Source organism: Mustela nivalis (genome assembly GCF_964662115.1).
Source record: "Mustela nivalis genome assembly, chromosome: 4".
NCBI lineage: Eukaryota > Metazoa > Chordata > Mammalia > Carnivora > Mustelidae > Mustela > Mustela nivalis.
In genome coordinates this window covers 84,001,599-84,289,956 of record NC_139023.1, presented here as the reverse complement: position 1 = coordinate 84,289,956, position 288,358 = coordinate 84,001,599, and the positions used below count along the sequence as shown (strand labels likewise).

The 288,358-nt window shown below is 34.9% G+C and overlaps 1 protein-coding gene and 1 pseudogene across 2 annotated transcripts; both read left to right on the top strand.

Moving 5' to 3' along the window:
- Window positions 1-56,248: 56,248 nt before the first annotated feature.
- On the top strand, window positions 56,249-56,666 carry LOC309863082 (annotated as a pseudogene). Its single transcript has one exon. The product of its transcript is annotated as an uncharacterized misc_RNA (transcript).
- Window positions 56,667-56,785: 119 nt separating this feature from the next.
- Window positions 56,786-236,517, top strand: FAT4 (FAT atypical cadherin 4). The gene is made up of 18 exons (XM_082727577.1): window positions 56,786-56,867; window positions 57,059-62,242; window positions 136,213-136,344; window positions 150,648-150,909; window positions 152,439-152,789; window positions 158,628-159,550; window positions 160,169-160,343; window positions 180,797-180,977; window positions 191,103-191,353; window positions 193,632-197,981; window positions 208,657-208,761; window positions 213,535-213,842; window positions 219,716-219,801; window positions 220,771-220,950; window positions 223,864-223,988; window positions 225,962-226,179; window positions 230,820-231,081; window positions 233,474-236,517. The coding sequence occupies exons 2-18, from the start codon at window positions 57,071-57,073 to the stop codon at window positions 235,336-235,338; spliced, it is 14,946 nt and encodes a 4,981-aa protein (XP_082583703.1). The 5' UTR covers window positions 56,786-56,867; window positions 57,059-57,070; the 3' UTR covers window positions 235,339-236,517.
- The last annotated feature ends 51,841 nt before the right edge of the window (window positions 236,518-288,358 follow it).

The following is a 288,358-nucleotide window of genomic DNA, read 5'->3' as shown; positions in this document are numbered from 1 at the left end:
TAAATTGCCTTGTGACAGTTTAAAAAAGTATTTCCAAGTTTTCTAAGAATCATACCATAAGATAGCTGGAAGTTAGCATTCATTCCTTCAGCTGCAGTTTCTAAAGAAAAAAATAAATATAAAACTATAGAAGAAAATGAGTATTTTATTTTTATCTAGTCAACAACTTGACCAAAATAATAGTTAAATTAAATAATAAATCAGCATTATAAATTTAAAAAATTTTCCTATTATCTATTCCTAACTTTGATTTCCATTTTGTTGGTTAATTCTTCACTTTTTGACTTTGTGTATTTCTCTTTGTAGTTGTATCCAATATTATTGAAATTCTCATGTATAAATTGTTTCATGTTTTTAACTATTACTGACTTTTTTTGTCTTTAAACCTTTCTTCTATTTTCTTTCCTCTTCTTTACACTGGGTTAGTGGATCAAAGGTCCTATTTTTAGCTATCAGATGTGTGAATTCTGACTTTCAAACATTTAATCCAATTGTTTTGTGGACTTTATCAAAAAATTTGAAGCAAGACGGGAATCTCTTTAATCCTCAGAATTGAAAAAAAAATAAGTCTAATTTACTTTTCAGAAAGGGAAATTCTTATCTAAGAAAGAAACTGGACTTTTTACAACTTAAAGAAATAAAATTTCCAATGCGGCAATGAGAAGTTGAAACAATTTTCTATCAATGATGTGCAAATAGCCACCACAGTATGTTACCATAAAAATTAATAGGAATCACTAGACAAATCCATTTAGGCATAGGTGGTGACTTCTGAAGAGCATAAAATCTGAAAGCAATTTTAAAGAGCAGTTAGTTATCAGCATATAAGCAATTTCGCATCAGTTAACATATACACTAAGGCAGCAGGAACTTAACATTTGCTCTAAAGACCATTTGTAGGGAAAGTTAGTGAACAGGAACTCTACAAAATTCAAGGATAAAGTTGAAGGATACTGTAATTTTTGAATCATTTAAGAAATTTTTATGGATTAGAAGGGATTTGGAGCTCCTGAGTGGCTCAGTCAGTTGAGCACCTGCTCTCAGCTCAGGTCATGATCCCAGGTCCTGGAATACAACCCCAAGCCTGGCTCCCTCTGCTCAGTGGGGAGTCTGCTTCTCCATCCCCCACCTCTGCTATTCCCCGAGGTCATGCTTTCTCTCTCTGTCTCTCTCAAATAAATTAATACAATCTTTTAAAAAATGAAGAAAGGATTTCTAGAGACATTTTGAAAGTAATCATCATATAGCTTAAAAAAAAAAAAAAGCAATTTAAGCACAGTGATTAGTACTAGTTGGGAGATGGACTCTCAACCTAGACTCCCTAATTTCGAGGCATTGTTCTGCCCAGTGGTAATTTTGTTATTTTACTTCTATTGCTTCACATTTTTCATCTGTAAAACAAGGATAAAGATAATGGGGATTTAGTGGGGATTAAAAGAGTTCATAAAGAATCAGCCTATGTAAATATTTGCTATGATTATGAATAAGAAGATTATGAGAAAAAGATCAAAGGAACATATATCTACAATTTTTTAGGCAGATAATAATTAGACTAAATAATAAATTATCCTCATTAATAGTTTTCTTTTCCTTTTATCTATTACAAAATTTATTTTCCACTCACTGTTTTTTCAAAAACTAATTCTTCCATTTTGGGGTCATTCTTTATCTTTGAAAACAACAAAATGAAATTCATTTAATTTACTCGCTAGCTGTACATAAGAGGTTTAAATATACAGCCTGAATCTCATCTTGATAATCAATACAATAAATGTTCATTGGACACATTGTAGGGCTTTTTACTGTTTCAGGAGCTAAATATGTAAATAAGAGATAAAATGGAATAAGACTAGTGCAGTGGATTTCAATCAACTGGAATGGCAGAACACCAACCAGAACAGACTGCTGAGCACCAACTCCAGAATTTCTGATTCAAAAGATATGGGGACCCACGATCCCTTATGTATTACTAACAAGCTACCATGCAATGTTGAATTTGTTATTCCTAGGAAAATATTTTGAGAATAACTGATTAAGTGCATTAAGTGCGGTTTAGGAAGCATGCTATAAAATGGACCTGAATACCAAATCTTGAAGAATGGTAAATTAAGTCAGCTATGCTAAATCTGGTGCAGAAGCCCTGTTGTTAGCTAATCTTTAATAGCCTATTAATCCAGACCAAACCAAGTCTTTCACTGAGCTGGGAATTTCATTCACTTTAAAAGAATAGCATTTATGCTTTTTTGACAACAGTAGTTTTCAGTGAGGCAAAAAAATTCCCAAGAGACATAAACAAAAATCTGACCTCATAAACTTTTAACTAAGCTGGGGTAATTTTGTTCTCAAATAAAATTTAATATGTAACTTTTTCTGAGAACTATAGCCCCAAAGGTTTAAAAGAAAGAGCTAAACAAGACACTTACATAGAAATTTGACCTTAAAAATGGATGCTTTTTTCTTTTAGCAATAATTTATTCTTTTTCCTTAAACAAAAACAATGATCAACATAGTATTATTAAATCAACCCTTTTTCCATGTTTCAGTAACACAATTTGTAGAACATGTACAAGTCACTAAAGCAAAATAGGTAGGAGTTAATATAAAAACAAATTAAAAAATATGTAAGAACCAGGAATAAAAGAAAAAAAGAATCAAGATGGACATGGACGGAATTATTTAGTAAATTTCTTAAAAATCTGTTCCTGAAACAGTGCTCCTAGAACACTTAATTTCCCTTGCTGAGAACAGAAAATTATCTTGTTATGTTAATGAAGAGACTTTGGGTTGCACTTAAGGACAAGACTCTGATTTCCTAGAGAACCAGACTATGATTAGAGTGTTAAAACTTTTAGTCTCATCTACTGACTTCTGCAGAGCTGAAGGTTAAATCCATGGCCAAAGGCCAATGATCTAATCAATCATATCTTTGTAATAAAACATCCATCCAAACCCAGAAGAATGAGGCTGGAAGAGCTTCTGGGTTGATGAACATCTGGAAATTTGGTGGAAATAATGAGCTTCTAGAGGACATAGAAACCTTTCCCCATACCTTGTCTTATGCATCTCTTCCATCTGGATGTTTCTTAGATACATCCTTTTATAATAAACCAGTGATCTAGTAAGTAAAATACTTCTCTGAGTTGTGTGAGCCACTCTAGCGAATTCATTAAACCCAAGGAGGGGTTTGTGGGAATCTCTGATTTATAGCTAGTTGGTCAGAAGTACACATTACACACTAGACTTGCCATTGGTATCTGAAGTATGTGTATGGCAGCAGGGACGGGTGTGGGGGAGCAGTCTTACTTGACTGAGCCCTTCACCTGTGGGATCTGAAGTCATCTCCAGATGACTTCTGGAGATGGTATCTCCATCTCCAGAATTGAGCAAAACTGTTACCCAGCTGATGGCTGGAAGATTGCTTGGTGGTAGGGAACCCCTTTCCCCACACATCAGAATTGGGCGTAGAATCCTTACTTGTCTTTCTTATTTACTTATACTATCTAATTCTGAGTTTCAGAACTACAACTTCCCAAAGACATAGAAGGCCAGGCACTGAGTTTTTTTGTTTGTTTGTTTGTTTTGGCCAGGCACTGAGTTTTGTTTTGTTTTGTTTTTTAAAGATTTTATTTATTTATTTGACAGACAGAGATCACAAGTAGGCAGGGAAGCAGGCTCCCCGCTGAGCAGAGAGCCCGATGCAGGGCTCAATCCCAGGACCCTGGGATCATGACCCGAGCCGAAGGCAGAGGCTTTAACCCACTGAGCCACCCAGGCACCCCAAGGCACTGAGATTTAACAACAGTCCAGAGGATCCCTATTTGATCCCTTGCATTTACTCTTTAAGTTTTTATTCAACACAGAGTTTCTGATTCTATCAATAACAACTTTCCTAATTTCTATGATCATACATTTTTATTCTTAAATTACTCATAACACTTCCCATGTATTCTGTTGATATAACCCTTCTCTTTATTAATATAAGAGTATAATTATACGGAGGATATTAAAAGGAAGATATCCTCAGCATCTCAAACTGATTTCTTAGGTAAAACTAAAGTTTCTCAATTATTGGAATGGTAGTAGACAAACTGCAAACCAAAGATAAACAAAAATGAAATATTTCGGCATGGCCTGAATTTTTTTTTCAGATTTGTTTATTTATTTTAGAGAGAGAGAGAGAACACAAGCTGGAGGGGCAGAGGGAAAAGGAGAGGAAATCTGAAGAAGACTCTATGCTGAGCTTTAAGTTTGACACAGAGCTTGATGTCACAACCCTGAGATCATGACCTGAGCTGAAACCAAGAGTTAGATGCTTAAGTGACTGAGCCACCCAGATGCCCCTGGGCACAAATTGTTTCTAAACCCAAACAAATGAGTGGTTGAATAGGGTAGCATGTTATATAAATACCCATGATTAACATCTATTAATTAATATAAAATAATCCTTACTTTATTTGGTATTTTGAGATGCTTGATCTGTTGCATTTTGTAATCTTTATATAATAATTAGTCTAAAAAATAATTGGTCTAGAAATATCCACTTGCTCATTTGAGGTACATCTGGAATAAAAAAGTTATGAAAAGAATATTCTCAAAAAAGGTAAAGTCTATATATTCCTTTTTTTTTACTGAGCAAGTCTAGTGTGATAGGAAAGTATCCCTCTTCCTAAAAGATTCTCTTGAGTATACTACTATTACTACTTTACAACTTTATCATGTATTAACCTTTCTAAAATACCTAAATAATTAATCTAATGGAATTGAGAGTAGGCAAAAATATGCACATGCATACACACATACCTAAGACCAAAACATGGCCTGATTTGACTCATTGTTTTAAGACATGCGTTGTCTAGAAACTTGAGCAAGTGTTTAGTCTTCATCCATAAACTCTTGTCTCAAAAATTGTTATAACCTTCTGTTCTAATCTCCATGAAGCACATTTCTCTTAATACTTAGGTGAAATAACTAACACTGATTTTTAAAAATCATATCTGCATGTAAATTCTTATCCATTAAAAATTAATAATATGTTATTTTACACATCATTTTTATGAGCAAAGGAAATACTTTATATTTTGAGTTACTTCAGGTCTTCGATTTAGACATGATATGCAAATATACAAGTTGCAATTAGTTTCTTTACAGAATAAAGGAAATCAACATGTACACAGTTTGGTCTAAAGAAAAATAAAGTTTTACTAAGGAAAATTTATATGGTTATTAATATTATACTTTTTTAAGCCTCTAGAGAAATATAACACACAGTAACATTTGTATATTTCAGAGAAAAATCAAATTTGTAAAGTTGTAGTGATAGTTATTTACTTAGTATCTGTTTGTGGTTCTCTCTTTTTTGTAACAATTTATTCCTTGTTTGCTGCATGCCAGCTTGATTTCTGAGCAGGTCTTCTTATTTCCCAGTATTTAAGAGAAATAAAAACTGTTTTGGATTCTTCAAAGTACATGCATTCCATTATTTATCTGTACAGTTACTGAAAGCCTCTCTTGTGTAAAACACTTGGTAGAAGGGTAATGGAAGTTTGAAGATATAAATTCTGTCCCTAAGGAATTTGTTCATCTAAAAGGAAAGGTAAGCTACATAAGTAATTTATACTGAAAAAGGCAGAAACTAATAAATGCCAAAATAAAAGTATTGATAAAACTCTGGAGGAATTTAGAGGAGGAACAGCTAATGTTCAGAGGAAGTATCAAGGACAAGTTCATGAAGGCCATGATATTTCAGTGAGTCTGAAAACAGTAGTATTTACATACAACCATGTAGTTGGAACAAAGAAAACTCCAGGTAAAATAACAATGTAACAAATACCAAGGATGAAACTGTTAAACAATGAAAAGAGAGGAGAACCACATCCCCTGAGTACAGCACGGCAAAAGTTTTAAGTTCAGCATTAGCTTGTAATAATACAGTTTCAGTGCTAATGGTGACAGCTCTATAAAAAGGATTTAAGTGATTGTCAAGAACACTACATATTCCTGCAGAGAAAAATTTTCCCTTTGCCTACCCCCATTGCTGCTACAATTACAGCTACAACTTTCTGCTTTGGGACAATCTGCCTTGAGACCAATGTCTTTTCTTTTCTCCAGTTGTTGTTACAGATATCCTTATAATTTGCAAGTCTGATGAGTAGGATGATCATTTAACAGAATTTTTCTGGGACAATGCCAGTGTATACCTTTTTTATCTTGGTTTAATTATTATTGGGGCCTTTTTTTACGTATTGATAATAATAAATTATATGGTCTTAAAAGTCTCTATATATCACATTTATGGCTTTATTTCCTATATGCCCCCAAATTCCCAACCCTCCCTTGATACCTTCTGGATTAACCAATGTCGGTTACCTGAAAAATCTCCTCAAAACTTTCTCTGAAAATTCCATTCCTTTTCTTGATCTATTGCAACCAGGCTCTCCCTGAGTATATATTTCCATTAAAGTTCTTGCAGGTTAGGGTTATTTTAAATCCCACCCATACTTCTCTACTCAAATGGCATCCTTCTTGGTTCTCACTGATGTTTCCAGAGCCTTCTCCTTTATTCTTCCTTGAGAACAAACCTCTGAGAATTGTATCATATGGGATTAATACAGCAAAACTATCCCTTCTCTTTGCAGTTATCTACCAGCTCCTAGTCCATTCTCCCTCTTTTCTTAAAAATTTGTTTCCTTCTGCATTCCAGAGTCATAATTCAGGTGGATAATCCTCCAATGCTAGATCTCTGATTTGCTGTCCTTTGTCCACTGAGGATCTTGTTCCCCAACCTTAGTCACATAATCTCTTAGTTATGACCAATGCCTTGTCATTTTTAGTAGCCCCAAATTCTCCATAACCACAATTTCAAATATCCTAAAATTCCTCCCAAACTTCAGTTCATTTTCCACACTACCCTGACTCCAATAATTCATTAGCCCCCTGGGGCTTTGACATGACTGTCTTTCCCTGTTTCTGATCCTTTCATTTTTTTTATATACCTCTTTTCCCAATTTAAGTCTCATGATCAAGTATTACAATAACTATCTTCCATATACCCAAATTCATACTCAGCTTACTCTATGCCTGTTCCTACACCTATGTTGTATGGGATAAAGGAAACACACCTGCATACACAAACATGCTGACCTTTCCCATTTCAAATTTATTCATTTATTTTAAAGATTGTGTTTATTTATTTGAGACAGAATGAAAGCAAGAGAGATCATAGGGGGAGAGGGAGAACCAGACTCACTTCAGAGCAAAAAGCCTGATGCAGGGCTTGATCCCAGGACCCTCGGATCTTGACCTGATTCGGAGATGGACTCTTGACCAACTGAGCCACCCAAGTGTCCCCTCACTTCAAATTTACAATCACTAACTCAGATTTGTCCCCTAATAATATAGTAATCAAATTAAATTTTCCTTTCAGTTTTGGTGAAACTATGTGAAACCTCAGAAGAGAATTATCATTAATTCTCTCCACCTACCTACATTCAGCCACATATACTTGCCATTTCTCTTGTTGCTATATATGAACGACTGATATTCCAGTTATAGCAAAACCTCCTTAGGTAAACTCTTTTCCATTAACCCTCACCATTCAAGGACATTTCTTTTGAAAATCACACTTTCTCCTTCCATCATGAGGTTTCCCTTCTCTTGAATCTCTATAGTATGCCATAATTCCTGATACCTTTGAAAGAAGAAAATTAAACAAGCTAAAATCGAATCCTCTCAACTTTATTTCTGTTTTCAAAGACCATTTCAGGTCTCTCATTCCTTTTAATAAAATTCTTCGAAACCAATGTTTATGTTCATTGTTTCAATTCCTTTCCTCCCCTTCTTGAAACACTTGAGTCAGGCTTTCACCATTACCTCTCCTATATAGCTGCCCTTCTCAAAGCCTGGAGTGACCCTCCACACTGTCAATCCACCTGTCCCTTCTCCTCTGCATTTCTTCATCTGTCAGCAGTATTTGGCCACTACCTTCTCTGAAACACTTTCTTCTCTGGGTTTCTAGGACACAACCTCCTCATGAATTCGTGAAATTCATCTCTGGCTGTGTTTATTCCCTTCCACCATAAATAACCTATCTCCTTCACCTGACAGTGTTGAAATGGTCCATGCCTTAGTCTTAGACCTCTTCTCTTCCATTTACACTCAACCTCTTGGCAATCTCATCCTATCTCTGTATGTAGTGACTCTGTATGCAATATCTTTTAAGTGAAACTTCGCGCTGACCTGCAGGCTCATGTATCTAACCACTTCGTCAGTATCTGCCTTTGGACAGGCATCTCAAATGTAACATGTCAAAAAGTGAGCTGCCAGTTGCTCTCACCTTAAAGATCTACTCCTTTTAATCCATCTCATTTCATTTAAAGTCAACCTACTCCTTCATTACGCTCAGTCAAAATGGTAAAGTCATCTTTGACTCCTCTGCATTTTTTTCATGTAGCAAATGTGTATTGTGCACATTCTAAGTACTATGTATTCTATGTGCTGGAACTACAATAGTGAACAAATCAGACCAAAAATCTTGGTCTTGTAGGGCTTATATACTAGCTGAGAAAGTCAGACAATAAACAAAATAAAATTATAAACTATATACTATTTTATAATGTTATTAGTAGTATGATGAAAAATTATCAGGGATGGGAGATGAAGAGTGTTATGGGTGTAATCTGAAATTTTAAGTCAGGTACTATGGAAGTCTTTACCAAGAAGGTAACGACTTAGTAAAGACTTGAAATATGTGAAAGATTGGAACATGTGGATTTTTAGGAGAAGAACATTCCATTTGGAAGAAATACTGAGCGTAAACATTCTGAGTCAAGAGTGGGCCTTATGTATTCTTTGAAACAGTAAGCAGGCCAGTATGGTTAGAGCAGCGGGAGCATGAGGAAATGATGGGAGTGAATTAGGCGAGGTCCAGGTCATGTAGGGACTTACAGATCACTGAGAATTCTTTCATTTTACAGAGTGAGATAGGAAACCACTGGAGGGTTTGAGCAGAAGAAAACCATCATTTGCAGAATTACTCGGTATCATCTTTGAGAAGAATTTATATTAGGGCAATGGTATAATCAGAAAGATGAGTTTGAAAACACTACAATGATCTAAACTTTATATAATTAATTTTACTCTAATAACAACTTCTTGGAAGGGATATTATTTTTCAAGACCCGTTGGTGAAGGAATACTCATATTTAAAGATGAGTATGCCCCAGGCACTTGCTAACTTTAAGTCACCAGTCTTGGGGCTCCTGGGTGGCTCAGTGGTTTAAAGCCTCTGCCTTCGGCTCCAGTCATGATCCCGGTGTCCTGGGATCGAGCCCTGCATCGGGTTCTCTGTTCAGCAGGGAGCCTGCTTCCTCCTCTCCCTGCCTGCCTCTCTGCCTACTTGTGATCTCTGTCTGTCAAATAAATAAATAAAATCTTAAAAAAAAAGAAAAAAAGAGTCACCAGTCTTAATTACCTAATAGAGCCCTACCCATGGAAATGAAGTAGCACCAGCCCTGTTCGGCTGAGTAGGGATAGGCACAACGTATAAACTCCTCAGTGAAAGAGATTGCAGCTCCGATTCTGTAACACTTACTAAAGTGTTTTTCTTGTAAGGCCTTATAATATACATAATCAATTTCAGCCCACTACATAAAATTGAACTTCAGAAACAATTTTATAATCTCTATAAACTCTAGAAGTTTTATAATCTCTAGAAGCTGATAAATGCTAAAAAACTAAATTCATAACACAGAAACAAAGCATTTAGCAAAATTACTAATTTTTAAAATTTATTAGTCACTTAATAAAGTTGGGATCCTATACTAAATAATGACATAATATTTATCTTAATTTATTCTACTCTATGCTATTATATATTATATATATTATTAAATGTTTGATAATTTTAATATATCATGATTTAATGATTTTAGAGAAGGAAGATAAATTCTTTTTAGGTTACAATTTCCTTGACCTAACTATCATTTCCCTATTTAGTGAAAAGAACTGGTCTTATCAGGAAAAATAGATGCATATTTCTTATACATTTTAATAGTTCTCTGCATTGTTAATTGAGTTAATATATTTTTGTATCTAAATGTTAATCAGACATTGGTGATTTGCTTGCCTCACTAGACAATTTAAAGCAACACTATGCATACTTTTGCATGAAAACTATAAATAGCCAAATTTTCCAAACAAAGAATGAGTTCATTTTCTGATACACTCAGTAAGTCCTGCTTTGTTTTGTAACTTTTCTAGTATACTATTGTGTTTAAAGATGATATAGAATCGCCATTTACTGTGAAAATATATTTCAGTACTTTTCCCCATGCTTATTACAAAATACAAGTAAAAACACAGATGTGATAGTGATTTTTTTCTTTTTTCTTTCTTTTTTTAAATTTAATTAATTAATTAATTTATTTATTTTTACAGAAATGGGAATATCTATCCACACTAATCTGGAAAACTGTTTTCCCTTTTCCTAATTTATCACAGTCGTTTTTCCAGGTCAACACTTACAAAGCTAATTTAATATTTTAAGTAGAAGCATAACATTTTCTATTATTCTTTTTTTAAAAAATAATTTCATTGGGGCGCCTGGGTGGCTCAGTGGGTTAAAGCCTCTGCCTTCGACTCAGGTCATGATCCCAGGGCCGTAGGATCGAGCCCCGCATAGGGCTCTCTGCTCAGCAGGGAGCCTGCTTCCCTTCCTCTCTCTCTCTGCCTGCCTCTCTGCCTACTTGTGATCTCTGTCAAATAAATAAAATCTTTAAAAAAAATAATTTCATTATAAATCTACAATATCTTATTTGCAATTCTAAAATTAATTTTTTCTCACTCAAATGGGAAATCTAACCTGAAGCATTATGAGATTATTTTTTTTAAAGATTTTATTTATTTATTTGACAGGTAGAGATCACAAGTAGGCAAAGAGGTAGGCAGAGAGGGGAAGCAGGCTCCCGGCCAAGCAGATAGCCTGATATAGGGCTCAATCCCAGGACCCCAGGATCATGACCTGAGCCAAAGGAGAGGCTTTAACCCACTGAGCCACCCAGGTGCCCCAGTATGAGATTATTTATAATCTTTCTTTAAACTACTTAATTTGAATATTCATACATTTTGCTGCAGAAACAGGAATGTGCTTGAGGAGCTGCTCCTGGCCCCCTAGTGGTATTAAAAACATAAGAGATACACTTCATATTGTTTTAAGAACACCAATCCATCAGAATTTTTAAACATCTCTGCCCCAGGGGTTTTGGTTAATGGTTTGTAGATCTGTATAAAGAATGCTGCAGTAAATATCTTTTTACCCATCAATCAGAGACTGGGACTTTAGTTTTTATAAACTAGATTTCTAGAAGTGAAATTACTGGGTCAGAGACTATTCACATCTTCAATTCTGTAATGCCTTAAATTGCTTACAGGAATATTATAATTCATGTTTTAACAAATGTGTGTTTATATCTATCTTTCTATTTCTCATGGTTTCATCAACAAAATATTTGGACAAACTTTTAATATAATAACTACATCGACTATCTTAATTTTTATACTGATACTTCTCATAGTGAATCTGCCTTACTAGGATTACGATTCACAAAATTTTATAAATAATCCTGATACCCAGCAGACGATGTCAAAGAGCGGCTCAGGATGGTAAAGCATAAAAGGTCCCTTGTAGGAATTTTATTACAGAGTACTTTCTTCCAATCATTTCCAACATCTACTCGTTACCTCATTTCATTTACCTTTATTTCCTGGATTGCCATCATTTTGATGCTGTTGTCTGTTAACTGTACTATTAACAATAACTCATGTTAGTCTGTTGATATCTTTCCCTCATACTTCTCTCCTTTCAATTTCATTGGGGATTATTCTTTTTCTAGGTGCACTTTAACTTTTGATAGTCCCTTTTGGCTTCTTTATTGTTTTACCTCTGTGAGCATTTTCACCTACTATGGTATTGCGCTAATATTCCCACATGTATTTCTCCACACTAAAATAGTGCCCTGGTTTCACACACATATTACTACAGACTGTGAAGTACAATATGTGTGCTATATACTTTTTTTTTTTAAAGATTTTATTTATTTATTTGACAGAGAGAAATCACAAGTAGATGGAGAGGCAGGCAGAGAGAGAGGGAAGCAGGCTCCCTGCTGAGCAGAGAGCCCGATGTGGGACTCGATCCCAGGACCCTGAGATCATGACCTGAGCCGAAGGCAGCAGCTTAACCCACTGAGCCACCCAGGCGCCCCAATATGTGTGCTATATACTTTATTGGAATGTCCTATATGCATTTCATACCCCCCTTTCCCTCAGCATCTGTTTTCTCAAAATGCTTTTATAAAAATTTAATTTAAATTTTTACATCTTATATACTCTAGGAGCTAGCACCTGGCATTTAACAGACTCAAGAAATATTTGATAAATACACAAATATAAAACAATATCCATAAAATTATTTTCACAGTCATTATCCAACATACACAATATCCAACACTCACAAAAATTCTTTGATAAGAGCAGGATAATTTCAAAGAAGTTAAGCAGCTTTATAAATGGCATAAGGCAGAATCAGGAATTAAATCAAGTTTTCTGATTTTATTTATTTATTTATTTGAAAAATAAATGACATGCATGCCTGTGGAGCATGCATGTCAGGATTTGATCAAGAAGATTTTTTTTATTTGACAGAGAGAGATCACAAGTAGGCACAGAGAGAGAGAGATAGTAGAGAGAGAGAGAGAGAGAGAAGAGGAAGCAGGCTCCCTGCTGAGCAAAGAGCCAGATGCGGGACTTCATCCCAGGACCCTGAGATCATGACCTGAGCCGAAGGCAGAGGCTTAATCCACTGAGCCACCCAGGTGCCAAATCAAGTTTTCTGATTTTAAACCAATATCTCTATTTCACCATGGAGATTTTAACTGATAACCCCTCATTTTATTCACTTTTATAAAGTACATATTAATTTTTTGTACTGTAGCTTAAACATATTGTAAAATATATAAAATCATGCTGAACACTAAATAGAGAATAGAGGGTGGACAATGAATGTGAAACACCTAAAATTTTACATTGTAAGTATATAGAGATAAATGTATGGGTGTGAGCATGCTTTCTAAATTACTTTTTTTTTTTAATTTTTTTTTACTTACAAGCATTTTCTTTAGAAATCAAAGGCAATGGCAGAGCCCTCCGAGCCAGAACATGATGCCTTTAGTATTGGTCTGTCCATGTAGTAGCCAGTGATAATGTGGACAGAAGTAGATGGATTTGATTTTTCCAAAAGAATATATTTTACTGTATACAGCATGAAATTACAAGGAAAAATTGCCTGATTTCATGACTAGCACACATGAATCATAATCACTTCTTTGAATTCTTTCAAGGAGATCAAAATCAATCTAAGAATACAACCTTTTCCTATATTGTAACATTCCTGGAAGTGTGTGAGCAACAGATATGACTGTGCCTCCTTCTACATGTGGGAACATTGTGGCATAACCATTACCTAGTCTTTCCTTCTGCTTCTTCCCCATGTTGGCAGAATAGCATTTTCCCATACTGGTTTTCTTCAGATGACTCAGTAAATCTTTCAGCTCCCGAGTAAAGCTCTCTGCACACCACCCCCTTCTCAGAGTGTACAGAATGCATGCCTGTGGAGCGTGCATGTCAGGATTTGATCAAGAAGTTGAATATGGCTCAGTGCCTGGTTTGTATTTCATGGCCACAAAAGTCACAGGGCGAAACCGTCATTCTGCAGATTTTTTACCTGCCCAGAGCATCATGCCACTTCTGAGAACACCAGGGTTCCAGAACTCTCTGGCTTTTTGAACTGGCTTCCTCTGTGCTTTGTCCAGACCATCATTTCTCAGTGCATTCTTTTTTAAAAGTTATATTGCTTATTGACAACCTTTTAAAAAGGCAGGGAATTATAAAGACCCATAATCTCTTCTGTAAGAGATTATGAACTTGCAAATCTAATGTGAACTTTTTGGAGGTAAACCCTAACCTGATTAGACATGAGGTTTTCCCTCATCTTTATTTATCTTATTTAGTATGACTATGCATACAGGTCCCTGCAGAAATATTAATTTGTTTGATTATTGGGTGCCACTCAAGACATAATTCATTGGAAATGCTATAATAGTATACAACGTGTGTACCATATTACATCTCCAAAATTAAAAAAAAAGAAACTGAATTTCAAATCACATCTGGTTCCAAGGGTTTGAAGTAAGAGAGTGCGGTAGTATAAATATATCCTAAATTACATTTATGCACTAGCCTGGGAAGATTACTGTGATAGATTAGGTCTTAAAGAAAAATTTAAAGCATGGCATAATTCAATTAAAAACAAATGCATATATATTTGTGTGCATAGGATGTATGTTTACATAGAAGTATAAATACAGAAATGACTAAAAGTTTATGCTATTCTAGTATATATTCTATTTTATACAAGTCAGTGTCTCCTATGCAAGTACATGAATTTCCTTGAACAGTTGGATCAGGTGGGGGCAGAGTGCATGAGGCAGGAGGCAGTTGCATCATATTGTTTTACTCAAAATATAATTATTTCTCATTCTGCTATGATTAGCAAAAACATATGTTAAGTGCTTACTATATGGCAGATATTTAAATAAGCATTCATATTTTTTACTATTTAATCAAATTCTTTGAGGTAATAATATTTTTGAAGGTATTGAATAATATTTGAAGGTAATAATATTTAAATGTTACATTTATCACATTTATTTAATTTAATACACTTTGGGGTAGGGGGACAGAAGGAAAGGTAAGCCTGATATACCGTATTTGTCTATTTACATAGTATTAATACTCCGATCATTGTCGATTTCAAGCTATCCCAACATGACACCACTGAACATGGGGTTGCAATGAGGTATATGTAATTGCTCTTGGGATTCAGTGTAGGGATTCTAGTGACCCTTGGAAGGATAACTCAATAACCCCAGAGATAATGAAATTAATTTTAGAACAGAAATATAAATGTCTATGCTAAAATGTTTTAGATGTGCTTAGGACACCTGGGTGGATCAGTCAGTTAAGTCTCTGCCTTTGGCTCAGGTCATGATCCCAGGGTCCTGGGATCAAGTCCCACGTCGGCCTCTCAGCTCAGCAGGGGGCCTGCTTCGTCTTCTCTCTCTGCCTGCTGCTCTGCCTACTTGTGATCTCTGTCTGTCAAATAAATAAATAAAATCTTAAAAAAATTAAAAAAAATACATGTTTTAGATGTGCTCATTAAAGAGGAAAGAAAAATAAAAGCAAAACAAAATAAAGCAAACAGATACAAGCAAGATTATTTTAATTATGTCCATTACATTTTTAATATACAAATATGATTTTTAATCCAGAGTTTTTTTAAAGATAAATAAATAGCTATAATTACTGAATATAATTGTGTCTATCTGAAAGGTCAACATAATTAACTACGCTGAGTAGTTTTAAGAAGCAGGGTTATTTTGCTTTGTTTTGTTTTGTTTTGAGGTAACACAATACACTTCAAGTCACAATATTCAAGGAGTAAGCACATGGAGACTGCATTATTTAAACAGTGTGTTTCAAACCTCTGATTTCTTAAGCTATTGCTTAGAAAGCTCTAATGAATGTCACCTACTTTCTCCCTAATGAATATTTAAAGTCTCTTTTAGTAGAGTGAATGAGAAGATTAGGAAAGAAAAGAAATTCTGTCATGTGGACTATTTGAAGTAAAGGTAGAATTACTGGATCTTTAATGCAGCATAGGTAGAGTCATGACTTTCAGAATCCAGGTAAATTTTTCAATATAATTGTCACATAATTGTTAATAATATGCATGGAAAGTAGAATGCTTTTATCCAGAAGTTACTTGTGAGGTGGCAAAACTAGTACATGCCCATTTTTTCTAAATAATAATTTAGATATAGAAATATAGATGAATAAACTGTGATACATTCAGGCAATGGACTATCATTCAGCATTATAAAATAATCAGCTATCAAGCCATGAGAGACATGAAGAATCTTAAAAACATATTACTAAGTGAAAAAAGCTAATCCAGAAAAAAAAAAGCCAATCTACATATTCCAAGTACAGGACATTCTGGAAAAGACAAAACTATGGAGACTGTAAAAAGATCTATGGTTACCAGAGGCTGGTTATGAGGGAATACGAAATGAATAAGCAGAGTGCAGATGACCAAACTATTGTGTAGGATACTACAGGGATGGATGGATGCCATTGTACATTTGCCCAAACCCATAGAATATACATCAATAGTGAACCTTAATATGAACTATAGACTTGGAATGATTATGATTTATCAATACAGGTTCATCTATTGTAACAAATGTACTACTGCGGTGTGTAATGTTGATACTGAGGGAGGTTGTGCTTGTATGTGGGTGGAGAGTATCTGCCCTTCTCTCAATTTTGCTTCAGCCTAAAACTGCTCTACAGAATAAAGTCTATTCACTAAAAAGGAGAGAGAGAGAAGACAGAGAGACTCTATTGAAGCCATCTACAGAGTATCATGATTTTAGTTTCAAATGGTGACTCTGCTTAAAAACTGTTCTCTCTTTGTTCTTTTATTCTCGTTTCCTTATTTTCCATTCCAAGTGATCAGAATTGTTTGCAAGTCTCTGATATAGCCTTTTAGAATATTGATAAGAATCTTATATGTACAACCAATCAATTCCCTTCCCTATTTTTTTTTCACAAATTCATCTGTTGTATATAGCCTAGTAATTTAAACACAGTCAATATTTATTAAAATATTGATTGATTTTATAAGAGACTGATATACTTGATGTGTTCACTAATTCTATTGCTCAATACTAAATTATAAGTTAATACCTACATGAATTCTATACTGTGATGGTCTTATCTCACAAAGTACATTTTAAAATATTAGATTTAAAAATAAATCTTCATCAGTAAAATACATTTATCCAAAGATCTTCTTATTTCTTTAAAACAATCTCAAAGAAGGTCTTTGTTTAAATTTTCTAGGTCTCATTTCTAGAATTTTGCATCACCAACTCCAAGATTGCATTATGTGCTTTTTAAAGATAACACTAGTTCCATAACGATGTGCTATTATGTTATAGAACAGTTCAGGATCATTTTATTTGTTTGTTTGTTTGTTTATTTATTTATTTATTTTAACAAGTTTTATTTATTTGTTTATTTGTGACAGAAAGAGCGGGGTTGGGGGGCAGTAGAAGGAGAGAGAGAATCTGAAGCAAGCTCCATGCTGTGCACAGAGCTCAACGTGGGGCTTCATCCTTGCCCTGGGAGATCACGACCTGAGCTGAAACCAAAAGTCCAACCCTTAACCGACTGAGTCACCCAGATTCATTTTATTTTTAGTTAAACAACTGAGTAATAATGATTTACTTCACAGGGCACCATACCAAGCTTCGGGATGCATGAATTCAAAACCGGTTCTTCAGCTTACTAGCTCTGTTGGCTTAGGTGAATCATTTTACTTACTTCAGTCTGACGTCCCTCATGTGTTGGATTGGAATAGGTTATTTCCAAAGTTCCTCCCAATGTTAATGCTGAACTATTCCAGTTTAAGAGAACTGACATTTCTCGAGACTAATCTTCAAACTATATCAGAATGCCTTCAACCCAACATAATAATGTGTATTTGCTAGGTTTAAACATTCCAGAGTTTTTACAAAAGTCATTTTTTTCTCTTCTGTAGCATTCCAGAATTAACAAATTTGGCCTGCAGCAATGTAAAAAATAATACCAGAGAAACTTTAAAAGTGTGTTTTAATTTTCTTCCTTGGCTTGTCTGTCTTTTTTTGTCTTATGAAGAGCCTCACTTTTCTATCTTATTATAGACAAATCCTCTGTCCTCTGTTCCTCATTTAATATCATTACCTGCTAAATGTTGCTTTTTAAAATGTTTGCTTGTTCATTTTGGGGCCCTAAGTTAAGTAAGAATTGGAGAACTACAAAGTGTGTTTAAATAAAGATGACTTGCTTTTGTACAAAATATTTTAACCTGAAACATCTGTAAATATTGTGGGTTTATAAACAAATAGAAATAAATCCTTTTCAACACAGTTAACTTTTTTACAAAAAATTTTATTTCTAATAGAAAACACTGGTTAACTAGTATAACTGAATGGTTATAAACGGCATCCACTACTAATATATTTCTTATTAAAAATATATAGTGAGTTACTTTTTGGGGCATAATGTTAGTTGACAATGTGCTAAAGAAAAATAAAAAGATATAAACCCTTCCCATAAATAAGATATAACCTGCTTGATTGATGACAACAGTGAAAAATAACAATACATATGAAATGACAGAAAATGATAGAAAAAATAACAATACATACGAATGAATATTGTAGATATATAATTTTAGGCATTGGGAAAGGAACTTTTCACAATTGCCTTGGCCTAGGTCCTTTAGAAAGCAGACCCTGAGTTTTAGATTAAGTAGTGACCCTTTATTTGGGAGATACAAACTAGACTAGGATGATGAAAAAGAATAGAAAAGAAAAGAAAACAAGACTCAGAAAGATGAAATGCTATGTGTGTGATAAGAGGCATGACTCTTATCTGACTGACTCTTTCTTCAAGACAATCTCTGAGATACAGTAGGTCACTGGGAGCCAAGTTTACCCAGCACAGGAGACATTAGTAATTTGACAGTGAGTACTCTAGGAGGGATCCATGGGAGAGAGAAAGGGGAAGGAATTTATCTCCTATTTTCAATCAATCAAGCTTCACCCCAGGGGGAGGGAGCCACCACTCCACATTTCTGGCTTCCATAATGGTGCCCCTGAAAGCCAGCTCAGTTCCCAGTATCCCAAGCTCCTACGGGTCACCCATGTCTGCAAGAAAAAGCAACTTAGCTTGGATGGTGTGCCAACTAAGAGAAAGAATAAGGCAATTTAGGAAGTAAGTCCGAGAATATAACAGGTTTGAAAGGTCATTTTGGGACAGGTAAAATTTGGACAGAATTTTTTTTAAAAAAAGAGAATGTTCTGACAGGGAAAACACTGTAGGTAAGGTAGTAAAGAGAAGAATGCACATCGAACATTATAAACAGACTGAGTAGCTAGAGAGAAAGCTTTGGATAGAGAAGTGGCTCAACAGAGAGTTTGGTGAAGAGTTTGGATAGGATTGATTGTTAGGCCAAAACATTTACATTTGACTTCCTCCAAGGAAGCTCTGCTAATCTGTAAATTAACGAGACACGTGATTGGTGTGGGATATTTAGAGCATCAATCTGATAGTAGGGTAGAGGGCCAATTTGAGGAGTGAGAGTGGAGATGTCTTAAAACCTACCATTTATTAAATTAGCTTAATAGGATAGAAACTATGTTAAGCATTTCTATGTGTTATCTCATTTAATTCTATACCATAACAACTGTTTTTATTCCCTCTTAAAGATGATGGAAAGAAGGCCCTGAAGTTAAGTAACTTCTCACAGCTAATAATAATCCCATCCGGCACTCAGATACAGACCAGCTGTGAAGTTTACATTTTAACTACTAAACAACTGTCTAAAATTTTTATTGCACACTGTTTTCAGTTTAATAAAAATCCAAATAGGTATAGCATAAGATTTAAATGTGACATTCCCATTGTATTAAAGACTTACAAAAATCCCAGATGCTGAGGTCAATGTACGAAACCCTCAAAACCTTCATATTCTAACCCACTGAGCCACCCAGGCGCCCAAAACCTTCATATTCTAAAGTGAGGTAATGGGCCACCTATTCAGTGCACTGTGATTTTATTTCTGTTAGCATCAGTGCATCACTCATACCCAAGTTACAGAAGAGAAGACCAGGAGCAGATTTGGAGTTGAATTTTGAAAAGCTCATTTGTCATGCCTTTCCCAGTACCCAACCTCCTCCACAGGGATGAGTAGGGCTGTATGCCATTTCACCTTAGGTGAAGTCAGAGGGAGAGTTTGATGTGTGTGCTCCAGAATAAATAAGAAAGAGACAGATCTAGAAAGTCTGAAATTAAAGGGTTATTTATAGTGAGCATTTCAGGAGAAGTCCCTCTGGGATTGATCTATACATTCCCTGACAGAGAACCAGAGGTGTGATGGTCATGTGTCATTTGTGGATATCTGGATGAAAGCAAGTATGCTCGAATAGGATGCATTCAAAAAGTTTTCCTGAGAAGAGGAAGATGACTTCAGCAGAGAGGGTATGGACATTACGTGTGATAATGGAATGGGGGGTTGTAAGCCAGCAGCTGGTAAAGGCAGCACCCACAGAGAACTTCAGCTGGAGGACCACAGCACAGAGTCTCTAAGGAAACCTGAGAGGGAGCTATGGACTTCTGTCCCCTCTAATTGCAATTCTGCCACTTAAGAAGACATAAGAAAGAAAGAAAGAAAGAAAGAAAGAAAGAAAGAAAGAAAGAAAGAAAGAAAGAAAGAAAGAAAATAGATAGAGAGAAAGAAAGAAAAGAAAAAAAAAGAAGACGACTTCTTTTTTAAAAAAAGATTTATTTATTTGAGAGAAAGAGATCATGTGTTGGGGAGGGGCAGAGTCAAGCAGGCTCCTGACTAAGCAGAGCTAGATGCGGGACTCTATCCCACAAGCCAGGAGATCATAACCTGAGCCGAAATCCCAAGTTGGACACTTAAGTGACTGAGCCACTCAGGCACCCTAAGAAGAAAAAGACTTCTGTCCTTCACTGCTACTCCTCCTCCCTATTCTCCAAACCTGGAGATAGAACAAATAGAGTAGCATGAAGAAAAGAGAAATTGTCAACCACTACCTTCTCATCACATGGCCAATGTACATATTTGAGGCAGACCCAAGGTAAGGCAGTAAGAAATGCTTTAAATTGGCAGATAGTCTGAAGATTTTATACTAAGTTGAACTGGTTTTGAAAATACCCGAAACACTGCAACTCTTCAAGATTTTATTCAAATGACTGTAGAGAAAGTAGACTGTAGATGGGGTCCAAGGAGGCAGTAGACATGGAAAAAAGTGAAGTTGTTTTCTGCTAGCTCTCCTCAGAGACCAGAACTTTCGGTGACAACTAATATCCTAATTTACTTTTCTTATAGCTGCTTTTCTAGTACTTTTAAAACCATACTAACATACAAAATGCAAATAATATATATCTTCAATAAGATTGTAGATACAATTAAAATTAATAGAAATCCTAACATTGTAATTTCACTTTGGAACTTAGTCTGCTGTATTAATTCCCATATAAGACAATGAGTATATATTGACATATATACTATACTGTAACAATTTCCGTGTAAGACAATGAGCATATTGTATATTTTGGTGGGGGCAGTGATGTGTAATAGGAGAGAGAGAGGGCTGTTTTATAGATATGACATGAAGGAAAAACGATTAGGAAAATTACTTGGAGTAATTTTCAAATTACTTTGAGTAAAAGGTAAAATCTAGACTAGTGGTGGACTATTATAATACATTGTGATACACAATCATATGTGAATTGAGCTTTTGAAGAAACATTTAATAAAAAGGAGACAATTTTTTTTCAAAAATAGAAAATAGTGAGTTTTTAGTAAAATGAGTTAAGGGAAAGAAAGTAAATGTTATATACGCTAGACAATTTTTTTCTAGTTTTTTGTGTTCATTCATCAAATGCCTGTACCATGGAGAAAGCGTTATGCTCCTTATAATTACAACTTAATTCATCCTGTGCCATGTAATTAGTTTATGAATTTTCGACTATAGATAATCCTTTTTATTATTTGATATAATTGTTTCAAATAATAGGGATTTCTCTTCCTTGTCATATTGTTTAGTAATTACCATATGCAATGTGTTCAATTAACTTTCACTCTATTTCAGTTTTCTGTTCTTCCAACTTTTCCAGTAGCTAAACCATCACATCCATGTTAGGATCCATCACTAAACCATCACATCGATGTTTGCTCAAACTGTACACACAGACATACACTCAGAGAAACCCCTGGCTTCTAAGTCACAACAGGGTCTCATGAATGATAGATAGATAAGTAATGAATAGATAAGTAAATGAATGAAAGAAGGAAGAAATGAACAATGTGTTTATATTTAACTCTATGATAATAAAAAGGCCATTCTAATTTAAATTCTTAGAGTCCATCTCAGGTGGGATAAGAAAAATGGAACAAATGTATAATTTCAACTGGCCATCTCTGTTCCTTAATGGCCATTCTTTTTGTGGCTTTTCTTCCCATAACTTCTGGGCCCCAACAACTATCTTCTTTTACCAATTATAGTGAATTCTGAAAAAGATAGAAAATTCTAAGTTCCACACTGATGTATTCCTTTCCATCTCTCCACACTGAGAACACTGAGTAGAAGTTGAAAAAAGAGAAGATTTGTTATAGTGGCATTTTTTTCAACCTTCTTTTATTTATAGCTTAGACACATGGTTCAGTATCCCTATTGACAACTGTCTTTGTTTTTCAGTTCTCACCATAGTATTCTTATTCTTTGATATTTCCAGATGCAATGCCCTATATTGTTTTGTTTTTTTTTTTTTCTTCAGCTGTTGTGTGCATACATGTGTGTCTGTGTGTCCATGAAGGGAGTCATGGCTAAGTGGGGTGGGTATGAATGAGGAACAAAAGAGCAGAATGCTAACTTGGGAAGGAAAAGGGAAAATGTGCTGGTGGGAGCTTTCCAGATACTGAGCTGTTCCAAAATTCTGCAAATCAACTGTTTTCTATGACATTTTCCTAATTTTCAGATATACGTGATAAGTCTAAGTAGCCCTTCATTCCTTCCCATCCTTTTGTTAATTATAACTAATATTAATGATAATAACAGCATGCATTGTGTTTGCTTTGTGAAAGTCTTTACGAAGTGCTCTGCGTGCATATTCAATTCCCACAACAAACCTTTGAGGCAATTGCCCTTGTTTTTGTTTTTATTTTTTTAACTTAACATGTAATGTATTATATGCCCCAGGGGTACAGGTCTGTGAATCATCAGGCTTACACACTTCACAGCACTCACCATAGCACATAACCTCCCCAATGTCCATAACCCAATCACCTTATCTCTACCCACCCACCCCCCTCAACCCTCAGTTTGTTTTGTGAGATTAAGAGTCTCTTATGGTTTTATTCTCATTTTACAAATAAGAAAACAGAGGCAAGAAACATTAACATAACCTTGCCTGAGGTCACTCAAGAATGTAAAGAGTAAAGCCAGAATAAGAACCTACTAATTTTTGTGATTTTGATTTTAATAATCTTGGTCTTAAACACTTATAATACAATTGATTTTTTTCTGTTAGGCAGAACCTGTCTCCACTTGGTGAAAAAACAAAACAAACAAACAAACAAACAAACCCAGAGGTTTGGAAGAGAAAAACTATCCAGTGAAAGGAAATGAGTATTTTCTACCCTCCAGAGCAACCTCTGGAACATGGGGAAGAGCCCTCTGCCACACCCAATCTGATACCAAAACAGAATTCTCCTTAATACTTGAAATTCTCTTTTGATATTTTTGAACTATATAGATGAGTAAAGATGTAGCGCCTGTTCTGGGTTTAATTTTACAAACTTTCGGCTTTTACAAATGATCTAAAGGAAAAGATGAATTTGCAAATGGCTTTTATAGAAATGTCTTCCCTTTTTGGTTGAAGTCTGCCACCATGTGGCTACTTTGAAAAACAACATTTTTAGACGTTCTTTTTTTTAAGCATTTAGATCTGTCTGGGAGGGAAGACTGCAGGGTGTTAATTTAATCAATGTAGAGAGCCTGTTTTGGGGAACATTATTACTGTGCAAAGCACTATTTATCCCTTGCTACCTTCCTTTGAGGTAGATACATATAACTTGCCTATGGCTTGCATGCACTGTTTCCTTCATCCGTCATTGAGTAACAACTGACACAAGCCCTGGGCAGGGATCTTTAGATTTCAGCTGGGTCTCTAATGTCAAAGGACTGTAGCATCTGTGATCTGTAGCATCACATGACCACTACATGTCAGAATTGGATTTTAACCCACTTCTGCCTCACACTGAAACTAGGTATAGAGGGGCCTAACCTTTTTTCCCCCAATGCCTTTAAGTTTCTAGGCATTTTTTAGTATATTAATTATATTTGTCAAATAACCAAAATATCTAAGATTCATTTTACTAGGTTGACATAAACTAATAGTAGTACTAGTTTTAGTATAGTATAGTATGAATAGTGGAAGGACAAATATTATCATTTTTTTTTTTAAAGATTTTATTTATTTATTTGACAGAGATCACAAGTAGGCTGAGAGGCAGGCAGTGAGAGAGAGAAGGAAGCAGGCTCCCCGCTGAGCAGACAGCCCGATGCGGGGCTTGATCCCAGGACCCTGGGATCATGACCGGAGCCGAAGGCAGAGGCTTTAACCCACTGAGCCACCCCGGCGCCCCCAAATATTATCATCTTATTAAGAGCTAGTATCTAAGGATTTCAAAGTTTTTTTTTTTTTTTTCACATTATGTCAAACCAAAACAAAACCAAAAGAAAATAACACACATTTACCATATGAACTTGGTATCAACAAATACATATATTGTGTTTGTGTCGTGAACTTCCTAAGAAATCATTTTCACTATGTAAAATAGTATCAATAATACAATGTAAGAGCAATCTACAGCAATCTACATTAATTAAGGATTGTTACTAATTGTTAAGATTTATGTTTTGGACCTGCAAAACAAATCTTGTAAGGTGTGGTTGCCCATTTCTTATCCTCAGAATTATCTATACCATGAACCACAATGGTTCCTCACATTTCATAGAATGACATCGTTGAAAGATTCTACTTCTATAAGATCTAATTATACATTTTACTTTTCACTGTAAACATTATTTTAATTGTTGAACAATTAAGGTAAAGGATCAGTCAAGGAAAAGATAATGTACTTTACCTAAAGCTTTTCCTTTTTCTCTTCTCTTTCTTTTCCAAGAAATTTGCATACTTTGTTTTTATAAGTCACACCAAAAAAAAATTACCAAATCTGAGACTTGCTGTTTTGATTTGATCTTCCACACTTTTAAGCCCATGCTTAAAAACTTAATGTATGATGCTCTTAGTATTTGCTATACTCAGGATTAAAGTTGATTTGATACCAGAGATATCAACTTCCCTCATTTTCTATAGTAAAAACAATCCATTTCTGTTACACCTTTCCTTGTATTCAATTTATACTACAATTTTCTAGAACTGTCTACAGCTATCATAGGAAAGTGATCTTGAAAGCTGCTTACATTGCAGGTAAAGAAGCTTCTCACAATTCAGGTGGGGAAGATAGAATTAGTAATGATATACTTTGTGCTTATTCACGTGACATACATTTGCTAAATATTTACTTTCCAATGGTATTGATTGTTCTAAGTACTAGGGAGAGAGCTTCATCATGTTACGGTTTTCATCCACCATGAAGCTGCTGTTCTAGTGGATCAAACAGATGGTCAACAGGTACACAAATAGAATAACTTCAGGTAGTGACAAGTGCATTAAAGAATATTAAGCAATCACTCTACTAGTGAATAACCTGTTGGAAGACAATGTTATTATATAAGGGATTTCTGACCTGCTGGAGGAGTAAATGGTAGGAAAGAGTGAGTTATAGGGCGCCTGGGTGGCTCAGTGGGTTAAGCTGCTGCCTTCGGCTCAGGTCATGATCTCAGGGTCCTGGGATCGAGGCCCGCATCGGGCTCTCTGCTCAGCAGGGAGCCTGCTTCTCTCTCTCTCTCTGCCTGCCTCTCTGCCTACTTGTGATCTCTGTCTGTCAAATAAATAAATAAAATCTTTAAAAAAAAAAAAAGAGTGAGTTATAGAAGCATCTGAGAGGAGGGCATTAAGCTAGAAAGAATTAGAAAGTTAAAAAGATCTAATTTGGTTTGGGGGGTAGGAAAAGAATAAATGAAACAAGATGGGATCAGGAGGGAGACTTTTAATCTCACAAAACAAACTGAGGGTTGCAGGGTGGAGGGGAGAGGGGGAGGGAGAGAGGGTGGTGGGGTTATGGACCTTGGGGAAGGTATGTGCTATGGTGAGTGCTGTGAAGTGTGTAAACCTGGCGATTTAAAGACCTGTACCTCTGGGCCTAATAATACATTATATGTTAATAAAAAAATGATTTAAAAAAAGGATCTAGTTTGGGTTGGTTGGGGTTGTGGGAAGACAAGGTAATTGTATCAAAGAAATGAATAGTGCATACATTGGCTTAACATGTGTTTTTTTTTGTTTGCTTTACTAGTCACTTTGTCAATTGTTTTAAGAAATTCAACACTAAAAGACTGGACTGTCATTAAGAATTATATAGACCAATATATTTCAAAGTACTTCTCAAAATTTTTCTCACAATTGAATGTACTTGGCACCATGTAAAAATGTAGTTTTGATTCAGTAAGTTCTGGTACTCAGGTAGTTGCTCCAAGATTGTTTTTTAATAAAACTCCTACTTGCCAATGCTACCACTCTGTGGATCCTTTTTGACTGTAGGCTCTGTGGTTCTCCATCTTTTATGTGCATTTCTTAAAGGTGAAGATTTGGGTTTCTATTTCTGAGTTCCTGTTTCCATCAGATACAGAAATATGTATTTTTTAAAAAATTTTATTTATTTATTTGACACACAGATTGAGAGAGAGAGAGAGATCACAAGTAGGCAGAGAGGCAGGCAGAGAGAGGGGGAAGCAGGCTCCCTGCTGAGCAGAGAGTCTGATGTTGGGCTCGATCCCAGGACTCTGGGATCATGATGTGAGCTGAAGGCAGAGGCTTAATCCACACCCAGGTGCACCCAGAAATATGTATTTTAACAAAGAATTCCAGGTAATTTTGACAAAGATGATCCATGTACAGTGTTGTGGAAAGCACAGAATTGAGCATCATAAACTCTAATATTCCTTTTTTTCTCTGATATTTATTTTCAGAAACATTTAGCAATATCATGAAGAATTACTATGTCTCGGCCTATACCAGTGAATATTCATCCAAATAATATTTATTGAATATTCACTCAATAAATATTGCTAGGTGGCTTTTGCCTTCAAGAACTACACAGTTGGAGACAAGTAGCTCCAAGAATACAGCAGAATTAATAAGAATATGGATTTTGGGGGTGCCTGGGTGGCTCAGTGGTTTGGGCTCTACCTTCAGCTCGGGTCATGATCTTGGGGTCCTGGGATCGAGCCCCGCATAGAACTCTGTGCTCAGCGGGGTGGCCTGCTTTCCCCTCCACCTCTGCCTGCCTCTCTGCCTACTTGTGATCTCTCTCTGTCAAATAAATAGACAAAATACTTAAAGAATATGGATTTTAGAAGCAGACACACCTATTAGCCACATGAGGTCTATGAAGGCTACTTAAACTCTCTGATTACTCTTTTGGTATTCTCATCTATAAAATGAGTATCAATATTCTATAATCTTATGTAAGGATTAAATGGCATGATCTAAGTGAAGTGATCAGTATACTGTGTAGCATAAAGTGAGTACAGAAATAGTATTGGGTCATTGGGTATTGGGAATCTGAAGATACTAAAGATTATTTTTAATTTTGTTGAATGTGGTAATGACAACCTGGATATGTAAAACTCAATAGCCTTTAAGAGTTACAAAAAAAAAAAAAAAAAAAAAAAAGAGTTACAGATTAGAGGGGTAAATGTGCTGAATCTTATGAATGAAATGATATAGTTGACATTTCTACTTGACAAAACTCGAAAGAATTGTTTTGAAGAGATAGACAAGATAGACAAGATTAGGAAAGTGCTGATGATTTTCTCAGCTGAGTGACAGGTAATATCTATATTTTTGTGTACCTTTTTAAAAATTTTCATTAAAAATTAAGAAAAGCATATTCAGCAAGCTAAAGTTGAATATAATAATTCTAGTACTTATTCACATCTGTGGAGAGTAACAGCAGAATTGAAAACTCTATAAGATCGAAGGTAGTGTCCAAAAATGAACTATTTAATATTAACTTAAATTTACTAAAAAATTTATTTAAAATTTGATGTTATATATATAGTTTCCTATTTTTGCTTACAAACAAAGTTCTATGGTTTTTTTAAAGATTTTATTTATTTATTTGACAGAGAGAGAGATCACAAGTAGGCAGAAAGGTAGGTGGGTGTGGGGGGGAGCAGACTCCCCACTGAGCAAAGAGCCCTTTGTGGGGTTCGATCCCAGTATTTGGAGATCATGGCCTGAGCCAAAGGCAGAGGCTTAACCCACTGAGCCACCCAGGTGCCCAAGTTCTATGTTTTTGAGGAAAATTTTAATTTATTTTATTTTTTAATATACAGACTCTAGGAGTACCTGAGTGGCTCAGTAGGTTAAGCAGCTGCATTCAGTTCAGAGTGGCTCTGGAGTTTTGGGATCAAGCCCCCATCAGTCTCCCTGCTCAGTAGAGAGCCTGCTTCTCCCTCTACCTGCTGTTCCCCTGCTTGTGCTCTCTCACTCTCGTTCTATCTCAAATAAATAATAAAATCTTTAAAAAATAATAAAACAAAATACAGATTCTGAACCTGTCCATGGAAAGAGCCTGGAGACAGTAACATCCAGAAGCAAAGAGCACATGTACACAGAAACCTTTATTTTTTTATTATTATTTTTTAAAGATTTTATTTATTTATTTGACAGAGAGAAATCACAAGTAGATGGAGAGGCAGGCAGAGAGAGAGAAGGAAGCAGGCTTCCTGCTGAGCAGAGAGCCCGATGCAGGACTCGATCCTAGGACTCTGAGATCATGACCTGAGCCGAAGGCAGCGGCTTAACCCACTGAGCCACCCAGGTGCCCCAGAAACCTTTATTTCTAAATACATTTCACATTAAAGGGAGCCAGAGTTCCATGGGGAAATGGCAGATTAGGGTATCAGGAGGGAAAGTGTAAAGTGAGACTTGACATCTCTAAGTACCAGAAACTAAGGAAGCAACAAAGGAAGAATGTCAAAAGGACAAAGAAACCAGTTTAATGGGCTCCTACTGCCCAAATTTGGGACATTTTAAGCAAAGAAATTAATAGTAAGTGTATTTGATTATAAAATATTCTACTAGTTAAATGCATATGTTCATAATGATACTTGTAGACAGAGGGAAATTGAAAGGGGTGAGGGAAAGGAGGGAAGGGAAGAGAAATCTATTTTTCCACCACCTAGAGGGACTATTATAATACCTTAATATAAAAATTCTTAATTAATTATTAAGTACTAGCACTTACTCTGCCTTTTGGAGAAAATGTAGTACATCTCAAGTTGGTGAAGGAAAGATTTTATTCTAGAAGTATTCTCAATAATAAATGTAAAAAGAGCAATAGATTTAGAAAAATCACTTTTAGTGACACCCAGTGAAATAGTCAATTCAGGCAAGGATCATCTATGGATGCTGAAGTAGTTCCAAAATATTACTTTAAAGATTGCATGCTAATTCAAAAGGATAATTAACATTTTTTTAATAACTAACTTTTATAATGGATGAATCTGGTAGTCACCACCTTAACTTATCAAATTTAGCATCACTAATACCAAGAAATATCTGATATTATGTGCTCCATATTGTGATGCATTGTGATGAAACAGTCTGGAAATAATGGAACCTTTCATCTCTTTTCCAGTAGAGGTAAAATAAAGGGATAGAGAGATAAATATCAACAACATGCCAACAAACAAATCAGAAAAATCCCAAAGAAAAATGGTTTTGTCTCTTTAAAGGTCAATGACTTGAGACTTCTGGTTTCTAGTCCAAGCATGTAAGGAGCTTGGAAGTTGCCACTTTGTCTTAACAAACAAAAAGCTGAACAAACTGAAAAATCAACAATTCCTCTTGGATCCACCAGAAGTGAGGTCACAGGGCAAATTGCTGCCCTCAAAAATGGAAAGACAGAAGGGCTTGCAGATAGAAAGAATCATAACTTACCTGAGCAGAAACTTACCTGGGAGCCAGTACCAGGATAAAAAAATCCTAAACTCTAATTGAGGAATTGTTGGAGGCTCAGTGTGGACAAGTCTGAGAGTTAAAAACTCCAGGGATTCCCAGTCATAGGCACGTCCCCACCCACTTACGAATTTTACCTTCAGGGTTTGACCTGGTTCTCACACAAATATTGGAGAAAAATCTCTTCACCTTTAGCCGGGGGCATGGAAAAGCAACCAGTTTTGAAATACACCAGAGCATTCTGTTCTTAACAAAGCTTGCCCTCAAGATAAACTATTTCACCAGATCCTAACCACAGCAATTTTTTCAGTGCCTAACTGGCCAGGAAAAAGGGATATAACTCAACTCTAGCCCTTTCTGACTATCTGTAATGGACTTAATAGGATACTCCTAAAATTCATATGTTGAAGCCCTAATCTTTAATGTGATTATATTTTTAAATATAGCTTTCAGAAGGTAATTAGGCTAAATGAGGTCATAAGGGTTAGGTCCTACTATAAACTGAATACTTATGTCCCCCCAAAATTCCCATCTTGAAACCTAATCCCCATTTGGAGAATTTGGAGGTGGGGCTTTTGGGAGATGATTAAGTCATGAAGATGGGGTCCTCATCAATAGGATTAATGCCCTTATAAAGGAGGCCCCACGAAGCTCTCTTTTTATTGCTGTCATGTGAGGACACAGCAAAAAGTGATTGTCTACAAACCATGACAAAGGCCCTCATCAGACATCAAATCTGTCAGCATTTTAATCTGGAACTTTCCAACCTCCAGATTGTGAGAAATGAATTTCTGCTTATGAGCCATCCAGTCTATGATATTTTTGTTATAGCAATCTTAAGAGACTGAGGTGGGTTCTAATTCCATAGGCTTTTTGGACTTGTAAGTAGAGGAAGAAAAAAAGATCTCTCTCCATGTGCATGCACTGAGGAATAGACAAATGTGAAGACGATTCTTGTTTTCAAAAGGCCAGATGGGGGCGCCTGGGTGGCTCAGTGGGTTAAACCCTCTGCCTTCGGCTCTGGTCCTGATCCCAGGATCCTGGGATTGAGCCCTGCAACCTGCAACGGGCTCTCTGCTCCGCAGGGAGCCTGCTTCCTCCTCTCTCTCTGTCTGCCTCTCTGCCTAGTTTCTCTCTGTCAAATAAATTAAAAAATAAATAAATAAATAAATAACAAAAGGCCAGATGGCCTTCACCTGAAACCTTGAGAACAGGACTACTTTGTGAGACTTGGATGGAGGTAGGACTACCTGGTAGAAACATGGGAATGGAACAAACTGGAGTCATGGGGAAGGGACCACCCAACAGCGCCTTGGGAGCAGGATGGCCTGTCATAGCTATAGGAACAGAACCCTCTCTCTCTTAGAGCCATGAGGTAATACGGCCATCCCAGCTGGCCTAGAGTGCAGAGCATCAAACCACAGAGTATTATTCTCAATTCTTAAGATCTAATGAAATTTGTCCAAAAAAAAAAAAAAAAAAAAAAAGAAAAGAAATTTGTCTTGCTAGGTTATAGAGTTGCTTGGTAACTCATATTTCTCTCTTTGGAATGAGAATGTCTGTCTTATGCCTATCCTATCATTGTATTTTGAAAACATGTAACTTGTTTACTTTCACAGGTTCACACTTGCAGAGGAATTTTGCCTCAGGATAAATTCTACCTCAAGACTCAGCCATGCCTGATTTAGATGATATTTAGACTAGATGATATGAGACTTTGGAGTTTAGGTTCTTTGTTGATGCGGGAATGAGCTAAGACTTTCAGGGCTGTTGAAATGGAATGAATGTAGTTTACATTTGATGAAGACTTGAATTCTAGAAGACCAGGGACTGAATGTCATGAACCGAATTTTGTCCCCTACCCCGCCGCCACCCCAATTCATATGTTGAAGCTGTAATCCCCAATGGGATTTTATTTGGAAACAAGGGTTTTAGAAGGTAATGAAGGTTAAATAAGGTTGGGATCTCATCCAACAGAATTGGTACCTTAAGAGTAAGAGCATTCTCTCTCACTCTCACACTCTGCGTGTGTATGTGTACATGCACCAAAAATAAGCCATGTATGGACATAGAAAGCAGCTATCATTAGGAACCAAGTAAGCCAGAATCTTTAACAGACTTCTAAGGCTCCAGAATATCCAGGAATCCAGGTTTAACCAGGTACCAGGAACCAGGTTCAACCAGGGAAGTTCACTTGATCCTTAATGTCCAAGGAATTTTGGGGGAAGTAAGTCAAGCAGGCATGAAACACCATGACCCTAGATACTTAGTCTCCAGGCCCCCAGATGTCAGTCTGATACAGCATGACCCATGGCTTCTGGCACACAAAAAACAGAACTCACCGTAAATCATATTGCTAGCATAAACTGATCAAACTTAAATAGTGTGGTCCTAGACTTTGAGCATACAAAATCACTATCATCAGATAGGATATTATAAGCTCCTGGAGGTTATCTCCCAGTGGTTGGGTAACAATCAGGCCCTTCTGAAGACAAACCTTTCTTTGGAATGTGCAGGGTTTGAGTGATCTTAGTCTGTTAACTCTTTACTGCATGGTTATTAAGGTAATGCTGTCCTCATTGAATGTGCTAGAATGTGTTCCATCTGCTTTTAGTTTTGGAAGATACTTTGTAGAATTAGTATCATCTCTTCCTTAAATGTTTGATAGAATTCACCAGTGAAAACATCTGGCTCTGGGGTTCTCTTTTGTGGAAAGTTATTCATTATTGATTCCTATTTCTTTTTTAACAGATATAGGCCAATTTATTTATTTCTTTGTATTAATTCTGATATTTGGTATCTTTCAATGAGTTGGTCCATTTTACCTAGTAAATAAATTCATGGGCAGAAAATTATTTGGCATTTTTTCGTTGTCTTTTTGGCACTCACAGAACCAGTAGTGATAACTCCTATTTCATTTCTAATATTGATAATTTATGTCCTCTTTTTTCTCTTTTAGACTGGTTGAACGTTTATCAATTTCATGAATTTTTTCAGAGAACCAGCTTTTGGTTATGCGGATATTCCCTATTTTGTCCCTTTTCAATTTCACTGATTTCTGTGTCCAATTGTATTATTTTCTTCTGCCAATTGTATTATTATCTTCTTCAGTCTTCAGTTGGTATTCTTTTCCTAGCTTCTTAGGGTGGAAATTTAGGTTACTGATCTTATATATTCTTTTCTAGTACATGAATTTAATGTTACATTATTTGTTACATAATGCTACATAAATTTTCTTCTAAGCACTGATTTTATTACATCCTACATATTTTGATATTATATTTTCATTTACATTTATGTCAAAATTGTTTAAATTTCCCTTGAGACACTTCTATGACCCATGTATTACTTCAAAGTACTTTGTTTAATTCCAAATATTTGATAATTTCCTAGCTATCTTTTTATTTTGATTTCTAGTTTAATTTCATAGTGACCCAAAAAAGATGTATGATTTCTATTCTTTTAAATTTGTTAAGATGTGTTTGATGATCAAGAATATGGTATATTTTTTACAAATGCCATGTGAGCTTGAGGAAAGTTTTTCAGCTATCATTAAATAGAGCATTCTGTAAAGTTTAATTTGATCATGTTTACTGTTAGTGTTTTTCAGGTAAACTATAACATCAGTGTTTTTCTGCTTCTGAGATTTATCAACCACTGGGAGGGGTGTGTTGAAGACCCCAACTATAGCACTTGTTTGTCTGTTATTCCTTTCAGTTATATCACTTTTGCTTCACATCTTTTGATGTTTTGTTGATAAGTACACACATATTTAAGACTGTGATATCTTCTTGAAGAATTAATTCCTTTATTAGTACACGGTGCCCCTCATCATCCTTGATAATTTTCCTTGTCCTAGGGTCTGCTCTTTCTGAAAATGATACATGTATTCCAGTTTTCTTTTAATTGTTGTTAACACTGTACATACTTTCCTCCATCCAGTAATTTTAACCTTGCTGAGTTTTTATATTTAGAATGGGTTTCCTGTAGACAACGTGTAGTTTCATTCACTCTGACAATCTATGTCTCTTAACTGGTGCATTAAGACCACCATCACTTACATTGATTATTGATTGAGTTAGAGTAATATCTACCCTGTATGTAATTTTCAATATTTCTTGCATTTGTTCTTTGTTTACTTTTCCCTATCTTTTTCTACTTTCTCAGCATTTCATTAAGCTTGTTATATAATTTGAGTTTTCCCTCCTTTCTTGACATATAAATTATGCTGTTTAAAAAATGTTTAATTTTCCTGAGAGTTTGAAATATATATTTAAATTATTCAAAGACACTTCCAAATAATACTATACCACATCATGTGTAAGATGTCTTATCCTATGATGAGTATTCACAATTCTTCCATCCTTCCCTTCCCTTCCCATTTCTGTCACTCATTTCACTTACCTATATGCTATAATCACCAAATACTTTGTTACTGCTGTTCTTATAACAGTTATATTTTAGATCTATTAAGTAAGAAAAATAGAATATTTTATTTTCATTCATTCATTCATCCCACAACCTTTTTCTTTATGTAGATCTGAGTTTCAGACTCACATTATTTTCCTCTCCTTAAAGAATTTCTTTTAAAATTTCCTTCAGGACAGGGGTTCTGAGCGTGAATTCCCTTAGTTGTGGTTGTAATACGTGTGGTGTGTATGTACATACACGAGACAAAGACACAGAAAATCTTTATGTTCTTTGGAAGGACATCCTTCTGAAGGGTAATCTCATTGGATATAGAATTCTAGACATTTTTTTCTTTCAATAATTTGAATATTTCATTTTCCTCTTCTTGTTTGTATGATTTCTGATGTGACGTTCATAGTGATTCTTTTTTGTTGTTGTTTTGTTTGTTTAGTAGGTAGAATATTTCCTTCCTTCTGTCTTCTTTAAAGATTTGCTTCTTTTTCTTTGGTTTTCTATAGTGTGAATACATGCCTGGGTATAGCTTTAATTTGTTTATTTGTTTGTTTTATATTTATCCTGTCTTCTTCTCTGAGATTCCTGGATCTGTAGTCTAGTGTCAGCTATTAATTTTAAAGCTGTTCTGTTTATTATTACTTCAAATATTTCTTAAGCTCCATAGTGTCTCTTTCTTCTTCTGGTATTCCTAATACATATATGTTAATTTTGGAAATGTCCCAAGTTCTTGGAGTTTCTCTTCTTTCTTTCTTTCTTTCTTTCTTTCTTTCTTTCTTTCTTTCTTTCTTTCTTTTTACTCTTTGCATTTCAGTTTGGGAAGTTCTATTTTCCTGTAGTGAAGCTCACTGAATCCTTCCTCAGTGTTTCCATACTGTTGAGAGCTTTAAAGAATGAAGAAGGTATTCTTCATTTGTGTTACAGTGTTTTTGATTTCTAGCATTTCCTTTTGAACTTTCATAGAGTTTCCACCTGTCTGCTCACATTAACCATCTCTTCTTGAATATGGGCTAGTGTTTTCAATTGGAGCACTTAACACGCAATTCATAGTTATCTTAAATTGTTTTTCTGATAATTCCAAAATTTGTGTCATATATGAGTCTGGTATTAGTGTTTGCTTGTCTCTTCAGATTTTTTTTTCTTGCTTTTTGGCATCTTTATAGTTTTTTGTTCAACATGAGTCTTGGTGTATTGGGGAATAGGAATTGAGGTAAATAGGTCTTGGGGTGAACATGTATGCCAATCTGGGTAGAAGTTGAGTAGCAATTAATGTTTGCAGTGGCTGTATGTGCCAGTGGCTTTAAATTATTTTGTATCATGTTATTATTTTTGTCTCCCTCCTTCACTTTGGTCTTCCCTAGGTACTCCCTCCTCAGAGTGTATGTCTGCAATTTACAGCGCTTTCTTTTTTTTTTTTTAAATTTTGTTTATTTATTTGACACAGACAGAGAGAGATCAAGTAGGTAGAGAGGCAGGCAGAGAGAGAGAGGGAAGCAGACTCCCTGCTTAGCGGAGAGCCTGACACAGGCCTCCATCCCAGGACCCTGAGATCAGGACCTGAGCCAAAGACAGAGGCTTAACCCACTGAGCCATCCCGGGGCCCCAGCTTGCAGCTCTTTCAACTATATTCTGCTGTCACTACACTGGAATCCAGTGTGGGGGGGGCTAGAATGTGGGACAAGAGAACCATCCTGTCACGATTAAATCTTGGTCTTTCAGTGAGCCTGTAAATCTGAGCCAAGGCCTTGATGGTGCTTCTGAAGTTAGCTTCTCCCCCACCACCTCAAGTTAAACTGGAAGGCAAGAGATAGCTGGAGTGGGAAAACTTCCCTTCCCTTATCCAGGATAAGGCTCTGGGTAGTCTTTTCCTCGTGAAAAGTAGCCATTTGTTATGAAGAATACTCTAGGCAGATTTCACCATGATTATTCTTCCCCTCTTTCAGCTAAAGTCACAAGGTCAGAGAGCTTTTATGTTCACTGTGAGAACCCAGTGAAGCTCCTGGAAATAAAACCTGTGAAAGTGTGGGAGTCATCCAAGACTGTAGCCTTGAGCTTCTTACTCTCACACTACCCTCCCTCAGCCTCCAGCAATTCTTCAAAATTACCATCAAAGTATCCCTCTCAGTTTACGGCTTCAGCAGTTTCGGCTCCCTGTGAGCAGATCTCAGGGGTGACTCTCCAGATTTGCCTGTCTCTCCAGTTTTCAGAGCAGCGAGTTTCCTGGTAATCTTGGTCTCTGATGTGTCCAAGAAAAGTCATGATTTTCAGTTTGTTCTCCCTTTTCTTGTAGTCATAGGACTGACAACTTCCAAGTTCTTTATACGTTGGAGTTTGGAGTGGAACTCTCACATCATCACATTTATTGTGGTGTTCATCAGGCTTCTTCTTTTTTTTTTTTTTTTTAAGATTTTGTTTATTTATTTGACAGACAGAGATCGCAAGTAGGCAGAGAGGCAGGCAGAAAGAGAGAGAGAGAGAAGCAGGCTCCCTGCCGAGCAGAGACCCCGATGCGGGGCTCGATCCCAGGACCCTGAGATCACGACCTGATCCGAAGGCAGAGGCTTAACCCCCTGAGCCACCCAGGCGCCCCCATCAGGCTTCTTTTTATGAGACAGAGCATCTCTGTGAGTTCATCACATATAGAAGATTTCCATGGAGAAAAGCTAATTGCCTAGGGTCTTCTAATTTAGGTTTATCAAACAAATAAACAGTATACATAGAAGTGTTGTCAAACATTTTACATTCAGAAAGCTGAATATCTCTTCATCTAGTACTACAGCCTCTGGGTTTAGGAACTGTGCTGTTTCAATTCTCCATGGATTAATAAATACTTAACAACTACATTTATGGTTCCACTTGCGTTTTGCAAATGTTCTCTGCATATCTAGTTCACCCAAGTTAGGATCAACCAGCTGTCAAAGAAAGAAATATCAAACCCCTTCATGAACGGTCACAGTCTGGGTAGTTATCACATAAACAGTGTAAACTGGAATATACCATCTTGGCAAAACCCATATGAATGTTACTCCAAACTTCACTAATGAAGGACTATAGAATGGCTACACATAGATAACCAGGTAACTTCTCTGCAAGAAAAGAGTATTTCAGATCCAAGTGTCTGTAGAAGTGTGTGCGACATTTGTTTACTGATGGAGCGGAAGATACAGTTTTAGTTGGGAGGCAAGCAGTTTTTAGAATAGAAGGCAGCTATATTTTTGGAGCTGTGTGTGAAGTTCTTGTTTCCATGTCCTGTTGTAGTATTTTGTGGACTGCCAGATCATTTGCACACAGAACTGTAGACAAGCTCCCGAAAATGGTTCAAAACATGCTTCAAACAAAGAAAGTAAATGATTTGTGTCACCAATTTCATTCAACCTCATCAACCATTTTTCTAGTTGACCTATGCTGCACCTCATCTTGATGCCTTCAATACAGTGCTCTTGGCACTTGATGGTCCTTCCTTATAGCTTATCTGGTCATAGAGCAAACCTGGTTTCCACCCACTCTTTTACCACCATTCCATTTTATACGAATTACTTTTTTTTTTTTTTTTAAGATTTTATTTATTTATTTGACAGAGAGAGATCACAAGTAGGCAGAGAGGCAGGCAGAGAGAGAGAGAGAGAGGAGGAAGCAGGCTCCCTGCTGAGCAGAGAGCCTGATGCGGGACTCGATCCCAGGACCCTGAGATCATGACCTGAGCCGAAGGCAGCGGCTTAACCCACTGAGCCATCTAGGCGCCCTATACGAATTACTTTTAATTAACAAAAGTATTTAGAAGATTGGCCAAAGCTGGGGCGGGGACATACTGAATATATCAATTAAACAGCAAATACTGTAATTAAGTCTTTCCTTGGAACTTAAATCTGTTATAATATTGAAATTGATATTACTTCTACCCTCCACTTTCTAGTCTGAAATAATAATATTCATAAATATTAATTTATTGTGAACTCTAAAGTTCCATGCAAACAAGATATTAACTCTTTCCAATGCTTTAGTACTGAAAAAATTTTTATAATAGAGCTTTTATCCCCTCAAATGTTTTAATTAGAAAGAATTATTTCTCATTATGAAAGGGTAACAAGAAAGATATTAGTGAATTTAAACAATGAAATAAAGCTACTCTTTTGTGATTTTTGTTCTTATGGAATGTTGTAGGTAGACTCTAGGGTGGCCCTCATTATCCATGCCCCCTGATGTTCTTGTTTTGTCTAGAACTTTTCTTTCTAGTGTGGGTGGGACTTTTGAATTGTTTCTAATTAATAAAATATGACAAAAGTGACACGATGTGCTTACTAGATTATGTGTATATATTATAAAATACTGTAACTCATTTTCCTAGAAGATTCTCTTGCTGGATTTGAAGCAAGCTGTCATATTGTGAGCTACCACATAAAGGAGATGTGGCAAGAAGCTAAGGATGACCTCTGGCCCACACTCTGGCAAACTACAAGGAACTGAATTCTACCAACAAGACTGTAAGTTAGAAAGTCGGGCCTCTCGCAGTCAAGTCTCAAATGAGATCACCACTTGGCTGACACCTTGATCGCAGCTTTGTCACACCCTAAGCTAAGCTGTGCCCAGAATCCTGACCCAGAGAAACTGTGAGACAATAAATGTGTGTTGCGGGAAGCCACTAAGTTTGAGTACTATCATTAAACAGCAGCAGATAAATAATACACTGAGTTTCACAATGTTCTTTTTTAATGACTGAATATAACTTCTGTGGATGATTTTATTCCTTTGCTCTAAATGAACACTCTTGTCAAATTTTGTCAAATGAATGGGAATAACAACTAACATTTATTGCACTCTTCCTAGGTACCAGCATGCACTATCCACGTATGGGTATTCTGTCCTGTTCTGTTTTCCAGCATGGAAGATCTATCTCTCCATCATCATCTATTAAATCAACCAATCAATCTGAAAATCACAGTGTACCTCCAATACAGATAGAAAAGAAAACACTTAATTCTAAGAAATATCTGGTGGACTGTAAGGATTAGAATTCACTGAACACAAAACTAATAATACAGAATTATTGAAAACAAACAAAAGTATCCATAAACTCTGGCAAAATTATAAAAGACATAAACAAATTGAATCAGCATGACACTTAGATCTTCTCATTAATCCTTCTTAATAACATCAGTTTAACATCTTGAGTTATGAAATTATATGATAAGAATAATCATCATAAAGGGATAAAAAACAAAGAGACAGATTTACCATTTGCAAACTTTAGTCTCCAAGAAGGCAATAATCCAACCACCAAGAGGAAAAGATGAACTACAAGTTATCAAAGCAAAGATATTTATTTCAAAATGTAGTGTTCTTTTAAGAAAATGCTTTAAAAAAGAAACAAATAACATGTCACAGACCTACTGGGGATCAGAAAGAGTTTGGACCATACGCTTAACATGCTTGATACAAACTTATTACTACCAATCTCCTGACTAAAAAGCAACAAAACAGTTTCATAAAATATTGATCAAATTTAATATATAGATTATAAAAAGAACCTGGTGATATAATCATAGAGTAGTAGTATTTTGGTTATATTCCGTGACATATTTGCTTTTACCGAAAGTATTAGCATATTACTAAGCAATTTTACTTACCTATAAATATTTCAATATATTATTTTATTTTTCTCATTTTGCTCCAAGTTTATGGAAATTTACTATAAATTTAAAAAATCTATGTATGTACGTATGTTACTGTTTTTAAATTAATAGAACTGTTTCCTTTCCATAAAAATTAGAATTATATTTTCAACTTTTCCCTAATATAGGTAAGATTAATCACCTAGAACTTTTTCTAATTAAACTGAGGTATATCTCACGCTCTGGCAGATGGTAACTTATAGTAACCACATGAGCTGATTTCTCTCATTTTACAAATGAAGAAGTCAGCTGTGGAATATTCAAACAACTTACCCTTGACCCAGTAGAGAGTAGGAAGCAGAGTCAGGATTAGATCCAATGATTGTGAGATTCTTAAAATTCAACTTTATTTAAGTGCAAAAGTTAAGAGTCTTGACTACAATAGTATCTCATTTGTGTTTGTCTATATTATTTTGGCTTAACATTATTTTATAAATATTAAACTGTCACTTTTTATTTGTTTGTTTCTCCAGAAATATTTCTTTAGTATAACCACATGTAAATATTACAACTGAGAAGTAATTTATTTCCAAGGCCTTGTTTGTTTACTTTGTGCTTACAGTTTTCTTGCCTCTTGTTATGAGTTCATGGGCAGAGTGGAAAGGAAGGGGTTAATATGTTCTACCACTCCAAAATTACTATCCACAACCAAAATCATAGCTTAGTTTCTTCTCAAAACACATGTTTGCCATTTTTAATCACAGACTCAGTGATTAAGAATGGAATGAAAAAGAGACATGACTAAGGAGCAATTCAAATAAACAAAGAATTAAGATGTTGTGATACGTTTATAAAGACCAGAGACATCTGGAATATTCCAACTAAATAGTACAGATAATGCACTCTTTCTTTTAATAAGGGCTTTGAGTCCTATAAAATATCAAATTGCTTAAGTATTCTTGAATTATTTTTCCTTTGTCTTCTAGTGTATTCCAAGTTCCAAGTTTTTTCTTTCTTCCAATGAGTATTGTGTTCACTACTTCTGATTCATGAGACTTGAACCTTCTTTATTAAAGAGAGTCTATATTGTGTTCAAACAATATCATATAAATCAAGTCTTGAATTAGATATGCTTGTTCTGTAGAACGATTCACTTAGACCACTCTATTCAAAAGGAAGATATGAGATGTAAAATAGGGTAGACATTCCAATACCCTAGAATTTCTCTTTCACTTGAAAGAGAAATGAAAGTGGAATAGTTTTTATCACCTGTGATGGACTCAGTCAAGATCCAAGTACAGGAACTCTGAGGCAGTTTAGCTGTTTCAGTAAAGATATTTAGGGAATGAGTGACTTCCGAATTATTGTGATGGTGATAGAAACAGAAATGTCCCACTGTGGGCACTGTGACTTCTGCCACACCAATCAAAAGGTAGAAAAACAGGGGGCCACGTGGAATAATTAACTCCAACAAAACACCAAAGTAAATGTGATCCAGAGGTTTGGAATTAGCTGCAGCTACAAATGATATAATTGTTGCTTCTCAATACACACAAATTAGACCCTGGCACACCAGTGTGGACATGCTTCCATGGTTGTGTTGGCTAACAGATTCCATGTGCATGCATTTAAATAGAGGAGCACTGTGTGAAGAACCATGGATGAGAGAGGGTCTGAAAAAGGGCCACTAGAAATGCATACTAAAGGTAGGCTGGAAGGTTTGAATGGAAAATGAATGTCAAGCTATAATACCCATGCTAGCGTTTTGGTATTTTTGTACAGTTTAATATCATCTTCTGAGCACCTTAGATTTATCTGTGAGGACCAACATTTACCACATTTTAGAAAACAATGTTTTAGACTGTAGCATTAAAACAATTTATTGTTGCTTTTTAAAAATTTTATTTTAAATTTTAGGCATCCTTTGTGGGCTGAAATGTTATAGGCGTTTGTTGGAAACTACCTGAATTCCAGGCATCATCCTAGAGAAAACAAAATTATTTATTTTCCCTGCCCTGCCACTCGATACAACATAATAAAGACAAAAAAGTAAAAGGAAGAACAGAAAGAGGAAACTAGAATTAAAGATTTTTAAGCATTTATTTAGTCTCTGCATAAGGGAAAGAATTATAAATTTTAAAAAGGTAAATGTTTATAAAGGAAAACAAACAGATTTAACAACAATAGCAGCAACAACAACAACAAAAAATCTGAGACTCCCACTGATTAGGGCAACAACATGAATGATTTCATTAAAAAGGGAAAATAAATAGCTAATATATAAAAATAGAATAGAAATACATGTTGAAGGAAACCACACCTTTTTACCTCTTAAATGGATCAGGATTTAAGAAGTTATATTCAAATAAACTTGTTATTTGCTTTTGCTGGGAGAATTCTGATATACTGTGGTTTTGATTATAAATTGGCATATAATTTTTGGAAAGTAACTTGGAAATAAGTATTAGGGGTCATTAAAAGTTCAGATTCTTGGGACGCCTGGGTGGTTTGTTAGTTAAGCATTGTATTCTTGGTTTCAGCTCAGGTTGTGATCTCAGGGTCTTGAGATCCAGCCCAGGACTGGGCTCTGTCCTCAGGGAGGAATTTCCTTAGGATTCTCTCTCTCCCTCTCCCTCTGCCCCTCCTCCCTATGTGCATGCGTGTGTGCTGTTTCTCTCTAAAATAAGTAAATCTTTTTTTAAAAAGTTCAGATTCCTTTTTTTTATAATTTGACTCATCGTGATAGAAATTGTATATCTGTTTTCTCATTTTTGTATCTTGTCTAGCTTTTAAAGTACCTGACATACAGTTATTTCTCAATACATTTTGTTGGATGAATGAATGATGATTTATCAAAGCATAAATTTCAATAACAATATAACCTAAAAATTTCTGATTGTCAACATTAAAGGAAAAGATTAATATTTGGCCTATTCATATGGCAAAATATTATCCAGCCAATAAAATAATATGCATATAAAATTATTATAATGCCAAGGGAATTCTCATTAAACAATAATACAAAATAAAGTAGTCTTACAGTAATCTATATTTCATTATCTCAAATAAATTTAAAATAGAAAATATGATAACATTTTAGCTGTAGGCCAAGGTTACTTGTGTTCTTAGAATCAGCTCTTCTGGAGGGAATCTCCTAATTCTCCACCTCCCTGCTGATGATGGAAATTACAGTTCAAATTGCTTAGTATTTTCAAAATTTTTCATTCACTAAAAGTCTAGTAAACCTAGATTGATTATCATATTATTCTGCTCAACATTTCTTTGACAAGACAAATATATATAAATTACCTACAAATAAAAGATATCCATTGTTTTTATTCTATTGTTCATTGTTTTTATTCTATCATGAAATTCAATGTCAGATTCATTTTAATATTAAGGCAGTTTTTTACTATTTCCCATATTAATATATTTTTATTTTGAGATAAATTGGTAGTTTAACCTGTAAAGACAAAATATGACCAACACTTGACATATTATGTATTTCAACAAAAGAGTAGATTGTCACAAGCAGTTGTTGGACTGAACAGTTTCTCCAAATTATGGTATGTAATTACTAGTTTGTGGCAAATGCCACAATATTGAGAAACCTAGTCTCACATTTAGTATAAGCAATTTCCATTCCAGCGGGTTTGCTCACATACTCACATGTACTATATTATGAAGGATTTTAAAGCTAACCCTTCATTTTGCTTCTCCCATAAGTGTGATGTTAAAAAATATGATTTTAGTTTCCATCATGTAGTTTCAGATTTATTTACATACACTGGTGGTTCCACATAATCTTTGGAAATTGAACACTGGCCAGAATTTTAAAAAATGAGCAAACATACATATTATATAATTGTGTGTGTGTGTGTGTGTGTGTGTGTGTATGCGTGTGTGTGTAAAACACAGAGATATAGATAATGGAAAAAGAAAGCTAAGTACCAAATAATATAGGCCAAAAAATTTTATGAAAGACTAGACAGGATAAGTATTTAGAAAAAAATAATTTTTGTCTCTACACTATGTTGACTTGAGGCATTTACTGCCTGCTTCTTACAGAAATTGGCAGCAACAGCCTAGACATCCATGTCCTCATGAAATAAGTACAGACTGACTAGTTGCCTTTAGGCACTGAATATCCCACTCTATTATCTAAAAATCCCTAGTGCTGTGGGCTACAATTTAGGGAGATTGTTACTTCCCAATCATACTACACCTCACAGTTTAAAATTCAAGACTACAGAGGGTCAGAAGGTAAAAAGAAAAAAAGTGCAATTGATGTAAAACAGATATCAAAATTTTGAATCATATTCAAAATATTGACTTTATACATGTACACACATATATATGTTAAACAAAAGATTACAGTTGGGAACAATTAGTAACAGTCATCTGGTGGAGTTTTCAGTACAAATCTTTTCTCTCATGCTCTAAAACAGTGGCCAGCAAATGTCAGCCTGCAGGCCAAATTGGGCCTACACCTTGTTTTTGTAAATAAAGTTTTATTGGAACATAGCCATACCCAATAATTTCTATATTATCTATAGCTGCTCTCATATTACAAAGGCAAGGTTAATAAGTAGTATGACAGAAATTGTCTGGCTCTCAAAACCTAAAATATTTACTATCTTGCCTTTTATAGAAAACTTTTGCTAATCCCTAAACTCACAGACTGAAGCCTGGCTTTTGATTTTTTCTCAGCAAACATTACATGTTACACACACAGCCAACACCTACCAGAGCAAGAGCTCACAAACCAAAATAACTAAACACATGAGAAAAAGCAGTATCTCAGAGAAAGTCAGACTGGACAAGACAGACCATAAGAAGGAGAATTTTGATAGAATAAGAATAAAGTTAGTACATTAAAAATAAAAAGATAATTGATGGATATTGTCAATGCCAAACAAGAATTAGAATTATTTTAAAATGAAATAGACAAGGGGCCCTGGGTGGCTCAGTTGGTTAAGTGACCAACTTCTGATCTCAGCTCAGGTCTTGATCTCAGGGTTGTGAGTTCAAGACCTCTGTTGGACTCCAGACTGCGCATGGAACCTACTTAATAAAAAATAAATAAAAATAAGTAAATAAGTAAGTAAGTAAATAAATAAATAAAATGAAGTAGATGATATTAGTTATAAAAATAGAGTTGATATAAAGAGAACTGAAAGTTAAATAGTGGTAGATTATATGGCAATATTTGAGTAGTGAAATAGTGAGTTGGAACATCAGATTGAGGAATTTTCCCAGAAGGCAGCAAGAAAAGTTAAAACTGGCTTATGGATAAGCACCAAGAAATAAGATTTTTCCAAAGGAGGAAAAAACGGAAAATGAAAAACATTCCAAGAGATAAAGGGGTTTGAGGGCATCTGGACAGCTCAGTCAACTAAACATCTCACTCTTAAGTTCAGCTCAGGTCTTGATCTCAGGGTCTTCAGTTTAAGCCCTACATTGGGCTCCATGCTGGGTGTGGAGCCTACTAAAAGCAAACAAACCAACAAACAAAAAACAAGGAAAAAAAGGTTTTTTGTTTTTATTCTATAATATGCCAGGTTATTATTTACTACTAAAATTATTTTTAAAATTATTAAAATAATAATATAAATTAATGACAATATTGAAATTAATTAATAATTATTGAAATAATAAATTATTAAAATAAATAATATTTATTTATTATATAATAGGTATCTAGATAACTAAGATACCTATACCTAGTCACCCCACCTTCTCCAAAACACTGAAAATAAAGATACCTTGGAACTGACTGGAACAGACAATGGAGAAAGAAACAGCCATAAGAGTTGAAGTGACAGGCAGCTCTTAAAATCACATGGTAGCTTAGGGAAAAAACAAAACAAGCAAGCAAACAAACAAAAAAGAACAACAAAATTCAAGTTATGAAGTAACTGTATGTATTTGTTCCAAGATTCACTTTTTACTGTTAGTGGAGGGCAATCCCATTTTAACATTTAGCAGTTAGGATGTATATTATATTTGCTAAAGGCCCAGAATCACTTGTGACTTAATTATCATCAACTGTATAAGAACATCAAATGTGCAGTGTCAGCATGTTAGGGAAAAAAAAAATCAAAGACAAAATAATGGAGCATTTTTTCAATAACTACTCACTTTGAGCTGATTTTCAATGTGCAAAAAATCTTAAGTATATTTTGCCTAGTTTATCTTGTTTATAACTTCCTTTTGATACATATAAAAGATTGACATAACAACAATCTAAATTAGTTTAAAAGATGTCTTTAAATAAAAACCCAGTTATGGGAAAGCATTTTTTGACAGCATTACTTAGTAATTTATAAAATACTACTGCTTTTTATTGCTTTTCTTGTTTTATTTTTATTTTTTTTAACTTTAGCTTCAAGGAAAACAGTAGTGGTTGAAGACTAATAGTAACCCACATGTAACAAACAGAAGTATAATCAGATCTTTGTTATATAAGCACATCTATCTTAAGCCTCAAGAACATCACAGATAATTTGTCAATCATAATGAACAGTTAAGACCCAAACTTAACTAGTTAAATAAAGAAACAATTTACTATGAGCAAAAACTAGCAATAACAATGGAAAGCAGAAATATATGATCACATATATCTGATATTGAAATTGACACATATTTAAAACAGTATCAAAACTATGTTTAATATATTCAAATAAATAGAAAACAAGCTTGCAAATATCTGTGGGATATATTGAACTACAAAACAAAACAGGATTTTAAGGTGTAAGAATTCAGTAATTAAACTGAAAAACAAATGGATGAGTTTGGAAGTAGGTTAGACACAGGTGAGAAGAGAACTGGCAAATTGGAATACAAGTCAAAAAAAATCACTCAGAATTAAGCATAGAGAAAATGAAAAAGAAAAACATTAACCTGATATAAGACATAAAAGATATCATGAGAATTACTAATATATGTCTAAGTAGAGTTACAGAAGGAAGAACAAGGAGAAATAAACCCAGAGTAATATCTGAAAATATAATGGCTGAACATTTTCCAGAAATAATGAAAGATCGGTATCATGTAGACTTCAATTTCCAAGCAGCATTACAAACCACTTTATATCTATATATACCAAAATAAAAGTGCAAAATACCAAAAATAAGGAGGCATTTTAACAGTTGTAAGTAAAAAATATCTCTTGAACAAGAGATAAAAAGAAATCGAAACAAATTGACAGCAAAATAAAAGTCAAACTTCTGTATAAATGAACTGTGTTTATAAATATGAATAATGATAATTTTGAGAAAAGAAGATTCCTGTGAATTGAGTTTACCAATATATGGTCTTAGAAATACTCTTAATTTCTTTTCTTTCCTTTTCTTTACCTTTTTTTTTTTTTTTTTGTATTTTCACTAGAATGGCATATGACAAAAAAAAAACTTTGTCTAAATGACTTTAAAATAATTTTGAATTTTGAATTTTATTCTTAAAGAAAAAAGTCTTCCAAGAACAGGGGCACTATAAAGTATTGTACCAGCAGCTTCTATTTTAAAGGAAATTCAAAAAGATATATTTAAAACAGAATGCAAATGGCCCAGGATAGAATGCTTGTGTTAGAAGACAGATTGAAAAGAAAGAAATGCATAAGATACATTATGGTCTTTTTAAAAACAAAAATCCTGTGAAAGGTTAAAATAAAATGAAGAATTGAAAAGCAGTATCAAATTAAGATGTAAATTGGAAAGTAAATGAATGTGTATAAAATATATTGTTCAAGAAGAAGCCTCTTTTTTCCTTAAGGTATTGAATTATTATAAAATTTGAGAAAATTTATTTTATAATTTCTATAGGTAAAACAAAAATAGACAAAATAGAACATATATCAACCATTGTAGTAGAGGAAAGTGAAAGAAATGTCTAATTAATAAAAAGCAGGTAAGAAACAAGAAATAAGCAAAAACATAAAATGAGAGAAAAAATAACAAAATTAGATAAGAGATAGAAATATAAGAGTAATTATATTAAATGTAAATAGATAAAATGCTCCAGTAAAAGACAATAATAATTATAATGTTGATTAAAAAATGAAAATAATTTCAAAAATAATGTTGTACCAAAAGACTTGTTTAAAACATTAGGGTATAAAAAAAAATAAAAAATTAAAAAAAAAAAAAACATTAGGGTACAAACAATAGTTGGTGAAAGGATAGAAAAAAATTTTCCATGATGATACTAAACAATACCAGTTACCTGTTCATATATTAGACAAAAGTAGACTTTTAAGAAAGTACATTATTTGGAATAAAGTATCACATTTAAATTGGAAAACGTTTAAGTCACGAAAAATACATAAAGATTTTATACATAATATACATATATAATGTCTTAAAATGCAGAACAAGAATAGCTGTATAGCCATAAGGAGATTAAATTTTTGATCAAAAAATACAGATTTAACATTCCTCTTTTAGTAACAACAGATCAGTAATGATATACAAGCTTTGAATAGCATAACTAATAAACAACTTAATGGTTGTGGATGGAACATTGCACCTAAAAACTGCGGAACACACGTTCTTTTTGAGTGTTACCAGTTTATTTGAAGTCTTGAGACAGGATGAGATCATCAAGGCACTGAGAGCTTAGAAAAGAGAAGGGAACAACTTGTCTGTTCACCTCTGGGGTGCTAATACTAAAACATCTGAGACTGAGAACTAGTGGTCCATCAAGCAGGATGGTGTCCTGAAAGGCAAATGAGTAAAGTTAATCACGGAGGAATAAGTGTTCATCAACTGCCCCCCTGGTAGGAAAAAATTCAGTAGGGAGCCTGGGTGGCTCAGTCAGTTAAGTGTCTGTCTTTGGCTCAGGTCATGAGCCCAGGACCTGGGATCAAACCCCTCCTTGGACTCCCTGCTCAGGGGGACCCTGCTCCTCCCTCTACCTCTGATCCTCCCCCTCCCACTTGTGTTCTCTCTCTCTCTCTCAAATAAATGAATAAAATCTTTAAAAAATAATATAAAAAGATAATCTTAAAGACATCAGGAGAAAAACAAATAGTCATATACAAGAGAAACTCTATGACTGTCAGGTGATTCTTTACCAGAAACATTACAGGCAAGAAGAAAGTGGCAGGGAATGCCTGAGTGGGTCAGTTGGTTAAGTGTCTGACTGTCTCAGCTCAGGGCTTGATCCCAGGGTTCTGTGATCTCAGGGTTGGGTGTTCAAGCCCCATGTTGGGTGTGGATCTTACTTAAACAAAACAAAAAAAGCAGGGAGTGGCAGGATATATTCAAAGTGCTGAAAAAGAAAAAAAATTACAACCAAGAATAATTTACTTGGCAAGATTATCATTCAAAAGTGAAGGAGAGATAAAGAGTTTCCTAGAAAACCAAACCTAAGGGAGTTTAACAGAACTAAACCAGCCTTATAAGAAATGTTAAAGGATCTTTTTTAAGCAGAAAAAAAAGGGGGGTCCATAACTAAACATAGGAAAATAATATGAAAGAAAAAAATCTCACTAGTTAAGCAAGTCTATAGTAAAGGCAAAGAATCAGCTGCTAAAAAAGAAAGAAAGAAAGAAAGAAAGAAAGAAAGAAAGAAAGAAAGAAAGAAAGAAGAGAAAAAAGTAAAAAAAAATTTCAATAGATTGCTTTAAGTAGGTTAAGAAAATATGAAAGGATGAAAATATGAGGATGAAAATTCAAGATTTCTTTTTATTACAGAGTATTGATTTTGAATATAACACATTGAACAAATGATACAAAGAGATATAGATTCTATGTACCAAGTAAGGTGGTGAAAAGTAGCAGTGCTTGCTGAAGGAGAGAGCTCTTAATTAGTTCTCACATATCTGGAAACATAAGTATATATTAATATATAATCTTGTCCTACAGAGGAAACTATAAAATAAATTACCAAATATTTAAAGGTGAATTATAATGAAATCACTACACATAATATTTTATAATTAAACTTTGTGTGTCTGTGTGTGTGTGGAGTAAGACTAATTTAGTGCTTTGAGGGAACTTTATAGCTTTAAATATATTTATCAGGAATTTAAAAATCTAACATACTGAATTAAACATTTAGTGCAAAAAATTGGAAAGCAACATAACCAAATAAAGAAATAAAAATGAGAGATAATACAGGTAGGGACAAAAATCTTGTCTACTTGTGTCAATGTTATCAAGAATTGGTTTATAAGTACCAGTATTAAGACCATCCCAAACCATTGCTAAATTCACAGTTGTAACCGTACATCTGAAATTCAGCCTATTTGTGAAAACTATGGTCTAGTAACTTCAACTCCACAGCTAAAAGTTAACCAGTCTCAAACTTCTCCTGTTTCTCAAAGTTTGTCATTTCTGATGGCCATGCTTTTCCAAACCTCAGATCAGTTCTCTTCTTTGTTCAGAAATACTGTGTCCTACAAATGCAGCTCTCTCTTGTTCAGCAAGTAACCAGCTATATATTTTGGATATGGAGTAGAAGCTTCTTCTTTGACATTATGTATCCCAAAGATATTTATTTCCATATGGGGGCAATTACAAGGGTATTCATTGCAGACTAATTTGTGATGTCAAGGAGTTGGAAGCAAACTGGATGTCTACAATTGTGTAAGTAGATACAGGTTAAGGTAATGGATGCATTCCTAATAGTAAAAGGCGAAAGTCAGAAACAACAGTTTAAATGTACATGTACAATAACAACACATAGAAATCTTTAGAACACAGTGTTTGGCAAAAAGGATAAGAAATAGGATAAGACACATACAAAATATAATGCAAGTCACATACAAAATACAGGACAATTATATAATACATATTTTTTGTAAATATGGAAACAAAAAGAAATACTTTCCCCTCATTACATTATTTGCTTCTGGGAGTCCTGTTATGAGAGTGAGAGTAAGGTAGAATAGAGTAAAATAAAGTAAGCCACGTCGAGTGAAAAGTAAAGGGAGAAAAACAAGAGGAAGATGAAGGGAGAGGAGAGGAGAGGAGAAAAGAAAGCCTACGGGAGAAAAAGGAAGGGAGGGGAGGAATGAGAAGGGAAGAGAAAAGAGTGGAAGGGAGAGGAGCAGAAGCAAGAGAGGGAAAGAAAAGGGAAGAGAACAACAGGGAGAGAAGGACCAGGAAGAGAGGGGAGAGGGGAAGGAAAAGGAATAGAAGAGAAGGGGAAAGAGAGAAGAAAGGGAAGAAGTAGGAAGGAGAATACTTTTCCGGACAGTGTTGCTATTGTGTTATAATTTTAAATTTTTTAATTTATTGAAAGAGAGAGAGATCACAAGTAGGCAGAGAGGCAGGCAGAGGGAGAAAGGGAAGCAGGCTCCCTGCTGAGCAGAGAGCCTGATGTGGGGCTTGATTCCAGGACCCTGGGTTCATGACCTGAGCCGAAGGCAGAGGCTTAATTCACTGAGCCACCTAGGCTCCCCAATTGTAATAATATGACTAACCTAAGCTTTTTTACTTGGAGTCCAAAACGTGAAAGAAAATGTGTGCAGATCAGAGTAACAAATTACTATAAAACTATTAGTTTTAATATATGTTCTAAGACTCAAATAAGCTGCATTCTTTAGCTTCTTTCATGCCTGGACAAAATATATAATTCCCCATAGAGTCTATTAAAATTGATCAATATTTTCTCTCTTAAAAGCATCTATTTTTAGCTACCCTATGACCCAGTGATTCCGCTACTGGGTGTATACCCTAAAGATACATATGTGGTGCTCTGAGGGGCACATGCACCCAAATGTTTATAGCAGCAATGTTCACAAGAGCCAAACTCTGGAAAGAACCTAGATGTCCATCAACAGATGAATGGATAAAGAAGATGTGGTATATATATTCAATGGAATACTATGCAGCCATCAAAAGAAATGAAATCTTGCCATTTGCGACGAGGTGGATGGAACTAGAGGGTATTATGCTTAGCAAAATAAGTCAGTCAGAGAAAGACAACTATCATATGATCTCCCTGATATGAGGAAGTGGTGATGCAATGTGGGGGGTTGAGGGGTAGGAAAAGAAAAAATGAAAGAAGATGGGATAGGGAGGGAGACAAACCATCAAAGACTCAATCTCACAAAACAGGCTGAGGGTTGCTGGGGGGAGAGGGGTTGAGAGAGGGTGGTGGAGTTGGGGACATTGGGGAGGGTATGTGCTGTGGTGAGTGCTGTGAAATGTGTAAACCTGGTGATTAATAGATCTGTACCTCTGGGGATAAAAATATATTATATGTTTATAAAAATTAAAAAAATTAATGAAAAAACATCTATTTTCATGTTTCTTGAAAGCTTTCACTAAGTAATTCTTTTCTTAAAATAAATGAACTTTTGGTGGAAAAGCCAAGATAAACTAAAATTTATTTTTTCATACATACAGTCTCTATGTGTCTTTCTTTTCTTTTATTTAACTTTTTTTGCGGGACATCTTTACCTTTCATCATGCACTATATTGTAATTTTTGAAACCCAAGAGAATAAAATAAAATAAAGCTTTTATCCCTTGTCTTTCAGTATAACCTTTTTTCTATATTGTATTTTAAGTTATATACTTATGTAAACATAGACTGTAATTTTATGGATAGGTGTTATCTGTAAATGAATGTGTTACTTTAAAGTAATTATCATGGAAAACTTCCAATTATTCAAATCACAATACCATAGTCTGAATTATTTTTGATAATTCTCTTTCAGAATTGTTCAAAAAGTTATTTTTAATACTGAATATATATACATTTACAGAAATATTACTTAATTGTGCCATATCTCATTTTTTAAAATTAAAAACAATATATAATCCACAAAATGAACACCCCCCCATTCCACAAAATGACAGATTTTAACCTGTTCTCCCAAATTAAATCCACTTATAAATGACTAAATTTAAAACTATGGAGACTAGGGACGCCTGGGTGGCTCAGTTGGTTAAGCAGCTGCCTTCGGCTCAGGTCATGATCCCGGCGTCCTGGGATCGAGTCCCACATCGGGCTCCTTGCTCCGCGGGGAGCCTCCTTCTCCCTCTGACTCTGCCTGCCACTCTGTCTGCCTGTGCTCACTCTCGCTCTCTCTCTCTGACTAAATAAATAAAATCTTTAAAAAAAAAAAAAATTAAAAAAAAAAAAAAAACTATGGAGACTAAATATGAAGATTACTCCACAGGTTCTACAAACAAACAAACAAACAAAACAAAACAAAACAAAAGTACCTGTTCCGGTAAATGTTTTCTTCTTTCCTATCTGAGTGATTGAATTGTGGTGCATAAGCAACAAAAATAAACACACAAAAAAATCCAAATATTCTTTTAAAATCATGTATCATAGCCATGGCTTGATCCCACAAAGAAAAAAGAAGCAAACAATAAAATAGACTCTTAAATGTAGAGAACAAACTGATGGTTACTAGAGGGTCGCTTGGTGGGGGTAGGGGGTGAGTGAAAAAGTTTTAGGGACTAAGAGTAAACTTACCATAATGAGCACAGAGTAATGTACAGACTTGTTGAATCATTATATAATACACCTGAAATTGATATAATACTGTATGTCAATTATACTTGAATTTTTAAATTCAAGGGAAGAAAAAACTTTTAGTTCTGCTTCAATTAATCTACAAATCTTTGTTGGCTTAATTACTCCAGAAAAGTAGTATTTAGATTGTAATATGTTGGCAAAGATATGGGTTTGAGAAAAGACTTAAAAATGTCTCTCTTTTAAAAGAAAAGCTTCCAATATTTTAAAAAAGGTTTTAAGTCCTAAAAATACAAAAATGTTGAAATTTATCTTTCTTGTCAGAAATGTTGTAATTTAACTTTCTTGTCTGTTTCCAATTCACTCATTATACATGCTACATATGTCATTATATATGGTAGTGGAATATGCAAAAGTGAATTTTTTTTTTTTTTTTTTTAGTGCTCTACCCTAAACAAAGGAATTGGTGAAGACATTTATAGTCTTCAGATTTCCATATATCAATCTCCAATTACAGGCTGTCTACATCAGAGGACTTGAATTTGCTGTCTGCTTTATTGCTCTTAAACTTTTTTTTTTTTACCTTTATAAGGAAAGGCACTAGGAGATTCCTAAAGATCCTTTTTTCTTTGCCACTATCCCTAGGCAAGAAGGAGGAATTAGCCTTGTAACCAGATCTTTTTAGTCTCTGTATTTAATTTTAAGCAAGAAACCAGACGCCTAAAGGTGTAAGGCTGACAGAGAACAGCAGAGGGCAGTATTTACTCATAGCTGAATCATGTCAGGTCTCAAAAAGTTTTAAATTTGGTAGGGTCACTGTGGCAGAAATGTATGACATATGCCCTATATTTGCATATGTCATATGCAAATGACTTGGCTTAAATTTGTATTTTCTGAATGGTTTCCTTTAAAGGGGAAATAATACTCACCTGATACCCAGTAACTTTTTTTTTCTTTAGTGAAGCAATGTATGCCACCACAAAAATTAGGTACAGTAAATAACAGAATTAACGCGAGTGCAGTACGTGGCATGTGGACATTTAAAAAATTTTAATTTCGTTTTATTTATTTCTATTTTTCTCATATCTATCCTTTCCCCAGAGCAAAGAGAGAGAGAGAGAGAGAGAGAGAGAGAGAATGGAAGAAAAAAAAAAAAAGAAAGAAAAAGAAAAAGAAAGAAAGAGGAAAAAAAAACACAACTTCATCAGGATTCCTTTGGCTGCAATATGTCAAGGGGGAAGTACTCCAACAGAGATCAAAATTCCAAACTTTGCGACAGGAAAAGTTCTCCATCTTTCCAAAATCCTATCATTGTTATTGTTGAAACTGTAAGGTTAGCTACTGGCACCTGGGATCCATTTGGGAAGGGTAACAAAACAAACACCGAGTTCCTTTGGCTTTTCCTATAGGAAGTCCAAAGCGGGATTGGTACCGAGGCCTTGGTGCCCCTAGTCACCTGGAAGGGCGGGGCAGAGACAAATGGGTGCAAGTTCAGAGTCTGGCTCGCTCTGGGCTTCAAGGAACTCCTTCTGTAGACAGAGGAGGAACGAGGGCGATTTCGTTTGGATTCTGTCGGGTCGCACTGTACCGCAGCTCTCTCCCTCTCCTCCCATCGAAAGGGAGAGGCAGGAAATGGTTAAAGCAAATCTGCACTGTGCATTCCCAGACAGGCTTTGCTTAATCCTTCCTCCCCGCTCTAACAGACCCGCACCCCCCGCCTTTCTTTTATTTCTCTCGACCCCCTTACCCCTGCGTTATTACTAGCATAACAACCTAACGGTCTTCCTTCAGACCCTGCCACTAAAGTTATTTATCTGCAAACCTGACCCCACCCCCATCTATCCTGTGGCAGCTTTTTTTGCTGTTATTGCTCTGACGCCGGCCAAGCTTTGACCAAAAAGAAAAAAAAAAAAAAAAAAAAAAAAAAAAAAAAGAAGAAGAAGAAGAAAGAAAGGAAAAAAAAAAAAAATCATCCCCCTTCCCAGCGCCTCCGACTCGCGGGGCTCCCACACCCGACCGCCTCCAGTCCTCCGGGAGGCTGGAGTGATTAGCATCCCGAGAAGCCAGTCGGAGGCCCAAAGCGCCGGAGAGCGCTCGCGGTAGGAGCGCCGGGCGGGCCTGCCTCAGCTCCGGCCCAATGGGGCTGGGGAGAGGGAGGGGCAGTAGGTGACAGGACCGGGAGCTAGGGGGAGTCGGGGCGAACTAAAGTGCGGGGATCAATGAGCGGCGAGCAAAGTTTCTGAGTCCTGCTCCCGCTCGCGGTCTTCCCTCCCCCTCTGTTTGTGTTTCAGCGACGGCCGCTGTGTGTGCGTGCGTGCGTGTGTGTGTGTGTGTGTGTGTGCGCGCAGCGGGGAAGGGGCGGGGAGTGTGAGGGACCCGCCGGAGGCTGAGAGCGGCTCGCGGAGCTCCGGCTCCACAGCGGTCCAACCTTCATCCCGGGCAGGCGAGAAGGAGAGCGCTGACAGGCGCCGTCCGGAGCTGCCGCGGGCGCCGCCACAGCCCCGCGCCGACTTCCCCCGCCTCCACCGCCAACGGTGAAGGAGAAAGGGGGGGAGCAACCGCCCCCCGCCCCAAACCAAAAGGCTTGTGGATTACAAAGTGAAACTGACACGGGACAATAAAGGCAAAGATAACGGGGGCAGGGGCGAGGCGCGCTGGAGTGGGCTTCTGCCGGGGGCCGCCGGAGAACGATCCCCCTGGCATGGTGAGGGGAGGGGACTCGGGCACCGCGCGCCGTTCCTGCGCGACCCCTGCGAGGCCGAGAAGAAAGGGGGCCGGACCTGCACTCGATTTGGATGTACAAATAATGAGACTGCAGGCACCTCGGCAGAGGTAAAACACCAAAACCAAAACAAAAATGCTGAAGAGCCCTGGATGGTGCCTGCGCGCGACCACCAGCTCGAAGCCGCAGCAGGGGCGGCGGCGGCGGCGGTTGGAGGAGAAGGGACGAAGCTGAGCGCTCCTGGGTACCGGAGCCCTAGCTCCAACGCGAGCGCCTGGAACGCAATCGCTAGCGGCCAGCGCGCAGACGCCGGCGGCCGGGCCTCAGCGGCCACTTCTGCAGCCCTGTCGAAGGGGCCTCGCAGCCTTGTTAGTGAGGAGTGAGGACTCGAGGAGAACCCTGGTCTCCAGCTTTTGGGAAAGGAATTCTATAATCTCCCGGGTCCCCACCGCCCCCTCCCCCGTGCGCAATTGTTCTTGCCACACATCTCTGCCGAGGTTCGTTCTTCCCTCTTCTGTTCCTTCGCGGTGGGTAAGTTCTAAAGTTTCCGGAGGCAATTGTTTGCAATGATTCCTCATATACCTTAAATACAGGCAACCGCTCCCAATCCACACCCACCCAGGCGAAAACGCTCAGACTCTGGATTCAAAAAAATCAAAGTGAAGGGGGAAAATGTAGGAGGTTGGAGAAACTTTTCTGGGAATTCATCAGCGCACAGGAGTGTCCCGCGGAATTCCTTGCGGCTTTTCGCCCGGGCATCTCTCTCGTACTGTAAGTCCAAATGGCTATCTGGAGCCTTTCTCTGACGCGATTTGCTTCTGCTGGGCTGGAGGTTCTTTGAAATAGCAGAGCTCTGAGAGCCGTCGGCTGCATTTTTTTTTTCTTTTTTTTTCTGGGGCTACTTAATCCCGGCTGTTACTCTTTTTGCTTCACTCTTCCTTCTTTTTATCACACCGTTCCAGGGAGCCAGGACCATGGACTTAGCAGACAGGGCGCCTGGACGCCCATGGCTCCAGTTGCCCCCTCTATCAGTATTTCAGCTCCTCCGAGTCTTTTGGCTGCTATCACAGCTCCCCGGGCAGGCCCAGGTCAGCGGGGCCGAGCAGCGCCAGGTGTTCCAAGTGCTGGAGGAGCAACCTCCCGGCACGCTGGTGGGCACCATCCAGACGCGCCCCGGCTTCACCTACCGGCTCAGCGAAAGCCACGCCCTGTTTGCCATAAACAGCAGCACCGGGGCCCTCTACACCACCGCCACCATCGACCGCGAGAGCTTGCCCAGCGATGTGATCAACCTGGTGGTCCTTTCCAGCTCTCCCACCTACCCCACCGAAGTGCGAGTGCTTGTGCGGGACCTCAATGACAACGCCCCCGTCTTCCCCGATCCCTCCATCGTGGTCACTTTCAAGGAGGACAGTAGCAGCGGGCGCCAAGTCATCTTGGATACGGCCACCGACTCGGACATCGGCTCCAATGGTGTGGACCATCGCTCTTACCGCATCATCCAGGGTAACGAGGCGGGTCGCTTCCGCCTGGATATCACCCTAAACCCGAGCGGCGAGGGTGCGTTTCTGCATCTGGTGTCCAAGGGCGGGCTGGACCGCGAGGTCACACCGCAGTACCAACTATTGGTGGAAGTGGAGGACAAGGGTGAGCCGAAGCGGCGGGGCTACCTGCAGGTAAACGTGACTGTGCAAGACATAAATGACAACCCCCCAGTTTTTGGCAGTTCCCACTACCAGGCGGGGGTGCCTGAGGACGCAGCGGTGGGCTCCAGCGTCCTCCAGGTGGCGGCGGCGGACGCGGACGAGGGCACCAATGCGGACATCCGCTATAGACTGCAGGACGAGGGGACCCCCTTCCAAATGGACCCAGAAACGGGGCTTATCACCGTGCGGGAGCCCCTGGACTTCGAGGCTAGGCGTCAGTACTCGCTTACCGTGCAGGCTATGGACCGAGGCGTGCCTTCTCTCACTGGGCGTGCCGAGGCGCTCATTCAGCTTCTAGATGTCAACGACAATGACCCCGTGGTGAAATTCCGCTACTTCCCGGCCACCTCGCGCTATGCCTCTGTAGATGAGAACGCTCAAGTGGGCACTGTGGTGGCTCTGCTCACTGTGACGGACGCAGACTCACCCGCGGCCAACGGGAATATTTCTGTGCAGATTCTAGGGGGCAATGAGCAGCGCCACTTTGAGGTGCAGAGCAGCAAAGTACCGAACCTGAGCCTCATCAAAGTGGCCAGCGCCCTAGACCGGGAGCGCATCCCTTCTTACAACCTCACAGTTTCGGTCTCTGATAACTACGGGGCGCCCCCTGGCGCAGCGGTCCAGGCGCGTTCTTCTGTGGCAAGCCTGGTGATTTTCGTAAATGACATCAATGACCACCCTCCTGTCTTTGCACAGCAAGTGTACAGAGTGAACCTGAGCGAGGAGGCACCCCCGGGAAGCTATGTGAGTGGAGTGTCTGCCACTGATGGCGACTCTGGTCTCAATGCTAATCTGCGTTACAGCATCGTCTCTGGCAATGGACTAGGTTGGTTCCACATCAGTGAACATAGCGGCCTGGTGACCACTGGAGTTGCCGGGGGCTTGGACCGTGAACTGGCTTCTCAGATAGTTTTGAACATCAGTGCTCGGGACCAGGGGGTACACCCCAAGTTTTCCTATGCCCAGCTTGTAGTAACTCTCCTGGATGTGAATGATGAAAAGCCAGTATTTAGCCAGCCAGAAGGGTATGATGTGTCTGTGGTTGAGAATGCCCCAACAGGGACAGAACTACTGGTGCTTAGGGCAACTGATAGAGACCTGGGTGACAATGGGACAGTGCGCTTCTCCCTGCAAGAGGCCGAGACTGACCAGAGATCCTTCCGGCTGGATCCTGTGTCTGGAAGGTTGAGTACTATTGCCTCCTTGGACAGAGAGGAGCAAGCTTTCCATTCCCTGTTGGTTCTGGCCACAGATCTGGGCTCCCCTCCCCAGTCATCAATGGTTCGCATAAATGTGAGTCTCCTGGATGTGAATGACAACAGTCCTGTGTTTTACCCAATCCAATATTTTGCTCATATTCAGGAGAATGAGCCTGGAGGAAGTTACATCACGACAGTATCTGCCACTGACCCAGACTTGGGTCTCAATGGAACTATCAAATATAGTATATCTGCTGGGGACAGGTCTCGGTTTCAAGTCAATGCTCAAAGTGGGGTTATTTCTACCAGAATGGCCCTAGACAGAGAAGAAAAAACAGCCTACCAGTTGCAAATAGTGGCTACTGATGGTGGCAATTTACAGTCTCCCAACCAGGCAATAGTAACCATCACTGTACTGGACACTCAAGACAACCCACCTGTATTCAGCCAGGCTGCCTACAGCTTCGTGGTCTTTGAGAATGTGGCTCTGGGATATCATGTGGGTAGTGTGTCTGCATCCACCATGGATCTCAATTCCAACATCAGTTATCTCATTACTACTGGGGACCAGAAAGGTATGTTTGCTATCAACCAGGTCACTGGGCATCTTACCACAGCGAGTGTGATTGACAGAGAAGAGCAATCCTTTTATCAGCTGAAAGTAGTGGCCAGTGGGGGCACAGTGACTGGAGACACTATGGTTAACATAACTGTTAAGGATTTGAATGACAACTCTCCCCATTTCCTTCAGGCTGTAGAGAGCGTAAACGTGGTGGAGAATTGGCAGGCTGGTCACAGCATTTTCCAAGCCAAAGCTGTGGACCCTGATGAAGGTGTCAATGGCATGGTACTCTATAGCCTGAAGCAAAACCCCAAGAACCTGTTTATTATCGATGAAAAGAATGGTAATATTAGTTTGCTAGGACCCCTGGATGTTCATGCTGGTTCCTACCAAATAGAGATCTTGGCATCTGATATGGGTGTCCCACAGCTCTCCTCTAGTTTCATCTTAACAGTTTATGTCCATGATGTAAATGACAACCCACCAGTGTTTGATCAACTTTCTTATGAGGTCACCCTTTCCGAGTCAGAACCCGTGAATTCTCGATTCTTTAAAGTGCAAGCTTTTGATAAGGATTCAGGAGCAAATGGTGAAATTGCATACAGCATTGCTGAAGGAAATACAGGGGATGCTTTTGGCATATTCCCAGATGGTCAATTGTATATAAAAAGTGAACTGGACCGTGAACTTCAAGACAGATATGTTTTACTGGTTGTTGCTTCTGACAGAGCAGTGGAACCCCTTAGTGCTACTGTGAATGTTACTGTAATTTTAGAAGATGTAAATGATAACAGGCCTCTTTTTAACAGTACCAATTACACGTTTTATTTTGAAGAAGAGCAGAAAGCTGGGTCATTGGTGGGCAAAGTAAATGCTATAGATAAAGACTTTGGGCCAAATGGAGAAGTAAGGTATTCCTTTGAAATGGTGCAGCCAGATTTTGAGTTGCATGCTGTTAGTGGGGAAATTACAAATACTCGTCAGTTTGACAGGGAGTCTCTTATGAGACAGAGAGGGACTGCAGTGTTTAGCTTTACAGTCATTGCAACAGATCAGGGGCTTCCTCAGCCTCTCAAGGATCAGGCCACAGTGCATGTTTACATGAAGGACATAAATGATAATGCTCCCAAATTTTTAAAAGACTTTTACCAAGCCACCATATCAGAGTCAGCAGCCAACCTGACACAAGTTTTAAGAGTATCTGCCTCAGATGTCGATGAAGGTAATAATGGACTTATTCATTATTCTGTAATGAAAGGAAATGAAGAAAGACAGTTTGCTATAGACAGTACCTCTGGTCAGGTGACTCTAGTGGGAAAATTAGACTATGAAGCAACACCTGCCTATTCCCTTGTAATTCAAGCAGTGGATTCAGGTGCAGTCTCCCTCAACTCCACCTGTACCTTAAATATTGATATTTTAGATGAAAATGACAATACCCCTTCTTTCCCTAAATCAACACTGTTTGTTGATGTTTTGGAAAACATGAGAATTGGTGAACTCGTGTCCTCTGTTACTGCAACCGATTCAGATTCAGGTGACAATGCTGATTTACATTATAGTATCACTGGAACTAATAACCATGGAACTTTTAGCATCAGCCCAAACACTGGGAGTATTTTCCTTGCCAAAAAGTTGGACTTTGAGACACAGTCTTTGTACAAATTAAATATAACAGCAAAAGACCAAGGAAGGCCTCCTCGTTCATCTACAATGTCAGTGGTTATACATGTGAGGGACTTTAATGACAATCCTCCTAGCTTTCCTCCTGGGGATATTTTCAAGTCCATTGTCGAGAACATTCCCATTGGAACGTCTGTCATTTCTGTGACTGCACATGACCCTGATGCAGACATTAATGGGCAACTCTCCTATACAATCATTCAACAGATGCCCAGGGGCAACCACTTTGGCATAGATGAAGTCAAAGGCACTATATATACTAATGCTGAAATAGATCGGGAATTTGCCAATCTCTTTGAGTTAACCGTAAAAGCCAATGATCAAGCTGTGCCTATAGAAACGAGACGCTATGCTTTGAAAAATGTGACCATCTTGGTCACAGACCTCAATGACAACGTTCCAATGTTTATATCACAAAATGCCCTTGCTGCAGACCCTTCAGCTGTGATTGGTTCTGTTCTGACAACGATAATGGCTGCAGACCCAGACGAAGGGGCAAACGGAGAAGTGGAGTATGAGATCATCAATGGGGACACAGACACCTTCATTGTGGATCGTTATAGTGGAGACCTGAGAGTGGCTTCAGCACTGGTGCCTTCTCAGCTGATCTATAATCTCATAGTTTCAGCAACAGACCTTGGCCCTGAAAGGAGGAAATCAACCACTGAATTGACCATCATTCTTCAGGGCCTTGATGGACCTGTTTTTACTCAACCCAAATATATAACTATTTTGAAGGAAGGTGAACCCATTGGTACCAACGTAATATCCATAGAAGCAGCTAGCCCTAGAGGATCAGAAGCCCCAGTGGAGTATTATATTGTTTCAGTTCGTTGTGAAGAAAAAACAGTTGGACGCCTCTTTACTATTGGACGACAGACTGGCATAATTCAGACTGCAGCCATTCTGGACCGGGAGCAAGGAGCATGTCTTTACCTCGTGGATGTTTATGCCATAGAAAAATCAACCGCTTTTCCCAGAACCCAGAGAGCAGAGGTAATGATTTTGTAGTCATTTATGAATTATTTGTTGATGTGCCTTTTAGAAAGATTGTTCTTTCATATTTACTTTCTATAATGATTTACCTTCATTGTTTCTATTACTGACAGGGCCATATAAAATGTTCTGTCACAAAGAGAACAGGAATCACATAAAACTGAGCTTTCATCCTGGTCGAAACCAAACAACAAACAGCTTATATGCTTTACCTCCTAGTAATCATATGTATAAGGCCAGGGAGAAATGTAGCCATTTCAGAAGTGGAAAAAAACAAACAAACAAACAAAAAGAACGCTGAATCAGTGCACTAACTAGACACCTCTCAGTAAGGAACTCTGCTAGAGAATGGGCAATATCAGACTAAATTTCTGTTCCCAAACCAAAAACTCTGGTAGAAATCAGCATTAGAGCAAAGCTTTCTGGGAGGAGTGGCAAGACAGTACCGACTGGCAGTTTACATCAGGATAGTATTAACTTTCACATCCTCAGCAGTCTTGGCAGTTTCTTTATAGACAGTGACTAATTTTAATGTGCTGAGCCAAGTTTGGGGAGATTCCTGATTTCATCTGCTTTCACATTTGAGGCACCATCTTCTGACTTAGGGTAATCCTTTCTCTTCCCTCTTGAAGGAAAGCATGTAATGTGCTATGAATTATCAGAGATTAGAGGGTGCTTCTTGATACAAATCTGTGTTCAGTGCTATGGTACAGGCACATGTTGCTCTGTCTGCTGATGGGTTAGAGATTAGGGTTTCTAGCATATGCCTAAAACATTCCAAGCCTGGCCTTCCCTGGGCTGTACTTTAGGCTACTACCTCTGTGTTGCATTTTCATTGAACTGCTTCCAGTGTTGTTTTGATAATCAACTAGAAATCACACAGCTAGACTCTGGAAAGCTCTTGTTCTCTGTTTTCTGAGTTCCTTTCTCCCGCCTCCTCCCCTCAAAGACATTCTAGTGTCACTCAGCCAAAAACACAAAATATCAAATGTCATTTGGGATACTTGGCAGTAACCCAGACACAATATACTAGTGAGATTGAGGCTTACGTATTTGTTTTCTTGCTTTCTTTATTTTTGGGGGGGGGGGCGGTGGAGGGTGAGCAGTTTTCTTCATTTAAAATATTCACTTATTATTATTATTACCCTTTTGAATCCTTGTGATTTTTTTTCATAATAGCTAGCTGTATCTATTCTTCAGATAGAGCAGCATATTCATGGCCTAGAGGATATTAGAGATATAATTAGAGATATAATTCTTAATAGAGATATAATTCTTAGCAATATAATGCTAACTGGAATTCAGTTTTATCTTATATACATAGCCTTGAAGGGACTTGTAACCCAAATGTCCTCTTTTCCTAATTAGAATTTTAAAGATCTTAACATGGGTCTTACATGTAGAGCTATTTGGTTTAACTTGGGCCATGATTTACATACATTTTTATATTGATATCTGGTTGTCCCTTATGTTAACTGACCCCCTATTTCTACCTTCCTTCTCTGGGAATATTTATTAGATAAAGAGATTTAATTAGTTAGAAAACTGAAATATTTATTAAAGTTAGGCAACTAAGTCTTTCTAGACTTTAGATGAATTTGCTAAACAGTGAAACAAATTATGTTATTGGTTGTTGCTTGGTTCAGTGCATTATATTTTATTAGCAACATGGAGAATGAGAATAAATGCCCATTGGTATCATTAAATTTCTTTTGCCTTGCTATTTAATCATTAAATATGCAAAGATTAGTTTGGCTTAAATTTATTAAATAGTGCTGGCTCTGCAATAAGCATGAGGATCAAAAAGTAATAATTGTAAGTCATTTTGCTGGTCATAGGGGATAGTATTCCTGTTACCTTTTAAATATCAAATAACATCAATATAAAAAATTGTTCATATTTACTACACCCTATTTATCTAAAAATCTGGGGATAATTCATTATGGTGATTTTTTTGTTAAGAAAAAAAAAAAAAACTGCCAGGGTATTTTCTGTGAACTAAAGTGCTGAAATTGTAAACCAAGTTTGAGTTTCCAAGCTCCAACCACTCCTATAATTAAAAGCAAATGTGTTTCTCCAAAGAATATTGAAAGCAGTGGTTGGGAGCTAGAATTTCATATTATTATTGGTTGTATCTTTCAAGTATATACAATAAAGTTCTTTTTTTCTTTCTGCTCAAACAATTAATATACTGTGATTGTGCAAAAATAAGTTATATTACCTCTGGTTGTCAGAGGTGATTTTTCAGTTGTTTGTTTTCAAGTGCAAACTTTGTTCCAATACTTTTTTTTTTTTTTTCTTTTTCTTGTTATTCATGTGCACTGATAGGGCTCTGGGTTGCTTACCCAGGTTTCTGGCTAGAGTCATAGCTGATCATTCCATGGGCAAGCAGAGGGTCAGTGGGTAAAAGAGAAATGATTTAATCTGCATTCTTTTTCAAGCTCTGACGCGTATGGAGAGAGCAGAGGTCCGTGGCTCTGATCTTGCTCATTCCAGAGATCTTTCCAATTGTATACCTTCACTCACTCTCCTTATCATAGCTAAACCTTTGACATAAATAGGAATTCTTCAAGGATGGCTTCTGAGTTGCTTCTGAGTTGCAAACACAAGGTTTATTATAGTTTTGTGTCTTTGTATGCTTGGATGAATCTTGATTATGTTAGAACAGCTAGAGACTGTGGACTCTGAGAAAGAAACTGAGGATTTTGGAGGGGAGGGAGTAGTGGGGCATTGGCTGAGGCTGGTGGTGGGTATTAAGGAAGGCACGTATTATATGGGGCACTGGATGTGGTGCATAAACAATGAATCTTGGAACACTAATAAAATAAAATAAAATAACAAAAATAAAATGGATAAAAAAAGAACAGCTCATATAAAGTTTGTACCATTTTTCTAGGTTCAAGAAAAAATAGGGATGCAGTCCTTCAAAAGACATTTCTTTTTTAATATGTGTTGTATAGAAACATGCAACTTAGGGACCTGGTTGTACCTCAACAAAGAGGGAGGTTTTGTTTCATTGATCTTTGTTATCTCAGAGTCTAGTATATACCTGTGGTATAGCAGGTGCTCAGTACATGTTTGTTAAATGAGATGGTAGAAGAGTTAAGACCAGAATGTGTTTTCTTTTGTCTCAGGAATAACTCAACAGAGAGAAGCTGAGGGAACAGAGGAAATTAGTAAACTTGATTTTGATCATGAATTGAAGTAAGGACATAAAGACATGCCAATCATCTCTTGTTGTACAAGTGAATTGAGAACTGTTAGAAAACTCAGAGAGGAAGGAGAAACTTAGGTGGGTGGTCTTAGGGTTTAAATGGAAGGACATACTGTATATGTTTCCAGCTCACAGTTCTCAAATTTGTCAGTCTTAGTACCCCTGTATGCTCATAGAAATTGTTAAGGACTTCAAAGAGCTTTTGTTTAGGTGTGTCTTCTCTATCAAAATTTGTCATTTTGATCATAAAACTGAGAAAAAAATTAAATATTTATTAATTTGTTTAAAAATCATATTAAACACATATTTTTACTCTATTAGAAGACTTTATTTTCCCAAATTTAAAAGGTAATGAAAAGAGACATTATTTTATATTTTCATAAACACCTTTAATAGATGGCTTAAGATAACACAGCTGGATTCTCAAATCTTCTCATTCATTCCATTGCAATAAATTATTTCAGTTAAAGTAGATGAAAAGAATCTATCCTCACTCATATCTATGGAATTGGGTAAGGGAGATATACTTTGGTATTCTTTTCAGATAATTGCTGATTTTCTTTTTATACTATACCAGAACTCCACAAATGGCACTTTCTTAAAATTTACTCGGAATGTGGAATTTGAAATCCTATCAGTGAACTTTTTATACTTTGTTACATAAAAATACATTGATCTATCTTGCATTTTGAATGGACCATTTTTAACTATTCATGATTTAGAAATATCAAGAATTGATCATTTGGAAAATATTGTTATAAGTGCTCAGAATCTTATAAAAAACTTTAAATATATATTGACTCTCAACTTCATGGCAATGGTTAGAAGTTTTTCAAAATTTGAATTTTTACTCAGAATCTCAAATTTCGTTATCAGTAACATATATTATTGTTTTCCTTCAAGTGTCAGGTGCCCTTTGTTCATTTGATAACAAACAAGTATCTGTCACATACTGAAGTCTAAAAAAAATATAGTTTCCCTTTCAGTTATTCTTTCAAACAAAAACTGTATTCCATAAGGAAAACAACTGGTTTACCTTACATTTCACTCACATGCATTCTTTTCTTTGAGGCAACTATATCCTTAGGTAAAAATTAGTGGTTTAGGTACATTCTACTGTTTTCCACACAAAATATTAAAAAAAATTCAGATTTAAGTGCCTAGATTTAATAAATTTCATAATTTTGCTATTTCTTCCAAAGATTTTCTTCAGTTTTTAAATGAAACAGGCATTTTATTTTTACTGTGAGTACCTAGAAGTGAAGAATACAATTACTGCTAGAATACTGGAGAGCTACTGCTTTAATTTGTGCTAAGGCACTAGCAGTTTTACCCATCATGGCTTTTGCACCTCTGGTGTACATGTCAATACAGAGAAAAAGGCAAGTAATGTTGTTCATTCTTATGAAGACAGTGTTGACTTCCCAGGCCTCTTTAATGGGTCTCTGGTATGCCTCAAGCCCTATGTTGCACTGAAGAGAACCATTGGTCTAGGTAATGAGATTTTTACATCTCAGTGTAAGAAAAGCCATTAGAAAGAGTCTATTAGAAGTGTGTTTATAATATTAGGTGCACAGACTATGACAGTAACAGAAATGAATTTTAGCAATTGGGTAATAAATTAATTTATTTTCACAGTGAACACCATCAAGATTTCTAAGAGAAATCAGAAGACATTTATAAGACTAGTGCTGAATACCAAGTTTAGAAATGATTGTCTTCTAGAGGGTTTAGAATCAGAGCTAGTGAACCTTAGATTAAACTTCTCTGTATCTTGTGTATCATCCCTCACAGGCAAAAAATAAGCAATAGAACGCAGTAAATAATAATAATAATAATAATAATAATAATAAAATAATAATAATTACAATAACATTTATAACATAAATGTTATATATATAACAATAATAATAAATACAATAACATTTATCAACTATTGCTATGTTCAGTCATTAAGTGCTAAGTTCTTGGAGAGTTTACCCTTTGAGCCTCATAACACTGTTAATATCATTTCCACTTCATAGCTGAGGAAACAGCTTCAGAAAAGTTAAATGATTGGCTTAAATTCAGATAGATAGAAAGGAAAATCACACCCAGCCTGCATACATCCACTATTTATACTCATACCTACTATTCTAGAAAGCCAGGGGAATCTGTGGTTTCAGTTAAGAGAAGGGCCCTTTACTCTGTAGATATGAGTATGTATGCTTTTAACAATCTTGTTTTCAAGCCCTTATTTATTGTTAAAAATCTTTGAATTACAACTCCCTTAGTCTGAACTAAGGGAAATGGCTTTTGCTTGCCGCAATCCTGGCCATCAGCAGATGCTATACATTTTTATGGGTGAGTTAGTGGAGGTAACTGTCCCCAATTGGGACATGTGGAAGTGTTTCTAGAGCAGGAACGAAGGGTCAGAATACAAGAGAGGGGAGTTGGAGACAAGTGAAGAGCCCAGGTATTGGTAATCCCTCTTCTAATCCACAGTACCGTACAATTTGGAAGTAGATGCTGTAATTTATGAAGGTGGAGAATCCATTTTTAGATTAACAGATGGTAAATCTTACTCTCCTAGGGAATACGATAAAGTTGGAGTGGATGGTGAATGAAGATTCCATTAAAGGAGGAAAATATTTTATTGCTTTTTCTTCTTTTGATCTCCAGAGTATTCTTTTTAAAAAGCAACCTGTGGTTATTTTCTGATTTTATTTTGTCTTATTGATATGTTTCCAAATTTATTAAACAAGATATTATGATTCCATTTTCAGGACATGTACAAATGTGTATTATAAACAGCAATATTTTTGGCCAGTTAAGCTTATGCTCCATATTTATATATGGCTTCAGGATGCTTGATTTGGTCTCCCTGTTTTGGTAATAGATTTCCATGGACATAATTTATCTTCTGATTAATTTATTCTTTCTTTTTTTTTTCCCTTGCCTTTATTAAAACACTAATCATTTTAATTCTTTGTTGTTCCAGTAGATTTTGAGGCAACTACTCCAGGATTATTTTGGAAAAGTATATATGTACTTAGCATTTTGTGGAATCAATTCTTCCTTATATTGTTTACAGCTTGCACTTTGTCATCATTACAATGAAAAACTGCCTAGGAACCTCATTAGTTGTGAGGGGCTGTTGAATTAGTGACTATAAAGGATTTCACAGGCCTGAAGGTGTGTCCTGTATTCCAAGAATTAATACATCTAAAGTTGAGCTCTTTATAATACCCTTGAAAGTAGGTAGTATTCAAAATTAGGAGCATGTGAGTGAAACTAGGAAGAGAATAACCAGCAAATAATTTGGGCCAAAATGAATTTTAAAGTACTTTAAAGTAACCTAGATATAAAATGTGGTAATTTTCTAATGTTTTCAGCCTTTAAGCAGTCTGTGACAACAGTGGCCAATTTTAGTAGAAGGAGGAGAACGAATAAAGAACAAAGACATGTAAAAGCAATTCTATTAGACAAGTTTTTTTTTTAATAAAATACACATACACAATATATTATTTATTAACATATATAAGATTATATGTTAGCATATATGCAACCATTATACAAAGACTGATGGATTTTCTCTGCTGTTAAGATGTGAGACAAAATGAGACAATAAATTCATGGAGAAGAAACATAATCTAATTGGCAGAGAACTTATATGTGGTAATCAAGAATTGACTACAGCTCCAGTCTCTTCTAGTTTCCAGACATATATCCATATTTAAGAAGCAATCAGTGAGTAAAAACCAAATTTTAAGGAACATTATGAAACACTGAGGAGGGACACCTGTGTGGCTCAGTCGGTTAAGTGGCTGCCTTTGGCTCAGGTCCTGATTCCAGGGTCCTGAGGTCAAGTCCAGAATCAGGCTCCTTGCTCAGCAGGGAAAGCCTGCTTCTCTCTCTGCCTCTGCCTGCCACTCTGCCTGCTGTGCTCTCTCACTCTCTTGCTCTCTGACAAATGAATAAATTAAAAGAAAAGAAAAGAAAAGAAAAGAAAAGAAAAGAAAAGAAAAGAAAAGAAAAGAAACATTGAGGAAATTTTAATGGACATTGACAGACCCTGATGGACAATTGATAGTTGGGAACCATGGTGTTGTTACTGATTATTTATTTCAGACTATTTGATATTTTTCTGAAATATTTTGTCATTTATAGATATACTTACAATGAATTATGTCAGACAGTGGTAAGTACTGGGTATTATCTTGCCTTCACAACACCCTTGGAGGTATAACAACATCTCATTTTTCAACAAATGACAATACTGAGGCTAGTGAAGGTTAAGTTTATGGAGCTGGTTTACAGTGAAAGCAAGGTTTGAACTCAGCGGTCTGAACCCACAGTATGTACTTTTAATCCTCACACAGCACTGATTAACATTTTAAGAATGGTTGATACTTTCTGCAGTCTCATAGGCATGCAATTTTTGCTGGGTAAAAAGTTGTTTTCATATTTTAATACTTCTTCATACTGGTGACAAGAAATACTGGGTAAATTTTAATTTAGGTAATAATCAAGTAGTAGCATTACTTTAGCTCCCTATTAATCTTTATTTAGGTTAGGCTTCAAAGAACAGACCTACAATTTGTAAGGTCCTTAAAGTTAAGGTGGGAATATATTTCCATTTTGATTTCTGAAACTTGGGATGGGAATATATTTCCATTCTTCCAGTTACTGCCTCATTTATATTCTTCCCTTTACAGCAAACTTTCTTGGAAAAGTTGCATATACCTGCTTTCTTTCTTATTATCTCTTAAATTTGTCTCATCAGACTTAACTTCTGCCACTCCAATGAATGTTTCTCTTGCCAAAGCCACCATAATAGCCACATTTCTACATCCAATGGTCAGTTCTCAGTGCTCATTGTATAATTACTTTTAAGTCATCATACTGTGGATTTTTCATCCTATTTCTTGGAACAATTTCTTCTCAGCCTCCTTTATCAGTTTCTCTCCATGTCCTTAAATTCTAAATGTTGTAATGTCCATGGAATCCTTGAAAATACTTCTCTTTTCAGTGCACACAAATTCTCTTGAGAATCTCAATCTTGTGATTTTAAGTAACATATACATTGATGACTTTTGTCTCTACCCTATGTATTTCCTCTAAACCCCATATTTATATAACCAACTACTTACTCATTATGTTTAATTAGTTTCTTAATAGATATTTTAACATTTCCAAATTTGAGCTTCTGTTATCTTCCCCAGCAAAGATGTATTGCACCCCTAATCATCTCTTTCTCAATTGATGGCAGCTTCAATCTTTAATTGTTCAACTCAGAAAACTTGGAATCATCTTTGACTCCTTACCATCCTATACACAATCTGATTAGCTAATCCTGGATATCTTAAAAATATATCCAGAAATTGGATCATTTCTCATTGCTTCTATCGTTTCTATCTTTTTTTTTTTTTAAGATTTTATTTCTTTATTTGACAGACAGAGATCACAAGGAGGCAGAGAGGCAGGCAGGGAGAGAGAGAGGAAGGGAAGCAGGCTCCCTGCTCCTCTCTGCTGAGCAGAGAGCCCGATGTGGGGCTCAATCCGAGGACCCTAGGATCATAACCTGAGCCAAGGGCAGAGGCTTTAACCCACTGAGCCACCCAGGCACCCCCACCACCACCACCACCATTACTATCTTGATCTAAGACACTTTCATTCTTTCTTAGATCATTGAAGACATTTTCTTATTGATTTCCAATATCTTTTCCTACTATTTTCTTTCCTTGCTTGTCTGCTTTACCCATACTGGTGTCTTGCTATTCCCAGGACTTGCTAGGAACATACCTGCCTTGGGAGCCTTTCCTTCTGGCCCTTCCTTCTGTATAAAATGCTCTTTCCTCTAGATATCTATTCAGATAATTTTATCCCATTCGGATAATTTCCTTCCTTCAAGTATCTCACACTGTAATTGAGAATTAATCTTCCTTTCCTAACATCACTGTAGCATCATCTCGTCCTGCCAGATCTCCATTTCTATGCTATAGTTTTTCATATTCCTTTTCCATAGGATTTAGCAGTCTCCTGAACCAGCCTCTTCTTATCTCCCAAATGCTAAATGTTGGAATACCCCTGGAATCAGTTCTTGAAATTCATCCCTTTCTAATCTACACTATTCTGTTGAGGAGCTCAATCAATCTCATTAATTTCAAGTATGTATGTATGTATGTATGTATGTATGTATGTATGTATCTATCTATCTATCTACCTACCATTTACAGTAGATGTGTAAGTATGTGTGATATAATTTACTGATCTATAATTTTCATTATGTTTTACCTGTCTTTCTCCCAGTAGATCGCCCTATGTGACCAGCTTTTGTCAGTTACTTTTGACTTTTTCCCTCCTATCTCTCCTTACTGCACTTGCTCAGCGGCCACAGTGAGGTCCCCAGGTCTCAGCCTAGCGTGTTCCTGGCTCTGAGTCTTTGTGCTAGTTGTGCCCTATGCCTGGAGTGCTTCTTGCTTCCCTCCCATCTTTTCTTGAAGTCACTTTGCCAAGTTCTCCTTCCCTTAACCTTCCTTTTTCTTTCCTTCTTTGTGTTTCTACTTAGACTCTGTCATCACCCAACATAACACATATGTTACTTCTTTATTTTGTTTACGATATATCTTCTCTCTAGAATGTATGTTCCACGAGGGGAAAGGTTTTCATCTGTTTATTACTGCTGTATTCCCAGTACCTACAGTAGGGCTGGCTCAATTCAGACATTCAGTAAATATTTGATAAACTAAGGAATTACTGTTGAACACATTGCAAATAAACTCCTTGATGGCTAGGAACTTAGTCAGAGATGCATGCTGAAGTAAAGGAGACATTTTTCATATCTCAAGCCAAGCTATGGAGCTTCTTCTGAAATTAGTGAAGCTAGCTAATTGGCAAGGACTGATTTTTCTGAATAAAATGACAGTGGCTGTAAGAGTTGACTGGTGAAGAGCCTTGTAACCCAATATTCAGAAGTCATTAGTGTCTGAGGTACAGTGAGATCACTAAGGCTTATTTTATAGATATGTCAGTGAAGTAGAACATTTTTGAATATATATCACAATGTAGCTACACTATTACCATGTCTTCTCATTTTCTTGAAACTCATCTAATTTTGCTTCAGAGGGAAAATCTGAACTTATCCATAAGCCATGTTGCTCTTGAGCAAACAAATGAATACATAGACACTTTAAGAAATCAGTACTTTCAATATTAATACATTTAGGTACTGTTATTCTTTTTTTTTCAAATTTACCATCCCTGATCAACATTTGACATCAGCAATATTAGTAAATTTGATTAATAAAATACAGCAGAGAAAATGTTGCTTAATAATTCATCTTGACTGAGGGTTAGTTGGCAGAATGTATGCTCTCGATTTGGAAAAATCTTGATTCAAATGTTGTCACAGATACTCTCATCTTCCTCATCTGTAAAATCTGAATGACAATACTAATTTCAGAGATTATTGCAAGGAGGGGTGAAAGATTATTGCAAGGAGGGGTGGAAGAGGGGTGAAGTTTATAAGTTTCCTCCTCTTTTCTCCAAAGTACAGATATTCACAGACTTTTAACATTAAGAAAAAATACTTTTATTTCTAAAGTGTTTTGGGATGCTCCCCTTCTTTTTTCTTGATTTCCCTAACAAGTCTGTAAGGAGGTAATTCAGACGTTCTCTCCATTAAGGAAAAGGCAGAGAATTTCATGATTTGTGTGTGGTCACAAATCTAGACTACATCTGAGTTTTTCTAACTTTGGTCAAACATGCTTGACATTAAGCCACACTGTCCAGTCTGTGGTTAAATTAATGTTATTTACCCATCCACCATCTTATTGTTGTTGACATAATTCAGTAATAGTTATATTCCCTTAAGTGAAGTAATTTATTAATCCAGAAACTTTGTTGAGAAGCTTAGTTGCTTAAGAAGCATTAAAATATTAGATTGTTCATTGTCCATTTCGTTTTTGAAGCCTTATCTTTGATTTAGATGGAGAATGTTCGTCTCTCCATTTTTCAGTGATGATAGTGAAATATCAAGTACCATGAAATTGTGTGTTTATTTGTGAATCTATTTTGAAAATAATTATTTTAATCAGCTATCTAATGCAGTCCTCTTAACTGAAGTCAAATTATCTTCATCAAATGAAGGTGAAACTATCTTTTATTCAAAGCTATTTTGATTTTTATGAGACATATAAATTCTGGTAACTTCCTAAGTGAGAGTTTTATAATTCATAGTTAAAATGTTTCCCTGTAAATAAAAATATTTTGCTACTTACTGAAAATTTCAAAATAAGCACATGCCCAGAGACAAAGGGCTTCCCTCTTGGTTGGTGCAGTATTCTATTACATATAGCTCTATGGTCAAAATAATTACAGTTTATATTTACGTATACCTCCCTTTTACTCTACAATAGATTTGAAGCTGTTTGCAATAAAAGAAAAAAATAATTTCATGAATCTCTTATTTATGTATGTATATATATTTTTTTCTAAAACTAGGGGCCTAAGAGGAATTTGTCTCACATATGCTCAAAAAGAAATCTTTTTTGAGAGATGATTTTTTTTAAATGGTACCCTCACTAGTACAATGACAGATTTTCAACATCTTTTTATTGTGATATCTATTACTGTGGGTTTATGGCAAATTGTAATAAAAGTGTGATTCTGACAAATTATTTATTTATGTATCAGAAGAGAGTCCTCATTGGTAAAGCACTTATGTTTGGTTTTATTTCATGTGGTGAGTTAATATTTTATAGCCATACAAAGAACATTCCTGTTGGGGTTTTCACATTAACATATCTATAGCACATCACAGGGAAAACCTGACTTACAAGGGTTTTCAGTACAATTTTAACTTAATTTATGAGGAGACTGGTAGTTTTAAAGGCAAAATTGGTTAATTTAAGGCAATCATTTAAACACTGGGCACAGATCTAGCAATCTGTTTCTTGGATTGTGTCTGTTTCTTAGAAACAGATTCAGAGTTACTAAATGTTACTTGAATTGACTGTACTGCTTTATTGTAGCATTTTCCCTCAGCAATAGCCACATGTCCTTTACTTGCTACAGAAAGTTAATTCATCCTTTATCTTCTAAGATGGTACATTAAATTCTCCACTAAGAATATTAAAATACTAACTCATGTGTACAACTAAGCAGGACAGAACTGCTCATATTACAATGCCAACTGAATATTTTAGTACTTTGCATAATAAAATAGGGAAAGTTATTTGTTTATCCTCCGAGGTTGTAATTGGTTACAAGTAAATAATGAGTCCTTAGTATTTGAAGACCAGAGCCTGGCAGATTTAGTACACCACTTGACCTCTGACTTTCTAGAAAATAAAGAAAGTGGGAGCAAAATTTTTCTTTATAGGACAAGACGATTTGGGATGGGAGAGACAACACAAGGTTGCCAAAAATTGGGGTCAAATTTGGCTATGGCTAAATATGGCTATGGCTGATAGAGGTATCTAGTATTGTATCTTCTTCTCAGCATGTTTCTTTGTGTCAGTGCATTTATACTGAGATGAAGAATATTTTGTTGCTCAGCAATCAAGGAAAAATACATTCAGAGAATCTGTTTTTGTTAAAAAAGAAAACAAACAAACAACAACAACAAAAAAGGTTGTAGTAGATATTAGAGAGTGGAAGATCGGGCAGTATTTCTAGGAGATTCTTCTGGAGGGAAGTTTTGTTACACATGTCTGAAATTAAATAAATCACTCTGTACATTTTACTTCTTAGGTTGTCTCTACCTTCTACCTCAAATACTATTTGGAAACAATGGCCTAAATAAATACTTATATTAGTCAATATTATAAGTTATAATGAACAGGGTAAACATTTGAAGAAGTAAAACTACACTTAAATTTCACTTTAATAACATCATTTTTTTCTATTTTATTTTCAAACTTTAAGGGAATTAATGTGTATTTCACTTTCTGAAGGAGTTTTATGTTGTTCTTAATAATTGAGTGCAGTTGTGCATGCATGGTTAAACACTAAAATAAACATAAATTTGGGAGTCAGAATAATTATGTTCAAGTCTTGGTTTTATCCTTTAGTGCTATGTGACCTTGAGGCAGAGGCTAAACTTCTCTGAGCCACAGTGCCTTCATCTGTTAAAGGCAGGGAATTCTAACCACTTACGTTATTAATGGTTGTGACAAAAATGTCCACTACACATAGCAGTGCAGATTTTCCTGAAAGACTGTTTGGTTTACTTTTATTGATGCTACAGTCAGTTACTCCTTGTGTGGTCCAGAAGGCAATGATTAAAAAAAAAAAAAAAAAAAAAAAAAGATAAACAGCTACTGGTATGTAAATAGCTACTGTTTAGTCAGGAATTAGGATGACATTTCTAATGCTACCAAGCAGAAAGGAAACAAAACTAAACTTCTAAGTTCTATTTCCTAGTTTTAGGAAAATTAATAAAGACGCCTATTAAAAATTATCTCTGTGGTAATTTTTTCATGATAATATAACAGGTTGAAAAGTAATTTTTAAGTGGTGGTGGCTATTGAGCTGAAAGACATAACTAAGGAAAGAAAGATTGTTAAGTAAGATAGGGGAGTGATATAGTTTTCAAAATATCAAGTTTGCCCATGATTTAGGTAAATTGCAGCAATTTAATACATATAAAAACATGTAAATATAATACAAAGCCAGATAAGCATTATCTAATTTATACACTATGTTCTGATAAAAGTGTCAAATATTAAAGTCATTTTTCTCAATATTTGGAGTTTTTCCAAGCAGCTCTGCAAAATAGATTTCACAAAAGAGAACACTGATGCTTTCATATCTATTTCACAGAGCCTTTGAGAAATAAAACAAATAAATGTACACAGCATACTTTCCCCAAATATGTATTAGGTCACCTTTTTCATCTCCACAGATGGTAATTTTGTCTTTGACTAACCAAGATATCAATATAACATTGAGGACTGCATGAATGGAACCTCGTCTTTTCATTCCTTCCTTTAAATGAGAGCAAGTTTGAGAGCTTTCTTACAGTTTTTCCCAATAGAGAATTCAACCTACTTAGGATTTCTAGTTTTCTTCTAAGATGGAATATGGGCATAGAAACAGAAGAGATATGGATCTTTTTCCTGGCCATTTGTCCTGATGTATATGTCCACCTTGCTAAATCTTTTTCTGCACATTGTCACTTAGGCAATAACCACGGACCTCTAAATTAGGACCTTGTTCTTTTTTTTTTTTAAGTTTTTATTTAAATTCCACTTACATGACATACAGCCTAACATTAGCTTCAGTTGTACAATATAGTGACTCAACACTTGTGTATGTTACCTAGTGATCATCACAACAAGTGCCCTCCTTAATCCCCAATCCCTATTTCACCATTCCCCTGCTCCCCCTTCTTTGTGGTAACCATCAATCTGTTCTCTGTATTTAAGAGTCTGTTTCTTGATTAGGACCTTGTTCTTATTTTTCATTGTAAACAATTTATTTGCCTTTGTATTGCCTTGTTATTCTTAACTTTCATTCCAGTGTTCAATATGCCAGACATCCTGTTCAGTACAGGAGATTCAAATTTGCATTTTTCAGATGCGTGCTTTTAAGAGACAACAGTGTAATAGGTAGACAAACATCACATAAAGAAAATGTAGAAAACTGCTATGATGAAAAAAAAAAGTCTTACCTATTAATTGTACTAACTTGTTCCATGCAATTGAGATCTATCCTACTTAACCATTCAATTTCTGTACTTCATAAGGGGTTGTCTGCATATTTTAAGCTATTTGAAGTAAAATTATTTTCATGCCCATGCTCTGAGAAAACATCTGTGAAACAATACCTACCTTTATTATTTTCTCATTAAAAAAAAATATCTGATATAACACTATTGAACTAAATGGAGTTTGAGTTAACATAAGCCCACCATTGGGCTCAACCCAGAGATCCTGTAGTGTTCTTGATCTCTGGCTACTTCTCAGTCCTAATGTGTGTTCCCTTCCTCACAGTTTGGACAAGGGTCCATTCTGTGCTGCTACCATCTCTGACTTTAAGAGCTACCTTTGCTCTAAGATGCCTCTGCACATGTTTATATTTGATGAAATATTTTCTTAGGAATTCTATTTAATCATCTGTCTTCCACATTATTTCCATTTCTGGTAATGGTTATTAAACAATAGCAACATGTTTATTAACTAATAATTATTGAACAATAATAGCAACTACCTCCTAAAACAATGTGAATTATTTATTAAGAACAGATGGCAATTCATGCTTTTTAATTCAAACCTCAAAATAATTTTGTGAAATAGATGCTGTTACTATCATTTTACAGATGAGAAAACTCAGGCTTAGGAAGGACAAATTTACTCACTTTGAGCCATACAATTAGAAAGACAGAGAGCAGAGATTGGAACCCAGGCATTAACTCCAAAACTCATCCCTGCCAATATGCAATTCAGCTGAAGTTGCTGACCAAGATATCAGTTTGGGAACTTAAAAAAAAGTTTGGGAACTTAAATATCTATCTATCTATCTATCTATCTATCATCTATATGTGTGTGTGTCTGTGTGTGTGTGTGTGTGTGTGTATAATAACATGAATGCTTTTTAAGGTATCACTTTTAAGTCTTTTTGGAATGAGTCAGATTTTAAAAATGTAGATGCAGGATTTTAAGCAAATAAATCTGGAAAATATTTTTTTAAAATATTGCTGGTATCACTGGAAACAGGAATATATAAAAATATTACGTCATCATTTTTTGAGAAATTTTATTGTTTCTATTTGGAAATACTCAACTGAAGCAAAATTTAAACTTTTAAAAATATTTTAATTTTTGTAACTACTAAAAGTAGTTTGATTAGTTCTCAAAACTTAATGCACGTAAGAATCTCTTATATGGATAATTATTTGAAATGCAGACTGTTTTTCAGAAGATTCAAGAAAGATCCTTGGAACCTGTCTTTTTTTTTCCCCCCTCAGTTCTGCAAGTGATTCTGATGCAAATGGTCACAGAACTCATTGTAAGACACCATTATTCTTTACTAGGTTAGTTTTTACACAAGCAATTAATCACACTTTTGCAAATTTGGAAAACTCTTCTCTGAACCAGCAGTGGTAGTATTATTGTAGGATCAACACAGGAGCATTGGTGTATAGATATATTTTCTAATTTGATATCTATTGAAAAATAGTATGACAATATGACAATAGTTGACAAGATATAGCAAATATGTATAACAACTAGTGAAATAATATAATGTAAATTGAAATAAAAATGTACACTCTCCTATTTATTGATTAATTAAGCTCATGTAAATGTGTTATAAATAGCTACATGACTTTCAGTATTCCCTTACTGTCTTCTCAGAAATTACTTTTTAACAATATAGCTTTTATCTATCTATCTACCTACCTTTAAATTTGTTATACATTTAGAAAGAAGATGAGAACAATAGATTTTGTTAGAATATGTCAAATTTTAAGTGGTTAAAACTTCTTAGGAAAACAACATTTCACAAAGATACACAAGGAGAACAACAATATGGAAGAACTATGTAATATTCATATGTCCATGAGCTATTCCCAGGACAGTATATTTAAAAGGAACTGAAATAAAGATCTTTTGCTGAGAACAGAATGTATGAAGTGTATTTAAAAGTACATCAGGTGGCCCGAGGTGGTAGATATATAGGAATTTATGGTAATATTAGAGATTTAGACTTTGAAAGTTAATGATATATTATGACCTTTACTAATTTGAGGATGACCTCTTTGTTTTCATATTATACTTCAATAATGTTCTATTACCATTAGTGTAGAGTCTCAAAGTGTTCCTTATTTCTGAAGTTTTCTGAAAAGTGAAATCATGGGAGTATAAAAAAAATCACTTATGAGAAAATTGATTATTAATAGAACTATTAAAGAAATTTAGGATCCATTGTGAACTCAATTAAATCTATCATGCTCTCATTATCTTCTTTACATTCTGACTTTTATGCTGTGTAATGCATTTTAATTTTATGTATATTCTCCCTTATCTAAAAGCATTTATGTTTACGAATAAGAGTATTTTTACCTCCAGCAATCAAGATACAATCAGTAGCTATACATGTAACATTCTATATGTAACAGAGTAAGAGAACACTTGAAAAAAAAATGTAATTTCACTTAATTGAAACATGTGCCCAGCCATCTGGAACACTCCTGCATAATATAGAGACATTTGGCATTTTAAAGAAAGGATTTTGAATTAAACCAGAAATCTTTTGTGTCTTCAAAAGACATTGATTTATTGAGACTATGTGTGGCTTTCCCTCATATACAAAAGATTAATGATTTCCTAAATGTCCTTTCATTCTTTCATTTTATAAAACGAATATGTACAGTTAAGCAAAATGACATCTGAGGTTCTGTGAACAAAGATGACAGGAAATATTCCAAAGTGTTTTGTTTGAAAAATTCATCTCATGGTAACAAAATATATTTTTCCCAAAATTAAAAAAAAATGATCTTGACATTATTGAATGATGGTTGAATGAATGGATGAATAAATAAATAGATAGCTATCTTAATATTACACATGAGTGATTTATATGAAGAACGTTAGAGAGTACTATAAAATCATTCTACCCTGTGGTCTATAAACATCTTAATTTTCAGCATGGTGATTGATGTTGATAAGCTTAAACATCAAGCATATCTTACCAGTATGAAGTAGTTTATAGGAAGATGTTTTTGAGAGTAAAATTTATTTAAGTTCAATCAAAATCTTGTAATTCAAGTATTAAAAAATATCTTTAATGTTATCAATTATGAAATTGAAATTGTTGCTATACTAGCTCTTGGTATTCAAATTTTTATATTATTTTTGATTTTTATTTAGAATCTGTAAATGAAGTTATGCATGTATTATTTACACTTAAGAATCTTGAGTCCCCTCTTCAGTGGTCTGTTTTAATGGATAATGTCCATGTAGAATAGTTACCAGAGACATAGATTTTGGTTATTTCTTGTCCAGGACACACACAAATCTTCATAATCAAGTAAATTAAAAGATTATATGTAATTACATATATACAGGGTTGGTGAAAAGGGTTATATCAACAAAAATAGGAAAATAAATCTTAGGATCACCAAGGAAACCCTGAAAACTCACTTGAACATGAATAAATTTAATCAATTAGCTCTTTATTGACTGATCAGAACTCTGTTTCATTGACTGACATTTATATATTCTGAATTAAAAATATAAAAGGAAATGCCTAACTATGTGTGCATAAAGCATGTCTTATGGTGTCTAAAATTGTTAATAAGTAGTTTATCTTATGAAAGGGATTCATTAAGTTTACCAATAATTATAATTGTAGTGATTTGAGATTTTGTAATTTCTTGATTTATCATTTTAAAATTCTCTATGTGAGAATAGCTGATTATCTCTTTCACTATATGTTTTCATGAGGAACATATTAACTTTGTAGAAAAATTAATAACTAAATTATTTTTAAGTTAAATAATTAAAATATTTTACTGGTCTTACCTAAAGTAAATTCATTTTAAGAGTAGACTTATAATCAAATAATATTCAGGTAATTTATTAAAGTATTATATGATATTTTATTTAGTTTTACAGTGTGCTTTGGGTTCTAATGTAAATCTATCTAAATTTAAAAAAAACTAAAAATAGTATTTTTAATTTGAGAGCCTGAAGTATGTTATATACATCTAAAAAAGTGTTTTGGTTAGCATATGACTTTTTATTCAGTGTGCAAAAGGTTTTTCCTAGTTTTTTTTTTTTTCATATTAAGAAATTCACATTTTTGTATTCTCACTTTTTAAGGCTCTTTTCTATTTCAGACTGCTATTTCTGTATCCATTTAGATTATTATTACTGAATGATGGCCATATTATCTTCTTTGGATTTTTACCTTCTATATTAGGCAATACATTTCAATCTGTATTATAAATCATCTCATTACACTTGCAAAATACTTCTTTTCTCAAGAAATTTATTTAGGCTCCTACTACAGAGAGCAAGATCAATGGCCAAGACTTGTTAGTCAAACTTTTTCCTGTTTCATATATATACAGTTCAATAACTATACTGTTATGTTTTATAATGTGTATGCGTATCCATCCACTAACCTAAAAAATATTGATGAATTCTTTGTGCATAGTTCATATTCTAAGCCAAATAAGCATGTGTTTGCCATTGTATTTTATTTTAATTTAGGCTTCTAAATTAAAAAGATGTTTTTTTAAAAGACTTTTTTCTTTTCTTATTTACTATGAATATACCCTTAAATATTAAAATATTCCTTAAACAATGTATTTGTTACAATTTAATGTAATCATGACTAGCACTTAAATATTTTGTAGATGTCATCATACCCATATAATATTATTCTTTATAATAAAAACAGTTGGTTGAAGAGCAAGACAAAATGTTGTATTACTCCATACCTAAGAATACTAAAATGAAATCTGAAATGCCACCATGTAAAACTTTGTTCATTCATTTCAATGCTCTTTTTATTTCTTTGTTATTAAATTAAATCAGAGTTTTTAAAGAGAGAATGTTTCACCTATGCACAACTCTTCTGAGTAAATATCTAAAGCAAAAGAATCAATGCTATATATAATTTTGAAACTGTACATTGGGTTATAATGAATTATTCTGACTAAAATTAATTGTATGACTGCTTCAGTTATTAGATAGTAAATGTTCTGAAGCATTTTTACATAATTTCATGTAGAAGCTACATAAGTTTTTTAAGAAATCAATCAATTTTGCAGTTTTAAATTCTATCCAGTGAGTACTTTGAGAAACACCTGTGGTTCTTATATTTAGGACTGTATATTTTCCCTTTAAAAGCTATGGTATGTCTTTTAAAATCTGCAAGTCCTCTTCTGCATATTGATAGCTTACTCTCCATTGGTCAGTGCAAATACTTTCAGGAACAAGTCAGCATTTTACTCTAGTTTGTTGTCCTGTATCTTCACTGGTTTAAAAACAATGATGAATGAAGCAGCTTCAGTTCAGGTGGTGTTTGCTTTTCAGTTTCCAGGGTCTGGGGCTATAATTTACAGCGTTAGGACCAGACCCCTCCTACTTTTCCACTGTGTAGTCATCTGCTGACTTTTAATGGATCCCTGTAATCAATCAGGAACTTTTATCTAATTTAGAATTCCATTTAGTTAGAAGATGAAACTTTAATTTTATCTTAGTATAGTATTACTAGCAGTCCTTAATGATTTTATTTATCTCAGACTTTTGAAGATATTTTTTAAAATTTGAGTTTGTGTACCAACTACCTAGTATGGGAAGAACTTCACTGCTTAGAAAATTAAATAAAAAAATAAATATTGGCCCTTCTCTGATAAAAAAAATTTGAGAAGCCACAATATAGAAAAAAAGGAATGTAGCAACAACTTGGTGAGAGCAGACAGAGTAAATTAGTTGACCACATTATTAGGTATGTTAATTTGGAAGGGCTTTCAGAAGAGAGGTTTGACCTTGGACTTACAGGAATTGCTAAATGCAAGTGGGGAGGGAGAAAACGCCAGGCACTTTCTAAAGGCAAACCCAACCCAGAACTGTATAAAATGGGAATCAAGTACTGATCAAGTTGCTGAGCTGGTTACAGAACCATGTTCTGTTGTAATAGATGAACAGATAGAGATTTGGGTTTTGATGGGAGTGGCAGGAAGTGAGCAGGAGAAGTGCATTAGGACAGAGAGATTTTCTTGAAATGTTATACATTTTTTAAGTTCCCAGGGATATCTCACAGCTCAATTACTGCAATGAAAGAAAGTTTCTTACGTCTCACATTCAGGTCTTTAATTCTTTTTGTACTTATTTTTGTGTAAGGGGTAAAAAAGTAATTATTCTTTTATAATTAGCTGTCCAGTTTTCCTAATACCATTTATTGAAAAGACTGTCTTTTCCCCATTAAATATTCTTGCTTCTTCTGTCACAGATCAAGTGACCATCTATGAGCAGTTTATTTTGGGTTTCTCAATCTTGTTTCATTGATTGTGTTTATTTTTATGAGAGTACCATACTATTTTGATTAGTATAGCTTTGTAGTATATTTTGGAATCTGGGGTTGTGATGCCTCCAGCTTTGTTCTTTTCAAGATTGCTTTGACTATTCAAGATCTTTTGTAGTTCTACACAAATTTTAGGATTATTTGCTCTAGTTCTGTGCAAAATACTATTGGTATTTTGATAGGGGTTGCATTAAATCTATAGTTTGCTTTGGGTAATTTGGACATTTTAACAATATTAACTCCAAACACATGAGTTTAATCTTTCCATTTATTATATGTGGAATCCAAAACAAAACAGAACAAACAAACAAACAAAAAAAAAAACCAGACTTTTAAATACAGAAAATAAACTGGTGGTTGCCGAAGTGGGGATATGGGTGAAATAGGTGAAGAGGATTAAGAGGGATGAACTTCTAATTATAAAGTAGTCACAAAGGTGAAAACTACAGCATTAAGAGTATAAGCAATAATATTGTAATAATGTAGGTCACAGATGGTGATAGGCTTATTGTGTTGAGCACCAAGTAAAGTATAGAATTGTTGAATCAATATGTTGTACATCTGAAACTAATATAAAATTGTATGTCAGTTATAATCCAGTAAAAAAAAAAAAAAGTTCCTGATAAATGTTGAAAGGTGCTGTAAATTTTACCAGAGCATATCCAAGAGACATTAAGTGTGGACTTTGAATAAAACATCTTTAGTGTCTACGGTGGTGCCTGGTACAGGGCAATGATCAATAAATTTGAAGAAATGAATTCATTAAAGTGAATTTTATGAATAACTGGGTTTAGCTCCTTTGGTGCTATTGTAGCTATTGCCTTCAGATTATTTTCTCTTCTAACTTTACGAGGTAAGTTTGTAATTTGCTTGTATTTCAATTTCTAATTGAAAGAAGGATCATTCTCTAATCACAGTCCTAGGATTGCTGACACTTTCTTGTACACATTATAGGTGATCAAAAATTTTGTGAAATTGGTGAAGTAGGTGGATGTCCAGGTGTCTTCTGGAGGGAATAGTGAATGAAGCAGGTCATTATCCTGCTTACACAATGTATTTTTACATTGGAGTAAGCAGTGGAAAATAAAAACTCTGTAAAAGAAGAAAATTGGGCAGTGAGGTTGCTGACTTTGCCTTCTCTGTGTTTTGGACTTGGAGATTCTAAGTTTGAAGTGATATCAGTAAAATTCAGGTTTCTTCTGCTATTAACCTTGTGCTTAAGGCCAAAGAGAATGTCTAAGGCCCTTTTAAGAACCATTGGGGAAAAAAAGGGATAATAATAATAAATGTTATTTTGCTTTTAGTAAGTTATTTTCCTCTAATATTTTTCTGGGATTTTTGTTCATGTTGTTATTGTAACCATTTAAATATAGCTAATCTTAGAGATTGCCTTTAATACCACAAAAAATGATACATAAATTATGTTTTGGTTTCCTTCGCTTTTTTTAGTAGAAGAAAGTATAATATAGAAAAATCTTATCTTTCAAGCTTATAGGTAGTGTGTAGATTTTTTTAGTAGCACTTAATGATTTTCCTTTCTCCTAAATATTGTCTGGCATGCATTATTAATGAACTTTGATTTGCACTTGCATATTGGACTTTCTTATTGATTTATAATTAGATTTGAGTACACTCGGAGTTTCCAAGGGTTGTAGTTTACATATATATCTTATTTATATTTTATAGTTTATAATTTATACATATACATATAGTCCTTTAGATGTTAATAGGCAGATTTTCCCAGGTTCCCAGCCAGAGAGCACAATACTCAGTATCACAGTTAAACTGAGCTGCCTTATCTATATGAGATCAATCTTTTGGAGAAAGCAATAAAAGTTTCCTTATTTAATTTGCTTTCAACTAGACTTTTTTTCAGTTTTAAGTAATGCTCTTAGTAGGTCATTAGACTTTGAGAGTTATTCACTTTGTTAGGCCTAACACTAAAACTTTGTGTCTTTTAACTCTGATTAGTGACACTTTAATAAAGTCATTTGAAGTTCAGTGGACTGAATTTTCCAACTTTTCTGATGTTTCTATGGTCACCGAAAAGCAACCTGTATTGAAGTTGGTGTACAATCTTTTAAATGCAAATCTTGGAAAACTGTGTGTAATTTTGTGTATCTGACTTCAACACCGACTGCAAAATGTGAAGGATTAGAATAAAAGCAGTAGCAGTGGTCCTTCATTTTTGCACTTTAAGTTGGGGTACAGTAAGTAGTGGGAAATAGAAAAGTTGTCACTTGGCTAAACTTGAGTCTTTGAGGAGAAAAAATGTGTAGGTAAAACTTTTATGGCTATACTCTTTTTTTTTTTATGGATAAATCAATAGCACAAAACCTCATTTTCTTCCACATGATTAGGTAAGGGCAATGCAAAGCTATTGAATCAAAATTTTCTTAGAGGTAGATCCTTCAGTTATTTTTTTCAGAAAAGTAAAGGAAAAGTATGTCCAATTGGCTATAATTAAATCATGCACGGTGAACTCACTTTGGAGGAATTAATGCATTTTTGTATTGGATTGTGGACTTGAGTGAACATTTACAACACGTGAGAATGGAAAGGATGAAAAATTATGGTTGCCTTTTAGTTCACAAGAAGCCAAGGAGGCAGGTCATTGACTTGATTTTCATGGGAAGACCGACTCTAGCCTGCTCGCATATTCAGGGGCCGAACAACCTGGTATTGACAGCCCCAGTTTGGGAGGGGAACATGCAGGAGCATTGTGCCATGGTTTGTTGAGAAAAAACAAGGGAAGATTTAAAACAAAGCTGTGAAAGGAAACAGTAGTCCTTGTGTCTTGAAGCTGACTTTTCTCCTCAGTAGGGCTTCATGAAAGTGTTACCCTTTCTCTAAATAAGGTCTATACTGTGCTAAGAAAAATGTTTAAGTTGTAATTCAGTGACTCTCAAGAGTGGAAGCACTTACATACACTCTTGTAGGAAATAAGGTGGGGCTATTAATTGCAAATGCCATAAAAAAAAAAAAAATGAGCCTGAGATGTAGGCTCAGGGTTAGTCAAAAATTTTGTAAATATACTAAGAGATTCATTTTTCCAAACCAAGTAGTCTTGCATTTTTTTAATATTTTTTATATTTCTAAATCTTGATATTAATAAATTAGGATACTTGTGGTTATATATTCAATTATATAGGAAATATAGCTTAGCATTTAATTATTGCCTCAATGAATTTTTCTTTTATATCAAGTTAATTAATCCATGGGTATTTTCTATGAATTAATTTTATGGAAATAATAGAAATGTTATTATGTAGGTAGAATCTAACACCAGAGATATACATTTATTTGCTAGGGATTAATACATGCTTGTGTTTAACAAGTGAGAACATCAATAAATTATGACAAAGTAATGGAGAAACTAGTGGCTAACAGTAAATATAGAGCTTTTTTGAATTTTTAGTGAGTAAAAAAGTATATTGTGCAGTGTTGAAAATGAATATTGATTTGTAATGAAGCAGTCTTCTGAAGACTAATAAAAGAACAAAGGCTTTCTTTGAATTGGTATTTTTGAAGAATAACTGATATTTTGGTTATTTTGGTTCCTAAAGCTTTAATTCCAAACATCAATCATAAAAAATATTACCAATTATATATACAATAAATAGTTTATATCATATACATACCTAATGCACATAATATATAATATATATTATCTCTCTGTATAAATATTTCAATCATTGACTTACTTTATATGTAGATATAAAGACACATAGGTAGAAAGACAAGCTGATTAATGGTGCTAATTAAAAATTATAAAATAAAAATAAAAGAAGAAAGATAAGCAAATACAATATAGTAACATTTACAAATATTTTTAGAAGTACAAGTAAATGTCAGTTATACTTCCAGTGGAAAAATAGTTTTCTATGACTACTTCTGTTACCAGTAACTCTTCAGTTTGTTGACTTAAAGAGATAACTGCTGACATTTAACCAAAACTGCTATTTGATATATAGGGATTTGAATGTTATATATAAAATCTGTAACATTACTAGATCATAAATAACTACTAATACATTACAATTTGTAAAAATTCTCACTTTGTTATATTGCCATTGTGGTTTGATCCATTGTTCGCTAGATTAAAATAATATACAAATTAATTTAAAAAATTAATATATCTTACCTAAAATGTTCAGATTATTTTCATACGTATTTCCTAATGTTTTGAAGAGAGCCAAGACTTTATTTATATTCATTGAACCTGAGAGATACATGACTGAAAATGAATTGACTTTTCCATTTAGATATATAACCAATTCACTTAACCATTTTATTATTTATTTATTTATTTTCAAGGATTTTATTTATTTATGTGAAAGAGAGAGAGCATGGGAGTGGGATGGTCAGAGGGAGAAGGAGACTCTCCACTGAGCGGGGAGCCTGATGCTAGACTTGATCCTGGGACTGCTGGATCATGACCTGAGCCAAAGGCAAACACTTAACCAACTGAACCAGACAGACATCCTCACTTAGACATTTTAAATTGTGTATACCAGTTGCTAAGAGTTTGTAATTTTATCATAATAATCATAGTGATGCCTAATAATCTTTGCATCTACTACTTGGAACTTCCAGAGTTGAAAATAGTTAAACACAATATTAAAAGAGCTAGAAAGATAACAAATTTTGGAGTCAGGGGGCTCAAGGCTCAAAATTCACATCACTTAGCCTGAACTAGCTGTATGACATTGTGGAAATGTTTTAAAAATTTCTGGCTCTCGGTATTTTGATCCTAAAATAATTATGTTAGCACATACCTTAGATAGTTACTGTGCATCTTAATTTATGGATAGAGGAGCACATCTAATATAGTAGTTTCTATACTGTAAGCAATATGCTTAAGGAAATAATTGTTTATCACATAAATTGGACATATCCTTTGATATTATAAGATGGTCCAATTAAAAAAAAAAAAACTTCAAAGGTCAGAGAACATCACAACACAATGTCAAAGTATCCACACCTATAATAGAATGGAGCTCTCTATCTGGAGGTACACTTTGGAAAGGTGAGGGATCTTTTCTGTCCCCATTTTTATGCTCATCATTGTATCCCCTGCAGTGAGGCAAATGCCTGACAGCTAAAGTGTTATCAATAATCATTGATTGAGGAAGTGAATAAACACCACAGGATTAGAGTGGGAGAAAATTAATTAATGTGAAAACTATATTATTAACCCAGATTTCACACTGGAGGGGCTATTTTTTTATTATATGAATAAATAAAGTAATAATCCTGAAGAATATATGTAAATAATTCAAGCAAATAATGAAACTTGGAACCATATAGTGTTGGCTGTATGGATAATATCAGCAAAAGTGATTTGATGATGTTACATTTTACTTGTGACTGAAACAAGGCATTTTTTTTCCCTAAGAAAGTGTGCAAAGTTTATTATAAAATTGAATATGGCTTGTATTAAAATGATCACATCTGAGGCAAAATTGCAGACATTTTTTGATGCTAAATAATATAGAAGAATCTTGGAATTCAATATAGATAATTCTTGGAAAATTATAGTTGTTTTCCAAAACTCCAACCAATTTCAGGAAGAAGATCATATAGGAAATAATTAATGTGCTGGGCATATTGTATACAGTTTTGGTTGCTACAATGGAGAGTGATGCAGCAAAGAGCACATAAATTATCCAGAGAGGATTAGAAGAGTATAATGAAAATAGAGAAATAAGAGTTCCCAAGTCTAGGGAAGAAAATTTAAAAAAGCAATTTTTTGTTGAAATTTATTTAGAATTTTACAGTATATTAAAGACAATGGCTAACATTTGTAGCTTGAAAGAGATGTATTTAGGGAAAGTAATATAATATCCAGTATTCTTTTATATATACTATATCAACACATATGTTATGGATTGAATTACATCAATATCACAAGAGATGAAGTGAGTTGAAAGTTTAAAAGAGGTTTAAATTAGTTTGTGAATGGTTTTCATACCCTTCCATGGAAGCCCTGTGCTTCCATAGTCTGAGATAGAATATTGGACCCAATGCACTGAAGTCTTTGCATTCCAGGTTAAAGGTCTCACCTAGAGAAATTTACAGGGACTTAAACAGGCAAATAACACATGTAGATTTATATATGTGATATATGCTGTGGTGTGATTTAATGTAATGCCTACTTTTAAACTTCTAAATATATCAGTAATACATTTTGGGAATATAATACTGAATTCACTTATAATATTTTGCTTGACATTTATATGTCACAAACTAGTTTCAAATTATATAAAGATGTGCAAAGCCCTATTTGAAATAAAAAACAAATAATTGTGATTGACTTATAAAGTGGAAGATAATAAAAACTGATTAAAAATCTGTTTTAGTACAATTCAGAGCGCTTTCATAGGCCCCAACCTCAGTGAGAAATTTCAGACATGCATATTGAATTGACAATTACTGACTATATTAAATTTATTTTGTAACATTAGGTTTTCACGTGTAAACCTACTACTTCCAATTAAATTTGGATTCAGTAAATTTCTATCCAGTAAACCTTCGTTGTTTGGATCTTCATAAAAATGCACATTTCACATGAGTGTATAATTTATATTATGATTTCTCTTGGGTAGGACAGTTTCTTGAAGGAATACAAAGGAACAGTAAATTTTGATTCCAGCAATTCATGAACTTTAGAGTCAGTTGAATGTGGAAGTAACTTGGTTGTGTTTATCTTTGGTCACAGTCTGTCTGTCTGTCTTTTCTTTCTTTCTTTCTCCCCAACAAGAAGAGAGACTTGAAGCTTTTTCTCTACTTGGACTATGTAAATTCAAAGAACTTGAGAAAACCAAAGATTTGTGGACTGGCCCTGTATTTGCTGCAATTTTATCATTGTTTTTTTTCCAAATACAAAAGTCAAACCTCATCCTACTTTATTCAGATGCTCTTCCAAAGTCCTGTTCCTTAATGCTGATGATTTTTTTAATAAGTTTCAAAGACTTAGTTTCTTGTATGCAACAGAAAGCATCCAGTTTGGTCTTTGTAAGGAGTGAAAGACTAGGAAGGAAGTATGTGTTGTATAGCCAGTGTTTGGAATTAGTAGTTTTTGCTTTTGTTTACTGTGTTTCTCATTCAGCCCAAATGTCCCTATCTATAACAGCTTTGGAGAAGCACCTTTGTCCCCAGGGCTGGCCTCCAGGAAGGCTTGGATCCTTGCAAGTTTGAAGAAATGGGTACTGGCTGTCATCCATAGGAAAACAGAACAAGTTTACAGAGCTCCTGCTGATTTCCTTGAAAGTTCTCGCCCCTCCTGCACTGCAGTAAGCCATTTAATGTTACTAGGGACAGACACTAGGCAGAAAGATTTCTGAGGTATCTATTCATCTTTTCCAGTCAAGCAATCCTTACATTTGAAGAAGAATGCCCGATACTCTAAAGCAGGGTGGTTCATCATATTCCCTATTCCTGCAATTTGTCATGAAAAGACTCTTAAAATATTATTTTTACTATCAGATTAGAGGCACAGGAATGGTGACTGAGGTTTCTCCATAGTAGATTACTGACTTCAGGCATCACTCAGCAGCCAATCAGTGCTTAGTGGACTTGCGTATGGTCATATGATGTGATTTTTATGCAGGGCAATTAGAGTATTCTGGAAGATTTTGATCACCTAATGCAGTGATTTTCAAACTAGAGTTGAAGAGGCCTAAGGGCCAGGAGAAACTTTTACAGGTGTTTCTCTCCCTTCTCTCTTCTTAATATTTTAAGCAGAGCAGTTCCAAGTTTAAATATTTTAAATTTTTTCTTCCACCTAATATTTACTTTTAATATGACAATTTTTCAAGACTAAAAAAATTATTTGAACAGAATATCTAATTACTAAGTGTTTTATTTGAAAATTTATGAGCATGCAGGTTGCCAACAGATTTGGGAAATGCATCTCTTATTCTTGACTATTCCTCTTAGAGTTATTTTCTAGTTGTTTCTTTTCAAGCCTATTTGTCAGTATTTCCAAGTATACTGTACATATTAGAGTAAGGTTGATTATTAAAGTGGGACTTGGGGTCCCTGATATCAGAGTGGTTCTTCAGGTTGCCTCTCCATCTGGGTAACTGACGATACAGACACTATCCTCTGTGAGTGCTGCCAGTTTTGGCTTTGTAATTTCAACACAAATGAGTTGTCCTTCAATGGAATGAAATAGGGGCTTTCCTATGCTTCTCTAACACATAGCAATCTTGGTATTAGATGGAAAAAAAGCTAGCATCAACTGTATAGGCTGCAAGACTATATTGGATGCAGTGGTAGTATTAGAAAAATGATGCATTTCCATATTGTTCTGTCTGCAGCAGAGTACTTTGCACATAACAGGCCCTTGATGAATGCGTTTCTAATTCATAATTATCCCTCTTCTGCACCATAATGTTAAAATATGATTCTACTCTAACTTGAAGATGTTTTCAAATCCTTCTGAAATTTTAGAAAGACACACAAGGTGCATTCTTAAAAACTAATAAAGATTTTAAATGACCCAAACCAGATCTTATTTTTCAAGAAACGTTTGGCTCCATAGGAAGTTTGGCATTCAGTTAGAATGACTTCTTTATTCAAGCAGTTTTACAATAATTTGAAAATGAAAACCAGCCAGCTTTTAGTGATGATAGTCTACACAAGTTTCACCAAAATGTTACTTCATCACAAACAAAGAAACTATTCATTGCCTGTTAGGCATCATCTCAACATCCATCCACTATTGACATGTCAATTTTATATTGTTTAAGAATATGATGAAAATTAAAATTTTCATTGTTTTCTTTTTACTTTAAAATTGTATTTTGTGGGCGCCTGGGTGGCTCAGTGGGTTAAGCCGCTGCCTTCAGCTCAGGTCATGATCTCAGGGTCCTGGGATCGAGTCCCGCATCGGGCTCTCTGCTGAGCAGAGAGCCCGCTTCCCTCTCTCTCTCTCTCTGCCTGCCTCTCCATCTACTTGTGATTTCTCTCTGTCAAATAAATAAATAAAATCTTAAAAAAATAAAAAATAAAAAATAAAATTGTATTTTGTCTCCTTGGAATTGGCTTAAAAGTGAAACAAATACATTTTAAAGTAAACACTTTTCATAATATGTTTACTATTCTTTGTCAATCTATTAGTTGGTCTAAGACTTGACATTATCTTTGAAAGCATAAATGACTCTTTATCTTTAAAACAAATTAGTGCCTTAACAAAGGTTATGGTCACAAAGATTTGGAAGGATCATGGGTGTAGGCAAAAAGTTTCAGTGATTGTATCGTGTCATAAAACAAGTCTGCTGTTTTTGTAGTATGGATTACATATGAACAACTTTACTTTTAAATGAACATATGGTACATTTTACACTAAAGTAAATTATTTAGTGGCTGAGAAATTCTGAATGAACACTACATAGACTGTGCTTTGGTTGAGCGCTGTGGCATTTGAGAATTTGCAGAGTCATCAATAAAGAATTGACCCAAAAGTCTCAGAAATGTTCTATAATCAATCATCCTTTCTTCAGATTAGATTTTAATCATCAGAGGAAGATAAATATCTATGCCATTATTAAACAAATATTTCCAAAGTGAGTGTAATTTGTAAGGTAAAAAATAAATACTGAAAATACTTTACATTAAAGAATAGAAGGCTATGTCTATGTTACAAAACAAAGATCAGAAATTACATTGTTTTTTACAATATTTTAGAAAAATCCTATAAACCACTAAAGTGGTTTTGAAAAATTTTGTCCCATTTTTTTCATAGATTACCTATGGAAAAAATAAATTAACATTTTCTCAAATCAGTTGTTGCTAAAATTAATGGATTTTTTTTAATTATCAGAGTTTTTTTTTTTTTTAATAAAGATGTTTATTTGTAACCTTCAACATATATTTTATATGCTTTGGATATAGTTTCTGATCCAAATGCAAAAAGCAATAGCTAAGATACTTTGGGGTTACACATAGATAGAGTCAACTTTCAAAATTCTACACATAGACTCTTTTCATTATGATTTGCTGTAAGTGAACTTTTGATTATGAGTATGCTGGTGAAATGGTGAACAAATTATCTCTCCCTTTTCTTATCTATTGTATAGTGTTAGTGCCTGCTAAGTAAGAAAAGAGAGTCTCAGGCCAATTTAAACAGGGATGAAATACACCATTCTTAGTCCCAAGAAGCCAATTCAGTTAATTTTTCCCAAGAAGAAAAATTAAACCACAGTTGAGAGGGTTATAGGCTGTAACTGGGAAATGAATATCAAGCCTCAATTGTTAGAAAAATAGAAATCAAGGAAGGACAGATTGGTAGATGGGAGAGTAGTGAGAGTAGTGAACTAGCCATGCAGAGTTTAATGAAAGGAACTGATTGGAACAATTGGATAGGAGGAAAATATATCTAAAGTTTAGTTTTTTTTTTTTTTTAAGATTTTATTTATTTATTTGACAGAGAGAGATCACAAGTAGGCACAGAGGCAGGCAGAGAGAGAGAGAGGAGGAAGCAGGCTCCCTGCTGAGCAGAGAGCCCGATGCGGGACTCGATCCCAGGACCCTGAGATCATGACCTGAGCCGAAGGCAGCGGCCCAACACACTGAGCCACCCAGGCGCCCTAAAGTTTAGTTATTAAGTTGATCAGTCTTGGATCAAACATTATATCCTTAAAGAACTGTTCAAAGAAGTATTCTTAGAATTGTTTCTGAGACTTTCTGCACTTTTTTTGGATTCAGAAATATTGGAGAAAGTCATAATAGCTTTGCTTCAACTGAATCTTTATGTCACGGCAGCCTTTCCCAATATCCCACATGTTTTTTCATTCAGATATACATATAAAGAGCTTTAGTATAGTCTGTACTTATTAATAATTTTGATACTTCACTTTTCTCAAAAAATTTTTGCATGTCAATTATTTATATTTTTAGTCCATTTAGTTTTAGAAGACTTTCATATGTTATATTGATACTGATAAGAAAGTTAAAGATCTTTTTAGAAAAATCTTTATTTTCAAGCAAATGATTGATATATACACTTATTAATTTTCTTTGATCTTAAAACATACTTCTCTATAGTAAAATTAAATAACCTCTAAGATACCTATTAGAATTATCTAGCTAAAACAATATTTAAAGGGTGCTCTTAGTAAATCAATAGCCTCTACATATATTAACATAACAAGATATAACAAAAATAATTTTTTTTATCCATTTCATTACAAAATCCAGATCTGGTTCTAAATGCATTTAGGTATATGGAAAGGAAAAATAACCCTACAGTGATATGATGAAAAAATATCAGACATGTGGTTTGAATCTCAGCACTTTTTGCAGCTTTATGCTCTTGGTCAAGTTGCTTAGCTTTTGTGAAGTTCAATTTTCTTATCTTTGAAGTGGGAAAAACACCTATATTTAGGGTTTTGTAAATATTAAAGAATGTAATTTATGTATTGCACATGTAACAGTGCTTTTTATGTTATTACAGGTAATATATTTTACATCTTTATCTCATTTATTTCTGGTGATGTGAGACAGTGGTTCAGTCTTTTTGTTTTGTTCTACATTGATCCATGCACCCAACTCAATTGGAATGGGTGGTGCTTTATTCGAGAGGAAAAAAAAATGTGACAATAATGGTAATGATGATGAAACTTTTCCAGGATCCTTTTCTTTTTTTTTTTTCACTTTCCTTTCTTTTAATTTTCTTTTCTTTCCTTTTCCTTTCTTTTTCTTTTCTTTTTTCCTTCCCTTCCCTTTTCTCTTTTTCTTTTCCTTTTTTCCTTTTCTTTTCTCCTCTCCTTTCCTATCCTTTCTTTCTTTTCTTTTCTTTGCTTTGCTTTGCTTTCTCTTTTCTTTTCTTTTTTCATTTTTAACAGATCATCTTGCTATAGGGCCATTATCAATGCACCCAACACTCATATGTACAAGCACAAATAGTCCTTCTTTCCCTCCCCCTAATATATTTGTGTTAGAAGATTTTCTCTATCACAGCTGCATCCCTTGATTGACATAATAATATCCTGTGAGTAGCAGCCCTGCTGTTTGGATCATGTTTTGTTTTCTGTCAGCAGTGTATCACAAGTATTTTCCTCAGTGGGCTAAATAGACCCCGAGTGGGAGGCCGATAAAAGCAGCCTCGTCTTCATGCATCACTTTGAATGATTTCAAAGAGAAAAGAAGCAGCTGTGACAGTGTTCACACGAGCCACTCAGGGTGGTCTTATCTTTGTAGTCTAACAATAATAGTACACCCTGGCTTGCATTCCTCAGCTTGTGCAGAGCAATGTCGCCTAAGAGTCATACATTTTTATTCCTTGACATGTCTTAAAATTTGATCTGTGATAAAGGGAATGACATCTTTACCTCCCTGGGTAATTTGTCTTCAAAGTAAATGTGGAGAAGTGCTGTTTATGGATTTATTGCATGTCTGAATCAATATTTATTTTATACAGATACTTGAACTAATATGTAACAGATTAGTTTATATATGCAGTCTGGAGGTTGGTTTTTTTTTTAATTTGATTAAGGGGATATGAAAGAAGTCTTCTATATCTGCAGGAGATTATTATAGTAATAACATTTTGTCTTAAAATTGTATATCAAAGTTTTTGCTATTTTACAAATCACAAGTCATGTTTACATATTTGGAAATGTCCTATGAAAGAATTATTTTCAAAAGTGACTATATAATACAAGTACAAATATCAGCTAATATAAGTAAGATATAGTTGAGTTGAAGAATGTTTTATACAATGTACATACAAATGGAAGTCATTCACCAATTGATGAGGCAGCATTGCATGAAATCTCCAATAGTTCTATGTGGAACATTCATGAACCTAAAGCAATGAAAATTAAATTCCCTGAGGGTGTCACTATGTCTTTAAATTTCTCTTATTTTATAATCTAACCACACTCCCTAACATCTCCCATTGCCTTTTATCATACAAAAACACATGGCAGTAATGATGAATGAATAAAATAAAAAGTAAACACACCATATGATGTGCTATATAAAATTCAGTATAAAGCAATATTCAAGTAGACACTGTAATTGGTCATCATTGTGCTCATGTGTAAAAGTCTGTGTTTCTGAGCATCTGTAAATAAAAAGAAGCATTAATACTTCTCAGGTGTCACAACTGATCATAGACTAAAATGTTTAATTTGTTTCTAGTGAATAAATGTCTGAATAAGAGAGTCTTGATTCCAGTTTTTATAATGAATTTAGGCTAGTGTACAATCTCTTGATCTATAATAAACATTGTTACTTGCTCACTTACATTAATACAGATTCTTATAGCATAAAGGACCTATACCACAAGATCAAGGATATATTTATATTTTAATCCAGACCATTTCAGACATTCAAGTAATAATATCAAAAGAAATACAATCAAATGGAATTTTGGTAGAAATTATATTAGTAAATATGCTCACTAGTATTAGTTAAACAAAATATATTTAGTATCCCAGCTATATTCACTAATATTAGCTTTTCACACAAAGACACAGGAAATTTCATTTTACTACTCAGTCTTGTGGTTTTTACTCCTTTCACTGAAGAGAAACAAAATGTTTTCTCTCCTCATTGTGGCTCAGATTTAAAATGTAACAACTAAAGCATAAATTGTTGAACACTGCAGGCATGTGCTCCATGGATATGTTTGAATCAAGGGCTTTTATAAAGGGCTCAGACCTTCCTCCCAGGGGGCTGTCATTTGCCATAGACACTCTTTCATTGTGAGGGACTAGCCTCTGAGAACCTCTCAACATTGTTTGTCAAATCCTATAGATTAATGAACTGGGCCATATATCCCTTCCCCTTCACTTATGAAAGGAATAGCTAACTAATTCATAGAGCTGGACGATTATATCCTTTTGCCCTTTGATACTAGTTTCTTTGTAGTTTTGTAGTTATTTAATCTTTAAATACATAAATCCAACTGGAGTTCTTTTAAGTAAGCCAGCAAGGGAAAGGAAAAACACTATTATTATGAATGTGTAGTCAGAAAAAAATGTAAATGGAATTTCATTTGACTGATACCAGCCTCTTTTTTCTTTAGAAGAATTATGTTTAATTTTAAGTGTCTATTTTTTAAATAATTGGGACTTATTATGAACAAATTTCCTGTTATGTTGTGAGGTTAAATTATTTTCTGTTACTGTTTATATCCATATTTTCTGTCTTTTGTGAGGATTTAGTCTGTGGTAATGGATTTTAAAGCCAAAAATTATATCTGTTAGAAGAAAGAATGCAACTGGAAGTGGAAAATACAACCAGTTACATTGCACTTTCTTTAAAACCCACATTCTAGGTATTATAAATTACAAACTTGTTTGCTGGATGAAGCATGACTGGGTATTTTACCATGGTTTATTTAGAAATTAGTTAGTTGTGTGTAAGTCACCATTGTTGATTTGCCTATATTAAATTTATGATCAGACTTAGTAGCTAAATGTTCAGCAAATAATAGAAGTAGCAGCACAAACACCTATGTATGCAGCATTTACCAGATTTTGCCCCAGGATGTTGACACTTGGTTGCCTATTTAAACCCTCAAAAGTCCTCTGCGGTAAGTACTGCTACTCTCTCCATTTTGCCAACGAGAAAATTGTCATTGACAGGTAGAGATAATTCACCCAAAGTCATTATGGCTAAATGAAAAAAATCTTCTTACTGCAGCTAATTAAGTTATTTGTTAAATATTTTTGATTTGGGGGATTTTTTTTTAACATATAATATATTATTTGCCTCAGGGGTACAGGTCTGTGAATCAGGCTTACACATTTCACAGCACTCACCATACCACATACCCTCCCCAATGTCCATAACCCAATCACCCTATCCCTACTCCCCTCTCCCCGGCAACCCTCATTTTGTTTTGTGAGATTAAGTCTCTTAGGGTTTGTCTCCCTCCTTATCCCATTTTGTTTCATTTTTTTTCCCTTAATACCCCCCAAAACCCCCTGCCCTCCATCTCAAATTCCTCATATCAGAAAGATCATATGATAATTATCTTTCTCTGATTGACTTACTTCACTTAGCATAATATCTTCTAGTTCCATCCATGTCATTGCAAATGGCAAGATTTGGGTTTTTTTTGTTGTTTTTTTTGTTTTTGTTTTATTGATGGGCATAGTATTCCTTTGTATATATATAAACTCTTCCTTATCCATTCATCTGTTGGTTGACATCTAGGTTCTTTCCTTAGTTTGACTATTGTGGACATTGCTGCTATAAACATTCAGGTACACGTACCCCTTCGGATCACTGCATTTGTATCTTTGGGGTAAATACTCAGTAGTGAGATTGCTGGGTTTTAAGGTAGCTCTATTTTCAACTTTTTGAGGAACCTCCATTCTGTTCTCCAGAATGACTGCACCAGCTTGCATTCCCATCAACAATCTAGGAGGGTTACCCTTTCCACACATCCTCACCAACATCTGTTGTTTCCTGACTTGCTCATTTTAGCCATTCTGACTGGTGTGAGGTGGTATCTCACTATGATTTTGATTTGTATTTCCCTGGTGGCAAGTGATGTTGAGCACTTTTCATGTGTCTCTTGGCCATTTGGATGTCTTCTTTGCAAAAATGTCTGTTCCTGTCTTCTGCCCATTTCTTGATTGGATTATTTGTTCTTTGGGTGTTGAGTTTGCTAAGTTCTTTATAGATTTTGGGTACCAGCCCTTTATCTGTAATGTCACTTGGAAATATCTTCTCCCATTCTGGCATTTGTCTTTTGGTTTTGTTGACTGTTTCCTTTGCTGTGCAAAAGCTTTTAATCTTGATGAAGTCCCAATAGTTCATTTTTGCCCTTGCTTCCTTTGCTTTTGGTGATATTTCTAGAAAAAAGTTGCTGCAATTGAGGTCGAAGAGGTTGCTGCCTGTGTTCTCGTCAAGGATTTTGATGGATGCCTTTCTTACATTGAGGTCTTTCATCCATTTTTTAATTTATTTTTATTTATTTATTTGACACAGAGTGAGATCACAAGCAGGTAGAGAGGCAGGCAGAGAGAGAGGGGGAAGCAGACTCCCTGGTGAGCAGAAAGCCCAATGCAGGGCTCAATCCCAGGACCCTGAGGTCATGACCTGAGCCGAAGGTAGAGGCCCAACCCACTGAGCCACCCAGGTGCCCCCTTTCATCTATTTTGAGTCTATTTTTGTGTGTGGTATAAGAAAGTGGTCCAGTTTCATTCTTCTTCATGTAGCTGTCCAATTTTCCCACCATTTGTTGAAGACTGTCTTTTTCCATTGGACATTCTTTCCTGCTTTGTCAAAGATTAGTTGACCATAGAGTTGAGGGGCCATTTCTGGGCTCTCTATTTTGTTTCACTGATCTGTATATCTATGTTTGTGCCAGTACCATACTATCTTGCTAATTACAACTTTGTAATAGAGTTTGAAGTCTGGAATTGTGATGCCACCAGCTTTGGTTTTCTTTTTCAACATTCCTCTGGCTATCCGTGGTCTTTTCTTTTTCCATATAAATTTTAGGATTATTTGTTCCATTTCTTTGAAAAAAACAATGATGGTGTTTTGATAGGGATTGCATTAAATTTGTAGATTGCTTTAGGTAACATAGACATTTTCACAATATTTGTTCTTCTAATCCATGAGCATTGAACATTTTTCAATTTCTTTGTGTCTTCCTCAATTTCTTTCATGAGTACTTTATAGTTTTCTGAGTACAGATTCTTTGCCTCTTGGGTTAGGTTTATCTCTAGGCATCTTATGATTTTGGGTGCCGTTATAAATGGGAAAGACTCCTTAATTTCTCTTTCTTCTGTCTTGCTGTTGGTGTATAAAAATGCAACTGATTTCTGTGCATTGATTTTATATCCTGGCACTTTACTGAATTCCTGTATGAGTTCTAGCAGTTTTAGAGTGGAGTCTTTTAGGTTTTCCACATAAAGTATCATATCATCTGCAAAGAGTAAGAGTTTGACTTCTTCTTTACTGATTCAGATGCCTTTAATTCTTTTTGTTGTCTGATTGCTGAGGGACTTCTGGTACTATGCTGATTAGCATTGGTGATAGTGGACAACCCTGCCATGTTCTTGAACTTAGGGGAAAGTGTCAGTTTTTCTCCATTAAGAATGATATTCGTTTTGATGATATTGAATTATGTGTTGGGATCCGTTATCAAAGGAATGAGACCGAGACAAAGTGAAAGTTATGCAAAGCTTTATTCTATGCCAAGCATTAGAAGTCAGACTGACCGGCCAGGGCTGCCTCTGAAGAGAGCAACCCTGTCCCGATCTCACAGGCTGGTTTTATAGAGCATAACCGCAGACATCAAGGTACATGGCTTCTATTGTTAGGGCGTTTACTCCAAGAATCAATACCCGGAACCGATACCAGGAACTATAGGGATGTTTACTCCTGGAATGAAGTCTGTGGATGTAAACAACAATATGGCTACCTAGGCAATATGGAGTCGCTCTGGCTAAGCAGGCCCTAATAGTTAAACTGGTTTTAACATTAAATTGGCCCTAACAGTATGTACCCTCTCTCCCTACACTTTGAAGAGTTTGATCAAGAAAGGATGCTGTACTATGTCAAATGCTTTTTCAGCATCTATTGAGAATATCATATGGTTCTTGTTCTTTCTTTTATTAATGTATTGTATCACATTGATCGATTTATGGATGTTGAATCAACCTTGCAGCCCAGGAATAAATCTGAGTTGGTCATGGTGAATAATCCTTTTAATGTACTGTTGGATCCTATTGGGAAGTATTTTGGTAAGAATTTTCGCATCCGAGTTCATCAAGGGTATTGGTCTGTAATTCTCCTTTTTGGTGGGGTCTTTGTCTAGTTTAGGAATCTAAGGTAATGCTGACCTCATAAAATGAGTTTGGAAGTTTTCCTTCCATTTCTATATTTTGGAACAGTTTCAGGAGAATAGGTATTAATTCTTTAAATGTTTGGTAGAATTCCCCTGGGAAGCCATCTGGCCCTGGTCTCTTGTTTGTTGGGAGATTTTTGGTGATTGCTTCAATCTCCTTACTGGTTATGTTTTTGGTGATTACTTCAATCTCCTTACTGGTTATGGGTCCATTCAAGTTTTCTATTTCTTTCTGGTTCAATTTTGGTAGTTTATATGTCTCTAGGAATGCACCCATTTTTCCAGATTGTCCAATTTCCTGGTGTATAGTTGCTCATAATATATTCTTATAATTGTTTGTATTTCTTTGGTATTGGTTGTGATCTCTCTTCCTTAATTCATAGTTTTATTAATTTGGGTCATTTTTCATTTTTTTTTTTTTTTTATAAATCTGGGTTGTCAATCTTATTAATTCTTTCAAAGAACCAACTCTTAGTTTTGTTTATTTGTTCTGTTCTTCTTTTGGTTTCTATTTCATTGATTTCTGCTTTGATCTTTATTATTTCTCTTCTCCTGATGGGTTTAAGCTTTCTTTGCTGTTCTTTATCCAGCTCCTTTAGGTGTAGGGTTAGGCTGTATATTTGAGACCTTGTTTCTTGAGAAAGGTTTGTATTGCTATATACTTTCCTCTCAGGACTTCCTTTGCTGTGTCCCAGAGATTTTGAACAGTTGTGTTTTCATTTTCATTTGTGTCCGTGAATTTTTTTTTTCAATTCTTCTTTAATTTCCTAGGTGCTCCATTCATTCTTTAGTAGGATGCTCTTAAGCCTCCATGTATTTAAGTTCTTTCCAACTTTCCGCTTGTGATTGAGTTCTAGTTTCAAGGCATTGTGGTCTGAAAATATTCAGGGAATGATCTTTTGGTACCAATTGAGACCTGATTTGTGACCCAGGATGTGATCTATTCTAGAGAATGTTCCATGTGTACTAGAGAAGAATTGGTATTCTGTTGTTTTGGATGGTTGTTCTAAATATTTGGATGTTGTTCTAAATATTCTTGTCCTACTGGTCCAGTGTGTCATTTAAAGCCTTTATTTCCTTGCTTATCTTTTGCTTAGATGATCTGTCCATTTCAGTGAGAGGGTGTTAAAGTCCCTTACAATTACTGTATCATTGTCAATGTGTTTCTTTGATTTTGTTATTAGTTTCTATAATTGGCTGCTCCCATGTTAGTGACATAGATATTTAAAATATTTTTAGATCTTCTTGTTGGACAGATCCTTTAAGTATGATATAGTGTCCTTCCTCATCTCTTATTATGGTCTTTGGCTTAAAATCTAATTTATCTGATTTAAGGATTACCACCCTAGCTTACTTTTGATGTCCATTACCATGGTAAATTGTTTTCCACTCCCTCACTTTAAATCTGGAGGGGTCTTTTGGTCTAAAATGAGTTTCTTGTAGACAGCATATTTATGGGTCTTGTTTTTCTTGTTTCTTGTTTTTGTTTTTTGTTTGTTTGTTTGTTTGTTTGTTTTATCCATTCTGATACCCTGTGTCTTTTGATTGGGACATTTATCACATTTACATTCAGGGTAACTATTGAAAGATAGGCCTGTATGGTGAGTGGTACTATATTTTGTCTCTGTTCCTTTCTGGTTCTCTCTTTGCTTAGAGGACCCCTTTCAATATTTCCTGTAGGGCTGGTTTGGTATGTGCAAATTTTTTCTGTTTTCCTTTGTCCTGGAAACTTTTTATCTCTCTTACTATTTTCAATGACACTATAGCTGGATATAGTATTCTTGACTGCATATTTTTCTTGTTTAGTGCTCTGAATATATCATGTCTGTCCTTTCTGACCTGCTAGGTCTCTGTGGATAGGTCTGCAGCCAATCTAATATTTCTAGCATCGTATGTTATAGACCTCTTGTCCTGAGCTGCTTTCAGGATTTTCCCTTTGTCACTGAGACTTGTAAGTTTTACTATCAGATGTCAGGGTGTGGACCCATTTTGATTGATTTTGAGTAGTGCTCTCTGTGCCTCCTGGATTTTGATGCTTGTTCCCTTTGCCAAATTAGGGAAATTCTCTATTATAATTTGCTCCGGTATACCTTCTGCCCCTCACTCTTTCTTCTTCTTCTGTGATCCCAATTATTCTAATATTGTTTCATCTTGTAGTATTACTTATCTCTCAAATTTTCCCCTCGTGGTCCAGTAGTGTTTTGTCTCTCGTTTTCTCAGCTTCTTTATTCTTCATCATTTGGTCTTCTACATCACTAATATCTCTTCTGCTTTCATTTATCCTAGCAGTAAGAGCCTTCATTTTTGATTGCACCTTATCAATATCTTTTTTTTTTTAATTTCATCTTTGTTAGATTTTAGGATTTTTTATTTCTCCAGAATGGAATTTTATTTCTTGAGAAAAGATACTCTAATATATTCCATTATTTTTTTGACCCAGGTAGCACCTTGATAATTATCATTCTGAACTCTAGTTCTGACATATTACTAACGTCCATATTGATTAGCTCCCTACCCATCAGTACTGACTCTTGTTCCTTTTTTTGTGGTGAGTTTTTGTGCCTTGTCATTTTTTCCAGATAAGAATAGATGAATGAGAGAACAAAATACTAAAAAGGTAGCAACGACTTCAGAAAGATATATACTAACCAAATCAGAAGAGACCCAAAACTGGGGGGAGAAGGAAGGGAGAAGAAAAGAGAAAAGAAAAATATATATATATGAATTATACTGGTGAATAGAACTGAGCGACACACTTGATTTTAGATGTATTTTGGTCTGTTAAAAGAAACTGCCTCCCAAAATTAAAAAAAAAAAGAAAAATATATATACAAATAAAGGCAAACACGATGAGTGGATAGAATATAATTGTAAAGATGAAAATGTTAAAAAGATTCTAAAAAAGGAATTGGTAAGAAGTGGTTTGAAAAAAGAAAAGAAAATAAGAGGAAAGAATGTGATCGGTCTGGAGACTAGATCAAAGCCATATGCTAGATTTAAGGTATATTTTGATTAGAAGAAATTGAACCCCCAAATTTAAAGAAACAAAAACCTATATGTATACCAAAAATAAGGTTAAATACAAGGAAGGGATACAATATGATTATAACAATGAAAATTTTAAAAAAAGATTTTTAAAAAGGTATTGGTAAGATAAAATAGTTAAAAAGACATTAAAATAAGAAAGAGGAAAAATTTACAAAATAGAATAAGAAAAAAACAAAATTAAAAATATTTAACTTTGAAAGACTGAAGGATCATCGGAAAGAAGCCATGATTGTATGCATTGTTTTCCCCTAGCTCTGGAGTTCCTTAGTTCTTATTGATTGGTGAACTTGGTCTTAGCTTATTGTTCTTGCTGATCTTCTGGGAGATGGGCCTGTTGCAGTGATTCTCAAATGTCTTTACCCCAGGCATAATTGCATTGTTCTTGCCAAGGGCCGAGCTAAGTAATCTGCTCTCTTGGGAGCTTTTGTTCCCTGAACGCTTTTCATATGACTTTGGAGGTTGGAAATGAAAATTGAAAATTGCACCCTCCCAATCTCTGGCCCCATAGGAGCTAAGAGCTCAGGGTCTCACTCCTGAGTGTGCTCTCAGAGAAAATCAGTCAATTCTTCCTGTTTCCTTGATCTCTGACCACACTCCCATGTTCAGCCAGCTTGTGACCCAGTGTTTCTATCTCTGGTGCATGGCTCCCTTTGGAGTCTCCAAAGGGAGCTGATTCCTACAATGTGTTCCCATGCCACTCCTCCTGAAGGAGGAAGGTGAGTTTCCCCTGGATCTGCTGCTTGTTGGGTCCCTGCCCAAAGAGCAATGGTCTGACAGTGCCGCTGATCATGGCTTAATGTAACCTTGAGCAGAGAGCCCGTCTCTGCAGCTGGCTTCCCTGCTCTGATAACTGGGAGCTCTGCCACACTCAGACACTCCCAGTCTTTCTGTGACCCCAAGGGTCCTGAGACCACACTGTCCCCGTGAGAACTCCACCTCCACTTGCCTCTGGAGCGACATCCCTCAGTAGATTTCTAGAAGTTCCGATTTTGTGCTCCACTGCTCTACTACTTGCCAGGAGCCAGCCCTTACCCCTACGGTCTGTCTTCCTGAATGTTGCCTTGGTTTCACTACTCTACATGTCCTACCTTCTGGAAAGTGGTCGATTTTCCCTTCCTAGAATTGTTGCTCTTTTTCTCTTCTCTCTCCTGCTGAGTCTAGCTGTTCAGAATAGTTTGATAACTATCTAGATGAACTCCTGGGAATGATGCTATTTAGGTCTCCTACTCTTCTGCCATCTTGCTCCTCCCTCCTTCTGATTTGGGGAATATTAATTGTTTTCTTCATAAGTGAGTTCACTCTATTAGGATGCTTAATTGGCAATGCATGCTGACTATGGCAATATGTCCATCAAATACAGTAAGCTCATACATCTTTGATAAATGGGATATTGTGTATTTATAAACAATACACTGTTTATATATTACAGAAAATAATTTACTTTAGGGTGGCTTGCAAACTGCTACTCAAGAAATTGACTAATGGTTAGTAGTGTAAGATTTATCAGTCTTGAAAATATATTTATTTATAAGATCTTTATTTGTAATTCTATTATATAATTTTTATTTTAAATTAAAAACATGTACCTTCTTGTTGGTATGAGTATAGTAACCCCAAAGAAAATAGAAGCTTCAAAGAGAAAACTGAAATAGTAGAGGGTAACCATAAGAGGAAAAACATATTTGCATATAAATTCATATTGAAGCAGTAGTGAAGTACCGGCATTTAGGGTATGAATGCCCTTATATTTTTCCCGGTGTGTGTGTACGTGTGTGTGTGTGTGTTTGGTTATTTATTTATTTATTTATTTCCCCCTGTTTCTCCTTCTTTTATTCATAGACTCTCACCTGAATATCTGGGCAGAAATAATTCTAGTTTACACTACTTAACCTTAGTCGAAAAACAGTACTTACTGACTTTCCACTGGTCTACTCACCTACATTTCTCTGGATGTGTGGTCCTTGCAACTCAGTAACCTTAGTTGAATTGTTCTAAACTCCTCTTTCCTCTCTCCAGTCTTTGCCTATCCCTCAGTATCTTCACTTCAACTCAGCTCATCTTTTACTCTTTTCTCTTAACCCTCTAACATTTTGAAGCACTCATGTTCTTCCACAATGCTCGTCCCTCACACATTCATAGCACTAATCCTTCTGTCAATGTGGGGATTATTCCCTTATTCCTTTTTCCAAAACGGTTATATTCTGGAGTCTGGATTCACATCCTGCATTTACAGTTTACTGGTTTCATGACCTTAGCAAGTCAGTTTAATTTTATTAAGCTTCCATTTATTCTTCATGGATAACAACATTCCCCTCTTAGGCTTTCAGGGAGGATAAAATTATGTAATGAATATGAAGTTCTTAGCAGCAAGCCTGGTGCTAGATTGCATATTAGCTTTTATTTTTATTGTTCCCACACTACAAACCCACTCTTAACTCCTTATTTCTTATATAATTAACTAACTCAGATACTATTTAATCAAGCTGGTTATGTCCAAAGACCTGGGGAAACAGATATTTTCCTCAAGGAGCTCATAGTCTGGTAGGGGAGGCTTGACCAGATGAAGGATAATTGAGATGGGCCTAATCCTATTTCCACTGAATTGCAGTATATATGCACTCAGGTGTAGCTGTCCACCCCAATATTCTTATAAAACTTAACATACCCTTAGGGAGGAGTATGGATTACAGACTGAATATGGGATGCATAACCATCTTTACTTCATTAAAATTTTAATTTTCTAAAATAAAAATTATAAGCATGTAAAATGGTTTTTCTTAATTCTAGGATAAATATTTATGGATATGAGTACAGTAATATGTATTGTTTCAAATACTTTTTATTAAATTCAGTGTCAAATTACTAGTTACTTATGGCTAAATATATCATTTTTTCCATATAGGGCAAAGTTCAATTTAATTTGTCACAATGAATATGTATTAGATCTTAATTCTCTCAGAGAGGTACTGTGTTATGTGTTAGAGGTAATTGAAGTAGAATAAAAAAGTGTCTGTTCTTTGGGATAGTTGGTCAGTTATTAGCTAAGCATATAAAGCAGTTACATATATGAAGCAGTTCAGTATAACATATAAAAGGAAAAAATATAACAAGGTGTAGTGGGAAAAAAGGGAATGTGATCCATCAGATTGCAGCAGTCTGAAAGGAATTGTGAGAGAGATGGCATCTGACAGAGGAAACAAGAGATGAAGCATTTTTTATAGTGATGGAGTAGAGACCCCATGCCCATAAAAGGTTTGGGAAATGCAGTTTCCTAAACTGCATTTGAAACTGTTTGTTTCAAATCTAGGTTGGTGTGCAGGCAGTAATGTTGAGAGGTGAGCTGACAAGTGTTCATTTAAAAGTTGCTACCTTGAACAGGGACTGTATTCGATGACAAAGATACAAATTTGCCCTAATAAGGAGGACAGACAACTAAACAATTTATTTTAAAGTTGTGATATTTGCAGACTTCTAAAAAAATTTTATTTTATTTAAGTTCATTTAATTAACATACAGTGTTATTACATTCTACAGTATTATTAGTTTCAGAGGTAGAGTTCAGTGATTCATCAGTTGTATATAGCACCCAATGCTCATTGGATCACATGCCCTCCTTAACGTCCATCACCCAGTTACCCCATGCCCCCACCCACCTCCCCTCCTGCAAACCTCAGTTTGTTTCCTAGAGTTAAGAGTCTCTTACGTTTTGTCTTCCTCTCTGATTTCAGTAAAAAACATAGGCACTTCAAGAATGTATTATTGGAAGTGACCCAAAACTAGACTGTGGATCTCTCAAGGAGTCACTATAAAAGTGATATTTAAACTCCAGCTTGAATGATCACTTGAAATTAATTAGGCAAAGTTCAGTGGTCAGGAGGCAGTGTTCCAAGCAGAAAGAATAGCATGCTAAATACCCGGAGGTGGGAAAGGATACAACTCAGAGAAACTGAAAAATGAGAAGTCTACTGAGCTGGCAGATTGAGAGCTGAAATGAAAGAAGTGACAGGTGATCAGGAAGAGTGTGCAACTCCAGAAGCCAGGTTAAAAATTTAATATTCCTCATGCCAAAAGGGGAAGCCACTAAAGAGTTTTCCTCAGTGTATCAATTTGATCATATTTGTGTTTTATAAAAAGTCTTTTTGCTGAATGGAACCAGGCTAGTTGGAGGTTGGAGATACTACAACTTATTAGTTCAGCATGGAAAACTTGGAGCTTTAGATTAGGAGCCAGCAGTGAGGTGGGTGGTCAGGCATTGATTTGAGATGCATCGATGAGGTGGCAGTGAGTGGTTCTTGGCCATGAATTGATGTACCTGTGGAGGATGATGGAGGTGGCAAGATGGCAGGTTCCTGCCTTGAACAGCTAAGTGGTTGGTGAGTTAGGGAGCACTGGAGGAGGGGCCATAACAGGAAGGTGATGCCTGTAGTTTGTTAAATGAGGTTATTCTGTGACACCCAGTGGAAATATGAGGCAGGTCAACACGTGAGCAGTCTAGGTTAAAATTTAGATCTGGAGCTTAGTATTCAGGAAAGTGACATGAGAGCAGATATGTTATCCAAAGGAGGCTGGGCTCTATTAGATACTAATCATCATCATTACAAGCTCAAAACTTCAACTTTATGCTTTGACTCCTTGTTCCTCTTTCTTGCTTCCTGTATCTAAGGCAATTGTTGAGTCTTATTAGTTCAGGTTCCTATTTTCTTTCTCATCCATACTGCTGTTTCTATTTCCAGTGGTCTAATTAGGTTCGTTACTTCTCACCAGAACTATTATATGTTTGAGGGTAGTAAGACTGGTTGCCAGGAGAGTAACAAAATATTACAGTAAACTACTAGGAGAGTTATGACTATCATTTGTACAAGAGTATTAGTCGTGGGGAAAGAGGAAAATGGATGGATTTAAGAAATGTAGGATATGGAAAGAATTATAAACACCTTAGCATATGTACATGCTAGTACTTTTCCCCTTCATTTTTAACAAAACAAATTTACATCACATCATATCAGTATATTTTATCATACTGCTCTACATAAGCCTTATCTGGCAATAATGATTATTTTAGGTAAAATAGATTTGAAGTAAATTTTAGTAGAGCTAGGACCAAGTATTTGCTAGACAATTTTCTATACTTCATATATATTAAACCATTTAATATTTATAAAAACTCTGAAACACTTATATTATCACATCTAAAAAATAAGGAAGTTGAGGAACAGAAAGGTTATGGTGTATCTATTCTTAGATCATATAATTTGTCACTATCAAAAATAGCTTTGAGTCTAGATGTTCTATTTCCAGAGAATGTACTGTTATCTGCAAAAATAGAGGGTTGCATATGTTTTAAGCACTTATTAATGAATGATGAACAATGAGGTTTATGAGAAATGCATGACTGAATATTTGAATGCACATAGATATATAAAATATCTATTAAATATCCATCAAAATACATATAATATTTAAAAAGTCATTGGAACAAAGAGCAGAAAAGTGGTTGCCAGGGGAACCACTGGTAATGGGGGAAATAGAAAGAGGTAACAGTAAAAACTTTCAGCTGTAAGATAAAAGTCTTAGGATCTAATGTAAAATATGGTGACTGTAGGGGTGCCTGGGTGGCTCAGAGGGTTAAGCCGCTGACTTCGGCTCAGGTCATGATCTCAGGGTCCTGGGATCAAGACCTGCATCGGACTCTCTACTCAGCAGGGAGCCTGCTTCCCCCCTTTCTTTGCCTGCTTCTCTGATACTTGTGTTCTCTGTCAAACAAATAAATAAAATCTTAGAAAACAAAACAAAACATGGTGACTATAGTTGATAGCACTGTATAGTATAACTGAAATTTGCTGAGAGTACAACCTATATGTTTTCACACAAACAGAAAAAAAAGAAGAAAGAAAAGTATGTGAAGTGATGGATGTGTTAATTAACTAGATGGGGAGACTACTTTCACAGTGTATTCGTATATCAAATCACCATGATGTCCACTTTAAACATATCTTACAAATTTATATGTTAATTATGCCTCAATAAAGCTGAAATAAACTTGCATACATACATAAGTCAATACATACTCACAGCTTAATTATCAGGTTGGGGATAAAAGGACACCCTGTAATTGGTTTTAAAACCACATATTATATAGGAACTTAAGTTATTTAGTTGTTCAAAGTGAGTTGAGTTCAATAAGAGATGGTTGAAATGAAAAAAAAAAAAAAAACAAAAAAGGTTTTCTGTAGGGGAAATTCAATGGTGATCCTTATCATTTATACTCAGACATCTAAAAACATTCACCTTTCTTTAGTAGCACGTAAGGAAATTACTGCAAACTGGAAAGTATAAAAATCGGCTTTGGTGACTTGCCAACAGATCTATCATAGTTTTAAATCAGAAAAAAAGAGTGCATCTGTGTGTGTGTGTGTGTGTGTGTGTGTATGTGTGTGGTGTGTGTATGTGTATAAATCCTACCCTGTTTCAGGTATGTAGATACTCTGTACAAAAGGGAAAAAGGCAATTTCCTACCTGATGGTGTGGAACTCTCTAAATCTGCCAGTCCAGTTTTTTTTTTTCTTTTTTCCTTTTCTGTATTAGGTTTTATAGGACTTTCTAAATAGTCAATTTAGTATTTGTTACCAGTTTGGAAATTATTTTTCTGAAACCAGTATGAAGTGTTAAATATTTATAGACAGAAACTTTGGCAAAGAATCTAGAGAATCTTGAAATGGCCTTTCACTGTGGCAGAAGAGCTTGTACAGATTCAAGTGCAAATCCAGATTTGTAGAGAGTAAGTGAGAGTTTGTGGAAGTAAAGTGTGTGATTGAGAAAGCTGGTTTTTCCAGTGTGACTTAGTGATTATTAAATAGCTGTGTGTTTTATACGAATTGCTTGTAGGGAAGCTCCCTAACATTTAGTAGTAAACAATTTATGCAGTTAAAATATGAAAAAGACAAAGAAAAGCAAACTAAAAAGATGTTTTAGAGTAGAATGGGAATTGAGCCAATAAACCTGACTGGTAGAGTCTTTGGAGGGAAGCCAGGAAGTCTGTGATATTTCTCTAGTTAGTATATATATATATGGTATTGGATAAAAAAATGTTAACTCTTTCTATTGAATTTGAGACTTTCCTGATTCTGAAACTCAAAACTGAATGCAAATTAAGTTTTTTTTTTAAAGTATGATTAAAAAAATACCAATGCATCCATGACATTTGGCAATGCCTTAGACCTCTTTAAAATGTCAAGATAGGAAAATATCCAAAACCTTTTTTTTTTTTTTTTTTGAGAAAAAAAGAAAGTTGGCTTCTAGCCAAATGCCTGCTGAGGAATTCTTATGAGAATTTCTGGAAACTGTATTTTTTAAGGTAATCACGTTCTCCATGCTTGCATAGCCCCAAATGTTACTTGAGCGAATTTAAAGTGTCATCAATTTGTGCCTTATTGTTGTACATCCTTTAGACTTCAGTGGTCAAGTTTCACTTTGGCGAGGTGACAAAAAAAATATATTGTGTTTGGCACCACACAATCTAAGAAGCTTGAAGAATAAATATGCCAAGAAAGAGTTATGTTTAGTAGTTTGAATTACATTTTTTATGTATGATATGTGTGTAACCTTATGTTAGACAAATCTTTATCAGCCTTTTGCTTTTCTCATTAAAATAAATATACATCAGATACCTGATATACATATGAAATGGTTGGAGGGCAGAAGTGAGATATGATTCCAGGTAAATAATGTAAAATCAGCAGAGGTCTCACCTGAACTTAAAAGTTTTAAATCTTATCAACATAGCTTTTGAGGGACAGGGAACAACTGTCTATAATCAGAAATGGCCACGAAGAAAGATGCCTAACTTTTCTGCAACAATTAGGGAGATCATTACTATCACTTGTATGAATTCATTCATTCTGTTATTTAATATAGATGGTACACATGTGCCCATAGCACTGAGTTTTTTCAAGTTCTGGTATATTATACATAACATAAAATATACCATTTTAACCACTTTTACGTGTGTAGGTCATTTGCCACCATTAATTTCCAGAACTTATTCATCTTCCCAAACTGGAACTCTGTGTCCATAAGACACAAACACTCCTTCTCCCCAACCCCCAGCTCCTGACAACTGGCATTCTGATTCTGTTCCTATGAATTTGATTACTTTAGAAGCCTCACATAATCATATAATATTTGTCTTTAGTGACTGGATTATCTCACTTAATATAATGTCTTTAAGGTTCACGTGTTTTGTAGCACGTGTCAGAATTTCCTTTCTTTTTAAGGCTGAATCCTACTTCATTGTATGTATTTACTACATTTTATTTATCTATTTGTTTGTCCAAAGGGCACTTGAGCTGCTTCCATCTTGTAGTACTGTGTGATTGCTTTATGTTATAGGATCTAATGATCATATAGGGGGGCTGGGAAGGAAGGAGTGAGGAAGGTGAACAATGTGTCTCTTTTGGGAGGATCAACTGTGGAAAAAGATGGAAGATAGTTGGACAAATTTATAAATTGAATAATTTTGCAGAGTGAAAGATTTTATGAATAAAACTAAACACAGTGATGAATTGGAGAAAAGTTGAGGTATATGGAGAATATCCTTTTCGTAGGGTCATTTAGAGAATGCCTTTTGAGAATGAGGCATCTTAAATGAGGGTTGTTCAACTAGTCCACTCCATCAGGGTGAGGACCATGTTTTCCTCACTGGCTAGTGTATCTGCAATGTTGCCCAGAGCCTGACACTTGACAGCATTCACTATTTATTAAATGTAAGAAGAGTGAAGTGGAATGCAAGTAAATAGGTCTTCACCATGTGAAGAAGCTGCCTCCATCTCCAATAGTCCTTTCTCTCATATCTCATCTGCCTTTTCGACACCTCTCCAGGCAGCCCAGGGAGAGTGATTGGTCAGCATTTGACAGAGGGAAGACAAATAAATTATTAAGGGGGAAAAATGATGGCTTAACAAAAGTGATATCAATAGTAATGATACTGATACCAAAATATAGTATGATGATAGTTTATAAGTGTAAGTCACTTTATAAAATATTGTAATAGATATCATTTTATTTCATATTTATTTTTTAAAGATTTATTTATTTAATTTAGGGAGAGAGAGTGTGTGTGTGTGCACCAGTGGGGGAGGGGGTAGAGGAAGAGAGAAAGGGGGGAAGCAGACTCCTAGATGAGCAGGGAGCCCTACCTGGGTCTCCATCTCAGGACCCTGAAATCATGACCTGAGCCAAAACCAAGAGTCAGATACTCAACAGACTGAGCCACCCAGGGACCCCTTATTTCATCTTTAGAACTACCAGAGACAGTGTGACATGTATTATGTGACAGGTAACTTTTGATGAGTTGAGATACTTAGATTATGCAAACTAGTGAATGGAGGGCTGGCTTTTAAAAAGGGGGGAAAGAGCTTCTCAAAGAGTCCTTATTTTACACACATGACACAATAATTTATGATTAATTGTGTTATTGAGGTTGAGTTTGGAATTTTTACAAGAATGCCAATTACAATCATGTACATAATAGTAGTAGTCTGATTTCAAAGTGTTTTGATATATGCTTGTATTCTTCAGTGGTCCAATGAGAAAGACAACATTATCATATTCATGTCTATAAACAGAGAGGTTGAGACAAATTGTCTTGATCAATGTCATATATAGCAAGCGGTAAACCTATGCTTTTAATCTAAGAATCTGTTTTCTTATGGATTTCTTTATCTAATCAGAATACTTCTTAAAAATCCTAAACCTAACATATTTCTTTTTAAAAATAATATATATTACTTTTTCCTTTTTACAAAATGTTGGTTTTTTATTAGAACAAATTTGGAAAATGCACAAAATAATGAAACAAGAATGATCACCATTAATAATCGTCAGAATAATTGAACTTCTTTCTTCCTAAAAATACTATATTTGAAATGTGTTATTTAATTTGTGCATAAGCTTGAGGATGATTGGATTTAAATCTATTATTTAAATTTATTTTAACAAAGGGCACCTGGGTGACTCAGTAAGTTAAACCTCTGCCTTAGGCTCAGGTTTTTGGGATCAGCCCTGTGTCAGGCTCTCTGCTCAGCAGGGAGTCTGCTTCTCCTTCTCCCTCTGCAGTGCCCACCCTTCCACTCATGTTCTCTCTCTCTCTCAAATAAAATCTTTAAAAAATTATTTAGTGAAATAATACTAATTTATTAATGAATCATGTGACTCAGAATAGCCATGGATATAGTTCCACATATATGAAGCAAATCAACATTAAGAATATTTCCTACATTTTCCTTTTTATCTTGATTTTACCTTAATTGTTCTAAGAAAGACATTTTTTTCCCCTAAAAGAGGTTTAGAGATGAGAATAAGTGTCATAGTTTTAAAAAAAAAAATTTTTTGACATTTATCACTGTGTGCCTAAAAATGTTTCTTCTAATTAATGAAATTTTATTTCTAGAATCTGTATGTGTGTATATTGAATTTTTGTGTTCTGTTGCTTACAAAAGACACTTCAGCAGCACATTGTTCAATAATACTAGTATTAATATCAGCTCTCTTTTAATGAGCACTGTGTGCCATCCAGAATTCCATATGCTTTATACTCTTTATCTCACCCTACTCATCACAATAACTATATGAATAAGGTACTTCTATTGTGTCAAGGTTACTAATGAAGAAGCAGGGACATATGCAGGTTAAATAATTTTTTAAGTCATACAGGTTAAAATGGCCAAGCCGGGATTTAAACCCACCAATAGGATTATAGCACCCATGCCTTCCTTTAGAAATTAATTGAGGGCAAGAAACAACCATTGTTTAATATCTGACTTGATGTAATATCTAGATGAAGATAACAAACCTATTGGAAAACAATGGGGACTGTATCCATTCAGTTTTAAGTTATTCCCACTTTAAATAAATTAGGGTAAATGGCATGTTTGTTAAAGGGTGAAGTGTTAGGAAAAACCTCTAGTTCTAGTCATAGGCCTCTACCAACCCTGAAATTGGGGACACCACGTTAACTCATTGGCTTCAGATTCTTTATTCACAGGAACCAGATGAGAAGATCTCTGAATTCTTTGCCAACTCTAAAATTCTGTTGTCACCTTCTGTGTTGTCACTTGGTTTGTGAGCCATATAGAGTAGTGATAGTTTCAGTTTCCTCCACGTTTCTCTTGCATCCTTACTTGTAAGAGTGAAACTGAATATAATGAAAAAATGTAAACCGTTGGTCGCATTTGGTTCTCATTGAAGTTCTCGCAGCATTCCAGAAGTTTGGTGACAAGCTCCTGTTTTTAAAGTGATGAAACATCAGCTTAAATCCGTGGCTTGACAATATTCCATAACAGATTTCTGAAAATAGTCTTTGGAAAAACTCACAAAAGGAGGCAATATTTATAAGGAGCTATCTTGGCTTCAGTTCAAATAAGTTGTATGAAATAAACATCACTTTCTTATCCTGTAGATTTACTGATTTCAAAAGGCCTCTTATCTATTTTTAAGGGATCTAACAAGATATAATTCATATACCATAAAGTTCACCCTTTTAAAGGGTACAATTCAGTGGTTTTTAGTATATTTACAAGACTGTTCAGATTGATCCTTATTTTCTCTTTGCTTGTCCAGAGCATCTATCCCAAAAAAGTGTGCAGTGCTGGCATTCTATCAACATTTGCTGAATGAATCGCTTAATGACTATAAGGGTATATATAACAGAAGGAGGCAGATAATCCTAGCTAAACTCAGATGGAATCACTTGTAGAAACACAAGGAATGATTATGTATTCAGATATAGATTCCCAGAAGCATGCAAATAAATGATTAAAAGAACATGTTTATTTGTAGTATTAACACCTGGAAAAACAATGTAGGCTTGTTAGCATGAGATAAGTTGTCAAGTCTGACATTAGTCCCTTATATATCTCGAATAATTTTATGTAGGACTTAAATTTACAGATACATCTTGGCATCTTCAAAGCAAAATGAATTAACACTTTGGAATTTTTCTTGTTGTTTTAACAGATTATCACTTGAGAAAGGCAGTATCATGACATTCAGTGGAAACGTTTGGAATTTTCCTATGGGTCTTTGTGATTTAGCAACTCATAAAACCAATGAAAAGAAAGTTTGATCACTATTTTATGTCCCTTCTTGGTTATTCTAAATTGAAGGTACAGCAAAAATGTTTTCTGTGGCAACCTCTTTTGTCTTAAGATTGAGTGGCGTAACACATTTGAGAAGCAGCTAAATTATTATTATTATTATTAAATATTTTATTTATTTATTTGTCAGAGACAGCACAGCAGGCTGAGAGAGAAATAGGCTTTCTGCCGAGGGAGGAGCTCAAAGTGGGACTTGATGCCAGGACCCAAGCAGCTAAATCATTGCACATGTACATGCTTTGTTGAGGTAATCATCACTACAGAGAAGGCAAAAAAACTTGAAGAATTTATTTACTTCCCTGTTTCACCTGTAGTTGCGGTGGACATTACCCTCATGTTAAAATCACTGAATGACCATTCTTTATATATCTGTTCAGGCCTTGGCAACCTACTTGACTGCCCTAATGAGCTGGGTTATCTGATGTTTGGGCCTGGAAATGTGTAGTTAAAAACTATTGTGCCTGGAGGAACTAAGCTCTTTTTTAGATCTCTACTCTGCGTTTGGTAGTTTTCATTACCCAGTAGCTATCTTTTGTAACTTGGCTCAAAAGATTTTCTTTCTTTCTTTTTTTTTTTTTTTTAAGATTTTATTTATTTGACAGACAGAGATCACAAGTAGGCAGAAAGGCAGGCAGAGAGAGAGGAGGAGGAAGCAGGCTCCCCACTGAGCAGAGAGCCTGATACAGGGCTTAATCCCACAGGACCCGAGCCAAAAGCAGAGGCTTTAACCCATTGAGCCACCCGGGCGCCCCTCAAAAGATTTTCTTGACTTTGATGCTTCCCATAAAAGCATTTTAAGAAACTATTTAATTACTACTTTTAACTGATTAAAAAATTGTATAAGAAAAGTTTTAATGTATGATTATTGTATATGCTTTTCATTTGAATAAGTAATTACTTAGACTTACAGTCACCTGCACTACAAGTATACAAAACTTATTTTTATTATTATGTTATATTTACCTGATATCATACAAAATATTATTCATTTTGCATCTGGGAGCCCCATTATATATATGAACAAGTTGAAGCTTAGAAAAGGTGACAAGTGTTTGGATAAATAGAGTAAGAAATGTTGGCGAGTCCTCACAAACCAAAGCAAACTTAGGACATTTTCCTTGATTTTAGTATAACTTTAGCAAAAACAAAAACAAAAAAAGTTAGATGTTTTAAAAATACTTATTAAAAGTAGAGAAAACCTTGTTCATTTATTGACACAATTATTCTCTCTAGTAGGCAAGGGAGTGTAAGTTATATGTTTTTGTTTCATTTAATAAACAGTTTACTCAAGCAGAAAACCTGAAAAAAATTGTAGACATATATTGAAATAGATTATAGAACTCCTAAAGAAATGTCCCTATTTTCTAGTAAATAAGTTATATGTATTTAATCTTTCTCTTCAAATTTTGAACTTATTTAATATATTTTAAAGAACTAAATTTCTAACTTGTACTCCCCATGTTTCATGGAATTGAATTCTTAGGGAAATTAAGTGGGTGAAGGTAATTGTTAAAAAGATATAAATTAAAAGAGATAAACTTTGGTTGTTTCGAACGCTATTAAGACAATTAAGTGATAGTGTTAACCTACAAAAGCCAGGTCATTTTTTTTTTTTAAAGATTTTATTTATTTATTTGACAGAGAGAGAACACAAGTAGGCAGAGAGGCAGGCAGAGAGAGAGGAGGAAGCAGGCTCTCTATGTGGGACTCGATCCCAGGACCCTGACATCATGACCTGAGCCGAATGCAGCGGCTTAACCCACTGAGCCACCCAGGCGCCCCAAGCCAGGTCATTTTTGTCACAATTGTCTACATTGAGGTTTTCTTCAGAAAATACTTTTGAAAAGAAAGATCTGTACAATGTAATGTATAAATGTTTGTGGTAGTTTAAGGGAAATTTTATGTGAAAATTTTCCCAATGTTTTTTCAGATATAATATATAGAATATATAAAAATATTGTCAATAAAATCACTTTGACAATGATTAATCATTCTTTAATATTAGTAAAAACGTTAGTAATGACTACTAAAACTGACCTATTCTCTCATAAGAAACTATTCTCTGATTAACTGAACAAATAATCACAAGCTGTAATATATAAATACAATCACTAGAGGAAAGGGATAGATTTCCTGTAGCTTTTATTAACATATGAAGACTGTGAGAATTGTTAGTCTAGACAAGAGAACTGCCATATTTCTTTTGCCTTCCTTATTTTGACAGATTGAAGTGCTTGCAATTTTATATTACCAGGCTTCCATGAATCCCCTACTTAGATATAGTTTAATTTTTGCATACTTACCAGGTGTTTAAAAACTGTGATTGGTTTCTTTTTTTTTTCCAGCCATTTAATTTTTTATTTTTTATAAACATATATTTTTATCCCCAGGGGCTTAAGTGGGTAGAAGAAAAATCAATGAAACAAGATGGAATTGGGAGGGAGACAAACCATAAGTGACTCTTAATCTTTTTTTTTTTTTTTTTTAATGACTTACTTATTTATTTTAGAGAGCAAGAGAGAGGTTGAGAGAGAGAGAGAGAGAGAGAGAGATTGATTGCAGGAGTGGGAAGGGCAAAGCAAAATAATCAAACCATATTTCATGGAGATGGTTAGCTGTAGTCAGTACATATTCATAATTGGCATATATTTTTCATGACTCTTGAGTCTTATATCTTGCATAAGTATACAGATATTTTCTTGTATTTTGCATGATTTTGCATTCTACTGGGAGAATACATTTCTGTAGCAATTTAAAGAGTTCTTGAGAGTGAAATATTTTTTAAAGTTTACTGAGTTTCTTTTGATATTGCTATTTTATTAAAAAATCTTTGGTAACTCGGCTCTGACAATGAAAAATAGAGGACAAATGGCCTTCTGTACTGAAACATCTTTTTCATTTTATTTGTTGTTTATTTCTTTATTCTTGAAATTTAATAAATTTCCCTTCTGTTAATTAGTTATTATTTTCATAGTCAACAGGAGATCATTCTTAGGTTTTCATTAATTTATATTTTTGTGATAGTTGATGGTTCATCCTTGCTCTGAATTTTGCATTTTGGGGGCACTGGGGTGGCTCAGTGGTTAATCATCTGCCTTTGGCTCAGGTCATGATCCTAGAGTCCTGAGATCAAGCCTCACATTGAGCTCTTTGCTTGGCAGGGAGCCTACTTCTCCCTCTCCCTCTGCCTGCCTCTCTGCCTACTTGTGCTCTCTCTTTCTCTGTGTCAGATAAATAAATAAAATCTTAAAAAACAAAACAAAACAATTCTCTTCACTCCTGTGAATATAACAACAAAATATGTTTCTGCAATGAGCATATGGGTTTACTTTTTTTTTACATTTTGTATTTTTTAGTTTTTATTTAAATTCCAGGTAGTTGACATATAGTATTGTATCAGTTTTTGTTATACAATGTAGTGATTACTTACATAACATTACCTGGTGCTCATCAGGACAACTGCACTCCTTAAGCCCATCACCTATTTCATCCATCCTCCTAGCCCTTCTCTGGTAACCATCAGTTTGTTCTCTATAATTAAGACTCTTTTTCTTGATTTATCTCTCTCTCTCTTTTCCTTATGATTTTTTGCTTTGTTTCTTAAATTCTTCAATTCCACATGTGAGTGAAATCATGTGGTTTTTGTCTTTCTCTGACTGACTTATTTTGTTTAGCATTTTACTCTCTAGCACCATCCATGTCATTGCAAATGGCAAGATTTCATTCTTTTTACAGTTGAATATTACATCGATGTGTATATGTATATGTATATGTATTAGTGTGTGTGTGTGTGTGTGTGTGTGTGTATATAGAGAGAGAGAGAGAGAAAGAGAGAGAGAGAGAATATATATACATAGAGATGATACATACTTAAGATTTGAAATATATATAAATGTCTATATAGATAGATGGATAGAGAAGATTGGGTCATATATCGCACATCTTCTCTATCCATTCATCATTGAATGAGCACTTGGGCTGCTTTCATATCTTGGCTATTGTAAATAATGCTGCTATAAACACAGAGGTGCTAATATCCCTTTAAATTAGTGTTTTTGTATTTTTTGGGTAAATACCTATTACTGCAATTGCCAGATCATAGGGTAGTTATTTTTAACATTTTGAGGACCCTCCATACTGTTTCCCACAGGGGCTGCACCAGTTTTTATTCCTACCAACAGTGCATGAGGGTTCCTTTTTCTCCACATCCTTGTCGACATTTATTGTTTCTTGTGTTGCTGATTTTACCCATTCTGATTTGCATTTCCCCAATACTAAGTTGATAAATTCTTTTCAAGTGTCTGTTGGCCATATGTATGTATGTCTTTTTTGGAGAAATGTCTGGTCATGTCTTCTGTCCATTTTTTTAATTGGGGTGATTTTGGGTGTTGAATATATAAGTTCTTTATATATTTTAGATACTAATGCTTTATTGGCTATATCATTTATAAATATCTTTTTAATAGGTTGCCTTTTAGTTTGTTGATTATTTCCTTCATTGTGTAGAAGCTTTAATTTTCATGTCATGCCAATATTTATTTTTGCTTTTGCTCCCCTTGCCTTAGTGGACCTATCTAGAAAAAAGTTGTTACTACTGATGTCAAAAAAGTACTGGCCGTGTTCTCTTCTAAGATTTTTATGGTTTCAGGAGTCTTTAATCTATTTCGAATTTATTTTTGTGTATGGTGTAAGGCAGTGGTCCAGTTTCTTTCTTTTTCATGTTGCTGTCCACTTTTTCCAGCACTTTTGGTTGAAAAGACTATCTTTTTCCCATTAGATATTCTTAATAGCTTTGTCAAAAATTAATTTACTACATAGTTGTGTACTTATTCCCTAGTTTTCTGTTCTGTTATGTTGATTTATGTGTCTATTTTTGTGCTACTACCATACTGTTTTTATTATTATAGCACTGTAATATAACTTGAAATTCAGAATCGTGATCTCTCCAGCTTTACTTTTTTTTTTTTTCAAGATTGCTTTGCTGTTTAAGGTCTTTTGTGATTCATACAAATTTTAGGATTGTTTGTTCTAGTTTTGTGAAAAATGCTGTTGGTATTTTGATAGGGATGGGATTAAATGTGTAGATTTTTTTGGATAGACATTTTAAGAATATTTGTTCTTGCAGTCCATGAGTATGGAATGCCTTTCCATTTCTTTGTGTCATCTTGAATTTTTTTTATCAGGGTTTTACAGTTTTCAGAGTACAGGTCTTTCACCTTTTTGATTATGCTTATTCCTAGGTATCTTATTACTTTGAGTCCAATTATAAATTGTATTGTTTTCTTAATTTCTGTTTCTGCTGCTTCATTATTGGTGTAGACAAATGCAACAAATTTCTGTATCTTGATTGTGTTCCTGCGACTTGCATGAATTTGTTTATCAGTTCTAGCAGTTTTCTTGTCAAGTCTTTTGGATTTTCTATATATAGTATTATATCATCTGCAAATAGTAAAAGTTTTACTGATTTGGATCCTTTTTATTTTCTCTTGTTGTCTGATAGCTGTGGCTAGGACTTCCAGGACTATGTTGAGTAAAAGTGAAGAGAGTGCACATCCTTGTCTTGTTTCTGATGTTAAAGGAAAAGCTCTCAGTTTTTCCTCCTTAAAGATGATGTTAGCTGTGGGTTTTTCATATATAGCCTATATTATGTTGAAGTATATTCTCTCTACACCTACTTTGTTGAGGGTTTTTGTTTTTGTTTTTGCTTCTACTGAAATAATCTTGTGGTTCTTATCCTTTCTCTTATTGATGTGACCTATAACATTGACTTACTTGAGAATACTGAATCACCATTGCAGCCCAAGAGTAAATCCCACTTGATTATGGTGAGTGATTTTTATAATGTATTGTTGGATTCAGTTGAGTTTTGCATCTACATTCTTAAGGCTATTGGCCTGTAGTTCTCTTTTCTGATGGAGATTTTATTTGGTTTTTCTATCTGGGTAATGAGCATATTGGCTTTTAAAGTCATTGAATAAGCGTATATTAAGTGCCTCCTGTATGAAGGACACTATGGTGGAAACTAAGCATTGCCATCAAAGCTTAGAAGAGAAGCAGTATTTTTGAGTTCATTTAAAGGATTTCTAAATATAATTAAAGCAAGTACACTATAAAAAAATCTTTTGTTTTGACAGTGATTTCAAGATTTTCAGAAGCTATATATTTATTTCCCATTAAACAAAAACTATATTCATTCTTATGTATTGAAGAGCTAATGCTGTTTCAAATAAATATAAATTGTTATAGTTTTTTTTTTTTTAAGATTTTATTTATTTATTTGTCAGAGAGAGAGAGAGAGAAAGAGCGCGAGCGAGCACAGGCAGACAGAATGGCAGGCAGATTATTGGGACACCTGGGTGGCTCAGTTGGTTAAGCAGCTGCCTTCGGCTCAGGTCATGATCCCAGCGTCCCGGGATCGAGTCCCGCATTGGGCTCCTTGCTTTGCAGGGAGCCTGCTTCTCCCTCTGCCTCTGCCTTCCACTCTGTCTGCCTGTGCTCACTTTCGCTCGCGCTCTCTCTCTGACAAATAAATAAAATCTTTAAAAAAAAAAAAAAAAAAAAAAAAAAAGAATGGCAGGCAGAGGCAGAGAGAGAAGCAGGCTCCCTGCCTAGCAAGGAGCCTGATGTGGGACTTGACCCCAGGACGCTGGGATCATGACCTGAGCTGAAGGCAGCTGCTTAATCAACTGAGCCACCCAGGCGTCCCTGTTATAGTTTTGAAGTAAAAAAATAATCCCACACAACTCTAAAATGGGTTTTTTAAAAATGTTATTTATTTATTTGAAAGAGAGAGTATGAATAGGGTAGAGGCAGAGGAAGGGGGGAAGCAGGCTCCCCACTGAGCAGGGAGCCAGATGTGAGGCTCAGTCCTAGTACCTGAAGATTCCAGGACCTGAAGGATATGACCTGAGCCAAAGGCAGACACCCAACCATCTGAACCACCCAGACAGCCCTCTAAAATAGGGTTTTAATTTTATAGTTTGAGATAGTTGTTTAAGATCTGTAAGGAAGTATAACAAATATACTAATCAATTGAACAACTAAAATAAAATAGATTGGCTATAAGTCAAAACTGTATGTCATTTATGTCAAGTAATAGAAATTTCTCCCACAGAGAAGACTAATGTGCAATTGACCAGAGGTGAAATCAAGCAGAGAGATTATTTTGACATTGCAGTAATTCCATTAAAAAGAAAAAGAGTGGGGGCACCTGGGTGACTCAGTGGGTTAAAGCCTCTGCCTTCAGCTCTGGTCATGATCCCAGAGTCCTGGGATCTAGCCCTGTTTTGTGTTCTCTGCTCAGCAGGGAGCTTGCTTCCGCCTCTCTCTCTCTGTCTGCCTCTTTGCCTACTTGTGATCTCTGTCTGTCAAATAAATAAATAAAATAAAATAAAATAAAATCTAAAAAATGTAAAAAAAATTAAAAATATTTAAAAAGTGTATTTTTTATTTAAATTCAATTAGCCAACATATAGTACATCATTATTTTTTGATGTGGTGTTCAGTGATTCATTAGTTTTGTGTAACACCCAATGCTCTTCATACCACGTGCCCTCTTTAATGCCCATAAAAAAAAGAGTGTAGTCAAGTCTAATGTGGATACTAGAAAGCTACTAAAGATGGAGTGTATATATTCATGGGGACTACATTCTTTAATTGCAGTTCTGCCATTATTGTTCTCTTATAGATTTCCCATTTTTTCTTAATTTTCTACTCTTCCATAACATTCTACTCTTTCTTAAGGCAATCTGATTGACTCAATCTAGTCATAATTTGCTCCTCGTGGGTCAAGTAGTCCTACCTTCCTCCCCCAGTCTTTGGTTTGGGTGGGGGAAGATTTGAAGGTCACATCTTGTTTTGAGTTTCTCTTCTGAAAGTTAGGGGTATGGTATGTGAAGTGAGAGTAGGAAGTTATACAGGTAGGAAAATGTATTAATAGATTCACACAATAAAACTTAGCACACATGATAAGGTGTATCACAGATCATAGATATTGGTATATACAATCTTTTATCTTTTTGCCTATTAAAAATAGTACTCTCTTATTTACAAATGAAGATTAAGTAAAATATTAAATTAATGTAGCCATTGTTTTGAATTGTGTATTTGTTAACTGTTGACACAATAATGTTGCATAATAACAAGCCACAAAAGTCTCAAAAGCCTACAGGAACGCACATCGTTCTTGTGAACCTGCAGGTAGGGTGCATTTTGGCTGATCTAAGCTCGGTTCAACTGGGAGGCTCTGCTTCAAACCATACAAGTGTCTTAGCTGAGACTTGTCAACTCAATACCTGTTGTTTTCATTCTGATACTAGTGGACTAGGAGAAACATACTGTTCTAGTGACACAATAGATGTATAAGAGAGCAAGCATATTTCAAGCGCCCACCTGTGTCATATTTATAAATATCTCATTGACCAAAACAGTTGGCCATTGTGGAGGAGTCCAAAGCCAAGGGGTAAAGAGAGAAAGCCCACCTTTAGTGAGAAGCTATAAAGTTGCTTATAGAGAGGGGTGAAGAATCAGGGTCAGTGTTTCAGTCTACCACAATTTGTAACTCTAATATAAATCAAACTACTTTTCTGTTTTTCAGCAGTCTGAGTAGGAGTCTTATACATTTTATAAAATCCCTTGCTATAGGGCAAAAATAAGTGTGAAAAGTGAAGAAATAAAAGGGTAGAATACTTTTATATGTTTGTTTTATACTATGTTTTCCTTTTGATATATGTTTACCACATTCAGATTAACATCTTTTGAAAAGTATACTACAGGATGCTTTTGCAGGGTATTTGTTTTGAAGAATAGTATAAAAAATTTCCATAAGTTTCGTATGCAACCACACATACTTCAACTTGATCCTTTATTCTGCATTTACTTTTGGGCATCCTTAAGAATCTGTTAAAAGTCTGAAATTATGCAGTATTGATTTCAGGAAAAGTTGAAGTGGTTACACATGATTGCCTCTGCCTTAAAAGAAATCCTTATTTGGTTCTAATTTGAACAATATTGAAAGCACAACAAAACTAGCTTTCTATTATGTCACCACAAATTTAGCGAGTTATGGAAAGCATTTTGTTTCAAGAATGGAGTTAACTATGTCTTGTCCGCACTTCTAGCCATTCTTGTCATTTCTGGCTACTCTCCAAGCCTGCCTGTTACTCATACAGTTTCTTTCCTAGTTAGAAATGCATCAGAATCCCAGGAACATATGCTGCTGACTGCTAGAAGACTTCTAGTGATGAGAGATTAATGTAATTGCTTTTGTTTGAGAAATATAATTGGTCACAGTTACATACATGTAGCTTATATGAGAAATATGTTTTGTTTTAAACCTCATTATGTTTATTTTTACTTTGCTTTCAAAATTAAACTAAAAAACCCTGAAATGTACATGCTTCCTTCTTTCCTCATACTCCAGAACATTTGGAATAGAAACAGTACAAGTTTGTGTGAAATAAACACACAGGTATCTAAATACACACATAATTTAAAGTTAAAGTATAAAGTTTAAAATGACAAAATATTTGCTAGCCTAAGATTCCAAAAAGAGGAGATTATAATTCCCAAATTAAGTGTCATCTCCTTAAATATTATCTTTATACTATGTTTACTTTACTAAATTGTTTTCTGTAAAACAATTTAATAAAACAAAATTTAGTATATCTATCTATCTATCTATCTATATAGATAGATAGATAGATAGATATATCATGGAAGTGCTCCTCTTCTAGTAAAATGCAATAATTTTCCAGCTTTTTTGTCATTCTAAAGAAAAACTATACCTAAATATATAGATTTAATTTCTGATGATCTCTGAAACCTCAGCAAAGTCTGAGCCTGCAACAGACCTGTGTCCTCCAGAGTTCTGGTTCGCTTACACATACATAGTAGTGATGGCTCTGTTGGTTTTCCCTAATAGGTTCCACCTAGCCCCTGCCTGGCTTTCATAACATGGAATCATAGATCTTTTCTCCAAAGTCCCATTTTTCCCTTTACTTTGAAGATTTGCATTTCAAAAGTTCAGAAATACCATCAGGATGAGAGAGTATACTATTAATACAGCTACCACATACTCTTTTGAATTAGATCGATTATATATTATAAATAAGTAACTACCTAAAAACATTGTTCACAGAATATGATTAGACCTTGCATACCTACATAGTCCAAACATTACATTCCTGACATTTAGGACTTTTAAATGTAAACTGTTCTTTGCTAAGGCCTTCTCATAACTAAAATATGAGTCAGTCACAAACCATAATAGAGTTTGGCTCAGCAGCATGATGAAGTGTTCTGGATGTAGTGAAATGTTTTGCCCAGACTCATGGCAGCAGAATTCCCAGTGGTCACCCAAAATAGAGAAAGAAATGAAGAACAAAATTAAAGGAACTATGCAAACCCTGGCACCAACCTTTCATGGCAATACAGTGTTTTATTGTTGTTAAGAAATGAAAGCACTTAAGAGACTAAACACATAAATAATAATACATGTTGAATTTTCTCTTTCCTAATGACTGAATTTAGCTCTCGACTTGAAATTTTGAAAAAGCATATGTATGTATGTCCTATCAAATGAAATGATATAGTTAGTTCAATAAGAGAAGGAACATAGAATGTCAGACTTTCTGTTGAAATTAAATTAGAAGTTCTGCTATGTAATCTTAGTATATATAGGCTTTAGCATAGATTTACTAAATAAAACCTTGTTGTTAGAAGCTTGTATAGCACATAAAATGTGTCAATCTCATTGAATTAAATGAATCCTGTAATAGTTGACTTGAACTGAACAGTGACCATGTGAAACTATTGCCAAACATTTAAAATATAAATTCGATTATTTATTGGAGCCGTGGTTTTGATGTATTTTCTCCTGATGTTTTTCTTTAATGAATGTTGTGCTTGAGTTTCAAATTTCATATCAAGTCCCAGAATATTCCTTTTTACACACCACCCGATGTGGTGACAGCAAGCTGTCCCCTAGCACAAAGCCTCTCACTGCACTGAGGGCAGACCTCTACTTCGCACAGTCTCCTCTCAGGCAGGAAAGGTGGAGTTTTCCTTTGCCAGGGTCAAAGGAAATGACTGGCCAGGCGTGATGGTTGTACTGATCATTGTGGGGATTTCAGCTTGGTTCATTTGCTTTCAACTTCAAGCCCTCACTTGAGCGTGCATACAGAAAATGAAGTGGTAGGTCTCAGCATCTTGTTTTCACTCTGATGAATAAAAGTTGTTTTGAGTGTAGATTAGACTTTTCCCCCCAGTGAATTTCAGTAGCACATACACAGTATAGAGTAGAGCATCATGGGGGTGCCTGGGTGGCTCAGTGGGTTAAGCCTCTGCCTCCAGCTCAGGTCCTGATCTGGGATTGAGCCCTGCATTGGGCTCTCTACTCAGCAGGGAGCCTGCTTCCTCCTCTCTCTCTCTCTGCCTGCCTCTCTGCCTACTTGTGATCTCTGTCAAATAAATAAAAATAATTAAAAATCTTAAAAAAAAAAAAAGTAGAGCATCATGTAGTAAAGTGCTCTTTGAGTGACCTCATAATGACCTATTAAGGGTAATGCACATTTGAAAGAGCTTAGTTATTCCTTCAGGTTTACTCATGATTTGTGTGGTGTTTTGTGTAGCTCTTTCTGAAGTAGTGATGTGTTGATTACATTCCAGTCTCCCAAGTGGGAGATTTTCTGAACAAAACATACGTATTTGTCTAAAGCTCTTTTAAGTTATCATTTTGAGTATGAAGTTATTGAGTTACCATCCAATAGGATTTGATATCATAAAATTTATACATGATGGCATGAGAGGCAAACAAAAGCTAGGAAATCAATAGGATTTGGATTGATTCTAAATATCATTGTGATAGAAGGCAACTTTGATCAATGCACTTTTTTTTTTTTTTTTTTTGGCCTATTCTATTGCTTGGGGTCCTTTGTTTATTTTGGAATTATACACCAAAAAAGAATGATGTTGCCTTCCAAAGCAATTGCTCTTATTGACAGCTCTATAATTTTTCATTTTCTGTTAAGAAGTATTATCATTAAAGAGGACTAATATGCAAAGGAAATCAAGGTGAGGTGAACTGATTAGCAGATTTTTTCTATTTTTTATTATTTTCAATTAGTGAACATATAATACATCATTAGTTTTTGATGTAGTGTTCAACAATTCATTAGTTATGTATAACACCCAGTGCTCATCACAACACATGATCAATGTACTCTTTTTTTTTTTTTAAAGATTTTATTTATTTATTTGACAGAGAGAGAGAGAGATCACAAGTAGGCAAAGAGGCAGGTAAAGAGAGGTGGGGGTCGGGGAAGCAGGCCCCCTGCCGAGCAGAGAGCCCTATGTGGGGCTTGATCCCAGGACCCTGAGATCATGACCTGAGCCGAAGGCAGAGGCTTAACCCACTGAGCCACCCAGGCACCCCTCAATGTACTCTTTTATATTAGTAACATATCTACTGTATTAAATTTGCTAAACTTATGCAAATAAGTTCTTTTTTTCTGATAAAAATGCAAAAATAACCAGGGTTTTTTTTTTTTTTAAATGGAAATCTCTCTATGGTAAAAAGTATATGCTAGGCATACATAAGTTGTAAGAATGGAAATCAAAATCTCAGAGTTTAAAAGGCACTAATTCACTGAACAGTATAAATGATCTTTGGTAACATGAAGAGATTCTCACTGACAAATTCCTGTAATATGCACATTTATTGAAGAAATCAGAGCAACAAAATTCTGTTGTTGAAATAATTTTTTTTTTTTTTTTTTTTTTTGGCGGGACTGTTAGTTAAAAGGTGTATTGAAAAGCAATCTTTATGGGATTGTCACATCTTTGGAAATGTATGAACTCATACTCATATGTATGAACTCTAAGCATCATTTTTGGTGTAATGTCTGTCACAGTTTATGTGGTCTAGGTAATAATATTACTTGAGAAACTTAATTTGGGGGTGTCAGTTTCATAAAAGTAAAAAGACAATAAGTATTTTTGCCACTAAAAAAGCAACTAATCACATACTGTATGTCTTGATGCATCTTTTACTATTTTAAAATTTTGTGTACTTCATGTCTATCTCACCAACCATTTAGATTTTAGTCATTTCTGAAAAATGAATATCTATGATTGCATCTTTTAAGAAAAAGAAACAAATTATTTTTAGACATTTTTAAAGCAGTAACTTTTATTGATATCTATAGAGAATTTATCTAGTCCCCTTACTTATTATATATTCCTACCACTTCCCCACTCAATGATTAGTAGTTTTCAGTGGCATTGTTAAAGCAAACCTTCACAGATTATTTTCCCTTATTGTGAATAAGAAAAAACTTAAAAATGAAAAAAAAAACTGTAGATAAAATAGTATTTGTAGAGTAGATATCAAATCTAAATTTCTTCAAAGTCATTTTCTTATTGATATCAAATGCATATTTTGTTTGAAAGCTCATTGTCTTCATGCATAGATTAGAAGCTTTGGTCTAATATATTCAGCTTGCACTCTAGCTCTGGCTCTGGCTCTTTCCACACACAGATCTCTGGAAAAAAATCACTGGGCTCGAGATAGGAGGCTGGCCATTGCTTTTCTTAGATAAATGACTTGACATTTCAATGCCTTAATTTTGATTCTGTGTAAAATAAAAGAGATGGACTTGATGATATTTAATGTTCCTCCTCAAATTTTAATACATCTACCTGCAAATATATGGATTTCTGAGCTTTTAGTGTACTATAAACTCTATAGTTCCCAAAAGGAAAAAGAAATGGGTTGTTTTTCATTCTTATTTATTAAGAACCATTTTATGTAGTTTGTAAGAAGGTTTGAATTAAAAAAAAATGTTTTAGATATGTGTTCATCCTTATTCACTAAGAACCACTTTATTTAGCTTGCAGAGATGTTATGAATTTAAGAGCATGCTTTCAATTGTGGTTGATTAAATGACCACAATGAAATTACTGATTTATTAACTGGGGGATCAGTTCATAATGGACCCTGATATTGTAGTCAATTCCTTAACCTTGTCTATAACATATTACCTTTGTAATTTCAATTTAAATCAGTGATATGCCATGTTTTATAGTTAGAGCTACATGTATGACTGATCTGATAATTGATATTGCTAATTAATGATTACTTATTGAGTATGCTGATTTATTCACTTAAAAATTAAAAATTAATCCCCAAGATATAATATCATTCTTGATTCACTGCAGAATAAAATGACAGACTACATATTACAGAAAAAGGTTGTTATAGAAGCTTTGTACTCATTTCATAGCAACTATTTACACAGTTTAGAAATAATGAAATTTTTTCTTTTTAAATATCTATTTAACAATTCAGCAGCCAGAATATCAAGTACTCTTCCTTCAGCATAAAAAGTTTGGTAAAAGTACTTAAAGCCACATTTTTTAAATTTAAATTTTACCTTTATTAAACCAACAAAAGACAGCCTGTTTTTAAATTAATTGGTCATTAGCCCCCTTAATCTCAATCATGTTTTTGTTTCTAAATATAATCATTCATTTAGCAGGGTTTCACTGCCTAAGGATCAGGTGTCTCAGCCAAGAAAGTCATTATTCTGCAGGTCTTTAGAGGTGGTGGTATTGGACAATACCTATGGCTCAACCATTAGCTGCAGCTGATGTTTTGTTATGAGTAAGTCAACCACAAAGTTACCAACTGCCCTTGTAATTGTAGCAGGTGAAACCACATATGTTTTTGAAGCATCAACTACCTAAGCACAAAGGTCAATATTTGATAGGTGGCATAAATGTGCAAGTGCCTTATCTTCATGGTGTAATGTTTCTTTAACCTTGAAGAGTAAATTTTCACAAACTTTCAGAATAGATACCTTGGAAATGCCCCCTGGACTTAAATTATGGAAGCTGTTGGCAGTTTCTGTTTTGTTTTTATTTTAAATATAGCCACTTGTGAAGAAAGTTTTGGAGTTCAAAATGTGGACAAAATGTGAACAAAATGTGTTATTTTATTTATTTTATTTTAATTTTGAAAGATGATTATTTTATTTTAATTTTGAAAAATGAATATTTAAGTGCAATTATTTTATTTCAAGTCTAAACAATTGAAAGATAAACATAAAACACTGAGTGGCAGTGCTAGGACTAAAAACTTAGCTGTGCAGTAGTTTTTGATTTGTCTCTTTAAGAGAAGAATGTATTTTTCAACATATACATTTCTTAGCTTAGGAACTATATTGTAGACTATTTTAAAATCTTAGAATTTTAAAATGAACTACTAATAGCCCTTGTCTGTATTATGAAAGTGATCTCATTTGTACAGGAAGAAATCTTTAAAAATTTTAGTCTTAATTCTTTTTTTTTTAAGATTTTTTTATTTATTTACTTGAGAGAGAGACAGTGAGAGAGAGCATGAACGAGGAGAAGGTCAGAGAGAGAAGCAGACTCCCCATGGAGCTGGGACCCCGATGCGGGACTCGATCCTTGGACTCCAGGATCATGACCTGAGCCGAAGGCAGTCGTCCAACCAACTGAGCCACCCAGGCGTCCCAAAGTCTTAATTCTTGTTTCCAGATATCTTTTCTAAGCTATTAATGTTTCACTCCTGTGTTTTATATTTATATGATACCATATATCCTATGATAAATGATATGCAAACAATTCATATCAATTCATATAAAATCTTAGAAAGCATTATAATGGAATAAGACTTTTAGGTTAGTAGCAGATCTAAGAGCTAGCCAAGCACATGTTAGGCTCTGGAGTCATCGGGAAGGTGGTAACTGGCAAGGGCAAAATGTAAAGCAATTCAAAGAATTATCCATGGTGTGGGAGACAAACTTTTTGAGATCAAGATGTCGACAATATTTCTATTATCAAACCCCATTCCTTTCCTGCAAGGGATGAGAACTGTCTTGTTTTCTTCTGTAGTTTTAGTGATTAATATATGCCTGTTGTGTGATAGATTCTAAAATATTGAATTAATAAATACTGGAATCAGTGAGAACCTCATCACAAATAGGGTCCATGGTCCTGAAATTCTTGGTAGGTAGAAACATGGCACAGAGGAGCAAGAGAAGTGAAGGGATTGCAGGATGACACCTACCTGTGCTAAGGAGTTCATATCTCCTTTTCTACATAATTCATTACCCTGGTCTATTGGGAGAACTGAGAAAAGTCATGCTAAATAGTTTTTGAGGATATCTGAGGAATTGTGGAATAAAAAAGAGATACAGAGCAATTAAGAGAAATATCTATATTTCTGTCCCCCAAGAAAGATATAGGAAGTTCTTAACTTTTTAATTGGTAAGTTGACACTGATTTTAGGAAAAAGGATAGCCTGACATTAAATGAATAACAATGGGGTATCCAAAAAATAACATGTGCATATAGCAGATGCAATGATGAAATGTTCTAAATCTGTTTTTATAATTGGTTGACTATAGATACATTCAGAAATGTTTAGTTTTGGACTCATTAGTATTAAACTAAATTTATTCTTTCTAATAAAATAGGAAAGCTCAGGGGCACCTGGCACAGTTGGGTAAGTAAGTGTCTGCCTTCAGCTCAGGTCATGATCCCAGGGTCCTGGGATTAAGCCAGGGGTCCAGCTCCCTACTCAACGGGGAATCTGTCCCTCCCTCTCCATCTGCCTGTCCCCCAGCTCATGCTCTTTCTCACTCTCTTAAAGAGATAAATAAAATGTTTGAATAAAATAAAGTAAAATAAAATAAAATAAATAGGAAAACCATTTCTATACCTGAAATAATGAAATTAGCCAAAATCTCATAGAGCATACATGATCAGAGATTTCAAGAGCTGTATTTAAGAATCAATATAATAGTCTTCTTTTCTATTATTCTATTTTTTCTTAAATTCTGACAGAGAGGGGCACTTGGGTGGCTCAGTTGGTTGAGCGATTGCCTTTGGCTTGGGTCATGATACTGGGAGTCCTGGGATCAAGTCCCACATGGGGCTCCCTGCTCAACAGGGAGTCTGCTTCTCCTGCTGACCTTTCTCCATTCATGTTTTCTCTCTTTCTTTCTCACTCTCTCTCATTCTCTCTCTCTCCAATAAATAAATAAAATCTTAAAAAAAATTCTGACAGAGAGAGATTTATTGACTGACCCACGATTGTATGGCTAGTTAGTTCATATGTAAGTGATTCAGATTTCCAGACAGAAATAATATGTGCATTTGGTTGTGACATATTTTTCAAATGATTCGTTGGTTTATTGAATATACACACTTAGACATGAGAGACAGTTTTGCATGGCAGTAGAGAAAACTTACTTTCCAGCTCTGTGTCATTGGGCAATTACTTAACCTCTTTACTTTTGTTAACTAGTTTCTCTACTGGGAACATAATGATATTTTCCTCATAGGGCTCTTTAGAGAACTTTTAAAGTGTGTGTATGTGTATGTATATGTATGTATGTACACACACATATAACCTAAAACTATGTCTAGCATTTAGTATATTAGTTACTTTGTTATAATTATTAAAATACAGAAGGGGCTTGTTCAATTCATGCACTCACCATTTTTAATGAGGTAACTTTCTAGAATACCCAGCATGTTTCTAGTGCATGGTACTATTTCCCAATGCATCTTTGATGTCATATTTAATTGGTACCAATATGGATTTCCCTTATCTCAACTAGTGTTCTTTCTTATGCACATACACATGCACACACACACCACAACTCATACACTTTGATAAACACACACATTCAGATTCATATTCTCTCACAAATACACTTATAAAATATCTTTCTCTCTCTTTCACACACACACACGAGCATAAACAAGGTTGGCATGTTGGTTTCCAATTAGACCAAATCATAAAACTACAGATGAAAGACAATTTAGAATTGAGAAAAAACTCTATTAAGCTAAAATGTCGGAGTTGATGGGCGCCTGGGTGGCTCAGTGCGTTAAGCCGCTGCCTTCGGCTCAGGTCATGATCTCAGGGTCCTGGGATCGAGTCCCGCATGGGCTCTCTGCTCAGCAGGGAGCCTGCTTCCTCCTCTCTCTCTGCCTGCCTTTCTGCCTACTTGTGTTCTCTGTCAAATAAATAAATAAAATCTTTAAAAATAAATAAATAAAATGTCGGAGTTGAATAATGAGGTATTTCCATCCATTATCTCTTATTCTTCATTTATTTTTCTACTGTGTTTTAAGGATTGTGCACACATATATGAAAATTCAGGCATCTATAATATGAAGATAATTATTAATTTCTAAAAGCATTAATGGTTATACTTTTGGATGACCATTGGTCATTTATTCTTAAATCCATATTTTTCAAGCTTTTGAAAAAATATATATCTATATATATCAAAGCTCCTCCTACATGAAAACTTCATATGCATTCAGTATGTTCCAGAGATGAGATTATAAGTTTGACTTTGGGTTGTAGGACCTGGAATTCTGGTTTATAAAATCCTTTTCCTTAAAGTCTCTCCCTAGTTCTAAGGAACTCCTAGGTTTGTGCTCACACCTTTAAAACCAAGATTAACTTTTTATCAAACACTTCCCTACTATTAAGAGGTGGAATTAGAGGTGTCATAATTCTTTAGTACTTAATTTTATATATTGTTTTCTGGGTTTTTCTTTTTATCATTTGCTCATCCACTTATTAGTCTAGCTATGTTATCGTTCCCATCCATTCCCTGTCAGAGAATTATGACAGTCCTACCTCTTGCTTCCCCCTCAACCCCACTCCACCTCCTCCCAGAAAAGAAGAAACCAGAATTCTTTTACTCTCTTCTCTTTCCTCAAATTCGTCTGCATTGCTCTGAGATCTGATGGAGTTTTTACAGTTTAACTATAAAATATGACATTTCATCCCATGAGAAAAATGTCTTAGTTATATCCTAGCTAAATGGCTGGATGGTTTTTCTCCATGACTTAATTTTGTGGCCCAACTGGGGAAACTTACAATTTTATTAGCAGCTGTCTTCCCTTTTCTCATCAGATATACAGCTTTTAGCACCTAACTCAAAAGAGAAAACACATGGTTTGAAGTTCATATTTAGAATTCACAAACCCTTCCTTCTAAACAATTTTTCTGAGGCAGAGAAGCAAACAAATAACTCTGACTCGGATCTTTCAAACAAAACTGTTAATATTTGCAGTCTATATAAACAGTACATTTGTTTAGCTGTAGTCACATTTAGAAGTCCTGATATGAGGGGAACTAGAAAGAAAAGAAGATGCACGTATTTTCCCCCATGAGTTGGGAGTTCACTTTAAAAAGGAAAATGGTGAGAGTCTCTTAAAACTAAATGTGAATGTCTTTATTTCTCCCAGACATTGCTAATATGTAAACATTTCATGAAGAAATTCTACACCCCCTCATTTGTGTGTCTGGTGACATTTAATGGTTGAATGGCAGGTGGTCCTAAGTCTGGGCAGTTCTTCCATGGTGCACAAATCTGGGGATTAAATCAACAGTTAATCAGTGGGCCTTTTCTTGTATAAACTCCAAGGCACCCCTATAAAGTCAGTTACTATCAATAAGTCAAATATTTTTACTTGGATTTTATAGTTTTTGTGAAGATTTCACAGCTTCCTTTAGGATATTTTCTGTTATTTGGATGTTATATAAAGTTCTGATTCCCTTTGGAAGGCTTAGCTGGCCAGTGGGATCCTGGTATACGTCTTAACTGGTACCTTGCAGGCATGTGGGACATTCCTCTGTTTCTTTCTCTCCTGGTAGGTTGAAATAACACTTCAGGATATCAATGACAATCCGCCAGTATTTCCAACAGACATGCTGGATCTTACCGTGGAGGAGAACATTGGAGATGGCTCTAAGATTATGCAGCTGACAGCGATGGATGCTGATGAGGTAACTCAGAGCCTGAATTTGTTTTGAAACCTAACATTCCAGGGATCTATTGAATTTCTACTATATGGTGACCACTTTTGGGATCCAATAATCAAGGTTTAGCATTGTATGCTCTTTTCCAAAGAATATTAATTGTTGAAATGTGATATAAGAGGGCTAAGATAGAGATTATCGAGAGGTAATTTTGCTTTGATCAGCAGTTTATTCAGTTAATTGCTGGTTGCATTTAGGTTTCTTAGTCAAATTATTTTCTCAAATAATAAAAAATATCTACAGATATAACCTTGTATTTATGTCTTTATCATTCCAATTTGCTCTCATAGCAGCTAAAGATTGCTGTTTTAATTTGCATTTGGAAAAAACAGGTTATTTAAAACTAAAATATTTTAAAGTCTATGCTATAGTTTTTCACTTAAATTGCATATATCCGTAAAACAAAATAAATGATTTAATAACAGCCTTATACATTTTAAGGAAATTATCTAGGTAAGCTAATAATTTTTCAAATCTGTTAATAAACAGAAATTTCTTGGGGCGCCTGGGAGTCTCAGTCAGTTAAGCATCTCACTCAGCTTGGGCTCAGGTCATGATCTCAGGGTCCTGAGATAAAGCCCCACATTGGGCTCTGTGCTCAGTGCAGAGTCTGCTTGAGATTCTTTCTCTGTTCCCTTTTACTTCTCCCTGAACCCCCCCCCCACCTCAAATAAATATCTTTTAAAAAGGAAACAAATTTCTTACTAATGGTGAATGTGAAATTTGGGGCACAATTTAGATTACTATCTTCTGTATTTGTATTTCAAATTTAGCTATTTAATCACAGTGTTCTAAATGGCTAACGATTTATATTATTTGCAGTTTATGATTTTTCTGTGAAAAAAAGCCCATTACCTGTTTTTTTTTCCCTTCTTGCTAGGTAAAGGAATTAATTAATGTTATGTAATTATGAAAAGAAGGATAACTTTCTCTGACACCAGTATCCCCTCCACATAAAGCTAAGCCCGACACACATCAGATGATTTAATTTTTTAAATTTCCCTCCCTTAACAATGATGTGAGAGATACTGATGATGGCATTATCTTTCCAGGCAAATGCCAGAGTAAAGGTAAGAAAGAGAAGAAGAGAGGGTTTTATATTTAGTTAGAGTGTGAAGTCTTGATCTGGCACCTTAGGAAGAAGATATCTGCCTTGATGTCTGCTACTTCTCTTTCTAGTCAGTTTGACTTGGAGGTTTCCAGCATTTGTACAGGAACAGATCTCAAATGGAGTTTTCTCTAACTGTGAGATGTTATTCCACAAGTCCCTGGAGTTTGGTTGCCATCTGAGTAGTGAGAAGGACATGGTACAGTCTTTACCAAGGAAATTGAAGGGACATCTTTGTTCTTAGCAATTCCGAATCAGAGGGATGAGAGAAAATTGGAAATGTTACTTTGGTGAGTTGTGGTCAGATATTAGAGAAAGCTAGAATTCAGGATCTAGTCCAATGTATATGTAACAAAACATCAAAGACAATTAACAGATTTAGGATCCAGTATCTAAAAAGGTACAAACATAATTCTTTCTACAATTACTCCCATTTTAAAAAGATAATTGTAGTAAAACTAATTTGTTTGCATTATTTACAAAAGTCATTATTTACAATTTCTTATGTAAGTGTAATAAAAATAGTGACTGACTAAGGTTATAAGAACCTTGCTGAATCCTTAGAAACAAGGTTCCATGTCAGTTTTTCCAAGGGGCTTTTTTGGCTCCATAAAATCAACCTTAGTTCCTTAAAATTGTTCGATCATATGTGAATCTACACAGATCTTTCTCAAATATGACATTTCAATCAAGTCTTGGTAATATAACCAGTATTTCCAATTGTCCTGTTGAAGGAGAATGGATTCTCATTGAATTTGTGCAAATAACTATATTGCCATGAAACAACTATATTACCAGAAAAAATAGTTTCTGAATTCTGGAGGGATCAGGTAGGGAGAAAAAGCAAATGCTTTATCTTTGTTTACAAAGGTATACTTTACCAATCTTCTATAAGTCATAGCAAATAGAAATAGAAAAGTAGAAAAGAAAAAAAAAGTTCCTTACATCTGGTAAAACAAAACATTAAAAACCGGCAGTGTTTTAAACAAAAGTCAAACAAAATTATAATCATCCTCCTTAGTTCAGTTAGTCGTATGTAATTAATGCTTGTCCTACTTGTATCCATTTTTTTTTATTAGCTCTGGAAATTCTTACTCCATTTAGTTTTGTTTTGTTCTGTTTAAAGATATTTATTTATTTATTTACTTATTATTTATTTGTTTGACAGAGAGAGAGAGAGAGCACAAATGGAGGGAGCAGCAGGCAGAGGGAGAGGGAGAAGCAAGTTCCCCACTGAGCAGGGGCTCTGATGGAGCAATGCTCGATCCCAGGAACCTGGGATCATTACCTGAGCCAAAGGCAGTGCTTAATGGACTAAGCCACTCAGGCATCCCTTGTTTTGTTTTTATTTGAAAGTTATCAGAAACCTGTATTTTGGAGTATTTTCCATGAGTCTTCTTGAAGATGAAACATTTTTGCCAAATATCAGAATGAAACAACTGCCTATAAATGACAAAAGACTTAAAAATAGCCACAGTTAAAAATCTGATGAGATTTCACTACAATTTGCAAGGAAATGTGTGTAAAATGTTACATATCATTTTAAGATAATAACTGGAATTATGACTGAAAACATTGTGCCACAACATATCAGATTTCCAGGAATTCTACACTATTTCTGGAACACTTATAACTTATCCCTATACAACATAAAAATGCCTTCATATTATTTCTTATTTGGCAATGTTTTCCACATAATTTAAAATATCAAAAAAACTTAATTATCTTTAATGACTTAATATTTTTATAAGGAGAAAGACCAAATGTTTTGAGATGTTTCAGGGACCCTCTTAAAATCAAAGTTAATTCAAGTCAAAAAAACTTCATTTAGAATTTGTATTTTAGGAAGGTTGTCAAAAAATATCAAAAGGCTTTAAGATCATAAGTCACTATGGGCATTTAAGACCATAAATCACTATGAAACAATATTCAGTTATCTATTTAACCACAGTGACAATTAAAGACTTCATAGGCAGGGTGCCTGGGTATCTCAGTGGGTTAAGCTGCTGCCTTCGGCTCAGGTCATGATCTCAGGGTTCTGGGATTGAGTCCCGCATCGGGCTCTCTGCTGAGCAGAGAGCCTGCTCCCTCCTCTCTCTCTGCCTGCCTCTCTGCCTACTTGTGATCTCTCTCTGTCAAATAAAAAAAAAAAAAAATCTTAAAAAAAAAAAAAGACTTCATAGGCAAATATAGAAGACTTCATGGTTCTGAGTAAAACTTAATTCTTTTAATATTGAGAGTCCTAGGCTTCAGTAATAAAAGATTTGATAAAAACAACACAGGAAATTATTTTGATGAAACAGAATTCTTGTTTTTTAGGTATATCACTTTGAAAGGTAAGGAAATCCTTTTATAATCTCCAGTGAGAGCAGACCAATGGACCAAGAAAATTTTGTCCTTTTAACAGATAGAAAACAAAATTCTGATTTTGCACCAGGTTACTTTGATATTAGGACTCATTTGTTTAATTAAATTCATTCTGATCTTAGGCAGATCATAAAATTCATTTTCCTCAATATCCTTAGTGCTTTTAGTTACACACATTAGAATTTTTCACCCTTAGAAGCCTTTGATTTCTAACAAAAGCTAAGAAGTAAGCAATTGTAAACTGTCTTTTATGTTAGCATTCTGTGGATTGGCAGACCTATAAAATTTTTTTTGTAATTTCTAGAAACATGTACTTTCATGGACTATCTTTAGTTTATCTGTAAAAGGAAGCTAAAAGTACATAAGCTTATGTTCAATAACATGTTTCAATATTTCATTTTATTTGGAAATGATCTGGATATTCAATGGATATAACTTGACTCATCACTTAACATAGCCTAGCAAAACTTTAAGGCTTTAGTTTACCAAAAAGATTTGAGGAAACTAAAAAGTTTACCTAAAACTTCATATACTAATATTTATTTATTGTTGTTAACAATTATATTTGGATTACTTATGAAAATTTCAAAATGACAAGTTATTTTTATTGCTGACAAATTTTATAACAGGGATAGCATAAACTTTATTTGATTAATAAATCCAGGTAAAATAAATGTTGTATGACTGCATTATAGTCTATGCTGAAAACTCTAACGACATGTATATTTTAATTAGGACAAAAAAGTTGAATCAGCTTTAATATTGAATGTTTTCCCAAATTACATGAACCCAAAAAGCATTTGGGTTAGTTTGCATTATATTTTTGAGAAGTTTTATGAATATTAAATTTATATAAGTTCATATTTTTTTAAGCCAATTAAATATTGCTCTTCCACAAATTAATTTTAGTAATACCATCTGGAGGTAAAGGTGGTAGAAGTTTCTACAGCCAGATGGTAGTATTAAAATTAATTTTAATATATATTACTAAATATATATATTATATACAATATATTTTATATATAACATACATTATATATATAAACTATGTTGTACATAATATATATAATATATATAAACATATATAACATATATATAACACATAGATATATATACATATATAAATACTCTTACATAAATATGTGTATATATGTATTTATACATCGACACAGACATAGACATACACACACACACACACACACACACACCGTGCTTACAGAAATATTTAGAAAGAGAGACATTGAGACACCTGGGTGGCTCAGTTGGTTTAGAAACCGACTCTTGGTTTAGCTCAGGTCATGATCTCAGGGTTGTAAGATTGAGCCCTGTGTCAGGCCTCATGTTCCGTGTAGAGTCTGCTTGAGATTCTTTCCCTCTTCCTCTCCCAGACTTTCTCCTCTGCCTCCCTCTCTAAAAGAAAGGAAGAAATCTTAAAAAGAAGAGGGACATTAGGGGCGCCTGGGTAGCTCAGTGGGTTAAGGCCTCTGCTTACGGCTCAGGTCATGATCCCAGGTCCTGGGATCGAGCCCCACATCGGGTTCTCTGCTCAGCAGGGAGCCTGCTTCCTCCTCTCTCTCTATCTCTCTGGCTACTTGTGATCTCTGTCTGGCAAATAAATAAATCTTTAAAAAAAAAAAAAAAGAAGAGGGACATTATACCTTCTGTATACTCAAGATTTCCCACTAGTGCAAATTCTAAATGACCTTCTTCCCCTCATTTTTTTTTTTCTGATAAGGATTACCTTCCCAAAGTTCATACATTAACATTTACATCTCAAAGGCACAGTGAAGAATACAAGTTATAAGCTTTTTAAGATAAGAAGGAGATGCTTGGGAATCTTGGATGCTTTGGGATACTTGGGTAAAAAAGAGTAGATGAACTTTCAACTGTTCTAGAGCTGGAGTTTTAGTTTTGCAAAGATTTGTAAGATAAAGACAGTTGCTCTCAATTCCTCAAAGAATTGGGTTGCAACTTAAATGACATCATAGGTTGATTCACCCATAAATCCTTTTACAAGGGCTTTAGAATGTTTTTCTTTCCTTCTGGAGTCATAGTTTTATTTTAGCTTAGGTTAGACAGCTTAAAAAACAAAAAACAAAAAACAAAAAACAAAAAAACCTCTACGCTCTGCAATTTAGCCAATTTCTGACCACAGAGCTACTTTGTAGTTTTAACTGGGAAAAATAGTAAATATTTCTGGCAGTATTGAATAACCCCTTGGACTGAAGAGGTATCCCCAAAGAGGATGCATAAGATATTTTGTTTACCTCCTTCTACTGGGCACTACAGGCAGAGATCTAGGAGAGCTGACTCTGGCAAATATCCTCACTCTTAGCTGGCTTCCACCAGTTTTTTCAGGATCCCATCTGTACCTCTGGTATTTACCAGAATTTGGCTAGGTTTTTCATTATTTTTAACTTTAGTTTCCCCTTGGTTGTCTGAGAATAACAGCAGTTTACCAGAAAATCCCTTAGAGTCCCATCAATTTGGGGAGATCCCCAACAACAACGAGCCCTTCTTCAAGAGTCGACGTGTAGTGTCTGTAAGGCCATTAACTTGGCAGACTTTTTGCTTACAGTCATATAAAGGGAATTCAGACAGAGGATTACTAGAGTACTCAAATAGAAGATAGAAGGAAGCAGTAAGATTTACATCAGCTCTATGTTTTTGTTTGCTTGTTAGTTTTTAAATGCCTTTTAAACTTGAGTTTTTCATTAGCTTTTTGAACACATCTTTTATTGAAGGTATTTTGGAATTTTGAAGACTTTCAGAGGTTTTTTGTATGCCAGTTAAAATAGGTATTCCATTCTGTTTCTTTGATTTGAGAGTCCTCACTTTTAAAGCACTTCTTACATGATCTTACCTTATTGGAACATGCCTCGTAATGGCCACTGCAATTCTAGGTTATAATTACTTTGAAGGCTAGCAGCAGTTTGGGAGAACCCTAGCCACAAATGAGGTTTAACCCACTTTTCTGTCCAGCCATAACTAGCTGCTAATTGAATGTGACTCACTTATGCTTAGCCATATGTTGGGGCCCGCAAGCTGACTGTTACCAAACCAAGTTCTCAGGACACAAAACAAGCTTAGGAAGATTTTCTATTTTTGTAAATATTTATTTCTTCCAGGACTATAATTCTTAGACATATAAAAACCAGGTATATAGGAAGGTAGCAGAAATTCTTTATATTTTAAGCAACCCATTTTTATTAAAATTACCTTTTTCAGATAAGGCTTTGGGTCTTTTAGAACCAAACTAATACCTAGAAGGGATATGCATCTGGGTTGATGACTGGACAGTGTATCACAGGCTACCTCACTGCATTGAAATTTGCTTGAGATTGGCAGGTGACCTACTGTTAGTTTCACTCATACCATGACCAATTTATTCTATTACAAGGGTCTTTGATTTAGGTGGTAAGCATCACAACAGCTTTTAAGTGTTTGAAGAATGCCCACCAATTTGTGCAGCTTTTTGGGCCCGAGATTTCTGTTAGCAATAGTCTTTATCTACGTAAAACAAGACTGTGCCTCTTAACATGCCAGCATCAACCAGAAGATCTTATTGCAGACTGGCCAAGAGAAGGCTGTGTGCACCACCATAACTCCAGTAATTGGGCACTGCAGATTGTGAGTGGGGTAAGGGATTCTAGTCTACTGGGGGATTGAAGACTAAACCAAGAGCTAGGGACTGAGGTTCTGGATGGAAGCTTCTGCCTAGCTCAAGCTGACTCAGTAAGTCTTACCGTGGAAAAGCAATTAGGTTGGGAGCTCAACACAAAGAGAGCCGTGCTCAAACCAAGAGTAACTTACCCAGCATCCTCAGAAATAGCTAGAAAGACTGAACTCAGAGGAGTTCCTAGGGTCCTGCACTAGTGTTTCTTGTCCCTGAAGCTATAAGAGGTCTTTTTTTAGTCTTGCCATTGCCACCAAGTCTGTTAAACAACACAAATTCAACTGAGTAAATTAACAAATTGGCTTTATTCAACAATTCATGAATCAGGTAGCATCCCATCTAGCAACAGAAAGGAGCTCTGCCATTCTCTAGAAAAGAAAGGTTTTTAAAGCTAAAAGTGAGTAGAAAAGTGAAATTATTAGCAAAATATATTTTTTAGATAAGGTCACCTTCTTAGGGTGAACAGAAAGGGTCTATTGAGTAGATTATTTCACTAATATTGACCAAATAATTCTATGTTGACTGGTTAAAAGTTACATTCCTCAGAGTTCAAGCTGTAATTAAATTAGGTTTTAAATCTTGTTTGTTGACATGGGGCTTAGCACAAGGGACTCCATTTTGGGCCAATCTCCTTTTTAACAATTGAGAATGCTCTACTAGGAATTTACCAAAAGAATACAAAAATACTGTTCTGAAGGGACACATGCATCCCAGTGTTTATAGCAACATTATCAACAATAGCCAAACTATGGAAAGAGCTCAAATATCCATTGACTGATGAATATCCATTGACAGATGAAAAAATATATATATATATTTATATATATGATACATGAATATATGAAATATGTATATATGTAGAATATATTATATTTATATTACATACTATATTATATTATGTATAATATGATATACAATATTATAAATATATTATATTTATAATATATATTATACCTACATACATATATATGAAATATATACATATTTCATATATATATGATGAATGCATAAAGCAGTTGTGGCTTATTCTATATAAGAATATATATATGGGGACGCCTGGGTGTCTCAGTTGGTTAAGCTGCTGCCTTCGGCTCAGGTCATGATCCCAGCGTCCTGGGATCAAGTCCCACATCGGGCTCCTTGCTCGGCAGGGAGCCTGCTTCTCCCTCAGCCTCTGCCTGCCACTCTGTCAGCCTGTGCTCGCTCTCTCTCCCTCTCTCTCTCTGACAAATAAAAATAAAATCTTAAAAAAAAAAAGAATATATATATGTGTGTATATATATGGATATATATGTATTTCTGTACATACATATATAGTAGAATATTACTATATTATGTAGTATAATAGATATTATGTGTATAATAGAATATTGTTACTCTATTTTATATATGCACATATATAAAAATAGAAATAGAATATTACTCAGCCATAAAAAATGAACTCTTGCCATTTGTAATGACATGGATAGAGCTAGAGAATATTATGCTAAGCAAAATAAGTCATTCAGAGAAAGACAAATACTTTGATTTCACTCATATGTGGAATGGAAGAAACAAAACAAATGGTCATAAAGGAAAGAGAGAAAGGAAAACCAAAAAACAACCCTTACCTTTAGAGAACAAACTGAGGGTTACCAGAGAGGAGGGAGTAAGTGGGATGTTAAATAAGTAAAATAAGTATTTATTTTATGTTATGTTAATATGCATGTTATGTTAAGTGTGTATAAGTATAATAATAAAGTATAATAAAATAAGTATGTATGTTATGTTAATAAGTATGTTAAATAAGTAAGATAGGGTAATGGGGATTAAGGAGCACACTTGTGATAAGCACTGGGCACTGTATAGAAGTGCTGAATCACTAAATTGTACACCTGAAACTAATATTGCACTGTATGTTAACTAACTGGAATTTAAATAAAAACCAAAAAAGAAAAAAAAAAACAAAAAACAAAATGAAACAAAAAGTGAAAAGAAAAAAAAATAAAAAAAGGAAAAACAGTAAAAAAAAAGAAAGGGGAAAAAAAGCACCTATTTAATTGATATAAGACAATTCACATTAAAGAATTTTAACTGTAGTGACTCATTGGTTATACTTGCTGTAGGAATAGGACAAATAAACCTCCTTTTTAAGTGGTTTATTCAGAGTGAAGCAATAATCATCTTAATTATACTAAATATATATTCTGATGGAATATACTCTTCTTTTCAGAACTGATATTTGAAAGAGATGCCAATACTATGATGTTGATACTATTAGAATTTTATATCCCTCTCGATTTTTTTTAAGTCATGACAAGTAAGGGTTACTACAAATACAGTGCTGCCTGCATGTTTATGTTTCTCTATCTACTTTTTTGTGTGTGTTGGTATGTGTGCACATAATTGCATTGCCTCCCAGTTTATCTTGTGAGATACATTTATCTTTACAATGAGATCTGAGGAAGGCTGGAAAGATCCTTATGTGTCTAAGTATGTATATCAACATTGTTTTAGTGCACTTTGTTTTATTTCTATTGAGCTTCATTTTATAAGTTTTAAAGTAAGTCTAAGTAACCACACAGGTGTTATCACTTAGACTTCCTGATATAAAAAACTACTGAAATATAAGATGGTGATATATAGGATATGCAAGAAGAGCATTTGGCATGAGACGAGGTGTGGAGTTAAAGGGAAAGGAAAGTGTAAGGTTGTGCGGAAGAAATAGACCAGGGAAATGGAGGAAGGGTTGTTTGAAATTCAGGTGGAGGTAGGGATGCTGACAATTTGTACAAAGTGTGACTGCCCGAAGGCATAAAAATCACTGAAAGGAGGACATTTTTGTAAAACTGCTTTTGAATTATTATTTTTTTTAAATTAAGCTCATGAGGTTGCTGTCCTTCTTGAATACACTTTCTCTTAAAAATTTTAGTAGCTTTTAAATGATCACTATTTCAACTCAGGACGTGAGGAATCAACATTTCTTTGGCCCTATGCCCAATGGAATGCATACCTCAGCTTTCTATGGCATTCAGAATCATTAGCTGTTTCCTTTTTTGAGTAGCTTACAATGAATTAGTATTAATGCTTTTAGATAAACCTTCATCTTATTTTCTACTCTGTCTTCAGCTTTTTACCTTTTAGTTGATTTTTTTTTTTTTTAAGAAAGAGGAATGGGGGAGGGGAAGAAGGAGAAGGAGAGAATCTCAAGCCGGCTGCATACCCAGGCCAGAGTCAATGTGGGACTTGATCTCACGACCCTGAGATCATTACCTGAACTGAAGTCAAGAGGCAGATGTTTAATGGACTGAGCCATCCAAGTGCCCCTCTTATTTGAATTTAGAAAAACAACAAATATATATATACATATATATATATATACACACACACACATATATTTGTACATACATATATGTATGTATACGTGTGTGTCTATATATATATACATATATATATTTGTACATACATATATGCATAAATTTGAAATGTTTTCTCTCTTACTAAGTAAGTCATGGCTTTTTTTTTTCTTCATCTAATTTGAATAAGACTCAATATTGAATGCAAGTGTTTTTTTTTACTTTGCAGGCAGCATTAAATTTTTCCACGACTATCCGGTGGACTGGTTTTAAAAAATTAATAGAATTATTTAAAACACTAATAAATTGTAGTTATTAGTAAATTATGCATCCATACATTCTTTATTATTTATAATCTTTTTCTCAATTACTAAATCGAACATAAAAATATTAGTATGTTAGAGAAATTCTAGTAAGGCACTGGAGAATAATGCCTTGGGAAAGGAATCAGTTTTAGGAAGCAACATGTACATGTTGAACTTAATTTAAATATCATTTGAAACATATGCTGGATCAAGGGACACATCTTTCAGAAGCACATGACTTTGTCAGTCTCTTGTTTCCTTTTATAAACAGAATTATTATGCTTGTAATGGGCCAGGATACTCAAGCTTTGTTTCATGGTACCATACTTGTTTTTGAAAATACTACTTAAGGTTATAAAATGCATTTGCAATTTATAGCTATTTACTTTTAGAATTCCTTCCACGTGCTTTTGTCTCTGTGGTTCCTCAGGAGAGTAGAATATTTTTAACCAGCATTATTTCTACCACACTGCAGCTGAAATACGATATTTGTTTCTTGTGGTATTGCTGATACTGCATATTTTGGATATTAAATAAATAGACTTTTCAAAAGACCTAATTAAATCATTACTCTTGGCCAGACATTTTCAGACATTCACTAGAACTTTAATTCACTGCATCAGCTGATTTTGAATATAAAAAGATTGTTTTATCAACATAATTTGATGCCTTTGCTTCTATTCAGAAGAATTATCATAACTTTAGGAGCATTAATTATGACAGTTATTTTGTAGACAGGACATCTCTAAATTTTCAAACTATTTGTGTAATAGCTTTAAATTTGTTTTTGCTTCTTTCCCTTCCCCTAATTTCCAAATACTTGCCACTTTAATAGGTCAAAATTGAATGTAGCTGTTTTCATACCTGGACTGCTTTACTAGAATAATGGAATGCTTAGTGAAACAGAATAAATAGTACAGAATGCGGTCAGATTAGGAGTCTAAAATTCTTACTGAATGTTTTGTTAAACTATACCATTACAGTAAATATGTTAGCTACTCCATGTACACCTGAATATACAAGGTACATGTGGTATTGTGTTAAACTCAGCTATTCCCTTACTAAATTAAAAGGTGCTTTGAGGCATTCACTTTACTAAATTGTAAGATTGGCTCAGAGAATGCAGTACAAAAATATGGCAAATGCCACTAAGCATACATTTTGAAAGAGTGCTTTTGTCTTTGTCTGTTAGCAATCATACCCTTATGTGTTTGACCATGAAGGATAAAACATGCCTAATCTATGAAGGAAAAGTATGGAAACCATGGTGCCATAATCTCCTGGCATGCTAGTCTTAGGTGGTCCTACACATCCTAAATTTATGTTCTTCCCCAATATCTTTCTTGAGAGATCTTAGCTTGGATATTTTGATATATAAATTTCTAGTCATAAAAGGCATACTTATTTTATGTAAGTATATTTAAATAAAAAAGTAATTTTTGGAGGTCAACGATTCCAACACCAACACTATTATTTCAACACTATTATACCCCAGTGCCAAAATGCAACAATTACATACAATAGGAAATCAGAAAACCTGTTTTTCCTGAGATATATACCAACTCAGTTGTATTCTGCTTTAAAGTATTCATTTATAGGTATCTATCATCAAATGCACTTAACCCATTACATTAAAACCAGAATAAAAATAGCAGCTAACATTGTCATATGCTTTCTGAAGGATCATTCTAGGTTTTTTATGTGTACGAACTCATTTAATCTTCACAACAACTCTATGTGGCAGGTAATGTTATTGTCCAGATTGCCCCGATAAAGAAACATCAGCTCATAGAGGCTAAGTATAAGGCCCAATGACACACGATTAACAAGTGGTGGAGCAGACATTCAACCCCAAAAGTATCAGATTTCAACCACTGCAGTGTATAATATTTAACTCAGTATTTTAATTATAATATACATAATTTAAAAATATATAAATCAAAATGCTTGTAATTTCAACACTGGACTTTCAAGTTTAAATATATTTAATATATAATATATTTTAAAATACCACATTAGCAAATGTATTTTAAAATAAAAAATAGATAAAATATATTTTAAAATACTATGAGGTTAAAATTCTCTATCATCAAATCCAGATGGGTTCTTTACTTTTAATTCTTTTAGATCTTTCTTTCTTTCTTTCTTTCTTTCTTTCTTTCTTTCTTTCTTTCTTTCTTTCTTTCTTTTTCTTTCTTTTTTTGACTTTGCTAAGATCTCTCTTTCTTGAAACCTTACCTTTAACCTCAGTTAGTGCCCATGAAGTGATGTGCTTATATAGTGTTGGGCACTTAGTAAAAACTTAAAGAATGTTCTGTTTTTCTCAACCTTTCTCTGTCCTCTGCTAACTTTCTAGTTTAGATTTCGAAGTTGTGAGGACCAAAGCTCAAAGAGCTAAAAGAGCATAAGAAATCACTCCTGCTTTCATTTTATAGAACATGGACTTGGAACCTGCCAAGAATATAGATTGTAGAAAGTTTCACCTTGAGGAACTGAAGCCCCAGCCTCTTGGGGCCAAACTCTGCTCACTCTCTCCCTTCTCTGGCCTGCCCCCACTCTAGTTCTTTCTACGTTATCAAGAGCCTTGAGAAATTACTTCCAATTAAGAAATGATTGGTATTTTCTTGGCCATAAAATTCAAGGCAGTTTGTGTTGCAGTTGAGATTCTTAAAAATATACCCGTAACCTAAAATTTTAGTTTGACCTTCTTCTATTCTTCATTTAAACTCCCCACTCTAAATGTTTAACAGTGAGTAAGCCAGACATTCTCCTTCCCTCTGCATTTTTGCTTAAACTGAAATGTTTCCTTCGTCTTCCCTTAAAAAAAAAAAAATCTACAAACCCCAATTCAGCTCCATATATACTCTCCTGTATTACCTGCCCTAAAGAAATCAACTCAAAACAATGCAAGTTTCTCCCTTTAGCACAGGCCTCATTTAATTACCTTCTCATGCTGAATCAGAAGGACCACAAACTCAGTCAGTCAGACATGGGTTTGCAATCCACTGTAACACTTGCCGTGTGACCGTGTGTGAGCTAACTAGCATCTTGGAACCCAGTGTCTTCATTTGTGAAATGGCACCTCATGAAGTTGTGAATTAAAGTGAGAGGATGCATACGTAGTGCTGTCACAGTGCCTGGCACAGAGCCACCCTTTCAGCAAATCTGGTTATGTGGTTAATAGTAGTAGTGTTACTTGTATTTTCTTTAGTGACAACTTGACTCCTTTCTACATGTACATTTTATGAGTTAAAAGATAGATACAGCTAATACTGACAGCTGAGATTTTCTGTCTTATTTAATGGATGAGTGGTGAAAGATTATGTGATAAACTACTTTGGTCTGCTATCTTGTGAAATCTTTTAATATCTTATAAAGTAAAGCCAAAAGGCTCACTTTGTCAAATACATTCTCAGCATAAGGAATGGTGCCCTTAACTGTTCTACTTCTAACAATTCAGATATGGGTCTTTTTCTCAGGGTGCAAATGCTCTGGTCACCTACACTATCATTAGTGGAGCTGATGACAGTTTCCGCATTGACCCTGAATCTGGAGATCTGATAGCGACCAAGCGGTTGGACAGGGAACGCCGTTCCAAATATTCTTTGCTGGTTCGGGCAGATGATGGTCTTCAGTCCTCTGATATGAGAATTAATATCACCATCAGTGATGTGAATGACCACACACCCAAGTTCTCCAGACCTGTGTACTCTTTTGACATCCCTGAAGATACAACCCCAGGTAAGTGGACACATCCTTAGGTATATTTCACAAAGATCACTTTTGACTACAATTACGGACTATGTTTTGGCTGCTCTTAATTAGCGACTAGTTTTACATAGAACATATGCTACTAGGTATAAAAATATATGTGCTAGGTATTTTAGTCTACTAATTAACCTTCTTAGATACAGTTCCCAAATGAATTCTGATAGCAAATGAAGTTAGCAATTCATCTGATTACCAATTACAAATATTTCTGTTTCTGAAAGTATTTGGGATGAATTGTTAATTTTTCTGGCAACAAGAGTTTTTTGATACTGTTTTTCCACTTTATACTCTGTGATATTTTGCAGCCCATTTAAACATTTTATGTATTAATATAATTTCTAAATGCTGACTTCTAAAAAACTGGTCATATAAAATGTTGCACTTTGCTACCTCTGCATCTATTCTGAATCAATGTGCTTCAGAATTGCATTTGCAAGACATGACTCCATCTCTATTTTTAACATATTTTAATTGGTTACAAAAGTTAAAAGTAAATGGATATTATAAAAATGTCTGATGTGATTATAGTGCTATGTAGACAAAGCAGAAAGAAAAGCACATGAAAATCTGTGAATACTAGCTCTAATACTTAGAACCTGTGTGGCCTGGAGAAAATTAATGCATCACTCTTAGTTTCCATTTTACCTTCTGTAAAGTGGAAACAAATACTTCTTGTTAGAATTAAGGTGAAGGTTAATTTATCATATATACTGTAGCTAACATGGGGCTTAGGAATTAGCATGTACTCAGTAAGTGTTAGTAGAATCTCAATCCTGAATTGTCAGCTTGCCTCTTTGAACATACTATGTTGTGATTGTTGAGTTTGAGTACCGAATACCATATTTCTGGTGTGTGTATGCTTCATTTCCATTATTGGAAATTCTTATCTAAAATTGAAATTTTATTCTGAATTACATTTGGAATGATTCTGTGTAATAAGACATATGTTACGGAAACTCATTTGACAAAGAAATTAAATATTTATAAACTACTTCTCACTGCAGTTTTCCCTTCACTCCTTAGCATGAGTTATGCTGGTCATTCATGAAATTATCACCATATTTATTTCTGCCTTAATTATAACAATGACCATGTGAGCTAATATTCCCTGAGCATAAGTCTGCATTATTGCTGGGGAGCCCTAGTTCCTGATGCTAGCAATGGGTCCCCATATATGTTCACTGCAATCACCAATATGTTCAAGAATTGGCAGTGCCAGGAAGGAAAATAGTGTCAGAAGTATTATTTCTCCAGAACATTTCCACTGCAACATAAAACTTACTGAGTATTTAATATGCTGTATGTTTTGTTAATATTTGGGAAGGTTGGTATCAGTGTTAATATATAAATCTGTAGAATGTTGTGTTCACTATATTTTCATAGTGATTATCTAGTTAAAATATTTTACTGTACAAATAAAATTTGTTGGTGTCTGTATGTATTCTTTTAGTGATACCTTTATCCCATTAATTTTAGACTATTAATTTATCTTTTGATAGGTTCTTTGGTAGCAGCTATTTTAGCCACAGATGATGACTCTGGTGTGAATGGAGAAATTACATATATTGTGAATGAAGATGATGAAGATGGCATATTTTTCCTGAATCCAGTTACTGGAGTCTTTAATTTGACTCGAGTATTAGATTATGAAGCACAGCAATATTATATCCTCACTGTTCGAGCTGAAGATGGTGGGGGACAGTTTACTACCATTAGGGTTTATTTTAATGTACTAGATGTAAATGACAACCCACCTATTTTCAGCTTAAACTCATATAGCACATCTTTAATGGAGAATCTACCTCTAGGATCTACTGTTTTTGTGTTTAATGTTACCGATGCAGATGATGGTACGTACTTTATTTTATGCACTTACAAATTTATTTAAAATGTCTTTTTATGTTGTATTCATTTACTGTGTTCAGTTGTTGCAAAGAAGGACAGAGTAATGATTTAACTATAGAGGATTAAAATTAAGTGCTTTATCAGTTAAATTCGTGTTTGTAATAGTTATACAGCATGCACTGTTATCATTCTATAAACTTCATCTTCCTTTTTACAGTATCACAGCTTAATAATGTAGAAGTCATAAAACAGCGTTTTACTAATTTTTGTCACATTAATAAAAATATTTGTTTACATATATTATTTTAACATAAAAAGGATAAAATTTGGAAGCAAAAGGAAAAACATCTTAAAAATACATAAGAATGAATTATTAATTTTATATTTCTGACTGAAAAGTTCTAATAATATTCTAACAAGCTTTCATGCTTTGATTCAAAGACAGTCTCAGATCTCTTTAATTTATGCTATATAATCAAGTTGAGATTTTTACTTAAATCTAGACTTCATATGTGTTTGATTTTATTTATTGCAAAAGCATTTCACAAGCTTTCTTTTAAAATATAACTCAAAAAATAGAATAAAATAAAATACAATATAACTCTCCTGGCCTTTCTTCTGAGATGTATTTGTAAATACACATATTGGATAATACAGCACTAGAGATAACATTGTGCAAATTATCAGTCTTTAACTGAACTGTTTGGAAAGTTAATACCTTGTTTCCCCTTTTATTGGAAGAGTTAAATGTCTATCGCTTGAGAAAACAAGTGACAAAACTTTAAAGAGGAAATAGGTTTCTAGCCCGAGGATATGCCTAGTGACATAGGCTATCAACCTTAATTTAGAATTTCCTGATTCTTACTGACTCGGGTGAATGATTAAAGTAATTTTGGAATACCATCCTATCTCAACATTCTCTTCTATACTTAGTTTCCTTTCAGGATTGTCTACAAGTGTCCCTGAGAAAGATATGAGAGGCAAAAAGCACAGTATTTTACACATGTTTCAATTCACAGAATTGGAAATACGTTCTTCCGAATTCATTAAGTGCATGTTGAAGTTTTCCTTTTTTACGTTTACGTAGTTAATGCTGGTCACAGGAATATATAAAAAAATAGAAGTATCTGTGATACTCCTACTGATAAGCAACTACTGTTGCTTAATTTGTGGCACATTTAGTGTGTAACCAGTCTTGGCCCAAGATCATTGTTCACCCTGTTTCACGTACATCAGCCCAGCCCAGCTCAATTAGACTTTGTATACAATTGAGCTTAATCTCTATTTTGGGAGTTGGATTCTCTATTACAACCTTAATTAGTTTATCTGCTCCCTGGATATGAATATCTTATTTGTCCTTGTGACTAGTCCCGAGTTTTCTGTAGTGAAGAATTTCTGCCATGTTTCTTTGTAATTTATTTATTCTGCATTAGAGAGACACAATTGTTTTGTAGGATCGTGTGCTCCTCTGGACCAAACTTCATTTATCCTCATACCTTCAATTATTGGGAACTGTAAAATAGCAAATAAGAAACTCTTTATGAAAATCTGCTGGAATATTCCACACGCACCTACACACAGACATGCGTTAACCATTGACTTCTACTTACTTTTCATGCATTTTTTTTCCTTTAATTGTGTTTGTCTTGGGTAAAAAGTGTCAAGCTACATTTTTCCATTGTTTTAGTTTTGAATACTTTTATCAGTGTAATTTCCTGTACCTTGACCTAAAATATAGGACATGGTTCCTATTCATTCTGAATTTCAAGGATAATGATAAGACTGTACAGGGATAACCTTGTTTGTTTAAAGTTGCCAAGTTTGTCACACTGAATAGTTCTCAAAGTACTTCACAAACAGTAATATTTAGAAGATTTTTTAAAATAGAAAATTTATCTTAATCTCTGATCAAAAGGTTCTTGCTGAGGGAATATTATCATCTGAAGAAATTTTATATAAAAATAAAGTTATTACTTTCTGTTCCCTATATTTAGATTCTTTCAGGGTTCAACATCAAACCTGAGCTTACAGAATCTTTTAATAAGAATAGGTCAAATATCTTAACTATTTTCACAAGACAAATAGTGTATGTATTAATCCCAAGGCTTTCCTGTACAAAGTATAAAAAATATTATAATGAGGCAAACTACTATAAACTGAACTTCATGGAAATATTGTGGTTTTATAATTATTACATTTTACTAGAAATAAATTTTACTAGAAATAAACACTCTTCAAATACGGGGAGTCATAGATGTTCTGAGAATAATGCAATGGTAATGATGCTGAATAAATACACCTGTCCATGCTTGGTACAATTGCAGGTCATTCAAATGAAAGGAGTTTCATATTCCAATGACTTGATGACCTTGGTAGAATTGCTTCATAAAGATGAATGCTGTCTGAAGCAATTCCCTGGGTTACAGCTGTGTGATAAGTTGACAAATGTTAGCTCATAGTAACATAATTAGACAATGTTTACAGACTGTGAATAAATACACACATTTCATAACAAAACTATATACCTATAGTTATGTGCTATATTTCCTGGAACTAAATTATTCCTGAGACTGAAATTAAAAAAAAAAAAACAACAACAAAACCAAAAAAACCCAACACAACCACACACACACACACACACACACACAATAAAACTGCCAGAGGGAATCATGTGACTAAACCACTTTCAGAACATTGAACACAAATGGTTAGAAGTATGACAAGTTTTAAGTTTAAATACATGGTGGGCTATAAAACACCACTAAACTCAAATCCCAATGCTTATGGGTAGATTACAGAATTTTAAAATACTGTAGGTCCTGTTTCATGTTTCGAATATTTGATGCAAAGAGCAGAGAAAGACAAAAGTTCCGACCTCTCTATTTTTTTGGATACTACAAATGTTTAGGGAGAATTTTGAGTTTCTATCTATCCACATCTCTTTTCTAGCTGTATAGCACATGTCCAAAGTCACTTAGATTAGTCAGAAACAAAAAGTCCTTTTCTTTACAGTAAAGTAAATATAAGTGGCTTTTGTGGCCTGTAATTGCAAAAGTAAGGATTCATGAAGTTCCTGAGATGAGAGCTGTTTCTTTGATGGTGTGGCAATATTTTGTGCAAGAGTTGTTATATTTTTTGTTTATTTTCTCAAAGATGATTGTTTTTGCGGTTTATTGTAATGGTGTCTAATATCTATATCTGCCATTTGGAATTTGAATATAAAATTAATTTTTTTCTTTTTCCACAATTCCTTTTAAAGTTTAATACTTATTACTTATCCCACCCACCTACCCTACCAAACTTTTTCCCTTAAAAAAGAGGTGGCTCTGCTGTTTACAAGGAGGCTATAAAGTCTTGGTATCATGTTCTCTTTTTGCCTCTGAAATTTAGTTGTTTACTCAGGAAGTAGCAAACACTATGGATGGAGGGTGTTCAGATCCTTGCTTTAATTGCTTGCATTCCAAGTGATTTATGTAGAATGCTAGGCTATCACTTTGTAACCATGTGCAATTTTTGTCAGTTTTTCTAATTACTTTTGATCTTGGGCATGAAAGATTTTATATGCTTTCATAGAACTAAATTTTATATCTCCTCTTGCTGGTATTGTTTTATCCAGATGTTTTCATAACTTTTTCTCAGTAATAATTAGATCTGAATTTGTGCCTCCAAGAATAGGAATTCAATATTTGCTGATGGATTTAGCCGTAAAAAATGCAGAAAATTTCCTTAGTAATTTGACTTAAAATGTATATAAAGTATAAATTTAAATTAAATTTATTTCTAGGGATATATGTATCCCTATATATCATCTATATAAAATTTTCATTAATTGCACCAGTTGATGGAACTTTCCTTTGCACCAGATGATGGAATTTTTTCTTCCCTCATTTCTGTGGAATTTTAAGTCAAGGGTTGAAGTTGGCTATTGACCTTGCTCAATCCAGATCTTAAAATCCTCTTTATCTCCTGCTGATAAATTGACCTGTGTCTTCCATTAGCTTTATTTATTCATATTTTTCCTGATCTTCAGAGTCCTAATTATCCTGAACTTCACACTGCTTTGTTCACTTGTGAATAGTTTTATATAAATTATAAAGATTAAAAGCCACAAGCCATAACAAGGGGGAAAATCCAACCTTTTCAAAGATCTACTCAATCCTTGTTTATTTTAGAAATTTTTGTGAAAAAAAACTAGTGTCTGAAAGTTATTTTCATAAATATTTCTTCTCTGTATCAACATATAGACAAAGAATATTAGATGGAGACCATAAAATCATAAGAAAAGAATACTTCTAGCATTAAAAAAAAAAAAAAAGAACAGGCAAGACTTACCTGCCAGAAAAGAAAATCCCATTAATCTACTCAAATTTGCCTGTGTAAGGAATCTGACAAGTTTCAAGAAAAGGTAAAAGCTAACTCAAGTAGTCATAGAATCCTGAGAAAGGGTATTTTGCAAGAAAAAAAAAAAAAGAAAAAGAGTGATTAAATTGGTCTAGAAAACTCTTGGCACAGAGCAGACATCGTTTCTGACACCTAAATAATTTACATAAAAATTTTTTTTAAAGATTTTATTTTTAAGTAATTTTTACACTCAGAGTTGGGCTCTAACTCACAAATCTGTAAGCAAGATTTGCATGCTTTACTAACTGAGCCAGCCAGGCGTCCCTGATGCCTGAATAGTTTAAATTAACTTCAGAAATACAGGGGCTATCTGTAGGCAATTAATGTAACTCAACAGATTATCCCTAGCATAAAATCTCAGAGTATAAAATCTTTATTAAGAATGAATTACTAGAGGCACCATATAATTTTTAGCACACTTATAGTATCCTAACAGTGTCCCACATCTTTAGGATAAGATATAAAAATGTATATTGCATTATGCACAAGTGAAGAAAACACTCTTCTGGGATTGGAAATCAGTTTTCTTTCTGTTTTCATTGCTTATCTGTTATTGACTTTTAAATTATTTAGTAAAAATGATTGGCCAATCAACTTGCCATTTTTTTTTAGAATATTCTCCACTCATTTTTTGAAATGAGAAATTATATATATATATATTTTTTACAATTAAAAAGTGGCACATATTTCTAGGAAAAATAGATAAAGTAGTATCTATATATAGCTCAATAAAAGTGTGAGCATTTATATTTGCAGCCTTTTATGTATAATTTTACTGCTAACATTTCCTTCAAAGAATACTTTTAAAACACATTAAATGTACATAATAAAATTTGAGAGAGAATTATTTTCACAAAGGTCATTAGCCAGATGCTTAATAAGAATTAAAAGTATTTATTGGTTCTGACAAGAAATTTAAAAGTAGACTTAAACTATCCATGACTAATGCCATACATCAGAAAATTTTATTACCCTTCTCTGAAAATTGATGTCAGCCTCAATAAATTACTGAAGTTCTAAATGTTTGGCTAACAGTATAGAGTGTGGCACTATTAATGTTGAACCCTCAGGAACTATGTGACAGAAATAAGGAAATGTATAGAAAAATATCCACTCCCTGGAATATTTTCCTCCTCTTTATTTTTGTAATTTAACTTTTCAACATTGTAGTAAATAGCAAGTAGTATATACATCATTTGTTCACTGGTTATAAACATCTTTTCACATCAAAAGTTAGCAGGCAAGGCATTATGTGTATGTATGACTTACAAAAAAATTTACTGCAGCTAAATCATCCATAAGGTGTGTTTTGGGCATCATATATCAAATATGCAAAGTTTTATGTCAGAATTTTTTGTGTACCTTGTCTGTAATCGTACATTCAAGAATATTTAGTCAAGCATACATTCAAGAATATTTAATTTTTTTCCCTTCCATTTCAGGGATCAACTCCCAGTTGGCTTATAGCATTGCTTCAGGTGATAGCCTTGGTCAGTTTACAGTTGACAAGAATGGTGTCCTGAAAGTCCTTAAGAGTTTGGATCGGGAAAGTCAGTCCTTCTACAACCTGGTTGTTCAGGTGCATGACTTGCCACAGCTTCCAGCCTCCAGATTCACAAGCACTGCCCACGTCTCCATTATTTTGTTGGATGTAAATGATAACCCACCAGCATTTCTTTCCCCTAAATTGACCTACATTCCAGAAAACACACCTATTGATACTATTGTTTTCAAAGCTCAAGCAACAGACCCAGACAGCGGCCCCAACAGCTACATTGAGTACACCTTACTGAACCCTTTGGGAAACAAGTTCAGTATCGGGACCATTGATGGTGAAGTGAGACTCACTGGAGAACTGGATAGAGAAGAGGTTTCTAATTACACTCTGACAGTGGTGGCTACAGACAAAGGTCAACCAGCTCTCTCTTCATCTACAGAGGTTGTAGTTATGGTACTTGACATCAATGATAACAGCCCTGTTTTTGTGCAGGCCTTGTATAAGGTGGAGATTAATGAGAACACACTTACTGGAACAGATATAATACAAGTGTATGCAACGGATGGAGATGAAGGTACAAATGGACAAGTTCGCTATGGCATTGTTGATGGTAATGCCAATCAGGAATTTCGGATCGACTCTGTCACAGGTGCCATCACTGTGGCTAAGCCTTTGGATAGAGAAAAAACTCCCACTTACTCTTTAACTGTTCAGGCAACAGATCGGGGCAGTACTCCCAGAACTGACACCTCCACTGTCAGCATTGTTCTACTGGATATTAATGATTTTGTTCCCATGTTTGAGTTATCTCCATATTCTGTAAATGTTCCTGAGAATTTAGGGACACTGCCCAGAACAATTCTTCAGGTCAGTATATTTCAGTTAAACAAATATTATGTTCACTAAAAGACACCTAATTTAAAAGTCCTCCCTCTCCTACATTTACCACTACTTCATTCTTTTCATAAGTGCTTAACTGCAGATACAGAAAATTTTGAAAAAGTTTATGAAAATTATACTTAAGAACCTACTGATTTCCTGATAGTTTGAAATGGTGTATTTCAACTATGTTCTTCTGTGTGTACTCATGTTGCACACATTTTCATATTCGTGTATTTTGAATTTTAAGTATGACCATAATATCTAAACATAGTGAGAAAATAAAATTATGCAAAAGCTTGAAAACTTTATTCCAAACCTTGTTCTCACTTCCTTTTTTACAAATCCAACTACCTAGATGAAACTGCTATCAAAAATTTCTGTGGAAACCTTCCAAAAATACTATGCTTTGATTTTATTCATATTTTTACATAAATAACACATATTTACCCTGTACCATTTTTATTTCTTACTTGAAGCTTTAAAGAGTGTCTTTGGAGCCTTTTTAGGCGTCGACCTCATTATTTTTAATGGTACATTTTACTTTGTGGTAGACCTGGTATTAGTTTTACTCACATTCCTGGGATATCTTATTCTCTTTTATAGGTACTGGCAAGAGATGATGATCAAGGTTCTAATAGCAAACTCTCGTATGTTCTGTTTGGTGGTAATGAAGACAATGCTTTTACTCTCTCAGCTAGTGGAGAGCTTCGAGTAATACAGAGTTTGGATCGCGAAACAAAGGAGCACTTTGTCTTGATGATCACAGCTACAGATTCAGGTAAATCTTATCTGGTTGTGAAGAATCTATTCACAATATGATGAGAGTTTATTTGTCTACCATGAAATTAAATGTTTGTTGAATTGTGATAATCCTTGGAACTCTGATTATATTTATATGATTTATAGCATGTATATCACTTTGTCAAATTTGTGTATAAATAAGTAGTGGTAAGGGCTTGAGTACAGAACTCTATTCCTGTAAGACAAGATGTGTCCTTGCTGGGAAAGCCATCTGAGTATCTTTGAGGATGACCTGATACTCTATCACTTGAGCTATAAAGCATTTTAATATTTGGAAATATCCATACGGTTCTAACTGATCCTAGAGATAATAGAGTGAGTACAGAATTTTACATCATTAGTACGCTAGGTTTTGTAAGTAGCTATAATAGGCATTTGATGAAGCCCCACAGAGCTCCAAAAAAGAATATCAATGAGACCCCAACATTCTCATTCAATTAGCAGTGTAATGGACTAGAAATAATGAAAAACAAGATATGTTAGTTAGCTTTTAGTGTCTAGAAATAGTAATTATGCAAATTTTCATAGTACGTAGTACAAAATATAATCTATTTAAAATGATTTATCAGTAATTTGTTTTGCATACTGAAACTTTTTTTTCCAAAGATTTTATTTATTTATTTGACAGAGAGAGACACAGCGATAGAGGGAATACAAGCAAGGGGAATGGGAGAGGGAGAAGCAGGCTTCCCGCCGAGCAGCGACCCCGATATGGGGCTTGATCCCAGGACCCTGGAATCATGACCTGAGCCGAAGGCAGAGGCTTAACCCTCTGAGCCACCTGGGCTCCCCTGCATGCTGAAACTTCTAATTCAAAATTGAAATAATTAAAAATTTGTCCAAAATCTTTAGGCCTTGAAGAAAGCATGTATTGCTTATCTGATGAATAAATTGAATGGATTTATTAGTCATTGATTTCCAGGATTAATTGAATGGATTAATTAGTCATTGATTTCCAGGATTATTAATGAATTATGAAACATTGTCCTATAAAACATTCATTTATAAGAATAGTCACAACTTGGGGAACTTGTTTTTGGGATCATAAGATCAAGCCCCACATCAGGCTCCATGCTCAGCATGGAGTCTGCTTGGGTTTCTCTCTCCCTCTCTCTCTGCCCTCCCCCTCAAAAAATACATAAATTTTTAAAAAACATAGTCATATTATTATTTAAGTATTAAAGAATTTGATAATGTTGACATAGTATAAAAATTTGTTGAAGTTGTTTTAAGGCACGACACATTTGTTAGAACTTTAAATGCTTAAAATTATGTATAATTGTGTGTGTATGTATTCATGAATATTATATGTATTTATATAGTTATGTAGATGTGTGGATATTGATACAGAAGAACAATTGTGAGTTTACAAATGAGCTACTGTTGTTGAAATATTTTTGATGAATATGATTTATGAATATTTTTGTTATATATATACAATTCTGGAGTATACAATATATTGTTTCATTTCATCACTTATAAGAAAGCAAGAGATTTTGAGGTTATAAGTCATAATAGATTTATATTCAGTATTCAAATGATAGTGTTGTTGATTATTAATTGAGGGGCTCATATATTATTTGCTATTTGCTTTTGGGAATACAATTATCTGATACCTACAGAGAGAACAATATTCCCTGTACTTTTTTTTTTATATGTGTGAATGTTACATTTTATGTAAACTATAAAATTCTGAGGAATGATGAACAGAATATGGTGTGGTAACCACATAATGCTTAAACCATGTTGATCTTAAACCAAGTTTATTATGTGTGTAGTCAGTATTTTATGCTTCATGGTTAGTAGGCACAAAGAGTAAGCATCTGTATATAAAAAAAAAATGCAGCCACTACCACATTATTCATATCAATCCAGTATTTCAAGAGTTGCTTGGAAAGAAGGGAGGATAAAACTGAGTAGAAACTGGTATTCAGATATTTAGAAGCAAGGTTTTTCTACTAAAATATACCAGTCTTAGCTTCCCTCTCCGGTTAGTACTGAAAATGGGTGGCCAATTCTAGGCATGCAGGAAAACATGGCTTTTGTGGAGGTGAAGTGGGGGAAGGTAAACCAGGACCAGAAATCTAGTTGGCTAAAGCATCAGTCATTATAAAACTTGCTGCACAGAGGTGTGTTACACAGAGGTCATCCCCAGGTGGGAAGGAGGATGTGATTGTGAGAGTTAGGGGTGCAGTGCAGGGTGATTTGGGATGGACAGGCACAGCCCACAAGTTCTCCATCAGAAGATTTGTACTTTGGAACATTCTAAGTCAAAAGACATGGGAGAGAAGGAATGTAATCATGTAGACAAGAGTGCCTGTTTTCAACCACATAATTCTAAGAATTTAAATTATTTTTGTGTGTCTATGCAGTCAGGAGGTTGAAGATACTGTAAAGAGGAAAGGAATGTTGTTTTTTGTTTTTGTGTTTGTTTTATTTTGATATATGGCCATCTATGTCATGCAGTATATCAGCTTTTATAGACATTAACTCATTTCTACACATCACTTTTCTTTATCATCTCAAATACTTAATGTGTTATTTTTTAGTTTATTTAGAGTAAACCCAAGCTCAGAGTGGTTAACTAATTTGTTAAGGGGGTTCCTGGGTGGTTAATCAGTTACGTGTCTGCCTTGGGCTTAGGTCATGATCCCAGGGTCTGGGGATAGAGTCCCACATCAGGCTCTTTGCTCAGCAGGGAATCTGCCTCTCCCTCTGTCTCTCTCTCTCTTTGACAAATAAATAAATAAAATCTTTAAAAAAATAATTTGCTCAGGATTACACAGCTTTGTGGCAGAGTATGGTTCAGACCTCAGTCAGTGTAACTGATTTTCAAGTTCAGAGTACACTGTGTTTCTAGTGTGTAGGTAAAGTAAAATTTGAAAAAAGTAATATCGATTTCTAAAATTATTTTATTTGCTAAGCAAGCCCAGTAGCAATCTATATGATATAATGATAAAAGCTTTTAATTTGAATTTATCTCTGTTTGAATTCTGGTTCTGTCATAATTTTCTTTGTGATTCAGGCAAGATCGATCATCCTTCTCAATCTCAGTGCCTTCTTCAGTAACATGGGGATAATTAACTATAAAGTAGTCTATTATAAGGTTTGATTGATATAACTTATGTTAAATCACTAAATTTGTCTATCATAGTGTGTAGATGATGATTTTAATAAGAATTGTAATTCATACACTTTAAGTACTTTAAAGTTCTTAGAAATATTTACCTTGTCCCTTATTGCAGAACTATTCTTATTAAAAGTTGTATGGTTGTGTTAGTTTAAAAAATATTTTTTAGAAATTGCAGTTCACATTAGGGCTCATTTTATACTTTACTACTTTAAAAAGTTTTTTTTATTTGTAGCAGAGACTTCTTTTCAAGCTTTCAATGACTATATTATATAATAAGTGTTTCACCAGTCAAGGAGACCACAGATTTTTAAAACTGTAGTTCAGCCAAATCATAGTCAAGGAGGATTTTGTGGACTGAGCAGCACACTTAACCACTACTTGTAATTCTCTTTCTCGACCAAAATGACAATATGGAAGAGACATTTTATTAGGGGGAAAAACAAAAAAGAAAGAAAGAAAGAAAAGAAAAAAGAAAAAGAAAACCTGAAATGATAGAGCTAAAAGTGTTTTCTTCTAATAGACATGGGTGTATGACCCTGTTAGGAGGAACTTTGACGAGGAGGAGATACAATAGAACGTTGTTCTAAATGTGCAGACTATGCAGGAGTCAAGCTGGTTCCAGGGAGCCAGACTATGTGAGTTCCCGGTGCCACGAGCCTTGAGCCTGAGGAAAGATAGGGACCTAGGATTCTTAATGTAAGGACAAATAATAGAAGTATAACTCTAATTTCTATGAAAGATTATTGCTATTAAATGAGAAATGTGAAGACCAGGTGTATGTTGATTCTGCCCAATACTGAAATACAGTTATGAATTACAGAAATTCAGATTATCAGTAAAATTAAGGTATTTGAAATTTTGTCATTCAGACCCTTAAATATGGTGTTAGGGAGCATGATGGGAGCCATGAATGAGATCCATTATTTTGGCATCCCTAGAAATTAGAGAATTGATTGAACTTTGTCCCGAAGCATAGGTTTTTTTTATGAGAGTGCTTCCCTCCTGCTATTTTTTGGAGCTGCTCTGCAATGGACTGATGTGTCTGAGGCTAATGGAGGAGTATTCAGTTAGGTATCTGAAGATGACTTAATATAGATTATGTAGAAAACAATCAGAAATTGTATAGGAAAAGACTAAATTATTTTAAAGTCATAAGAGCTCATATGTGATTATGATTTTATGTTCTAGTCATTTGCATACTTTTGGTATCACAAATAAACCACTTTTATGGAAGAATGTGAGTTTGAGATACCGGGCTTCAGAATCTGCCATTTAATCATGTATTCCAACAATGAAGTTTCTGACACAGAATTTGAAATACAGATTCACTGCTTTGATGTCAAATTGGTAGGTGACATGAGAAAATTCAGAAAAATATGGCAGATTTTAGATCCCAGATGCCACATTATTCTCAAATTTGCAGCGTTCTAAGGACCAGGAAAATATCAAGGTATTCTAAATAAGAAAAAAGTTTGACAGTTTTATTCTAGGTCACAAATCACTTTTCCTTTGCTTTTTAAAAATTCTTACCTGATGGCAACCCAAAGATGGGTCAACTTTGGCAATATGGCAATAATTGAATAAGCAGGGTTTATTTATTCATGTTTATTTATTTATTTTTATCAGCACACCTTTAAATCTTTGAATATTTTTTGGGAGAAACTATTAGCATTCCACTCCCATTATATATTTATTTACTGACAGCACAGTTATAAAGTAGCACATCTGGAAACTCTCTAACTACTCCTGTCTACTCCTTAAAATGAGCTACAACCACACTATCATGGAGCTGAAGGTTACATTGCTAAATAACAAAACCAGCACAGAGTGTAATAAATTTGCCTCATTTTTTCCTATAGAATTAAATTATTAAATGGTAGTTGAATGGGTTAAGACTATAACTTAATAAAAATAATATTATATTTAACTATAATTAAACTATATATATATAATTAAACTATATATATATAATTAAACTATATATATAATTTTTAACTGTAATTAAAAATGTAAATATCCCCCTTCATTCTGTATTCCTTCCTGTTATTTTCCCAGAAATATGTACTGTACCAAGCACTTTTTTTAAAAAAAGATTTTATTAATATGTTTGAGAGAGAGAGAGAGTATGAGCAGAGAGGAGAGGCTAAGGCAGAGGGAGAAGCTGATGCTCTCCTGAGGAGGGAGCCCATGTAGGGCTTGATCCAAGGACCCTGAGATCATGACCTGAGCTGAAGACAGATGCTTGACCAATTGAGCCATCCAGGTTCCTCTCAAGTACAAATTTTTGAAGCTAAAATTTCCATTTTTCCTCCTCACAGTAATGAAAGTCCTACAGAGAACCCATCACTATGTGGTTCCTTCTAAGATGGCAGCTAGCTCTAAAGCAGTTATTGCCCTTCACATGGTTTGGCATTCTATTCCCAAATAGACTTCCTTAGAAGAGTTTTCCTTCATACACGTTCAATAAATAAAATAATACAATTTTAATATATAGCAAGTTTCACAGAATTATCAGGGAACCTAGAGCAATATACTTAAAACATTAAGTCAGAGAATTAATTTGCAAAACGGAAGTAAAGTATATCCTAAGGTAAATCGATAGTTTTGTAGTTAAACTGGGGTTCAAATGTCACCTCTGCCATTTCCTAGCTATGTAAGCTTGCATAGGTTTACCTTTGTGTTCCTATCAATAAAATGAATGTGCTAATTTCTACATGAAAAGCTTATTGGCAGAAATAAATAAGAAAATGACTTACTTTAGTGTTAACTATTAGTCAGCATGTTTGCTGGACATTTGCAAGCCCAGAAAGGCCAAATAAAGCTTTTTGATTCTGACCACCTCTCTCCTCTCCATAAATTGCTCCATATCCAGTTTCCCAATTGTTGTTATCATTCCTTGTTCCTCTTTCTCTCTATCCCACGTTGGACAGGTCCATTGACAAGTAGACTCCGCCCTAAAATACATCCAAAAATGTCCTAAATTTATCCACTTTTCTTCCTGTCCATTACCACCACTTTGGTCTAAGCCAGGGCTAATATAATAGCTCCCTAACTGCCTAACTTTGCTCCCCAAAGTACATTCTTTAACAAGGAGCTCATGAACTTTGAAACTATAAATTAGATCATCATGCCCCATTGCTTGCTTAAAAACCCTTCAGTGGTTTCTAAGAATAAAGCCTGAATTTCTCATCATTGACCCATGACATTAAATGACCTGGCGTCTGTCCACCTATCTGACTTCATTCTTCCCGACCCACTGCCGCCTTCATCAGGCGCTTAGCCCTGGGCAGACTCAACCATGGTCACCTCCCAACTCTGCATTCAGTGTTGTCATGCTGATGGGTTGAAATCAGCCTGAGAAATCAGCAAATGCTACCAGTCTGGTGACTTGCTTCTGGAGAGTTCTTGTCAAACCTTTATTGCAAATTTAATGTCAGTTAATCTGACCTCTTTTAATTTATTAAAAATGCCAACCATGTCCTATCTTTTTCCCTGTGCACATGTACTTCTCTTTATCTGGAGTGTTCTACTCTAAGCTACTTTTTTTCTTTTTTTTAAAAGGTCAGACACATTCATATCTTGGTCATTTTGTTGTTACATCTAGGTGAGATGTCAATTTCTCAGAAACAATTTATCTGATCACCAATTTAATATAATTCCTTTCTCCAGTGTCACTATCACTTAACCTTGTTGTGATTTTGTCTTAACATTATTATCTGAAACTAATATGCTTATCTATGATACATGAGTATGTGCCATTTTGTTCACCCCATCAATAGTTATCCTTCTTCCAGTAGAATGGAAATTTTCCAAGTCATGTTAAGCAATGAATTGCCAGAACCACCCAGAACAGAACCTGTGACATAAAGTACTTAATAAAATTTGGTGAATGAAAAACTAATTTAATGAGTAAAAAATTATGATAATTAGTAAGCAGTCACCATTCTGTTATTTTAACATGCAACTATTATTTCATGCTTATTACCCATATTTTTAGTTTATTCTTGTATATTTATTGCTTGCAGATTTTTCAAAGGACCTACCAAAAGAAAAGCATCAGTCTTTTTAAACTCATGGCTGAAATTCCAGAAGTTTTTGCTACATTGGCTGTGGTCATTCAAATTGACCTCTTCTTTGAAAAACAGCACAAGTGTTTAAGGCTCTGGAGTGTTTAGTGTGATGTGATAAATTGCAGTCATATGTAAGGACCCACTGAAGCATTTTATGGCTTTAATTCAGTTTCAAATAGTTAAAATACTGTTTGAACTATGTTCTCATGACTTTTCCCTGAACCTTCTGGATCTTATTCAATTCTGTTATCTGTCAGATGTTTCTAGGTAGGACTTGTCCTACCCTGCGCTCTGCCACCTACCTTTCTTAATTTGATTCACTAATTCAAAATCTGATAAGAAGAAACCATGTGCTTTTGAAGTGTTACCATTTGGCAATTCTTTTGTATGTGGGTTTCCCAAAATAAGAAAGGGTGAGCCTTCCGTATCTCTCAAATATTCAGAGCACCTTTTTAGCTACAAAAACAATATCTCACATATGGTATTTAGCTTCACATGGCTTAATAATAAATGTCCATTACTCTTAACATAAATGTAATATGAAAAAGTTCACTTGCTTTGAGTTTTGTTATGGAAAATTTCCAGGTCTCTTTGATATATATATATCTCAAATATTTTCTCAAATATATATCTCAAATATATTTAATTCAAGATGATCTTTTGCCTTCACCTGTAAATTTTGAATCTATGAATCATTAATATCTGCCACTACTGTTTCGGGGAACTGCATTAGTGTGTGAGAAGTCAGTAAAACAAGGAGATATGACAATAGGGGAATGTTAGTTACAATTCAGTGTGTAATATGGAAGGATTTTGAAAGAGAACTGCCTATGAAAAGCTTCCCGATTAGAGAAACCTAACCTAAAATGATATATTTTTTTTAAAGATTTTATTTATTTATCAGAGGGAGAGAGAGTGAGCACAGGCAGACAGAGTGGCAGGCAGAGGCAGAGAGAGAAGCAGGCTCCCTGCTGAGCAAGGAGCCCGATGTGGGACTCGATCCCAGGACGCTGGGATCATGACCTGAGCCGAAGGCAGTTGCTTAACCAACTGAGCCACCCAGGCGTCCCTAAGATGATAATTTTATAACCAAAAGACTTCTTGGAGATGACTCAGTCCATTTTCTTATATTTGAGATAAGAAAATTGAGGCCTGGAAAAATAGGCGGTTTGCCAGAACTTAAAGACCAAGAGTGACAGAGTTAAGAACAGTAGCAAGGATTTCTGCCATTCAACTGAGTTCTTGCTCACATCTACTGTATATATGAAGCAGAACCTACTCTCTACATAACATAGATTTCCAAAAACACTATTTTAAGAAAGCTTCTCTTATATGCTGTTCACTGTATCCTCCTAATGAATAAAATGTTTAGCTGTTGTTTTTTTTCCAAACAAATTAATGTTTCAGTATATGTTTAAATGAAGTCAGATAATTTAGAATCAGTAATTTCAATATTGATCTTTTGAAAATAGGCTTAAATTTAGCCATTGTTTAAATTAAATTGCTAAGTAGGAGAAGATACAAGAAAAAATTCATTAGGCTTTCTAGGCAGAAGATGATAATATTATCAATTATCCCTGCCAGTTATCATTTTGCATTTATTAAAATCAAACCATGAGGCTGATTTAATAGACCTTATAAGTGAATTCTGAGTACAGTTGATGAGACATTTATGCTTTTATGGACTACAATTAATGTATAACAAATATCTTGATATTAGTTTGTCAGAAAATATTTGTGCAGCAGTCTCTTCCATCTCTTCTGACTACTGGAAATACAATGGTGAAAACTGAAGATTTCTGTTCTCAAAGAGAGGCAAAACACAAAATGTAATAAATAGACCAGGAGTGATATGAGATGCTATGAAGTTAAGTAGAGCAGGTTAAGTGGCAAAAGAGTGAGGAACTGGAGGTACTATTTTTGGTTTTATAGTCAGGAAAGTGAAATGGAAGATTTAGGGAAATCATGTTGCTTGCAGATGAACTAGCCTTGAGACAGGGAGCGACTGACCACACACAAGGAACAGCAGGAGGTCCTGGATGGCTGGACTGGAGTGAAAAGAGAAAGTCTGGGAGGATGAGGTTGGTAGAAGCTAGATCACATGAACATTTTAGGGCAGGGTAAAGAACCTTAATTTTGTTCATAAAGAGGGGTGAAGCCTTATTAGGGTTTTGAACAGGGAATGATAGGGAACTTTGGAAAGATTTGGCTTTGTGGAGAAGAGATCTGGCTTTGTGGTAGTGTGTGCTGAAGAACAAGAGCAAAAGTAGAGATGGTGTTTAAAAGACCATGACAACAATCCTTGAAAGAAACAATAGTGTTTGAAATTAGGTGGCAATGTGGAGGTGGGATGAAGGAATGAAATATCTTATCCATTTTAAAGATTGAGCCAGTTGCGGAGGGGTGTGCCTCGGTGGCTCAGTCGTTAAGCATCTACCTTTGGCTCAAGTCATGATCCCAGGGTCCTGGGATCCAGCCCCATGATGGGTTCCCTACTTCTCCCTCTCCCACTCCCCAGGCTTGTGTTCCCTCTCTCGCTATGTCTCTCTGTCAAATAAATAAATAGAATCTTAGAAAAAAAAAAAAAAGAAAGAAAGAAAAATTGAGCCAGTGGTACTTGAAAATAAGATTGGAGGTGTGGGAAGTAAGGAAAAGAGAAGTTCAACAGGAGTCCTAGAATAGTTGCCTTGGAAATTTGGAGATGGGCAGAGAGAAGAATTTTAGGATAAATTATCAAGAACTATTTTTTGGATATAGTGTATTTTTGATATGAGATAAACAGTGGAGATGTCAGGTAGATAGAGTCAGAAGTTTAGTTCTTAGGGAAACACTGGGGTAGAGACAACATGAAAGTCGTAAACTTTAGGTGCTATCCGTTCTGTGCATACTGAGTGCTTGTATGTGCCAGAATTTGTACAATGTCGTCTTATTTAATCTCTTACCAGCCCTGTAAATTAGATACTATTATTCCAATTCAAGAATTAAAGGAGGGGCACCTGGGTGGCTCAGTGGGTTAAAGCCTCTGCCTTCGGCTCAGGTCATGATCTCAGGGTCCTGGGATCAAGCCCCGCATTGGGCTCTCTGCTCATCGGGGAGCCTGCTTCCTCCTCTCTCTCTTCTTGCCTCTCTGCCTGCTTGTGATCTCCATCTGTCAAATAAATAGATAAAATCTTAAAAAAAAAAAAAAGAATCAAAAGAAAAACAAAAGCCCTGAGCATCAGAGAAGGTAAGCAACTTGGCTTACCTGTTACCAGCTGTTTTTCAGTGAAAACAGGATTCAAAACTGATAAACCTGGTCAGGGTTTCTTAGTCCGTTACTCATTGCTTCCCACATATTAACTCATTTACTTGTTATATGTTTTGTACAGACCATGTTCATAAGAATTTCTTCTCTTTGAATTAAATGTTATTTTAATATTAAAAATTCACTTATTGGGGCACCTGGGTGACTCAGTGGATTGAGGCCTCTTCCTTAGGCTTGGGTCATGATCCCAGGGTCCTGGGATAGAGCCCCACATTGGGCTCTCTGCTTAGCAGGAAGCCTGCTTCCTCCTCTCTCTCTGCCTGCCTCTCTGCTTACTTGTGATCTCTGTCTGTCAAATAAATAAATAAAATCTATTAAAAACAATTCACTTATTAAAAAAACTTGTGGTTTTCAGCCATTAAAACAGCTTGCCAAATAAGAATATTCACAAATTTGAAATCAAAGGATTGATATTCTCATCAAATCAGGAAATGTGTAACTAAAGGTTTTATAAAGTGCAAAACAAATGTTATATATTTTACTAAGAGTATATAATATCTATGATAAACACGCATATATACATACAATGAGTCATTTGGGCTGTGTGCGCATGTTTGCATTTAATTTGGGGGTGGGAAATTAATCAGAGCACAAATTAAATACATTATTCTTTATCTGTTTTTAGTCTAATATATAAAAGAGATACAGATATTGTTGGTACAGATTTGGCCAAAAAGTTTAGCTACGAAGCATCTATGTGTCAGCATAACTAATAGGTCTGAGGGGAAAAGTTCAATTATTAGCATTTCTAATTAAGGGCATTTATCATCTGACTGAAAGAAGGACTAAACTTCATTCTTATGCAGGGATAGAAAATTACTTTTTAATGGAGGGGAAACATGATGCTTTTGCGAAAGTTGATTCTGAAAACTAAAAGAGCTAATCACCATGCTTTATTTTCTTGGTGAAGATATGATGACATTTGAATTAATGCTATCTGTCATGTTGTTTAGTTGAGACAGTCATTGCATTACAAATGGCTCTATAATCAAAAGCGAGGTCAGAAATGTGGAATATGACATATTACATCTGAAGATAGTTGTTTTTTAAATGTTCCAGAAAGATGGCATTTTGTCAGCATTATTTGTGGGAAAATGTTAGAGAAGAGCTGGCCTTGTCTGTTACAATGAACACTTTTAATAATGAAAACTGGTTGAAAACTGTCCATAAGGCACCAGTGATTCCATAAAGCAGACAGATCCAGGATTATCTTCAATTACTAAAAATGAATTATATTAACTTTCTTCTATATTTGAGTCTAAGGCAGTTTGGGTTATTTCCACCTGGGTTATTGAAAGAAAATCTTTCCACAAACAGTTTACTGATCTAGTAAGCTTTTATTCAGCAATTCACAAATCATACAGTACCTAGTCTAGTAGAAGGAAGCTTCACAGAGCTGTACAAGGCAAAAGTCTCATATCGACTAGGTGAGCACGAGAAAGGACATTATACTACTGGGCATTCGCTGACTGATTAAAGCAAGGTCATTTTCCCTGTATGGAGGATAAGGAAGATGTGGAGTCAGTTGAGGCAATTTGTGCTGAAGAGGCAAGTGCTGGTTTGTTGATCTAGGCCTCTGTTCTTGAGAGAACCTCCAAACAGAAACTTAGTTAAGTTCCAGTTTGCTGATAGTAGGCTTAGCATGAATGACTCCATCCTGGGCCAAATAAGGTTACTTTAACAAAATCTTTGTCCTAGGTAAGAATTTTACTTCCAAGGTTGATAACTGATGGCTATTTTTCTTCCTCTTATTTCTAGTAAGAATTTGTACCATATCTGTTAGTGACATAGTATTATTATTAATTATTTATTTACATAATTTTCTTTAATCAGCTACTCATTAATAGGAAAAATTCTTCCCATGTAGAATTTCATTTATATATCCATAGGTTACAAATACAAAACCGGATGATTTAACCTCTAAAACTGTTAAATAAGAGCTAGAATTTTCATTATGTTGCATCAAATTAAAATTTGATATAATAATTTCAGTCTACATTTTATTTACTCATATAAGCCATAAATATAAGTAGACAAGGGACCCAACATTGAAATGGAAATAAATTATTTGCAATATTAAGAAAAAATGTTTGTATACTTTAAAGATAAACACTAAGTATTATAAAAACTAACTTGATCTCATTGTTAGTTTTTCTTTTCAATAATCTTTTAATTTTATCCTGTTAAAATATAATCATTTTGTAGCCTATTTTGATAATTATTTCATAAATATATAACTCAATATTTTCAATAAGTAACAGAAGGAAGGTTGTGTTTAGCATTTGAAGGCAGCCTTTGGTATTTCAGAGTTTCAACAGGTGTTGACTTTTTTTTTTTGAGAATTTTTTTTAATATCCTCTAAAATGTTATTCTGCAAAACCTACTCTTCATGCAGGATAAACTATTTTTTTAACATTTTTATTACTTTAAGAAATTTTAAAATTATGGCAAAAATATATATAACATAATTACCATTTTAATTATTTTTAGTGTACATTTTGGCAGCATTAAGTATATTCACATGGTTATACAATTTTTCCATGTCATTTTCATATCATTATTAAATAGTTGCTTTAGTTTTACTTGTCACCTCTATTTAGTATAAGAATTTATCAAGGAAATACGTGTTTTTGATAAAGATTCCTGCAGAAATAACTTAAAAATCAGGTGTTATCTAAACATATTTATTTATTTATTTATTTATTTATTTATATAATATTTACTCATACATACATACATATATATACCTAATTGATAAAATATATTTGTAGAATTAACAGTAATAAATTACATTATAAAATGTAATTTCTAAAATATTAAACTTCCAGTCATATTTAAATGTTCCATTCTTATTTGCTTTATACATTTGCTGAGTTCAAATTCAAATCTAACCATGTAAGTTACAATGTTAATAAAGAATGGCTGAAATTCAGAACATTTTTTAGTGGGTGGCTTACAAACTGTGAGGAAACTATGTTTACTCCATGGGAAAGGAAAAAAAAAAGCTAATACTTTACTAAAACAAACACTTACCCAGTCAGAGGACCCATTCACCAAACATTTGATGTCAAGAATGAAATAGGCTTTGTTGCAAAGCAACAGATTTCAGTTAAGTAAAAATTTAATTTCTGCAGAATAGTTTCTCGTGTTTCATGAAAGTATCTTTCATTTATAAGGACTAACATAAAAAAATGTAATCTGCCTGCAGTTTGAACTTAATTGCTCATTTAGATTCATCCTAAAGATGTATTTTCTGATAAAGCAGTTGCCTGAAACTTTTTTATTTTCAGAATCTTATTATAAATTATCTTGAACTTTATCTTGATATAGTTGAGCTTATTAAGCCACCAGTGTTAAAAGGCTTAAAACTTACTTAGTTTACTTAATAATTTCCCAAATTCAAAAATAGAGAATATGACTCAGACAAAGCATGGAGCTATCCACAATAGCATGGGTTATCAGGTTAAGCTGTGAACATTCTTTCTCTGTGTGTGCGATTTACTTTCACACATTTTTTAAAAAAAAATGCCTTAAAATGCTTTTCAAAATCATGTGCATTGTTTGCTATTCGCTCTAAAAATTTCAGGTTTCTATCAAATTACTCATGTCTACTTTTACATTTATACATAAATGTACATACACATATACATATGGATACAGAAGAATGTGTATCTATACAATATACATAAAATTTTACAAAATGAAATTTAAAGTTCCCTTTATTTTCTGACTTATAATTTTATTTCAAATATCCACTGCATCGCTCCTAGCTTCTACAGTTAAAAATTTCTGATAACTTAATTTTTTATCCATTTGTATTTTTAACCCTTTTCATTGCCCCCCCGACCATTAGCTACCAGGAGTCTGTGTCATTACATCTTGCCTCTTCTTTTTGATTGCATCTGTTTTTCATAAATCAATCCCAGATCAAATTGAAAAATCTTGCCCTATTACACCACTGACTAAATAATTCATCATTATCAGATCTATTCAAACTAAACATTGGCCCAGGGTATTTGGATTCTTCTCCTGGGACTCAGGGTTAATTGGGACCCTCTGTTTATAAGTAGTAGACTATCTCCAAAACTTTGACCTTTGTCTGCTGTCTTGTTCTCTGACTCCAGCCGTAGGCTAAGGCCTATACTCCCAGATGTACATTTCTAGAAGTATTCAGGTCGTTGAACTTACAGCCAGTCACTAGACCAGATTTTCATATAAAGAATCAAAGGAATAAGACTACAGAACAATGCCACGGCCTAATGGATGCATTATAGGTTTATATAAAGATGAAGTAAATAAATTTATTCCTTCTCTCAATTAGCTTATAACTTAATAGAGGAAATGGCAGATGTACATTGATAGTAATAACAATATAGAGTAAAACATCTGAAATAAGAATGGCTTAGTTTTATCTGAGCTCAATGAACTAAAAAAATATATTTTTTTAAGAATTCAAAATTAGGGGGCACCTGGGTGGCTCAGTGGGTTAAGCCGCTGCCTTCGGCTCAGGTCTTGATCTTAGGGTCCTGGGATCGAGTCCCGCATAGGGCTCTCTGCTCAGCAGGGAGCCTGCTTCCCTCTCTCTCTCTCTTTCTGCCTGCCTCTCCATCTACTTGTGATCTCTCTCTGTCAAATAAATAAATAAAATCTTAAAAAAAAAAAAAAAGAATTCAAAATTAGGTTTCTCTTTCCACTGTGGCTGAATGTAAATAAACTGCTTAAATTCTTTGAGTCTAATTTTTCATAATTAATTTCATAATTTTTTAAACAATACCTACTTCATGGAATCCATATATTAAATAATTAATACATATGAAAGATCTATATATATATGTATATATACACACATACACAGACATATATATGGATTAAGATATACCATATATATCTGATTTCAAGTAAGTGTTCACTAATATCTATATACAAATATATGTATATACATTTATATTTTCATTTATAGGTAAAAATATGAACTGATTTATACAGAATAAATGATATTTCAGTTTTTGATAGGCTAACGTTGAAATTTTTTTGGCAGCTTTCAAGAGGAAATAACAGGTAGTCAGTTACATGTATTAGCAGGAAGTCAACAGAAAGTTCTGGACTAAAGATAAAGCAATAGTAAACATTGAGCAGCACTTCCCAAGGCATATAACAAAAAGATGTTAGGAAACAGGAATATAAGGACCCTAGACCACTTCTTCACACAGTTAAGAGGTAGAGTATAAAAACAAGCAAACACAGAAAAGCAACAATTGAAAACATGACTTTATCATTCAATTAGCAGATAAGAGGACATGCTAAGATTTGTTTGAGCCAATGACTGGGGAACTTGTGTCTTTCATCTGAAATGAATGATGTAAAAATGAAACTTATTTGAAATCAGAGGGGATTCCATATTTCTCTTTTGATTTCATCTTCCTGCTTAAAATTGAAAGGCAGGGACTTCCAGAGCTCACACTGTCAATAGACAAGATGAGGCAAGATCTGGGTTTACGGTGATAGGCCCCATTCCCAAGAACAAAAGTAAAATATATTGGAGGCAGAATTCAAATTTAGGGTTAGTTATAGCTCAGTAAAAGACTTAGAAATTTAGAATAATGTATTTATAAGGTTTTCTTATAAAATTGAAAAAGTAGATGAGACTTGCATGCACACCCTTAGGGGCAACAAGAAAGGGAGACCACTGGAGATTCTGTGATTCACGCTATCAATTCATAAAGAAAATAAGAAGAGAACCCCATGTGCTTATAAAGTGGGTTGTGGCAGCTACTAAGGGGAGAAAAAGGGAACCAGGATAACTCTTTGCTTGAGAAGAGACCCTGTGTTGTTACAATCTCTATTGTTTCTATTTAGAGAAAATAAAATTTGAAAAATGATTTTGAAAATGCATCTAAAGGCAGTTTATCTGACTTTTAGGTGTGGCACAACCCACAGAATCTAACCAAGTTAAACCACCTATGGGGCTATTTTCAAGCCAGAATCATCTGTTGTCCCGTGTGTGCTTTTAAAATCTTTTGGAAAATTAGACCTTCTCTGGTCTGAAGACAATGAGATTGAATTTGCTGAATTTTTTCCTGTGTAAACAATGTTTTTTTTCTTTTTGCTTACTAATTCAGAAAATACATCAGCAACAATATTTATGCAGTTTTTAGACAAAGGAAGAAATCACATGTCTCTGACCAAATGAGTTAGTCATCATTTTATGTGGTTTTCCATATGTGTGTCATCAGACACTTTAGAATACCAAAGATAAAACCTTTGGTTTGCAGTTACTGGGTTATTTCTTAACAAGTTTAAGTATTTATTGTTGATTAGATAGCCATGTGTATACCAGAAATATGTAGGTCTTCTTTAAACTCTGACTGTAAATTATCAAATTTCTTGTTTTTAAATTTCTAAGCCACATGTCCTCTGCAAAACTATGTAAGTTTTGAGAGCTAAGTGTCTCATATTGTTAGCATGTTAGTAGTAACAAAGGAATGATTAAGAGGAAAGGATAACTTAAATTTGTTTTCCTAAATAATATTATTACAGAACTGACTCAGAAGTTTTGTTGGGGAACAAAAATCCTAAGAATTATGATATTTAAAATCTGTAAGATTTAAAAATGAAACTTATATAAGTCAATTTTTCATTTTTCTTGTTTCTAAAGCAAGTACAAGAATAAGGAATAATAAAGAGTATATTTTAACCATGTGCCAGTCACTATGCTAATTATACATATTACATTTCCTTCAATACTTCTTTGGGGTTGGTTCTATGCTTATTATTCCCATTTTACAGATAAGGAGACCAAAACTTAGGGAGTAGAGTTCAATGTCAGTAAAAGATATGAAAGAGCCCTCCATCTCCTCCTATCCTTTGCTTCTGAAACCTTGATTTAGTTATTCCCTCTCTCAGTTCATCATAGTATACACACTTGCATTCTCATGACAGCTTATTTCACCTTCATAAAAGTGATATCCTCTATTTACATTTTTTTTAATATAACCAGTGAAAGAGATATAACATGATGCAGATACTTAACTTCCATTTCACCAAATTATATATAATTAAACACACATAAGGATTTAGGCCAAACACTGGCCATCAATAATACTGCTGAAGATATTTAGTTAGCTTTAGCATAACCCTTGTGAGAAATTCAAAATCTCTGACAAGACTATTTTCTCCAAATGCTGCACAAATGTCAACTGACAAATAACTAAGGTCCTTCACAGATGGACCTTTTCCTCCAGCTCGTGTCTTGTCTTGTTCTCTGGGCCCAGATTGTCCAAAGTCCCAGCACATCTCACTGAGTGACACCTGTCCAACTATTAGCAACACCTTCTAGCTTTTTGCCAGTGGCAAACATCTTCACATCTAAGTCACGTGGATTAAATCCCAGCTTCCTACTATAGCTATGGCCTTGAAAAAGTCACTTAACCTAATTGTCAGCTTATTTAAACATAAAACAGAGATAGAGAAGAACTATCTGATGAGGATTAGACAAGATAATCTATGTAAACTCCTTAAACCAGTATTTGCATACCTAAGGACACAATAAGCATTTGATATAATCATTATTAATGTGTTAAGTAAGATTTTTTAAAAAAGTTTTATTTTGATATGCTTCTCCAGTGTTTATAATACCTCCAAATCTATTTTTTGTGTGAAATATTTGTGACACCCTTTTACCATTATTTATATTAAGTGATTAGTAAAAATGCAATTATATTATTTTCATAAGTTTGTAATTAATTATACATATAAACAATAGTGAGGACTAATTTTCTTTCCTTTAACAGGAAATCAAACATCCAAAATGTAAGACTTATGATGCCTAACTGAAATGAGTCACTTGTTTCTGACTCGTGATTTTGGCTCAGGTCATGATCTTGGAGTCATGAGATCAAGCCCTGCATTGGGCTCTGTGCTCTGTGGGGAGCCTGCTTAAGATTCTGTCTTCCTCTCCATCGACCCTTCCCTCACCACATGTGTACTCTCTCGCTCTTAAAAAAAAAAAAATAAATAAATAAAATGAAATAAAAGATAAGACATTGGCAGTCATGAATTTAAAAATATGTTGATGTAAATGAAATGCTTAATATAAACTATTTTACTGAGAAAGATATATATGGTGGTAATATCACCATGTAGCCTACATTTAATTGCATAGGTTTCTGTGAGTGATCATCTTTCATTACAGTGCCCAGCTCAACTGGTCATGCACATTTTCATCTAACAAAGAGTCTGAGTTTCCTTGTAGAGAGCACAAAAATAACAGATCATCAAACCCACTGGGGTCCATAATTTTCTAGTATGCTGATTTTGGTTCCTATACATTTGAGCATAAAGTCTGCTTGGTATTGAACCATTAGTACTTACAATCTAAGAACATAGCAAAGTCTAAATAGTAGGAAAGGAAATATTAGCTAATCACAAGATTACTAGAAAAAAATACAGAAAGTTGTGATCACAACATCATTCTGTGAAAGTAAAAGTTCATACCATAGACATTTTACAGAGAAATGAATGCGTAAATGAATGGATGGTCTAAAAAAAAAAAAAAAAAAAACTGTTGAGTCCCAAAAATAAGTAGAATTTAAACTTCACATAAGGAGAAATAATTTTATGGGGAAAAAGTTTTTAACATTTTAAACAGAAAAAGAGAGTATTCAGGGCTTTATTTTAGATAAAGACAGTTAAAAAGATATCTATTGTTTCCATTTAGAGAAATTAAAATTTGAAAAATGATTTTGAAAATGCATCTAAAGGCAGTTGATTTGACTTGTAGTTGTGGGACAACCCACAGAATCTAACCAAATAGGACATCTGATCTTCCCACAAGGAGTCTGTTACTTTTGCATAGTACAGACAATGTATGCCAAGGTTTTGTTAAATGTTGGCTTTTCATTATATGCTGATAACAAAACTGGAACAAGAAATAACAAAGAATTGCTTCACATTTATATTAAATAGTAAATAAATATAACAAAAGTAATTCTAAGTCAGCTAATTGACATAATGTTATTTCCAGCAAGAGGAAGATTATGGTTTTGAGACATAACTTGAAGCTTTATCTTTTTTCTTTACAAACATTAGTACAGAAAGGGGATCTAAAGACTTAGAAACCCAATTTTTAAATTAATTTATTTATTTTCAGAAAAACAGTATTCACTATTTTTTCATCACACCCAGTGCTCCATGAAACCCAAATTTTTGATATTAGCATTGATAGTCATAACTAGGAATTTCATTTTCTTGCCTTGTCAGTTGGCCAGTTATTCAATGCCCATGGGTATTCTCCAAATCTGGACTGAGCTATTTTAATGGAATTTCAGAGAAACCAGCAGTGCCTCTTTTGTGGTGTTTAAATGATATTTTTGTGTTCTACATTGCTGAATCAGCACCTTAATAGAATAAGTGGTTGACATACTCTTTTTGTGCAGGATTGCCAGAAAAGATTTGAAATACTAGTTCATGAATGAAAATACTTCTTTCTTTTTAAAACACCTTAATAATTTTTTATTATGTTCAGTTAGCCAACATATAGGACATAATTAGTTTTTGATACTTCTCTTATAACAAAATTAAAATTCACTCCATCACTTGTAGTGCTTAGAAATTTCACTTTGAGATTTTTTTTAAAGATTTCAAGTTTGTTTATTTTTTTAGTTAATATATAATGTATTAATTGTCGTAGGGGCACAGGTATGTGATTCATCAGTATTACACAATTCACAGCGCTCACCATAGCACACACCCTCCCCAATGTCCATCACCAGTCAACCCATCCCTCCCACCTCCCTCCCCTCCAGCAACCCTCAGTTTGTTTCTAAAGTCTCTTCGGTAGTACTATCTACAACCAATTATTGTTAAATTTGCTATTATCTTTGTTATTTATGAGAATTAAAAACTTGATTTTCTTTTCCTTCTAGGATCCCCTGCCCTGACTGGAACTGGAACAATCAATGTCATAGTAGATGACGTCAATGACAATGTCCCCACTTTTGCCAGTAAAATGTATTTCACCACAATTCCTGAGGATGCACCAACTGGAACAGATGTTTTATTGGTAAATGCCTCAGATGCTGATGCTTCAACAAATGCAGTTATCAGGTCAGTACATTTCCTTTTGTAAATTTTGATTGTTTTTCTCATCAAGGATTAATCTTTGGACTAAAGGAATATAATGCTTAATTTTGCTAGAAATTCTATGACATTAACACATAGATTTATTGTGACTGCCTACTGTTAAATAACCAACGATGCCTAAAATGAGGATTCAAACAATAATGATTTAATTGTTCTAAAATTTTAATTAATTAATTTTATTTATATTTTTATCATATCTCATGATTTTGTAGGTCATGTATTTGTTTGTAAGGAAGAGTTCACAGGGAGAGTCTTCTGCTTCATTTGATTGACTGGTATCACTTAGTGCTATTTACCTGGTCACTGGGTGGTCTGGAGGGTTTAGGATGTCTTCACTCAAAGCCTGGTGTCTTGGGAGGGATGGCTCAGCTACGTCCCTATCTCTGATCTTGTGCTTCTCAATGTGGTTCTTTAGCAGGTAGCTAAAATGGGCTACATGGTAGCTCTGGGTTTCAAGAACTTCAAGTGAAATTTGTCAGTCCTCTAAAGAATAAGGCCTGGGAGTAGCACAGCATCACTTCCATAATAGTCTATTTGTTGAAAAAGCTGTGATCTGCCCAGATTCACTGGAAGGATAAATGTATATCACAATTGATGGGAGGAGTATCAAAGAATTTTGGCCATCTTTAACCCAACTGCTAGTCTGGATAAGAATATTTAATTTTCAAAGTTTAAAAAGTTTATTTTACTCTACTTGCATCTATTCAAAATGGAGAAAACAATATGGTAACTTGTTCAGGGAGCATGTAAAAGCAGGTGGGTTGTAACATTTGGTGGATCTAGCTGGGTCACATTTTTCCAGGCCTATTCTAAACTTTAAGAAATGAAGATTTCCAGATTTTCCAGATAAAGATCTCAAAGACATAAATACTTCTTAGCACACATCATCCCCACCCTCTATAGGCTGATAATCGGTAAATGAGAGTGGATAATTTGAAAGTTCAGAGGAGTTATCAGTCAAGGGTGGCCTGTGCATGTTGCTGTTGTGATAATTTGGTTAGGGATTTATTTTGTTTGTTACTAATTTCCTATTTACAAAATTACTTTGGGAAATGGCATCAGTCTCTTCCTGCTGGTAGAAATGACTATTATGTAGAAGGCCTCAAGTTATTTTTCATTTAATAAACACGCATAGAGTTGCTATTATGAGTAACAAGGCAGCATTTCTACTTTCTTCAAGCCTGCATTCTTTTTGAGGTAGATAAACAATTTAATATGACATAAATAGGATTACTTCATACGGTGAATGCAGCGTTGAAAAGCCAAGAAGCTTATATAACAAAGAGTGACAACGGACTCTTAGGTGTGGTTATTATGGGTGGCCTCTCTAAGAAGGTGACATTTAGGCTGTAAGAACTGGACTGTGGGATAGAAGTAAGCACTGTGTGTTTAGGAAGTTTTGTGAGTGTGGACCAAAGTGAGGAAGGGGCCAGAGAGGTAGGCTGGGATAAGATCATGTAGGCCATCTGAAGGCTCCTGGGTCATGGTAAGAAACTGAGGTTTTTAATTTTATTTTTATGTGAGAAACTATTGGAATATTCCAAACACAAATCAATATAAACTGATTTGTTTGGATTGGATTGAAGGAGGCAGGACTGTAGAAAGAAGCCATTGGGAGAGAAACCAGTAAGACCATTTAGGTGCTAATTAATGTAGTGATTCAAACAAAAGATGGGAGTGTCTGTGTACTAAGGTGGAGAAATGAAAATCGAATTAATAGATTGGGAAAAATATTTGAGATTGTAAGTGGGAATAAGAGAAAGAGAAATCAGACTCATCTACTAAGCTTTTTTCTTGAACACCTGGGCAGATGGCACCACTGAAGGTAGGGTTGGAGGAGTAATAGGTGTGAGAGAAACCAAGAGTTCTTACTTGAATACAACTTGACATGACTATTGGTCATTCACATAGAGATATCAGTTTGGGCATTGAAGATACCAGTGTGAATCTTAGGTTAGGGTCAGGGCTGGAGATACAGACTTGGAGTCATCAATGCTTAGAGCACATTTAAAAGCAAGAAAATGAGTAAGAACGCTTAAGGAGAGAGTATAGAGCAACAAAAGAAGGTCAGAAACTGGTTCTTTGGAATCCTCCCAATGCTTGAAAGGCAGGAGTAGAAGGAAGAGTCACCTAGGTAGCTTAGCAGCTCTGGCCAGAGTTACAGGACGAAATCCAGAAGAAGATGGACACTGACATGTGCTGTAGGAGGGAAGGCTATGCATGAACTTCTTTCAGAAGCCTGGGACCTATTTTCAGGAAAATAAGTTTCTTCTTGAATTCCAAGAAGTTTATACAGTCAAATCATTAAGGATGGGGAAAATTTCTGCCCAGCATCATAGCTATATGCCTCTTGGGTCCCTGAGCTTAACACCACCTGAAGAAAGGCAGGTACCACTTACCTTCTTCCTGGTCTGAGGTTCAAAATGCCGGTAAATACCACCTCCTTTGCTTGTCCTACACCAAAGCACAGAAATCATGGAATCCATACCCTAAGAATTAAGTCTTAATTTAGTGTTGAGAGCACAACTAGGAATGAAGCTGACTCTACTATTAATTGTGGGGCAGCTTATTTAATATTTCTTGGGGGTCAGTTTTCTTATCAACAAAATAGATATACTAAATAATAAAACTGATTTGATAGAATTATTGCAAAGACAAATAAAACACGTAAGTGAACTGCTTAGAATAGTGCCTAGAACGAAAAATATCCATCCTAATCCTGCAAAGCACTTTTCCCTTTGCATGTCACCTGTTAGTGCTCAGTATGTTTCTGACAATTTTGAAAGAGATATCCTATCCATTGCAGTGTTGTAGTCTAATAAATCTTTATCTGCATACCAAGGAGTCTTTCTCTAAAGATCTGTTACCAATCAGTGACAGAACAGTAACGTTGTCTGAGGTGTTTCAATTTCTGAAACAACTGTGAAGCCTCATGCTTACCAAATCAATACAAGTACTAGAATAAAATGCTGTGAAGATGATATACCGTTTCCTTCCGGAGTATGTCAGAGTTGCACTGCCAAATGTGACCCTACATTCGTGAGCAATGGTAATCAATGTAGAGTTGGTCTAGAAAATCCTGTCTGTATTTCCAGAATGTTTGATATAGTTATCCTGGTAGCTTTGAAATGATGGTTTTGATTTGATAATATATATTTTGTTTGTTAGGTTGACTGGTTGAATTTTCTTCTTCCTTTAATATCAGAAAATTAACTTTATACTTACACATTTGCTGAGATCTATAAAATACATCTGCAAAATCTTTAAATGACTACATTGACTGTCATACAGTGATACAGAAATTGAAGCTGTTTTTATTTTGGAAAAATGATTAAATTCACTTACCTTAGGACAGACAATTACTACAACCTAGATTTAAAATACTTTCATAGATAAAGTTAAGTAGTTACGCCAGCCTAAATCTTATTTACTCTGGCATGCTGTCTTTTTAATGGAATATTATACACTTTTATATTAGGTGTTAATCATGCTTTGGTAATCATGGAGTTGAGAGAAACCCATTCTCCTGATTAATGGGTCTATTTTATATTAATTGTATATTGCTTTATATATATGAAAGTCATTTACCCAACTACTAATGGGTCCTCTAATAGCACAACCCATTCTGTGTCATCGAATTTGTTAGTTTTCTCTTATGGTCTACTGTAATCTTGTACACAGCATTCACCCAACAAATATTTATTTATATTTTTGTTTCTGCCCATTTGCTCAAGCTATACAATTTTTTGGATGGTGTACTGACATTGAATTATATACTTTATTTTACTCATAGTATTCTTCCCTCTAGTAAACTCATCTGCATTAATTTATAATCTTTGTTGACTTTATGTATCTGCATCCCAGACAGACACCCATTCCAGCAGTTAGCTTTGAAGCTTTTTTCTCTTGACTGGACCAAATCTCCATTTAAATCTCACTTTTAACTTTCATGTTATAACACTGGAGAAACTCAAAACTATATTGACTGTAAGACAGGTCCCTTACTCTGTGTTCTTAATCCATTTAGTGTCCTTCAAATCTTTAATTCAACAATTTTTTCATTTCTCCCTTGGATCTTCAAATCATCCCTGTTCCCTGGATCATGCATTGATCTCTGTGGAAAAGCTCAGAATATCTGGTATTGAATACAGGTTCCTTTATTCACCTATACCATGACTTAGAAAAGTCATGTTTCTGTCTCTAAGGCTCAGTATATCCATCAGTAAAAGTGGAGATAGGAATTATTAATTTACAGTTTGTGAGAGTTAAATATATATCGATCACTACTATCTTCCAAGTAATATATACGTAATTCGTTAAGATGCATAAATGTCTCGAATACAATTATTAGGACACAAAAGTCACTAAATTGACGTGAGTTTTTTTTTTCTCTTTATTCTTCTTCTATCTATTTTACTCCTAATATAGTCTTCCTTGCATGATGTCTGCAACATAGTAGTGACTGACGAATACATGCATTGAATGAATGATTCCATTATTCTTAAGCTGTTGTTTTTACTCACCTTTTTTTTTTTTTAATTTATTTATTTATTTGACAGACAGAGATCACAAGATCATAAGCAGGCAGAGAGGCAGGCAGAGAGAGAGGAAGGGAAGCAGGCTCCCTGCTGAGCAGAGAGCCAGATGCAGGGCTTGATCCCAGGACCCTGAGATCATGACCTGAGCCGAAGGCAGAGGCTTAACCCACTGAGCCACCAAGGTGCCCCATTTACTCACCTTTTTTTAGACAACATTTTTGAGAGAGTAGGTCACTTCTTCACAGTTTTCTTCAACCATTTATCCTGAAAATTTCTCAATCTTATTTTCTCTTCCATTGCTTCTTTAAAAAATAATTTATCAAAAGTTTCTGCTGGAAATTTTTAAGTCCAGTGTGTATTGTCCTTTACCTTTTGCAATATCTGCACCACAGGTCATCCTTTCTCTTGGCAATTTTTCTCCCTCCTCAATGTCTATGTAAATGTTATCTCTTGTGTATCATTCTGCAACTCTGACCACACTTTCTAATTTACCTTCTGGTTTCCTCTCTCTAAAATAATTTGGATATTTCCTAAATATTTTTTCTCAGTCCTTCCCCCCCCCCTTTCTTTGTGTGTGTGTGTGAGTGAGAGAGAGAGATTGAGAGAGAGAGAGAGAGAGAATAATTCACTTTCTCAGCTGCAACCACCCAGAAAACTATGCAGAAAACTCAGTATCTGTGCTACCCATTCTGACTCCATCCCTGAGATCCTTGCCGGTATTTCTAACTCTGTAGTGGACAAACCAACCTGGAGGTTCTGTTGGCATCAGAAGCACAACATATCAGAAACTTAAGTTTTCCCCTTTCTCCTTTTGGCATTCAGCTTTCTTTTAATGGTGTTGCCTTGCTTTCTTCATCTCCGTGTGCTAGCCAAGAGTCATCCTCTCCCTCTATACTCAGTCAATGGACAAGTTCTCATGTTTCTTCTTTACTAATGCCTCTGGCACCCATTCTTTTCTGTGCGATCTTCCTGCCAAGATTTTAGTTCAGCCCACAATTACATCATGCCTGCACTATTACAATAAAAATTAACTTTCTTCCCTGACTCTGGTTTCTAATCCCTCCGATCTATATACCACACTGTACTGCATGATTTTGGAGCCTTCACTGTGTCCGAGGCACCCTAAGTCCTGAGGACTTGGACCATCTAGCTACCACAAAGAGAACAGTTCAGTATAGGAGAGAATTTTGTAATTTTGTAATTATAGTATAGTGACAAGTGTGTAGTTTAAGCACAGAAGGGGTGGAGAGAACGACGTACTCAAGGCTATCTGAAGAAATCAGTAGAAGCTTCGGGCAATTAATGATTTTTGGAAAGACTGAGAAGTAGCTGATCAACGAATAAAGGATGAAAGACCTTCTAGGCAAAGACAGTCACAGGCGTAAGGTCAGGGAACGCTGCAGAAGCATAGTGTCAGGGAAGCAAAGCTGCTTGGCATGGTTGGTGTGGGTGAGGAATGGGCCTCGTATACCACATGAAAAATTCACACTCCTCTCTGTATCTAACACGAGAAAAAGCTGAAGTGTTTAAACTGGGCAATAACATGACTAGTTTACATTTTATGGTAATTCATCACTCAGTGTTGTAGGAAGTGATCTGGAGGAAGCCAAGCCTGGGTCAGTGCGTGAAAGAGCAGTGGCAGTAATCTGAACCAGCTTGGGCATCCAGGGGCTCAGCTTTAACAGTGATACCCCCTTCCTCAGAGTCTTTCAGCTTCCACTTTGCTATGGCATAATGCCCAGTCTCCATATTCCGGTCACTCCATAAAAGGCCCCAGTTTATTCTGCCCCAGTCTTCAGCACATGGCCTAACTTGCAGGCTCCCTGGATCACTTTCTACTCCTGGGAAAAGAATCTGTGCTTTCTCAAGCCTTACGGCCTTGTTCAGGTTCTTCTGTGTCCTCGTTCAAGGTTCTGCGAACTGTAGTCCGCAGGCTAGATTTGGCCCAGTGCCTGCATTTGTAAATAAAGTTGTATTGGAATAAAGCCATGCCCCACTCATGTACGTCTTGTCCACGGCTGCTTTTGTACTTCAGTGGCAAGTTGAGTATTGTAGCAGAGCTCTTCAGGCCTCCAAAGCCATATGCACTAACACTGGCCTTTTACAGAAAAAAATCTGCTGACTCCTGACCTGGAATAGCTTTCTCCCTTTTCACCACTATTGTAAGATGGGTAGCCCCTTTAAAATCCAGCTTCAATTTTGCCTTCCTCAAGGAAAGCTTTCTTTTAATCATTCCACTCAAAAGCGGTCTCTGCGGCTTTTGAAGACCTAGAGGAGTGCTTCTGGACAGTTTCATAACACTCAAATGTATTGCCTGGTTTTGTACTTATTTTTCTTTCTCTCTTTCTTCTATCTAGCATGTAAGCTTGAGGGCAAGATTTGTGCCTTCTAATCCATATGTCTTTTAGTCTGCCTACCCATTTAACTCAGTATGTAGGTGGATTATAATAGATTATATATGACAGATTATTAAATTATAACTACATATGTATATGTGCTCTGTTATGTGTGTAATCCTAGACATTTAATTCTCAGAATGTACCAATTACAATTCCAAATGCATCTCACATATTACATTCAATATTCAAGACTATGAAGTGAAAGGAATGTATATGTGATCCACACTTTATAGGTGGAAAGAAAAGGCTTAGCAAGGTTGAGGAATTTAATGAATTGAAGTGTTATGAGTCAGGTGAAAATTCATGCCCAAGTGAATTGTGTTTCAAAGCACAGTCTCTTTAACTACTACTAAATTATCATATTCTAGTAACATACTGCACAGTGTTGTATGATTCTAGTAGATCTCAGAAAGAGGCAAAAAAAAAAAAAAAGATTAAAAAATTAAATTGGGGCATTTTAGCTTTACAAGTGCAAAAATTATTGATTTAGATTGTAGATAATAATGATGTCAGTTTACACCAATAATTTGAAATAACATTTCTTATTCTTTAATCAGTAACACATTTGCTGATTTGCATTGAATCAAATCAATGTAAACCAATGCTACATTGAAATCCCTTAAACAAAAAGAGTCTCCTTCAGCCTTAGCCAGCAGTAATTTCTTGTCTCCATTGGGTCTGCTCAGGCTGCTTTTTACCTCTTTTATACTGTGTTCCAATGGACCAGGTGTGTTGATGTCATTAAGACAGAAGTTCCAACTCTAGATTTACCATTTTTAGGTGGTATGCTTTGTTGTGCAACTATATGAGTCTCTCTTAGACTCAGATTCCTCATCTATAAAAAATCCAAAACAAAACCAAAGTGTCAGGACTGTTTTTGAAGTTAAATATATAAAATGCCTTGTAGTGTGCTCAGTACACACAAAAGCACAGTAAGATGCTACAAATCTTTAAAGACTACATAGATGTTTAGATGTTAAAAAGATAGCACAAAACCCAATCTAATTGAGTTTATCCCTTAGAAGAAATTAATGTGGACCAGAGAAGGAAAGATCTCCAAATAGGGATGAGAACCAAACCAAGACTGAAGTGATAGAGGGAAGGCAAACCTGGGCCTTTATCTTTGCCATCTATCCATTGTGTCCCTTCTCTCTGTGTGTGCATGTGCCTGTGTGTGTGCGTGTGTGTTTTAATTTATAAGTATAAATTGCATGAAACTGGTATTATAGATATTATGAAACATTACAGAACATTTCATATTTAATATCAACTTTTGATATACTTCAGAATCAGGTAGTCTAGAAAAAAATCTTATTTTAACATGACAATTTATTCTTTAATGTTCAAAAATAGTAAAGATGCTAATTACTTTTACACAAATAATCATATGCCCCATATGTATAATAGCATAAAATAGCATGAAATAAAGAAAAAGAATTTATAATACAAGATTTCATTATGCATTATTTCATTAAACCTGGACAAGAACTCACATCATTTACCTTTCAGCACATTGCTCTTTCTTTATACACATGGTCTTGTCATATACAAAAATCCAAATCTAAATTTGAATGCATTTTTCATTACTCTAATTTTATTTTTATTTGTGAATGATTGAAGGGATATTTAATTGACCCTGCTCTTTGCTGTCAAAGAGCTGTAAAAAAGTTTATGATGCTGTGAATTACTCTTTTTACCCTGTGAAGTTACTTGGCAATTTCTACATCCACTGATGTAGGGAAACAGGATTCCCCAGAATAAAATCACTCAATTCTCATAATTCAGATTCTTAAAGAATTTATTGAAGAGGTAGAACAATTTGGTTACCTCATGAGTCTGAATTTCTAACTGTAAAAATTCAATTATAAGCCTCGGATATTTTTATTTTGACAAAGCAGCTAGATGTATAGTGTGTAAGGGCAGTAATTATACTGTATAAAGAGTCACTTCTGGTCCAGGAAAAGCTATTCTTATTTACTCTTGATCCTGGCATGTGGGTGTGCCAAGAAGTGTTAAAAATCTGAGTGATATCAAGTACTTTATAAATACTGAAGTCATTTTTCAGCCAAAACTCCCTCTCTACTTTTTTTTTTTCCATTTTGCTATCATTGTATAGGACTTCTATTTTTTAAAAAATATCAGCTCCCCAACAGTTCATTATTTCTTTAAAAAAGGATGAAAATGCTGAAATGTTTGTTTTAAACTGTGAGCTTAATGGAAGGAATGTGCACTCTACTTGCTGCAATGTAGGTCTTTTTTTTTACTGTCTCTGGTAGATACTTACTGTTGCTATGTTTTCATGGGCACAAACCAAACTATAGAAACATGCAGTCGATTCCAACAAGGGCATTTCTTTGTTGGCATCAAGGAGAAAACTTAAAGACATCCATTTCCTTGCCACTCTCCAACCTTAAAAACAATGGGCCACAGCCAGCTTCTGAACCTTCAAGCTTAGCTACTTCTTTTCTAGCAGCTTCTTTATGAAGAAGAGGGAAGCTATTCTCAGTGGAAACTCTTGCCTATTAACCAATGTGGTTAGCATCAGAATACCCATGAAAATGTCATACCTCTCCTGACAGCAGGAAAGAAAAGCATAGCCATATGAGGAATGACAAATGAGAGAATTAGTAAGTAGGAATGTCTTTGTATAAATAATCTGTTCTTTAGTTGTTCTGGGTAGTCAATGGATGTCAAATACAGTGTTTTGTCTTTAAAATAAGATCTTCAACTGATCTCTGGTTTATTATGGTACACAGCAGAAAAATAACTTTTAGATTCATTTAACAGATGTTCGTTTGTGATCCTGGCCACTAACCACAATATTAGAGCAAGGCCCTGGTTTATGCTTTCAGGTTCACTTATTTATAACACAATAGTCTTCTGGGTATATTTTGGGGCCTTGCATGATCCAAGAAATTTATAGAACTTGTGAGGACCTGCTTGAGCTCACTAGACATTTCACAGTAAAGATTGTCAATTAGATGTTCACATAAAATTTGAAATATTTATCTTCTAGCCATATTTTTTAACTGTTGTGTGATCATACATCTAGTGATTATTTTTTTACATTTCTGTCTCAGTTTTTAAATTTTAGTGAATAGATGCTACAACATAATAACCAGAAAAAATCCACCCATCTCTGCTCTCTTTAGTTATAGGATCACTGGTGGAAACTCTCAGTTCACCATCAACCCATCCACGGGACAAATCATCACAAGTGCATTGCTAGACAGGGAAACAAAAGAGAATTATACTTTAGTTGTGATTTCCAGTGATGCTGGATCCCCAGAAGCTCTTTCCAGTTCTACCAGTGTGCTCGTCACTGTGACTGATGTCAATGACAATCCGCCAAGATTTCAGCATCATCCATATGTTACACACATCCCGTCTCCTACTCCTGCAGGTAATGAAGCCAACTCTGAGGTCTCATGGATTAATGCAAATTATATACATTGGGCATTTTCTATAAATGTATTTCTGTTACTTTTACGTGAATATTTCTGATATAGCCTAGGTTTGGAAATCCTCTAAAATCCAGCTCGTTTCAACTAATGAAACTGAAGGAACATTGAATCTCAAATTAATTCTTTTATCCTATGCCAGTTGTGTTTAAATATTTTATAATTGCTACATCTTTCCTGGTACTTATTTTTTAATATTACTTGAATATTTTCAGATGACTAAAATAGCCACTTTGTATCAAGAAGAGTTCTGCCCTGAGATATTATTTGTTTGTAAATTCCCTGAAAGGAGGGACATTGTTCTGTTTCATTTTGTTTTTCTTCCTGCCTTTCTTTCTTTCTTTCTTTCTTTCTTTCTTTCTTTCTTTCTTTCTTTCTCCCATATCCTAGCACTTGAAACATCTGGGAAGTAATAAGCATTCATCACCAGTGTGCTCGTCACTGTGACTGTTGTTGATATCTATTTGTTATAGAAAATAAATATTTGGGGTGCCTGGGTGGCTCAGTGGGTTAAAGCCTCTGCCTTCAGCTCAGCTCATAATTCCAGGGTCCTCGGATTGAGCTCCACATCAGGCTCTCTGCTCAGCAGGGAGCCTACTTCTCCCTCTCTCTCTCTGCCTGCCTCTCTGCCTACTGTGATCTCTGTCTGTCAAATAAATAAATAAAATCTTAAAAAAAAAGAAAAGAAATATTTTACTTCAATCTTTCATAGATAGGTTTTCAAAAATATTTAATAAGTGAATACTTCTAATGAATTATTCTTATTAATATTTTATTGCAGCTTTGGTGGATGAAGGTTTTATGTTAGTAAGTTTATGAAGACATTAATGAGCACTTTCATATGACAATATGAATTTCTTTTTCTTCATTTAAATTCAGTTTGGTTTTATTAGCTTGTTTATAAATAATGGCAGGCTCTCTTAAGAACTGCACAAATAATCTGCATTTGTAATATTTGAGATGCATTTCCAAACAGGAAAATATACAAATATAGGTCAAAATTAATTTGATCTGCCTTGCTTTAAAATATTTTTAATTAGAAGGAAAAATAAATGGATCCAGGATTTCTCCTCTCATTGATCTTTGATCTTATATTCACTTGAGAATGTCAAATTGATATCAATTCAAAGTATGAACTGCATAAATTTTGTGCCAATTTTTTATCAAAAGGAAATGTCAGTATCAAAGTCATATATGCTTAATGAAGGCCTTTAGCTGAAATGATGCTGGCAGGCATGATTCTAATCACATCTAATGTGTGGTGATGCAATGTAACATCCCCTATAAAAAAAGACTGTGTATGTAATGCTGAAGCATCTTTTCCTCATTAGACTTATTATAATTAATCAGAATCACTAACCTTATTAAAAGTCTTTTCACTTTTGTCACAAACTTTACTGTAGGGGTATGAGTGCAGGTTTGGAAAAGGTTTCTGAATGAGCATATCAAAAACATGTCCTTATGGTAGTTTTTCTGCATATTCCTGTTATAATCCTCCTGCTACAATCTGTTCTTTTGGCATTTGTCCCAAGCACTAACTTTTGGAATCCAAATTGAGTCCATTCTTCCTCAGTTCTTATTTCATACTACTTTATAATTGTTCTAATTGATTTCTGGATATATATATATATATATATATATATATATATATATATATAAAATCTCCATGTGATAATAACTCACAGATAAAAGAATGCTACTACAAAACAGTGGATATAAAGAATCAAAATAATTTTCTAAAACAAATTAAAAATTTTGTTGATGTGATTACCTATACGACAATTCAAAGATGTTTAAAGACATAACAGAGCCATTATCTTTTCTCATTGGGTAGAAACAGAGCTTTTAATAGACTCCTCTAGTATCATGTTTGTTGGAAGTTGTGTTATATACAGATTTTCCTCCTAGGAACTATAATTCTGAATGATTAGGCATTGCTCTTCCCTGTGCTTCTCTCAAAGGCATACTGAAAAATATTAAATCCAGTAGACCATATGGGTTTTAGTTAGAAAATGGCAGGTCAGTCCCTGAAGACTACCATTAAATAGATTTGACTTGGGAACTTCAGAGATAATATAGGAGTTACTGTTCTCCCCCAGTAATCATGAGAAAGTAAAGTGATATTAGGGAGCAATATAATATTTTGTATACATTAATCTACTAGCAAATGTTTTATTTGGGTTTCGTGTGATTGTAACTGCACACTTCCTCTTTTCATAGGTTCCTTCGTCTTTGCAGTTACAGTCACAGATGCTGATATTGGACCCAATTCTGAACTGCATTATTCTCTTTCGGGTAGAAACTCTGAAAAATTTCACATTGACCCACTGAGAGGAGCCATTATGGCAGCTGGACCACTAAATGGGGCTTCAGAAGTGACATTTTCTGTACATGTAAAAGACAGTGGCTCATTTCCAAAGACAGATTCTACAACAGTGACTGTTAGATTTGTGAACAAGGCAGATTTCCCTAAAGTCAGAGCCAAAGAACAGACTTTCATGTTTCCTGAAAACCAGCCAGTCGGCACTCTTGTCACCGCCCTCACGGGGTCCTCCTTGAGGGGAGAACCTTTGTCCTATTATATTGCAAGTGGAAACCTTGGCAATACATTCCAAATCGATCAATTAACAGGGCAGGTATCCATTAGTCAACCTCTGGATTTTGAAAAGATACAAAAATATGTCATATGGATAGAAGCCAGGGATGGAGGCTTCCCTCCTTTATCCTCTTATGAGAAACTTGACTTAACAGTCTTAGATGTCAATGATAATTCCCCGGTTTTTAAGGAAGATCCATTTGTATCTGAAATATTGGAAAATCTTTCTCCTCGCAAAATACTTACTGTTTCAGCAACGGATAAGGACAGTGGACCCAATGGACAGTTAGATTATGAAATTGTTAGTGGTAACAAAGAACACAGTTTCGCTATTAACCATGCCACTGGTGAAATTAGAAGCATTCGGCCATTAGACAGGGAAAAAATATCACAGTATGTGCTTATCATAAAGTCTTCAGACAAAGGCTCCCCTTCTCAGAGTACCTCAGTAAAAGTCATTATTAACATCTTGGATGAAAATGATAATGCCCCTAGGTTTTCTCAGATATTCAGTGCCTATATTCCTGAAAATTCCCCGTTAGGATACACAGTTACACGAGTCACAACTTCTGATGAAGACATTGGTATGAATGCAATCAGTAGATATTCTATAACAGACACAAGTCTTCCATTTACAATTAATCCCAGCACAGGAGATATTGTAATAAGTAGACCTTTAAATAGAGAAGATACGGACCGTTACAGAATCCGAGTTTCTGCACACGATTCTGGGTGGACTGTAAGTACAGATGTGACAATATTTGTGACGGACATCAATGACAATGCTCCAAGATTTAGCAAACCCTCTTACTACTTAGATTGCCCTGAACTTCCTGAAATTGGCTCCAAAGTGACTCAGGTATCTGCAACAGATCCTGATGAGGGATCAAATGGACAAGTGTTTTATTTTATAAAATCTCAGTCAGAGTACTTTAGGATTAATGCCACCACTGGAGAGATTTTCAATAAACAGGTCTTAAAATACCAGAACGTCAGTGGCTTCAGTAATGTGAACATCAACAGACATAGTTTTATAGTGACATCTTCAGATCGAGGTAATCCCTCATTACTTAGTGAGACAACAGTTACCATCAACACAGTGGACAGTAATGACAATGCGCCACAATTTCTTAAACCTAAATATTTCACTCCGGTCACCAAAACTGTTAAAGTTGGTACTAAGTTAATCAAAGTTACTGCCGTAGATGACAGAGATTTTGGTGTGAATTCTGAGGTGGAATATTTGATTTCTACTGGAAATCAGTTTGGAAAATTTAAGTTGGACAATAGTACAGGGTGGATTTCGGTGGCATCTTCGCTCATTTCTGACTTGAATCAAAACTTTCTGATCACTGTCACTGCAAGAGATAAAGGAAACCCTCCACTTTCATCCCAAGCTACTGTTCAAATAATTGTCACCGAGGAAAACTATCATACACCTGAATTCTCTCAAAGTCACATGAGTGCAACCATCCCCGAAAGCCACAGTATCGGGGCCGTAGTCAGAACTGTTTCTGCAAGAGACAGAGACGCAGCCATGAATGGCTTGATTAGGTACAGTATTTCTTCAGGAAATGAAGAAGGCATTTTTGCCATCAATTCCTCCACAGGTGTATTAACACTAGCCAAAGCTCTTGATTATGAGTTATGCCAGAAACATGAAATGACGGTTAGCGCAACAGATGGAGGATGGGTTGCAAGAACTGGTTACTGCAGTGTGACTGTAAATGTGATAGATGTGAACGACAATTCTCCAGTATTCTTTCCTGATGAATACTTCCCTACTGTTTTGGAAAATGCCCCAAGTGGAACAACAGTCATCCACTTAAATGCAACAGATGCTGACTCTGGAACCAACGCAGTGATTGCGTACGCTGTACAGTCATCTGACAGTGACCTGTTTGTCATTGATCCTAACACAGGAGTCATTACCACTCAAGGCTTCTTGGATTTTGAAACCAAACAGAGCTACCATCTTACTGTGAAAGCCTTCAATGTCCCTGATGAGGAAAGGTGCAGTTTTGCCACTGTTAATATACAATTAAAAGGGACGAATGAATATGTGCCTCGCTTTGTTTCCAAACTTTACTATTTTGAAATCTCAGAAGCAGCTCCTAAAGGCACTATTGTTGGAGAAGTGTTTGCCAGTGACCGTGATTTGGGCACTGATGGGGAGGTACACTATTTGATTTTTGGTAACAGCCGAAAGAAGGGTTTCCAGATCAATAAGAAGACTGGACAGATTTATGTTTCTGGACTTCTGGATAGGGAAAGAGAAGAAAGGGTATCTTTGAAGGTGTTGGCCAAGAATTTTGGTAGCATCAGGGGTGCAGATATCGATGAGGTCACTGTAAACATCACTGTGCTTGATGCCAATGACCCACCCATTTTTAGTTTAAATATCTACAGTGTTCAGATCAGTGAAGGAGTCCCCACCGGGACTCATGTGACATTTGTCAGTGCCTTTGACTCAGACTCTGTCCCCAGCTGGAGCAGGTTCTCTTACTTCATTGGATCAGGGAATGAAAACGGTGCCTTTTCCATTAATCCACAGACAGGACAGATCACTGTTACTGCGGAATTAGATAGAGAAACCCTACCTATCTATAATCTCACGGTTTTGGCTGTTGATTCAGGGACCCCTTCAGCTACAGGAAGTGCTTCCCTGCTAGTTACCCTCGAAGATATAAATGATAATGGACCTATGTTGACCATCACCGAAGGTGAAGTTATGGAAAACAAACGGCCGGGAACTCTGGTCATGACCCTTCAGTCCACTGACCCCGATCTCCCTCCCAATCAAGGTCCCTTTACCTATTACTTGCTGAGCACAGGTCCTGCTACCAATTATTTTAGTCTGAACACTGCTGGAATTCTGAGCACAACCAGAGAGATTGACAGAGAACAGATTGCAGACTTCTATCTGTCTGTGATTACCAGGGATTCTGGTATTCCCCAAATGTCTTCCACAGCAACCGTGCATATCACCGTTATAGACCAAAATGATAATCCTTCCCAGTCTCGGACCGTGGAGATATTTGTTAATTATTATGGCAATTTGTTTCCTGGTGGGATTTTGGGTTCTGTGAAGCCACAGGATCCGGATGTGCTAGACACCTTCCACTGCTCCCTGACTTCGGGAGTTACAAGCCTGTTCAGTATTCCAAGAGGTACTTGTGATCTAAATTCACAGCCGAGGTCAACAGATGGCACATTTGATCTCACTGTCCTTAGCAATGATGGAGTTCACAGCACAGTCACGAGCGATATCCGAGTTTTCTTTGCTGGATTTTCTAACTCTACAGTGGATAACAGCATCCTACTGCGTCTCAGTGTTCCAACAGTAAAGGACTTCCTGACTAACCACTACCTTCATTTTCTACGCATTGCTGGCTCCCAACTGACAGGCCTAGGGACTGCTGTGCAACTTTATGGTGCATATGAGGAGAACAATAAAACGTTTCTTTTAGCAGCCGTGAAGCGGAACAATAATCAGTATGTGAATCCCAGTGGTGTAGCCACCTTCTTTGAAAGCATCAAAGAGATCCTTCTCCGGCAGAGTGGAGTAAAGGTAGAATCTGTGGACCATGACTCATGTATTCATGGCCCATGCCAGAACGGAGGGAGCTGTATAAGAAGACTGGCTGTGAGCTCTGTATTAAAGAGCCATGAGAGTCTTCCTGTCATCATTGTGGCAAATGAACCTCTGCAGCCTTTCTTATGCAAGTGTCTGCCAGGTTACGCTGGTAGCTGGTGTGAAATAGATATAGACGAATGCCTTCCATCACCTTGCCACAATGGTGGGACCTGTCACAATTTAGTAGGAGGATTTTCCTGCAGCTGCCCAGATGGCTTCACTGGCAGGGCCTGTGAGAGAGACATCAACGAGTGTCTGTCGGGTCCATGCAAGAACGGTGCTGTCTGCCAAAATGTTCCAGGAAGCTTCAGCTGTGTTTGCAAAACTGGATACACAGGTATGATGGTGTTTGGCTCTTTCCCTAAGACTTTAGCTGTGTCAAGTATATCAGAAACCAGTGGATTTTGACATTTTTTAATGATTTTTTCTAACAACGGGCATAATCGTAGCTCATGTTTCCAACACTCAGTACTGGCCGATGCTGTTGTAGGCCCTTTATCTGTATTTATTTTATTTACTTCTTACCAGAAACCTATGAGATTAGGATAATTATTTTCCAGTTTTTACAGAAAAGAAGCTGAAGCAGAGGGCAGGTAAGTCAGTTTTCTGAGGCAACCCAGATTTGCCACAGCGTCAGGTAATAAGCCTACACAGTTATTTCCAGAGTTTGAGCTCTTAGTCAATCTGGTAAGTGTCTTGTACAAGAGCAAAAAGGGTATAATACCTTCAAATGGGAGTGTTCCAAAGTTTAAAGGACATACTATGTTTAAAGCCTAAGACCTAGACTACTTTATGTCCTAATTAACTGCTAACAATTAGTGCTGTTTGATTCTTCTATCATCACCACTTTTATGATCTTTTAAGATCATTGTCATCATTATTACTGAAATATGATCCACACTGTCACAACAGAGCAAAAGCAGTGTTTCAAGATTAAAATTAAAACGCCTTGTTATTTCTACTCTCAGGTAAAAAGCATAATAATAGCCGACTTCTTTGGTAAGCCGCAACAAAACTGAAGCATAATTAACCTTGGCATTTTAGAAGCATAATAAGATATAGGACATCAAATACCTTTCACTAGTCTTTGGCATCTTAATAAGATATGGTGTGCAAATTACAAATATCTCTATTGGTTTCTACATCTATCATCTATCTACCTATTTACCTATCATCCATCTATCTATCTATCTATCCAAAATCTATTTGTTACCTGATCAGTTGTTGGTACACCTTCAAATGTGTATAAATATTATGCTGTTAATAAGCATATGTTAATAAGCTTGAGGAGAGAGAAAGTTTCTTCTGTAATTTGCGTGCTCTATAGTATTGGGCCATATATATTAGATTAGATTGTTCTGCAGTCTTTACAAACACAATTTAAAATACCAGTGAGATAGGTAAAACTAGGATGTATTTTTTTTTTTTAATTTGGCAAATAGTTCACAGAATAATACTTCAAAAAGAAGTTTTTATAAGAAAATACATTTGGCAGCATGCCTAGGTGGCTCGGTCGGTTAAGTGTCTGCCTTGGGGTCAAGTCATGATTCCAGGGTGCTGGGATCAAATTCTGCATTGGACTCCTTGCTCAGAAGGGTGCCTGCTTCACCCTCTGCCTCCTGCTCCCCCTGCATGGTATCTCTCTTTCTGACAAATAAATGATATATATTTTTTTAAAGAATATATATTTAGCTATTTTATTTTTTAAAGATTTCTTTATGTATTTGAGAGAGAGAGCATGCCTACATGGTGTGGGGAGGGGCACAAGGAGAGAATCTTCAAGCTGACTCCCAACTGAGCGTGGGGCCCAACCAGAGCTCAGTCAGATGACCCGTGAGATCATGACCTGAGCTGAAACCAAGACTTGGACACTTAACTTCCTGAGACACCCAGGTGCCCCATTATATTTTTAAAAAGGTGCCCATCATGTATATACTTATGGTTTCATATTTGAAGAATCGAATTGCTTGATGGTGACATAAAGCAAGTTTGAATAAGTCAAAGCAGAACATACAAGTTTTGCCTACTAATAAAATAATATCCTTGAAATATAAGTGAGGAAGAGGAGCAGTAATAACATGTAATGAAAAGAATAAAAGGATTTTATACTATTTGATTTAGCTATAGCTTTTGGGAAGTCATTTAACCTTGCTAACCTTCAATTTCCCCATCTGCAAAATGAAAATAATCATACTTATCTTTTTAAGTTTGTTGTAATAAAATAAGATAATGCTTGTAAAACACCTACCAGAGTGTCCAGCATTCAATAAGCTGCAATGAAATTTAGTAGTATTAGTAGTCATGCTAAGTAGTGGTAATAATATAGGTGTAGCACAGAGTTTCTACAAAGACAAGAAACCTCAGTGGTACAAGGTATGAATCTTACCCTAGCTGTATTCTTCGCATCCTGAACAATAGGGCTAGATCCATGTAATCAGTTCAGAATTTCTAGAAAATTATCCTTAGTCTTTCCCGCTCCAACCCCCCAAATTCTTGAGAATTGCTGAGAATTCAGCAATAAAGATTATCTCTTTGTCCATTTTAGTACAATACACTCATTCACACATAGATTTAAAATGAGTTTATACTTAGTCCTAGAGTGAAAAATGTGTGAAGGTATTTGGTAGTAGATAGAGAATAGGGGAGCTACCAATGTGTGAGCAAAGGTCCCATATGCTGATTTCAGCATAGATACTGCTTTGCGATTGGGCATAGAACAAATTCTTCAACATAACGTCCTTCTAGTTTGTTACTTTCTTTGATTTTTTACATTTAAATGTACATTGCGTACTTTTCTAAATGTAGTAATTGAAACTTTTAGGAATTCCCCTCTTTTCCTTATGAAATATACATAACATTTATGAAGTTGCTATTTAAAGCCCTGCTTAAAGTTCTTTACATCATAGACACTATTATTCATTTAGTAATTCATTTAGTTCTTCTCAAAATTCAATGAAACTGTGTTATTATTATTAAGGCACAAAATATTGTGTCTCTGATGGGTTAAAGGAGATTAAATAACCTGCCTCCAGGATGGCACAGAAAGTGGTCTAAATAGGTTTTCACTGTGAGCTTGGCTCTAGAGCCTCTTTTTATATGTATATGTGATTCTTCCTCACACATTGGTTTATATTTGCTATGGAGTATTCTGGCAAGCCCATGATATCTTTTAAGAACTTTTGTCCACTATCCTACTGGATATGCACAAAAAGCATATGAGATAGTATATTGGTATGAGATTGGTCAAGAACTAAAATTATTTCCAGACTTCCAGGTAAGAAGGTACTTAATGCTAAGAAATAGCTTGCAAAATCTTTAAACTGACTAAGAATGAAGTTTGGGAAAGTTCACCAATAACCTCAGCAATAAGAACACTGTAGGTATTTCAAGAAACCACTGCCAATCATCTTGTCTACCTGCAGTCCTGCAATGAGCAAGTTCCAGAACAGTCCCTGCTTTGTCTTCACTCTTCAAATGTCATTCAGCTCTCACCCACTGGCAGAATCTAAGCCTGAGCCCTCCTGGAAAAGATAGTTTCATCACTTCCAGGTTGTGCAATACAGGATAAGAATGATGCTGAGCATCAAGAGATAATATCTGGGGGGCGCCTGGGTGGCTCAGTGGGTTGGGCCTCTGCCTTCGGCTCAGGTCATGATCTCAGGGTCCTGGGATCGAGCCCCACATCAGGCTCTCTGCTCAGCAGGGAGCCTGCTTCCCTCTCTCTCTCTTTCTCTGCCTGCCTCTCTGCCTACTTGTGATCTCTGTCTGTCAAATAAATAAATAAAATCTTTAAAAAAAAAAAAAAAAGAGATAATATCTGGCATAGAAAGAATGTAGAAAATTCAGCTTACATTCTGTGACTCTAGAGCCAGGGCTGCCAAACAAAGATCATAGATTGTAACCTCTTTCTGTTAGGAAAGTTACTGGAAGTTACAAAATTAAGTTGAAATTACTATGGTAATTTTACATACTGCCCCTCTTCAGAGCTCATTTTAGTCTTCATTCGCACAGCTGATCAAGAATAATGTAAACAAACAAAGTTGAATGATTAATACAAATCTATTTTTTGAATTCATGTAATTCATAGTTTTAAATTCTATGTGCATAGTCCATCCAGTAAAACTAGCATATAATTCAAGTCTGATAGTTTTATTTCTTCATTTTGTTTTATAGGAAACAATATAACAAAAAGCATAGTGACAAAATCTTAATCCACACTGAATGTATTGTTCAAATGTCTTTATCTGTTTAATGTTCTTTGTAAAGGTAATCCCTGAAGAATCATTTTGAGTTAGTCCTTCCAGGTGGTCTTTACCAGCTAACCTCACTCAGAAAGATGGAGTAAATGCATCAAGACATCTTAAAGTGGCTAATCAGAGCTAATGAACCATAAAACAAAACTCTTACTTAAGCATACATGTACCTCATAGAATGAACTTTTTAAAATATTCAGTCTAGTTAAATTTACTTTTATGAATGCTAATTAAGTGCTAATGCTTTAGTAAAGCTTTACCCAAGCCCTATATATACTGAAATGTGTTTTGGACATCAGAACTATTTCCAATCACCTATCTTCTATTTATCTTTTTGAACTTTTACCTGTACTTTTTCAAGGATATTTAAAGTCTGTAGCATTACAAACTGGAACTATGAGATTTTCTTAACTTTATGTTTTAAATAATCCTTAGATATTACCCCATAACACAAACACACAACCACCACTACCACCACTGTGTGTGTCACATAAAGTTAGAAACTGCTTGAAAGATTGGAAGAGTGAGTGGCTTATGCACTGATGAAAACCAAAAATTTTATCCTAAGAATCCTGCAGGGAGTGATTGTTAGCTGAACAGAGATTTTAGTGTGAACATCCTGTAAGAGCATAAGTACAAAAATGAATATTACAGAACTACAATAAAAAGATATGAAGGGATATAGTTATTACCACATTGCCACCAGTATATTCCTGAAATATGAATTTATCATATACATTTTTTAAATTTTATTTTAAGTTGGTAACCATAGGATCACATAATACATGTGAAATAAAGAGTTTTTTAAATGAGTGAGTGCTTTAGAAAGGACGAATTTTGTTTGTATAACTTGTGTTTCTGATCTCTTCTTCTTAGTTACTGGAAAAATAACCAAAAGGAAATTGAAAAAAAAAGTACTGACACTTCACATTCAGTAACAATCACTTTATGTTTCATTATTAAAAAACTGTTCTATAATTTAATTTTGTATCATAAATGGAGCTTTGATTCACTGTAATACAGCATGTTAGAAAGAATGAATTGATGTAATATAGTATAGAGCATGTGAAAAATTACTTTCGAGATTTTCACAAGGTTTAATAATACCAGAAATTACATTATTGTCAACATACCTTAGTAAATCAAAAGAAAATATCTTTCATATTATTCATGCCTCAGAAGTTCAGGGGATTCTGGAGAAAATTAGCAACTTAATAACTACAAATCCAGTATTTCTTTTCCAATACAAATGACATTTCTTGCACTTAATAGAACACTAATTAGAAAGCACGATTGTAGTCAGTAACCAATTATCATTTGTCTTCCTGCTCCAGGTATCCACTGCTTGTAGCACAATGCTGCATTAAGTCTTTCAGAGGAATAGATGGTGCTGTAAAATGCGGCATGTAGATAGAGCTTATTTTCAAATCTGGGTCTCTCCTAACAGAGTTAGTTCATAGCCCCTTTAACCTTTCCCATCCACTTTCACACATCTGGATGCATTTTAGGTGTGTCTTTTGGAGTAATGCCAGTGTTTATTACCATATGGAGAAGTTTTCCTATGGTCTCAAGTAAGACCTGATATTTCAGGGGAGGATGAGATTTGTCCATTCATCACTTTTATGACATTTGACAGTATAAATAAGAATTTTTTTCCAGACATATAAAGTTATATACAGGGTGTGCATAGTAATTTTACTGAGAAACTTGGCAAGCATTTGCTTTTGTGAAGATGGGAGTCGTAACTGAGTCATTCTTTTAAAATCACAAGTTGTATGTGAATGTTGTCTGTGATCATGTGATCAGAACATCATAGAATATAAACAAAATCTAGTGAATAGATAGGAAACGAAATTTTCTGTGAAATACAAAAGAGTGGCTCATTTCTTATATGCATTGCTTTTCTTTAAAATATAATTTTCAATTTATGAAAGTATTAATAAGAGGCTTCCAGGAGCTTAAATTCTTTTTTTTTCTGCAGAAAACAAACATATTTGTAAGCTTATGATGGATTGTATGTCATTATACATCATCATCTGTAGTATCATTGAAATTGTATTTGTACATGTTTTAAAATACAAAAGGAAAACAGTTTTTTTTCCCTTTTGTTTTTCTTACTATCTCCTCTTAAACATGATATTTGCTTTCTTTTGCTGTAAAAAACATAATACTATTCGATTAGGATCTTTAGATGAGCTATCTTCATAGTTCTTTGCACAATAATAGGAAACATAAGCAGTGTGAAGAAACTGCTTTCTACTAAAATAATAAAAACGTTTGTAAGCATAAATATTCAGAATAAATAACATATATGTTAGGAAATCATATTCATTAATAATATAATCAACTTAGATATAAATTGAACTTTGATAGTTTCAGTCTCCCTTCTATCTATGTATAAATACAATAGATCCAAAAATAGTCATTGTTGTGATCCAGTATATGTAATATATTCTAAGAATTATATGTAATATAATCTAAGAAATCATCGTGTTCTCATAGGTGTTCAAATTTAACAGGTGAGAATAAATTTAGCTCTGCTTTACATAATCAGCATTAAAATGCTCCTTTGGAATGAACGGAATTCAAATGTACAGCCTTGCTGCAAAGACCACTGGTGATCACAACAGATTCAGTTTATGAACTAAGCATACCTTCTGCCCCAAACATGAAGATAATATGCTAAATTTCTTTTGTAAATTTAAACTATAACCTTCGAAAGTCTGTGGATACCCTGGCCTCCCGTGATCCGTTCATTTTCTTTTTCAGTAGTTCCCATTCTCCAAGTTCTAAGAGCTTATACTTCTCGAAGCACACTTCCTTCCATCTATGATAAAAAATTTATATCAACACATTAATTGATGAATATCAGAGCAATGAGACCAGTTTATTCTTGTAAACAGCTGCTATTACAACATATCTTAATAGAACATGGCTTTTTGTGTTCCAAACATACGGTTGCATTTCATTGTGCAAGCCCTATCGGTATACTTGCAAGCCTCAAGACTCTGACAAAGATTGTTAATTGACTTACAGTATTAAGTTAATGACCTAATTTTGCCTTCATGGTGCACCAACACATCAGATTTTTTTGTAGTAGAAGCATGTTCGAGTAATTCAAACTGCTGCATTCTCTAATAAACATTATGCCATTAACATGAGACTTTAAGTAGAAAGATATGTGGAGAACAATACAGAATTTGCTGCTGACTTCTTACGGGATAATAGAGCATGTACTTTCCAAACCCTAGAAATTTGCATTTCAAGGCTGTCCTTTAATTCTTTGTAAAATTATGACATATTTCCTTCATATAAAACAGTCTTTTTAATAGTAACTTAAATTACAAGACTGGATTTTCAAACTGTGTCTTTGAATCTGGTATGGCAACCTCTTTGATATTCACTAATTAAAAAAATATACTCATCAAATGGAATACCCAAACCAAATTTTTGAGTGGTAAATAATTTATATACTCTAACACCAGCATATAAATATGACTAATTTTCTCAAACCCAACAATAAATTGATTTATTTAACTCCTAGCAGAGTCATTTTTTTTTTTTTTTACATTTTTTTATATCTATCTTCTAGAGAAAAGTGAGAAAATAAAGCCCTGGCTTAAATTAAAATGCAAAATGGAAGGTTGATTTTTTTTTTCTCTCACTAATGTCTATTTATATTGTTGTATACTGGAAGAATCAGATTCCATTGAGAATTTATTTTAATTTTCGAAAGAAATTCATTCTCAAGCTAACATTTTCTTAGTCTGTAGCTTCTTCTGCCATTTCCATAGTTTTATGTTTTAATATCCAAGAAAGTCTTACTTAATTTGGGTTTCTTTCCATCCTTAATTTTGGACTAACTGAAACAGCCTATAGTCTATATTTACATTAAACACAGATGCCTATGTTAAATTCTAATTTTGAAAGAGTATGATAACCAATTTATACAAATTACACTAAACTTCCATCTAATGTTCTTTTGTTGTTATTGTTTAAAACAAAATTTTAAAAGGCAGTCTTTTCAACAGAATTCAAAAGAAGATATATTTGAGATTTATGGTATCAAAGGCTTGTGATTTTATACACATATATTTTTTTCTTAGCGAACATATATGTCCAAATATTTGCATGACTTTTCATGACAGTGCTCCCTGAATTGTTTACTCTCTGTTCCCTGTTTCAGTCTTCCAAAAGTAAAGTTGTAATTTTGCAGCCTGCTAACTTGTTTTCATAATATTAGACTAACCACATATAAAGTATATTAATCTATATCCAGCTGATCCTTGAACAACACAGGTTTGACCAATGCAGGTCCAGTTATATGTATATTTTTTTGATAAATACAGTGCTACAGATGTATTTTCTCTTCCTTATCATTTTCTTAATAGCATTTCATTTTCTCTAGCTTACCTTATTGTAAGAAGACAGTATTTAATACATATAGCATACAAAATATGTGTTAATCAACTATTTATGTTGTTGGTAAGGGTTCTGGTCAAAGAAGGCTATTTGTAGTTAACTCTGGGGGAGTCAAAAGTTATATTTGGATTTTCAACTACTGGGGTTGGCTTCTTTAAAAACTCAGCATTGTTCAAGGACAACTGTACTCAATACATGCTACTTTTAATATAATTCTAAAAGAAATTTTCAAAATAGAAAAATGAAACATTACTTAGTCCAATAGCACATGTGAATGCTCTTATAGTGGAAAAAAAATGCAAGGACTGGATGTGACTTTCTTGATAGCAAATAAGTTACTAAAAGTACAGCCAATAGGTCTTATTTATTCTCCATTGAGCAATACTAGTACTAATGAAAAAACTCCATTTCTCTAGAGGGATCTGTCAGAAATCGAGTTGGAAAACAACATAGGAGAGAGTCCTATGACAGAGATTCTCTCTGGTGTGATATTGTACAGGCTTATAATAAAGTTGTTCTTCCTGTTTCTCAAATGTAACTCATTTCTACAATACTTAAAACCTAATTTCTGTGCCTCTAGATTGGTAACTTGTTTATTTTCGTTATTTCCCCCTAGAATGGAAAGGTATTCTAAATATGTTACCATTTTGCCTTGTAAGGAAGTTCCCAATTTTATTTATAAAGAAAAAAATGTTGTTTATGACACTGTGATGTAGAGAAACATGTTTAGTTAACAGTGTCATGGGGTCTGACTCACGCTTATAATTTTAAACTAGAACAACTGTGGCTACATAATCAAGCCACAAAAACAGAACTGAATTAAACAAAACTTTGACTATATTTTAAGCATAGTAATCATGATGAAATGGATTATCTATGCTCAATATTAAGTCTAGTTGTGCACATAAAACTTACATGTGTTCATAAGATATTTAATAAAAGCATTAGTGCAATCATGCTAAGAAATAGAAAATAGCTTTACAGAAACAAACTATTTAATTAAACAATTAACCCCCATATCAATTAATAGAAATAAACAAAGAACTCTATAATGTCTCATTGTTTCTGGGATTTGGAAAACTAGAAAGTATTCTAACAAATAAATTATTGAAATAATCTAAAATTTATAGAAAAGTGGCATTAGAACACATTTAGATTTACATTAAAAAATTACCACCACCACCACCGTGGAAACAAATAGGACTGGCCATTTACTCTACATTGGCCTACCTAGAGGTTGGCTATTCAGTTACAGCTTTGCAAAGCCTGGATATGGGAGTAGAGCTACACTGGCCTGTGCCATAATTTTATAATTTCTTTGGAAAAATATTAGCCTTCAAAAGACTTTTCTTCATCTATGAAATGTAAATGTTTTCTGTTGCTTGGATTAATCTCCCCCACCGGAATGGAAATGCAATGTTCTGACACTTACCTGGTGTGTGTGTGTGTGTGTGTGTGTGTGTGTGTGTGTGTGTGTTTTGACTGCCATACCCTATCTTCTAGCCTTCCTGGCCAGTAATAGGCACTCAGTCAATATTAGTTGACTCAACTTGAGATGACCTATGAGGATATTTTATAAACTGAAAAATATGCTGGTTAGGTATTAATGTTTTAGGAAAAAGACCAAGTATATGTAACCTGTAGCCAAGAATAAATCTTAAGAATTGGAAATACATGATGTGTTTTCTGATTTCTTACTCTGTTTTATAACAGATATGTGTCAGTGAAGTGATATTTCTTGAAAGCGAAAGTATTTTAGTTTGACAGGCTAAATGAAGCCTTTGCTTACCTTCAAAAAATCCGAGTTGAGGAAATCTCTACAGTGAGAATTTTACTGTAAAATTTCAAATCTCATTATAGAATTGAAAAAGGAAGTAACATTGACAAGAGAAAATAAATTCAGTGAAAACATTTAAATATGTTCACCATTTGTGATTTTCCTGAAAATAGTAGTTCTTTCCAAGATGTAAATTTCCTATTTCATGTAAATTATGTAAATTATTTCCTAACTATTCTAATGCACATCTTTACAATAGGATAACTAAATAAGATTTTGAACTGAGAGGTATTCCAATTTTCTCATGTCAAGGGAAATATTCTTACATTTCTGTTCTCCAAGATATTATCTCTCAGAACAGATTTTTAAAAATTTTTTATTTTTTAAATTTGTTTTCAGTGTACCAGAATTCATTGTTTATGCACCACACCCAGTGCTCCATGCAAGATGTGCCCTCCCTAATACCCACCACCAGGCTCACTCTTTTACATATGGTTATGAAGTAATGGTATTAATATGTTTATGCATAAGATTTTTTTAACGAGTTTGATACTTTTCAGGTAAAATGTGTGAATCTTCCGTCAACTACTGTGAATGTAACCCCTGCTTTAATGGTGGTTCCTGCCAAAGTGGTGTGGAGTCATACTATTGTCATTGTCCATTTGGTGAGTACAGTTTAGATGTTGATACAAAATACCAATCTGTTTTGGCTCCTGGTTTAGCAATTTGATTTTATCGTGGCCATGAGTGATTAAGAAAATATTAGTTGTTTTTACACAGGAGGTTTTAGCAAAATGAAATTACAAATGTTTAATATTCTTTAAAAAGTTTACTACAGAAATTCCATTGAATGCCATTGAATATATTGCTTCAGTTACTACTAGAAAAGTAATGAACTCAAGATAATTGCATTTGATGTTGTCTCCTCTGGACATTTCCCCTCAAATATTTATGGATGACTTCTTTTTAGCCTGGAACCTATCAAAGAAAAAAATCTTTTAAGCATTATCTGACATCACTTTCTATTTAAAATCTTTAAGGATAATTAACCAAAGTGTTTTCTGTTTTGTTTTGCTGCTTTTCGTTTTTACATTAATTCAACCACTTCTGATAGAAGGATTAGTAACTAGACGTGCAGTTTTCATGATATGCTTTTTCTAGATACTACAAAATAACTAATCATAATTCAGACTAATGTGTTCTTTTGAGAAAGAGAGTTATTAAAATTCTTCTGTACACATTTATATTTATCCACCATTATGTAATGAACTAAAAGATTCCTTTCAGATCTCACTTAGATGTTACCCGCACTGGGACAGCCAAAGACTCTGAGAATAGCTTTGAAAAGAGCTTTTATTTTAACTTGGATTGTTTCATCAGTTTGTGATTACTACTCTACAGTTTGAAGGATACTTTACCCTACAATATATTATTCATCTCCAGATGTCCAACAGTAATTAGAGACCCTATCTCTCTCCATAAACAAGAGAGGAGAAAGATGTTTTTCTAGTCTTTCCTTGAGCCATCACTGAGCTATACGGACTTTCAAAAGGGACTCTCAATGTACAGTTGCAAATAGAGCTTCAAAAGAATCTGAGGTTTCTAGTAATAGTAAAATGTAGTGTGACTGTAACTGGTTTTATTTTTATAAAGCACAACATCAATAGAATGATAAAGAAAAACAGATTTTGGGACCCCTGGGTGGCTCAGTTGGTTAAGCAGCTGCCTTCGGCTCAGGTCATGGTCCCAGCGTCCTGGGATCAAGTCCCACATCGGGCTCCTTGCTCAGCAGGGAGCCTGCTTCTCCCTCTGCCTGCCATTCTGTTGGCCTGTGCTCACTCTCTCCCTCTCTCTTCCTCTGATAAATAAATTAAAAAAAAAAAAATCTTAAAAGAAAAAGAAAAACAGATTTTAAGTATCTAATTGTGACCAATGCATTTTAGCAATGGTTCTGAGGCCCAGAAATAGAGAGCTTTGTCTAAAGTCAAAAAATGAAAACAAAGCAAAACTATCCCAAGGTGATATAGTGACTAGAATACAATTTTATTTTCAGTCCTGTATGACATTTACAGTATCCTGCTTTTTAAAATTTCTCTGAGGGCGCCTGAGTGGCTCAGTGGGTTAAGCCGCTGCCTTCGGCTCAGGTCATGATCTCAGGGTCCTGGGATCGAGTCCCGCATCAGGCTCTCTGCTCAGCGGAGAGCCTGCTTCCTCCTCTCTCTCTGCCTGCCTCTCTGCCTACTTGTGATCTCTCTCTGTCGAATAAATAAATAAAATCTTAAAAAAAAAATATTTCTCTGAGATTCTCACCAACAATGCCTCTGAAGCAGTGAAAAGCAGATTAAAGTCAAAATAAGCACAACTTTAGATCTCCCAAAACTTCTTTCACTAATCTCTTATAATCCTAAAAGGTGCTGCTTTCCACAGATAACCACAAGCAGGTTTCATGGTTTAACTTGTGTTTGGAATGAAAGATAAAGGGGTTGGAATAGAAAGTGGACAAAATTAATTTTAAGTGAATGAAGAAATGTTTTTACATTTTTAAAGATTCCTTTACATTGTAGTTACAAATATGAGAATTTAAGATAATTGTTTTCAAACAGAAACCAATCATTGCTGCAGTGTAGCTGAAGCAACGACCATTGCCCATGGGGCAAAAGTATTTTGGGGTCACCCTACCAGAGACCCCCAAGAGACTAACTCAGCAATATAAATTAGAGACAGATTGCATGCAACTGGCAGTGCAAAATTCTCCCTCCATTTCTTCCGGTGGCAAAAAGCAAAAAAAAAAAAAACAAACAAACCCATGATTTAAACTTTTACATTGTCAGTTGGCAACAGAAGATTTATAAAAGAAAAGAAAACAGAAAACCGTGTAACAATAATACATGACTTGAGACTAGAGAGATAGAATTAAAAGGACAAAGTATTTTCCTTTTCAAATTGAATGTGGGTGAAACATGCAAATAGAAATGACAGCTGGAATGCCTCAAACAAATATCTGGAGATACTTACACATGCATCCTATAAAACAACATCTTAACTATAATTCTGAAGTTGGACAAAGAATCTGCACTGTTTACTTTCTCATCAGTGAAAGATTTGTTGTTTAGATTTTTAAAATTTTTTTAGATTTTTATTTTTTTAGATTGTAATTTAGAAAAACATAAAGTGCTTAAGATTTATAAAGGGAGCCTGCATAATGATAACTTCCTATGTATGTATCTATATATATATGTGTGTAACTATCCACACACAGAATATTCCTTATTAGAGTAATTTTAATAATTTCTCTTGATCTTTATGTAGTTTTATTTCCTGGTATTTCATTTGAAGGGCTATTTAAAAATCTTCCTTAGTTTTTATTTTGTTTCAAAAAGAAAAATCTACCTTTCTCTAGAAATAATAACAAAACTCTTTAAGAAGAAAAGTATTCCATAAACAAATACTTTCATGTTTGAAATATCTGAATCAATTTGTATCAAGAATCAATTTGAATAAAAATAGAGGACACCTTGCTAGGATCTATATTCTGTCTACATATATTTATATTCAGTTTTTTAAAAAGATTTTATTTATTTGTTTGGGAGAGAGCACAAGTAAGGGGAGGGACAGAAGGAGAAGCAGACTTCCCTCTAAGCAGGGAGCCCAATGTGGGGCTCCAACCCAGGACTCTGAGATCATGACCTGAAGGCAGATGCTTAATTGACTGAGCCACCCAAGGGTCCTATATTCAATTTTTTAAAGGATTTATTTATTTATGATAAAGAGAGAGTGAGAATGAGCCAGGGAGGGGCACAGGGACAGGGAGAAAGAAACTTTAGCAGACTCTGTACTCAGCACAGAACCTGATGGCGGGCTCTGTTTCACGACCCTGAGATCACCACCTAAGCTGGAACCAAGAGTCAGATGTCTAAACTACTGGGCCACACAAATATCTCTATATTTAATTTTTAAGCCCATTTTCATATTTTTATTAAAACTTAATCAGGAGAGGCCTTAGAGAACACATAGTACAAATTTATTTTTCCTCAATAATTTATTTCTTTGTATAGTTTATCTTTGCTTTTTCTTTAACTTTGGTTATGCTTTCTGCAAAAATGATATAGCAAATGTATATCTAATAAAAAAACTTTTAAATTTTGTTGTATATATGTTTTATACATTATATAAATTAGAAATGTAATACCATGTGATATATAATATATATTTTTGATATACTATATAAATAAATTTATGACATTTCATATATATAATATATATAATTCCTATAATTTCTTTGCTTTTTAACTTCAGTAAATGTTTAAAAATAAATAATATGCATATTTCCTACACATTGATAACGAATATTATCTCAGTTTTAACAAAGCAGGAAAAGATAACACAAGCTTTTATAGCAGCTTCTAGGCCTCTTTAATTTAAAGAATATTCAGATAAAAGATGTGGTGCAGTCAAAACAACTACACAATCAGGGATCTGGCCTCAAATTTTGGCTCTGTCGCCTATAGTTCTGTGACCTCAGGCAAGTTTTAAATATTCTGTAAAATGATGGTATTAGTTTCTTCTAGCTGAACAATTCCCTGACTCTAAATTTAATGCATTTATGAGAGATGTACAGCCAAAATTAAGGAATGGAACCTTTGCAAGTTAATAAGAATCATACTATTTTGGCATGGGTTAATTTTCCAATCATTTGCTACAGTCGACTAATATTTGTGGGAAAAGAATTTTGGCGTAGCACTGTAACATCAATAAAACTCATTTTTCAAGTAAAAAAGGAACCAGCCCAAGTAAGTGGGAATGCTGGATTTCAGAAAAAGCAGAAGGCTATTTTAAAGTAGCCTGTCATAAATCATACCCAAAGAAGGTATAAAACAAGAAAGAGATAAAATCTTGAGACAGTTATTTCCTTCCCTAACAGCAGTGATTCCCATCCCTGATCTTACAACTCTTGAAAATACCACGAAGACAGGGACTGATATTTTTCAAGGTCAAAACAAAATTTACCATCCTCAATTGAATTGAAATTGTTTTTGAGAATTATATATTATAAAGGAAGTATCAATTGAAAATTACAGCATGTTAAAATTTTGAAAAGTTTGACAAACTAATTTTGAAAGGTTTCCCGGAAAGACATCTCTTCAGACATAATCCATTACACTAATTCTAATTTTTACAAATGGGACCTACTTAAATATGTTCCTAGTTGGCCAAAAAAAAAAAAAAAAATACAGCAGTTCTCAACTCTTGTGTGCTTTAAAGATCATTAGCTTGTTCTATTTTAATTTAATTTAGACAGTTTTCTTTGGGGCATAATATTTAAAAAGCTTGTTAAAAGCATGATTCACTATTGTAACTTGAAATTATCCTAATCAAAGCCATTTACTAACATTTCACTGGAATTTCATGTGTTAATTTATCAATTCTCCCATCTACAGGTGTCTTTGGAAAACACTGTGAGTTGAATAGCTACGGATTTGAGGAGTTATCATACATGGAATTTCCCAGCTTGGACCCCAATAACAACTATATATATGTCAAATTTGCAACTATTAAAAGTCATGCTTTATTGCTTTACAACTATGACAACCAGACAGGGGACCGGGCTGAGTTTTTGGCCCTTGAAATTGCTGAAGAAAGATTAAGATTCTCTTACAATCTAGGCAGTGGCACATATAAACTCACCACTATGAAGAAGGTGTCAGATGGACATTTTCACACTGTAATCGCCCGGAGAGCAGGAATGGTAAGACATTTCATTCTATATTAAAACTTGTTTGGGGCGCATGGGTGGCTCAGTGGGTTAAGCCTCTGCCTTCGGCTCAGGTCATGGTCTCGGGGTCCTGGGATTGAGTCCCGCATCGGGCTCTCTGCTCAGCAGGGAGCCTGCTTCCTCCTCTCTCTCTCTGCCTGCCTCTCTGCCTACTTGTGATCTCTCTCTGTCAAATAAATAAATAAATAAAATCTTTGAAAAAAAAAAAAAACTTGTTTAATTGTTGTACATCCGGTCAATCAAGCCTTCAAGTTAAAGCATGAATTGAGGTGCAAATTTGACCAGTTTTGTTATGAACTATAGCAGCAAAGAGGTAATTTCTTGCTTTTGCTCATGACAACTATTTGTCACAAAGAACAACTTGTCTCAAAAGCAAAGGAAGGTAAAAAATAAAGAAAACATCTTATTGCATAAACTTTTCATTTTATACATTTCCTATATATGTTTAAGGCCACGTCAGAACTGTACTTAAAAAGGCTACTTTTCTAAGTATCCCAGCCCTGACTGAAGAAACAATTTAAAAACAAATGAAAAACTTTTGTACAAATAAATTATTGAAAAAGATGTTGCTAGCACATATTCCAATATAGTAGATAGCAATCCTTATTGTACTCCCATTTCAACGTGTTGTCATCTGTGAGGTCTATGACATGGTATGAAAATGAAATTTTGTTTGTTGATTATCTAAGGTATTTTCAGAACTATAAATTCAGTTATATTAGAGATTTCCTATTATATGCTATTTAATTATATGGCTCTCGTATAACAATAAGATGGTACATATTTACTTAGTGTTTATGTTCATTAAACAAGTATTTTCCTTTATAAAGAAAAATGCATGGTATATTTTCCCTATTAGTGTTTGAAAACATTTGATATAGAACAATAGATTGGAAAGACTTATTTATTTATGTATTCATTTATTTACCTTCCCAACTATCTTTTCATGGATTCCCCCTGTTTTCAACAATAATCGAGGTTTTTTGAAAAAGTAAATGCTAACAAAACTGTTTTAAAATATTCCTGGATTTTATATCAGGCTTTTAAAATTATAATTTCTCTTTAAAATTTACATTTTGGGGTGCCTGAGTGGCTCAGTGGGTTAAGCCCCTGCAGTTGGCTCAGGTCCTGGGACTGAGTCCTGCATGGGGCTCTCTCCTCAGCAGGGAGCCTGCTTTTCTCTCTCTCTCTCTTTGCCTGCCTCTCTGCCTACTTGTGATCTCTCTCTGTCAAATAAATAAATAAAATCTTTAAAAAAATATATTAAAAATTAAAAAAATTAAAATTTACATTTTACACTTCAAAAGAAATAGAATTAAAAAACATGAAGACATGTGTTAAAATAAACATTAGCCAAAAGAACAAAATAAATGCTCTGAAATAATTTTTAAATGAAGACACTTGGGATCTAAAGACTATAGTTTTATCTCTTAGCTTTGTGGCAATCTTGAAAAACATAAAAAATATAATAAGTTATGTAGTTCTGAAATTGATCAGATGAATCATATATTTGTCTAATGATATAAGTATTTTTAACACTAACTTTTGGGAACACTATATTATTGGACTATATATAAGCAACTTGCAAAAAGAACATAGAAAATGTTTTTTTTTTTACCATGTTTTTGTTATTTTTTCTGTGATCCATAGTTTTAAAAGAATAGTTTTTGTGTCCTTTATAATTATAAATTTCATAAAGACGTAAGACTGAAGCAATCTTATTATATTATTATTTTTTTGACAAATATAGATAACAAACAGTCTTTATCAAAAGACGAAATTCTCTTTGTTTTTAGGAGTACTTTAAATCCATGCGTTTTGGGACTTTTTTAATGACATCAAATACAATGGCTTTTCTCTCCTCTAGTATAAAGTAGGTAAGAAGATTTAGACAATGTTTTAAATAAAGAAATATTTTCATATAAGGAAAGAAAAAGAACAGTGATGGGTTTAAAGATGACCTGATGATTGTATCATCACTGTCAAGGTTAGATGTTTGAATATTCATCCACGGATATCCCCATATCTGCTGTGTTGCATTCAGGGTTCTACCAGGTTGTTAGATGAGCCTATTGAAATATATGTAAGAGGGGGCCTGGGTGGCTCAGTGGGTTAAGCCACTGCCTTTGGCTCAGGTCATGATCTCAGGGTCCTGGGATCGAGTCCCACATGGGGCTCTCTGCTCAGCAGGGAGCCTGCTTCCCTCTCTCTCTCTGCCTACTTGTGATCTCTCTCTGTCAAATGAATAAATAAAATCTTTTTTTTAAAAAAAGAAATATATGTGAGAAAACAATAAAAGTATTAGTGAAAATTCAGGAATCATTTTCAATATGTGTTGTCTTTCTTTTTCTTATAAACTTGGTGTTAATGTTTGATAACTATAACTTTTTTCTAATATATTTAATTTATAAAATGTTTACTTAACAAAATTACCCCTAACAATCTGAAAATGAGATAAAAACAAGAGTAAAATTTAGTAATAATAATTACAGTATAAAGCTGTGATATATGAAAAATAATTTATTTAAAAAACACTACTTGGAAAGTACTCATTTGGAGCCTTGATTTGATTGTAATTCAAGGATTGTTTATTGAAAAGGGGTTGAGCAGAAAATAAAAACTTGGTTTATAGATGGGAATAATATCTCTACCTTTTTTATATTAATGCAAAGATTAATATAAATTATTCTAAAATTTTATGTATTTGATATTAAATAAGTGTTTGATAAATGTTAGTCATCCTAAGTTTCCAACAATACTGACTCATATAGCCTTTTGGGGTTAAAAAAAATGTTTTACTTAATCTCAATAAAGTTTTAATTATGAGTAGTGCCTAAAAAGTCACACTGAATTCAGTGAATCCTAATAGAGGTATAACTAACAAAACTTGGAAATAATACTTTTTTTAGACTAGTATTAAGTCAGTATGCTCATTTATGCCTGAGATTTTTAAAACCAGCCTAATACCAAACTAGTTTGCTCAGAGAAGGACCTCTAGGAGAATACAGATTTAGAAAATTACGAAACTCCTGATGATCAATTTATCCCAGCATTATGGAACCTGACAGAATTAGAACAAACGTGAGGTCTGCTATCTGTGTTGTGTGTTAGGTCTTCCATGAGCTGTAATAATTTCCTAATAACGACAGGACCCTAATGGGGCATAGCAGGTAGCACCTCACCCCGATTCTCTCCAAGCATATGTGAGATAACCATTTTGCTAAGATGTTGTCAACAGACTTTTATGTAGAATAGATGATTTTATCTGATGACCTCCCAGGTCCCTTTAAATTTCGTTAAGATTTAATTCTATCGAACTAACCTTTGGGAGCAAGAGGGAGAGCAAAGAAAGAGGTACTGTGTGCCTGCCAGAATAGATAGAGAACAAATGCTTTCCGTTCATTTGCACTATGTGGCCATAGTCATCCAGTTTTAAAGGATACCAAATGTGGAAAAAAATACCTTTGTCATTAGTTCTTCGGTGAGAGGAAAAAAAATGTCTTCCTTTTTAAAGAACATCCAAAATAAGGCCCCTACTGGATTTTGAATCTGTCATTTTCTGCAGTTCAAAGGGATTTTGTTAGAAACTGGCAAAATCATTAACTTCTCAGCTTTGAATCATTGAGTAGACAGGATAGAAACATCTCAACTTACAGCAGTACTGGTAGAAAAATTCAACGGTAACAGAAAGCGTATTTAACTCTGAAGATTAAATTGCACAAGTTGCTATTCAAATAAAACTTCCCCTCCAGCGTTCTTTCTTTGTACTGTATCATGAAGCTTTTAGAAAATGGGAAAAATATATTCACTATTAAGATCGACCAAAATATGATGCCATTATGTAAGTTGTTTTTCTTTCCTACCTGAGACATTCATAAATATCTATGTGACATTCAGTTGTTTGTGATAGCTTTAGGGATCTCTAGAATGGAGGGACACTTTGCATGGTATAGAGGAATATGTTATCAATTTTGTTTTAGAAATAAAGGAATTGTGCTTGAGTCAAATAGTCAACCTAGGCAACACAAGTTGTATCACAAAAACCCAGTATTGCTTTTGGGATCGAATACCACTCAATTATTATAGAACACTGGAAAAAAAATAACTACTGAAAGACTTAACTAAATAGGGCATGAATTCTTGACATAGAATTGGAAGAATAAATGTTTCCTAAGAATATTAGTATTTATTATAATTGCCTTGAGTATGTGGCCAGAAAAAGATTTACATGGCTCATGAGAATTTATTATATGGAGTTTATAGTTGGTTCTAATAATTAACTAATAGAAGTATTTTTGAATATTTTATTCAGTATCATTTGATGCACAAAAACTATAAATTGACCTTCTATATATATATATATATATTGTTATGGACAAATATACATTGTTATGGATAATCTCTAAAAATAATACCCATTGTTGATAAACATCTAAACATCGGATGTTAAGGAAATGAATCATCCCCATATGATATAATTCAAGAAAACAGAAAACTTGATGCTTTCATATGTAAATCAGGTGTAATGTTAGTCAACTTGTTTAACCTCCCCGAGTTGTTTTGGACATTTGCTTTGCTTTCATTACAATTAACCTCAAATGAAAACCATTCTTATAAATTAATACTTAGATAGTATTTATATTTTTATTATAATGGACAAAGTGTGATTAGCCCTGTTCTATGGCATTCAAGTAAATTTAAGTAGAACCCTTTACTGTCTGCCCTGGTAGAAACCCTTAGTCCTTCTGTACTTCTGGATTTGGCGTTAAGCATTCTCCTGTGATTTACTGGCCATGTTCTGAAATACCACATTGGGAATATCATCCTTATAATTTCACCAACTAAATTTTGCAAAGTTTTGTCATTTGCAGAATTTTACTGCAGTTTGGGGAACAAAGGAGGGGCATCACAATAGCATTGCAGAACACAGAATAATGTGAATATGCAACAACCTTGGTCTTAAACCGGACCACAGCCATCTCTAGCGAGCATTGCTCAATATAGACAGCCCTGACTTCTGTCATATTCCTGAACCTTGTGATCATGATTTGACGACTGCATTTACTGATCAAATAGAGTATTCAGCATTCGTATATTCTAGTGAACAGAAGACTTTTGTCTCAAGGATATGCATCCCTTGGAATGCAAAAAACGTTACTGTTGGTTGTAATTTAAAGATTATTGGGGAGTTTCTACTATATCATAATAGATGATAATGCATTCTGATAATGCATAAATATACTGTAATATACTTTTTATAAATAAAGATTCTTATCATAAGTGGAAGGGACAGCTAACTGACTTGTTGACTTTGTCTCAAACCTTATCTTTAGTACAAGAACAACAATTTTCATAGATTGCTGTAATAATACGCTATGCTTTGAAGATATTTTTGTATATATGACTAACATATAATTGAAATAAGACTTCTGAAAAATCAGAAATCTAATGTCTTTTCATTTGTTAGAATAGCTGGGTAATACTTTAAACACATTTCTTAAGATAGTAATCCCAAGAAGCTGTCCTCTATGTCCCATAAGTTTCCCATATGATACTGTAAGAGACATTAATGGCATTTATAGTTATTCATTTGTGAAACAAAGGGGCTGGAGAAGATTTTTCAAAGTATGTTCCCATCTCTTCTATGTAACGATTTCATAACTTTAGACATGTAAAAGAAATATGTGCTCCAAATGGGATACTATAATTGTATTATGTCATAATATACTAATTGTTATCACAATTAAAAAAAAATGTCCATGTAGATATAAGTGCTAGGTAATGTTGGCTGAAAAGGACAATAGGGATGGCAGAAGTCAAGATGACCATTTCCTTCTACTTTATAGGCAGCTTCCTTAACCGTGGACTCTTGTACTGAGAACCAAGAACCAGGGTATTGCACTGTCAGTAATGTGGCAGTTTCAGATGACTGGTGAGTAAAATTATTAGCTTGATCTTTATTATCAAAAAGGAAATTAAACAGAGGTGCCTGGGTGACTCAGTCATTTGAGCGCCTGACTCAGTCTCAGCTCTAGTCTTGATCTCAGGATCATGAGTTTGCGCCCTGTGATAGTTTTTTTTTTTTTTTAAAGAAATTATACATTTAAAGATAATTATATTATGCTGAGTGTTGCAAAAGTTTACAATAGTTTATCCTCTCCAAAGGACTTTTCATGTTGTAAAATGAAAAGTTAATAATTTGTATATGGAATATATAAAAATGGTGTGAAATGGAAGTGGTAGAGGTGAGGATAAAGTCGGAGGAAGGAAAGAGTAACCCAGGCCATCCTCTTTGACATGATTGGTGAAATCGTTGCATGTGACCTGGGTCCTGCAAGGTTAGGCTAGGGACTGAATTAATTTTAAATACCTTCTCTGAAAGCTGCATATGATAATTATTCACAGATACTTTTCAACAGTGCCTCAAGCTGAAACACAGCATTATGCCATCTAAAACATAAGTGATTTTAGAAATAGCAACAGAGAAAAATAAATAGCAACACATCATCCATGACATTAATTAACTTATTGTCATCATTATGATCTTGTAGTGAAGAAAAACTATAAACTAACAATATTAGAGTTGTCACTATTTATACTGCACAGTATCTTCTTTCTGATAATATGCTTCCTCTTGCTAACTCAACATTGTTTTATACATCCCATTTGACTAACTGAAAATGTCATTTCCATAAGTTTTATTATTTTTCATGCCTTAAAAACCTAATAATCCTGTAGAAATCTGTCAGAAGATATGCACCAATAGGTAATATTTTCCATTCAAATTTACCACGTTATAACACATGCCAGAAAAAGTTATGTTCACTCTTTTTAAAACTAAACATTCTACTGAAATCTATCGTGTTGGAACTCATAGACTTATCTTTGCTTTTTTATGTAGGACTCTTGATGTTCAGCCAAATCGAGTCACAGTTGGAGGTATCAGATCGCTAGAACCGATCCTTCAGAGGAGAGGACATGTGGAAAGCCATGACTTTGTCGGGTGTATAATGGAATTTGCAGTCAACGGAAGGCCTCTGGAGCCCAGCCAAGCTTTGGCAGCACAAGGCATCCTAGATCAGTATGGCAATTTTACTTCTTACTATTTTAAAGAAAAAATGCACAAAATTTACATAATTGAGCATCCAAAGACGGAATTATTATGCCTAAAGCCCTAAAAGCATCAAGTGTTTTACAATGTTTTGAATTTTAAATATTTATTTATAGTTGCAAAATTTTGTTTGGCATAAATGTGATATTTAGTTGGAAAGTTAACGTTTATTGTCTGAAGTCTAAGAAAGAATATATGTATGCACGTATGCGTGTATATGCTTCACGTTACCTTAAGTGGTTGTTGGAAGATTATAATGACTTAAGCAGAGTAAATCTCACAGGAAAGAAACTGTCACATAATAATATATAAATGTTAGTGATAATGTATGCAAAAAAACATTTGATATTACATAGCTTTATATACAAATGTATATTTTCAAAACTTGATACATCTTTAACAAGTGATAATTTGATTAATTGTAAGACATTTGATTTTCCCATATAATTATTGGTTAGGTTCCCAGCAATGATTTAGGAACTGTGAAAATAACATTATTTATTGTAAAAATTATTCTTACTCATAATGAAAATTGGAAAATTCAGAAAAATATGAAGTATCCTATAACCTAATTACATAGAGACAAACACTCTTACCTTATTGTCACATTCATGACTGTCTGTTCTTCCATAATATGAACGTACCCTACTTTAACTATGAATATACACTTTACTTGTTTCCAATTTTATTGATATTTTAATAGCCCTGTGCTTAATGCTATTCTTAGTATTTTACTGTATTCTATTTTAACCTTTACAACCATTTTATTTACAACCATATTATTATTTTCTGAGTTCCTCAGAGTTTTAAAAACTTGCTTAAAATCAACCAGCTTGTGAGCAGCAAAGCTAAATCATGAAGTAGGTACTTGGTCAAGGACAAGGCAAATCCTTGCTCTTGAGAAGTTCATAGTCCCTTTAAATTCATCATTACTAACCTCTTCTTTGGCCATGATTTTGCCTAGTGACATATTCTATTCCCTAATTTAACTCTTTTCCCACTTTTCTCAATGACAATCCTGCCTCTGCTTTTCACAGACTTTAAACATGGTCTCCTGTATCATCTTTCCCAACTAATGAATCTGCTTTCTATGTTGCTCAGAAAATTGATGCAATCAAAAGAAAACTCCCAAAGGCTTGTCCTGCCACATTTGCCTATGAGCACATGCATCCCAAAGTATACCTTATATCCTGTTACTATGAATGAACTGCTCCTATTTCCACAAAGACCAACCCTTTTTATGTAATAGGTTCAATCCCCAACACCTTCTAAAAACAACTGTTCAGCTGTCTCATCAGTATTTCATTCCTCATTTCAATCCATGCTGTTCTTTCTCCCTTTTTATTTTTTAAAACCTTTATTAATCCCATTTCCTCCCCATCTTTTCTCTTTTGAAAAATTATTCTATCATTGTCAAAGTGATCAATAAGCTTTCCATTGCTAAAATCAATGGTCAGTTCTCCTCTTATTGGAACTTCGGTATTCATCACTCCCTCCCACTAAAAATACTTTATTAGTTTGTCCACCAGCACATGGTACAACCCTGGTTTTCTACTCCGATTCTTTGTCTCATCTGCTTGACCTTATCTTCTTGTTGTCGTATATCTATATTCATTCTTTAAATTTTGTGTTGTCCTTGGTTTTAAGTACTGTCTCTAAAACTCGTGAGTCTTTAGTATTTATCTTCAACTTGGCCTCTGAACCGTAGACCCTGATATCCCACTGCCTACTCAATATCCCCCCTATCTTTCCAATAAATGTCTCATACTGAAATTTAAAACTGAGCTCCTGGCCTTCCTTCTTGACTTCTTCTTCTTCTACTTGTTCCACAGATTTTTCTATCTCAGAAACTGAACTCAATCCACCCACCTGTGCAGCCAAACATTTTAGGCTAGCCTTTGACTCTTCCCTTTCTGACTTACCTCACTTCCATTGTACCAGCATCCAGAATGACATTGAAAAACAAATGTAAATTCTAAGCCTAACTTAAAGGCCTTCATGATACAGCCTCTCTCTTAATTTTCTAACCATATTTATATATGTTTCTTTTTTGTTGTTGTTGTTCACTCTGCTCCAACCATATTGGGACCCTCAGTGGTCTTCGAACATACTAGGTACAGTTTCTCTTCAAGGCTTTCTTACTGTTTCCTCTGCTTGGAATGATCTTCTACCAAATATGCTTTTTTCTCTCTGTTTGGTTAGGTCTTTACAAAGATGGGTAGTTCTTTTACTGATGAATCTAGAGGATCCAGCAACACTGCCCCTCCCCCCAAAGCTCCCAATAGTCTTTGTCTATGTTAATTTTCCCATAGAACTTTCTTCATTCTAACATATTACACATTTACCTAATTTTTTGTTTTATTTTGATTTTGACTGCTTCCTCCACAAGAAGAAATAACTACTCCATGAATATATGGATTTTTTCTGTCACTTTACTCCCATGCTTAGAGTAGTATGCTTATAATTGGCATATAGCAAGCAGTCAATATGTATTAGTTGAATGAGTTATCTGGGGAGGAGTTGTGTAAACAAATAAATAAGTGGCCCATTAGGTAACATTAACCAAAGATGTCCAACTCAAATGAAAATTAATTTAAAGAAGAAATTTTCACCTCTTTCTCTGAATTGTGTATCTGTATTATCTGTATTATGTGTTCTGTATCTGTATTGTATCTGTATTCATTTGTTTCATTTTCTCCTTTATGAACAAGGCAGAGAACAGCTCCTTGTTTGATTAGATGCTCCAAACATCTAACTTGAGTTTCAAAGAAGTGAGTTCATGAAACTCAGCAAGTTAATAAAAGCTTATATCTAATTTTAACAAGTGCTCCCCCACATACTTTATTTTGTGCCTTATGGTTCTTTATTTTGATTTCACTTTAGATGTCCTAGACTGGAAGGTGCTTGTACTCACAGCCCCTGCCAGCACGGTGGCACGTGTACAGACTACTGGTCATGGCAGCAGTGTCATTGCAAAGAAGGACTAACTGGGAAATACTGTGAGAAATGTATGCAAGCTGTTTTATCTTCCACTGGAAATTATTATCATCATGAAAAGTATAGATATATGCCCTTAAATATGTAATTATATTCCAAGAATTATTTTCATTCTAAATGCTGAAAATATGAAATGGTAATAATTAGTAAAAGTGTAGTGACCTTTTCTACTTATTTTTTAACTTGAAGAAGAGTGATGTTCTTCTAGAATTATTTACTAAATTTTTAATTTCCATTTTATGAATTTATTAATTTTGTGAACCTAATTTATAGGAATGTTACACAATTTACAAGGTTGAAGGCTATACCAGGTTTTGGCTTATTATCTGCCTTTAGGGGATATTTCTCCAATAAATATTTTGTATGTGGCAGAAAGTATAGATACTAAATGACTGAACACTGAGTGATACTTGTATTTTATTTTATTATTTCATTTTTTTAAGATTTTATTCATTTATTTTGAAGAGAGAAAGAATGGAGGGGCAGAGGCTGAGGGAGAGAGAGAATCTCAAGCAGACTGCCCACTGAGCACAGAGCCCATCACAGGGATCAATTTCATGACCTTGAGGTCATGACTGAGCAGAAATCAAGAGCCAAGCACTTGGGTGCCTGGGTGGTTCAGCTGGTTAAGTGTCTGCCTTAGGCTCAGGTTGTAATCCTGGAGTTCCAGGATCTTTCTCTCAAATAAATAAATTAAAAAAAAAAAAAAAAAGAGTCGGACACTAACTGACTGAACCACCCAGACACTCCAATATTTGCATTTTAATTTACAGTTATTGGATTTGGTTTTGAGTCTTTTTAAATCTTTTTAGTAGTTATTTGCTTTTAAACACTAATACTGCTTTTCATTAGACAAAGACATTAGGGACATTCAAGCCATCTCTAGAACATGGCATTCTATAATTTTAAGATGTATATCTCCCTAACTAACCCCAATGGGGTTTCTTTTATAAAATTTGCTTTATTTTCAAATATGTGTTTACTATACTTTACTTTCAATTATGTGATTACTACTTAAATCATTGCAGTTATTTGATCACTTCTTAAGAAGTCTTGATTCTATTAAAGTATGAGAATGAATAGAAATTCATGATCACATGAAGGATATAATATACTCAAAAAGATCTCACTAGCAGAAGGTATAATTATATTTCATTTTTAGGATAAAATCAAAACATAAAAAAGTATACTGTCACATAATATTTGTTATAGTAGTTGGTATTTTATAAGTAGGAACCCAATTATATCTGGAATATTAAATAAATCATTGGCTTGAGAAATGCCTGAGGTTAGTTTTTTTAAATTGAGATATTACATATACTATAAAATTTACCTTTATAAAGTATACTGTTCAATGCTGTAACCCTTTTGAGTTTATTTGCTTTATGCCCTTTCTTTAGCTATGTTCACCATTACTATAACAAACTTCTAAAGTTCAGTAATATGAACATTTTATCACATTATGATAAATTATAATTATGCATGATAATTACATATAATGATAAATTCTATGTGATTCTATGATTATTAATACTAATAAAGTTGCTACAAATATAAATATTTGATTGTGCACTGCTTTGTCCAAATTTGTAATCTGCTAGAGGCTTAAGAATATAAATCACTTAATTATGAAAACATATTCATTTATGAATTTTGGAGTAAAACTTATTATGTAAAGTAAAACTTATTATGAACACATTTTTCAACTATATTTTTAACAGGTGATATCTTTGTAGGTATTCATGATTTATATCATATATCAAATATTTTAATGAATATTTCCCAAATGATTAACGTTTCTGAATTGGATTTAAGCATTTGAAATTAACTTACACAATAATTCACAAGTGGAAATATTTTTTTTCCCAAGGGGAGGATTGGCGAATATTGATTCTGAAATTTTTTATAGTGTTTGTCACCTCTCAAAACTATTTAAGAAGCTAAATAGACACATTCATTTTTCTCTTTCTTCATTGGCTTTCAGCTATTACTCCTGACACTGCCTTATCATTAGAAGGCAAAGGGCGCTTGGATTACCACATGAGTCAGAATGAGAAGCGGGAATATTTGTTAAGACAGAGCATACGAGGTGCCATGTTGGAGCCTTTTGGTGTGAACAGTCTGGAAATAAAATTCAGAACAAGAAGCGAGAATGGCATTTTAATCCATATCCAAGAAAGCAGCAATTACACTACTGTGAAGGTAGGATAAAGCTAATGGTGACTTCATTTGACTAGACCGCCTGCTGTGTCATGGTTTAAATCACTTTGCCCATAATTTCTGTCCTTTTCTTTACAATCCATTAGAGTTCCAACTAATGCTGGGCACTATTCCAATATCATCTATCTTAACTATTCCCCAGGCATTGGCCAGAGTAACAAAGATCTGAATGGTTTGGTTTCTAAACATCTTTGTCTTGGTTTTGAGTAAAGACCACTGCTAGGTAGGCCAGATAGAAAGAATTTGTTGCAATTTACTTTGTCAAATAAAAATTCATATTTCTGTTATTTCTCTATTTTTAAACAAAGTAAAACAAAAAGACAACGTGTCTTTGAAATTAAAAAAAAAAAAAGTCTCCAAAAATTATTCCAAACACTAATATGTTTATATTAATTGGTGGGACTAAAGTAAGGAAAATTATTTTTAAATTATCTGGCTTTATTCTGGAGCATATAGCCAATTCACTAATTTCACAGGGTATACCCTATGAAATTAAGTATCTTTGGAATTATTGTTAGTTAAATCACAGCTGAGTTCTCCAAATAATTTCTAAATAAAGAACTTTTAAACATTCTACTTTTAAACATTCTACATTAAACAATATACTGATTTATCATTAGGCTTTTACATAATATTTTCACTATAAATGAGAGGTTAAACTGGTGAATAATTTCCTTAGATATGCACTTTCCTTCAGCTCTTAGCTTTCTTAATTTCTAAGACTATCAGTCTGCTTTCTTTCCCACAAATAAGACTTCATCTTTTAAATCATCAGTTTCTTCAGTTTAGATATCTTAAATCATTTCTATTAACATCACTTTGATATTATAATCTATTCATAATTTTACATGAATTTTGTTAAATTCTGAAGAACATAAAGCCAGACTTTCTATATTATTTTCACCTAAAAATTAGTATTTTGAAAATTGCTAAAAGTTTAGTTCATGAAGACAAAAGGCAATATACATAGCAAATTATTAGGTTTAATTAACATAGAATACTACTAGTGGCAGATGTATGCCTCTAAACTTCAGCCTCTTTTTTCTTAAAATTTCTCTCCATCCAAGTCAACTCTGGTTGTTATGGTGCATGAACATATCTTTAATAAGTAGTACAAAAACTCTTTAGAATTTTCTAAATAGTTCAATCTTCATAATTCTTCATAGTTCAATCATTCTCAATTGGGGATCATGTTTACCTGCCCCCGCCCCAGGGCATGTTTGACAATGTCTGGAGGCAATTTTTTCTTGATGGAATGGTTATTAAAATGCTAAAAACTTTTTTTTCTTCCTTTTTCAATCTGGAGGCATTTTTTATTGTTGCAGTGGGGAGGGGTGCTACCAGCATCTAGTAGGGAGAGGTCAGTCATGTCACTGAACATCCTACATTGCACAACGCAGCACCCCACAACAAAGAAATTTCAAGTCCAAAATGTCAAGAGTAATGAGGTTGAGAAACTCTGCTCTAATCCAGTACAAAAGAACATCTTCAGGTTATAACTTTACCTCAATTATTAAAACAAAGAGCCCGGTCCAGAATTAATAAAGCTACTGCAAAACAAAGCACACATGTCACTATATTATGTTATTAGTGTTTGTAATTTGCACTGGAAAGTGCATCAGAACCAAAGAAAGTAATGATGTCCAGAAAGAGGTAAACCTTTACAGTCTAGGAGAAACACTTTATTGTATGCGCTGAGAGGCTTTGACATTGAGGTCTGTGCATTATCTGTTAAGCTGCTTCCAAGTCCTCATGCCATTTAAATGACATATGAAATATTTCTGTACATTATCTCTTTAAGCCAAGAGATACAAAATACAATGTGGTTGAAGAAATCAGAGACAGAACTTTTTTTTTTCTTTTTTTCCCTTAAGGAAGAAGCTGAATGTCAGGATCCATTTTTGTCACCATAAAATCTTGCATTTCCAACAGGACAGCAGCATGTGACTTCTCCAGATTTTCTTACATTGGTAGCAAACACTTAGAAAGAGATTTTTTTTTTTTTTTTCCTGGAAGAAAAGTAAATGCTAATGAATAAAAATAATGACTAATGCAGACCAAAATGCACATTTCTTTTGTATGAATATTTTGAAAAGCAGCTTTTCAGAGATTAAAGGGCTTGGCAAGTAAAATAAGTAGATTAAAAAACCAGTGAATAAGGAGAACAAAATAGACAGGAAGCGAATGGCTGTTGTAAGTAAGCAGGCAAGTTATTTGGATGACAGGAATACGATCTACTTACACAGGCTAAGAAGCTGGTCAGGAGGGACTGTTACTTTTCTTTTAGCTTATCGGTGACTAAGGCCCCTGGTTTTCTTCTTTCTTTCTTTTGGCTCACTTGTGACAGTTTCTTTCTTTCTCTCTCTCTCTTTTTTTCCCCCTCTTCTTTCTCTTCCTCTTTCTTTCTCTGTCTCTTTCCCTCTCTCTTTCCCTCTTTCTCTTTCTTTGTCTTTCTGTCTTTCTTTCTTTCTATCCCTTCCTTCCTTCCTTGAATCAATCCATCTCTCCTTCTCCCTCTCTCTCTTACACAAAAGCCAGTTGATGATATTTTCGAAAATAAAGGGGAGTTGGGTTTGAGGAACTTCAGGGTTTGAGGGGGAGAGTATCAGGAGTGGGCAGCAATAACAATGTGAGGAGAGAGGCGAATATGTAGAATAGATGGAATCTGTTCAAATAAAAAAGAAGTAGGTAGAGAGCATTTTAGATAGAAAAACAGAAGGAAGCATACTTATATATAATTGTGTTGACGGCATATTTAAAGTGTTTCACAAATCTCCTTTCTTTTACGACATATTGTGTATCTCCATATTTGAGTTCTGTGATAATGTCAGATGGACTTTATTTTTGTTCCAAATCAATTCTGTTGTTTTGGCATATAGATTTTGTTTTTGTTTTTGTTTTTGCTTTGAGTGAAGCCCAAAGTACAGAGTTGGGATGAGGGACACAGAGCTCTAGATTAAAAAGGAAGTAAGGAATAAAAAAATCTGTGGGTAAATAAACAAAGCAAAAATTAGCATAAAAATGAACATGATGTTTTCAAAGTTAGAAAGGATAGAAGAACCAGGTACAGTATTGGCGTGGGGGCAAAACATTACAAATGTTGCAATGAGAACTTGTCTTCTCATTCACCAGAGTCTATGTGTATTCTAAAGACTCTCATGTCAGAGCAGATGAGTAAAATGATGGCACAGTTTGATCAGGTAGGAGGGAAACGCAGAGCGGGAAGAAGGCTCTTCCCAAGGCTTCTTTTCAAAAGGACTCTGGCTCTCACCAAAGAGAAGTTGCTGTTTTTACTCTGTGTTTCATGAGACATTGCCCACTTGATGAAGTGTTATTGTCATTTAACCACAAGTTTCTTTTCTTTTCTTTTAGTTTGGTACTAAAATATACTATTATCTAGAGAGGCCGCTTTAATAAAATGTTACAGGATGAATAATGTATGTAAATGTGTTAGGCATATTTTCCACAAAGCAAAAATGAACTGATTTTTAGCTCTACCAGATGTGTTTGTTGCATGTAGAAATAACATTTGATCCGAGTGACAAAATAACTGATCCGCCCTTTCATCCCTGTCATCTGATACACAGTGCCACTTCATCCCCTGGCCCAGGCACCAGCTCTGTCTGGCAGCATGGTGGGATTATGCTCTCTGAACCAAATGTTCATCTTGCCTCATAAATTATTTCGTTTTCTAAAGTACTCAAAATACTGGAAACTTGGTAGCTGGAAACTGGAGTAGGAGCATCCTGTTACCCAATGTTCTACTGTGCAAAGTCAAAGAAACCAAATATCCCTTAGATAAATTATAAAAGGCAGCCAAAGTGAAGACTTGCCCAGACACCTCATTATTAAGAACTCACTCGTTATTCATCATAGTTTTCATCTCAATAAATGATATAAACAATAGGCATGCTTTCTTCTAAAATTCCAGTGCGTTAGAGATGACAGATGAAAGAATTTTTTTGTCTATTTTTCCAACTATGTTTCATTTTTCCCTGAGCATTGATGTTTATTTTTGCAAGTAGTTTTAACCTATTTTGATCACCCTGGACCTTTTACTAAACTGACAGATTTTTTTTTTTTACACCTGCCATTGTGATGAAATGATAAGTAATTACAAAAAAGGTGTACTTTACTTAAAATAGGTTTTCACTCCATCATTACCTCAGATTCTGGAAAATAATGTTATGCATCTTGAAAAATTAGGTATGACTATAATAGCACCTTGAAAACTATTGAAACAATCAAATGTGAAGATATCTGTTGCTTAAATTTATAGAAGCAGTATGGGTAAGTATACTCTGATTCAGCCAGACTCTTCAGCTAGTCTCTTGGATTGATTGATTTGAGACAGAGAGAACAAGTGAAAGCACAAGCCAGGGGGAAAGGCAGGGGGTGAAGCAGACTTGCTGTTAAGTGAGGAACCCAATGTGGGACTTGATCCCAGGACCCTGGGATTATGACCTGAGTCCAAGGCAGATATGTAACCATCTGGGCCACAGAGGCACCCTAGTCTTTTGGCTTTAAATTGATCAATATTTTAAGATTTTATTTCATTTTGATTCTGTTTTATTTGGGCATATCATAGTTTAATTATGCATTATTTTTAATACTTTTTACAGATTAAAAATGGCAAAGTCCATTTTACATCAGATGCAGGAATTGCTGGGAAAGTGGAGAGAAATATTCCTGAAGTGTATGTTGCAGATGGCCACTGGCATACTTTTCTAATCGGAAAAAATGGAACAGCCACAGTATTATCCATCGACAGAATATATAACAGAGATATTATCCACCCTACCCAGGATTTCGGTGGCCTCGATGTGCTCACTATATCTCTTGGGGGAATTCCACCTAATCAGGCTCATCGAGATTCTCAAACAGGTAAATGCTTATGTTGAGCAAAGGAATGGTAAAATTGTTCTTATCAAAGTAGTTAGACTTCTGATAATACCCATTATGCATATTCTGAGACTCTCATAACTGTCTTTAGGAAGCCTGTAATGAATTATTGGCCATCACTTACTTTAGCCATTTGGATTTATTCTAGCAGGTTAATAATTCAGCCCATGGTGCATCCCTTGTCCACCAAATATTTACTTATTCATTAATTCACTTACTCATTCATTTGTTAACTCACATGACAGATATTTACTGAGCCCCACCCTTGGCATGGGAGTACAATGGTGGATTAAATAAATACCTACTCTCCTTATATGACAAAGAGGATAAACATCAATGAAATCATTATACAAGTGAATATATTATTTTAGAATATGATAAATGATGTGAAGAAGGAATGAAGAATTCTAAGAGGTTTTCAAAAAAGGAGAAAGGGAAACTTCCTTGGGAAATTGACATTGGTACTTCAAACTGAACTATGAAAATGAAGATGGGAGAGTATGAAAGCCTAATTTATATTGTTAGGAACTTAACAAAAGTAGGAACTTAGTTCCTAAGTTGTTCCTACAAAAGTAGGAACTTAACGAAAAGTTCAATCTACTTTGACTCAATCTTCAAGGTCACAGGCTTATTGGAGACTGCGGTCACAGGTGAAGGATGAAGTTGAAGAGTGAAGCAGGGCCTTCTAGACCTGTCATATTTTTGGTCTTACTCTCAGGACAATGGGAAGTCACCAAAAAGTTTCTCTTAGAGGAGTCTCAAGATTAGATATGTAGTGATATTAAATATCTTTCAGGTTACAACATGGAGAATGCATTGGAGGAGGACAAGAGTCCACTGGCATAAGCCAGCTGGGATGATATTGTTGTGATCTAGGCAAGGAAGGTATTGTGTGTGTTTTAACTAGTGTGGTGGTAAAGGAGTTAGTAAGAAGTGGATAGGGAAGTAGATAGGGAAGAAGTACTTTAGAAATTAAAATAAACTAAACCGTTGATATTTTGAGTGAAATTCAGGAACGTTTCTGACCTATCAACTAGAAGAAGGGCAGTGCCACTGAAAGAGGAAACTGCAGAAAAGTGCAGGAAAAAGTGTGTCTATAGGTAATAGCAAGATGGTGGTGTGGGACCTTTGGGCTTTGGACAACCTTTGCAAAAGACTTTTGGATGGATGGACTACAGTCAGGAGTGGACACCAGCTAGAAATGCATATGAGGAGTTAGCTAAGTCAAGCAGGTCACTGAAGTCCTGAATAGAGTAGTAGTGTGGAGGAGAAACAAAGCCTAGAGCTTAACTTAAGCAACCCTGGGAATCAGTGGCTATTTAGAGGAAAATGAAACGTAAAAGAGACTAAGTTGTTGAAAGAAAATCTGGAAAGTAGGAACAAAAGCAGATGTTACAGAAGCCCATGGAAAAAGAGTGTATGAGGGATGGAAATACCACTACTGTGGAAAGATACCAGGAAAACTGAAAAATGCAGGGATAGGGGATAGGGGATAGGCTTAAGGCACAAGAGTAAAAGTCCAAGTCATAACTTGTTCTTATATACTTAACTTCTTTGAGAATATGGATGCTAATTCTTTTGGATGCTGTAGGAAACAAACCAATGTAAATCATAGTCTTGTATTAGTGTAAAATGGATTCTTGGGCTCTGTGACAGGAGTGTTAGCAATATTAGCACATTCAAGTCCAACAAAGAGTTTCTCAACTTCAAAATAATAATAATAATAATTATTGGCCTCTAAGGAGCCATTTTAGATGTTTTTTTTTTTTTCTTTTTCCTAACTTCTGCCGTTCCCACCTCATGAAGTGTTCATGCTGTAGTTATACTCAATATCCGTCCTCTAGGGGACCACAAAGCTTTGTAATAGCTTTGTCTTTTGCTCTGCAGGAGCCGGTGTTCAACTCCTTGGGAGCAATATAGCCTCCATAGAGAATGTATGATATCTAATGATTAAAGCTATTAGTCTATTTTTTTTTTCTGTTTGCTGTTGTTGTTCTTTGTAAGTACTTTAAAATACCTTTTATTTCCATTTTTTAATTTCTTGTATGTAGACTATAAAAATAAGACAAATAGATAATTAAATAACTAAAAAGAGGAAGAAAAAGAAAATCCAGCCTGTGTCATTCATAAATCTTAAGAAAGAGCAATGTCTGAGCAATTCTCTCCAGACTTTTGTCATGGAAATCTTCTCGATCTTAAGTTTCCTTGTAAGACACATAGAGTTACCATCTTTGGACTGGGCAATGGTACTGAGAATGTGGTTTCTTTTTACCAGACGTGATTGTGCAGCTTCTTTTTACCAGAGTCCCCCAGTGCAGCACTGTAAATCTTGGTTTCCTCTAAAATGCCTCACTGCTCCTTCTTCCTGCTGCAGGTTTTGACGGCTGCATTGCTTCTATGCTGTATGGTGGTGAAAGTCTTCCTTTCAGTGGGAAACATAGCTTGGCCTCCATATCTAAGACAGATCCCTCTGTGAAGATTGGCTGTCGTGGCCCCAACATTTGTGCCAGCAACCCCTGCTGGGGTGACTTACTGTGCATTAATCAGTGGTATGCCTACAAGTGTGTTCCTCCCGGAGACTGTGCATCGCACCCATGTCAGAATGGGGGCAGCTGCGAGCCAGGCCTGCACTCTGGCTTCACCTGTAGCTGCCCGGAGTCCCACACCGGGAGAACCTGTGAGACGGTGGTGGCCTGCCTCGGCGTCCTCTGTCCTCAGGGGAAAGTGTGCAAAGCTGGAAGTCCTGGAGGCCATGTCTGTGTTCTGAGCCAGGGTCCTGAAGAGATCTCCCTGCCTTTGTGGGCTGTGCCGGCCATCGTGGGCAGCTGCGCCACAGTCCTGGCCCTCCTGGTCCTCAGCCTGATTCTGTGTAACCAGTGCAGGGGGAAGAAGACCAAAAACCCCAAAGAGGAGAAGAAACCGAAGGAGAAGAAGAAGAAGGGAAGTGAGAACGTTGCTTTTGATGACCCAGATAATATCCCTCCCTACGGGGATGATATGACTGTGAGGAAGCAGCCCGAGGGGAACCCAAAGCCAGATATCATTGAGCGGGAGAACCCCTACCTCATCTACGATGAGACCGACATTCCCCACAGTTCAGAAACCATCCCCAGTGCCCCCTTGGCCTCTCCAGAGCAAGAGATAGAGCATTACGACATCGACAACGCCAGCAGCATCGCCCCTTCAGACGCAGACATCATCCAACACTACAAGCAGTTCCGCAGCCACACGCCGAAATTTTCTATCCAGAGGCACAGCCCCCTAGGCTTTGCGAGGCAGTCCCCCATGCCCTTAGGAGCCAGCAGTTTGACTTACCAGCCTTCATACAGCCAGGGTTTGAGAACAAGCTCCCTGAGCCACTCTGCTTGCCCTACCCCCAACCCCCTGTCTCGCCACAGCCCAGCCCCATTCTCGAAGTCCTCTACTTTCTACAGGAACAGCCCGGCCAGGGAATTGCATCTGCCTATAAGAGATGGAAATACATTGGAAATGCACGGGGATGCCTGCCAACCTGGCATTTTCAACTATGCCACAAGGCTAGGAAGGAGAAGTAAGAGTCCTCAGGCCATGGCCTCTCATGGTTCTAGACCAGGGAGTCGCTTAAAGCAGCCAATTGGGCAGATTCCTCTGGAATCTTCTCCTCCGGTAGGACTGTCCATTGAAGAGGTGGAGAGGCTAAACACCCCTCGCCCTAGAAACCCAAGTATCTGCAGTGCAGATCACGGAAGGTCTTCTTCAGAAGAGGACTGCAGGAGGCCATTGTCCAGAACAAGGAACCCAGCGGATGGCATCCCAGCTCCAGAATCTTCTTCTGATAGTGACTCTCATGAGTCTTTCACTTGCTCAGAGATGGAATATGACAGGGAAAAGCCAATGGTGTATACTTCCAGGATGCCTAAATTATCTCAAGTCAATGAATCTGATGCAGATGACGAAGATAATTATGGAGCCAGACTGAAGCCTAGAAGATACCATGGTCGCAGGGCAGAAGGAGGACCTGTGGGCACACAGGGGGCAGCCCCAGGGGTTGCTGACAACACACTGCCCTTGAAGCTTGGGCAGCAAGCAGGGAATTTCAACTGGGACAACCTTTTGAACTGGGGCCCTGGCTTTGGCCATTATGTAGATGTTTTTAAGGATTTGGCATCTCTCCCAGAAAAAGCAGCAGCAAATGAAGAAGGCAAGAGTGGGACAACGAAGCCAGTCCCCAAAGATGGGGAAGCAGAGCAGTATGTTTGAACTTTATGTACTGGCATTATAAAGTCGAAAGACAAGGGACACTCAAACTGTTGTAAGGTTGTCGACTAAGGTGGGTTCCATTTGCAAAACAGGCCAGTATGGACTGGTGTTGGAGGGAAACTTTAAAAAATAATAACCACAATGCTGCTGAAACAGACTCAATGCAAGTCTTTAATTTAAATATGCTTGGCTGAATTTATTTTTCTGCATGCATCGTATTTTGTAACTAGTTATGTGGCATGCAGCGTTTGGAAAGTTTTTCTTATTTACCAATGTTTGATTTGTGATTTTTTAAAATTAATACCGTTGCCATTGCAGAAATGAATTTGTGCTTTCACAGTGGGGTATGTGTATTGTTTCCATTGTATTATCATTGTTATGTTTTGCATCACAAGATCCTTGAGATTTAAGCAAACCTTGTAAAGTGTAGGAAGAACCCTCCATCCTCGAACGAAAGACTAAGTATTAACACTTTCCAGAAGTATAGATTCCATATTAGATGTTGCTCAGAAATGTCTGATATTTGAGTTAAGTTTTACATGACAGTGGGTACTAAAGTTAAGTCATTTTGTTCAGCACTTTAGAATTTTCCTACAAAATTGTGTTAAAACTTCCGAATCTTTTTTTTTTTTTTTTTTAAATAAACCGTTCTGGTCTTCTGACCTTCATCAGGCTTCCGCTAGGAACAAAATGACTGCTTATTTTCCTTAGAACACTGCTTCCCTTCTTACTGTGGAATGATGTTCTCAGCAGCACTTCTCAGAGACACTTTTGGAAGTTATTTATTGAAAAATGTTCTATGCTTTTAAAATTTTAAAGAATCAACCTAAAGAAAGCCTATAATTGGACTTGTTTTTCAACCATTTAACATCTATCCCAAGTACCCAGTTTTTATAATTTATATAAAGTCGAATTTCAACTCTCCTTTCTTTCCACCATTTTGTAGATCATTTTTTAATACCGTGTAAAAACTTTTTTTTTACACCTAAGCTGTGTTTTTGATACTGATATTTTCCTATGCTGAAAAGTTTTCTTACTTTCAGGGAAGGTAAGAAAATACTTTTTTTACATTTGTTACTTATGTAACGTTCATATTTTTCACATTTTGATATTTGTAACATACTGTATGCTTTCTACTTGTAAATGCGAACAATAGAATTAAAATATTTATTTAAAATACTTTGCATTCATCGTGTGATGTTAATCTTTTATCGTTCTGTACTGTTTTTATGCCCAACTTGAGTAATCTTTACTTGTCAATAGACAAGGTGAACTATGAATGGGCGACATCATTTTCTTCTAAAAAACCTCAGTGTGGATAATTGCCAGGACAGATAGTTTAAGGTCACTTTAGTACATTTCTATCTGTCAGAGTTCTTGAAATTCCCTAGGGCATAATGAGTCTAGACGAGATATCGTCTTTGGGGATTAACTTTGTTATGAACCTGGTTTAAGCCTTCAGGCAATAAAAGTTTGGAAGTTCCCAGCAGAGTATGTTCACTGAAGGCCAGCTTTAGACCAGGCTTATAGTTATAGGAACAGCAATGAATTAAACCTAATTATGGAAAAATGTCTGGGTCTCATTTTCTCCAAGGACCCAGCCCAAAATGTTCTAAGTCAGATGGTAGATAGGAAGAATGACATTGAGGTCTCTGCTATGCATACCTGTCTTTAATTTATTGATCACTCTGCTGCATAAATTCTAAACACATTTTACATGCTATCCTAGCCAAGACAAACCTCTATTTTCAACTAGTCACCCAAGAATGAAACAATTCAGAAGAGACTAGTCCAGAATAAGATTCATTTGTGTATAAGAAGTTACACCTGAAATAGGATTTCTGCAAATTATCTCACAATCTCAGAACTTTTTATAATTAAATATCTGCCCCGTAACTAATATTTCTTCAGAATATTATCCTCTAACATTGGCTATGCCATATAGAATAGGGATTTTAACAATACGTAGAAGTTTTGGGTACATAAAATATGTAAATGTTTTTAGTAAATACAGTATTTTTAAGTTAATACCAACAGATTGACATAATGCCAGAATTATTTTGTCATTTAATAGTGATGAGGGGTCTTTTTTTGGTTGTTTCAGAATAGGAAATAAAATGTGGATTTAATCTAAATTGTAACATTCCTAGAGTGTAGTTTAAAGACTGAATGTAAGATACTAATCTGATTTTTTTTTTGTCACCTGTGATGAGCCAACATGTTTTAGTATTTCCCTATGAATTTAAGTATTATGAATTTATGTGCCAAATATGGGAACATGCTGATTGCTTTGCATAACTGAAAACAGAATACTTTTTTCTCAGAATCTCTGAAGCAGCTCAAGATGTCTTCAAGGATATAAATTCTGTAATTGAGAACAGAGCTAAAAGTAAAAATGATAACCATGATTATGGCTAAGGGTTAAGAAGGCCAAACCTGATGCCAAGATTCTGTGTGCTATTTCTCTAAGAATTCTTTGTGAGATAGAGAATTATTATCCCCTTGATTAATCAATCCCAATTTAGGAATATGATAGGAGTTTTATAGGAAAATATCTAGTCTTTGGTTCTTCTTAGAATCTTTTCCATTGAAGCGAAAACAATACTTGTAGCAAAGCAAATCGGAAATGTATGGAATGCAAGTCTCACTTCAAATGGAGACTAACATTTAGTTTACTGAAATAGAGATGTGACAAAGCATGCACTATGGTGGAAGTAGGGGAGGGATCATAGGTAAACTGATAAGGTAACGCTCTCCAAAATTAATGGTGAGGAGTGACCTGCATGTTCACATTTAAAATCATGACCTCAGAATTTTAATTCAGCCCTGCTAGTGTTTGTTGGATTGCCTGGAATACAGTCACTCTGGGGCTTTCTCCCATGTGCACACTGAAGATGCCTCAGTGAGCCTGTTTTTAGGAATGGTGTGTAACCACACCCACAAGAGACCCTTAGGGTTAGAGTAGCAACATTTTCCAGGTTTCTGATCACTTAGTTCTTGCGTTTGTCTTGTCTTCAGGGTTGTTTCTCGAAATTTCTAAGTTGGTGGATCTGGTCAGTGGTTTATTCAGATATATTAAAATCATTGTAAGGAAATGAAGATCAAAATGAAAAATGGAGAAAATTTCTCTTTTCCTTGTTGCTATCACAATGTTTTCCAACACCGAGGTCAGTGAGAAATATAACTGGCCTAAACAATTGGGAGTTATGCCCCTTATAAATATTTTATTTACAGTAGAAGATAAAACATATCACCATGCAACTTTATTACTTCCAAACTTTCCATCTAAGAACAAAACACTATTTTAATGAAAATGCATTTTTATTTATTTGGATTCAACATTATGGTAAAATTAATCTGTAAAAGGTGAAAATGGCTTTAAAATTTTGAATAAGTAACTCAGCAATGCAATTTTTTCCTAATTTATTTTTATGTCATGTATTAATTTTAAAAAGACTAGCATTTTAAGAGAATTAAATTTGCCTTTCCCTAGGAAAAATGAGACTTCAGATGAAATATAATTTAGCGTACATTTATTAGAGCTTTCAGCATTAAATAAAATATTAAAGTCTATAATGAACCTAGTAAATATTCCTTAAAGATACTCTGAGTGAAATGTCACAACATTAATAATGTATATCATTGCTACTACTGAACCAAGCCAGTAGTTTGAACAGTTTATCACTCACAAAAATTATAAGCCAATGTTATAATGAATTTAACATTTTCATTTATTGTTAATGAGGGAAAAGGCATTAGGTTCTAATAAACGTTGGTGTGAACAAATGAATACCAATAATCCAAAGCTAACATCATCTATGTATCTCTGAAAATCATTGCCAATAAATATATTCTGGACTTAAGACCATGAAGTACAATATTCTCCTTCAACAGAGAAATAAATTGAGATATAAAGGTCAGTGTCCTGTGTAAATCCATTTAATCACAAACAATAATTTGTGACCTTTACATGCCAGGCCCTTTTCTAGATCATGGGATATGATAGTGAAGAAAGCAAAGTATTTCCCTTGGTGGAACTTACATAGGAGTAAAGGAAAGAGAAATCAATATAGAAATGCAGTAATAATTTTTCAGTGTGATATCTAGTGGAAATAAGTGCTGGCAAGCCAACTAAAGCAGGGGAAGGTCTAGGTATTGATTTGGGAATGTGTATGCTATTTTATTTTTTTTAAACTTAATTTGGTTGATTTATTATTTTTATTATTATTTTCAGTTAGCCAGCATGTAGTAAGTACATCATAGTTTTTGATGTAGTGTTCAACAATTCATTAGCTGCGTGTAACACCTAGTGCTCATCCCAACACATGCCCTCCTTAATTCCCAACACCCAGTTACACAATCCCCTTCTATATGTGTATACTATTTGAGACGGATTGGTCAAGGAAGACCTTTCTGGAAAGGTGACGTTGGAGCAGGAAGCTGAAGGAGGTACAAGAGCAAGCCATGGACTCTCATGGATAATGGTGCTCTGGGTAGGGCAGTGGCATGAGGAAACCCAGAGGAGGAGAACATTCTATGTTGGAGGAACAACCAGAGAATGAAAGGCCAAGTCTTTGGTCTACATATCAGCAAAGGCTGCACTACAAGAACCTTAGGGATGAATGATAAGAAGTAAGACTATAATTCAGAACAGGCCCAGAAAGAATTATTGTAGAAGCAAAACTTCATGTATGTCTATTACCAGATGAAATAAGAGCATCTTTAAATGCAAGGGGAATCCTGAGAAGGTGACTATGCACTCTTTCTGCACTGGTGTCCAAGATCCAGAAGACAAAAGGAGAGATGTATATAATGGAAGTAAATGTCTATGCTAACATTGATTGATTCATACTATCCTGGATGACAGAGCCAAACCTGTGGGCATATTCACAGGAAGCATGTTAAGATGTATGAAAATAATTCTGTTGGTTTCCTTATTGCTGAGACATTAACATGTCCAAAATAACAGATATCTACAATTAGAAAGTTGCAGAAATTTGTATTTTAAAAATAAACTTCTATTTTTATAAAATGGGTCATTTGCAAAAAAAAAATTCAAACAGAATGAGATATATATTGTTGGAATGAGTGATGGTGAGCAAAATATCTCTAAAACACAGTTAGTCTATGTCTGAATTCAAGGTAACTAAGACGTGTCCAAATGTCTCTTACTGAGTCCATAATAATGGAAGTTAACCTCCATCTTTGCAATGCTAATAAACCTTTTTAAAATCCAAGTGAAGTGTGATGAAGTAGGATTAAGATTTTAAGACATACTTTTGGCATTACCATAAAAACTCTTGGAGGAAGTCTTTTTATGTACTCTACAGTGTGCATATGTCAGACTCATAATTATGTTAAGATTCGTGTAGGCAATTCTGACGAAAGACTAGGTAACCTAAGGACTCTTTGCACTTATTAATGGAACATGCTGAGTGAATAACAGACTCTTTGAATCCTCCTGTATTGTGTGAATCTATCAAGGTAGATACACTGAAAACATTTGTGAGAGACTCTCCATATCTGAAGATGCATAATTAAAATAAAAAGTCCCACTGAATGCCTAAAAATGCACTGCATAAAAACAGATAATTTCCAGACGACCCATTTGGATGATTCTAATTTTATTAGTGTACGAATCAATTTACCAAACTCCTAAATCAGGTTGCAAACTATAAAGTAGAGTCACCATGGTATTCTGGCAAAAAGTTAGGATCTTAGTCTGTGTACCATTTTAGCCCAAATAAAATAACCAATGACGTATTTAGTTCTTTGGCAATGTCACGGAGTTCCCGATTTCAGATTGAAACCATATTGTGTACTGTACAGACGTTGATCAAAATAAGACTCCATTTTGCTAGAGCAGTCTGCTCACTCAGGCCATCCTTTTCTTACTCTATTCACATAGTCTCAAGGCAGATTGCTGCCAAAAAGAGAGTTACTGATACTTGACTTTCAAGTCTAAAGTAATACATTGAGGGAAATCTCTCTTTAGAAAAGCAATATGAATAAGACAACAAGGGCAGCATCACCTACCCCAGAAATGGGATAATTCTTTTGCAGTTACGAGTCTGAAGGAAAGAAAGTTATCCTGTATTAAATCTGGGGTAATTCTAGCCGGGAAGTCAAATGATGAAATAGACTCTGCGAGGGAAACTGATAAATTGAGAAATGGCTTTAGGTGGAAAAGAAAATGGAAAAAAGAGCTTGCCGTCTTTTGCCTTGGCATAACTGTCATCAAGAAACTTGAGTCAGGATGCCTGGGTGGCTTAGTTGGTTGGTTGAACATCTGATTCTTGGTTTCGGTTCAGGTCATAATCTCAAGGTTGTGAGATGAAGCCTTGCTCAGGCTCTGTGCTGGGGGTGAAGCCTGCTTGAGATTCTCTCTTTTCCTCTTCCTGTGCCCCTCCCCCCATGCATGTGCATGCTCTCTCTCGCTCTCTCTCTCTATCTATCTTATTCTCTCCCAGGTTCCCTAAAAATAAATAAATCTTAAAAAAAAAAAAAAAGGAAACATGAGTTGTCAATCATCTGCTATACAACAGACAACCATTAATGTCTTAAAAGTATTTCTTCTAATCCATTCAAAAAGCTTATGACAGCAAATGCTGCATATAGTGATACAAGCATCTAGAGAGGGAATCAAAATCAGATTTTTGTTTTGTCTTGTTTTAAATTTTTAGACAGTGAGTAAATAGTAGTGCTCTCTAATAGAGGATGGTTTGGACTGTCAGTATTAAACACACAAAGTACATTTGCATTTGAAATCTTCTTAATTCATACAACTTCAGATCAAGAACAGAGTGAGTCCAAGAAATGCTCAACAGGTTTTAAAGTGGCAAAATCCATTATCTACCGTTTATAGGCAGATTTCTGTCCAAATTAAGGCACAATCCCTGGCCACTCTGCATTTAATGTGCTTATAAAAAATAATGTGCTTGCAAATCAAATGCATAACTGTTCCCTATAAATTAGCCTGCAAGTGAATTTTGATAATGTATACGGTTTTTAATTTGCTCAGCACTGTGTGTCAAGTACTGGGAAGAACAAAGCAAATAAGATGATTTTTGTCTTCAAGAAACTTGTGAGCATTGGTGATTACACTCTCCCTTTTCCAAAACACAAGCTCTGTTTTCAGAGAATAATTTCAGTGTTTCCAGAGAAATTTATTTTTTTATTTTTTTATTTTTAAGATTTTTTTTGTTTATTTGACAGACAAAGATCACAAGTAGACAGAGAGGCAGGCAGAGAGAGAGAGGGAAGCAGGTTCCCTGCTGAGCCGAGAGCCCGACTCGGGACTCGATCCCAGGACCCTGGGATCATGACCTGAGCCGAAGGTAGTAGCTTAACCCACCTAGCCACCCAGGTGCCCAGAAATTTCTTTTTTTAAAAAGAAATATTTTATTTGTTTATTTAAGAGATACAGAGAAAGAGCATGAGCTGAGAGAGAGAGAAGCAGAAATCCTCTGCTGAGCAGGGACCCTGATGCAGGGCTTGATCCCAGGACCCTGATCACGTGAACCAAAGGCAGATGTTTAACTGACTGAGCCAGCGAGGCTCCCTAAAATTTCTGTTTGTACTCATGTGGGCTCCACGTGCAGTCTCCTGGACATTGACTATACTCAATAACTTCCTGAATCTTGGAAAGCCATTGCATTTTCAAGATTAACAAACTAATAGGTTTAATGACTTTTAAAGAAAATTTTAGGCAAGTTACTAATTTTTTTTTAGTAGTTCCTACATTGTCTATTTAGGTTAAACATAGTTAATATCCCTGGTTTTGAAAGAAATTGCTATTATAACTATTATCAACCTTGTTCTATCATATACTACTTGGTTTGAGACTAGTTCATTTGTTTTCAGGATTATACTGTTTCACAAAATTTGGTGTGTCATTCCCAGTAAAAATTATGCAAGGCTAATCCAGAACCAGAATGTTTTGATGAGTTTGTGGTAAATGGGACTGAATATTAAATACTAAAATCATTTAAAAAATCAGCACACAAATAAAATTAGTTTTAAAAGGAAATAAGAGCAGTAACCCTAACAATTTACATATATCTTATGAGTTCCACTCTTTGCTATCACATATAGACACATATTTCTACATACCTAAACAGAGTGAATTGTGACCTTTTTCAAAATTGAGACTTCTTGAGTATTTTTGACAATTTAATACTGTTGAAGTAAGGATTTAAAGGGAATGACTTTGGAGTTCGTATGCTGAGTGTTCTCTTAGTTCTAAGAGAATGTGATGTGACTAGGAAGTCCCTGATGTGATGGCTGGCTGTTGGGACAGAGACTGAGATAGTGAACAGCTGGGGGACAGAGTCCACATGGAGGGAGGCAAAAGACCAAGTCCCTCACCAAGGGCAGAGAGTCCTGTGTTGGAGCTGAAAAGTGCCAGGGTGTGTGCACCCTGGGAATGAGAGGGGGTCAAAAGGAGGGAAGAAAAGTAATGCTGAATGCTGATAGGACCATTTAATCTCACCTGTAACTTTAGTTTCTCAAAGTAACACTTTCAAGGTGGACAAGACCATTTACTCTCTTCTGTAAATTTAGTTGCTCAAAGTAACTTTTTCTTTTTTTTTTTTAATCTTAGAAGATACATAAAAGGTTCTGATGACATAGATTTCTGGCATTATGCTTACAGCAAACAAGCATAGGATTAATGAATCAGTTATTTATGTATATCTTTTTTGAAGAATGAGCACTAGGAACCCTCACCAGAAGCATGCCTCTTCCACACTCATTACATATTCATTAAGTGTTCAACTTATGTAAGCTACAGCACCAACGAAACTTAGTCTTAATAAAGACGTATTATCTGACACCTGATTCCTATTGTGAAATTTCTAAAATGCATGAAATTAAAGTATACCTATGAAATTATATTCAATGTTTAATTTGCTTTATAATTTAGTTTGTTCAATAGTTGAGATAAATCTCTTCCCAGTAATTGCAATAGACGCTCCAGTATCATTATAGTTATGTAAGTAACACTGCTCCACAGTTTACCCTACTATGTTTCTCTGCTCTGCAATTGTAAGTAAGCCATTACTCTTCAATCTGTCCTATTATTGTCAGTTTTATCACCATTTGTGACCCTGTCTTTTACATTCAGCATCATTTTGGATCCTTTGGTTTAAAGTGGTGAACTAACCTCTTACTGCTTCAGACCAGCTTGGCTTTTCAGCTCTTTTTATTCCTCTGAAGTCCACAGCCAAGCCAGCATTTGCTGCTTGCCCTCATGGCTGCTTGCCCACCTGCTTCATTTCAGCTTGTGATCGCTGCCTGGACCTTGCTGTCATCCATTCTTTACACAATTGTAAAGCAGTGACATTGTGTCATGGTAAATGAATTTTCATTTTTCTTAATTGTGCTACATAATTAAAATCATCATGGACAACCAAAGTATCTCCCTTAATTCTGATTTTAAGACTCTAATGAATTTCCTTCCCTTAGCATCAGGAACCTACTAGAATCAGGGTAGATAGTGACAAAAAGTTTAAAGAACAGTGATCACTAAGCGACCTGGTTTTATTTCATTTTGTTTGTTACCATTTTTGTTTTTGTTCTTCATTTACTGTATGTCGGTCATAGTGGAACATATGAGGTTGCCACAAAGAACATCCAAGTCCTAGGGACAGCTTGATTTATAGGTAGGATATACTTCTGTCAAAATTAAATATTATACATTTGGCAGTAAGATTTAGTAAAACTAGCTATTATTCTTCCCAAATTTAGTTATAAATGCTGAGGATCAAAGGGTTACATGATTCCTAATTGTCATAGACTGATAAGAGCCAGAGCTAGGACTTGAGCTTGGTTTGAACAGGATTTTGAAATTCACTCTTTTTCTCCTCCAATCTCATATGTATACATGCCTTTTCAGTTTTCAAAGGATCTTCCAGTGAGTTTTCTAATTTGAACATTATAACACACCTGTGGGGTTGATCAAGAGTGTCACACTTTACCAAGAGGAATTTGGAGAGAATGAGACTTGCTCAAAGCAGTTAATAACTGGTCGAGTTAATGCTTCTCTCTAAATAGACTTATTAAACCCACTTGTTTTCTTCCAGTTTATAATGATAACATGTGGAAAGATGAAATGCCAGAGTATTATCTTTGGCATTAAACTTTAGTCATTTTAGAAATGTTGAGCCAGGAATTGTCATGCCAAAACTAATGAGGTTGGAATTTGAATCTGACAATAGTGAACATTACTGGAAATCAGGAACCCATATTAAAGAAGTTGTAAAGAAAATATGACACCAAAAAGCTAAAAATAAAGAGCAATGTATAGAGAAGTCCATCAGAAAAAAATGGGATGTCTGGGTGGCTCAGTCGGTTGAACAACCGACTCCTGGTTTCTGCTCAGGTCATGATCTCAGGGTTGTGGAATGGAGTCCCGCCTTGGGCTCTGTGCTCAGCAGGGGTCTACTGGAGATTCTTTCTTGGCCCTCTCCCTCTATCTCTCCCCTTGTTTGCACTCTTTCTTAAATAAATAAATCTTTAAAAAAAACCCCACAAAACTTGCTAAGCAACTTACATACATTATTTAATTTAATTATTTGTTTTCATTTATCTACAACTACCATAATTTTATTTTCTGATTTGCATATGAATAAAGAGAGGGTTAGGGCTTTCTTCAAAGTCATGGAACTGATGAATATTAACACTGAAATTTAAATCCAGGTTTCTCTGAGTTAAGAGTCAGCTTTAGGGGCACCTGGGTGGCTCAGTAGGTTAAACATCTGCCTTCAGCTCAGGTCATGATCCTGGGTCCTGGAATCAAGCCCCACATCAGGGTCCCTGCTTCTCCCTCTTCCTCTGTCTAGCTCTGCCTACTTGTGCTCTCTATCTCTCTGTCAAATAGATAAACAAAATCTTAAAAAAAAAAAAAAAGTCAACTTTACTACTAAATAATGCCAATCACTTTCCTGTTAGTAGAGGTTTCCTCCTTGTTAGTATACTTTCACTTTTGCCCACCATTCTTTTTTTTTTTTTTAAGATTTTATTCACTTATTTGACAGAAAGAGCTAGTGCATAATCGGAGGGAGCAGCAGACAGAGGCAGAGGGAGAAGCAGGCTCCCCGTGGAGCAAGGGACACGATAGGGTACTCAGTCCCAGGACCTGAGATCATGACCTGAGATGAAGGCAGCTGCTTAACCCACTGTGCCACCCCTTTGCCCACCATTCATAACATGGTGTGCCTTTGCCATGTTTTTCCACAACATGGCTTATATATCTAGGTATTTTTCCCTTATTTCTTTTTGCTTGAGATGCTGATCCTGAACCAGTGTGCTTCTGCCATTACTTCTTCTTAGCTATTCTTCTATGTGTATATAAGGATGATAGTTGTACTTACTTATGAGGTGGTTCCAAGATTAAATGGATTAATTTATGTAAAGCACTTACAACATAAAGTGCTCAGAACCCTGCCGATAATGAGGATGGAGCAAATCATTTTTCTCCAAACTTTTAGTGAGCACCATAAGGGTTTTAATCCTGAGGCTGGGGTTTCTGTTGTCAGACTGGCAGAATCTGATCCAACCTCTAGTCAAATGTGTAAAAAATAAAACAAACTAATCTTCTAATCTTCTAACTAATCTTCTATAATCTTCTTGATATAAACGTAGAAGCTCTTTACTTCACAGAAGAGGCAAACAAATTTGAAAGACCTTTCTGATATCATTATGAGCCTCCAAAGGCAAGGTTCTAAGTGGACAGTGTTAAGGCTTTGTAATCTAGAATCCGAAATAGCCAACTATGATATATCATGTCAGTCCTCTAATTAGACTGGAGGTAATGAGTTCCAATTTTTAAATATTTCTTGTCAAAAGTCTATTCTCTTCAGAAGGTCATTGTGGAGGCATTGTTTTACCTTTCTAAATCTAAGGTTTCTCTTATATTGAAATGAGTTGGTTTTTCCTTGCAGTTTGCAGCCAGAAAATTTGCTGTCGAGGCATAAATGAGAAGCCAGTTCAGCTAACATAATGATTTCTAGAACAGCCAATTTAGCATCTTTCTCAAGTACCAGGGTTATAAATCATCATAGGGTCTCCGGGTGAATCATTGGTCTTGTGAGAAAGAACTGCACATATAAGGTTATTGCTCATCAATTATTATTGCAAAATAATAGAATACTAAAAAAGCTTCAAGTGAAATAAGTCAGACAGAGAAAGACAAATACTGCATGATCTCATTTATATGTGGAACTGAAAAAAAAAAAAAAAAAGAACTCATGGAAACAGAATAGTGGTGTTTGCCAGTAACAAGGGCTAGGGGGTAGGAGAAATGAGGGAAGGGTATCGAAACTTACAAACTTCCAGTTATAAAGTAAATGAGTCCAGGGGAAGTAAGGTAGAGCATGGGGACTATAGTTATAGATACTGGGTCTATTTGAAAGTTGCTAAGAGAGTATATCTTAAAAGTTCTGGACACAAGGAAAAAAAAATGTGTAAATATATGAAGTGATGGATGTTAACTAAACTTACTGTAGGGAACATTTTACAGTATATACATGTATCAAAGTGTTACATTATACAACTGAAACTAAGGCAATATTATATGTTAATTATATCTGAATAAAATGGGGACAGAAGGAAATATCATAATGCCTACTTAAACAAAAACCAGGGCACTCAGGTGACTCAGCTGGTTAGGAGTCTGACTCATGATTTTGGCTCACATCATGCTCTTGTGGGTCCTGGGATCAAGCCCTGGGTCAGGCTCTGCACTCAGCAAGGAGTTTGCTTCAGATTCCCTCTCTCCCTGTGCTCCTCCCACTAGCTTGCATGCTCTCCCTTCTCATATAAATAATCTTAAAAATAAACCCTACAGATGAATCTTCTCTGAAATTTAAAGTCTCAAATGGATTATAAGACATTTTCTAAATAGTAAAAAAAATACAAAATAATAAATTATTCATACATTTATAATGCCTTGTCTTTTCCTTGAGGTATTTTATGCGAACATGGTCATCACTTAAAAATGCAGCTTAACTTAACCTTTAAAACTGAAGAACCCTGATTTTTAATAAGCATTGCTATCAGAATATATTATAAAAACAAGGTAGTGGCACTCTGAAGGCCGAAAAGTCTTCCTAAAGTTCTTCATGGTAATTGGGCAAATAAAAACGCCTTAGAAAAGTTCATTTTAATTTTCTAAAATGGTTTTCCTTTTATAATATTCCAGATTTTATAAATAGGTTCTAAGAAATATAAATGTAATGAAGAAAGACAAGGAAGATTTTCAGGCAAGTCACAAAAGGAAAAATTAATAAGAGGTACAAAGTTTTCCTACTTAAAAGTACTTATTTTGCTTTAGTTCCCATTTAAGTAATGCTAGATGACACTGTAAAGTCCATCCACATTAGTAACTCCACTTCAGAAGCCACATTATTCAGGGTTACTGGGATCAAATACTAAAATAACATTAGCTAGCTTCTGTTTATAATTTTTTTCCTGTTTCTGTGAATTACAGAATTCTTTGAATTGTCCTCTTCCTTTAAAGAAAGAAAAGCTATTCCAGTGAAAATTCTGTGGCCTAGAAACAAAGAAACAAATAAAACTTTATTTGTTATAGTTATATAATAAATAACAAATAAGTTTATTTGTTATTTATTACACTCATTGAGGGATCTGTGTTGTTATAAAATCCTGGGTGTCCTTATGACCAATGTCCACAAATTTAAAATGGCACCATATAGACGCCTGGGTGGCTCAGTTGGTTAAGCAGCTGCCTTCGGCTCAGGTCATGATCCCAGTGTCCTGGGATCGAGTCCCACATCGGGCTCCTTGCTCAGCGGGGAGCCTGCTTCTCCCTCTGCCTCTGCCTGCCATTCTGTCTGCCTGTGCTCGCTCTCTCCCCTTCTCTCTCTCTGATAAATAAATAAAATCTTAAAAAAAAAAATAAAAATAAAAATAATAAAATAAAATGACACCATATACTAACATCATTGGAAGTCAGGTTTCTAAATAGAAAGCAGCAGCATCTATCTTCTATGACTTTTAGAATGATACTACAGTGTTAAACTGAAATGCTCATCCCTCTCTCCCCTATTTGATTACATGCATACTCTTATTGATTTATTTTGTTCTCATTTCCTCTTGGGTACAGTTTAGTTCACTGATGTTTCTCAGCAATTACAGCTATACTTAAAAAGCCCATCAATGGAGAAGAAAGAAAGAAGACACTTGGTTCAAATGATTTCTGAAGCACAATACACAGAACACATCAGTAGAAAATGCCAGGGCTCCTCCTGCTGAAGCTTCTGTCTTGGGTGTGAGTAACGGCAAAGGAGGGCAGCAGAGGCTGGAGGTGTGTGAGGTGCATTCCCTGCACACTGGCCACTAAACCTCTGTTACACTCAATATAGCCTCTTAAGGGTTGGGGTTTGGGGGACAAACCCTCAACTCAAACTTTGATCTCATCTCACATCTTTTAAAAATTATATTGACACCATATCATATTGCTCAAGTTTTCTGAATGACAGTGTCTTCAATCCTCCCAATGACTGAGAGATTTCATATAACAGAATGTGGGAAACTACATATGCAGACTGTAAAGCAAAATATAAATATGCTCAGGATTGCCGCACAGGCATGTTCTTTTCAGCACTCCATGCTTGCATGTGTGCATTCTTTCTTCTGCATCTTTCTGAGGACTAGATAAATCACTCTTAATGGAAAAGAGAATAATGTAAGAAGTTTAATTAGAATTTTCTCTAAAATAACAAATGATATTTTTTGTTTTGATTTCTTGGTGTTAGGAATAGAGGCTAATACAAAAATGTACGAACAACATAATTCTTAGTGAATTCTACTTTTCAAGTTATATAATACATAGTCTGGACATGCAGGAGAAGATATTCTGAGGTAGAGTTACCATATTGTTTTTTTTCTTTTTCTTTCTGTTTTTGGCTAGAGAATATAATTAAGGTCTAGTATCCTCAGACAAGAAATAAAGCAGATGGAGATTGGACATAATATCAGAAACAAGACTTACTGGGATAGTAAAATGATTTTAATGTAAATGATATGATATCAGTTAAAAGTTTAATAAATTTTACTCTTCTTGTGAGTTTAAAGAGTCAGAAAACATCTCTCAGGCATTGGGAGTTAACTTCTGGGGTCGTGTTCTGACTTAAGCGACAACCCGTTGCCAACTCCACTTCTTTGGCTTGGAGCTAGTCTTGATTGTGTTGGGTGATGAGTAGGTGAGCTCTATGGATGATTTCATTGCTGGAACAATATCTTTCTGCTCTAACATTGCTTTGGTATTTAGTAAACTGTGAGCTGTTCTTAAAATATTGCCAGTGATTCCAAAGGAGCCCACTCCTAGGATAGAACTTTGGGTTTAATACAAAGATTTCTTATTGCTATCTCTTTTTGTGCAATAATGGGCAGCCAAATTAGTGACCTTATTTCCAAAACTTTTCATCCTCTTGATACGTGACACATAAATTTACTTATATATTTATCAATGCATTTCTCTATGTTACTGATGAAACATACAGAATAGAATGTGAACAAATTCTCTCTACAATCTTTTTGATATAGCCTATAAGTCTTTGATGAGAAAAAGAAGAAAAATCTAATAAAAAACCCATCCTTTTATGAAAAATATTTAAGTGATAATGTCAGATTGTTCTGACTTTTAGCCAGACTAAGAAACACATAACTATGTGGCAGCATGGTTTATAATCAGTTGTAATATTTCCTCATTTTTCTGTCATGTCTCCTCAAAGTCTTTCTGCAAGTCTGAAGAACTTGATTTCAGGGCTCTTTCCTACACTTATAAATCAGTCTTATAAATTGATTTTAGAAAAAGAATTATGTTAGTGATTACATTATCAACAAAGTTTTTGCTGCATCACCTTTCAGGGACTACCCCTATAGGGTAGTTTGATTTCTCATTTTATTGACATCAGGCTCTGCCAGGTAAATTATATTTGCCAAAGAAAGGTAAATGTCTAATATATGACACTTTGAAGCAAATGTACAAGCAGCTTATGTGAGATGAGGTTGTCCCTTCCATCTAGATATTGGTATGGTGAGCATATGGAGAAGAGCTGCGATGAACATCCATATGAACTAGAAATAAACATTTTTTTGTTGAGAGCCAATGAAACATGGGGTAATTTTTTACTCTAGCCTACTGAAACCTGACTGAGGCAGAGAAGCTCATGAAACAAAGATTTGAATAATTGTGAACTTCAAGTTTAATAGCATGAAATATCTTTGGAAGTAAATTGCAATGGAGATACTAATTGTTGTAAAAATTGCAGAAAATCCTTTAAACTCTCTTATTACTTGTATCGGATTATTTCACTAAAATATTTTGGCACATAGTAATATAAATATTTTAAAATAGAAAGTCATAACTCTGCTTCTATCTCCCAGTAGATGAGAGCAAGTGAGAATTAATTTGCCTGTGTTGTTCAGAGGTACACTTAGCCATCTGTTGATTGAATTATTAATACTCCCTCTGAATTCATGCATTGTTGTTACTTTTCCTTTGGTAACAATTAAGAAGCACCACTTTGTAGATTCTCCTTCTTCCTGTAATACAAGTTTAATTTATTCTCTATCATTAAAAATTGTATTACAGAGGAACATATTAAAATATTCAACAGAGGGTGATTAGCTATCTATGTTGTATATGCAGTAATAATGCTTGAAACGCCTAAATTTAGTAAGTAAACTCAAGCTGAAGCAAAACAAACCGCTTGCCTGAGGTTAAGAGTTAATTGTGACAAACCAAGAGACTTAAGGTTCCCTGTAGACATTTCTGCTTTCCCCTAACTCTCATATTGCTCAGTTCTCTAATCAATAACAGAATCAAAATTACAGAATTTTCTTTCCCTGAGAGATGAATGTCCCAGGTGACTCTCACTGAAAGGTAGAAGAATCAGCAATGGTCCAGAAAATCTGATAGTAGATACTGGGGTTTCAATAAAAAAGAATTTAGATTTGTGAATTAATTTTATTATTTAAAATTAAAATAAAAAATTATTATTTTTTTTTTATTTAAGAGACAGCTCTTTCTGCCCATGGGTCCTGTCCCCATGCTTTAATAAAACCACTTTTTTTGGCACCAAATAAAATAAAAGAAAAGGTCAGGGACATTAAGTCATCAAAAAAGGCTTGGAACAAAACTTCTCTAAAAGAGTGACTTCAGAATATTTGATTAACCTGTCTCTGCTTATTTTTTAAAAACTTGGAGGGGCTGGGTTACCTGGGTGGCACAATTGGTTAAGCCTCTGACTCTTGGTCTTGGCTCAGCTATTTATCTCAGGGTCATGAGATTGAGCCCCAAGTCAGCCTCTGTGCTCAGCCCAGAGTCTGTTTCAGATTCTCTTTCCCTCTCCCTCTGCCCCTCCTGCTTTTGCTCTCCCTCTTTCTCTCAAATAGATAAGTCTAAAAACTTGGGGGAGAGGATACAATTTAATGCTGAGGCCAGCTGATCATTCTTTCCCCTTCATTTATCAGCAAATGAATCTCCTATTTTATTTCCAAGGCATAGATATAATTTGAGTCAGCGGAAGTTGTATAGCTTAACTAGATAACTTTTAAATGAATGGCTGCGCATTTAGTACAATCTTTGCAGGTTTGGGATTTAAGTATCTTCAACTAAACTAGACTTCTTGTAGAGAGATCTAATATTTTTTTCTTCTGAACAATTTAGAAAGTTCCAAGGGTTTTTAAGGAAAAAGAAAATAAAGGTGAAGGAAATCTAACATTTTGCATAATGCTGATAGAATATAGAAAAAAAGTTTAGAACAGCACTGAAAATCCATTAAATGTTCTGTATTCCAGTGATAACCATTGCTAATCTTGAATGATCAGCAAAAGTTCTTCTATTATAAGTTTTGGAGAGATGAGTATTTTTTCTTTAACATAAAATGGTTCTCTACGCTCCCATGACTCTCATTAAGCCACTCAAAGAAAACACTAGTTTGCTGTCCTTTATCATTACCCTTAGGTTGAAAAGTCTAGGTTTGAGTTATTTTTGTATTTTGTTTTCATAGTCATTTTCTTTATCAAAAAATCAATATGAAATATCCATTATCTCTGTAATAGGATATATCTAAAAAGATTACAGTATCTTCTTAAATGGGGAATTTCTGTAAAAATGCTATTTTTGTAAGACTGAACCATGCAAAGAGCAGTTCTGGAGTTTTCTTATAATGTTATGGCAATGTACATAAATAATCATGAATAAATTGAGTCTGAAATTTTAGTTCATTAATTAGAAATGGTATAATATAACTTTAATAAATATAAAATATTGTCAAACTAGATAAAAACAATGTTTTTTCATAAAAATTTAAGTTGATATAAAAGCATTCTTTTCAAAAGAAGAAATATGGCATAATTGTGAAAGAAAAAAATTCTACATTTTAAAATCTGGCATAGGTACTACTCATCAAATAAAATACTATGTCTTTACCAGTCAAACATTGTTCAAAAATATATTTAAATATTAAAATTGCAGCTTTGCATAGAGTATAATTCACCTTTTAAAAATAATCAAGTGGATCTTTAACATAGCTGTTCAAAAACAATAACAAATGAAAGTTCTTTGTCAAGATATTTAATCAGAAATAGTCAAGATCCAAAAGCTTGGCTCTTCCTAATATATTACACAGGAAGGAATAGCACATGCATTTTCATGTAGGCATTCATACTTGGATATGTTAAAATACGATTTGTAAACTGAGACAAGCTCAAATTCATCGCCTTCTGGTAGTGGTAGCACAAGCTAGCAAATTTTCTACAAAGAACGTTGTATGAAAAATTAATAAAGAAGGCTAATGTGTTTTCTGATGGAACTGATTGAACAACAGGAAGTTATTTATCAAATATGATAAGATTATAAGAGTAGATGTAAAAGAAGACCCATGGGACAAGTTGGTTAGTTGGTTATAAAATCAATTGGGATCAATTTGTGGCATTTTAAAAAACATGAAGTAATTCCTCCATGTAATATTTTCCCTTGTCAAAGCTATATCTGATACAATAATGACCACTCCAATCCTCTGAGAGCTCAGTAGTTGGTGATATCACAGTTAGTAGTATGAGTGGGTGGCTCAAGTTTGCAGTAATCAGGATCTAAATTAGCACTTTTGGAGAAAGAGGGATGATTCATCTCCCATTGCTTTCATTTTCCTTTCTATGTGTGTTCAGCAAAGAACATTCTGTATGGAAACAAAGTGAGGAGAATAAGGCTGAGAAAACTTCCAGCAACTTCTATAACCTGGCTACATAGTAGTTCATTGCTAACACTCCAATCAGTCCTCTGTGAAACAAGAAAAACCACACTGAACCAGTTCCAAGTCGGTATATTTACCTTCAGATATTCTCATCCAATCATTCATTTATATAACAAATATATACTCAGTACCTTGTTTATTCAGGAGACAAAGATGAAGAGATGGAAACTCTCCTTGATACAGCTTAGAGTCTAGAGAAACTGCAAATCTCTGAGTCAGGAAGTTCCGTGTTTGTTAGAAAATGACAGTAGGCAACATGCCTATATTCATTTCCTATTACTGCTGTAACGAATTAGCATGTAGGTAGGGGCTCAATACACCATAAGCTTATTAACAAACACTCTGGAAGTCAGAAGTACAAAATCAGTTTCACTGGGCTAAAATCAAGGTGTCAGCTGGCCTGAGTTCTCTAAGGGAGAGCTCATGTTCTTGCCTTTCCCAGCATTGGGAGGCCTATTGTCATTCTTGGCTTGTGGTCCCTTCCTCCACCTTCAAAGCCCGCATCACAGCATCTTCTCTGCTCGCTGAAATCTGCTTCTGTCCTTACATGTCTCTCCAACTCTCTTCCTTGTCCCTTCCTCTTCTAGAAATAGATGGGATTGTATGGAGCCCAACCAGATAATCCAGGGTAAACATCCATCTCAAGATCCTGAATTTTATCATATTTTCAGAGTTCCTTCTACATGTCCGCTGATAGCCTCAAAAATTCCTGGGATCAGGATGTGGACCTTGGGTACCATTATTCAGCCAATAATCTGAGACTGAGGCTTGAACAGTGACACAAGCAAGGATTGACAATAGGACAGAGATCAGCTCTTCTCAGCTGTTCAGGCTTCTGTATGAAGTGTGGATTTATTATTAACACCATGAGGAAGTCTTTCATTTTTCTTTTCTTATTTTTCTTTTTATTCATTTCAGAGGTAGATAGAGTTCAGTGATCTATCAGTTGATGTAAAACCTAATGCTCATGGCATTGTGTGCCCTCCTTAATGCCCATCACCCAATTATCCTTTCCCCCAACCCCCTCTCCTCCATCAAGCCTCAGTTTGTCTCCTAGAGCTGAGTCTCTAGTGATTTTTTTTCTCTCTGATTCCATATTATTTTATTTTTCTTTCCCTACCCCTATGATCCTGTTTTGTTTCTTAAATTTCACATGAGTGAAATCAATATGACATTTGTCTTTCTCTGACTGACTTATTTTGCTTATCATAATATCCTCTATTTCAGTCTGCATTGTTGCAGATGGCAAGATTTCACTTTTTCTTTCCTTTTTTTAAGATTTTATTTATTTATTTACTTTGAGAAAGAGAGCTCAAGTGAGAGGGGGCAGAGGGAGAAGGAGAAGCAGACTCCCCACTGAGCAGGGAGCCAGATGCAGGACTCGATTCCAGGACCCTGGGATCATGATCTGAGCCAAAGACAGTGATTAATAGGCTGAGCCATCCAGGAGTCCTTCATTCTTTCTTTTTTGATAAAAATTCTCTGCAGTTTAGGGGGAGATAAAAACCATATACAAAAAGCCCACAGCAAATATCATCATCAATGGAGAAAAGCTCTCAGTTTCCTCCCTAAGGTCAGGAACATGAGAGGGATGTCCACTCTCACCACTCTGTTGAAATGGTACAGGAAGTCCTAGCCTCAGAAATCAGACAACAACAAGGAATAAAAATTATTCAAACTGGCAAATAAGGAGTCAAACTCACTGTTTGGAGATGACATGATACTCTCTGTGGAAAACCCAAGACACCCTACCCCCAAAATTATTAGAACTGATACAGGAATTCACCAAAGTGGCAGGATATAAAATCAACACACAGAAGTCAGTTGCATTTCTATATGCTAAAAATGAAGCAGAAGAAAGAGAAATCAAGGAATCGATTCCATTTACAATCACACGAAAAATCACAAGCTATCTAGGTATAAATCTAACCAAAGAGGTAAAGAATTTGTACTCGAAAACTATAGAACACTTAAAGAAATTGAGGAAGACAAAGAAATGGAAAAACATTCCATACTCATGGATTGGAAGAATAGATATTGTTGAAATGTCTGTAGTACCCAAAGCAATTTACACATTCAATACAATCCCTACGAAAATACCATCAGCATTTTTCACAGAGCTAGGACAAACAATCCTAACAAATGAATGAAAAGATCCTGAATAGCCCAAGGACTGTTGAAAAAGAAAACCAGAGCTGTTAGCATCACAATTCCAGACTTCAAGCTGTATTACAAAGCTGTAATCATCAAGACAATATGCTAGTGGCACAAAAACAGACACATAGATCAATGGAACAGAATAGAGAGCCCAGAAGAAGGATCCTCAACTCTATGGTCAACTAATCTGTTTTTTTTTTTTTTAATATTAATTAATTTATTTATTTGAAAGAGAGAGAGAGAGAGAGAAGGCAGAGGGGAGGGCAGAAGGAGAGGGAGAGAAAATCTTCAAGCTGACTTGGGACTGAGCTGGGACAGCGAGACAGGACTTGATCTTACAATTCATGAGATCCTGACCTGTGGGGAAAACCAAGAGTCAGAGGCTTAACTGACTGAGCCACCCAGAGGCACTAAATTTTTCTTTTTTGTAAGCAAGAAATTTGCATGGCCTAATTTATGTCACTTCTTCTGGGAGGAAGGGACTAGCGTGAAGCCAGTAAGAATAAAGGCTTCCTTGGTTTCTATATTATCATATATTAATTCAGAAAATAAAATCAGTAACAATTAGGCTGGTGGTTGTGCTATAAAATGCTTTATTTTACTAACTTAGTTCACTATAAAAAGGAGCATAGACTTTTAGCCTCTGAACTGGAAAAGTTATTAACTGTGAAATTGGGGAAATTAAGGCCCTACCACACATTAGATCTTGCTTGAGTCAAGAGTTCAATGATAAAGTCTCAGAAAATGCATGGGCTGCTGCACACAGTTAATTGAAAAAATGAGTTCGGGCTTTATGACACTAAAACGATGACTCTCAGAGCCCTAGTCACAGCGGTTCACCGTAATTGAAATTACCTCTTTAATTGGAAGGAACATGATTGTTCTGACTCTGTTACTCTGTTGGTGTTCATAAAATTTTGAATTGCCCTCTTAACTCTTCTTCACTTAGTTTCGTGATGAAATAGAGTCCTAGCACAGGCTGACACCCCCAAATACCTAGGTAATGGGATTTCTTCGTGGGATCTATTTGGGAAACACATTGCTTAAAATTCACGGTCCTATAAATCCTTGATGTGGCTATCAAGAGTTTCAAAATCCAGGTTCTTAGACACAGCCCTGTCAGGCGGTAGCCCCTGTTCTTAAAGATCTGGAGCTGCAGGAATGTTGTGCAGGGCTGTAAGGAGGCTCTCCCCTGCAGTTCTGCCACCAGGTGATTTCTCCCAGGAAAAGTTACGTTCACTTCCAGGGCATGGGTTCAGCTCTGATCTGTGTCAGCTAATCTGAACCATGCGAAGGCTGATGGCTGACCTCTCTTTGAAGAAAATCAAACTCAGTAGTTTGGAAAGAGTTTTGCACACTGAAGCTGAGAAGACTAATGAAAAGGCAAGGCAGGTTGCACCATAAAACCTGACTGAGGCTTCTCCAGAGCCCCACATCTGCCCTCTCGAGTTTCTTACCAAACTCTTGTGGTTGTGGTCCTGTCGACACTGTCAGGAGTGTGGCAGTGAAGTGTCCTTGCCCATCTTGATGTATTTGAGACAGTATAAACTTAGTGACTTAATTCGTGTGACCTCGTGAATTCAGTCCCAAATAAATGTGCATCTTCATATGACATCCATGTCAGTAACTGCGTGCCTCGGAAATGCCACTGAGAAAGAATTAACATTATAAAAGAAAGGCTGGGCATGAACAGAAACAATTGCATTTGTGTTAGGACAATTTTGCTTTACTCGGCTCTTTAAAAAAAATCAGAATAATTAATAAAGAGGTCAGCTGGGACAAATTTTTTGATACCTATAAAATTTCACAAATGTTAAGTCCGTTAATACAATTTCTTTTTACCTCTCAAGAAACTTTAAGGGGCTTTTGCAGAAAGAGGGAGCTTAAGAATAATACAGCTTCTCTTAGTAACCAGCTTTTGCCTGGTGATTAAATAGTCTGGCTCCAAACCACCCAGCTCATTGTTTTTTTTACCCACAGTGTGAAAGAAAAATCATCTTTGTGCCAACCCCACATCATATAAAACCCTAACAATGTGTTGAGTGTGACTTAAGAGCCCATAATGCATTTTTCATGAAGGTAAGGAAAATCCATTAAGGAGATTAATTTGTGTTTGGAGAGCTACCTCTCTATAGCCAAAAATATTTATTCTGTTAACTGTGGTTTGCTGATATACTATGATAGTATTGAGGCCTACGGATGGCATTGTTATTTGTACCATTATATCTTCTGCAGATGGATCACTTATGAATTATTAAAAACTTATTTCTCAAAGGGAACTATTTATTGATTTGGTGCTAAACTTTCTTCTTTCTTTTTAGTAATTATTATAGTTAGAGGTTAAAAAAAAATGTGTTTTAAGCCTGATAATTTCTTTAGCAATGTTCATATTTCAAAAAGCTGTACCTTTTACCCAGGCAATATTCACTTGCTGCTCCTCTGCTAGAACTTTCTGGGGGTCAGGGGGGACGATATAGCTAAAATTCATTGCTTAACTGATTAGCAATAGCCTAGATTTAACCATTTTGATAATCTTATTAAAGAAAGATAATTAACTGGCTTGAGCTGAATTCTGTAGTTAAATTTTTTGAAATAATAAAGTGAAACTTTTACGTTTTAAATAATGGAAGTCATACACACTCATTACAGTGAGGTATGGTTTTAAGGAAGGGAGCAGATTATCCTTACACTACCTCACCGCTCAATTATTTTTCCCTATCAGCAGTGAGTCTCAACTTTGCTCGTTGGAATCACCTGAATCACTTAAAACACTCTTCATGCCTGGTCCTACCCTCAGAGTTTTTGATCTGATTGCTCTGGCCTTGTGCCTAAAAATCAGTTGTTTTCCAAGTTCTCCAGGTGATTCTGATGTCCAGCCAGAGTTGAGAGCCATTAAGCTAAAGGAAGCATAAAAGATCTAAAAATGGAATGCCCTTGCTAGAAATGGGCAGGAGAAATAGAAGGAAGCAAATTCTATTTTTCCCCCGAAATATTTCCATCAATCATCTTGGTTTCATATTTTCCACTTTGAGGTATTGCTATTATAATAATGTTGTTAACCAGAAATATAGAGCATCTGAGACTTGAGGTCCTTATTTTTGTGGCTGCTTTAGTCTGCATAAGTAGCTGTTGCATATGTTTGTGCAAAGTGTTTACTGCACAAGGGCAGACACCTGGTGGTGGAATCTAACCTGTGTTCCTCACTTCTTGTATACCAGGATGCAGAGCTTTACTTACTAGTGGAAGGATAACATTTTCCCAATTCATACAAAGTGCTTCACAGGATGGTGGTAGACCTGGATGGAATGGAAGACTCATGTTTTGATTAGCTTTTTGGGATTGCCAACAGAAGGTGCCCTGCACCACACCATATGCTGTGATCTTAGAGGGAAAGGTTGAGCCTCAAAGCAAATAGCTAGATCTAGCTGGCTAGATCTAGCCTGGCCTTGGCCAATCAGATGTAGACATAAGACCCATCCAGCAGCCATACTCAAGTGGACTCCAGACAACAGGAGGATGGACAAGAATTGTACAACAATGGCAAGAAAAGAAAGAAGCTCAAAAAAAAAAAAAAAAAAAGGCTTTCTGAGACAATACTAGCTGGGACTTGAGCTTACCGTATAGGTACTCTGTAACAATTTTCCTTTTCTATATGAGTAATAACCTTCCTATTTAAGAGGTAGGTGTTTGAGATGACTACTTTTGCTTTGGATAAACTCATAAAGAAGAAAAGTGATCCTACAGGGTCTTGACAGGAAGGATTAATTTAGATATGTAGAAAACTGTAGGATTTATGGAAACACACACACACTCTCCACCCAAACACACACCACATGTGCACAAGCTCACAGAACAAGCACACATTTATTTTATTAGAATTCCTGGATGCTCCTACCAAGCTATGTTTAGAACCTAGAAAAATGAGAGAGAATGACAGAAAAATAATAGAAAACATAGGGTCTATAGTTAGATTAAATAAAATTTTAATTCTGTAGGACCTCAAGAAATTCACCTAACTTCTTACTCTCTAGTCTTCTCAATTAAGCAAAGAGGATGACACTAGTAAGGGAACCCCCTGTGCATTGTTGTGGTGAGTTTAATGAGTTTAATCTACATAGAGAGCAGAGCTCAGAGCTTGACACATTTTAAGTACCTAATAAGAATTGGTTATTGTACCTTCTATTAATCAGTTATCAACTTGAGCTTAACAAAGAATAAGCACTTGAATTATTTGACAACATATTACAAAATGCTTCACAGTTATCTTCATAACAAAGTAGTCTTCTCCACTGATGGAGTTCTTCTTTTTAAAAAATTTGTGGTTAAATAAAATCTTAAACTTGGAGAGGGACAGGTTTTTAAAATATTGGCAGGGGGCCTGGAATTTTTTAAAATAATAATTCTTATCACCCCTTCAATCATCTGAACCACTCCAATCACTGCCAAAACATTTCTTTGTTACCATAGAGACCCATAGAGATATTCATACATTAAATAACAAACATTGCTCAACAAGAATAGAACTAAGGATGAGACACTCATGCTTAAATTTCTGAATTAGATTTAGTTTTATCAGAAGACAGGCATGCAGAAGATTTGGACATACAGAAGATTCTTCAAGTTTTATTATAAAAAAAATTTAGTTCCTTGAAATATAGTATAATCTGTCCATTAAATAAGTAAGACTCACTGGCATAATTAAAGTTCTATTTTTCTCTCTAATGATTGCTCCTGCGTAGCCATTCTCTTTGGGTTCATTCTTGCCTGCCTTTTTTAAATACAACTGAGAGATTTTTCTGGATGTTTTCTGATAATAAAATACCTTTTGTGACTTTAATCTCCTTATTGGTCTCAAGGCCTAGTGTACTTCTTTTTATGTTAACAGGTTCAGCACTGTAAAGTTGTCAAAATTCTGCACTCCTTTCAAAGGAAAATCTCCTGGGTCTACTAGCTTTGGGTATGTGTTTGTGGTGTATGTATCTGAGAGGGTGTCTGAGAGCACAATAATCTTTTTTTTTTTAATTATTTTTATTTATTTGACAGAGAGAGAGTGTGAGAGAGCACAAACAGGGTAGAGACAGAGGGAGACGGGTCCCTGCTGAGCAGGGAGCTGGACCAGGGCTCAAACCCAGGACCCAGGGATCATTACCTGAGCCAAAGGCAGATGCTTAACTGACTTAGCCACCCACAGGCCCCCAGGATACACAATAAGCTTACTTGAAAGAAATCATTTAAATTCTCATTGCTCCTGCCCTCTCTGTTTTATCCTCTGTTACAGTCTTAAAAAGCAAAGGTGTTAAGAGTCAGGAGCCATAAACCAGTTTGCTCCCTTCCTTTGCTGCACAGGTGTTCTTGAACCTCCTATTAGATTTGGGGGGCAGTCGGTGTTTAATGCTGTGGGGACTTAGTTGAAATACTTTTTTCGTTTTAAGCTGCTATGTCTGTGCAGCATATTCTTAGATAGGACAAGGGCCAGTATTTTAAAGCAGTTTTTTTTTTTTTTAAAGTTTTGAACTCTTAAAGCCTTTAGGATAGCCGTACTAACTTTTGTTTGTGTATTTTCTAATTAATAAAGTGTCATTTAATACAATGGAACCATTCTTCACTCTGTGATTGTTACCAGCAATGTGAGATATTACCAGGAACGTTAATACAGTTTCCCAAGCCACAGAGCACTGTAGGTATTTTAAATCTTTCACTTTCTCCTCCCCCACCTCCTCTTCTTTCTCCTTCATTAACAGAAGTAACAGGAACAGCAACTAGTAACTTAAAACTTTCTGTGTCTCAGGGAGAGTTTCAAGTACACATAGTTTCCCTTGAAACCTGGCTAAACAGAATAGTCAGCAACACTAAGAATCCCATTATAATGAACTTCTAGAGAGTAAAACCCCAAATCAAGCATTATAAATTTCAGCCTGCATTTCAGCAAACTTATTCCTCTAAAACCATCCTATCAACACCAGTATTTATCAGCTCCCATTTTTCGGAAGGTACTCTGGGCCAGTCTTGCAAAGCTGCCATGAATAATTCTTACTGTTTCGCAAAAAGTGAAAAGGCATTATGTTCTGGTAAGAATCCGGGAAATGTTTTTGTTCAACTGAAAATATTCCATGCTTTCTTCACAAACTGCAGCAGCAACACCTCCCACCTGTCAGAATTATATATACACCAGCAAGAGAGTTTAATCATTTTCCCAAGCTTGTGTGGTGGGCTCAGAGCCCTCCCCATCCTGTGTACAATGTGGAAGGAAGTACATATGCATGAGGAAGAGACTCATTAACTCTATGGCAAGGCTGTGGTTCAAAGTATCTATTCTGTGGAGGGTCAAAAAAGGTTACGTAACTCTCATTTTAATCAACATTTCCAAGATGTTAAAGTAGACTTGTTTTCTTTTTAAAAGGACAAGGGAGAAAAAAGTAGAGATAATTCCTCTAATAGTATCCAATACACTTACAGACAGACATTTGGGAATAAAAAATGTTATGTGCAGATTTTCAAGGGCTTAAAGCTTTTCAAATAAATGTATGCACCATTAGCATTCACTCAGCTATAAAGGCTATAAAGGCTTTGATCTTCCTTTAAAAGAGGCAAGAGAAAAAAAGGAGGGAGTACAAGAAAGAAGTGAGAAAGCGAAGCTGTCGGCAATTTGAATGCTGCCAATTATTACACCACTTATAAAGAGCTAATTAAACACGATTGCTTCCAAGAAGAATCATTTTTACTCTTTTTGTGTTCTCTTTTTATTTGTACTGTAAAGAAACTTGATTATTGATAAGACCCACGTTGCAAGCTGAATTGGCTTGTCTTTCTGCAATAATGGTACAATTCCTTTCGTTTCTTCGAATCCAGTCTATATGGCATTTCTGGTCTAGGAATTCTATTCTCATGACTTCAGTCTGAATTTCAGTTTCAACAGTTTGCAAATAACATGTAGGATTATAGAATTTGTAGGTCTAGTTCTTTCCCTATATTCACAGCAGGACATAACTATAATCTATTTATTAATCTCTAGCAATTAATAATTACTATTCAGTCATACATTCAAGAGATGTATGGAGCCATTTTTAACACATCTCTTCCTCTGCCTCATCTCTTCATCTTCAATCAGTTCTCAAGGCTCATTTTGAAATACTTCCTATATTCTCTATGATGATTTCTCTCCTGTGTCTGTCAACTTCCATCTCATTCCTTTTCCGGGACATTGTTTAAATTTGTTCTCAATTGCAGGTTCCCACCTCAGTTTTGAAAGAACTTTTCAATAAATCTTTTCTCATTGGGACCTAAATACTCTAACATTTAAAACCCTGTAAATGAAAATATAAAATAAAATAATAAATAAACTACCCTAATAACATGAAGACTTTTTTTTGCAATAGTACACTTGGGAGCTCTACTGTTTTTTTGGATCATGATTAGATCTGTAATTTATGGGGCACCTGGGTGGCTCAGTGGGTTAAGCCTCTGCCTTTGTCTCAAGTCATGATCTCAGGGTCCTGGGTTCAAGTCCCGCATCAGGCTCTCTGCTCAGCAGGGAGCCTGCTTCCCTTCTCTCTCTGCCTGCCTCTTTGCCTACTTGTGCTTTCTCTCTCTCTCTCTCTCTGTCACAAAAATTAAAAAAAAAAAAAATCTTAAAAAAAATGATCTGTAATTTACCTCAAATTGATTTTTATCTATGGTGTGAGGACAGGGTCATGTTCTTCTGCACAGATTTCCAATCATCAGCGCCATTTATCAAAAAGACCATCTTTTCCCAGCTCTTGTGCAGTGTTAAGTTTATTTCACATCCTGTCCTTGTACCTGTGCATCTGTGGCTGGGATCTCTCTTTATATATTGTTGAATTATTTGTCTATTCTTATAGTACAATATCATAGTTACCATAACTTTATCACATATTTTAAAATCAATTAGAGTGCCTCCTTCCAAATTTCTAAAAACTAGTTTCTTTATTATTCTTAATGCTTTCCTATATACAACTTTTAATCAACTTACCAAGTACTATGCTAGTAAAATGCTGTAACAACTTATATCATAATAAGGAAGCTCCTGTGCATGATTTGTTTTCTAATTTTTTTTATCATGAACAGTTGCTGAATTACCCAAATGCTTTAACTGTATCTTCTGTCGATAGCATGACTTTTCTCTTCTGTTATATAAATGTCATGAATATCCCAATTTTTTCTTTCAAATATTAAAGTAAACTTGCATTTCTAAAATAAAGCCAGAATAGAGGCACCTGGGTTAAATGTCTGACTTCAACTCAGGTCATGATATCAGGATGGTGGTTTTGAGCCCCACCTCAGGCTCACTGCTCAGTGGGGCATCAGCTTGTCCCTCTCCCTCTGCCCTACCCCCTGTTCATGCTCTCTTTCGCTCTTTCCTATAAATGAACAATGTATTTTGAAAAAGAAATAAAAATAAAATAAAATAAAATAAACCCAGAAAAGTAAAATAATAGTAACCTTTAAAATTATTTACTAGGTTTGAGTTAATATATTAGTCTAAAATGTTTGCATCTAATTAATGCATAGGTGGCTGTAGAAATGTTATTTTAAAAAAATAATGAATTTCAGATTTTGATATTAAAGCCTAGCTTCATAAAAATGGCAAGTGTTTCTCCTTTTCTATTTTCTGGAAGAATTTGTGAAGATGGCATTATTTATTTTTTTAAGATTTTAGTAGGAATTGTTAGGGAAGTAATCTAAGCACAGAGTATCCTTTGTAAAAGTTTTTTTTTAAGTGTTTTTGTTAATTATTTGAATTGAAATAAAATAATAAAAAATATGTTAGTTGAAAACAAGTTTTTAATAAAGCCTGCAAATACTTTTATTTCAATAGAAATGCTCATATTTTAATTTTATACTTTATAAATATTGGTTACTTTTGTTTTTAGAATCATTCAATTGCATCTAAATTTGCAATTATACACAAGATAATGCATATATACATAATATAATGATTGCTATAATAAAATATTATTTTATTGTCTAGGTGATTTGTCGTGTTCTCTCCTATTCATTACTGATAGCATTATTTGTGACTTTTTCTTTCATTCTTTTAGTAGTTTCTTAGGAGTTTAACATTTGTAAAGCATTTTCAAAAAAACTATTTTGCCTTTGCTGATTATTTATTATATGCTGCTTTCTTTTCACTAACTTCTGTTCTTATTTTCTTTACCATTTTGGATATAAGTTGTTTGTTTCTTTTTCTTCTTCTTCTTCTTTTTTCTTTTTAAAAATTATTTATTTATTCATTTATTTATTTATTTATTTATTTATTTATTTATTTGACAGAGAGAGCAAGAGAGGAAACACAAGTAGGGGGAGTAGGAGAGGGAGTGAAGAAAGCCTGTTATGGGGCCTGATCCCAGGACTCTGGGATCATGACCTGAGCCAAAGACAGACGCTTAACAAACTAAGCCATCTAGTCACCCTGTTGTTTTTTTCCTAACTTATAATTGATTTTGGGTTTTCTTCTTTCCTAATATGTGCATTTAAGGCAGTAATTTTCTTCTAACATGCAAGAGTGTTGATATGTAACATTTTATGTGTTATTATTATTTGTTCATGAATAATTTCCACTCAATTATAATTTCTTCTCTGACTCATAGCTTATCTAGAAATTTACTGTTTTATTTAAAAAATATGGTATTTTGTAGTTATCTTTTGCTAATGATTTCTTGCTTTATTTTATCATTGTCAGATTAAATCTTCTGTATGATTTCAACTTTGAAATTTATTGAAACAAACTTCACACAAGCTGACATAGGATCATTGTTTTGTTTATATTTTATGTGTTCTTAAAAATAATGTGTATAGGGTCACCTGGGTGGCTCAGTGTGTTAAAACCTCTGCCTTTGGCTCAGGTCATGATCCCAGGATCCTGGGATCTAGCCCCACATTGAGTTCTCTGCTCAGCAGGGAGCCTGCTTCCCTTCCTCTCTCTGCCTGACTCTCTGCCTACTTGTGATCTCTGTCAAATAAAAAAATAAAATCTTAAAAAAAATAATGTGTATATTGCAATTTAGGAGATTAAGTTTCTTTATATGTCAGTTCAAATTTGCAATCATGTTGTTCAAATATAGTGTGCTCTTTATACTTACATTTTTCTACTTGTTCCACCTATTACTGCTGGAAATATCTCAAAATTTACTACAACTGTGCAAATTTCTGTTTTTCTTTTCTGTTTTTTTCCTAACTTATAATTGATTTTGGGTTTTGTCAGATTTTACTCAACATGGTTTGAAGTCATGCTTTTAGGCTTATACAAATTTAGATTTTTTATGTTTCTATTGAACCATTTTTCAATATGAACCATCTCTCTTATTTCTTCCAATGAGTTTTACCTACAAGTCTACTGTATGATTTATATTAATATATTGATCCTTGTTGCCTTTTTTTAGTGTTTTCATAGTCTGTTTTTTTCCATTCTTTAATTTTCAGACTTTATATATATGTTATTTTATGTATGTGATATAAAAACATTTAACATTGTTGGGGCACCTGGGTGGCTCAGTGGGTTAAGCCTCTGCCTTCGGCTCAGGTCATGATCTCAGGGTTCTGGGATCGAGTCCCACATCAGGCTCTCTGCTCATGGAGAGCCTGCTTCCTCCTCTCTCTCTCTCTCTCTCTGCCTGCCTCTCTGCCTACTTGTGATCTCTCTGTCAAATAAATAAATAAAATTAAAAAAAAAAAACATTTAACATTGTTGGATTTTGTATTTTTGTATCTTATCCAACCCAACCAATCGTCTCTTAATGGCAACCTTTCTTTTAGTTATATGTAATAATTCACTAAACTGAAATCAAGTTGCCCAGTTTATGAAATCAAAGTTGCCTATATTAACCTTCAGAATGAAATTGGATTTATATCATAGTAGAAATGTATCTTTATGATCTAACCCCGTTATAGATCTCTGATCTTATTTTCCCTCTTTTTCCCCACCAATGCATATGTCTTGGTTTATCATCCCATCTGATTCCAAATTCCAATTATATGTTCAGGTTGGAGATATATATATATATATATGTATATACATATATATATATATATGAAACAGAAATATATATATATTTGTTTCCTAATTCTATTTCAATAGCATGTATATACATGAGTTCATATTGTTCTAAGCTGTTTGTTTTTTTACAACACAAGAAATCAATACAAATCAGGACTGCATAAATTTGTACCAATATGGACAACTATAAAGGATATTTAAAGCTAGATATCAAAATGAATAAACAGTACAATAACATCACTGCTCCTTCTGGATTATTTATGTATTTATTTATTTAGAGAGGGGAAGAGAAAGAGAGACAGAGAAAGAGACAGGGTGGAGAAGGGAGGGGCAGAAGGAGAGAGAGAATCTTCAGTACTCTCCATGCTCAGCATGGAGCCTGACAGGAGGCTTGATCTCACAACCCTGATATCATGACCTGAACCAAAATCAAAACTCAGTCATCTAACTGACTGAATCACCCAGGGCCTCTCTTTCTGGCATATTTAACACACACGTGTACATAGCTATGAATGGAAACATAGAGCTACAAAGAAAGTTAAGTTTTACGCCAATCCTAAAAATTTGGTCTTTCCTCACACATAAGAAAAACTTTTCAAGAGAACACACAGAAATAAAGCTCAATTTCAATAGATATTTTTAGATATATAAATAACTAAATATATGAAAAAGAAAATATTTATTTGTGCACACTCATTTACATTATGTAATGGCAAATAGCCAGTGTGAGGTGGGCAATGAGAAATGGTTCAAAGAATGTTAATTATAACCTGCAAATTTAGGGAGGGGGAATAATGCCATTATTTTTTCAACAAGATAAGCCTCTGCTGAGAAAATGAAATTATATTCTTTAAACAACAACTAAATCGGGACACCTGGGTAACTCTATCATTTAAGCATCTGCCTTCTGATGGGGTCATGATCCTGGAGTCCTGGGATGAAGCTCTGTGTCTGGCTCCCAGCTCAGCAGGGAGTCAGCTTCTCCCTCTTCCTTTGTCCCTCCACTACTCATGCTCTATCTCTCTCAAAGAAATAAAATATTTTAAGGGGCACCTGGGTGGCTCAGTGGGTTAAAGCCTCTGCCTTTGGCTCAGGTCATGATCTCAGGGTTCTGGGATCAAGCCTCACATCGGGCTCTCTGCTCAGCAGGGAGCCTGCTTCCTCCCTCTCTCTCTGCCTGCCTCTCTGCATACTTGTGATCTCTGCCTGTCAAATAATAAATAAAATCTTTAAAAGTATATTTTAAAAGATTTTAAAAAAACAGTAAAAATTATCTCAGCAGCATTTCCTGAATGCTCCTTATTTTCTGGGAATTTGGCATTATTTGTCACGTTCTTTATGTGCATAAACCAATTGTTACTCTCAATGGCTGATAAGTTAACATGTTGTTATTATTTTCAATTATGAAGTTTTAGAAAGTACAGGAAAATTAGGTAACTTGCCCAAGGTCACAAAGATAGTAGGTATCAGAGCTGGGGTTAGATCCAACGCAGAGTTATTTTAAATGCTTTGAAGTCCAATCTGTTGAATATTATACTAAGTATACTCATAGCAATCAAATAGTTTGCATTTGAATAGTTCGGTGGTTCCTAAAGCAATGTCATGGAAGCTCAGAAACTTGAATGGAAGCAGTGAATGTCTCTGAACAACTTTCATGCTCCTAAGTAGCATGATTATTACTCATACCTTATCTTGTGATAAAGTATCTCTATTTCTACTTATTTTTTTTAATTTCTACTTATTCTATAAATATTTCTAGGTATGGGACTCTTTCTAGACCCTGAAGACAAAATTGTGAAGAAAACAGAATTCCTTCTCTCAAGGAGCTTGAATTTCAGTAGAAGAAGAGAAATGACAAATAAATAATGAGATATAATAGCATTGTGGAAATATGGTAAATAAATAACTAGAGATAAAGACAGGCCTGGCTCCACCACTTTCTACATGTGTCATCTTGGGGAAATTACATAAACTCTTTGTATCTCCGTTACTTGCTCTGTAAGAAATGAGATAACAGTATCTATTCACTGAAGTGTTAGGAAAATTAAATGCATAAATATTTGTAAAAATCTTAGAACTGTGCCTGGTGCCAAATAACAATATAAAAGTGTATGCTAAATAAAAAATTTGAAATTTGTTACTAAATGCTTTAAAATAAGCAAGATTAAAGAAATTAGATATTAGGGTAATTAAGGATGGAGGAACTTGGCATTTTAAGGAAAAAGAAAAAACTATCGGGGAAGGTGTCTCTGTTAAGTCTCCATGTGAACAAAGAACTGACAAAAAATTAAGAAAACAAGCCTTGAGGTACTGGGTGACCAACATTTTAAGCAATAAAAATAGCAAACACAAAGGCTTTGGACATGCAGTTGAAGGGCTGGAAGATCAACAGTCAGGGTTTAGAATGTTTGGGGCATGGGGTTAGGGGAGACTGTGGTGACATATCAGTTTCTTGTTGGCCAAACAAAGGAGCCCATGGTCAAATCTGCTTTCGTGGAGAGTTAGTTTAGAGGACACAGGAGGGTTGGGGCAGTAGGAGTGATATGGTCTGACTCACTGCATATAATTTTAATACTGACGGCCACTGAGAGCTGGGAGAATTCATTGTAGGAGGCAAGAATGGGGGAAAAACATTAATCAGGAATTATTTCAATAATCCATAGAGAGGTGATGCTGGCATAAACTAACATATTACTGGAGGAGGGCATGGGAAGTGACTGTTTACCAGTAGATTTCCTGCATTAGACCTAACTGCCCAATTCTAATTCCTCATAAGTCTCCCATTGTCCCCTCCCTCCTAACTACACCTTTATTGGTCATTCTCATTTCAGAAAATGACAACTCCATTCTTCCAGTTATTCAGTTCAAACATCTTGAAATCATCCTTGATGGCTGTCTTTCTCCAACACCTTGTGTCATGCTTCTCAATGACTCATATCAGCTACCTTGAAAACATTCCCTTCCATCTAATTCTCCCACTGCCTTCTGAATCTAATCTCCCATGATGCTCTTGCCTGTATTATTATTATAAAATACATTTTAATTAGTCTGCCTTCTACAATTCTTCCCCCTAAATATTATCTCAATAGAATGGACAAATAAAGGGAGAACCTCTGTAGATATATCAGATTTTATCAGTCCTTTCCTTCAAATCTTCTATCAGCTCCCCACCTTACTGGAAAGGGAAGCCAATGTCCTGCTGATGGCTCTAATGCCCACATGAGCCTCTCATTTCCTGTACCTGGTCTCCCATTTCTCTTACTTTCAGTGCTCAATATACCTTCTGTTTCTTGGTTGTTCTAGACACCACTTTAGCCTTCGGTATTTCTTTTCCTCTACCTGGAATATTCTGTCCAAAGAAATCCACCTGACTGGAGAGCATGGGTGTCTCAGTCAGGTGAATGACTGACTCTTGATTTTGGCTCACATCATGATCTCAGTGTCCTAGGATTGAGCCCTGCATCAGGCTCTGCATTCTGTGCGGAGTCTGCTAGAGTCTCTCTCCTCTCTTCCTCTGCCTCTCCTGTGCTCTCTCTCTAAAATAATATCTATATATAATATATCTATATATAAAAATATATAGATATAATAATACATATATATAATATATATTATTAATTAATATAGATATAATAATATGTATTATATCTATCTATCTATATATAAAATAGAAAAAGAAAAAAAGAAATCCACATGACTGTATCTTTCACATCCTGCAGGTCCTTACTCAGAGTAATCTCCATGAAGTCTTCCCTGACAACCCAATCTAAAATTCCAAGGCCCTACATCTACACACATACACACATACACACAAACACTGCTTTTCTTTTTAACATTTATCACTATCATTACTTAATACAGTATGCATTTTGCTTATTCATGTCATTTATTGTCTGTCTTGTGTTAGAATCTAGATACCAGCAAGCCAAAAGGTTTTTTTTTTGTTTATTTGTTTGTTTTATTAACTGCTGTCTCTCCAGCATCTAGAACAATATCTGGTATATAATTGATGTTCAACAAATATCTATTAAATAACAAGTTAATGCTAATGGGTCCAACTTTATAAAATAGATCCTGACAATTGTTGATATAATTACATCTCTTATTAAAATAATTGTCTTGCAAACCATCAGAGACTCTTAATCTCACAAAACAAACTGAGGGTTGCTGAGGGGAGGGGGGAGGGAGAGGATGGTAGGGTTATGGATATTGGGGAGGGTATGTGCTGTGGTGAGTGCTCTGAAGTGTGTAAACCTGGCAATTCACAGACCTGTACCCCTGGAGCTAAAAATCCATTATATGTTTATAAAAAAAAATAAAAATAAAATTTAAATTAAGGAAAAATTGTTTTGGGGTATCTGGCTGGCTCAGATGAAAGCATTTGCCTTTAGCTCAGGTCATGGTCTCAAGGTCCAGGAATTGAGCCCCGCATCTGGCTCCCTGCTCAGCAGAGATCCTACTTGTCCTTGTCCTTTTGCCCTATCCCCCACTCCCCATGTTCTCTCTTTCACCCTCTCTCTCAAAATAAGTAAATAAAATCTTAAAAAAATTTTTAAAAACCCATAAATGTCCTATTTTTCAGTTCAGGAAAGAGAAGTAAGAAATTTAAAATATACATACATATATATTTTATTTTTATATATGTATATATACATATATATACATGTATATTTACACACACACACACACACACGCATAACTATGCAACAGAAAAATAATTCAAGTAAGCCAATATTTATTGAATACTTACAAGTCCCAAGTTTTTTGCTGGGAGGTGACAGATATGAAAATTAATTAGTTATGCTTCTGCAACAAGTAGTTCAGAGTTTCTATTTATAAGATACTATTTTGTGAACATTTCAGGTATACTATGAATAAGGCTATTTCAGTACTTACATGATACCATTTTATATTCTCAACAGTGCCATATGCTATGGTAAGCATTAAGTTGGGGCATTCCTACATCATCCTCTAGTTTAGTGAATTTGAGCATATTATTTATATTTTTAGACCACTTTTATCTCATTTGAGTAATGAAACAGAATAATTGAGCATATTCAGTACATTGCCACCCAGAAATTACTTAGTATAGTGGTGGTATAATATAAACTTGTACCTTAAATTATATAAATTTCATCTTACATGTATTCTTAATTATCATTAACAGTCTGGCAAACTAGGCAGTTTCTGAGGGCAACTATAATGCAAAAGTCTAAGGAGAAGGTGATATTACTGACAACACACAAAATTATGCAGTTTGGGCAACGTTGTATGGAAACATGTTTAATGCTGGTAGGAATGCTACTTGTTATGATACCTCAGGAAAATATTGGCCAGAGAGATCAAGAGGCTTAAAACTGTGAGATATTCTTACGGGTGTCCAAGAAAGTCAAATGAAAGCTTGTTTGGAAAAAATTCAAAGTAAATTTTGTAACATAAACTGAGACTCACTTGAGGAATAGTTTTAACACAGAGACTAAAAGTTATGGTGCTGACCATAGTTATCAAAAAATTTTAAAAGTTTATCCTCCTAAGACTTCATGTTTTGTATTGGAAAAGAGGAACACTGAAGGAACGGATAGCTTACTAAGAATTTATAGCCACTGCCCAAGTACTTAGTGAAATGACATTGAGCTAGTGGTAATGAAAATTTTATAAGTGAAAAATTTAAGAAATATTACTAAAGAAGAGTTAAAAATAATTCAAGATTTAAAATGTAATTTTAGTTTTTACGTTCCAGTAACTGAGCTTAAACTGTGAAGCATTTTCAACTTTTTCCTCTTTCCTGAAATTTGAGTCTTTTTAAACTAAAACTTATTATATAGATCAATGTCTGTTTAATTAAAAGCATATCATCAAAAGCTTAATGAAAACAAAAACCTTATAGACCATTCTGAATATTTCACTAATTTTAATGTAAACTTTAAAAATAAAAAGTAAAATAAAATCATAAAAATAAAATGGTGCTATATGGAGTAGTCAGCTGAATTAAAGCCATTAATTTGATTTGGAGAAACTAAATTGAATTATTGAATTCACTAATTTAATCCAGAAATGGCTTTTCTTGCCATAAAGAAATTATTCTTCTTTTTGAATAGCATAAATGTTTCCTATAAATTTGCATCCCTTAATATTGTGTGCACATAGAAATGTTTATAATGTTCAAAATATTTTAAAATTTTATATTTAATTGATGCTTACTGCCACTATCAAGTAATTAAATATAAACTGCATTTTGTTTGAGATACTGGTGATTACTTATTACAAATGGAAAAATTTAACAGAAGCTTATTCTTTTAAGTCTCTTCACTCCAATTTTTCAGTTTAATCAAACACAGATGGTTTGTACAAGACTAAAATGTTTATCTTTTTTTCTTTGGTGTTTATTAGAATCTGAACCCATTGCTTATCAGTTGAGAGTTTTTCTTTAAAGCATGAATTTGAATAATAAACTATTATAACATAATGGGACAGATGGATGTTTACACCTAAACTGAATGATACATAATTTTCATGGTCATCATTTTTCCTTTTCAAAAATCTATTTTGGCTTTTTTCCAATTTCTATCCACTTCATTAGTGCTCCATGAATTGTCCAACATGACAGTTATTTGATTTAACCAATTCAAAGGCATCCTACTGAGTAAGTAATCAAGGCCTGCTGATTCAACATTATACTGCGGGGAATAAATGTTTCAAACTGTATTATCTCTCAGTGTCTAATAAAGAACACTTGTATTTTAAAATTGAATAAAACCTGACCATTTTTTCAAGTGAAGTTTCCAACTAGGTAAAGTTGTATCAACTTATGATGGAAAGTACTAAACCCTAACCACTTGCTTAGGAGACAGATACACACTCTGTGTTCATTTTATGTTTTCAAATTTTATGTACCTTGAATTTTTTTTTTTCAGGAAAAAACATTCTAGAAAATTTATCAAACTACTGTTGAACCCTGAACGAATATCAGTATCTAACAATTATCTTCAAAATGAAATTAGGATTTTTTTGTTGCTTACTTTTTTATTATTACTTTTTGTGTTTTATTTTTGTTTTGCTTTGTTTTGTTTGCTTGAGGTTCTGGGCATTGTTCCACTGTTCTGCACAGTTCTAGCAAGATGTTAAAACTGAGATGTTTCCAAAGCAACAACTGTATGCATATTATCCTTTTTCTTTGAAACCAGATGATGGAAATGATCTCCATATGAATTACTATCTTTCTATTCAAACCACATTAAAAAAAATTACAAGTATAGAATGTCATGACAATATCCTTTTCTTCTCTATCAATTGGTATCCAGAACATAATGTGTAATTCCAACCTTGAGTTCACTGCATGGTCCTCTTGCCTCCTAAACTGTTGTTCAAGTCATTGTCCATAGGTTTCATTATCTTTATCAGAAGAAAAGAAATTTACAAGTATCACTGAAGGAGCAGTGTTCTTTCCTTTTAGTATCGAGTTCAATCACAACACTGCCCTTCCAGTAAGAAGTGATATTACACTAAGAATAATATTGGGACTATTTCGAGCATTCTAATAGACTCAGAAAACAGAGATAAACAGAAGAGATGTCACCACCAAGAACAATAGGAATAATATTTTAGATAGTAACCAAAATATTCCTAGGGTATTTTGAGTCAGAGGTGTAATGGAATGTAATTAGTGTTAAAGTATTAACACAAAAAATAACTCTACCTGATTTATATAAGACTACATTTATCTTATCTCATATGGTTTCAACAGAACATGATCCAGAAAAGAAGAGAATTAGGAATAAATGTGGACAGAAAAAAATGTTTATACCCATAAATATCTTTGGAATTAACCAGTTCCTTTAGAGTTGATGTACAACAATTATATTTAAATATTTGTAGAAAATAGATTAATCATTCTAGAAAAAGTATTTTGTCACTCTCATTATATCCTGCCCTAATAAAGGCATAATTTAAAATACTTTTTCATTATTGATAATATAGACACACAATTGGAGCATGAAATAGCAATGATAAGAAAACTCATGTAGTCAGAAAAGACAGCCATAATAGGACTCATTGAAGTATTTTCAACAAAAATTTGGTATTATTAGATCTGGCTTCGTTTTGAATTCTCTGAGGATTGTTTCTATGTGCAATAGAATGGAAGTATTCTTAACATTAGTCAAAATTGTATGAGGAAATGCAAGTTTCCCATTATAGACTATACTGAAATTACTACATAACTGATGTGTTTCCATCATTTTTATTTTTTTTCTCTTGACATAACATACATAAATAAAGCATATTAGGCATATGGTCATCTTATTGGTGCATACCAGTAAAGGGGATGTGCATTTTTGTGAAAATATTACTGAAAAACATGAATTTAAATACTTGCCTAGAAATTTGTAACCCTGAAGGGGAGGAAGTTGAAACAAACAACATTTTCTTTTAATATTACATGACAATTACATTAAGATATCATACTGTGAGATATAAAAAAATCTTGACATGTAAAAAGAGGAAATGGTGATTGACAGAACAATCTACAGAATGTTGAACTCAAAGACCTTGTATCTGAGAATGACTAAATCTGTTATCAAAAGAAAATTAGTTGACTACTAAGTTCTAAAAATAAGCAAGACTGCAATGGATCAACAACTTGTAATTTTATTTTAAAATTATGGAACATTTAATTCATGTTTTATGATTATTTTCAAATGTTAATTCCTTCTTTCATTTGCTAGGGGATAACATTAAAATCAGTTTTTCATCTATAGTAAATTTTTTAAAAGGGCATTTTCAAAACAAAACAAAAAAAAACAATGATATAGAAAGTCTTCATATTTGCATAACATAAAAATTCTACTTCTGGCATTTTTGGACTAGACTATCACACAAAGTTTTCCACCAAATATGACTACAAAATCTATCATGTCATCCAAAGTTCAGTATATTCTAGGAATGTAGAACTTATTTAACATACAGAAATCTAGGTAAAACATTGCATTAATAAAATAAAGAAGCAACATCATGGGACTTTCCCAGTAAATGCTAGGAAAATGTTTGATCCAATTTAACACTTCTTTATTACAGAAACAGAGAAATAAAGCTTTTGGTAAACCATTAATAAAAGGGAACTTCCTTAATATTATGAAGAAAATGATATCAAAAATAAAAAAAATTCCCAGCAGTAAAATACTGAAATTTGACTTCATGAAGAATGGGAATGAGATAAGAAAGCAATCTACATCTGTCTTATTCAATAGTAAGCAAGAAATCTTAACCAGTGCTAAAATATAAAACTGAGAAGTGAAGGTTTAGGGACTGGTTAAAAAGAAATAAAATGACATTATTTATAGTTATGATTGGGGACAGTAGAATCTAAATAGCCTACAAATAGAATAATATAAATAAATGTGGTTAATACTATTTTTGTATAAAAGGCCAATATACAAAAAATATATTTTCATATCCCAACAAACAGCATATGAAAATAAAATTTTAAAGATGGTATTCTATACAGAAGTATCATAAACATAATACCAAGGAATAAATATAATGAAAAGTGTGTAACATATCTACACAAAACTAATTAAATACTATTGAGAGAAATTTAAAACAACAAATATTAAGGGAAAAGCATTCCACCTCATAAGAGAAGAAGACGCACTGTTCTAAAAATATCTGCATTTCAGAAAATTTTGTGTGGAATCTATGCAATCCCATTAAAACATTTACAAATTCTTATGAGTTCACAAATGAGTTCTAAATTACATATAAAAATTCAAAAAGTTAAAATTAGGGAAGATTATTTTTTAAGACCTACAAAATGTAAAACATTGTGGAGTGTCATAACTTCTAATAAAGCTACAAAAATTATGATAGTGCAGCACTGGTATGCTGAGAGATGAATAGACCAATGGATCAAAATAGAGTCTGGAAATTGATGCATTCATATTTAATTACTTGAGTTTTGACAGAAGTGGTACTGAAAACCCATGGGAAAAATTCTTTTTGTTAATTCCCTGAATAATGGATATAGACCAAAAAAAATAAATAAAATTTGGTCACATCCTTCATACTTTATCCTTACTCAAATCATTTGTATTGGATTATAGAAATAAATGCAGATGGTATAATAATTAGCCCTTAAAAATCAATAAAGGAAATATTTTTATGAGCTCTGAGTAAGGAAAAATTTCTTAAACTGAAAGAAATGTACTAACATTAGATAAAAGACTGATAAAATGAATTACATTAAAGATAAAAAAAATCTGTACATAAAAAGCATTTTTAAAAAAGTGTAAAATTGCAGCACATACAACAAAAATCTCATATAATCTACAAAGCAAAGAAAAAAATAGTGAAAAAATCCACAGCAAGATAAAGATGGGATTTGAATAGACTTTCACCAAATTTATCCACCTGAACAATAATGTTGAAAAAGATTTGTTTGTCTTCATTAATAATTAGAGAAATGCCACTTAGAACCAAAATGAGATACTATTACACACCTAGAAGAATAGCTAAAATTAGAAAGACTGCCATAATCAAGTTTTGTCATCATTACTGGTGAGGTGTAAATTGATAGAACCATTTGGGACAGTATTTGGCTGCACGTATTCCATTTGAAGATAATATACATATATTATACATAGTCATGTAATTATATTTTATAATAGGGAGTATTTCTCCTATGGGTTGCAATACATATATGTTACATGTTATAATTACATGTTATTTCCATATGTAATTACATGTATATGTAATTATACATATATGTATGTATATATGTAATTACACATATAATATATAATATATATTACAACCCATAGAAGAAATATAACTTTTTTACTCCAAGAAATGAATGTATATCTGTATATAAGATGTATAAAATATGAAGAGTAAATTATATATTGAGAACTTATTAAAACTTTTTGAGGAAAAAGAGAAAAAAAAGAAATATGCTCCATGGGAAGTGAGTTTAGGGAAGTGAGTTTAGATTCTTCAGCTCTCTACACAAATAAAGTACTAATCTAGACTTCCATAAGAAGAGTACAATTTCAAAGTAGAAGCAGTTATATCTACCAAAAGAGTCAGAAGTATAAAATTGTAAACTCTACCTCTCAGCACATTACTATTTAATCACTTCATGTGCCTAAACGTTTTATATGTCACAGTGAAAAAATAGTTAGGTGTATGTTCAAATATGCCTCATCTTTGAGAATGCCACATACTTTTTTTTTGTTGTTGTTGTCAGTATCTGCTAAAAAACAAATGAATAGACAAAAAAGCACATGGTTTTGTTGGTGGTCAAAAGAGGAATATTTTATCCTTTACAGGTCAGTATGTAACATTGTTTTCTTTGAATATAAATATGTTAAAATGTAAAGAAACTTTCAAAAGGTTGGAAAGAGAAAATTGAAGGAGTTTTCTGAGACTTTTTCCTCTCATCCAACTTCAAGCTCATGGTGCTGACAAGATCCTTCCTCCGCATCAGTTCCAAGTGTTGACTTGAAATGATACAGGGTTACCATTCAAATGGAAAAGTCTGAGACTCCAGCAGATGGTTTGCCTGCAAAATAAAGATAACCTGTGTCCACATTTAAAAAAAAAATAGCGAATAGTAAAGCATCTTAAGATACCAAAGAAACAAAACAAAATTTGTCTTTCATTTAAAGTGATCCTAACAACCCCTGAGTTTTCTCCTTGCATTTATGCATGGTTATTTATGCATGGCTTTAAAAAAGAAACACCACATTTTTTTAATTTATTAATTTATTTGAGAGAGGGAGAAAATCTTCAAGAAGACTGCCCTGATGTGGGGCTCAACCTCACTACCCATAAGATCATGACCTGAGCTAAAACCAACAGCCAGTTACTTAACCTACTGAGCCACCCAAGGGCTCTGAAAGAAACAACATTTTGAATTAGTGTGTGTTTTCTTTTATGAAAACTCTAAGTATACATGGTATTATAGACTAAATAGATGAATGTTACTCTATGACAAATATAAAATAAATAATTTACTTCAAACTTGAGATTTTCTTTCACTGTTTTTTTATCTAAAGTTACACTAACATTCTTCAAGGATATAAAAAAGAAGATCTAACTAGCTCTTTATAAGTAAAGTTTATTCAGCCAAAAGTTATGATTATAAGATGGAAATAGTCTTTGCTAGCAGTTAGTGTTAAAATCTTAATTTTTTAAAAAATTCTAAAACTGACAGCAGTAGAACTGAAATAACAATATGATTTCAAATACAGTAATTTATTAGTAAGCTTGGTCCAATTTTCGATGCTTGGCAACTTTGGTGAAATTTTTTTTCGAGGGAGACAATTGAAATGAATTTATTTTCAAGTAAATTTTTCAATAGTTTTTTACAACTCTTTCACTTGTTTCTACCAAACACAATAATGTACAAATGTATTTCAGAACTCATTTCATATTAGAAAACATCAACATATTCCTTAAAAGGTTTTTACTTATTTTGTGGGGGAAAAAAAAGAAAATATAATATCTAAAATTTGGCTTTTAAAATTTAACTTACTAGATTCTAAGGAATTTAAATAAAGACTATAGCTAATTAATATATTCATCTTCTCTTCAACAAATTGGAAATATTTTTTATGCATCTGTCATTGGGTTGAGTGCTAGAAATTTTGCTCCTTGATGCCAAGATGTTAACATATTTGCTATGGTCTGAATGTTTGTGTTCCCCCAAAATTCATTTTGAAATCCTAACCCCCAAAGGCAATGGTATTAGGAGGTGGGGACTGTGAGAGGCTTTACCCTCCTAAATGCGATCAGTACTCTTATGAAAAAGACCCCACAGAGTTCCCTAGCCTCTTTTGCAATGTGAGGATGTAGGTTAGGGTCCTTACCTGAGAATATTAAGACACTGACTGGATTTCCAGCTTCCAGACCTGTGAGAAATAAATTCCTGTTGTTTATAAGCCACCCAGTCTGTGGTATTTTGTTAAAGCAGCTCAAGTGGACTAGAATAATGAAGAATGAAGAGGTTTATTCATCTACTTATCATAAGGTAAGGAAAAATAATGCACCAATTCCAACGTGGCAGAAAAGATGATAAAAATGTGCATGTGGGAGCAAGGGCCTTCAAGAAAGAGGTGAGAATTCAACGGGTCCTTCAAAAAGAATGTTTTTCTGAGCAAAAAATAAATAAAATAAAATGATGATGAGATATTCCAAGCAGAAATTAAATTTGGAGCAGAGACATCATGAATTAGGAAGGTTGATTCATTTCTGTTCACATTTAATTGGTTAAAATTATTTCACGGACACTTCTGAATCCAAGAAGTTTTTCAAAATATGCCCCATGGCTGTGCAATTATTTCTAGCAAAATGATACACAGTTTTGAAGAGATTGTGGAAGTTGTTGTACAGCAACAAAATAAAATAGTTCATTTTTCCATTTGTCTATTGCCATGTAACATACCTCTCCAAAACACAGTGGCTTAAACTAGAATTTATAATAATTTCTCATGGCACTGAGTTTTGACTAGGAACAGATGGTTGGTTCTTACTTGGGGTCTGTCACAGTTATAGTCAATTAGTGACAGGGGATGAGATTATGTGAAGGCTGAAGTGGGTTGAATATCCAAGATGTATCACTCAAAACTGGCAGTTAATTCTGACTGCTATTTGGAAACTCAGGCCTATTGACTGTGGTGCCTACATGTGGCATTGCCATGTGGCTTTGAATTCTCACAGCATGGCAACTGGAATCTAAAAACAAGTCTTTCAAAGGACAAAAAAGACTCACTCTCCGTGTCTTGAGGATTGACACAAAAATTTAGCACAATCCAAACTTCTATCTTACTCTGTTGGTCAAAGCAGTGATCAAGATCTCTCACAGTTAAGGGAAGGAGAAGCAGACCCCACTTATTGGTGGGGGGAGTTTCAAAGAATGCCTGGTCTCTCTAATCCACCATAGTTCTCCCTTTAGTCATATACTATTTATATCTTGGATCCGTTACCCTAAAACATACATTCTCTCCATTCCAAGACTGTTAAATTCCATCCCAGTATGGCATTAGCTCAAAATTTTGAATCTTATCATCTAAGGTAGATCCATGTGATATGATGCTCCTTAGGTGTCTCTTAAACTGAATCCTCTCACTCTAAAATTATGTAAACTAAATTGATAAGTTTCCACACCCCTTCTCTTCTCCTTTCAAAAAAGTCCACTACATAATGGTAAGTCAGAAACAGGATAGCCATAACAGATATTCCTATTCAAAAAGGAGGACATTGTTAGAAAGATAGCAGTTACTATTTCATAGAAACTCTGAATCAGCCTGGAGGGTGTCACTAATTCCTTCATTAGAGCTGAGTTGAGCTTTCTGAGGAAAATTTTTCTGGCTCTTATCTCTATCCTATGAGCTCTTAGTTCTGTCCTCCAAATTATCCTTCTTTGTTCATGTTCACAATAATATAACTCTCTCTGTCTGCTTGGAAGATGAGGAGGCCATATATATATATATATTTTTTTTTTTTTTCATTTTGTATTATCTCCATCCTCATCAGTTGAAGTTATTAATTCTGATGATATATTCCTTTTTAAAACATTATAGATTTTCAATGAATACCTTTAGACCACTTGATTAGATAGACCCTTCTTTATCTTGTGAAAAACCATGTGTGAGGGTTTTATGAGACAATGTTTTTTAGATCCAGAAGCACTCTGTCTTAGAAGAGAAGATCAATAGAGTAATCTTTTTAGATTTTGACTGGCTGAAATGGTATGGGTTGTACCACCACAAAATTTTTTCAGTTCTTACAAAGCATCTTTCTTCTTCATGCTGGATTTTGTATTTATCCTGAAGTTATTTCATATATATCTATATCTATATCTATAGATATATCTATCTATAGATATAGATATATATTTTTTTCCTGGAAGAGACTCTAAGTGAGAAACAGACTGATTTTCCAACTCAGGAAGTTCTTACTTCTGTATATTTACTGTATATTATGTTAGAAAGCTGAGAATTTCCTTCTTTATATTATGTCTGTCTTCCCTATTTTCTTGTATCCATCTAAGAGAAATAAGTTGTCACCATCTACCTTCTGCTTGGAAATCTCCAGAGCCAGATTTATAAGTTAAGTAGGTACCCTTCCTATTTTCCACTTTATTGGCAATTTTTCTGTCACTAAATAAAAGTATATCATTTTTCTCTAACCACCAACTACAAATTCCTCTCTGTTCTCCCAGAACTCATCGATAATCTCACTGAGAACCTTCCAGATTTTATTAAGAATCTCTTCTAGACCCATTCAGCTTTGCTTACCCACTGGTCCAAAAGTCAGTGATATTTCCCAAAAACAGGAGCCCAGGACCAGATGGCCCACAGGTGAACTCTGCCAAACACTTAAAGATGAGCTAATACTTACTCTTAAAGTATTCCAAAAAATACACGAAGGAAAACATCCAAATTCATTCCATGAGGTCAGTATCACTCTGATACAAAAACCAGATAAAGACACAAGAGGGGCGCCTGGGTGGCTCAGTGGGTTAAAGGCTCGGCCTTCGGCTCAGGTGATGATCCCAGGGTCCTGGGATCAAGCCCTACATCAGGGTCTCTGCTCAGCAGGGAGCCTGCTTCCCTTCCTCTCTCTCTCCGCCTGCTTGTCTGTCTACTTGTGAACTGTCTGTCAAATAAATAAAATCATTTTAGAAAATTAAAAAAATAAATTGTATTTGTAAAAGAAAAAAAAGACACAACAAGAAAAGAGAATTATGGACCAGTATCTCTCTGAATATAGATGAAAAATCCTCAACAAATTAGCAAATTAAATCCAACAATTAGCAAATTAATATTAATATTAACAAATTAAATCCAACAATACATTAAAAAAACCATACACCACAATCAAGTGGGATTTAGTCTTGGGAAGCAAGAGTGCTTTAATGTTTGCAAAACAATCAATCTGATATATCACATCAACAAGAGAAAGGATACAAACCATATGATCACTTTAATGGATGCATTTGACAAAGCACAACATCGATTCATGATTTAAAACCCTCTGCAAAGTTAGTTCTAAAGGCAACAGTAAAGACCTTAGATGAAAAGCCCCCAGCCAACATCATACTTGATGGGGAGAAAATGAGAGCTCTTCCCCCCAAATCAAGAACAAGACAACGATGTTCACTCTCACCACTTTCATTCAACAAAGTACTGGAAGTCCTATTCACAGCAATCAGACAACATAAATAAATAAAAGGCACCTGAATTGGTAAGAAAGATGCAAAGTTCTCACTATTTATTTATGAAGTGTAGTAATTAAAATAGTATGGTAGTGGCATAAAAATAGACACATAGATCAATAAAATAGAAAAGAAAATCTAGAAGCAAACCCACAATTATATGGTCAATTAATTTTTGACAAGGAATGACTATCCAGTGGGGAAAAAGACAGTCTCTTCAACAAATGGTGTTGAGAAAACTGGAAGCAGCACACAAAAAAATGAAACTTTATCTCACCATTCACAAAACAAACTCAAAACAGTTTAAAGACCTAAATGTGAGACCTGAAAATATAAAAATCCTTGAAGAAAGCACAGGCAGTAATCTCTCTGGTATCAGTAGTAGCAACATTTTTCTAAAGATGTCTCCTGAGACAAGGGAAATAGAGACAAAAATAAACTATAGAGAATACATCAAAATAAAAAGCTTCTGCACAGTGAAGGAAGTAATCAACAAAACTAAAAGGCAAACTGCAGAATGGGAGAAGATATTTACAAGTGACATATCTGATAACGGGTTAGTATCCAAAATATACAAAGAACTGATACAACTCAGCACACCCAAAACAAATAATCAAAATAAAAATTGGTAGAAGACACAAACAGACATTTTTCCAAAAAAGATATACAAATGGCCAACAGACACAAAAAAAGATGTTCAACATCACTGATCATCAGGGAAATATAAACCAAAACTACAATGAGATATCACATCACATCTATCAAAATGGCTCAGATAAAAAAAAAAAAATACAAGAAACAACAACTGTTGGTGAAGATGTGGAGAAAAAAGGACCCCCTTGTACTGTTGGTTAAATGCAAAATGCAAGTTGGTGCAACCATTGTGGAAAACAGATTGGGGTTCCTAAAAAATTAGAAATAGAACTACCCTACAATCTAGGAATCACACTACTGGATGTTTATCCCAATATACAAAAACACTCATTCAGAGGGATACATATACCCCTATATTTATTGCAACACTATTTATGATAATCAAATTATGGATTCAGTTTTTGTCCATCAATAGACCAATGAATGAAGAATAAGCAGTGTGTATTGTATACACACACACACACACACACACACACACACACACACACAATGGAATATTATTCAGCCATAAAAAAGAACGAAATCTTGCCATTTGTAACAACACTCATGGAGCTAGAGTATAATGCCAAGCAAAATAAATCAGTCAAAGAAATACAAATACCATTTGATCTCACTTATATGTGGAATTTAAGAAACAAAACAAATGTGCAAAGGAAAAAAGGAGAGAAACAAACAAAAAATGGGCTCTCAACCATAAATTGTTGTTACCAGATTGTTACCAGAGAAAAAGTGAGGAGTGAGCAATAGAGGAAGTAGGGGATGGGGATAAAAGATTACACTTATCATAATGGAAAAAAAAATCAGTGATATTTTTAGAGTTCAAATTCTGTCTTTTGTTGCATAACAAATTATCTGAAAAATTAGAGGCTAAAAACAATAACAATTCAATTTAATCTCATGATTTTGTGTATCAGAAATTTTAGCAGGGATCATCTGGCCAAATCTTCTGCTCCATGTGGTGCTGATTGAAGCCACTCAATAGTATCCTGCTGGTGGGTGGTGTCTAGAAGGACTAGAGTCACTTCACTCATATTTCTGATGCCTTATCAAAGATGGCAGGGAAGATAGGCTCAGTTTGTCTGTTAACCATAATATGCATGGCTTTCAAGCATGGTTGTCAGGATGGTAAAACTTATATATGGTGGACAAAGAAGACGCCTGGAGAGTAAATTCTCAGAGGTAGTCATGGAAGCCGCCAGTCTATTAAGTCATAAGTCTGAACACTGGGATGGTGTTACTTCACTATTTGGCATTGGTGAAAGTAGTCACAGAGCCTATCTATCTTAAAGGTGGGTGTGTTGGTGGGAGGATTTGTAAAGGAGTCAGCACACCTATTTTAATCAAACATCTACATATTGCATTTAGGAGTATATTATGAGTAGCAGATGAGACTAGAACAAGCATTGAAATCAGAATTAAAGCAATTTTAAATATCATGATAAAGAGCTTTAATTTTAATTGTAAGAGCAAAGGGAAAGTATCAGAGATAAATTATTGTTAGAGAATTCTAAATGATAATATAATTAATAAATTTGTTAATGAAGTAGTGCCTAGGTGTCACAGACTGTAACTGTTAAGCATCCCACTCTTGGTTTCAGCTTAGGTTACCACCTTAGGGTCATGAGATGGAGCCTCCAGTAGGTTCTGCCCTCAGTGTAGAGTCTGCTTACAACTTTCTCTCCCTCTCCCTATGCCCCTCCCCACTGCTCTGTCTAATTAATGAAAGCTTTAATAAAATAATTTGTTAATGGAAGAAAAGAGAAATGGGACAGAGTCTTGATGGAAAGGTTAATTTGAATCAAGTTTGAAGGGTTTTTGTTGTTGTTCTGTTTTTTAATGACAGGGGAGATTCACACATGATTTTAGGCTTTAAGGAGGAGTCAGTATGGGATTAGAGATTACACATAAAGGGGATAGTAATGGGATAAGGTCCTATGATGAAACCACAGGAAATGGAATCAGGAGTATAGGGTGCTGTGATTAATTTTGCAAAGATAGCTTGCTCTTTTCCTGGAGTCCAAAATAAAGTGGTAATCCTATAAATGTTACTTTATAGGACAAAAAAGAATCTTGACAAATGTGATTAAATTAGAATTTTAAGATGGGCCCTAAGTACACTCATACACATCTTTATAAGACAGAGACTCTACACAGAGAAATAGGCACTGTGAAGATAAAACCGAGAAATATTTGAAGATGGTGGCCTTGAAGACTGCCGTGATGAAGCCACAAATGAAGGAATTCTGAAAGCAAACTGAAGAAGAGGCAAGGAAGGGCTTCTTTCCTAGATTTTCCAGAGGGAGTGGAGCTCTGTCAACACCTAGATTTTGGCTGTTTGGTCTCCAGAATTGCAACAGGATAAAAGTATCATTTTAACATACAACATATATGGTCATTTGTTACATGAGCTGCAAGAAATTGATCCAGAATGGATTAGAATTATAGGATTATACTTCGGCCTTTCAGTTTATGAAATCCCTTAGATAGAATCCTGCACAGATTTTCGTTTAAAAATATCTAGGGATTGGGGCACCTGAGTGTCTCAGTGAGTTAAAGCCTCTGCTTTCGGCTCGGGTCATGGTCCCAGGGTTCTGGGATCGAGCCTCAAATCAGGCTCTCTGCTCGGCAGGGAGCCTGCCTCCCTTCCTCTCTCTCTGCCTGCCTCTGTCTACTTGTGATCTCTCTCTGTCAAATAAATAAAATATTAAAAAAAAAAATCTAGGGACAGCCTTAGAGCTCAGTTAGGAATGAGACAGTAGCACTCAGTAAAAAGTCAGGCTGAGTCAGAATGTGCTGGGTTGAGACCTTGACTTTTGCATTTATTCATTTACTGATTCTAAACAAATTATCCACTCTAAATCTTAGTTTTCTCAATTATAAAATGGGAATAAAATAATACTTATTTTACGGTGTTACTGGCAAGATAAAAAATACAATGTATATATAGCAGCAAGCATAGTGACAAAAATGTTATTAAAAATAACTATGTGTGTGTGTGTGTGTGTGTATGTGTGTGTATGCCTGTGTGTGTTTGGGGAGGAGTACATATAGTCTAGAAGCAGTGTGCAGAATGTCATGACTGATTTTGGGGTTCAGAATCAAATTCTCTATTACTACTTTCTGGACTGGTTACCTTGGACAAGTTATTTCACTTCTCTGTGCCTCAGTGTTATTCTTTGAGAAAGAATATAATCTCTTTGGTGGAATTGTTTTGTTGATAAGGCAATGTATAATTGTAATCCATTTATAAAGTGCCTGGAGCTTTGTAAGAAACCAGTCTGCACTTGATAATTTATTGCAGTTTAAAGAAGGTGTGAAAGTTGCTTAATTTTTACAAAGATTCTTTCTTCATTCCAGAGTTTTCCATTTTAATTGAATAATCCATCATCTATATGTTAATTTTATTTGTTCTGTTTCATATGCCACTTTATAGATACAGTCCAGGCCTGGGAATAGAAGAAGTCTTACTATGTACGTAAGCCAAGTTAAGCAATTGATAAAGTCAATGTGAAATATTAATTCATTATTTGACCATTCTGTACACTGCAAAATGGTCTTCATCAAAATTTAAGTTGTTTTTACAGCTCCTGTGAGCTGAGAGGTAAGGAACCCATGTGAGAGTTAGGAATTTGTGGTTAATTCTTCAGAAACCTATAGTACTAAATATAAAATCACTCTCATTCCTGAGAAAAATTTTTC

What these genes read in the sequence shown, in the direction of transcription:
- FAT4 (XM_082727577.1), top strand. Translation starts at nt 57,071, where the DNA reads ATGGACTTAGCAGACAGGGCGCCTGGACGCCCATGGCTCCAGTTGCCC. An exon ending in CTATTGTCATTGTCCATTTG is followed by an intron (nt 208,762 to 213,534) that starts GTGAGTACAGTT and finishes TCCCATCTACAG; the next exon opens with GTGTCTTTGGAAAACACTGT. An exon ending in TCATCGAGATTCTCAAACAG is followed by an intron (nt 231,082 to 233,473) that starts GTAAATGCTTAT and finishes TTCCTGCTGCAG; the next exon opens with GTTTTGACGGCTGCATTGCT.